General features: G+C 40.2%; 3 protein-coding genes and 1 long non-coding RNA gene across 11 annotated transcripts; 1 reads left to right on the top strand and 3 right to left on the bottom strand.

The window, feature by feature from the left end:
- Window positions 1-567: 567 nt before the first annotated feature.
- On the top strand, window positions 568-72921 carry camkk1a (calcium/calmodulin-dependent protein kinase kinase 1, alpha a). Of its 6 annotated transcripts, none has more exons than XM_069184199.1 (19): window positions 568-954; window positions 27645-27726; window positions 29407-29876; window positions 36528-36575; window positions 38040-38093; window positions 42142-42193; window positions 42974-43107; window positions 46183-46219; window positions 47199-47220; window positions 47828-47916; window positions 49830-50029; window positions 55171-55224; window positions 55769-55842; window positions 56466-56553; window positions 57089-57217; window positions 58152-58255; window positions 59284-59313; window positions 62063-62110; window positions 65976-72921. In XM_069184199.1, exons 3-19 carry the CDS (start codon window positions 29511-29513, stop codon window positions 66046-66048), a joined length of 1602 nt encoding a protein of 533 aa, XP_069040300.1. In that variant the 5' UTR covers window positions 568-954; window positions 27645-27726; window positions 29407-29510; the 3' UTR covers window positions 66049-72921. The 6 variants fall into 6 exon arrangements, with proteins under 6 accessions (XP_069040300.1, XP_069040299.1, XP_069040302.1 ...); XM_069184198.1 differs by having other exon boundaries at window positions 65973-72921; XM_069184201.1 differs by lacking the exon at window positions 59284-59313.
- A 749-nt stretch (window positions 72922-73670) lies between these two features.
- Window positions 73671-90266, bottom strand: p2rx1 (purinergic receptor P2X, ligand-gated ion channel, 1). 3 transcript variants are annotated; one of them, XM_015367621.2, is made up of 13 exons: window positions 89889-90266; window positions 84108-84249; window positions 82879-82950; window positions 82134-82203; window positions 80840-80927; window positions 80661-80741; window positions 79587-79728; window positions 78448-78575; window positions 77539-77629; window positions 77205-77270; window positions 76945-77040; window positions 75192-75232; window positions 73671-74190 (listed from the first exon to the last, which is right to left on the bottom strand). In XM_015367621.2, the coding sequence occupies exons 1-13, from the start codon at window positions 90023-90025 to the stop codon at window positions 74178-74180; spliced, it is 1167 nt and encodes a 388-aa protein (XP_015223107.2). In that variant the 5' UTR covers window positions 90026-90266; the 3' UTR covers window positions 73671-74177. The 3 variants fall into 3 exon arrangements, with proteins under 3 accessions (XP_015223107.2, XP_015223108.2, XP_006641043.2); XM_015367622.2 differs by having other exon boundaries at window positions 82146-82203; XM_006640980.3 differs by having other exon boundaries at window positions 75187-75232; window positions 89889-90264.
- A 2459-nt stretch (window positions 90267-92725) lies between these two features.
- atp2a3 (ATPase sarcoplasmic/endoplasmic reticulum Ca2+ transporting 3) lies at window positions 92726-176679 on the bottom strand. Its single transcript, XM_006640831.3, has 22 exons — window positions 176379-176679; window positions 175757-175889; window positions 154912-154929; window positions 153739-153821; window positions 143332-143436; window positions 141246-141384; window positions 130513-130593; window positions 128199-128284; window positions 127058-127522; window positions 114415-114503; window positions 111530-111632; window positions 108730-108861; window positions 106211-106327; window positions 104805-105023; window positions 103745-104080; window positions 102900-103120; window positions 102235-102437; window positions 101885-101970; window positions 101490-101623; window positions 100601-100718; window positions 99958-100075; window positions 92726-97264 (listed from the first exon to the last, which is right to left on the bottom strand). The coding sequence occupies exons 2-22, from the start codon at window positions 175872-175874 to the stop codon at window positions 97218-97220; spliced, it is 3018 nt and encodes a 1005-aa protein (XP_006640894.2). The 5' UTR covers window positions 175875-175889; window positions 176379-176679; the 3' UTR covers window positions 92726-97217.
- Window positions 176680-192810: 16131 nt separating this feature from the next.
- Window positions 192811-199846, bottom strand: LOC107079900 (uncharacterized). The gene is made up of 4 exons (XR_001480807.2): window positions 199582-199846; window positions 194830-194984; window positions 194321-194470; window positions 192811-193098 (listed from the first exon to the last, which is right to left on the bottom strand). It is a non-coding gene; the product is annotated as an uncharacterized lncRNA (long non-coding RNA).
- Between the last annotated feature and the right edge of the window lie 11183 nt (window positions 199847-211029).

The raw sequence follows: 211029 nt of genomic DNA, 5'->3' as shown, positions 1-211029 counted from the left end.
CTGATAACCTTTCAGGTTAACTCATTTACCCTCAATTGATTTACACTACTAAACACCAAAAGCACGAAAAATGATTTTATTAATCTCCAATAGAAAAGGCACGGGAGACGTTCTGAATCCGTGCATTTAAGGACGACACAAACGATGGAAAATAAATATTGTGAGTTTAAAATTGCATTCGAAGTGCAGTATCGTACTGGAAACATTAAAGGGTCTGAAATGCACACAACAGAGTACATAGGAAAAAAAATCATCAAATAAACTGTATGTACAGTATAAGAACATACTGTAGGTGTTTTCGTGTAAAATGTGTTATATACATTTGTTAAAAAATCAGTACATCGCTGGCAATTTACATAATTCTTTTTTTAACAACCAGAAACGTGTGCGTAAATATTTATGTGCAGTGTATGAAAAACAGGAAAACAGGAGTAAAAAAGAAATACCAAGAATAAGGACGTAATCACAAAACATTTCGGAGTTTAGGACCCAGAGTGAATGCCAGAAAAAAACACAGGCTTGCCAAACCATAGAAGTTGGCAGTTCCGTTCCGATATCACTGCGCGGTGTCTGTTGTTGTTCACATACTGTATCCTTTCGCGCCGATGTGAGCGGTACTATTTATTTTTCGAGCAGTTTGTTTGCTGCAGAAACTGAAAGTACAAACACACGGGAGCAGAATCGTCTGTGCATCGCGGAAGAGGGGGCAGAAGAGTGACAAGGAGCCCAATAACCCAGCTGAATTCAACACGGGATGAGGCGCTAGCGGTGAATTAAAGCGCACAGGATGGCTTCAGAGAGAAATATCCTAGCTGGTTAAGGGCTCCCTGTACATAAGTTACAGCAGGGTAGTAGAGACGATGCATGTGTGTACTGTAAGTAGCAGCGAACTACAGTATTTCTGCCCGGAGAACTGATCAAAGAATACTGCCGCATTCCGGACAGGATACACAGGTGAGCCGAAACTTTTTAAAGGCAGTGTTGTAGTCTTGCAGGAGAAAAACTGCGCTTATAAAAGTGTCGTTTTATTTAGGCTACTTGCGATGTGCAGCACTGTAAATGCAGTGGTCCTGTATCTGCCTGCCTGGCTGCCTGCCGCGATTTCCATTGATACTCGCTCGTCCCTGCAGCTGTGCGCTCAGCGATACACCTGTGTGCCGCTCTTAAGTTTTAACAGGTGTTTATGTACATCGTTTTGCTCACAAATATGTCAAAAGTTTCCGATGCTTTCATCTTTTTTTTTTCTTGCACTTCTTTGTAGGCAAAACCTTTGCTTTATGTATTCTGTATAGGTAACATGTTTGAATTACAACCTGTATTGCATGTGCAGAATGGACATACAGTATGTGACATGGGGAGGGTCTTGTTTTTGCAATTACCAATACTGTGATATGTGATATATTTGCGGTATACATTCTGAAAGCGATATTGCAGCTATTGCCGATGCTAATAAAGCCATTGTCATAGGATGTATTAGTATTGCAGGAAGGTAGTGACTGCTTAATTAATCTGTGCTGACATTACAGTTCCTCAAAACCTTTAAACTGAAACCATTACATTTATTTCATTACTGGAATAAACGTATCGTTGCGGTATCACTTTGATTTGCAAGAAAGCTACACAGCGCAATGGTTAGTTGATGGTGATACTGTACATCTCAATCGATAAGACCCGTTTACTACCGAGCTACAACACTAAGTAATGATATTTAATGTACTGTACTCTTCGCAGAAGCCGGTTCCTTTTTTAAAGAATTAAGGTTGATACTCTTCGACTGTGTTTGATAAAAAAAAAACGTGTACAATACAATACCGATTGCATTACATTGGCTGATTCATGTAAGGTTATACAGTAAGTTGCGTGAGCTACTGAGAATCCCACATACTGAAGCAATGAAAACACAAGCAGTATTTCTTACCTGTACTGAGATCCCTTTTTAGTAAATCCCAACACGAGTCAGTGAGATTGAAAAGCTAATGGGAATTGGTCTCTTCAGGTCTGGAAACATATACATGAAAAAACGTCTTTAATTTAAGATGATACAAAATCTGATTTCAGATTTCAGATGCTATTGTTTCCTATAGATATGTAGGAATATTTTTAATTTCTATTAATGTTTTCTTTAGTGATTTCTCTATTGAAAATTGAATCGTGCAGACATCGAGCGTTCACAGTAAAGGCAGTAGGATTTAATTTCAGATTTGTGGCTTGACTGGAGCTGGTTTAATGAGGTATTATCTTGTTTGACAGAACAGACACAAACATTGTCTTCCATCACTCCAAATTCCTGAACGATTTGCTTTGTTTAAAGTCCAGGAGGAAGATAAAGCTATAGGTCATGTTCATTCCAGATGTGCTGCGTTTCTTTGTTTTATATGTCTTTACCTGAAGCCAGGTATATACAGTTAAAGTTCAAGTTCAATTCTATTGCACCCAGAATCTCCTTGATAAGATGGCTGTTGAGCTGAACTATTGCAAGGTTCAAATACACCAAATCTTCTGCAGCTTCAACACTGAACTGTTCATTTCCATTCATGGTAGCTAGTCCCCTCTCCGTTGGGTGGATGAGTCAATGACAGCCGCTTAGCTGGGGACGAATCTGTATAAGAAATTGAGCCCCAGAGTCGTTCACGGGGCGATGTGTTGGACTGATTGCACGCGCCGAGCAACACTCGTTCTGGTCGATACCCCGAGCTCTCCAAAGATCCAGGTGCTGGAAGAGCTGGGCGTGTCACGGCTCTATGAATATGTGTCTGCGGTTCTTCAAGACGGTGCTTCTACCAGAAAGCGATTGAGAAAGTGCTTTTAAAAGCAGATACCGTTTGCTTCGGTGGGACACCAACAAAGTTGCTCCAGATCCCAGCCAGTGGCAACGTGACGGAGTTCTTAGTGTCTGTGGTGGAGGGTAAGCATGCAGGAGCAGAATCCTTGTTTTGTGCCACTGGTGGTTACCGGCAGAGAAAGGAAAATCCTCCGTTCATCGGCAAGCCATCATCACACGCTGCAGTTGTTGCCTGTAGGAGAACGAACATTTCCGGATGGAGATCTACCCTTGGAAGTGCGAAATTTCTGAGGAGCAGTGTTTGCCTGTGGCAAAACTGTTCTTTTTTTTATATACCACTTCTTGCTGTTGCAGTGGGAAGGAGTCAGCACTTTGATATAAAACCAACTCATGAATGGAAGGTTCTAAGTTAATCACACTACTGAGAATTCAACAGGCTGTAACAATGAAGACGGAAACCCATATTTATTACCTATACTAAGATACGTTTCATAGGAAAACCAAACACAAGACACTTGGGTTGAAAAGCCAATGGGAATCAGTCTCCCAGATATGTATAGATGTATTTTTGATTGATATTAAAAATGTTCTTTTATTGAGCAAGGTACTTTCCTGGTCTAATAATACTTTTTGTGTAGGGGAACTGTTGTGTTTTTTTCCTGCCTTTAATGTAGAAAATTCCGACAGTATAACAGGTGTCCTCTTTGAGTAGTTTTTTAATGGGCCTCTATGCTTCTCTGCTGGGCCTGGGTACACTCTCCTATACCTCATTGATGGCTGGATAGACCTGATTTGCTGCTGGCCTGAATTTCATAGAAAACGTCCTACTTCCTATTTTTTGCACCCACTTGGCCTGTCTGACTTCACTTCTGAAGGGTTGTCCTCTCTCTCGGTCAGAATTCTATGGTCAACATTCAAGCCTCTATTGATTTTTGTTTGCACTGTTGAATATTTATGTTGGGTCCCTTCAGCAGGATGCTGGGATTGTGTGTGAAGGGAGGGGGTGACACAAAACAAGTGAACTGGATCGTTCTCAGTGTCCTTCATTCACACCAGACCTCTGTCCTTCCATGGTTAGAAAGCTGTGCATTCCAGGGAAGGCCTGTGGAACACACTTTCGAGAAACTTAAATAGAAATAGACAAATCCACTTTCTTTCACTGCCTCTGATGTCAGACATACCTTGGCTCAATGGCCTGTTTCCCGTCTGAATCGTGATAAAATCTATAATTAAGGTTTTATCTTGAAATCTATGTGGGAGAATTTACTCGGAATTTGACTATTACCCAATACTTCTGAAATCCGTGATGAAATCGGATGGCTTCAGACCACTGAGGCAACATTTAGCTACACGAGGGTTGTATCCCTAAGCACATTCATTGTATTAGACCTGTCAAATTAAAAAGCATTTGTAATTTATTGGAGTTAAATTAGTAAGGAACAAGAAAAGCATCCTTGTACTATAACAAACGTTACATTTCTTTAAAAAGGCATGGTAGTTCATCCCTTGATTCTTAAGAAACCCCTTTTATCTTTGAATATATTCACTCACTATAACACCTAGGAGGCAGGAAACTACTGATATTCTCCAAAGATAAAGCATTGTTATCTTCCGCTGAACTGTGAAAGACCCTGTTTGCATCACCTCAGTTAATCTGTATGGAAATTAGCAATTGATTGTAAGTGTCTTGGGCTTTGGGGTTTCTTGTTTTCTATGTAAAAGTGGGATTGAACCAGGAATGTACCTAAAGCTGTATGTCTGAAATGTTCGGTGTGCATTTTCATTTCATTATTGCACAAATTCATTGAGACCCCATTTTTAAAAGATGCAGTCACAGGGGGTTGTTTAAATAGGTTGTGACAAAGCAGCAGTTTGAGGAGTGGTTAGGGCTCTAGACCCCTGACTGGAGGGTTGTGGGTTCAAATCTTCGGTAGGATACTGATATTGTGTGCTTGATCTAGGCACTTCAGTCAGATAGCTCTAATACATTTCTTCTCAGATAACATATCTGAAAAATAAAGGACTAAGACCAAAATCTGGATCCATGGTTATTGTGTTTTGTGCTGTTTTATAGAAAAAAGCAAAACTAATCCTATTCATTGCAAAAGAGATGAGAAAATCCTATTTCAATTTGAGGTCCATTTTTTTCTTTAGTCATTGAAAAGTGCAGGTTGATTATTTTTGAAGATCCTAATATTATTTAATATCCCCCCAAACTAAAATAATATAATACCATAAATATTTAAAACAAGTATGAGAAGTGTGTCATAGAAACAACCTGGCTTTCCTTAGATGTCTCCCATCCCCATACAGACTAGGCACGGATTCGCATTTTTTCCTTTCTTGTGTGCATGATAATGTCAGGTGAGAAGCTGGTAACACTGCTGTAAAACGTTTGCTACCATCTATTATAAAAAATGTAGCTGCAATACTTTTTTGGGTAAGGCTTACTGAGCTCTGTGGTCATTAGTGCTGTCATGAATGTTTGCTTGCTGGAGTATGATAAAAAAATTGGAATTCATAATTTATATGTACAGACATTTATCTGCTTTCTATTCTTGTTCCTAATGATCACATACCCAAAATCATTCCAGATAACCCATTTCTTTCATTGTAGTTCAGCACTATTTGTTCAGACAACAATAAAGTTACGAAATAGCAGGAAGGATGTACGGAGGATTATGCAAATGTGTGTTCTTTTTTTTTCCTCTGGCACAGTAATAAATTAGGTCCAGACAAGCAAATATTCATTAACAATAAATAACAGCCCTATACGATAAGTACACTATGACACATGTGTAATCAGTGCTTTCCAGAGTCCTATTTCCAACAGACCAAAAAGAGAAACACTGCATCTTAATACAGCTCAGAACTAAATAGCCCTTTTTAAACAGGTTGGTGCCCACAAGGGAATGAGAATCAATTTCCCTACTCTAACAATGCATCACTAGCACAGGAGAGAACAATTTTAGCCCGAGGGTTCCACCATATAGGAAATCGGAATCTCCTAAAATAAAGAAGACAGCAAGCACTTTTACAATAATCCTCAAATTACTGAGCCAGAATCTGGTCTCCAAAACTGATCAGATAATGGCTTTAATGGATTTGGAGGAAAGGTAGATGATGGATGTTGATGTTCCTTCTTCTTTGGTCATCTCCCTCTTGTCTCTATGTGTCTGTCTTCTCTCAATTTGTGCTGTAGTCACTTTCAATAGAAACTGGCTACATTTGCCCTAGAAAAGGCCAGTCACCTTTGAATCTATCTTCTTTATTATTCAGGTCATAGCATTAAGAACATAAGAATGGTTACAAATATGAAGGAGTCATCTGGCACATCTGTCCCATTTGCTAGCTAAACAAAGTAATGTTTTTGAAAGTGAGACAAAGCAGATTGCATATCAAACCAAAAGACAATGGAATCATCTGTATTGCTCAGTGTAATACACTGCTTCTTTGCAGTGTGCTTGGGTATATAATGCATTATGTATTTATTGTAATCTTTGGACTAAAGTGTTAGTAAATGCCTCTGGTAAATAAATGAAAACAATTATATACTTTAAAACATCTCAGGGGCAATAATCAGATATATATTCATGAAAAACTGTAATTATAAAGGTTTATTTTCTTTGCAATAAAAAAACAGTGCAATAATTCAGTTCATGTCATTATTTTAAAGTGATCTTCATACATCCCTCAGAAGGGGTTGAAAGAATCACTCCCTTAGCTAATAAGGCTAGCAATGTTATAAAGCAAGGCCAGTTTTCAACCAGCATATCCACATTGTTCGGGATGTCCTATGCAGTACGTTGAGTCTCTATGACAGGCAGTTTGCTGCCTCAAGCTTATTGTAAATATCAGAGGTTGACTTTACAGCCAAGCCTTGACAAAGTCATAAAGAATGTTTTTATTATTAATTTCCAAGAAGACGAAGGCAGCACAGTCCTAATAAGGACACCTCAGGGGCCAGTTTCTGATGCATCCAGTGTTAAGAAGGGCAATTCTGCACAGGGGAACTTCACAAAAATGATCAGCAAATTATCTCTGTAACATCCATGGCCAAGGGTCTTGCTGTACTGCAGTGTAGTGCCTTGCGTTACATGACATCTTCTGGAACAATCTTTGCAATCTCTGTAGCCCTTCCATCTAGTGTGGTTGAGTGTTCTTAATGAATTAAAAGTACAAGAGTTGCTTGGAGTGTTCTCCACTGCTGACGTGTTAACCTCAAAAACAGGACAGGTAACAGGTGCAGAAGCTTAGGAGTCATATGACAGTTCTGTAGTTGAGCAAATACTGGCAACACCCTGGATTTTCAAGAAACTACATAGCCTATGTTTGTTTAAGCATTTGTTGGATCCTAGCATAAAGTACATAGGAACTAAGTGACCAATATAAAGGAATGGTGTGGTGGCTCTGTGGCTAAGGATTTGCGCCTGTGGCTGGAAGGCTGCCGGTTTGAATCCCGAGGAATCCTACTCCGTTGGGCCCCTGAGCAAGGCCCTTAACCCCAGCTGCTCCAGGGGCAGCGTGTAAATGGCTGACCCTGTGCTCTGACCCCAAGCTTCTCTCTCCCCGTCTGTGTGTCTCATGGAGAGCAAGCTGGGGTATGTGAAAAGACAAATTCCTAATGCAAGAAATTGTATAGGGACAATAAAGTGGTCTTATTGTGATCTTATCTTAAAAAGCCAATCATTTGCTTGGGACGGGGTTGTAGTTAAAATAATCAGAGCGTTTTACCACAGAACTTCCTAGTTCTAAAAGCATGCTCCAAAGAAGCTTCTCTGAAAGCCTCAGGCAGTGTTCAGGCTCTTTTAAATTCCCTTGACAAAGGGTCAACTACGTACAGAAAACAACTTCTTTCGCCAAGCTGGAAAGACATCCCTAAATTAAACATGTTATTCAGATCTAATTTGTGCAACTGCACCCCAGCACTGTAATGGACTGCTAAGGAGAAGAGGCAGTCCCCTGATCATATACACCTTTTCGTTAGCTGACAGAGAATTTCATACAGATAATGGTGTTGGCACATTTTTGTGAGAGTTAGACCTGAATGAAACCTTAGCGGTTCCTCAGTTTGAGGTATGTTTCATGGAGCCGCAGTTTTCTCTGTGAATTTCTAAAGAAGCTATCTGATGTTATCTGATAAGTCCCAAGCATCTAAAGCAATTTGTTAATCTTTTTCCATGGAATCGGAGCACAAATATTTGTCAAGTTTGACAAACAACATAGCCCTCCACACCCACAACATGTATAGATCAACAATGCGAGAACGGTAAGGTGAGTTTGTTGACTATTGATGTGAATATTTTCACGTCAACAGTGAGCTGCTGCAACACCAGCAGGAACTGGCCCTACTGTTGTAGGAAAATCATTAAAGTAGTTTTACGCCAATAAATTACAGATCACTAAACGCTTTTGCATTGAAAAAGACTACACACCAGCACAAAAGCAATTTTTTTTCGGAGATGAAAATAGTCTGAATTTCCAAACATGCGAGGCTCTACCAATACTAGGCTGTTATTAAGCATAATAACTGCAACATTGTATGTTTAATTTTACAGCACATAAACCCTCTAATTAAATAATCAAATCAGTATCAAGCCACTTCCTGACACAGACAAAAAAAACTCAAAGAATGCTGATATTATTACCTCGGTGTTTCAAAACCATTGCTGGGTTTATGATCAGGAGAGGAACTGCTCTGTTATTAATTGAAAAAAGCAGCTGAATTCAAAGGCGGTAATATACAGGAGATGTGCAGGGAAAACTATTTATTTTAGGGATGAAAGAAATTTCACATACAAAACTGTTCGCTCATCCATCTTCTTGCTTTCTAAAGAAAGTAAAACCATCTTTGTTACTTACACAAGAGACTATCTTACGGACACTGTATCAAAAATATTTTACAGGACTGAAATAATCTGTTTAAATGGAAGGTCAGTACCATCTCATGGTGGATGAGGCTTTGTAAGCATGTAAAATTGCATTCAGATATCACTAGAAGCAGGAAAATTATTTTATCCAGCCACTGACATCACTGTAGAAGAGCTATCCAAGAGAAATAGCTACACTGTACATGCTGAAGCACATGCTTGGCTTTGAAGCCAACTGGTGTAGAGGTGTATTTAATGAATTCAGGAAAAAAGTACTTGAATATGAACCACACATATCCCAATCTCCCTTTTAATCCTGAATCAAATTTATAACATAACCTCTTCATACGCCTGCTTCTTAATACTTCACACAGCTCTGCAGTTAAAATCTGAAGCTTTAATCAGGGAATCATCAAAGGGAAATCACTGAATAAACAGTGCCTCCTTTCTAAAATTAAAAGCACTTAATTATATAAATGGAACCACTTAGCCAATAGAGGGAATATATTGGAATGTTTGTTTAGAGGGGGGCATGACAGTTCTCCCTCCTACCTTACAGTTTTTAGGTCCTTGGTTCACGTCCTGACTGATGAGGTTTGTATGTTATCTCTGTGTTCATGTACATTTTCTCTTGGTGCTCTGGTGTACTCCTCCCTTCCAAAGACATGTCTTTCTGTGTTATTGTGCGCATTCAGAGGGGCTGGGTATAGTTTGTGCTTTGTGCTTCCTGGATGGCCTCAAGTATGTTAAAACCCTTACCACGAATAAGCAGCTCTCTGATCATGAATGGCAGAAATGTTTGTCCAGATCTGTGCAGAATTCTAGGCATGAATTTCCAGAAATTGATTTTTAGAATATGGATTCTTCTTTGTGAACCATTATGTTTGAACACGGGTTTTAAGAATGCTGTTTTTTCTTTTTAAAACTTGTCTCTGCCTCTAAGAAATAAGAGCCTAAATTTGATTATACAAGGTTTGTTCCCTTCATACTTGACACATTGAAGTGGTCTCAGTTTTGTGATCTGGGAAAGACAATTTAACATGTCCCTATGTGATGAGCTGAGCTTTCATTAACAGAGTGAATAATTAAAATTTCTAATGCTCTGTTTATGACTGATAAGAAGAAACTGCAATTGTAACCCCAACATCAACTATGCACCAGATACAAAGCCAATTAAAGGAAAAAACTAGGAACATCAACAGTGGCTAAACCTGTTTTTTTGTGCTGTCATTGCTGTTATTGTTTCTTCCTACCAAAATGTAATATTGCATGAGTTTATTTCACAGATTAAGTAGCTCTGCTCAAATGCTGTCAAAAGGTAGCACCATCAATCTGGTTGTAATCTATATTAACAGTAACCATCAGCAGCAGTAAAGAGTTCCAGCACTGCTTCCTTGTGTGTGTCAACAGCTCCCTTTTGTGCTGTTGGAGGAAATTCTGAGCAGCACACAGCCTTTTGCATGTTGCAAACAATATTTGGGCTCTGGTGGATTAACAGCTACTTCATTCTTGACTAAACTCCAGTATTGGCCTCTTTAGCACCCCTTGGGCTTGCGCCAATCACCGAGCACCTCGATTTTAAGGCATAGAATGAGGTCATCTGGCCGATTCCTCAAAGCGACTGCTTGATGTCTTGATGATCTTTTTTTCTTTCCAGTGAGATCTGCTAACATTAATTAGCATAGTATCAATTGACTGATTCATTCCTCAGTGCAACATAATTTCTCAAGTGTTGGGCAAAACTGTGGTCCCCAGCAAATGTTGAAAAATTAATATTTCCCCTGAAAAGGTTTGTCTTGGTTTGATTTTCGAAAGATGGATGATTCTATGGCATTAAATTCATAGCTGATACGGTGTCTGATTAGTTATTTTAAAATCTAAGCTGGAAGAAAGCTGTTTCTTTAGTGTTATTTTTTTAAAATTGTGCACTGCTGCATGGTCTAAATTAGAATTACCTGGAATGTTTATCAGTTGTCAATTTCCTTAGACCTAGACAAATGGGGACAGTAAATCTATTCCGTTCTCCACTAGGAGCAGTGTAAAAAAACTATATAGTTAATATCGGTCCCTATGCAATCTACTTCTCTTGTAAAAGGTAGAGGTTTATTACCCTATCACAGATGATAGAAGTGCAGTGTAGTTACCACAATGTCGACATCTTTGTTGAAGAATAGCTTGTATATTTTTAAGAGGCATTTTTCCTTGACTTAATCAGACAGTAGTCAATAAGTCTTGCTTGGAGGACCAAACAGATTTCAGACAATACACCTCTGCAAGGCTCCATTCTATTTTTGTGCATATTAAGCCTGACTCCACCTCAAGTTAAGATCCTCAGGGAATTACTGAAAGCCTTTGTGATGTGTACTGTATTCTGGAAGGGCTAATCAAATGCAGGATTCAGAGAGCCATTTCCCTCACAAATAAGGTACCTTAATGCCTGCAGAAAAGAAAGACTTGGTCTGTGTCATACTCATGTCGTTCTGTGTCAAATCCTTTATTCAGAGTTTGACAATTAACCGTGATGCGCCTTGTTAAGCAAGTGAATTTCCAACAAAGCTAAAAATCAGCATTATCTACAGTATGTAACAAACTCCTGATTTGTTGGATTTAAAAAATAGCCTAATCCTTTCTGTCTCCTAGGCTGTTTTTTATGTCATTGATTCCAGAATGTTCCCCTAACCATTAGCCTCTTTAATGGTTGTGGTCTTTGCCATTGAGAATGTTGTCATCTACTGCATGGATTCAGTGCTGGAGTCAGTTCAGGTTAGGATTGTTCGGATGAATCAAACTGCCTTTAGCAGTTGACCATATTTAATAGTGCAGTTGTATGTAGATACATGTGGAGTGCTCTTACCTTTGTTTATGACAGCGCAGGTTCATTTGTCACTCTAACAAAGCACTATAGTCACAAAGCCATTGTAAACAGGAGATCTTAGGGGTGATGCAGCAGGAGTTAGGGACAGGTACAGTGGGGTGATGAGTGGAATTTTCCACAAGGCATCCTCTCCATAGCTTTGCCTGGGAAGCATCAAGGGGCAGACCTTCTATTTGCCATTATGCAGACAAGGGGATTATAGGTAACGTATTAACTGCACTTTGTTCTGTTTCCAAAGTGGCTTGGCATGATCAACTAGAAAATTCCCTTTTTCTTCCATCTTTTTTTTTTTTAACCAACCATCAGAATGTTGGCCCAGAAACGAACTCAGGACGTGACATCAGGAGTGACCAAGCATATGTGGGTGAAGAACCATACAAGAGTCCAGAATTCTGTGTGTATAGTGTGTAGTCCATTCTGCCTTAACACCACAAGCACACAGATCAGAATCCCAATGTTGGTTTTCAGTCTTTCTTCCTAGAAATCCCATGGTGTGCATGGTGTGCACACCATGTCATTTTATTGCTCTCTTCCTGTGTCATTTTCCAGGTGGCCAGATAATTTACAAAACCTCAGATTAAAGGGAACCACTCTGATGGACAGAGATCATGTTTATTTTGCTCTGCACTTGTGGGCATAATTCAAACTTTAGTGTGAACAAGAAGACAACTGTTGAATCTAAGACATACAAAAACAAATTATATGAATGATTTTGTTTTACGATTTGGGTATGTTCACTCATAATCCTCTTTCCCAGAGACTGCTGGATGTTCTGAAGGCAACCAGATGGCCTCTGGTATAACACTCGAGGGAATATTTGCTCACACTAATTACAGCTGTAACATGGACACAGATTCTCACACTGACCTTTATACCATCATGTTGCAGAACAAGGTGTCTTCGGTTTTGTAGATAATCTGTTTGCTGGTTGGGTTTTAATTTAAATTTAATCCAATTATGAGCTCATGCAGCAGAAACGGCCACTGTAAAGTGTGACCTTTCGATCTGAAAACATCACTGTCTGAATTTAATTAACCAAGAACAAGAGGGGTTTGACAAGAAAAAGAGTGTGCTTTTTAAAAAACAAAGTTTGGTGTTGAACCATGTGCACCGTTTCAACATATTCCAGCTTCACGTGTTGGGCTGTGCCCCTGTTTATAAAGATACACTTTCAGATCTGTGACTTGGTTTTCTCCTTCTGTTCTCCACACACCAGTTTTTCATGTTTAATTAGATTTCCTTGGATGAGCAGTTACAAAGCACAGGTAAAGAAAAAGTATCAGTTTTTTTTTCAGCAGGAAAATGTATTTGGTGGATGTATTGGTGGATGCTGCACATTGGTGGTGGTGGAGGGGAGTCCCCATTACCTGTAAAGCGCTTTGAGTGGAGTGTCCAGAAAAGCGCTATATAAGTGTAAGCAATTATTATTATTATTATTTGATGTTTTTTTCTTCAACTGTATTTAGTACTTAGGATAAGTCATTTAAGATTTCATCAATTTGCTTGTCATTTAACAATGCCAGTGTGATCAGAAACACAGTGTTTGGTATAGTTGATTGCTTCATGTTGCCTTATCTTCGAAAAAGAATTTGCATTAGTAAAAAATTTGCGATACATAAAAGTAATCAGTAAAGAACTCAATATATTATTAGGCTCTACTCAGTCATTGGGGTGTGGGGGAGTGGATATAGAGCTCATGGCACTTAAAGAAGAAATAGAAATGATTAAAAGATCAATGTTTGGTACCCTTATCTTTTCAACAGAGATACTGTATATAGGTTTAATTCTGGAGTTTTGTGATTCAGCCCCACAGACAGTACAACACCTCTGGTTTAAGGCATTTAGTCTTTTCTCTGTGCTGCTGGGATGATGGAGGTATATGCTAAATTTTGGCAACTTTTATGAAATAATCAAAAGTAGTGAAGACTCGTAAGGATTCAGTGGCTATGTATAGCAGCAATGTACTCTATAAATAGAAGGAACAAAGTCCTGGGAATCAGGAAGGTTATTCTGCCTGTTACAGATGGAGCTCATCCGGTGTGTGAGCTCTGGGTTTCTTGCAACCTGAGCTACTGTGTGCAATTTAACCTGTTGCCATGCACCTCACTATGTTATCAGTGTATTTCAGTAAAGAAGCCAAATGTAAAAAGTTTCTTTCTCAGACTGTGAAAAGTGGGCATTCAGCACTGTAGAGTATTACAGTCTTTGACAAAATCAGCAAGGGGGGAAAACTGTCATCTGTGTAAATTAGCAAGATGGTAGCAAGGGTGCACATATTGATCTAATTACCTTTAACTGACCCCATGCTTTCCTGACATACTCTGCAGTGACTGAAACTGACTGATGGTTCCCCACCTATCACGAAAAAGGCCTGTTGCAGAGTGATGGCATGTGATTTGGTGAACGCTGTTCATAATCTACAGTCAACAGTCCTACCCATCAAAACTCAGCTCTGCACCGTCTGCCTCAATGATAAATTCTTGGTTTGCACCGATCCTGCTGAAAGGGGTGATCAATAAACTTCTGTGCCTACTGGTTCTGCAGGTGGGGGGAGACTTTGCAAACTCTATCCCACTCCTGTTGTATTAGTATGTCGAAGGAGTCCGTATAGTGCATTGTCATGGAAGAGCTACAAGCCTGCTTCCCGTGCCCTTGTCCTGGGTAGCTTTGCATGTGAACACTGTCACTGTGTTGAAGTGGTAAGGATAAACCTGTCAGAGGGCTAAATACGGCTACATCTAATCCTTTGTCTGCACTGACCTGTGCCTGCAGGGAGAGAATCCTTGTTAGGGTCACAGCAGTCTTCTAGCTGGAACATGCACTCATCCACAAGAGTGATATTATGTTGCACCAAACGTCTGCATCTCTAAGTATCTCCTTTTAAACTCTTCTCCTGCAGTGTTACACCCTTACATTGTCAATAGCATGCCAGACACAAAATCAGACAAGCATGAAAAGGAAGGGGATGTGGTTTCACTCATTCAGAATCCTGTTTCATCTCAATAGAAGCATCCTGGGTGTTCACTGGATTTGCCTGCAAGCCAGACTATAGCCAACAGAATGCCTGCATGTTAAGAAAACCTAAGAACTTTTTAATGTAAAATTTTTAATTTGGAAGCTCAACCCTTTTTTTTGTCCCCTTTATTGTTACACTGAAATAAGCGCTCATGTTTGATATACTCGTGACGCCTTCTCTGATGCAGAGGATATTCATCCAGTGTTTTGCCAAGGGACACAGTAAAACATCTGAAGTGTAACAGAATTTGAAATTTTCTATAATGCTGATGTTTGTTGAAGGTTTAAATTGAGGAATACGAGAGCTGCGATGTTTGATTTGGTTATTGAAACACTGTTTTTATTTGGCATTGTTCAAGTGCTGTGTACTGTACATATTGCAACTCCTGATCTATTTTGTTGAAGAGGATGGATTAAAACTCTGTCCTTAACTGCTCTGCTCTTGATTTAGAAATGTGTCCATCATTTAGGATCATTAAATCCTTTTTTTTTTGCAAACGTCCTACCAGTATTACTTAGGTTTCTCATAGTTAGCATCAAACAACACAACGCTAATACATTGTACTTATTGGAGAGCCTTATGTTGCTGCTCAGTGCATTAAAAAAAGCAACACCACGAGTCACTACAGGATGTAACCGAGAGACTAAAGGGGATTAAGTTCAGAAAAGCTTGTTTATGTTTCAGTACGCAGCCTTATATCAGCCATGGCAGGGTGAAACATGTGAAGACCAGCCTTTCACTCTTAAATCCCTGATTTCAGCTTTACATCTGCTAGCTGTTGAAAGACAATATGCCACTGCGTAAAAACACTCAGAATCCATTGTTCTGAATCCATAATAACGGAATTCATTATTCTCTGTATTAAAGGACTAGACCCCATCCTGTTGGCCAACATCCTGTGTGAACCGTATGTTAATGGACAAGTTAGATGGTGGTGTTTTGTAATGGGGAGCTCCGTTAAAAAGACTGCTTTAAAAATATTTTTTTTTTGCTTTCCCTGGAAGCCAGTGGTGGGTAACTGAAGTTGGAGAAACGTGTAAAAACACGTTGATGTACTGGCCCTAAAAGTGCAGGCTGGAGCTTGTTGACCTGAGACAGACTGTACTGGTGCAGGATGGAGGTTAGAAGAGAATGGGACAAGCAGAGCCTTGAAAAGGTCTTGATATACTAACAGGTCCTCAGGGTGCTTTTTATTATTGAATATACTTTTTTTTAATTATGATCCCTATCAAAGACTACATGATACTTTACTTACTGTGAATTTAAGTGTATTTGTTGATGATGTTCTCTACCCTTTCCATTTGAGAGTCCCTTCCCCAGCCACTCTAGAGCTTTTGGCTAGTGACCCAGGCTGGGTCAGTCTTGTTTGTTTTTGTTGTGCCACAGTTCTTTTCAGAGCCTGAGGAAGACTGTTCTTCTCATAACAACAGAAGAATGGTTACACACAAGAGGCCATTTGGCTCATCTAGTATACACTGAATTGATCCAAGCAATCTCATCCAGCTGTTGCTTGAAAGAAAGCTTTGGGTAAAGAATTTTTCAAAATGCACTTTTCTACAGTTTCCACTTGTATCCTCTGGTCAGTGTTTAACTGTTCACTCCGAAGACTTGAGCTTGTTTATGTTTTGAATACTTGAATTACTTGAAAACAAAAAGTGCTTTATTATTGCATTGAAATAAACCTTCACATCTTCACATTTGATGATGTGAAGCTCTCAAACACATATATACCTGGGTTTTCAATATTTTATGCGTGCATAAGAAAGCACATCCTGTGTTCTGTAAAGCAAGGCAAAGTATTTGACGATCTTTGTTTATTTGTTGGCATTTATTCATGTGCTATTTGAAACTGTATCACTGAAAAATGATTTCTTACTAAAACGACAAATGATAGGTTGTGCTTTGAATTTTACATACAAATTTAATTGATGAATTAAAAAGCTTACTGAGAGCTGATTGGTTATCCATTGCCTTTGAAGATACCAACTTAACTTTTTTATCACTGACCTTAAAGAGGAGTGTCATTTTTTCCAGTCATTTTTCCCCATGTAAACCATCTTCAGATATTTAAGAAGAGGGAAATCAATTAACTTAGGCATGGAGGACATGAATGGAACACGAAAACAAATACCCACTGTGCCCCTGCTCTCGAGGATCAAATGTAAATGGCTTGTTTCCTTGTATTATGTAAGTGCTATGTGAAGATTTGTGGGCAGTGTCAGTTCGGAGTAGGCATTAAAGATCTCCAGTGTTATTAGGAAGTTCTTTAAATTGGGTTTGATTCAGGGAATTAATGTGCCCATCTTGATTTAGTGTTACTGCAGGAATGACCCACTGTAACTGACTTTAGCATCATTTGATGACACACACTTATACCACTGTTGGATCAGCTACCTGAGTGGATTTGTACCTCAATAATCCTGCTTGCTTCTAGCCAAGGAAGGAAGGAGGGGCTGAGTTGGGCAGATCTTACAAAGCCCATTACACCACAGGGTTATTGGTTGTGTAACAGGGAGAATGAAGCAGTGGACACCCCTGAGGAAGTGCATGTGTCTGTGTGTGTGAGTCTTAGAAGATGCATGGGAAAAGTCTTCAGTAGGGGATGCAGTAACTCAGCTTGACTTCTCTTTTGATATTGCTCTGAGTCATCCGTGCTTGTCTGACCTGAAGTTGGAGGCTTTTTTTTCTGGGAACCGTTGAAAATTTAATGAAGGAGAGAGAAAAATAAAACAGAGATGCCTGCATTGTGTGTAGGACGTCACTGGTGTAGCTGAAGAGCCTTATTGGATGGTTTGTGGTCTTGCCTATGGCTGAGGAGCTGAAGGCTTACACAGAACAGGTAGTCATTTATACTTAAAGAAAGCTCTGATTCAATAGTCTTGCTCTTCAGGAGCAACAGGGAAATGAACCTGTACTGAACAACACTCAGCAGTCCCTCTCAGCTAGAAGAAACTCCCCACTGCTTTTTAAAGGGAAGCTAAGCATCAGTGTGGATGAGTTTCTGTTCTCGCTCAGCAGTAAACAGGATCCAGTAGTTAATTCCAATGGCATATGACTTGTGACGAATGCACTTCTCCCCTCTCTGTTCCTTTGAGGGACTCCTCTGTCTGTCTGCCATGCTGTTTGCAAGGTGATGTGATGTTCTTCTAACATGTCTGTGGGCAAAGATGTAATTATCACATGAAGGCCCCTTATCAGACCTGTCATGTCAGCTTTGATGGGGATCTGATTGTGACAGAGCACTCAACCAACCAGGTCAACCCTTAACTCCGCAGTACCTACTTTTTATGCTGGAAGTCCAGCATCAAGGCAGAGTCTTGGTGTAGATGTTGCCAGTAACACATTTGTTTTCATGAGTATCACTTTCCAGTATATTCCTTCATTGTCAGTGGCAGATTTCATTGTTTTAAAATAATGGTGGATGAAATAATGGTGGATGACCGCATCTGTCTGTGGAGGTTGTGTTGCTCATGTTTCATGGGTATTCGATTTTTCCTTACTTCACAGTACTGAACATTGGCTTATTGTTGTCGTTGCATATTCTTGTCTAGCTTCCTGGTTTGATTTGCCAGTGATTACACAGGAAAATATTATCCATATTGAAAATGTTGTCATGCTGTATGTTATCAGGGAACTTTCTTCCAGAAAGGCAAGCCTGGCAGGTCCAGTTTTGCATCTCTGCCATGCATTTCTGTGGTGTGTGAAAATTTGAGCCACAGTTGTGACAAGAAGTAAAGGCATTTCTCTTTCTGCACTATTGAATATTCATGCTACAGCAGTGTGAACTGTTTTCACCTCATAAACAGCTCAATGTCATCTACTCATCACATCTTTTTTTTGTTTTTTGTTTGTCTGGCCGAACAATATAAATGCCTACTTTTCTGTCCTGTTTTTTGATTAGCTAGGGCTCTAGACTCTGCATATAAATTGGGATTTGTACTGATGCTGTATGTGGTTCTCTAGCTAATGATAGGTGAGCCATCTTTTGAGCTGCTGGAAAACACTAATGAATTTGCGCCTGTTGTAAGTTCAGGTTTATTTCTGTTGCCGTCCTTTAACTGGCTTTTGTGACAGCCTGTGAGCTACACACGCCAAACATTCAATTCTTGACAAACAGGTTTGGCATGAAAGCCTTTGATATGTGCTCTGTGTCCACTCACATCCTTTCTGGCCTGCAAAACAAAAAAGGGACTGTTTTGCAATGAAAATGATTTTTAATCTTTTGATGGTCTTTTGATCTTCCATAGAACATTGACAGTTCTATGACTGAACATGAGTTAGAGCTTTAAAAGCTTTTTAAAAGCAGCAATCTGGGTCATGCCATGGAATGCACACCTTTCATTGCCAATACAGAACTATTTCCATTATCATTAATCTGAAATGCAGAAATGTTCTATATGTTCTATCAGTGTGATTGGAATGGGTTTTATAGTGACTTGCCAGAACCAGACAACAGCCTCCAATTTAGTTTCTGTCATCAGCTCCAGAATCTGCAGTGTTCTTTAGATTGCAGCTTTGTTTCTCAAGTTAGCAGAGCTCACAAAGGGGCCTAGTGATAAATCTGACCACATTCGAGTCCTTTTGGCCTCCACCTGTTTGTGGTGGAGATCTTGCAGTGCCGAAGAGAAAGGGGGAAAAGCCGAACCTACGCTGTGCTGGTTAGGTCCCCACACAGGGAAAAAATGTAACACCTTCACCCTAATTTTTTAGATGTTCTGTAGTAATACCACAAAGTCAGTAATGGAATGAAAATAGAAAATGGAATGATGACTATCATGGAGTTAAAACATGTTTGCAGCATATGAAATGAGTGTGAGGGTCTTCTATTCTTACCACATTTTTAATGCACATTTTTATGTGCAGCTCTGGTATTTGTACTTTTATTTGAGTCATCATATATAGCAATTTTTCACAGGCATATTCTAATACAATCAAGCAGTGAGGACTAATACAGTAAGTGGTGCAGAAGATCTAACAGGACTGCAATTGTGGACATCAAGCCAATTTAATTGTGCTCCTTCATTCAGCAATGTCATGTGTGTGTCTGCAACCCTGCTGCATTACCGCTGTGGGCCATATTCCTGTAGCAAAAACAAATGCCAGTATTCCAGCACTCAAAGCTAAAATGCAAGATGAGAATATTTAATTGGCATTTTGAAAGATTTCTGTGATGCCTTCGAGCTTCTGCCTGTGTCCTTCTAAAGAGGAGAAAATCACAGATTTGAAAAATATAAAATGATTGTACATAATATTTAAATAAAATTATTTCCCTAATCCTTCACATGTCCTTCATAGAAGTAGGGTGAAGACAATGGTTTGAGTTATAGTAGGTTGTGTTTGAGGAATGCGTTTGAGTCTTCATTAAAATATGTCAGGTTCATTAAAGACAGGATCCTTCAGCAAAGAGTATATTTTAGGAAAATATTTTAAAAAACAGGCAAGCATTTAAAGGCATTATTAAATAACAATTAAACTACATTTCAGTTACAGACCTATTGCATGAGAATTTAATTGCATTATCATTGCTTGTGGTAAAACCACTGTAGAAATTATTTAATATTTAATTTAATTTAATTATTTTGCCAGATAATTATTTTCTTATTATTTAATGCATTTTTGAAATTGGTAAAATATATTTTTTTATCAGTTCGAGTGAAAAATTTTATTGTCTTGCAGTGGATATATGTTCTCTTTTTCTCTTAAAGTAATATAATCAACCTTAAGGCTTTTGACATTGGTCAGGGTCTTGAAGATTTAAACAACAGCATATCGTTTCTGACAGTTGTCACAGGTGGGCAAAAGTGCTGTGATAAATTCATTAACTGGCTTTAGAAAAACATATGGCCAACACCCTTTTATTCTGTCAGCACACTTAGATCTGGCTAACCTTGATTTGACTATTACATTGTTAAAATAGGGCAACTTATTAACTGCAGTGTACAGCATTTCTTCATAGAATTCACTTTCAAATACTAATCAGATCCAGTCAGTTATAATCTGAGGTGTGATAAGATCAGAAGATTGGGGGTATTTTTTATACATTTTGAACGCAGAGCACTAAGAAAAAAAGACTGAATTGAATACAGGGAGTCTTATTTTGACTCTACAGCAGAGCATCAGTTGAGCTTAAGGGAATATATTTTATGCTAACCTCCATGACATTAAATCCCAGTAGAAGGCTAATACACATGATATATAAACTTGATTATCCTTATCATCATACCAATTTTGCATTTGGAACACATAAATGAGGTTTTGTTCCCAATGGCACCAGAAATGAGTCTGAAACAAATTGAAATAATCAGTCACTTTTATTCCTGTTAATAAGGTTATGCTTTGTGCAGTTCTCTTGGGGATTTTGGATGGAGTATGGTTACTGTGTTCTATCTTCATAGCCCTGGTATTGTTTATGCGAGACATTGTTATGTCGTTACTGTTGAAAATAGGTGGATGATAACTATGTTACTTGGCTATAAACAATGGTAGAAATGTGTGACAAATAGGACAGATATATCTTTGCCCCAAGCAATTCTTTAATTTCAGTTCAACCTCAGAAGTCAAACGTGGAGATGGAAAGCATTCTGATTGGAACTGGGCCATAGCCAAACTAGAAATCGCATAGTGCTGGCCTGTCTCGGTGACAGATGGAATGCAGTGTGTCATCTTCACCTGGATTCCCCTTGCCATTCAGTGAGGAGGAGGATGAATGAGCGAGGCTGGGGGAGATTAGTGATTAGGTATGGCTCCTAACTGAGTCCCGGTATAATGTACTATGGCGATGACTATTGATTGTGAAGCAGAATGAGTCAGCTGAATTGCTTTTACTGTAGGCATGTTCTTCTGAGCACTGCATTGAAATGAGCATTGCTTATAAGAAAGTCATTTGTGATCCAAAGTCTTAAAGCGATTAAAAAGGAAGAAAGTGGGTGGTGAGTCAAAAAGGTTTAACCGATGAGCCGTATGATGTCCATATGCAAGAGGGAAAATTAAACACCTGTCTGTGTCCCACATAGCCTAGAAAATTTCTGACATGCTGACTGGAGAAGCAGCAACTGATGCCAGAGCTGAGCCTGAGGAAAATGTCACCAGTGTGAAAGGAAATATTAGATGCAGATAAGCCGGCTCTTAAGATGTCATAAAGTCAGCCATGTAAATATTAGTTAGGAAAAAGTGATTTCTTTTTAAATAAGCACCAACTGTGCTCCAAAACAAATGCTGCATTTTTTGGGTACAGTGATTTTGTATATGCAAATGTAATGTACTGTAGGTTTTCCCGTATATCGATCTTTACTATATATCTGCTGTTATTGGAGGTAAAAAAAGAAGGCCATGATCACAGTGTAATACACAAACATGCATCTTTATCTGTGCAGAAATGATTCTTTTCTTCAGTTAGCTTAGATTCGTACGTTATACTTAGTTACAGTACCATCACATCCCATGTGTCTGTCTAAATTAAATCGACCCTTATGCTTCATGTAAAAAGGAGAAAACCACACAAAGCTCACAATGTGGAAAAAAATAATTCCTTACATTTATAAAATAAAGATACCAAAGGATCTAATAATCTAAAGAAATAGGAGGAGACCCACTTTATGTATGACTGAAGCACAGCAACTATCTGGGCCAGCGTGTCCGATATTGGATGAGAAGAAGTGAGAAATTGCTTCAGCAGCTGAAATAAGGGGGAACTTTAGGGAGGTCAAGTTCAGAGTACAGAGCTAGAGTGGAATTTAGCCAGGACACTGGGTTTAACTCCTCTTTTCATCCAAAATATCTTCAATTTTTAATTTAATTTTTTATTTTTAATTTAAGCACTTAGATCCTTGGTTAAACATCTCATTTAAAGAGCAGCATGTCGTCCAGAACAGTATCTCTGGTCACCATACTGTCACCATCACCACTTACAGAGCAAACTGGTCTTCTTTAGAAGCCTCTCAAATCAATACTGATCAGGCCGAGCCCTGCTTAGGTTCTGAAATCTGATAAATTCACACTAGGAGATAGTAAGGCTGACAAGCTTAAGCAAAACAATTAGTTTTTTTCAGTATAAGCTTTCAAGGTATTCAAAAGCAATACTGAGCAGTGTTTTTTCTGCAAAGATCAAAATACATCTCTTACTTTTTTGTTTTTAATTTTAACATGAATATGGACACAGATTTTGCTTTAACTGGACTTGGGCTCAGTGGATTAAGTTGTTGTGCCAACTATTACCATGAGATTGGTCACACTGTGTTTGATGTGTGGAATGCCACAAGCTTTTTATGGACACAATTCTGTTCAGAGCCTTAAGAAACCCTTCTCATGTAACATACCAAGCGAGCACAAACAATCAGATAAGGAACTGAGCAAAAACTGCCATTGCTCACAGCAACAGCCACACTGCATCTGTAAAGTCCAGCCTGCATACAGAGGATGCAGAGAGAGGAAAAAAAGCATGCATGCCTCTTATTTCGGTTGTTTTCTAAATTGACCTTACCTGAAATAAAACGTGCAGGAAGTCGATGGCTCTGCAATTGATCTGCACATTGCAATTCATGAACTTCTGATCTGCCATTATTGGATGTGCTCTCAGTGCATGCTCACTTGTTGCTGCCTGACACTTCCAGATTATTGGCTTGTTTCATGCTGAAACTGACTACGCTAGGGCCTTCAATCATCATCTTAAATGAGGAGGTCAGGTGAAAACATGATGCTCATTGCCCAGTTGGTCCCTTCCTCTTAGAGATCACCTTTCCAGGGCTAATCTCTAAATGAATTAGGCTTCAGTGTCATCAAAGCCTACTCCTTGTCTTAAAAAAGGATTGAATTCATGAGCTTGTTTATGGGATGCCACTCTCCAGGGTTATCTACATCAAGCAAAAAGAGGACTAAAGGTGAAGAGGTTCCATGTCAGTGCCTGTGAGTCCACGGTTAATTAGAGCATTTTAGGTGACTGTAGGTCAATGTGATGCTGCTTAGTGCACGTTGTTGGGTTTCATGGTGTCAGCTTTGCTGCTGATGGAGACTAATCTTTAACTCCCGACACAATCCTGTTCAATTGCCACCACCATTGATCTTCTGTAATAAGGCAAGAAACTGCAAAGTAAGATGAATCATATGCTGAATTAAAAGTTGGATAAATAGTGGCATTGGCTACTATAAAACTGCAGTGTACAGTACTATGGGCCAATTATACTTTTTTCTTCTTTACTTTTCCTGAGATGGATTTCTTTAAAAGTAACCACGACATCACAGTAGTGTTTTTTGTTCCTGCAGGATTCCACAATTTTTCATAATAGAGTTTAACAATAAATAAAAATAGGTTTTAGCCGGGTGCACACTGTTTTGTGCTTAAGAGCACAGTGCAATTTGCACTGTATTAGTAGTGTCCCAGCTTTTCTGAAATAGTATCTTCTGATATTTCTAGGGCTTTTATTGCTTTTGTGCCACCAACCATTTTAATTGGTTTCAAGTTGTTTAAAAGAAAATGACTATTATGGGTTAAATCATCATTCATTGTTGATTGCCCCTTACAGAAATTAAATCGACCGAGGAGCCTTGGTATCTCATTTGACTTATTAGATGTGATTTGGTTTAAGTGCATTTTGGTTTTGATGCATAAACAGCATTTTGTCTGATTAGATTCAGTCACTCTTTCCCAGTCAGCTTTCTGGTTTGACCTTCAAATGCAGCTTTTTTGCTCCTGACACACAGACCCATTTAATGCAGAGAGAAAATGTCAATAAGGTATACAATAAAATACAGAAGCTATTGGAGATGGCCTGTACTTTCTTTAACTGGTTTTGGTTGCTGTTTGAGAAGGTTGTCAAAACATTTGAAAGCGCTTTGTTTCACAATTGAAAATCTCATTATGTTTTCTTTTTTAAAAAACCTGCATCCCTAGAGTGTTTCCTGTGCGGAGTGTAGCTGTTTTAATGGGGTTGTTTTCTTGTAGGACACATTGGAGAACTAAAAATGTACTACTAAAGACAAATCCCACAGGAACATGAAGCAACATGATTATTATTAACCTACTAATATTTATAAGACACACAAGTATAACAAAATCATAGTATTTACATGTATGTGATTAGTGTCACAATGGAGGAATGGAGAACAAGATGATACTTTTACTGATACTTTCTCTTTCATGGCTAATTTATTAAATGGTTTCATTTAACTGTTATCATGGCCATAAGCTTTTGCATTTGTTCTGAACCAGTCAATTGTTTTAATTTTCCATTTGCACCCATTTCAAACCTCCTGTATGTTCAGTTACACCTCACCTGTCCAGTCAGCTAGAGATTCTGAGGGCTCAGCTGTGTACTCTGAGCTTTTTAGCTCTTTTTTTTTCCCACTTTTGGAGGTGAGATCGTGCCATTGGCTGCTGTCTGTGAATAGGGACAGTAGTTAATCCTGCACTCAGGGTGTGTCTGCACTCTCTCTGTGGTTCTGTTGCTGCAGATTTAGAGATGTCAAGCGTTGAAGAGCACAGTGTGCGAGACCTTTCCTGTTCCTGGGCATGGAGGAGGGGAACCCTAAGTATCCCACATTCCCTGAGGGTGTGTCCCCGGACTATTGTTTCACTTTTTCTCCTCCTTTCCTCTTACAGCATTTGCAGTGTCTGAAAACACGAGTTTAATGTGGCTGTAATATTTAAAGAGTTCGGCGTGTGAGTGTGAGATGAATGCATGTCTTGTGCTTGATGCATGCCGCTTGAGGAGTCCGAGTTCATCCGAGAACTTGACTACTTTTAAAAATGTTTTGATCAGTATTTTTTTTTAATATTACAGCTTTAGACTTCAGTAAAGAAGACCATGCTTTTTGCTGGTGCCTCTATGTATTTCTTATTAAAGACTTTTTTTAATTGAAATCCATCCCCCCAAGTCTCAAAACAACCATAACAAAGCGTCAATGCTAACGCTAGGACCGTTCACTTACCTCAGTGGAAATGCATTCACTCTACTAATCAATGACCAAAGAGAAACTCTGGGGCTGTTCAGTTTTTAATAGCCATCTCTGTTTCTGTTAGGTTGCCTGTACAGAGCTGTAGGATTCCAATATATGTGTGGTCATTTTATGTAGGCATATGGCTTTTGGTGCTAGCTGAAGCAGGAAATTCAAGCAGCGTAACTGAATTAGTAATGCCTTATTGGTCTGTGCACTCAGGCCCATCTGTACATTACAAAAAAACAACCTTCTGGCAGATCCAGGCACTTTCATATTCCCAGTTTATACAACAGTCACTGGTGTTCTTTCAAATAATTACAGTTTTCAGACTTCAGAGTTGTCAGTTTAATAGACACTTTTCGCTGATGTGAACTGTGGAGATTCTAAGATGAAAATGATTAAACTCTGAAATGTGCATGAACATGTCAGGACCTGTTAGAGAGAACAGCATATTATCTCTCATTTCCACATACAAAGTCTGATCTATACATTCATTTCGCTTTAACAAGAAGAATTGAAAGTTTCTAGGTTTTGTCTACCCTGTACTTCTACTGATCCAAAGAAAATTACTTCTATTTCTCTTCCTCAAGCCCACTTTAAAGCCAGATCCCTAACAGGGATTATGAACAACGGATAATAAAACAGAAAAAGTTGATACTGACAAACTCATGTGACCGATGCTTCATGTTATCGGTAACAACATATAGGAATACGAAAGGTGGAATCTACATCTGGAAAAGATCAGTGCTGTGATAATTTCTGCAGTGCAGTCTTAGGTTGTTTGCTTATGCATGTTTGTATGTACAGTACACACATCTCTCTGAAGTTTCACAATGTTTTGCACTACACAACAGAAGAACAGCATTGGGAAATGATAATACTGTGCCTTGTTGATCTTTCCACAGGCACATCAGTTGCTGTTAGGTTCTCTTAAGTGGAGTAAGTCAGCCAGTAAAGACACTCACTCATAGGTAGATTGACCTCTATGATCCAGAAGTCCTGCGTTCAGGCCCAGGTCATGGCACGAACCAGTGACTAGGATTCCCCAAGGAGCAGTACATAATTGCATATGAGATGCCTCTTTAAGAAAATGAAAAACAACAGGCCCTCTCTGTCCCTGCTGGGATGTGAACTTCGTTTTTCGTGGGCTCCGAGCGCTGTAAGACCAGGTCCTCCTGTCTCTGCAGAGTTCAGAGGCTGGTGACATCACTTCCGTGTAACCCGCTTGTCCTCGTCCGCTCGTAACGCGCGACTCCTGTTACATACTGAGCACAGCTCTTTCCCTGTATTGTCACACTTGCCTTGCCTTATTGCTATACCATTGAAATGTTACCTATGCACAGGATGCTTAGGCCATGTCTCTGTGCGCAGTGCACGTAGTAGTTATTTTAAAACCTTCAGCTGCAGCAGCTCAAGCTCTTCACCTTGGAAATTCATTGTAACCACTGAACCACTTTTGTCTACAAAGAGTGTTTCAGTCCTTTTATTATTTTTTTGTCCGTCCTCCACTTTAATTAATATTTGTGAGCCAGACTGAAAGCAGAAGAGCTACTTCGTGATATGGTTGGAATGTAGTAAATGACGGTCAGTACACTTCATTGATTGTGGGATTGCAGTGCAGCAGTTTAGAGTACCGGTAATAAGTGTACTGTGTGGGGTTAGATTATGATGAAGGCGATTGGGATTTCACTGGAGGTAATCATTACACTGACTTACAAGAAAGGAATGTCTCACTGTCACATTTCTGTGTATGCTCCATATGAGGAAAAGCCCTCACTGAGGTCTTCAGGAACTCCACCATCTCCCTACTTTTTCTATGCAAGCCTGTTGTTTACTAGAATAGGATCTTGTGCTCAAGTGGAAAACTGATTTAGTGATTTCATTTATTTCTGACAAAAGATGTGGTTAAGTAATTCTCATAAATTGCACCTTGTGGAGAGTCTATTATATAGTGTGTTTTAAATTTAAGTAAAAGAAAAAACAGGATTAGCCTCACAGTGTCAACTCATACTTTGTTAATGTTAAAGTAGCCTTTGAACATTTGCGTGTATGTGTGTGTAAATCTTTGGCCTACAATAGTTTTTTTTTCCTTGTCTTCAGAGCCTGTTTTGAGAAATGTAGTTGTCTCATGTTTTGAACTGACACGTGAATGTTCCTTTGTCTTGCCAGCACACAAAGAACGGGCCTGACTGCCTAAAACAATCTGGAGGAAAGACAATACCTGCAACTGAATTTCTGAAGGCACAAATAGGTAAGAAGCACATTTTGCAAGTAAAATAAAATATTTGGTTTTGCTCTCATTGCAATATTGGATTCACTTGAATTTTGAGCATTGCACCTTGCTAAAATGACTATTCTTTCTCAATTAACCTGCAGAGAAATAATAAATATATGATCTGTTATTATAAATACCATTTTATTTTGTTGCTGTGTGTTTTTTAGACTAATGTGATAGTGCCTTTTTAACATTTGTTAATTATAAATTGCATGTAAAACCTAATTCACAAAGCCTTTCCCAAACAAATCATTAATATTGATCAGTTGTTCATTTGGTCAGGTTGATGTCATGAATAGCAAACAGTTGATCAATATTTTGGGTGTCTGGCATGTGTTTGCTAAGCACCAGTCTCAGCAAAGTTGTGGTGCTGAATTTCTCTGTCAATTTCTCTCTGTTTGATGGCTATTAGCAAATCTTGTCCTGTTTCAAAATGCTTTGTCGATTATAGAATCAGGTGGTTACCCCATTACTGGACGTGGTCAGTAATGGGACAGGAGACCTCCAAGAAAAAACAGGATCTTGCATTAGTGGTGTTGGTGGACCTCTGGACCAGATATCCAGTCTAGTGCAGCACTGTAGGAGGGTCTGATGTTAAACCGAGGCCCTGATCTATTGCCCATTAAATGATCCGCGGCATTATTGCATAGAGTAGAAGTGTTATACCTGATGTCCTCTGGCCTTCCAGTCTGGCCTCTTCTGGACGTTTTCCCCAAATTGATTAGTGGAATAATTTCTCACTCCTCCTCCTGATCTGTGTATTGGGAATACTGCACTTCACAGTTGGATGAAATGGGATCCTCCTGTACATACAGTATATAACTATTTGGATTTTTGGTGTTTGTCTGGGTTTATCTCTAATTAAGTCAGTATTCCCACCACCAGTTTCATGCGCATACTTGTTGTCTTGATTTCCATTTATGTTACCTTGCTGGTTGTAGGAATGCTTTAGGAAGGGTTGGGAATTGCTCTTTCCTTTAATGTGAATGTATTTTGAAGCTGTTGTTTCTCTGCGCTGCATAGAAAACAGTTCCTTGAGGGAAAACATTCCATGTTATAAACTAAAAACCAATCTAATAAATGAATAACGGAGTCTTTGTCGAAGTCACTGTCACAGTACTCTGGTGTGATGGCTTGAGTCTTGTAACAATGAGACTTCATTACCTTTGCAAACTGTTGCATAAAAGCTCATAGGAGAAATGTAGGATATAGAAGTCTCTCTCCGAAGTAGTTTATCGTCCTCTGAAGCATCTGTTCAGTATGTTAATGGAGCTTTGTAAGAGCTAGATGTAGTTCTTTTGAGATGCAAATTGATGCAGATGTATTTACTTTGCTTTTGTTTGCTTTAATTGAGCAGTTGCGTCTCAATGAATTGCTTCTGCTGTGTTCCGCGGAATTCTTTATTTTCTTAAGCGCAAGAATGCGGTAAGAGTAGGATTTTACTACAGTGCAGTATCTTCCCCATGACTTAAACTGTCCTGGTACCTGAATCTAGCATCTTCCACACAGAAATGCATGTGAGCTGCAGTTGACTTTGAATAACATTGGGAGAGTTTCTGCAAACTTGCTTCTTAAGCTCAGCTCTCTGGCAGGCTAGCCTGGCGCACGCCTGTAGGTTGTGTCTCTTGCTTCCTGCTCATGTTTCTCCTGTTGCAGCTCGGCCCCAGGGAGGGACCTGGCCTGCAGCGGGTTCATGCGAGCGGCTGGAAGAGCTCTGCACCTGACCGCCGCTGCCCCAGCCCGAGCCGACCCGAGCCGCGATGTCCTCCAGCGCCGAGGCGGAGCTGCAGATGGACTCGGAGCACCAGACCGAGCTGGCCGACCGGGTGGCGGCCATCAACGTCACGGCGGAAAAGGAGGCCACCCCTAACGGGAGGAGGGTGAACGGGATGAATAACAGCGCGCTGGGCGGCACCCCGGTTCCATCAGTCCCCAAGAAGGCCCCCCAGCGGCCCATCCTGTCCAACAGGAAGCTGTCCCTGCAGGAGCGCTCTTCTGGAAATTACCTGGCTGCGGCCGGCGCGGGCTATGGCCCATATGCCACGGGGCAGCCCACCCATATCTCCCCACGAGTAGTGCGCCGACCTACCATCGAGTCCAAGCGTGTCTCCATCTCTGATGCGCAGGTGAGGAGGAGTGGAGGCGAGAGAGACGCGTGTCCTAGGTTAGAGTTTAGGTTTCCCTGCGGAATGGGATTCCCAGTTCTAGTTCTCATCATACTGGGATGAGTCATCTGCTTTACAGACTACTTTATTCAGCTTAATATTCATTCATAAATTATGAGATAAAAGCGTCCCATTTAGACTTTATTGTAGAATAAACCAGTCCTCTCCACATTTACCTAACATTTGCTTGGGTGTGTCATTTTGTTTGGCAGTGCTGGTCTTAGTTTGATCTTGAACCGTGTTTTTCTTTTGGATTATTGCCATTGCTGTACAACTGTGCACTGGAAAGATTTTAACAATCCACTTGTTTTGTTCTGTACACATCTGGCTAAAATAGAAAGGAATTGCACAGTTTTAAGTTCTTCTGCTCAAGAAGTGCAAAAGATGACAAGTTAATGACAAATGGCAGAGACCGTAGCAGGAGCAGGTCTCTGGGCTAGGGATGACAAGAAAGTGCATGCAGAGGTTTAGCTCTTCTTGAGGTGCGGGTATCAAACAATGACTCCAATTAAATAGGTGACACTGCTTTTCATCACGGTATGTCAGTTCATACTGACCCTAAGAAATTTGGAAAAATCATTCTTGTTGGGCTGCTTCCTTGTGTTGAACCGCTACTTAACTGCTTGGCTTTTTGTCAGTTACCAACTGAGATGGCGTGACAGAGCTCAGATTCTACAAAATGATTGATGGCTTTCTTTCTCATAATATACCTATGGTTTTCTGTATAATTGCCCTCTTTTAGAACACAATCTGGCTCTGTGAGTTATGCGCTAATTGCTTTCACTTTTTGTTGCTTGCAGTTCTTTTAAACAATTTTAAAACAATTATTACTCAGTCTCCTTTACATTTCTGAATGTAGTAGCTCAATGTAAACTTTTCAGTAACAAATAAAATGGTAATTACTTTGTCCTCAGGTTAGTGTGAAAAGGGATTTGAGATTAGATTCAGTGATATAGCCACCTTTCCTGTGTTTGATCATCAGAAAAGCCCAGAACAAGTTAAAAAGCAATATGAGTCATCTTGCTGTACAATTAAATTTGAGGTTGAAGCTAATTAAAAGGCTTTTTCAGCTCTGTGTTCAAAGATGGAGACAGGTCAACAGAGAAATCAACAGCAAAAGGGGATCCCAATAACAGCATTATCTAAAGATTCTTTGCTGGTTTATGAAGGCTAATAAATAAATTGAAAATCCTTTCCTTTGAGCACAATTACTCTTCCATGAATGCTTTGATATTCTTGTGTAATATGGGATTGTCTCATATTTGTATGCATTTCATCATCATCATAATCGACTGGCCCTGAAAAAGGCGACTGGATTATTACAGAAGAGCAAGAAATCCTGTGAACGAGCCCCTTTCATATTTTAAATGATGCATGTTGATCCCCAGCTCCACAGGAGGAATTCCAACAGCGTATTAGAAGAAAAACACTACAAGCCCTGAATTCTATTAGTAGTGATGTGAGTGCTATCAGCAGTCAGTCCGGCTTCACAGTTCGCTTTAGGCTGTAATAAAGGTCTGCTCCTTTGTTATACAATGCTGTTCTTTCCTTCTCTTTCCTACCTTAAGTACAGTCTCTTCTTTGACTGCTCAAAAGATTGCTAGCAGAACTCACTAATCTTTTCAAGTGACACTTAAATCTTACAGCTTCTTCAGGAGAAAGCACAGGTTTTCCAAAGATGGCTCTCAGAGTCTCAATCTCTCTAATGCCGTCACTTATGGTGTTTTGCGGCGAGCGCTTTGTGAAACTGCTCGTTCCATATATGGCCTAACAAGCTCCTGCTGCTCCCAGTGCAGTCGGCAAGGGCACAGCTAGCCCTGAGGTTTCCATTTCACCTTCAGTAGCTCTCCTTTGCCAATGCTGGTGTCATCTGAGCCCAGCTGTTTCTTTCTGTAAGGAGGAAAGCGAATTTGTGTTTGGACAGCATAGGAAGTTATTGGTACTTCTTTGTAACTATCACTTCTGAATCAGAGCCATAGACACATAACGTTATCCCATACACAGCAGAAATATCACAGGATTCACGGAAGTGAAAGGAGTTTCAGAAACACTTGAACAAATTATTTATTACCCGTCATAAATCAGCAAATCATCTTGCTTCAGATAATGTTGTTATTGAGATTCCTTTTTCTATTGACGTGTTTTTATCTTTAAACATAAATTATTTGTTATTTTTGATATTAATTTGCAGAACATTTTCATCCAGACTGTCGGAGTAATGTAGCGAAACAGAAATACGCCTGCCACAGAGTCAACAAAACAACAAATTAACTTCTTTCTGGTGTTCAGCCTTAATGGCTGAATTATCCGAATATTTTTACTGGAATGGATAGCAAATGTTTGATGAGAGAGTCTAACAGAATGGCTGCTATTTTTAAAACATCAAATTCATATTTTGCCATTTTGTGTAGAAAATGGAGCTGGACAGCTTTCTGATGTTGACTAATTTGCCTAAATGGAGGAGACTGGCATGAGATGAATGACCCATCATGGATTGCGACATTCAAACAGTTTTAACTGTTGTAACTTACCCCCCACCTCCTGTCTGCCAACTATGAGCCTGACAGCTCCCATCACCTGCAGGAGCTGTTCGAAGATCTGGGTCAAGGCAGATGTTTTCAGTGATGAGCCCAACAGAGGATGAAATCTCCTCCAGGCTACTTTGCCAGCAAGACATGTTACGCTCACATCAGTGTAGAAGTAACAGAACAGTGCGCCATTCTGGGTTGTATTGAGGAATGCCGCTGATCTGAAGACCTTTTTTTATTATTGCCGTGTGTAATAAATTAATAAATTAAAAGGGCTTTTGTAAGCCATGCTGGATTGGCAACGGTGAACATCAAAGCACAGAGTATTAACATATAGATATAAACCAGTGATCTGATTTTTTTCAGAAAAGTATTTGAACTGTAACCGGGATGCCTAATTGCTGTACACACGTGCCTGCATGATTAGAATTAAATAATATACATCAATATGGTCTTTGAGATTCTGCAAATTTTAAATTACCATATTTTAAAATTTACTCATCACATTAAAAGAGTAGCTCAAATCTAGTGCATTTTTGTTTCTATTTGATACTTGCTCTGAATCTAGTGTTGCTTTGCTTGCTTGCAGTCCTAATGCACCAGAGAGTTCTTCTTCTAAGAAGAAGGATGGGAAGGTTGTGTGCATCCAGTAAACTTGTGTGATGAGAATTCAGTTTTTGGTCCTTCACCTCCTTTTCAGAAGGACTTTTACTGTAAAACATTACTGATCTTCTATTTGAAAGGACCTTATCCTTCAGTAAGTGTGGAAAAACAGAGAAGACTTGAAACCTCTAGAAATGTGTCTGTTTGAATTGATGATTATGACAAGAATGCAGTGTAGCTAGTATTTGCCAGCTGTCAGCGGTGCTCTGAATTGGGGCTTTCACTGTAGCAGAAACCAGAAGCCACCTGTGACACACTTTGCAGATGCTATCTAGAACTAAGGTTATTACAAAATGCTTTTATTCCAGACAAATCCAGACACGTTCTGAGTTTAACAGTATGAATCTTTGAAGTAAATTGTACAAACCACTCAAAGCCCTCTTAATAAAAATTTCCAGCACTATTTTAAGCTGTGTTACATAATGTGGATGTAGGTTTTAAGGCTGTTGGCGTTTTTTAAATTTTTTTGGATTGATAATTTTATGCAGAATTAGCTGAGTGAAGTGTGGTGGCTATTAAAGTTATTTTGTGATCTTGTTTAATTACATATGGATTTGTTTTTCCTACAGTCAAATAGACATTGTCTCCTGTTCATGAGTGAAACAATTGCAGACAGAGATTTTCTTACAGCAGAAGATTTATAATGAAATGCATCATTAAATAAGAACAAGTTAGCCCCAAGTATGATGTTTAAGGAGATTAAGACTGGGGTTTAGCCTGCACCCACACTGCTTATAATTCGATACAAAAAACTTTAAGTGTGAAAAGCTGGAAACCAAAAATGTTTTAGCATCTGCCTGCATTGTAAATAGTGAAAAAGGAGGAAGCAGAAAATTAGTTTTCACTTTTTGCAGTTTACAGACAGTTTGAAAGTAAGATTGAGACTGTGGAATTTGTGTCATTCATTACCATAGAATGCAAGGAGGGCAGCTTAGGAAGTGGACGAGAGTCTTGCAAAATGTTTTGGTTGTGTTGCACGTTTTTCATGGCTGAGGAGACAGTGTGCTGTCTTTAACATTCTGAGTCCTACACCTGTGCTTTGATGGGGCTCCCTAGTACCCTATGAATTGCACTGCATGTATGTACAGTATGGTGTCTGTGCACTTCAAGAGGATCTGTACAAACCTCTCACATCAACTAGTTCTCTTTCATGAAATGCAAAAAATGTAGAATCCTCTTCAGTGATGCTTTCTGTTCTGGGTTTTAGAGTTGGTGTGACCTCCTGCATTCACATCACCTTACAAAAAGGAATCGATTTAGTTGTATGTGCTGGCAGGGTTTAGGTAATAGCAGAAGGGCAAAAGATGTCTGAGGGCATATTTGCAAAGCCACTTGGATTCTAGTTCTGTCCAGGAAAAAAAACGTGAACAGTCCAGCTTGGCACAAGACACTTGGAGAGATGGAGAAGGAAACTGAAGAAATGTATGCCAAATGGGATGGAATATAAGTTTTCCTTGGCGTTCCCAGCTAGTTTGGAAAAAAACAATTCCGGTTGTCTGAAATGCTTCAACTGTTTTTATTAAAACTCCACCAACCACCCATGTCATTAGTGCTGCAATGCTCATTTGTTTAAATGCATTTTGTTAAGATATATCATATTAATACGTAAACAAGTTTTACAGTTCTAGTTGCTCTTCTTTTCGCAATCGTGTCATCAGTTAAAGAGCGAGAGCATTGTTGTTCTCTTCTTGTTTGATTCATGAAATACAAGCGCAGCGATAACTGGCTCTGAGGTGGAGGGCAGCTGTCCAATGGAAGGCTGGCTGGAAATTGCATTGCTGATACCATTAGCATTTGGTGCTACAGCATTGATGAAACAGCAGATGATTTATTAAAGCTTTCAAGGGCTGAAAAGCCTTTCCATCAAAAGCAGCTTTCAGTGTGCAAGTGGAATGGCAGGGAGTGTTGCTGCAGTGCTGCAGTGACTGAGCATGTGCTGAAGCCCACAGGACAGAACAGTGCAAGTCAGTGGACATAATCATCATTGGCTTTCACACTATCTGAATTACTTTAATGCAAATATCAGCAAGACATCGCAATTAATTTTTCTCCTATTTCGAGCAACTCCTTTATCTGCCTTCATTTTCAGTGCAGAACAGTAAGGCGATTAGCATGCATCACACAAAATCTGAAGCTTGTAAGCTTGTAGCTTCCCTATACTGGAATGTGGAAATGATTCACAGCTTCTTAAAATCTGTAAAAGACTAAACTAGGTGTTAGCCGGTCTTTCACCTTCTGTGTTTTGAAAGTCAGTTTTTTTTCTTTGTAAAACGAGCAGATTTTTGCTGGGTTCCGCCTTTTCTCACTGTGGAGGTTGAGGCATTTGTAATACTGTTGCCTTAGGTGTTCTTTTTATAGTCTCACATTTTGTCCTCCCTCTGTTTGCTGCATTTCCCTGAAGTGGCTTTTGAAATACATTAACAGTGCTGGATTGGTACATAGTCCAGAAATTGAAGAGATTGGACTGCTTGTGCACAATATTGCCAACACTGTCTGATCAATAAATCCAAAGTCTGGCTTATTGTCTCTGACTTATTGATAAGAAACCTGTTTGCTTTTCAGTTTTTCTGTAGCTTTACGTAGTTTAGACAGTGCCTAATTAAGGTGTGTTTTTTATTTCATTTATGTATTGGCTTAATAGGGATTTGTAGGCCCTGAGTTCAATTCCTGGGGTGCTATGTGTGTGTATTTTCTTTCTTCGTTTGCTCCAGGTGCTTCAGGTTTCCTCCTGCAGTCCAAAGACATGCTAGTAGGTTAAGTGGCTTTTGAGAACATTGGCCCTGTGATGGACTGGTTTCCTGTCCAAGCTTCATCCCACCTTGTGCCTGTTGACTGTTGGGATAAGCTCCAGCTTCCCCATGAACCTGAACTGGATAAAGCATTTAGAAAATGGATGGATGGAAATATGCTTAACTCACCTCACTGACTACCCATCCATGAGGAGATTTTTTTTAATATTCCCAATGTGGAGATGTAGGTTCCTTAAGTGCAGACGTGGAAAATGGAGTATAGATAAGTATGTGGTCAGTAGGGTGAGATGGAGAGTTTGGGGTGCAATGCTCTGAAGAGCGTTGTTGTGAGAGAAGGTGATGAAGGGATGCTGGTACCTGACTGCTGAATGGAAAAGAGTTGGTGTCAGTGCTGCATCACTTCCAGGGCTTGGCTTCAAAAACATATTCTGTGTTGCAAAGATGCTGAAAACCATTACATGCTTAAAACGATGCTTGAACCACAGTTTCCTTATCCTTAAGAATCCACTTACTCTCACATTGTTATTGTGGGTTGTTTTGATTTTCTGCATCTGTTTGTCCACTGAAATTTGACTAACAGGTTAGAAAAATACGTCCGTCGTTCCGTTACTACAAGTTATAGCACTTTAGCATATGATCCTAACAGAACTGCTATTTTTTTTATTTTACAGGATTGTATACAGTTGAACCAGTACAAGCTGAAAAGTGAAATTGGAAAGGTGGGTGCTACTGCTTTGATATTTTTTCTAGAAGTATATAGAGTTTCCATGCCAGTTAAGCATGTAATCACCTATGAATGATTGAAATTGAATTGAATTCAACATACTGACCTTAAGACAGTTTTGTCTAGAAATACTACTTGTTAACACAGCATGCAGATCACATTCAGACGTTTCTGGGGTGAAATGTGTGCTACACAACCTATACTTATTTGATCGTACACCACACTGAATTTCGTCGAGAAACTTGGAAAATGGAACAGTTTGAGTTTCTGCTGATCCTATCCTCTGTTTTGTGTATGATCACTATGCTCTGAACAGCCAAATATTGTTTAAAATACTGTATATATGTGAGTTCAAAAAGGCAAAAAAGGGTTAGCGTTAGGAGACCACATTTCTTGTTCTCTTACAGCGACAAGTGAATCACAGTTCATGCAAACTCTCGTTCTTGCTGTGGCAAGACCAGCGGTTTTTCATCTGCCTCCGACAACATGGCAAGCATACAGTACTTTCACAAAGTTCACGATTTTGCACTTTTAAATGATAAATTGTAAAATGTTTGCGATACCACCAATTAATTTATTTTATTACCAAGATTTAATGAGTGATGTGAAAAACTGTGGTTCCCCTTTAACTTTTAAATTTAAAATATCCTGACAGGTCTGTATGGATGGACACAAAATATGTTTTTTCCTAGTTGTTGCATTCTTCCCCGCTCACAGGTGCTGTATATTTCAGGATGGATATCAGTCCTAAGATTTTAACAGATTGAGTGGCTTCTATACAGGGTGATATTCCAAAGCATTTTTATCCAGGGCAAATTTTTCCCATTTTCTTTAAAGTAATAATGGAAGCTGAAATTAAGTCATGTTTATCAAGAAATCATGAAAAGATTATGAGATTTTTCTTAGGCATGGTCTTAGAAAATTAGTTAGAGCTGATTTAAAGTTAAGATGTTGGCAAGATGGATGAACATAAATTTCTGAAAGCAATTCTGGTGAAAAATTGCTCATGTTTCTGTATTTCATGGAATTGATGGTTTTGGAGACGTGCTAAATCTTCAGAGCAGTGTGGAACTTTCTGATGAGCCATGTTGAGCATATTCACGCTGCTTGTACGGCCGCTGTGCATGCCTGAGCCCTTGGGCGATATTGCAGAATAATTGGATAACTCCATGCAGCAGTGAGAAGACTGAATAGATGCAGTATGGGTGCTGAGGATAAATGTACAGGTTCGAGCTCAGGAAAAGTAATGAGATGTGCAGTGTGAGTGTTTTTCCCCTCTGAGTTTCAGACAGTAGGAAGCACTGTGCAGAAGATACAGGATCATATCAAAAATTGTCACGTCAGGCTCCATAAAGAGACAGGCTTGTGCTGCTGCAGTAATGCCCCCAGTACATGGCTGGTCACATCTGAGCTGAACCTGAATTTTTAACTTCCTGTCCTGGTTTCGTTTCTGTCCCAGGGCTCCTACGGCGTGGTCAAATTAGCATACAATGAAGACGATGACAAATATTATGTAAGTACTCCATCTGCATTCGGAGATTTTACGCGCTGGTGACTTTTTGTTTTTATAGATTCATGCTTGGCAGGCTCTCCCACATCACAGTTCCTCCTGTGATCTGCTTGACACGCAAATCCAAAACATCCTGTGAAGCCCTGCTGTGCTCCTCAGACACAGCAGACACAGTGACTGAGGCAAGCTGCTGTGTGGATAGAGCAGTCCCAGTTTCTGGAGCTCCTGCACTGCAGCATTAGAAGGGACGCTAGCAGAGGATTTTCTTTTAACAGTTTGTGTTTCCTTGAAAGGAAAAACGCATTGGCCACAACACACCATTTCCTAGTTTGACATTTCACAGTCTCTCTGCACTTCCCCCAGCAAGGCTGTGCTGAGAGTTTTAAATATTCAATTATTGAGGTAACTGAATTATTTAAAGCTGCAGGAAAAGTATATTTGATATTTCATTAAAGACCACCAACATTTTCTGTTTTATGATATAGTTGGTTTTCTTGTCACATTTTAAAATAGCTATTAGTGTTACAATTAATAAAATCATTAGATCAATCTTGCCTATTTGGAATCCACTTACTCCTGGCTGAACAGAATTGGTTATTTTTGATCTACGCTCACCAAAAAAGTTAATCTTCATTGTAAATAAAGTCCTTGAAAAATTGCATAGTATTTCAAACCTTCTATTTTTTACTCAATAAAAACAATTAATCATTTACGCCTCTCCAGGACATAGCTTGGTTTGCCTTGAAATGTTAATTGCATGACTCATGTTTTTTTTTTTGTCTGGTGAGCTATGCAGAAATGGTAAAGGTACACAGTACTCAGAAAACTGCCATTCTTCACTGTGTGGCTGTGGTGATGTTTATACTTAATAATTAAGCAAAATGAGAGATGTGCTGTCACCTCTCTCCCCCATCTGTTGCTGCTCACGAGGAACACAGCTTCTAATGCTGCAATAAATTGCATGTTATTCTGCTTTTCAGGGTCTTTCAAAGCATGTTTTAACAAAAGAGCCTAGCCTGTCCTCTCAGGTAGAATAAACGTGGAGCTGGAGAAGAGTAATTACTTATATTCGCACACTGGTATGACTTCATATGCACGCACATACACTCACCAGTGACACAGAAGGCAGTCCTTTCTACTGAGTATTCAGTGCTTTGATTTCAGAAACAATGCAACGTACTTCAGACCAATGCTCAACTGTGCCCAGGGTCAGGAATAACACAACCACAGGCACAGATATGAGATGTGTGTTTGTGGGATTGCTGCAGATCCAATAAGGAAAACTCTGGCTGTATTTTTTTGGATACCACCCACTCCGACAGGGCAGCGAGGTCATTGCAGAAAACAATAACTCACTCCCCTGTAACCCACTCAGTCCTGTTGCATTTTTTCAATCCCTAAAGAGATGCCAAAACGGTGTTGAAGTTTCCGGGCATACTGGATTTTAAGTAGGCAAAAAGATATTTTTATGTTTGCATCCAATAAATCAGGAGGAACCTATTTGGAAATAATAATAGCTTTACTAGAAATAGATAATTAGAATAGCAGTGCTGGTGGTCATTATAGAAAACAAATTACTTTTGGCATTTACTCTATAAGGCTGTTCGAAGGCAACATTATCATTCCTTATACTTACTGATCTTTCGTTTGTGTGATTCCTTGCCTTGACATATGGATGTTGGCCATAAAGAAATACACATATAAGTAAATTGATTCCTAAACCTTACCATTTATCAGTTTGATACAGTAGATTTTCATTGGAAAAATGGGTTTTATGTGCAGCATGCCTCGCATACTGTGCATTCACAGAGACGCACAAACTCAGTACTATCGCTCCATAAAACATCTTCAATGTCAAATGCAGTTGCTGAGTTATAAGCATCAGTTGGCCTTCACAAGATTAAAAAAATAACCAACCACTGTAAATACCAACTCAAAAGGTAATATTAACGGTAGGAAATGGGCTACTGAACTGGTTAATCTGATGTCTTCTCTTCCTCTTTAGGCTATTCCCACTGCCTTTCTATTGCTATATGCTATGGTTTCTTTGGATTTTGAAGTGATGGTGTAGCCTAGTAACAGCAACATATGTGTACTCGAGTGTTAAGTGTTTTTTCCAGCCCTTTCTCTATCATCCTGCATAGCAGCCAAACCTTTTTTTAATGTAAACATGAGAAATGTGCCTCTCACATCAGGCAAGCTGTCCCGTTCTCCTGTTCTTTCTGAAGTCCACGTTCCTTTAAGACTTCAGAGCCCCTCCGGGAATACAGTAGCATCTGTCCTATGTGATGCCACGTGATGGCACGTTGGACTTCTGTGGACATGGGGCGTTTTCCATTGTGATTCCCCTCAATGGCTTCTGGAACCCAAACTCTCTTAAGACTGTTATTCTTGCCAATCGCTCTTGCATGCTTCGCAGAAAGGAACATCTTTAAAAATCATGAGCCCCTGCTGGCTTTTTTCCTTTCCTTAGTGCTAATATTTCATGAAGAATTAAGGCTGTCTGGAGTCAAGAGCCCTAGCCTTATTTTTAAGAAATATTGCCTCAAATGGAAACCTGTTTTTTTAGATTTTCCATTTATGTATTCATATATTTTGCTCTAATAGCATATATACATTTTAAAAGGGATGGTTAAACTGCTCCCGGACTTTATTCTTCATTCTGTTAATTAAAAATAGGTTCTGCAGGTGCATGGGAGAAACAGCTCATTATTTTCTAATGCCCCAGCTTGAATAAGGAAACCTTTGTTACAGGCATTCATATAAGGGGGTGGAAGGGAGGAATCAACCTTTTTTATGTGTAAACCTTTGTGCAAAAACAGTTTAGTGTCTTTTATACGTTGCTTTCACATATGATCCATACAGCCTGTGATGATTCTGACATCTTTTGTAATTTTATGGGTAAAAGATTTATTCCAAACTAAACTGAAACTAAAACATCTTCTTCATGAGGACATTTATGCAGTTTTTTCGCGGCCTAATCTTGTTGGAGAGCCTCCAACAGCCTCTCAGATGAGTGCACTGATGAGCAGCCTCAGAGCAGAGGTGATCATCCGAGAACCAGCTCTTGGAGAGTTTCCATATTAGTTCTGGAGGTTAATTCCTTTTTTGCATTAGTAGCTCTTTTTGGTGCAACGAATTGGCAATCTGTAATTAGCAAACTACCAAAAGAAAATAATTACTGCTGTGCCTAAAACATTTGGTAGTTTTATGACAAAATGTTTTGGGTGGTGATATTATACTTGACATGAAATCAATCAAAACTACAGTAGTTTTAATAAATATAGAGCCTTACATATATAAGGATACTTAAATATGCTGGGGGCAGGAAGTAACTAGTAACTCATCATCGTGATTGGTAGAAGCCAAGGGGAAATTTGGCCAGGACACCAGAGTAACACCTCTACTCTTTTTGAGAGACGCCCTAGGATTTGTAATGACCACAAGGGATTTGTAAGGACCTCTGTTTTATTTCTCATCTGAAAGATGACACCTTTCCTACAGTATAGAGTCCCCATCACTATACTGGGGCAATAGGACCCACACAGACCGCAGGGTGAGCCCTAACTCTTCTTCCAGCAACAGCCTTAGCTTTCCCAGGAGGTCTCTCATCCAGGTACTGGCCAGGCTCACACCTGCTGAGCTTCAGAGGATTGCCAGTTGGGAGTTGCTGCCTGCCTGTCCTCCTGGGGGCCCTGTTTATTTCTCCCTGAGCGCAGGAGGGTGGCTCCGGCATACTGTAGTCTGCTGCATGAGGCTGGAAGCTGTGTACCAGATGTAGCATCAGCCCAACTGCCTCCATTTCCTCTTGTGTCCTGGGAGTGTGAAAGAGCAGTCTGTTCTCTTGTCCCGCACGTTCCCGTCTCGCAAGCAAAAACAAATTCAGCAGCAGCTTCAGCTCATTGGAGGGTTTCTTCCTAATTAGTGCCTCAGCAATTACATTTCCCTGCTCACTCAGTAGTAACGAAGAAATCCACAAGGCTTTTATGGAAAGTGCTTGCCTTATTTCCATTTGTGCTCCTTTTATCTATATTTTATATTTTTTCCCCAGGCGATGAAAGTTGTTTCTAAGAAGAAGCTCATGAAGCAGTATGGATTTCCACGTAGGTGATATCAGATTATTTTTTTAAAGTGAAATTCCAGGGCGTATTCGCTGTGTTCAGAGGGAAAAATTCCCTCTTCCACTTTTCCCTGGAAATATAGGACTGAGTCAAGGTTTCTCACATGTTGGAAGCACACCTCCTCCCCAAGTAGACTTTTTAAGTTCTTAAAAATCTATTGTAGTGAACCCCTGAGTGTTTAAATGCATAGTTATGTCGAGGCAACTTTAGATATCCCAGCAAAGTCTTGACAAAATATAGATAATAACTGTTAGAATTATTTGACATTTCTGTCCAAAGGGGGTGAAGTACTCCCCAAAAATAGCTGCAGGCAGAGTCACTAACAACAAGACTTAGCTTTTTCCATTTCATCTGAAACCCGAAGATTTGAACTGGGAGCCACCTTGTATGCAGCCTTTGACCACTGTGGCACAAACCTCACTGTAGAGTCATTCAAAAATGTTTTTTTAGTGTATTGGAAAGCACCATCCTTCTGTTTTTTCTTAGCTCTGAGTTATAAATTAGACCAAACCTTTTTTTTTTATTAAAGCTGGTTAACTCCCCAGTTACAGACTCCATCACTACATCGATTGCAGTATATTCTTGCCAAGTGCATCCTTACAATAAGTTAAAATGGAATTCAGTTCACAATCAAACTTTGAATACCTTGTATGACCATTATTGTATGCATCTCTTGAAGCTCAGAGGACGCATTAGAAGTTGGCTGCTGTAGTGTCACACAGTACAGTGTCCCAATGCAGTTTTTTTGGGGTGTGCTTTCAGGTCGTCCCCCACCCCGCGGAGCGAAGGCTGCACAAGGGGAGCAGCCCAAGGCTCTGGGCCCCTTGGAGAGGGTGTACCAGGAAATCGCCATCCTGAAGAAGCTGGACCATGTCAACATCGTCAAGCTGGTGGAGGTAGGAAAGAGACCCCCCCCCCCCTTAAGCCTGAGCTGTGCCTCGCTCACTGCCCCTCCAGCTGGATCCTGGGAGTTTCCACTGGTGAAGAAGTCAGATAGAAGATAGTGACACTGAGAGGGCAGCAAAATTGATTTCTGTCCGGGAGGAAATTCATCAACAGGGGAAAGAATACCATCACAGTGAAAATAAAAGTCTTATGGATGGCTATTGTAACTTGACAAAGTGGTGTTTTGGATTTATTTGCTGATTACTATTGCACATACCTGAGTGAATATCAGATTTTTGAGACCATACTTTCCTTAAGGAGGTGTTCTGCATGGAACAGTTAATAGAAATATCTGTTGCATAAATGAGGTTAGCACAACATGATTGCTAAGATCTGGTAGGTTTTTTTTTCTTGTTTACTTCTGTCCAAGGCTCGTATGAAGGTTAAGTGATTTTTCCAAGTGTGTGGTGTTCAAACTAATATGCAGGACGCAGGGAGCCTTTGCAAAAACAAGATGAAAAAATAGTGACAAGAAAATATAGCATTTGAAATAACATGTTATAGGGTAACAGGCTGAGTCAGTGAGTTTTCTGAGCAAAGATGAGGACATCTGATTTTATGGGTTATGCTGCTATGTAGAGGGTTAATCCTATATGGTTACAAAATTTACTGAAGTAATCCCGTTCATATGCGAGTGTGGTATTTCTTTAGGACACAAATGCGTGCCAGGCTGAATCCTTGGCAGGTTTATGAACTCTGGCTTCAGGGACTATGAGACACATGTTTTTTTGCGCACATGAGCCAATACTTGAGAAAGCTGCTTTAAGCAACATTCTTTAGATCATGTAATCCATTTTAAGCAAGAAGCCTCTGCTAAAGACTGTTAATCAGCTCTTTATGAGCTTAAAGGAGCTGTGCTTTTATTTCCCAAAACTCAAAAAGGTCATGAAGTTTGCAATATTAGTAATGACCCTGTAGATGTTCTGGAAATCTTTTATTTTGGAAAAATCTAAAAATGTAGAGGTTATTCTGTGCCTTTGAAAAGGGTGTGTATAAATGTGATGTTGTCAGAAATATTTGTGTGCTTTGTACATAGCTAGTGGAGCCACACTGTGTCCTGGTCATTAACTGGCAGGTTTATTAGTCCATTGGTGCACTACTCTGATAGATTGTGGTCTTCTTGTCTAATTTTGAGGCTAAAGGGAAAATAAAATGTAATAGATAACTGTTTTGACAATTTTCACTGCATTGCTGAAACATTAAGGAAGATGAGTTCATCAAGTCATGTGAGGCAAATCCTTTATCTTTCTTTCCTGCCGAGTTCCTCTCCTCTGATCTGAGGTGTCTTATCAGACCTCACTCTTATCACAGATTAGCACAGCTTTTAGGTCCCAACCAACTCATGATAAGCAGGTCCTCTGTGCGGTGTGGGAAGGTTGCTTTACACAAGAGAAATCTCGAAACAATTACGGAACTTAATTTGTTCACATTGCAAAGTTTTTTTCGCACTACATTAGCACATGCTTCAGTACTCATGCAATGAAGTGTTTCAAACTGGCTTTCAGAAAGCCTGCATTTTTGCTATAAAGCATTATACTGTCTCTTTAGGCATTTAGGTTACATTTTCTAGTTTCAAGTGCTTTCATCCCACACCTCCTCCTGAACATTGGTGTTCAAAGGCCGCTTCAATCTGCTTCAATTCTATTTCTGGAAGCTGATCGTTTGTATATAATTGTAAACTTTCTTATGTTTTAGAAGTGTATTTAAAATCAAGACCTGGGGGGGGATTTTTATGAAGAGGGTTGTCAGAGTATGGAACAAGCTTCCCCAGCTAGGCTGCTGAAGCTGATCCCCCCCTTTCATGAAACAGCTGGGTGAGATCCTGAGATCAGTTAGCTTCTAACTACCAAAGGAGCTACTGTTGATATGCCAATTGGCCTCCTCTTCTTTGTGACCTTTTTGTGTTCTTTTTGATCTTTTTATTTACAAGGCTCACGCCAGTGGATGGCGGTTCTGATGTAGCCTGTGTGGTCCGATGTTATGGAGGTCTGTAGCTGGCAATCTGGAATACATGGCAGATCAGATCTGTGATTATAGCTGATCCACGAGCAGTCTGCCTCCAAGTATTTCAATTTGAGGGGCCGATCCTCCTGTTCAGTGGAGGCCAGCTAGGGCTCTCGCAAATTCTTTGTGCTGGAACCGATTCTTACAGGATTTTGTCCCAACTTTTGCCCATCCTGGCTACCTTGGAGATCCATTTGGCTCCCTGCCACTGCACCTACCTGGACAAGCTTTCATTGGACTAACCTTATAGTTTGCACTCTCCTTGCAACCTTCAAGATTGCCATATGGCTTGCAAATCAATTAATACGTCACCGGGGGCCTAGGCATAAAACATGTCAAAATCAGAAATAATGAAAGGCACTAAAAGTAAAAACTTTTAAAACTGTGCATTGCCCATTGAAAGGCAGAAGGCCTGACCACAGAGAAACAGAGAAAGTAGGAAACAGCAGTTGATAATGAAGAAAAGAACATGTCCTGCAGAGTTAAAAAAAAAAACAATCATGCTTTTCTGGAGCAGAACTTTAAGACATTTGACTGAAAATGAGAAATTGCCCATAAGTTCCTCTTGTGGCCTCATTAGTGGTTTCCTCAATAGTGGACAGTCTGTGACGTAATCAGAAAGTCATTAAGTCATCCATAGGCCTGCAGAGAGTGCAGAGAGGGGCTTGAGTGATGTCTTTAAGGCAGTGTAAATTGCCGGCATGATGAAATTCGCAAAGTGGACTTCCGTTGGATTTCCTGCCAGCGTTAATACCTTAAACCCCATATGCTTCCATATCATTTGGGGATGAGCACGTCATTCAAAGTCCTGAAAGCAGAGAAAGTGGTGCATAATTTAACGTCAATATTCTATGTTTAAAAGGGTATTCTGTATGTTAGCAATAATTAAAATTGTTACATCTTCATCATAGGTTTTAATAGTATTAAAATTAATTTGAACCATTACCATTGATTTGAAGTCATTGTGAGCTCATCATGGTTAAAGCTTCTGTTTTACTGGATGTTTTCATCTTCTGTTCCAGGTGCTTGATGACCCTTCTGAAGATAACCTGCATATGGGTTAGTGAACATCTCTATTTGTGCTGTCTGATGCTTTAACCATTTGGTAAAAATGCAAACTGGATGAGTTTCAGCACAGTGTTGAGTTCAGCAATGACTGGTGTTGTTTCCCATTTTGGTAAACGATGATCCTTCACTCCAACAGCTTATATATTGGAAACAAAACCTCCAAGATGCTCACTGTACTTTCATGTGTTATATCATGGGTTAGTTATGGGTCAATCATGGATTAGCCATGACAAAAGGATTATATCTGTAAGAAGTTACTCTGATTTTTTCATGAAGTAGATGTGCATTTCAAATTATCCTGGTAAGAAAGGTAACAGAATAACCAGGTGTACAAATTTATCATGAGTTCTAAAACAAGAAATCCAAGGTGCTACAGCTGTCCTACAGACTGTATGTGTACAAGCTCAGAACCAACTATTTTCTTTTTATCCCTTACCAATTTGTAATTTTTTTAATGAATATAAGTAGTCTCTACATTGTAATGCCTTTACCCAATAGATAGAGAGAGATTTATAGATACTCTCCAAGGTGACTAGTCTACTTTTATTTGACAGGCTATAAACTTTACTGAGCCTGTCAAAACAAGCAGTGTGGAGGAGGGGTTAGGGCCTTGGGTTCATACAAGTTTGTGGGTTACAGTCCTGTGTTACGCCTTGCTGCTGTACCATTGAACAAGGCAATTCACTTAGTCAAATATTAGTCGTTTTAGGTGAAAGCATCAGACAAAAAAATGAATTCATTGAAAGAAGGGTTTATGTCAATTGAAGGAGAATTGCATTGCACACTGATGTCATTACCAGCCTACAAATATTTGCTTTTGTATCCTTAAATGATCTGTTACTGGAAAACAAAAGCTGTTTTAGTTTGACACATTTAAATACCTTGTGTATTTTAGTTAATAGACTGAGAAAATGTTGGTCACACTGTTATTTTCCATGAAATTGTAATGTGAGCTTTTTTTCTTTTTCAGCATTTGAACTGATGAGAAAAGGGTATGTCCTTTTTCTAAACAATTAAACTGTGCTTCCCTAATAGCATTCAATAAATCAAAAGTTTTGCTTTTGGCTTATGTAATACGTAATATTATGTTGCTGAATTGTCATTTGACAATTTGTTTTCATAGCCCCTCTGCATATTTCATTTACCATTGAGCATTCTGTCGGAAACAATGTGAATTAATAGTAAAATAAGCAGAGAAGTTAATTGGTGAAGGTGACTGAGGGATAGAATTTGGCACCAAACATTCAAATGAATTGGATTACTGGATTTTAATTAAAGACTGTAAGAAGAAGAAAAAAGGTGGAGAAACATATCTTATACATTTCCTTATCAAACACAAGAAAAAGAAATTGCATGCTCTGACCAATTCTTCAGAATAGTTTTTTCGCTAAGAAAACTCTCGTCACTGTGTGAACTGGAACATTTCCAGAGTGCCTGAGACACAAAAAACCCATGTCTGTGATGTGTCCATTTCTTCCAGACATCGACAGAATGCAGATATGTCTTGGCTTCAGTTCAGTGGTGTTTAGCGGGCAGATTTGTCCTTATTCTTCACTTTCCATGCCTTTGGGCTGTTATCTTGTCTATCTTGGATTTCAGCCCAGTGATGGAGGTACCAACAGAGAGCCCTTTAACTGAAGAGCAGGCCAGGATCTACTTCAGAGACATCGTCCTGGGCATTGAATACTGTGAGTCGATCAAGCTGCTTTTCTTTTCAGTTTTCAAAGGAGCCCATTTGCAGCAAGTGGTATCTTGAAAGCTTCTACAATGAGTCATGTTATCACAGGGTTCACACTGTATCATTCTTTCTATGGCCCTGCACCTCAGATAAACACGTCCTTAAAATGCCTGTACATATACAATGTGGCTGTGACCCTTGGCAGCATTCAGGCAGGTAGCACTGCTGCCTCACAGCTCTTGGGTCTTGAGTTCAATGCTATACAGTATGTAAGATCCTTCTACAAGGCCATTTACAACCAGAGAGATTTTAACATGTAATGATGACATCTCTGTTTCTCACTAAATCCTCCTGTAGGTTGAATAACAGGGACTCTTCTCTGAAGTGTAATGTACTATATTTACACAAAAGAAGTACAAAGTGGGGAAGAACTCTACACATGCAGTTCATCATAGACTCTAAATGATGTGTGAACACTCACATCTTGTAGAAATTCCTGTCAAAAACCGTTGATGAAGCCTGTCTAAAAATCCCTTCTTCTTCACTTTAGGGTTTTATTGCCAAGCTGCAGTTAAAGTATAGTTATTCCATGTAAATGCAATAGGAGAGTGGGACAGAAGATTGAATGAGATATAGTAGGTGTTTACAGTCTTGTAAACTCCAAGGAAAATGTTTACAACTTATCGGGCATATTAGCGAGACGCAGCTGAATTTTATTAGCATAGCATTACCAAATCAGCTGTCAGCAGGATTATCCTGCCACATTGCAAACCCACTTCAGAAGACTTTGGAGACGATCGTAGGAAACAGCTTTCCGGTTTGCAGCTTTGTTTTCACTGAAAACAGCTATTCATCCAGGCAAGAGCCCCAGTTTATTCTGTGCTCACAGAGAGTTGTCTTTTCAACAAAAGCGTCAGCTACGATCTGTTCCAGCCGGTTTTGATCAATTTACTGTAAAGGTTAACTGTTGCTCAGTGGTCCATGTGTAAAATGAATAATTCAATGTGTGTCAGTAAAATGCTAATTTGTAGCATGTTGTAACCTAAAGGAAATAAACTTGGATGGAAGTCTGGGTGTTTTAACATGTATTTGTATTATAAAAGTATTAGTTAAAGGGATTATAAATTTTGTTGATCTTGTTGAAAGGAATCTTGTACTGACCTAAAACAATGAGTTGAGCCCTGTGTGTTTTTAAAACTGTTTCAAAACAGTGCCTGTTTAACTGCTCTGTACCGTTCTCTAAGACCAGGAAGGCTTTTCTGTTAAGGATAAAGAAAACGTTTGGTAAGATTACTGGTGTATGTTTTCCAGAATATCTGCACATGGAAAAACTGTTTTCTTGTGTTAGAACAACCCGACCTGAGAGACCTCAGCTCCAGCCTTTGAATCCTGCAAGTTTTCTTTTTATAGCTGACCTCATAATTACTTTCTTGAGCCAGTTATTTCTTAAATAGATCACAACGGTGACTCTCTAGTGTTTTAACTAGTACGGGTGCTCGCCCCAAGCGCAGATTGAGCTCGATGATCATGGGTTCAAGCCTGTGTCACTAGCTGGCTGTGACTGGGAATTCCCCAATGATTGCATGCAAATGCAATGAGCCTCCAAGTAGTCATCCAGGAAACGCAGCACCCCCTGTGGCCTTCTGCGGGGCTGTCAGGGAGCTGTTCGTGCTGAACCTCCTACACAGGGATATCTTGTTCCTCATCACATGTTAAAAGGCCAGTGGCTGCCTTCACTTCCTCCTTCTCCCCGTGTGCGGATACAGGGTTCAACTGGTTTTGCAAAGAAATGATAATGTTCCTTTGGCCAGGTCTTAACTTGTTAGGATCTTAAATACGTCTTTAGACCTGCAGGAAGAGAGGAGTGTAAATTGGTCCTGCTGTGTCAAAGTTAATATGGAGTATGTGTGTTCTTCCTCTCAGTGCACTACCAGAAGATCGTCCACAGGGATATCAAGCCCTCCAACCTTCTCCTTGGAGATGATGGGCACGTGAAGATTGCCGATTTTGGAGTCAGTAACCAGTTTGAGGGGAACGATGCATTGCTGTCCAGCACGGCAGGGACCCCAGCGTTCATGGCTCCAGAGACCCTCACAGATCACCGCAAGAGCTTCAGTGGGAAGGCAAGAGGGCCTCTGCTTCTTTAGATCCAGCAGGGTTAAACCCTTGATGAAAGAGCACCAGCTGATACACGGCTTGGATGTTTCTGTAACCCAGGAGATAGTTGCTCACCTTTCATTAAGAAACTAGTTTTGTGATTTTTGAGACATACTGGGCACTTTGAATAGTACATATGTGCTGGGCTTCTGGGAGTGGTGGCAAATCATATCTTAAAGAACAGACAGGAAAAACATTCACTCGTGAACAAACTTAAATTTCTGAAACCCATCTTCAGTTCTTTTTAGATAAAGCGACATTCACAAAAAATGTAAAGCACCGTACCTTAAAATCTGTAAAACAGAGACAAAAGAATCAAACATCAACATATAGCAGATAACACACATTATACACTCTGTATGAATGCCAGTTAAGACAAGTACTGTAATTTGTGAAATTGAAAGATGATGAAAGAAAACTCCAAATTCCTGATCTCACAGGGAAGTGTTACACAGCCGAGGTGCATAGCAGAAGGCTCTGCCTCACAAAGTGTAGCTAGGGGTGTGCATTTTCAGGTGAACAGAAATACAAGGGAAGTGTGAGGGTCTTTGAAATCAAGAGCATTATCTTGTTCAACATTCAACAGGAAGCCAGTGCAGGGAGCTCAAAACAGAGAATATACTGTAGTTTGTCAGACCTAGACAGAATTCCTGGTGTTGAACTTGCATTAATAGCATTCTTACATGGTAACTGAGATTTGTTATATGTAGTGTTAAACCTTTGTATAGATATTTTACATTCAGTACATTACACAATGAGAGAGAACAAAGTACCAAGAAAAAGGAAGTAGAAGTTCTGTTTTTTTCATTTTTAATTTCATTTGCCTGCTGGTCTCTTTTTTTCGCATGACCAGGGGAGCAGTAACTCGAGCACTCAAGCTAGCTTGCTTCCAGTGAGTCCTTTATAAGTCCTGTTCCTTTTCTTGTACAAATAAAAACATCATTTCTACCGTTGTAACCTCGGTGCTGAAACAGCCCTGGTAAGATTGCTATGGTAACAGTCACATGGAATCGGTGACAATACTTAAGCATGATTTGAGACCGTGCTGCAGGTTTGCAGTGTAATGAATTGACTTTGGAAACCTAAGAGATCCACCTTGTTTTTGCATCATGAAATTATTATATAGGTGTCTTACTATTTTTAACTTCATGGAGCAAATCAACACAACAGGAGTCACTGCCTTTCAATATGAAGTCACACATACATACATTTAAGAAAAGTCCAACTAAATCAGCTTCATCAGATGAGAGATGAGCATATCGGGGAAAAAAAAGCTAGAAGAATGTACACCCAAAGTTGTTGAGATTCTGTACTTTCTGATGTAAATTAGTGAAAACAATATATTGAGCTGGATGCACAATTGGTTTAAAAAGATCTTGTGTAACAAAAGATTGATTAATTTGCAAACATTGCTCGTGGGGGGAAGCCTTACTTTAAATCAAATAATTCAGAAACAAATTCTTCACATGATGAGCAATGTGTGAAAGAAATGAATATCCATCCATCCGTTTTCTAACCACTTTATCCTGCAGAGGGTTGCAGGGAAGTTGGAGTAGTGGGTGCAAGGCAGGATACATCCTGGATGGGACACCAGTCCGTCACAGGGCAGACTTAGATACAAACATGCACGCATGCACAGCAGGGCAATATTTTCCCAGAAGACAATTAACCTTCCAGCATGCCTGGAAGTGTGGGACTGTGAGACTGTGGGAGGAAGCCGGGGCACCCGGAAACCCAATGAGCTTGCAGAGTTTTAATAGTGAGTGGACTCACAGCTTGCATGAAAAGTCAACCCCTGATGTGAGGTAGAAAAACTTGACTATACTGTAATACAGGATGGATTCTTCTTTCACTCTAATTGGTTTTGAAAAGTGTGATTTGAAAAGACTACTTGTGCTACACTGAAACTGTTGCTCTCAGTGTGGCTTAAGTGGCTCCTCTTGATTCTGGCTGTGAATTACGAGGGGTTTAGCTATCTGTTGAGGGGGAGATACTTGTTAGCAGGTCATGGCACATACCTACAGCCCCACTATCAGCTAGACCCAGGCTGGCACTGCTGCCAGAACAGCTGGAGCAGCCTTAGAGACAGTGCAGTATTTGTCTTGATGTAATTCCTGAACAAGCAGTAAAACTAAATACATTGTGCAATAATTGAAGTTGCCTGTTTGAAAGGGGTCAACCATGGGGGTGTCTGGGCAGAGCTGCGGACTCCTGAATGAAGGCTTGTGAGTTCTTGTTCCAGGTGGAGGCCCTGTTTCTAGTTGACCCTGGGAGCCATGGCAACCCCAGCTTTTTAAAGGGGTGGCAGAAATCTGTGGTTAAAAAAAAAAATCTAGAACATTGTAAGCGTCGCAAGTCACTTTGGATAAAAGCGTCGGCCAAATGAATGATCATAAAAAAAGATTTAATACATAGTTTCTAACAGCCCTGGAATGCGTTTGCCTTGAGGAGCCATGGAAAATCTCTCACTCCTGACAGGAGCTGAGGACCCTGTGATAAGAAGTGAGGTGCCCTGTAACCAGCTGATACAAGAAATTAATATGAATTATTATTAGATGTTAGCAGATAAACTGTTCTTCTGATGGGGCCCAATAGAATCCCATCCTTAGGCTGCTTTGACTGAGAAATGAACATCTTCAAGGGTCTTTCACCATGTCTTATGTGGCTAGATGAGTACAATGCTGAGCCTAATGCCTTCTAAAAATGATAACCCACATATACAGTACAGTATTTATGCACATCTGCTTGCACTAGAACCTTCCTGGGTCAGTTGTTTTAAATTCCTATTCCATGCCACATGAGTTGTGTTTTCTGAATAACAATTGGGTGATTAATTTTCTGACAGCGCTGCTTCCTGTGAAATGGGTAAGCTGTGGCAGTGCAGTCGGGTTGGTGTCCGTTGTGACCTTGAGATGCTGTGGCACGTTAGCAGAAGTATCTTCACACGCCAGGGACTGATAAAGCTCACAAGTGCAAAACTCCGGGCTAAACTCCACCACTGCACCACAGATGCGACTAGGAACTGAAAGCTGTACAAAGAGACTAGGGGAAAGGAAACGCTGCCTTTGATTCCTAAAATTAAAAGGAGATTTGGGAAAAGAGATTTCCCAAGCTAAAGCTACCATAGAGCTTGATATGGAACAGGAACACTTATACAGAATATGGAGGTGACAAAATTCAGTCTAGGCTGCCTCATATACAGTAGATCTGCTTGCTCTCTCTTTGTGACTGTAACCTGACTCACTTATCCTCTCTCTCCTGTTCTGTTCAGTCACTTGATTGGTTTTAAAATCTCATTGATCACAGTGGAAGCTGCCCTACATTGTTCGGCATGCTCATCCGTCACCATTGCACTGTCAGCTGCAGTACCGAATCTCACACTCTCAAATCAATAATGAGCCCTCTGCTGCCCACAGCTCTGCACAGTAAGGATATGATCTGCAGCTATGGTTGTTTTCATTTCGGCATCGTGGGTTATTTCAAAATCGTGCAGTGCTGTTTACTTTTTAAAATATATGGTTGTTTAAATCTACAGGCTGTGTTATATTGTTCTTGTTGTTGCTGTTGAAGAATTAAAAAGTGGATACCATTGCAACAGGGACAAAGCCTTCAGAAATTGTGAATGAATGTATATTGTCCCCGGGGAAATTATTAAGATTAGGCTTAATAAAGGGGCAGTATGTCTGAAGTGTTATTGTCAAAGAAAACCTTTTATATTCCTTAAACAGCAAGTGGCTGTTTAAACAGGGGTTCCCAATCCTTGTCCTAACAACCCCAACACCTGCTTGTTTTCAGTGCAGCTGAATTCTTTACTTAAATGAATTGAATTTCAAACCAATAGGTTACTTGGTTGGAACGTTTGCAGGTTACTTTACTTATGAAATGCAATAGTTAAAAAGCAGCCTCCTACTGTACATGTTTAGGAACTGAAAACAAATAATTCAATTATTTAATATAGTGATCAGGTAGAACAGTAATTAGCAGGTGTGTGGGTCCCCATGAACACGATTGAGAACCCACGGTGTTAGAGATTATTTTTCCTTACATGACCACTGAAAGATCATCCATTTCATGTTTGTTACTGTTCTCCAATAATTAGTCTTCACAGTATCCTGTGGTACCCATCTCACTGTCAGCCAACACACTTTTCTTTTAGAAATAATGAGTAGCATTGCTTCAGAAAATCTGATTAAAAACAGTATCGTTCAGTTTTTTTAGCTGCAGAAAATTCTTTGGCCGAAATGCCTAACCACTGATTTATTTTTGTTTTTCGCATATTAGAAAATGACTTGGTGCAGAGCGTAGCTGGATTGGGGTTTCTCAGTAGGTAGCCCACTCTGTTATTAGACGGAGGATCGAGAGGTTAATTCCTGCCTGAGGATTGCTTCGGCACACTCCATCAATCAAAATGGCAGCAGCTCTCTTCAAGCAGCTGCCTGGGTGGAGTATAAAAGGCAAGGAGCAGACTGAAAGACCATTAAGAAATGCAAGAAGGGCTGACGTCTTTACACAGTATGGCACCAGAGTCTCTCAGTGGCCCAGAAAGCAGTCCGTTCCTGATTCAAAGCCTTGAACAGACCATTGTGTGTTACTCCATCGGAATGCTTCTTTATGTTTTGGACTGAAGCAGGACAAGGAATGTAATCTATACAGTAGGTTCCTGTGGGATTTTTTTTAACTATCCAAGTGTTCCATGTTCCTGCCCCAGGTGACCCTTGCAGTAAGTGTTTGAAGTATATGTGGAGAATCTATCTGTGATCTTAAAGCCTCTAGTTCTTGCTGAGGGTCACAGAGGCTATAGAGCAGCATTACCAACTTGTACCAATTTCCCATCACATCTCGGAAGCTAAGCAAGGTTGGGCCTGGGAGACCTCCAAGGAAACCAACCCGTAGGTTGCACTCTTCCTTGTGAACCTGAATTTCCAAAACATTTCCCCAATTTGGTGACGGGGAACTGCGCAGTCGGAGGTGGTATCCTTCTGATATATCCAGGTCTCCTGTGTTTCTTTCATACCACAACAGGACTCTGTTGTCTCGCATTACTGCTGTTATAGATTATTTTTATGGATTGTACCTCATTTGCTTACCAGGCATTCGTGTTTTTCAGGCTCTGGATGTGTGGGCCATGGGAGTGACTCTCTACTGTTTCGTGTTTGGGAAGGCAAGTGATCCATGCTGATGTTTTTGCTACTGCGAGACTTAATTTGCCCGCTTTGCTGAGAACATACAGTATGTACTCCAAACTTGGGCACAGTAAGGAGCGGTTTGTCCACCACACTAATTTCCTTTCCTACTACAAAGAGCACTTATCATTAAGATCTGTGGCAGAACTTGAATGTTTACTTTAATAGCAAGATTTATATAGATGTATCCACAGGACTGATACTGTATATTGCAAATTTACCAATGTTTCCTACTTGGAATGAACCGACTAAAATAAAAAATACAGCCCTTGCTATTTTTAGGTTTCCATAGCATGTAATTTGAGATTAATTTTTCTTATCTATAGTGTTGATTTAAAAAATAAAGAAATTACAACAATGATATAGATGTTACCAACATTGGAAAGAGACATTGCTACATTGATGCAAAATGTGGGAACTCTCTGTGTGTTTTTTGATTGTATGAAGCAGCTGTTTAAAGTAATGGATTTTATTTTGGAAAGAATTCTGCTTTTTCTTAGGTTATGTTCTTTTTATTTTTAGTGTCCTTTTATAGATGAATACATCCTGGCATTGCACAACAAGATCAGGACTAAATCTGTGGTGTTTCCTGAAACGTGAGTCAATTTTCAATGCTGAGCTTTTAACAGCTGAAAACCAAGATCTTAAAGTTGTGTGAGTTTTTATTCTTCTGCAAATTCTTCAAAAGTCCAGTTTGGAAATTTACGTAATCCCGAAAGGCAGTAGACATTGTTTCTTGGGGGAATTTTCATTTCTATACATTATGTTACTATACACCCCAAACAAAACTGTCTTGCCTTAAGAAAAGCTGGTTGTTTAAGATTAACACAACTCAGAAAGGAAAAAAAGCTGCTAATTCTAGAGAAGTCTAAACCTGCACAACGAACAAAATTAGAAACAGTTAGAAACGGCAGCAAGTGTTTTCATAAACACTGCAGACATCAGATGCAGGCCATGTAGTGAAAACACTCAAAGAGAGGTAAAATAAGGGCACATAGTGCTGGAAAATCCCTACAGAAACAGAGTGATGTTTTTCCACCCATGAGCTCACTTTCCATCCTCTCAGTATTCCAGAATCTCGTCATTAATTTTCAGTCGTCACAGGCCCTTCTTACTGCCAGTTCAAGTATCTGTCTACCTCATTCCACGTGTTTGGTTTTAGTGGGGGTGGTGACCTTTATCGATGTTTTGTTGGGTCAATGTTCCATTCTATTCACAGGCCAGCTATCAGTGAGGAGCTGAAGGACCTCATCCTGCGAATGCTGGACAAAAATCCAGACACTCGGATAAGCATTCCTGAAATAAAGGTATGGAAGAACTCGCTGGCTCGAGCATTGCTGCCTTTTGCTATAGGCCTACATTTTTCTGATATTGACAGCATGATTAGGACTGATTTTCATGTCTCTAGCTTGTGAATGGTATATATTAACCCCCCCAAAATCTTGAATGTTCAAGGGTAAGCTTTTTTGACATGTCAGGCTCTGTTTATTTGGGATTTAAAACAGCCATTTCTGTTTATTTTCTATTAAATATCTCCACATGTTGGTAAGGCTCATGTTTAGTCGTAGCCACAATGCTGCAGTGAAGAGCCCTTAAATCATCTTGATAACAGGATTCTCAGAATCTGTCCCACCAAAAGCACGGCAGAAGAAGAACAGAAAGCCCTTACCAGGAAGGTATTATTAACCAGGGACGTCCAGATATGCCTGGTGCACTTTAGTTTTGCTTGGTTTCTTTCAGGCATCTCTCATCTTCCATCCAAATGATAGCGCTTATTTCAAAAAAGCTCCCCAGTGTTGTTCTGTTGGCGCTCGGTAGCAGGTGTCTGCGCTTTCTTTGCAGCTGCACCACTGGGTGACCCGCGGCAACACTGAGCCCCTGCCCAGAGAGGAGGAGCACTGCACTGTGGTGGAGGTGACGGAGGAAGAAGTAAAGAACTCTGTCAAGCTCATCCCCAGCCTGTCTGCAGTGGTAAGAGGTCCACACACTGCCCCCTCCACACTCACAAGAGTTTCACCGCCTTTCATAAACTGATGCAGTGTGCGCCTAGATGAAGCTCTGCGTTTTCCTGGCAAGGTTACCTGATGTTAAAGCAAGGATGGTTTCACTCATGTTAAACGTGGTTCCATGGCAACAGAGTGTCGGAATTAAAAGACAAACTTCAGTGTTTCCTATTTCGCTGCCTCTTGAAAACCAATGTATTTTAGATTCAATGCTAAATCCATCAACATTTTAGTGCACAGCTTGAATTGGACAGTGTCCCATTTTAATAAATAAAGCAAAATGAATCTAGCATGCCTTGTTAGAAGCCCTCACCATACTCGGAGCGAGCACTACCCTACACGCTGCTTGGCATCCTGTTTCAGGAACCTCTTCTGCTCCTGTTTCTGTGAGGACTGGAAAGCTCCTCCTGGAACCTTGCCTTTTGTTATTTTAAATGTTAACATTTATATATTTATTTCAGTAAGGCGCCGTTCCCATCGCTGCTTAATAAATAATGAGCTGTCTGTTGTATGTGCCTCAGTCCTAGGAATCCATTTAATGAATACAAGTTGGGCTGAGATCCTATCCAAGATGCACTGTCAGCAAGAGACTGAGAGGCAGTTAGGAATGCATTCAGCCATTAGAAATGGGGAAAAAGGATTCAGGCCCCTTGCCAGTGGAGAGCAAATCTACTGTAAATGTCACAAGATGACATGACACACATCGAACCCACATCTAATCTAACCACCTGTGCTGAAAGTTGCTTTTCATATATGGAGTGTGTATTGTGTATTAAAACGTAAGTCGTATTTTGAAATGAAAGAATGGGGATGTTTGTTTCATGGATCTTCTCCATGGGCTCTCTGTGTTAGAGGCAAGCTCTGTGTAACGGCGAGTGTCCTGTACGTGTCTTGTGACGTAGATTCTGGTGAAGGCGATGCTGAGGAAGCGATCGTTCGGGAACCCGTTTGAGTGCCACAGCAGGAGAGAGGAGAGGTCCATGTCAGCTCCTGGAAACCTGCTCATGTAAGTGTGTCCCAGCTGCAAGGGGAGGAAACAGCTTTGTTGCCTCTCACCTCACTCTTAAGAGGACACTTAAGAATCTTAAGGAATTCAAAATTCCTTAGATTACAAGGTTACGAATGTGAGGAGGACTTTCAGCCCATCTTACCTGTTGGCTTGCAAACCTGACTGTCGCCAACAAGTGAAAAGATTTTGTATTAAAGCTAAAACAGGAGCACTTCACTGTTGTGCGCAACGATTTTTTAAAAATCACTTTTGAATGATCAACAAGGGTACACCATTCATTAACTACAGTTGGTAAGGTATTGATTTTAAAGACTGTAATACAGCAACATCATCAGCATCATCATTATTATCTATTCATTCGTTTTCTAAACACTTTATCCAATACAGGGTCATGGGGCGGCAGGAGCCCATCCCAGCAAGCAATGGGTGCGAGGGATAGCACACAGACACAGACACGCACACACTCACACCTGGGCAGATATTCCCAAAAGCCAGTTAACCTACCGGTATGTTTTGTGGGAGGAAAGCGGAGCACCTGCTGTAAACCCATGCAAAGACGGGGAGAACATACAAACTCCCTTGCTGCTGTGAGCTTGTGTGTGTAAACATGTGTGCTGTGATGGACTGGCATTCAGTCCAAAGTGTTGTCCCACTTTACATGTGTATTGATGCTTCCTGAATAGTGTCTGGGTTGAGATGACCCTCATCAGCAGTTAGTGACTGTCTGATAATAGATTAAATTGTAGCACAGTGTACTGGTAAATGCAGAATGATTTTATTTATTCAGGACTGCCTGAATAATCTTCTGTAATAGAAGCACAACATTCAGTAACCTGATTTGCGTTTGAAATCCATATTTGCATTTTATGGCTTCATAAATATGCTGATCGTCTTTGCTTTAATTATGCAAATAGAAAAACAGTTTGTTTCTGGAATTCTGTCAAATTAGCCAGAGGATCTTTTATTCTTTGTTTTCTTGAGATCACAATTTGATGGTTTCTTTTTATTCCATTCGCTGACTGAAGAGAGAAAATTCCACTGGGTATCCCAAGAGTGTGAGTGGCATTTAAAAAATTTGGAGTAGAACACTATATGTACAAAGCAGTTGTATATTAGGTGAAGTGGCTGGCTTTCTGAAGAATAATGCGTGGTACTTAGTGGACAGCTGGTGAACTAATTAGTGTTGGAAATGAAAATAAGTTGTCTGTTTCCGGTGTTCGTATCCTTCATTAGACCTGACTGCCACACCCCTACCCTCCTATCTAACCATCTCGATTTTTTTCCTTACATTTAAACTAAGATCTCACTCCTACTGGTGATATAGGATATGACGGACTGGTTAGGTTTGGTATGTGCACTGTTTGTGAATCTAAAATCACTGATCTGTGTTGCATCGGGGGGTTTACTCTGATTTACTTACTGATTTGCTTATTTAGATTATGAGATGTTATAATCCCTTAAAGGAACTCTAGTTAGTTTTATATCATTTATTATCAACATTTAAAAATGGGCTGTTGACCCTCTCTAAATAAATGTGAAGACTCAGTTGGGATCAGAACTCAAATTTTATATTTCCAAACAGCAAATTTATAGTATCGTGACTGATTTTAAAGCATATACCAGATTCATCAGAAGCCAGAAGGGGAGTTAATCTTGATCTTGTTTGTTTTCTATTAGATAATAAATGCTTTTTTAATCCTGAAATACCAGTCCTATACAGGCAGGATTTGGTTATGTAACAGTGCCACCTGTTGAGACTAATTTTAAGTACAGTTTTTACATGGATTCGATCTGTTTTCAATGTCTAAGAAGGAGACATTTCTCTGTGCAGCTCTTTATAATACCTTTTGTAATATTTATGGTTCTGAATTTTAATTACTGTGAAGTGCAAGTATGGTATTCTTCAGAATTATTGAGACATGTTTGATCTGTGAAAAAAAGCAAAGAACAATATACACATAAATGACCTAATCCTGCAGTTGGCACTAGCTAATGTTGGCACATTCTGCTATTTTCAAAAGGTAATCAGTGTTGTACTTACTGTATAACTGTCTTATTTTTAGTGGTGAGAGACCTCTTTGGACTATTTCATTGGACAAGTTAAAGAAGACCATTGACACATCTTTTCCAGGATTAACTAGACTGTCTTTCAGATAAACTGTAGGACGCATGAATTATGTTCTCCATATTGCATTATTTGCATTTTTATGTGTAGTTATGTGTAGTTTAATCTTACTCGGAAGTCCATTTGACGTTTTAGAGGGGCGAGGCTTGTAATTGTGTCTTTAGAGAAAGTCCAGAGTGGGTATCTCAAACTGGAGCTAAGGATTGGTTTCTGTTAGAACTCTCTCTCGATCATTGATCCTAGATGATAATTGTTTTATGGGTTATTAGAAAAGCACGATACTGCAATGATTCCTTCTTCACATGTTCATAGTGGGCTCTGCCAATGTTAACAACAAACTACATCTCACTGTCGTGAAGGAAATATTTAGCCACACAAGAGAGAGCACACTTCTGATCCTTGGTGGAAATAGTGAAGTAAACAGAAAGTATTTTTAATCCCTTCCAGATGAGACCTGCAGTCTTTACACTGGTAATATTATTTCTAGTGGTGTTTTGATTTTATTTTTGGTTATTATACAACAGTTGCTGCATGAACCTCTGTAAAGGACTACAGTGTTATATTTAAAATATAAAATGATGAGAATTGGTTGAATCTGGCACCGAAGATAAAGTCCCACACGCCAGATTGATTGGTCTTTTCATGTTGTCCCTGACATTCTGTAGATCTCACACAGCAGACCTGATGAGATAAAGAGTTACTGGCTGTACAGAGCAGGTCCATCTCTTTATACCAATGAATTCCCTCTTGGCTAGCATTTCAGTTTTACAATACTTAGTTCTTTATTTCTAGAGCAAAATTTTAAGCCAATAGTGAGCTGGATTGTGTGGCTCAAGGAATAAGGGACAGGTAAACTTTGGCTTGGGGGTTTATGTTACTGTTTAAGTGCTACATTGCTACCATCTTGTTCTCCCATAAGTACAGAATTCTAATTTCTCCCCTAGTTTTTCAGCACCTTCTTTTGCAACCTGGGATGCTGTCTGGGACTTACACAAATCTGTAAAGTTAAATGAGAACTTAAGCTAAGCCTTTGTGTGGATCTGCTCACAGGAGGCTAGGCCTTTTCTTGGAAAGACTAGTGTTCTGTGAAGAAATTCTGATATAAGCCCAACAGCACAGAAAGCACTGTGAGATACCTTTAGTATCTGACCTCCTACTTTGCTGCACCTTTGTAGAAAATATGAAGGAAAAAAATGGCAAAAGTATTTTTTTTTCCCATCCCTCGTCCAGTTTGTCACATTCCCAACCATACACCTAGCGTTTAGGATTATGTGTGTACATAACAACAGTATATTCTGTGTGATAATTTCCTGTTTTATGTTAAAAAGACAGTGGTTCAACAGAGTATGTTTTGCTGTGTTTGGTCCACAATCATTTTTCCAAGTTACCGTGCAAAATTGTCACAGTTTGAACTTAATCAAAGGACACGTTGCTTCATGGCCTTTTGTTGTTTTTCTGCGCTGATCCCACGTGGCTCTTTTTGGGCAAAGGGCAACCTAAAGGGTTGCCGTGGTGATTTGCACTTGACAGAGGATGGGGAAATTGGAAAACAGAGTGCTACGCGGGTGCTGTCCTTTTGATTCAAGTTCCTCTGCCTCTTCTCTCCATTCTCATGCCATACAAGTCACTCAGCTGATGCCCGTTTTGAAATTCTCCTTTTCCTCCACTGTTTGCTGCAGGGACAGGTGGCTGTTCCACTCCTCTGTAAAAGCTCATCCTTCGTTAAGGTAACTGTGTGCTGTGCTGGTGTGGTGTTAGTCCCCTGTTGTCTGCAGATCTGTGTTTCCCTGGGTATCGAAGTTTTGCCGTGTTTCCCCAGTCGTGCCCGTGTTGTCTATCTTGTGTCCTCTGTTTGACTATAAGTTTCATGGGTCCCGATGAACTATGTTGCTGTTGTTAGGTCAGATAGTAATCCTTCCCGGCGCCATGCTAGCCTTTGCCTTGCAATTAACAAGATTAAAAAAAAAAAAAACTTTCTAGTTGGCTAAGAGGAAGTTATAATAATAAACTTTATTTTATATAGTGCCTTTAAAGGTGGCTTCTCAAAGCCCTTAGTGTAAAAGAAGAAGTGTAAAAGATCCACAGGCTTGGAGCTCTTAATCTTAGGCACAGTATTTTAGTAATAAAAACGAGTGGCAAAAATATGCCACCACTGATTCAGGCATTTATTCTGGCTAATCATCAGTTTTTGTGATTAGCTCAATTGTCATTCATTTTGTGTTCTGAAGTGAAGAATTACCAGGTTATTTTCCTCATCTGTTTATTGATTAAAAACAAAAAAACGGATTCCTCGTCTTTATTTTTCCAATCATTCTCCTCAGACGTACTGGTCTCTTAAGCAGCACTGCATTTCACCACTTACTGCACCTCTGTAAGCCTGCTGTCTCCAGCTCTGAAGACTGTGCCTTAGAGTCCAGAATTACTGTGAAGAAGCAGAAAGAGATTTCAGCAAATGTTGGTGTGCACTAAATCTAGGTCAGCCTTCAGGGATGTTTGTCAATGGAAGATGCCTGGCATGTCTCCTGAAAGATTCTCCACAGGCATCCATATTTTCCCAAATCCTACAAAATATTCCTCAACTCTTATCTGCTTGACACTTTTTTGAATTAACCAGCACAGAACCTATCTGACATCAATGCTGCCACTGTCAAATAAAAAGCTACAGATAAAATACAATAAGAGCTTACAATTTGTAAAACGCAAGCAGATTGAAATGTCTTGTTTTGTATTCTCACGGAGATACAGCTGTAGCTAGGTTTTTGTAGATTTATTAAACTGCATATTTGCATCCAGATAAATGAATAAAGTAAACACTTTTTATGCTGATTGTGTTTAAAAGAGAGACTACTGATGTCAGTGCAGGAAATTATTTTTACTCTTATTCTTTTGTTTCAGCAGTGTACAGAATGTACTGTAGATGGTCCTTTGGTACACATAGTGAAATATCTGCATTGCTCTGGTTGGGAATGAGTATGTGTAGTTTGCTTGCTGTTAGACTGCTAGACTAAGCTTGAAGAAAGAAATGCTACTTCTGAACTTCAAAGTGTGTCAGGAAGGTCTTCAGCAACTGGGCCTATATATCTGTTTAAAGTAGCTTTTCAAGGGTTAAAATGAGGCACCCCACCTGAGATTTAAACCCGCAGCCTTCCAGTTTCAATACAGAGCCCTTCAAAAAACAGATAGCTTCTGTGATAGGAACTCATCTTCCTTAAGCTTTTTAGTTCTTATCTGGAAAAGAGTGTGAGGTAGACAAAGCTGTGTGTTAAACAAATCAAGATCTTTTTAGATTGCTGTAGTTCTAGCCTTAGTCCCTCTTCCCTATGAAACCTAGTGCTCTGCAGAACCTGATGGATTTCTGTGCGTGTGTACTGTAGTTAGGCCTGCTCTGGAATGAATGATGGATTTCTGGAAATATGACTGAGCTGGCTGCTATCTTAGCTTCTTAATCACCCCATGGATCGTTCTCCAAGGTAAGTATTGACCAGAACAGACAGCATCTCTCACCCTTGCTTAACTGGATCCTGTTCCATCTTGCTGTGGTTTGCTTGGAGCTTTGAGCTACTTGGCTCGGTGGTGGCTGAGGAGGGCAGTGAGGTTTGGAAGGGTGTGGCTACTGTGTTAAAGTTGGTATTGCTTAGTGCCTTTAATGGAGCTTTCTTATTCTAGCTTAGTGGCCCTTTGGGTTGGACTAGGTACCATAAATACTTGGCTCGGGGGACAGAGGAGGCATTATGTTGTTTTACCTTTATTTTGTTCTGTTTTGAAAATAAAAACCAAGGAAGAGGCAGCAGTGAACTTTGAGGTTAAGGTTTCTGTTGGTGTCTGTTGTAAGGATTTTTTTTTTCTCTTTTCCGTCACATAAATATATCTCCCCCAGCTGGACCTATTCTGTTGTTGTTTTTTTTACAGATCTGTTTTGATTTAAACAGGACAAAAGGGTAGCCTTTTACTCCGCCTGTTCCTTGCAATCATAATGTGCATTTCGGACGCTACTTTGATGATGTGGTTTCAAAATCCATCTGAAGAAAACTGTGAAACCCTAGAAAGCCCTATTCTGGCAATTGTGTGTTAAAGCAAGAAGAAGAAAAGTTTGAAGCCAAGTGAAAGATGAGGCCTTGTCATTGGTATTCTGTGTGAACTCAAGCCTAAGGCTTCAGATAATGAAGCTGGCTGAGCTTGTTCTGGATCTATTTATCACATAAAGTGGATTAGTGACAGATCTTTAAATGAAACCTCCCTCTCTGAACAAGCACTGTCAGTTAGAGTGAGGATTTATCGGGCTGTTGGTGAGGGTTGGACTGGACAAGGACAGCTCCCTCCGCACACACATACACAAGTGGAGGTTATCTCAAGCACCGTTGCAATTAATCTTCAAGGGAAGTGCAGGGCCAAGTTAGCCTAGATTCCTCAGTTTGAGGAGGTCCTATCATGCCTCTTTGTCACTCTCCGCTCCTGTATTGAAAACCGGTATCAATCTGCTGTGCTTTCACACTCCAAAGAGCCGTCTGTTTTCCATGGCCTTGGTGCTCTTCAGCGTATTTCTTGGACCTTGACTTTCCAACTTAAGGATTTTGCCTTCTGTTTCCAGTTTCTTACAGGCAACCTCTTCTTCATAGCATCCAATTCATTTTTCAGACAGGGGGTGAATTGTAACCGGACCCTATAGTACAATGGATGTTACCCTGTTCCAGGAAAGTCTAGACAGATTTCTCTGACATTCTAAAGCCAGTGTGGAAATACAGTATTAATTTGTCTGTTATGAACCCGTTCATACAGATCTGAAAACGTTATGAACAAAATTAATAAATGTTTGGGTTGTTATTGTATCTTTTCACTGGGAGCTTCTTTTGAAAACGTCATTTAAAGAAATCATTGGATCTTTAATGAACAAGACATCAGCACCTCAGTTTAATGTTTCATCTGAACAATGGCACTTCCTACAGCACAGTATCTCAGTACTGTTTGGTAGTCTGTGCCAGAGGTAAGACTGCCACCTATTGGATCACCAACACCATTTAAGGCAGTGACCTGATTTCCTATCCAAGTACTGACCAGGCTCAGCCTTGCTTAGCTTCTGACATCTGATGACATCAGGCTACCAGGTGGTCACATTGCTGACTAATTTTATTCTTATTCGCTCACTAAACATCATCCCTGGAGATTACATCTTAATTTCTTAAATGTCAGTTTGAAATATTCAACATTTTTCTTTTTAAGTTTCCATTAAACGGTTTCAGCAAAAAAGCAGGCAAATTGGGAATGATACTATCACTGCCTGTGCAATAATGCAAGCTGATCAGAAGATTGGTAAACATTGCTAATTAAAGAGAACAAAGTTCTGTATCACCACTTCATATAGTATGAATGTCGTGTAAATGATTAATTGCTAACAGAGAAGGACAGGCTGGATTCTGACATCATGCCCTGACTTTTATTTGTGTATTTTTTTGAGGGTGCTTGACTCAGGTGTTTAAACAGCAAAGTGCAGAGTTTCTTTTTGGCCTGGATCTAATGAGCTGAAGCAGAACAATCTCACCAGCCTGGTGCACTGCATTAATCGCACGTTGTCTCTCCTCTCTGTTGCTCTAGCAGGAAGGAAAGTAGCAGTGATGGGAGCAGGGAAGCAGAGCTGTCCGATGTGAGGGAAGATGAGCCGTCTTCCTGAGCGAGCTGCTGTTTTCTCTGACTGATTCGGGCTGCTCGTCCAATCCTGTTCCCCCTACCCCAGTCCTCATCAAGTCTGTCCTTCCTTCTTAACACCAGCTATAATTTGCCCCCTTCTCTGTGGAAAAACAAACCACCTCCAGTGTCTGGAGAGAACACAGAAATGCTGTCATGTGAAAGGTTTACCGGTGCTTTGGGACTGCTAGTATTACTGCCTGCCTGTGGTATCTAACAACACCTGACTGTATTCATCTGCAGTTGTGTCTCTGTTTAGCCTTATCTAAAAATGCGCTTGTACATTTGGCAGTTCTTCATTGCTCAGAAGGCATTTATTAGTTCAAGGATATGTTGGCAGCTTTATATATCAAATCCTAGCCCCAGCTCTGGCTGAGAATTAATGGAGACTTATTGTAACTCCCAAATAGTCCTGCAATTCAAAGCAAAGGCTTGCATCTATATTAACTGGTTTGAAAGATCTGTACTCGCAGTCATGTGGATGCTTGTTTGTTGTCCATCCTGGAGTATGTTTGCTCCTTCATTCGTTGAGAGGGAAAGGTTAGAAATGTGCATTACGTCTCTCCCCTCAAACAGAAAGCATAATCTTCTCCTAAGCTCTCTTTTCTCTGGAAAAGATCCCTGGTGATCTTGTAACTCTGAAGAATGTACACAAGTATCACCCTGTGGGTTTTATTTCCACTTTCCCCTTACCGTACTTGTACAGTAACTAGGAGTTCTCCTTTTTAAATACTGAGCAGCATGATTAGGAGAAGGTGTCTTCCTAGTGCCAGTTTAGCTCTGCCATTGTTCTGCACTCTTATTGTATTTTGATGCAGTTGACTTGGAACCTTCCATCTATTCTCACTCTAGTTGCAATGATCTGGAACTTGTTCACCCAAATGCTGTGCCAAACCGAAGGCTTCTATTTGACTGCCACATCTTGGAGGCCAATGCTGCAAAGTTGTTAGCCATACATATCACAGTCCCATAGTGCAATAGGTGTTAGCAAAAAAAAATAATGTTCATGGAAACCATTGCAGGAATGCTCAGACTGTATGTACAGCATGTATTCACTTAGTGATTTTTAATATGTATTTAATTCACGGCTGCTCGCTAGTCATCAGAGTTATACTGAAATCAGTCTCTGAATTATTCCCAAGAATGAGTAAGGACATTTTTTCTAAAAATAGGTGCAGTATATGGTGGTTAGTACTACAACCCCACAGCTCTTGGGTCCTGGGTTCTGTTCTGGCTTACAGTGCTTTGTGCATGGAGTTTGCACATACTTCCTCTGTCTGCATAGGTTTTCTTCCAGTGAACAGTTTTACTCAGTTTTACCTCCAGAGACTAGCTGGCAGGGCTAGTTAGTATCTCTAAATGATTCCTGTGTCTGTGTCCTGCCATGGACTGGCATCCTGACCAGGGTATAGTTCTGCGTTGTGCCCTGTGCTTGCAGGGCTGCTCCAGGTTCCTGACACCTTCAAGATTAGTTACATCTTTAGTGTTTTTGCAGCTTTTTTTCTTTACTTAAACTTTCTTTACTGAGATATTATTGCTGTGGAGCTTTACACAGCTCTGAAAATCTAAAAATCTGAAAAGTGTTCTGTAAATGAATCCTAGTTAAACTGGGGTGAGGCGATACAGCCTTTGGCTCGGACTGTTAGAAAGATGGGATAGAACTGCAGAGCTGATGCCACTGGCACCCATATTAGTCATCGTAATCAGCAGCACTCATTTCCTTTAAAGAAAAGGCTTTTTTTTCCTTAGTGAGTGACAGCACAAAGAAAGGGTTTTCTTTCATTTTGGCTGCCATAATCCTGCAATCAGGACCTAATCAAAATGAACAGCTTTCAAAACTTTACAGCCTTTTCTTGGAACCATGGTTTTGTTTGCTGGCAGATTTGATTCAAATCACAGGGAGATTTTGTCATTACCACTAATTGCCAGTGATTGCATATTGTGTTCAAATGAAAGCTTGTTAATAGCCGAAGTGTGTGATGATTTTAAGTAGAATATCATTATCTTACAATCACAAATGTAAAAGCATTGCTTAAATACAATAATTAAACACACTGAGTGAGGGAAATAGTTTTGAGATCCGAACATGTCCCTAGCTTATGACCAGTGTCCTAGATTTAAAGTGTTTTTGAAATACCTTCAATTTATTTTAATTACCTGCATTTCCCTCCCTTGACTTCCTTTTCCCTGGGATAATTTTTGTTCTGTACAAAATTATTTAATTAGGCTAATAAAAATTGCACAAGCACTCTTGGAAAATTACTTGATGCACTTAAGTGGGTTTAGTACAAGCTTAAGACTCTTTTGTTTGACAGCAGCAAATTGAAATACACAGTTGTTTTTGTCCACAGGAATTGAAATGAAACTTGTAGCTTATTCCCTTATCATTTTATCATTAACGGGGTCTGGGTTCATTTGAAACCACATGTATGGTTTGACATTTTGTTGCTTTAAGCATTTGTTTGATGAGATGGATCTTGTATTGCTACAGTATAAAAGAAAGCGGTGTTGGTCTTCTGATATCAGTATTTTTGGTTGTAGTAAAGATAGGGCATGATCTCAAACCCTGAGATGCAAATCTCCACCCCAGTGGTTCTTAGAAGTGGCACAAGTCACAAAGTGGCACGTTGTTGAATACTCAATCATTGATAAGACTGCAGCAAGAATGCACATCAACAGCCATTTGTAGGGACCGTTGGAAATTCTCCAGCCATTGTTTAACTGTGATCACATCTTCAGGTTTGCAAAGGTTACACAGATTTTCTTTTTTGTGTACTATTGTTACCTCTAGTGAGCTATGCACTCTGCCGTGCTGTGCATTGCACAGAGCTTGTGTTTAATTTTAGCAGTGGTTAGCTGAGAGTCAGTGGCCTCATGTCCTAACACTTCCTGAAAAGTGTGTGTGCACTTCCTGCAGTTTCCTGTGACCATGATAGCTGGTAGTTATGGTAAGTCTAGATAAGCACATGGTGTTGACAAAATTCAACAAATGTCTACAAGAAATGTTTAAATCGGGAGAATGTTCTTTTATTTTTGGATACAAAAATGTTTCATCGACATGAGGCAGCATTAAGGACTTTTATGTATGTTTTAATGCATCATACACATTGTAAATTTTTCATTACTGTATTTCATTTTCTGGCTCTCATAATTATTGTTTCACCACAGTTTCAACACACACAGCCTGATCATTTAGAAGCGCTGTTGCTTCTCATGTTCAGTGCAAGCAAGCAATTTAGAATGTGACAATTAGAGTGACATATTAATCCATGGAAAAGGAACAGCACATTTTAATATATGTAAATGAAAACCAATAAATAACAGGAATAAAAACCTTGAAATGAATGTTTTGAATTTTATTAGTCTCTGCTGTAGTGTGACATTGTCATGTATTTACATGTAGTAATCCCGTGTATGTATTTAGTACAGGTTTAATATTCTACTCTCTCTTTGTATTTTGGCAATTACAAGACTTACAGTATACGGTTTCCTATTCAAATCAGGGCATGATTGTTAGAAATTTAGGTGGCTGATTCTTTTATACAGTGCAGACTACAACTTTATTAACTTTTTAACTATACATTTTATATTTGATAAAGTACTGTACCTTTCTCAAGGGTGAGCCTGGGATTTGAACCCATGACCCTCTGCTGTGGAGTCTTAACCATTCTCCACAATGGCCTCATTCTAGTGATGCATTGATTGGCAACCACAAAAATGATCATTTCAACTCAAATCCTGCATGTCTCCTGGATTTTGGATATTGCTTTGTTGGGCTGACGGTTCTAAGCTCGTAATCTGAGGTAGCTGAACTCCGGGGAGGTGCTTTCTGTAGAGCTGTTGGGGGACAAGTAATAGATGTTTCATGGTCATTTTGTCTTGATATTTCCAGTGATATGGACATGGGACCTTGGTTCTGTCTCTGACAGAATTAATGGTAAAATAGCTTTCCTTATCTGACTTCATCCTTCGTTGACTCAAGTACAACAATGTCGGAAAACTGTGATTTTTGTGTTAAATGCAAAAGGGAGCTTCATATTTTGATCACACTGTCAGGCTTCTCTAAACGAGGGGTGTGAAGTTAGCAAAAAATGAAATGCTTTCTAAAGGACTATTGAATACAAAACAAAACTGTGTTAGGGGTAGGCCAAAGAGGGATTTATTTTACACTAAATGCGGTTGTTTTGTGCTGAAAAGAATTTAGTCGATTGAATTTAGTGTGCTGTAGAGCCTGTGTGATAAAAAAGACCATTGGATCATGAAATTCAACTGTTTTTTCCTTGATGATGTGGCAGATGCAGATCAAAGTAGGGGGGATCACAGATTTATGGGTCTCACCTTTAACATCCCTACCTGAGTACAAGCCATAATTGGTTGTTTATTCAAGCATGGAATATAGTGTATATAGAAATTATATTAAAAGCTGTTTAACGTGCAATGACCTGTAATACTGAAGAATGTATAAGCTAATAATTTACAGTTAGTTTTATTCCCCATATTACTATTTTTTTATTGCTTTATTAAGAAAAAATGTCTCCAAGCAGAATGAGAGGAAAGTAAAGTGGTGAGATGCAATTGTGTTGTACAGTACATATGAATTTATAGTGCTTTATCAGGCACTGTGTGTTACACTAATATGCTTCCCCTCCACACTTCCTGGACATTAGCTGGCTATGCAGAGGCCTTTTTTTCCCCAGAGGGGACAAATATATTTAATGTTGGAAACCACAGTCTAAAGCAGTGGTTCTTAATCTTGTTGCTTGAGTACAGCTCATGGACCAAGACTAAGAACCATCAACCACCACAGTTGGTGTTTGTAACAGCTGCTGAGTGGTGCCAGTAACTGATTCACTTGCTGGTTTAGGCTTTTTTACTAATTCAGGTCTTGGTTATAAAAATACCCCAGTACAGTTGGTTGTTCTCAGTCCTGGTCCTAGGTAACCCCTGTAACCCCTGTACCCCAGCTGAGTGATTAATCACAGACTAATTTATTTTACTTTTCCATTTGGGAACAATGTTTCAGCTGTTAAAAAGCTGAATGAGATCTGTAACTGTTGCCATCCCCGTGCAAATGAGTGTTTCAGGACTGTCCTCATTCAGGTATGGAAGATGAATGATAATGAACCAGCAGAAGTAACACCACTCATTCCCACCTATATCTATCATCAGCTGTTCACCTGGTAAGGGCTGTTTGTTCAGAAATAAGGGAGGAAATTCTGTCTTGACACTGAGCATACAGTTGCTCAGGTTGCTGGAAATAATGCAATTTATTTATGATATTTTTTTTTAAATAAAAAACTAAGTAAACTGATAAGCAGATCAGTTACAGGAATCAATTAGCACTAGGGATTAAGGGCCTAGTAGGAACGGAAACAGTGGTACTCCAAGAGCAAGAATCTCAGATTTAAAGGATTCATGGCCACCATTTTAAAATAAATAGAAATATTGCAACCTGCTTTCATCTCTCCCTCTTCAAATCCCATGTCATTTATTTAATTGTACGTATTCTGGAGGTTGGTCTTGAATGATTTAACAATATGAATGAGTTTATTTCCAGGTGTCCTTGTTAACATGCCTCGTGACGTGAGGAAGAATGTGGAAGGATTGGAAGGGTTATTATTTTTTAATCTGGAAGGAAAATGATGGCAGTAGGCACAAAACCCACCTTCTCTAGTTTCGAAAAACTTCCAAGGTGCTAGAGGTTGGAGTGGTTATGTGTTATGTACAAAAACAAAACAAGCTCATGCTCATAAACAGTCAAGGGGGACACAAGATCTAAAAAAAAAAGAGAATCTAATAGTAGATTTTTCATATATACAGTATAGTTCTCATAAGAAACATCATTTGATGTTGTGCACACTTTATGGCATTTGAGATGGCCATTTTGCTTCAGAATGGTCAGAGCAGATGCAAGATGCACGCTGTAGAATCAGAAGTCTCTTTCGATTATTCTGTTTCTTACCGTTGTGAAAAACAGCTAACGGTCTGTCCAGCTGTAAGAATGGACTCCAGCATTGCTGGGGATCCTGTGTCCTGTTGTTTTTGGGAGTCACCCTCAGGTTGCTGGACTAAGCTCTGGCCCAATGAGCTTCTTGAGTCTGGATATTACTATCTGCTAACGGGTTTCCTTGATGAAAATGTCTCAGGTGGTATTTTATCTTCATAGAGCTGGTGTCTTCGGAGACAATTTAGTCTTCTGCTAAATCCTGTCTCATTTTTGTTACCTTTTCCCTTTACATTCCTTACGTATTTTAATCTAATAACACATTCATTCCTTATGTAACTGATGAAGAATATGTAAAAAAAGATGTTAATTGGAATCAGGAATGCTCTGCTTTTTTATTGGCTTTTGCACAAACCACACTGTAATTCCTCCCCAGACTATCCTTCTATCCTTATATGGATTTTTTTCCCACATTCCCAAATTGTGTTTTCTATTGTCTGACTGTCGTGTGGGTTTACAGTGGGATTATTGCGCTTTATTTTTTAACCAAAACTAAAAATGTACTGTTTTTTTACAACGTAATCAGAGGGCTAATGAAAAAAGGAAACATTTAAGTGGATGGGAAAGTCAACATTGTAATTTAGCATTGCTGCTATGTATCATACAATATGTAACTGTTCTACGTGTGTGTGTGGTTGAGGTGTCTGTTGCTGTATGTTTAAATGGCTTTACCGTAAATGCATCACTATGAATGTACTGTAGGTTGTCTTTGTTTATACGAAGCATGGCGCATCTGTACTGGACTGAAATGCAACTCTTATTATGTAAATATGTACCAATATAAAGAGGCTATTTTTTGCATGCTTTTGTACACTAGATATACGGAGAAGACAATAAAGAGGTGTTCATAACCTACTGCTGCTATCAGGTGTGCTTCTTGCTTCTCTTTTCAATTTTAAATTGCAGATTTTCCATTCCTGTACCATCCAGGAGAGTAGGAGTTCCAAAGCAATGAAGGCAAAGTGGTTTGGTTGATGTTAGAATACTAATAATGGTAAATGAGTATTGACATGATATTTTTTTTTACATACAGCATCTACAGGATAAAATATGCATAGGTAGCTGCTGTTCAGAATCTCTTGCCATAGCACCTAGTTTTTGCATTGAGCACAAGGAGGTTAAGTGACCTATTATACAGTGTCACTGGCAACTCTGGGGCTTTAACCAGGGCTTTCTTCATCTTTCTCACTGGAACAGGTATTTTGTTTTAATAAAAAAAAAAGAAAAGAAAAGAAAAGAAAAGAAAAGAAAAGGGGGCAGAGAGGTGGCTCTGTGGCTAAGGATCTGCGCCTGTGACTGGAAGGTTGCCGTTTCAAATCCCGCGGCCGGCAGAGGAATCCTACTCCGTTGGGCCCCTGAACAAGGCCCTTAACCCTAACTGCTCCAGGGGCGCCATACAATGGCAGACCCTGCGCTCTGACCCCAAGCTTCTCCCCGTCTGTGTCTCCATGGAGAAAAGCTGGGGTATGCGAAAAGACAAATTCCTAATGCAAGAAATTGTATAGGGCTAATTATAGAAACATTAACATTAGGTACAAAGTGCAGCTGAAGTGCACTTGACCTCTTATCTGTCCATTTGAAATACAGATTTCCAGTCTATAAAATAATTAAAACATCTGCACTTTATTTTACTTCAGGTGAGGGCATCTTCCTAGAAAACACTTTCTACACCTGTCCTGAGCAATTGTTTAAGTCGGGATGCGACTCAAACGGGTAATATCATGAGACAGCAACCACAGTTTGCAATATAGCCTCCTCCTCTCAAAGCACTCTTACTCTCAGTGTGCTGCAGGAGATGTCTTACCATCTCACCAAAATGTTCTTCAGTAGAGTAATAAGATGGTTGCCTCATAGTGAAATGGTTTAAGTTTATCCTTCACTTACACACTTTCTGCTTTTCAAATACAAAGCAAACGTCCATGGACTAAAATACCTTTTCTCAATAAATGCCACTCACATACAGGTCTACACAAGTTTAACACTGCTTAATCTTCCCAGGTGAAGCTTCCTTTTCTCTGTTGTGAGCAACGTCTTTCTCCCTCCCGTCTGTCCTTTCTTGTACTTGAATATGAATCTCCAGCAATGTTGTTCACTGAGGCTTGATTACACTATCACCTTTCCTTCCTGAAACACACACGAAAGGTTTGTTAACACTGACTTCAGTAGCATTTATTAACCAACAATGATGTTTCTTAAGAAATTGTGGTTTCAAACTGCAGTTTTAAAAGCAAAAGGGTAGAAGATAGATCTCAGTCCTGTTCTGGAAACATTCTTCCAGTACACTTGTACCGCACACAAATCCAGAATCTTAAAACAGTCGAACCATTCAAAGAAATCCTATTATTATGTCAGCTGCATAACAGAGCATAATTGGTGTAAAATCCAGAACCGGGCCTGGGAACCCACGACAGTACACACTGTAGAAACCTCCTTAATAGAACTCAGAACCAGGTACATTCATTATGAGACAAGAGATGCTTAGATTTTGAGGTTACGCAGACAATTAGTCATTTACAAATTCAGCTTTGTGTTTTTAGAGAACTACCACTAGTTTCTTTTCGTATTAACATCGCACTTTTTTGTCACAGTGGGGGGTCTGTACCCAGCAATGAAAATTGCATACATTTTAGCCCAAGTTTGTTTTTTTCTTTTTCTGGTGGTCACTGAGAATTAATTTTGGAAGGAACGAGCAGTAATCATAGGATCTCTAGTTACTAGAACAATCATGTGCGCGCAGAAGGATAATTAGGTTAAGCGTACTAATTAGGATTAGTCAACTCAATAGTCAACTTAAGTCAACTCAGTCAACTCAATAGTTCAGCTGAGATGAAGCACAATATAGAAAATATATTAGTTGCGTACAGTCCTAGAGGTATTGAAAAATACACTATGATTAATGGTAAATGAGATGTAAAGTTTCTAGTAATTCTCATTTGAGTGCATGTGAGATTCTGCAGACATATATTTATACATCAGAACTGAAAGCTATAAAAGGAAAAGTATTTTTTATTTGCCGATACAGTGCTGTAATGTGTTATGTGGCAATGCCTCATCCACGAGGCCTCACCAGTTAAGGGACAGGAGGTGTTGTGTTATCATAAACATGTGTGCAGAGAGTACCTTACTCGTCTTCCTTTTGCTTCTTCTCTGGATGCAATGTCTGGCCCTGAAAACAAGAAGCACGTCGTGATAAATACGAGGCTGTTCCCACAAGATAAAAGGTTGTGCAGGCATCAGATGGTGTGCAACGCTTCCACTCCGCTGTATTACAGAATTCACCAACCTGTGAAAGAACAGGCTGCAGTCTGCTTTTAGGTGAAAAAAAAATCACATCTGCTGGGCAAACCGCAACCCCTTCTCAGCACATGAAGGCCAAAACACAGTACCCAGCACTCAGAGCAAACCACAGCTCACACTCTGTGAGATGTGAAGCTTTCTGAAATCCGATCAACGCAAGGCTTATGTGTTTCAGAGTTCTGCTTTAAATTTAGCATTTAAAAGATCATTAGTTGTTCAAACAAACGAGTTCAGAAAAGTTCCGTGTGGAGGTGGTGGTGATTGACTGATACTGTAGTCCTGTGACTTCTGGGTTTCAGCCCGTTCCAAGCCACGCATTGCACGACCTCGCAACACCAAATTACAGTTTGAGAATCTACTTCTTGCTTATTTCTATCTTCAGAGCTCGTGGGTAGTATAGCTGTAGGTTAAAAATTGCCCTTAGATTTCTGAAAAGAGACATAAGTTCTGTCAGCACGAAACCGCGTTGCCATAGCAACCACTGCTCAGCGAACTCTGAAACGTCTCGGTGGTATTGCCTCGGCCGCGGCCTACAGGCTTGCACTGGGAGGAAAAAACAGGCTTTAGTATGGATAGCGTACATTAAACCTGCACATACATGTATAAAAAGTGCAGAAATGCATTTATGTTGAAAGACAGATGTTCACATACATTGTAAACATCAGCAAACATGACTGTTTCTTAGAAATATATATCCTTGAGGTTGATAAACCTAGGAAAATTATACATTCAACAAACTGATGTTGTGTTTTTCTTACTAGGTTGTAAAGGTTATTGGTTCATCTCTGATTAGGAATAGGTCTTATCTTAAATGACAATAAAATACATGATTACTGTACCTCTATCTGGAAAATGATGCCTATAGCCTGTTGCACAGTGCAGCAGTTGCTAAGGGTGGAGGTAGATGTGTAGGCTTAGAAACAGCAGCCCCATGGGGGCTTTGAAAAATATGAAATAGTTCCCTTTTGGTTTCAGAAACTAAACAAGCAGAACAAAGGGAAAAACCCCAAAATGCTAAAACAAGGATCCTCTTTTGGTAATAAAATGTCTGGCAGTAAAAGAAAAGAACATTTCTATGTTTTTCATTTCTCTAATATTGAAAGACCTTACATGTTCCTCTATGCAGTTCAGTACTGTTCGTTCCCGACTACTGCTTCTGCCTTCTTAAAACGCACAAGTTTTTTTTTTATTTCAGCTTTAACCTGTTTTCTCTTTTAGTGGAAGGCTTATATGAAGACGCCAGAACCATGTACTCCGTAGGAAACACTACTAGCGCTCCTGCTATGTAAATAATTTGAATGTGTGCAACAGAAGTCATATCAAATAGAAGCCTACATTGGTTTGGTCACATTCTCTGCACCAAAGTTTATTACTATTTCTCTATCGCCACCTTGTGGAGAAAACAATCTCTGACAAAGAAGGGAAAAATACTACAGCCCTGAGAAATGTCCATGAGATTCTCCAGATAATATTTTTGACACAGGTCTTTCTAAAACATGACCATGACACCAGCTACCATTGTGCAGTACGTAAAGGATTTCCCTTCTGGCACAGCTAGTTTTTCTTCTAAAAGCTACTTACCTCTCCATGATCTATAGTGTATTTGAACTTCATGTTTTTGAAGAAATCTCTCTTTGGTAAAATGTAGAGAAGCATCAGGTCACATACTACCGTAGCCTGTAAGAAAACAGAATTGTTAAATTGTGTATTGCACAGAATTGTACAGCATTAGACATCAAACTCTGCTTTCAGAGTGTTTTTACACTAGTGAAAGAAAGGGTTACTGTAAGGATAAGGGATAACTGTATTTATTTCTGAAATGTACCAAGCAGGTAACTCACCACACCAAAAATGCCCACACCAGAGCCTATTGTTGTTAGTGTTGGAATGATATCAAATTTCCTGGCCTGAGGAAGGAAAAAAACAACTGGATCAGCCTCTAATTTGACCGAACGTTCTCATACTCAGCCTGTAGGCTGAGTTTAAGAGTTTACTGGCTATAAGGTTTTTTTTTCTCTGCTTTCCACAGATTTTTCCCTCCTTTGTAACCCTTGTGCTTTATTCTCAAAGCTTTCTTTCCTTTTTTCTGCAAACAAACAAAGCTGTTTTGAAAGCAGCTCGTAGGCAGGGCTCCAGGTACAGTACCAGTGTTCTTGAAAGAGCAAGTGAGCTTACCAAGCTTCGTACAATAATGTCAAACCGGATCCCAAACACCTTGGTAATTGTTCTTTTTTCACTCTTGTCTTCCATGTAATATTTAGCGTATCTAAAGACACAAAAAAAGAATAAAAAATTACTCAGAGGTCCATAAAGGTACAATAAAAACAAAGCAGGTGATTGCATCGGAAACTGTTCATTAAAAAACAGATTCTTCTGTGGTTTACTGTTGCAGACGGTTCTGTTTAAAGATGACAGCTAGATCAGAAAACAAACACCTCCCTATGTACACAGATCAGTTATATTCCAAGAGGAATGGTCTTCAGGTTTGTGTTTCTGCCTTTACAGAAAAGAGGTCATCTTTTGTTATGAGATGAGATACAGTATTGCATAAACAAAGAGTATGAGTGATGAAAAGCAAGGAAATCCACATCGCTTTGTGCCATGTTTCATACAATGTCAAAAAACAGTAATTATGACAGGCAAAAAGGCTGATGATTGATGGAAAATATTACATGGGAGGTTTATATACCTATTTAAGTTGTCATTTCTCTTACAGACTAGATATTACTTGTGTAGTTTATTTTTTAACAATATTGTGAAATATTATGACTGAATATTTCCAGATACAGATTACCATTGACAGTATTTCCTTTGGAACCCCATAAAATCACACAAAAGAAGAATCAGGCTGTCTGTGAACAGCTGCAGACAACGTGAATGTGCAAAGATTGCAAAAGAAAAGATATATCTTCCCTTACAAGTGTCCTTGGCCACACTGGCACATTTCTATTTATTGACTGGGAAGTGTGTTCTGTAGTCATGACATAGACTGGGTTAGAATCCAGGGATCTCCTTTTCAGATGCGCCAAGGTATGCAAGTTTCATTTACATTGCTTTTAGGTCCCTGTGCCTTGGTTTGCATACCTGAAATTATATCCTTTGGACACCTTTCCATTTCCATAGAGCCCATAGAAATGGTACAGTGGCCTGCAGTAACGCTCAGCCCAGTCAAGATTACAGGTCCACTCAATGAGAATTCCAATTGCCCCACCCTGCACAGAAAGAAAGAGTTGGAAGCTCATTTTAATTTATTGCTTGATTTAACCTGCATATCTGGTTTGTGCATTCTTAATATAAAAGGAAAAGGGATAACATTCCACCTGTTTCTGCCTTGGCTGCAATTTCATCTAAAATATAGTTTCTCTTTCTCTAAATATTCCTAAATTCCAAGTAGAGGATCTGAATAACCCAGGGCAAGATCACCAGATAAGACATGAGATGTTGCATGTAACTATTAAATATTTGGCTGGCAATTGTATCCAAAGTGACTTACATTTGTACACATTTACACAACTGCGTATTTCACTGAAGCAAGTGTACAACAGCAATGCCCCACCCAGGATCTAAACCCACATAAGCCCTAAATATGAGCAGAGTACATACAGTATTAGTGCTTTTGTAAAACACACAATAACTTGAGCAACATCTCCTACCTATGCAATAATATGCAGTTTATATTAGGCTTGAAACTTCCACTTATGCATCTTGTTTACTGGGGAATGGAACTGACACACCTGGCACCTGAGAGTGTCTGTAAGAGAGGGATTTGGTGTAGACTAATATAAGATACTGTAGATCCAAACTCTGTAATTAGTCATTCCAATCCTATTTCAATATGATTAGGTTGTTAAACTTAAAATTGCACTGTGCTGTGGTATAGTACTTCAGGAGGAGAAAAAAGAAATACAAATGTGTTCAATCTCATTCTGCCCCCAGAAGATTTCTTTCAGAATAGCATTGGAAATATACCATGGTTTTCTTTTTTTCTTCTTTTTCTTATAACCATTACGTCTCATAGTTTCTTTTAAGGAACTGTACACCCTGTAGCCCTAGACACCTTGGCTTTGCCTTGAAAACAGTGTTTTTTCCTTGTGGAGTTTTGCTTTCAAATTGTAAATGCAATTGGCCAATGGTAAACCAAATTGGTGTGGTGAAGAAAATTAAGAAAAAGCTAGTCGAGATGCATGGACAGAAAGACAATATTCCTTAGATGGCAGACATACCCCCTGAGCCAGCTCTTTAAAAGTAAAGCCTGACATCTCAACAATGTCTCCCAGTCGGAATATGGGGCACACAGGGTCTTTGGTCTTGTGGTAGGTGCAATTCGCAAGGTAGCTGGAGTCAACTTCTTCCACCAAATTGCTTCTGAAAGGCAGAGAGAGAAAGCAATAGGAAACTGTTGTCTCCCACGGAGAAGGCCTTGCTGTTGTGAACAATAAACCCCTAAAGACAATTTGTTTATCCAAACCTTTGTTTTGTACATACAGTACAAAGGCATGGAAGGCAGTAAAGGCTGAATTTTCCCAAATCTGTAGATTTACAAAGAAATGCCTTTTTGTCCAACTGTACAGAAGTGCCTACACATAAATATAAAAAAGGTCCAATGCACAAATATACTGATCTTTCTTATTATAAGCACTGCCAGCTTATTAATTTTGGTTACTTTATACAGTAGAATTATAAAAGGATTGTTATTAGATTCAGTGAAACAACTTTTGAATACTAAAGGAATAATTTTTGCAGTGTATGCATTTATCTTCAGTAGCATTTTTTTTATCGTATGGTAGCTAAGTTCCCATTTTAAAGTTTTTCCATAGCCTCAAAAGGACAAAATTCAAGCGTTCACTCCTCTAGAATTTTTTTACTTAGAATGTATTCTCCCTTGTGAAAGTTTTCTGTGACCTGTACAGAGCTTAGGTCACATTCCAGAGCAAACAGATTATTCCCATATTTGGGGAAAACACAGTAAACAAAAATCACTTGGACAGAAACAGGAGGGAGATAAAATACAGTTCAACCTGCTTGCGTTCCTGTTGTTCTGCAGCTTTAATTCTTGATCTCTAACTTCACCATGGTTTTATCTTAAATTCCAGGGAACTTTCATTGCAATTTTAGGACCTTTTGTGTACAGCTCATAAGAGACACTACACATATGAAAAGTGAATGTTTTTTTCAGAACTGTTTAGAAAATATGTAGTCTTTTTCATTCAAGGCAAGTAGCTTGAGAGCCATCCAATTCAGTGGAAGAATACTGGAATATCAAGTGGGAACTGATGCCTTTCTGCACAGTACAGTACCTTATTACATCAAACACAGGGAAGGTGACAGAGTTTTTGATGAAGAGAGTGAAGTTTTCTGCTGACAGCAACAAGGGTGGACTGAAAAACAATGTATAAATGGTGATTAAAAATGCCTTTTTAAGAATCAGTGACTTATATTGTTTAAAACAATAATACTTCAATATATGATGGCTTACTCTGGAATATAGTGGTCATTTTCAACTGGACACCATGCAAATATTTCACAGGCATTGGTTGTCTGGTTACACCTTCCAGTCTTCTGCCCTGAGGATCATTTGAAAACAGACAGATAAATGTAGCCTTCACACTGTGACCGCCATGACAGAATACTTCTATAAGAATGCATCCAAAAGCTACATAACCCTTAAATGCCAACATTTAAGTCACATGACAACATGCTCCTGGAAGAGTCAATGCAATTTATTTTGGACTTTTTTTTTTCAAAACAGAAATGAGGTGACTTTTCATCTTATATCTTATAAAGAAAGCTATTTAATTTAATGTCATTTTCACGCAGTTAGAATGAGATTGACTTTTTGCAGTTTTATGACAAGTGTGTGTGGTTGTGGTCAAACCCAGAACAATAGAGAAGGCATTAGCGGCTGATCTAGATTCTGCAAGCTAAAAAGCAGGCTGTGCAGTTGTGGTTGCAGTTTCAGTTTTTGTACTGTAAATCATGCCATTTTCCTTGTGCAGACCAGCAGCAAGCAATATATTGATTTGCATGTAGCATTGAGGATTTGATAGCAATTACATTGAAATTTAAACAGAAATAGTAAATATATACAGATTATATCAATGTGATGCCACAATGTCTCATGAAATAATAATACAGTACATACTATAGTTGTGTTAAAGTTTGCATGCCAAATTGTAACCGAATGTTATGGTACTTCATTATTATTTTCTTTTGTAATTACACCGCTTGGGTTATTGTTGTACTTTTTAATAGAATTGCTGAAATTAAATGTAGTAGCACCTACTGTATCTAGAGGTCATTGAGCACCTCAATATGTAGATCTTGAAGTTGCAAGTTTTACAGTATATGGTCTGTGTAAGTGTAATATGTGTTTTATTTTTGTTTTTATCCGCGTCATCTTTCCATCTAGGTGAAATGGGGCAAATTCCAATTTGGCAATAAAGCATTGAATCGATATGAATCTAACAGGATTCAGATTCATAGGAATACAGAACCTGTGACACCCATCCTGCTGGGTATCCATCTTAACATTTTATTGTATCAATGTTGATTTTCTTTAAATAAGTTTTACTTTTTAAAAATTGTCTGTAGTCTGTTTTTTAATTCTCTGAGAATAAATCCCTTAACAGTTGTCAAGAGCCCCTGTGTGCGATTGAAGCTGTAGAATCATTTCAGCACAGAGCGCAATTAATCACAAAATTAGCTTCAGCAGCGTTTTGGATCTCCACTGTCGCACTGCAGTGGAGGACTGGAGACCGTTATTAATTTACCGTGTCCCGTACGTTTGTAATCTCCTTTTTGGCAGTCACTGTCAGACTTACACTTGTACATGTCATTAGGCTGAAAGATAAAAAAACACTTCACAGTAAAGTCAACAAATATTGATTTTGGCACTGGATTGTGCACGCATGTTTGCTAGGATATGGTTAATTAAAGATGTCTCTTATGGAGCTTTTTTGCGTGGAATTATCCATATCCACGGAAAATCCTCATCATAATCTGGGAAAAAACAATAGAACTTGGTGTGGAGCTCCTAAAGTGAGATATGCCAAAGAAACAAATAAAAGAAAAATGGAAACTCTGAGAAGATGTATAAATGTTGCATGGAACATTTCAGGAAGTTAGGAAAGTTAAGAAATACTGTTCACATGATGACCCAGAGGAGTCATTTTTAGTAAAAAGTAAATATATGTTATATATGATTGAATAAATCAGAGTTAACAAGCCCAAATATTTTAGCATAGTTAGTATAGTTAGTTAGTTTGGATCTGCATATCAGAGAATAACAATTTAAATTAATATATGGTGCATTACCATTTCTTATTTGTATCTCCTGTCTAGCTTGTATTGATACATGTTGGATGAATTGTTCACATACATACTGTACAATTCCAACATGATCATTTTTTTGTAACACTACCTTATTAAATGAATAGTAACCAACATATTTAATAATTTCGCAGCCAACGAGAAAATTATACAAAGCACTAAGGATACTACGATGTGCTAACATACCTCTTCACAATAGCCCAGCTTCTGTCCAGCAGTCATGATAAAGTTAGTCATCACCACAAAGGAGCTTGACCCCTGTATGAGAGATGGAGAGAAGAGTAAAACAAGGAAGATACTGTAACAAATTATCATCATCATCAACACATTTGTTGTTTGCTTATTTAGGTAAAGACAGTTCTTTGAATGTTCATGATTCATAGCTTTTATGGTGTGTTGTAGCTTCCATACAGTATGACCACAATGCTGATACTGTATATCCCGAGATACATTCAAAACAGATGTTTTTGGTCGGTACTCAGTTCAGTTCTTTGGTCAAATTCCATTGCAGGCAGAGAAAGGGCGTTTCAACGGGGTAACTCACTTCGATGAGTAGAAAGACAACATCAATAAGATGTAACCCCCCCTCGTTAATGAAAGATGGGCCAGGGAGCTGTTGCAAGGATAAAGATGTAGGGTGGGGAGTAAAGGGAGTGAGGGAGGCAGACGAGGGCGAGATGAGATGTTTTCCAATTCCATTAGTTGCATTTTTAATGCCTCTCAGTGTATATTCTTGTGGTCTGCAAGAGCTTCTTGTACTGTGCACTGTGCTGAAGAAAATTTTTATTTTCTTTGACAATATCCCAGAAACCTTTCACCAGCGATGCAGCAGGGGCACAAAGCACTTTTGAGCCTAGATTCCAACTATAACAAAACTGCAACTGCCTAGAAGAAGAGGTATGGGGTCAATGACCACGATGACGTCCTTCAGATTAGGAAATAGTTCCTTTTAAGTTGTGCATTGTCACTGGAGCAAAGACAGAATTTTGCATGAACAAGTCAGAAGTACAAAAACACCAAGAAATGCATAAAATGAATTACCACCCTCCACAGATGCAGAAAAAATAATTAAAGGTCAATTAAGGTTCTTCTTTTGAAAAGTTTGTAGGAAAAAAAGTACCTAAGACTCTCTTTTCATTACATTCCCCAATAACGTAATTAATGTGCTTTATCAAAGAGTTACTTCATACTAATAGAGTCATAGGTCAATCAAGTCAGCTATGCAAACAGGCAACACCTAACATTAGCTTAAGCAACAAAGTTTAGCAAAGACAGGATTTGCAATGCCTGAGCAAACATATTGTATGAGTGTCTTTGCCACTGCAGGTTGAAGAAACTGTCAGTCTAATATTCAGCCATTCTCTTGTGGATGAGCAGAAGCTGGGAGGACTTCCCATTTACCCTGGCTGACTCACGTGCTGTGGGAAGACGTAGTCCCCCACATCCCAGATCCGCTCGCCACTCTCGTTGGTGTAGGCGATTCCCTTCATCTTCGTGAAGACGGAGCTAAGAGCCGTGTCTGTGGATTGGTAGCCTTTTTCATAGATGAACACCCACCTGCAAACAGGAAACAGAAGCCGTTTTGCCCTGTAAAGTTCATTTTGTATGAACAAACCGGAAAAAAAAAACTTTTATTTGAATAAAGTATGGCAGAGCACGGTCTACAATAAAAGTTTGTAATATATTTGGAACCCCAGTTTCAAACCAGTTAAATACCCAGGTATTTAACTCCACTGAGCCCTTTAATGTGGCTCATTAAGGCTCTTGTGATGTAAGGAAGGTTTTAGGTCGACATGTAAGTCAATATTTCATTTCATAAGTCCTAGCTTGCCTGGGTATAATGCAGATTTAGTATAAAAATAATCTGTTTCATGTTGGCCACAGTTTTAGAGTACCTTTTTCAACTGGTTTACTGGATCAGAGTGGATCCAAGTAAATGGTAATTTCTTACCAAAACGTAAAATGTCTGGGAAACAAGGCCTCCCTTTTGACAAGGCAGTTTACCAGGACCATCAAAGACGTACCTGAACTTATTTCATTTCTGGGCACATCACCAGAAGCAGTCACCTCTAATGATAAGACCTACAGCCATGCTGACAGTTACAAATGATGTGTGCACTTCCTCAGACTTACCGTAGGAATGAGTTAGGAATGTCCACAACATATAACAGAAATTACTGCAGCTGGTAACAGCAGACAAAGCCGACTGTCCAATTTCTTCTTGCTAGCTAAAACCGAGACTTTGGGATGACTGACAAATCTAAACCACATCCCAACTCTTTTCTGGCAGGTGCAATTTATAATCTGAGACTCCCCAGTTCCCAAGAAACCTGCAACTGAGTTATCCTTTAAATTTATTAAGCACTTCCTACAAATCTAAATATACCATAGTATGTGCTCAACTCATACATACTACATATGCAGTAAAGTATATTAAGCAGCTGTTAATAATAAAGATAATTATTAACAAATGATATATGATATATATATATAATTAAATTAAAACTATCTTGCTTTGGTAGTAATTGCTTTCAGGTTTCTGTTTGAGAGCAGAAATGCATGGAGTAAGTAAAGGTTGTGAACCCAAGCACCTTATCTTTTTACCAAAGTTTTTTTGAACACATTACTTAGTTTGACCTCCTCCTGTTTGTAATATTTTTTCATGTTCTTTTTCTTTTGTAGTTTTCCTGTGTAAATATGAACAAAACAAAGTTTGAAAGAACATCTCTCACTTTGGTTTCTTCTCAAGTATCAGAGAAAGTATTTTTTAAAGAATGTACAGCATATCGATACCCACACACCTAGTGGTTTTTGTATAGGGCATTTAAAAACGCTCATTTAAACTAACCACAAGTGTTACACACACGAGTATGTGAATTAATTAATCCCCTTCTTGTTAGAAGGGAAGTTAAGGTTCTGCATAAAGCACTGCCTGTCCTTAGGATAGTGGTACAGTACTGTAATGGAGACATTTTGTAACTTGGATTGCACCTGAAAAAAGTACTGTTACTATTCTGTGCAACCCACAGAACAGAAAATACACGGCACATTATTTTCTCTAAATACATTAAGTTTGTCGAAATGCCTAAGCAACTTCTTTAGTTGCTCAAATAAGGTTAACAGTTTAAAAATATGTTGACAAATGAAACTCAGTGGATTGTGAAATTGATAGTATCAGCTTGCATATAACTAAAGTTTATAACCACCAAAATAACCACCAAAATCCTGTACCAAACTAAATATTTCTGGTTTGCCCACTAAAACAAAAGTTATTTTGTGCTGTTTTTTAGTTCTTTACATACATGTCTGTAAGAAACCAATGTGTTTTATACTTCATTACATTTGGCAAAATCTATATTAAAAAAAAAATCCAAAGTGATTTTCCATTACTGGGCTTCCTGTGCTGTGAAATAATTATAAAACAAGCTGTCAAAAGTGTGGTATTTCACCAAAAATACTGAGATACAGTCCCTTTCCTTTTTGGCAGCTGCAGTTGTTAACAAAAAACGAGTGAAGACTTGCTGGTGAATCTCTTAGAACTACATTTTCTCAGGAAATGATACAAATATCTAAGATCTATAAGAGGAGCCCAGTGTAGCGATTAAATTGTGTCAGTAAAGGGTTGTGCAGCAGTTTGCACGCAACACACACCATCGTTTATCCTGTACAATGTCGGCACACGTCCACAACAAGCAGCAAATCAGTTTATGAACATGGAATTAGAACATAAATCAATTTCAACCTGTCAGCAAATGGCAGGAAAAGGATACCCTGATCATTGCAGGTCCTGATTTCTATGATGCTTGAAATAGGAAAATTACAATATTCTCTACCTTTGCATTATGTCCCTTTAGAGGTCTGATCTTCAACACAAAATCAGATTTTCAGGTAACTCTCAGTCCTCGATAATTAACTCAACAGTTCTAAGGTGATATACTGTGCTTTATAATGCCTCAGCACTCTATTCACATAAAATACTTTTTAAATAAAAATAGATTTTTGTCATGTTAAATTTTAAAAAAAAGTTTTTGGGACAAATATCAGGAGATTTAATCTAAATGAAGGGGACATTTTGCACCCCATTCTAATGCAGAAGCATGTACCTGTAAAATCTGTATTCTTATGTAGAGGATCTGCACTGACAGCAGTCTGTGGCTGTAAACCTGTATAGTAGTTTGATTTGTAATGGTCACAAGCTTCATCTTCATGGCTAAAATGGGGACTCCCCTGTAACCGCAAGGGAAGGTTTCTTCAGTCAGAAACTCTGAAAGTTAAAGTTCTGTAGAAAGACGTTTTGTTGTTTATTATCATAAGACTTCTTAATGGGGTTTAAAGGAATGTATCAATATGTAGCCAACTGAAACACTATTTCACATTCCAATTGATCTGCACTGGGTTATACTGGTTTCATATATGTTTATATATGGTTTTATATTTGACAAGAAAAACTTTATTGTCCCATAGGGGAAACATTTTATAGACACGCATTGTTTCTGTGCATTTAAATACATCACAAAACACTACACATCCCATCTATTGCTCATATGTAACTCAGTAGAAAATTCATTGTATCACATATACTGTACATACTGTAACGTTTTACAGCATAAACAGTACTGACCCAATTGCATTTACCCTTGTCATTTATTTCTATTACAGTAACTGCTTTAATGGATTCGATTATTTTGACTGTGTTATAATATTATGAATATTTAAAAGAAATGGTGATTTGTATCTATTTGATCCACATTTATTAACACTGAGAATTTATACTTTGTGATTAAGGGACAATAATGGGCAATGGCAATTGAGTAAAACTATCCTGATACAGGTACAGTATGTGTAATTGTAAATAGCAGTATGTGCCTGCCCTGTGATGGACTGGTGTCCTGTCCAGGGTGGATCCTGCCTTGTGTCTGTTGCTTGCCAGGAAGAGCTCCGGCTCTTCTGTGACCCTGAATTGGATGAAGCAGTTCAAAAATGGATAGATATGTTTTTCTTTAACTTGATTTGTGTAGGCCGTTATCTACATGGGCATTTCATTCTGCAGAATAATGTTATGAGCTCAAGTAACAGCTTACAAATGGAGAAAAACCAAATGAACTTTTTTATCCAACCAACAACAAGGAGCAAGTGAAGTTTTTATGCAGAATAAATCTGAACTCGATGCAGTCACTGCATTAGCCTGTGTTTTCATTTACACTCAGGTTATTAAGAACTTTTAAGATAAATGTAAGCATATTGCTGCAACCAAGAAAAAGAAAAAAATCATGAACATTATCCAGTAATTATGAGACAGCAAATTATTATTTTAATTATTATTACGTGATAATGCACTGTCAGGTAATTATGTGATAAATACTTATTTTAATGTATAGATAACCTGCATTACATTGTGCACTGACAGCACCTACAGCAGGAGCAATTGATACAGTATAGCTCAATCTTTCACTGAAGTGATCTTAAGGATGGCCAACACTGCAGAATTTGTAAAGACTTTTCCATAAGTAGCCTTGAGCCATAATGAAACATTGCACTCTTAGCTCATGTGAACAGAGTCATTATAAGCATAAGGACACTCCCATTTATTCCTAAACAAGAAAGATTCTACCAAAGGAAGCAGTATGATGATTTACTGAATGTGGCACTTTCATACACTTGAATGGTCATTTCTACAGATTACATTATAGATATGAAAATGTGTTTTTGGTGGCATCCACCAAATGCATGCTTCCGAAATGCTTCTCCAGTATCTGAATTATGGTGACCTGAGCCAAATCTTAGTTATTTAAACATTATATCTCAGCTGAATGTTGCAAAAGCATAGTCCCTGTTTTACTTGACTTAGCATGATAAATTATTAATTACGTTTTTGTTATTGCGGGTTGGTTATGTTTTTTTGTGTTTTCTGAGGCTTCCACTGGTACAAATGGGCTTATTTTTAACCTTCACAATCAATAATAAGCTGAATTATTGACTATAAAGGGGCTTTTTTAAGTGAATGGCTGCAGTGAGAATACTGTCTGTATTTCCATTTGGGCTTGTAATATTTCTTTTTTTCAAGTAAATTACAGCATTGTTTTTTTCCCCAGACAAAACACAACAAGAAATAACACTTCATCCACCACCTCACATGTCTGCTTCAGTGTTAGTCCTCTCCAGGTTTCTACAAATTGTAAGGTCTCATAAGACAGGTACAATGGACCCCTCTCCCTGCAGCAAGGCTTTGACTGCATGAGCAGCAGCAGTCCTCCCTGCCTCCACTGTCCCACCCCTAGGGAGCTCCATAGAAATACTATCAAGTAGTATTTGAGTAGTAGTTAGTTGGGAAGCCAGGAGAGCGAATTCAGGTGCAGCACCTGCAACTTGTAACTTCAGACCAGGCAGCCAGATCTATTTTAACCAGATAAGAGCCACCACCCAGTAAGAGTGAAAGTATTATATTAAAACAGTAAAAATTTAATTTCAGCGTAAACCTATTAAACTCCCCCCTCATAGAAAGTACTCAAATACTGTACACATCCAAGAATAAACAGCCTCTGAAGTCAGGTTGTAAAAACTCATTTATATTTTCTTTGTAAAACAGCCCATCTTTGCTATTTGCACCTTCAGCAATAGCTTTCACCATAGATGGTAGACTCAAAAATACATTTTCCGGGCATGACCAGCTCTGTGTGTATGAGCGAGTTGGTGAGATGATTAATGTTGTAATACAGCACAGTGAGGGAAATTCCATCAGACTGAAATAAAAATAAATTGGGGAGGGAGGCTTGTTCTTGTTGTGATTTTCAGTGGTCTGTGCTAGTCCCCCATTGCATGAGCTCTTATATTGCTAGGGAGCTCTGTTCTCTCCTTGATGTATCCAGTATCCAATGTCTTCTTTTGATCAATATTGGGACAGCTCTGAAAGATGGGACGCCTCACGAAAAAGTTTAGACTTAAAACTTCTTCTTGAACGTCGAACAAATTAATATTGCTCAGTAATTTTTTCCTGTTTTGAGACAACCACTGCTTTGCCGTTTCTGTGCCCTGTTTGCAACACGACTAATTGATTCAACTAGCCTTGCGCGTGACGGCGCTCTTGAAAAAGGCCCTAAGCTTTCACACACAGCTCTTTCTGTAAATCTGGATGACTTCTGAAGCTGTGAGAGCAGCCCCCATGCCACCCACCTGCCCGAAAAGGAACGCCGCCTTACCCGATGATGTAAACCAGGACGCACAACTGGATCAGCCGGCACACGACTCCAATCCTCCTGTCCTTGACCAGAACCTGGCGAGGGGTCTCGTACTCGAAGAAGAAGTCAGAGAGGGCTTGGCTCAGGTACGTCTTCATCGCCGGAGCTAGCCTGGTCCCTCGGTCCCCGAGCAACACACACACACACAGGCACACACACTCTCTTCCTTCCCTCTCTCAGCCAGCCACCACACGATGACTCTGAAATAATGCTGCTCACATGTAGTGACCAATTGCCTTCTCCACTGTTAAGTTGGGTGGAGTTTATGGATGTATGTAACACTATCTCCTGTTTAAATACCTTAGAGCAAACATTTCAACATCTGTCAGACAAGAAAGACACCTAAACTTCAGCTTCTGTTTGCTGTTCTTTTTTTAAAAGAAAAACGTAGAGTACTGTGGTCAGAATGTTTGTTTGATAAGTAAGAGCTGTCTTCCTGTATGATACAGATTCAAGCCATGCAAGAGTATTTTAAAAAATGTTTTTAAGTATATGTCCTTGTGTCTGCTTCATTCCTTCGTCTTTCTAGTATTTATTTTTAGACAGCATTGACAGTAAATAAAGTCATACAACTTTGCTGAAATAAAATTCTGTCGGTTAAGTGTTGTTTGCTCATTGATGCACCTTCAGAGGTGAAAGAGAAAGCGATTAGATAGTATCTTTGATGAGTCACTTGAAAACACGAACCAGAATGTGTCTAAGATACAGATACAGCTTTTCAAAGAACCTTATTTCTTACACATTAAAAACAAGGACAAATTCAGCACCAAGAAGTTAGGTGGAGAAAATGCTATGCAACAGCAAACATCAGTAACAAAAGCAGTTCCTATGAATAAAGGTGTAATTCAAAGAACTCTGACATAGATTAGAATTAAAAGGAAGTGAACTGAGGATGAATAATATTCCACAAGGTTTGAGATCGTATGCATCAGATATGAATATATTAAGGTTACTGTATATCCTTATTACAATGCTTTAGAATGCATTTAACTATGAATGGAAAAGGAACAAGCTCGGCTCTGTTAGATTTGAAACACTAGTGTTTGTGATGCTTTGAATTCAATAGCCACAGCTGTATCCTCTTTATTTGCAGCCAAAGAAATTGGAATGTGGTGTTTTATTTTGTAAGTTGTTTTCTTTTACATTTATTTCAAGTTATATGTCTAACTAGAACAGCACTACACTTCTGTGGATGTTTTGTATGTTTTGTGTTTTGCTATGTTCGGGGGAAAAAAAAAGAATGAGCTATTTTGAAATTCCATCAAATGCAAGTACAAACATCTCCAAATGGCTAAAGTATGTGTCCCTATCATTTCTACCAATACCATAATTTCCGTGGAATTCAAGTGTTATCTCTGAAGGGGTTTGGGTCCTGTCTTTACATGTCAAATTGCCCAAAGTAACTGCAGAGAAAGGCAACAAAACACTCTGAACCTTCGACAATAAATGAAGTCCATTTCACTCTGATATTCAACAAATAATGCGGCCACTCTTAAACAGGGAGGAAAACAGACTTGAGACAAATAATGGCCAATGAAATCCTGAAACATTACTAAAGGCATCAAAACACAGCAAGCCTGCACAATGGAAGAACAATGTTTATTTTGCATATAACTGTTTACCAATATTAGTGTACTTAGTGAAACCTGAAAAATGACCTCTCTTTTTCTCCTCCTTTCCTGTGGTGGTGACTTTGCCGAGACAATTTAAAAAGCAGCGGACAGCTCCAGGGGTCCGGACAGCAGACCATACAGACTGAAACCACATGGTAGAGAGGAATGCAATGTAAATTTACTTCGCTCTTGTCACATTTGAAAGTCGGAGACTGTCAAACGGCTGTGCATTGGCAGGTATCCTGTTAGTATTCACAACCGGATCCGTTGCAGCTTCAATACAAACACAAGAGCGTCTCTCATCAGCTGTGCTGTGGAAAAGTAAACTAATTCAGCCTGTTCTTCTTTCTCCTGTTTGATTACGGTATACATTCGATAACGGAACACGTTGTGTTAAACCTAAAGAACGGGAATAGAAAATCAGCGTTCTTTACATGAGGAAGCTGAAACTGTTACCTCTCCACACTACACAGTGGGAAAAACAGAACTGCAGAGCTGCTTTTGGTCACAGAAAGTTAAAGAAGCAACACAGGACAAACAATACTACTAATTACATGAGGTCATTTTCACTTTCTTTTCAATTGTTTTCATGTCCTGCCTGTCAATAAATTGGTGTCTTGCTTTTGTTCTACCACTTCAAGAATCCAGCAAACAAAAAGCCCATTTAAACTAGAATGATTGATAAAACAGGGTCATTCTCAATGTTAACATAGTTGAACCTGCTTCTATTCAAGCCAAAATACTAACTTCAAAATCCTCTTCCTTTAAAAGATCCCTAAAGCTTGGGAAATGAAAACCCTAAAACAGCAAAGAGAACAGGGAATATCTCATTAGATTTAGGCAGGAATACTTTACTTTAGTCACAATTTTGTTATTCACTCAGGTATGTATAGTGTTCGAAATTGGCAATCTTGATTAGAAATCATTTGTGGCACCACTTTTTCACCTACTGTATGTATATTCACATGTATATTGTATGTGTTCATGTACTGTTTGTAATGTATGTTGTGTTTTCATGTATACACAGTATTTGCATGTGATAGTATGTTACATGTGTTCATATGTGTATGTGTATGTTCACACCATCTGTACATGTGTGATGTTCATGTACAGTATGTTTTCAGTCATTCCAGACACCCCTCCTCCAGGATGAAAACAATAAAAAGATTTTGCTGTACAGTATGATAGCTTACATCTGTTCATTTTATTTCAAAGATAAAAGTAAGTATTTCCCATATGTCTACATTAAGGTTAACCTTATTGCAAGGTTCTTTTATTACATTCTGAGAACAAACATGTCTTTAGATTAATTTTGGCAATTTAGGCTCAAGCATTTTAACAAGAAGTTTCCTCTCAGTTGTTTCTGTACATACCCAATAAAGCACCATTCCTGAATAAATAAGATAAATAATCTTTATTTTTTAAATGTATTTTTAGAAAATATCTGTGTCCAACAGATAATATTAACAAGGCAATACAGACAAACCCCAATTTTATTTCTCAGCTGTTAGAAACAGTCTCCAAAAATGACCTGATTTCACCTGTTGACAATGCTGGTGAAGGTTATCATCAGTAACTGTGTGAAACTGATGCTTTCAATGATTTCTCTCCTGAAGGAAATGAAGAACAGACAAGGCAGGAGAGCAAGGCAAAACGCAGATTGCTTCAGTAATATGTACAGTATAGTAGTATAAATGGGTACAAATATAAGTAACTTGTGGATGAAAGCATCAGACACATACATTAATAACAATAACAGGCGGTTTTAAAATAGTCATATTGTTTTAACATAATAAAGGTGTGGTTTAGGCCACTTTCAGAAGAACTGATCAATTTTACATTGCTAATTTCTTTCCACGAGAATGCAGCTGTTTAATTTTCAGATGTTAAAGTAAATATTTGGTGCATGCTTAGGGGTAGGGTTTAACTCTTTGAAGTGTCGATGAGAAGATGAGATTTTTCAAATATTTTTCAGTAGCCTCATACATTTCATATTCATCGAGAAGTTACTGACAAGGACAAAGCCAGCTCTTACACAGGCATGGGGAATTTTAAAGGGGGGGGGGGTTGGGGGGGGCTGATGCAGATCTCCTGGGATAACTCAAGGAAATTACAAGACACTATCCTTGGAACAATAAGCATCAAGCAACCAAGATGAGCAGAACAGACTTCTCTCATGTTACTGTTAAGTTATATTCTCAAAGAAGTGGGAAAGCTTATCCTGAAAGACCTGCCTTCTTTTTACAGTGGGGGTGATTCAGTCACATATCCCCCAAAAAGTGTGATCTACCCCAAACCCAATGTGAACAACCAGCAAGAAACTTGACGGAGGGACAAAAACAACTGGACAGGAACAGGTCTGTTTTTGGCAGGACTGCCATGGCATTGTGAAGTGCAAAAAGCCTGGTTATGGATGAATACATACTGTACCGTATACTGCCTCAATATGTAATACAGATGGGCCAGAGATTCCGCATCAGAAAAAGCTATGTAAGTGAGTGTTTTATAGAATTACCATAATACTCATTACATAGTTAATCCAGTAGCCTCAGAAGCAGTATGTAGTCCATTAGAGAGTTCACCTTTGTTGTTTTGCACCAGTTACTAAATGCCACTGATAAATAGCCAGTTTTAAAGCAGTTTTAAGTTACACTCCTTTGTAACCTTTCTGAAATTCACTCCTCGTTTCATTGAAACAGCACACTTAGGTCAAATCAGGTCAACTTAAGAGGCAGTTCACAACACTGAAACCTTCAATGAGCAACCTAAATCAACTTCATATCACACGATTCCTCCCTGTACACTCTCTGTGTAAACCAGACACCTAAATAAACGCAACGTTCTCCTTGCAAATCAAATTATCATCATCGTCGTCATTATTATTATCATTATCATTTGGAATATTATTTTACACATATTTCTCCCCCTGAAATAAAAGCCACAAGACCCCCAACAACTGTAAAAACAAACAATAACAAGGAAATAATTAACCCTTCTAGCCTACAAGTGAAATTCCTAGATGCCATGCGCTCGAAGAAAAATAAGACTCTCAGCGGTTTAACTCAGTTCTCTCGTCGTTTTTTTCATGTTGTTAAAGTAGATATTAAAAAATTAAATACAATATACTGTATAGGTTATTAATTACAGTAACAATGTTCCATGCAATCTTTTTTCTGTACAGAGTTCAGAAGTTCAGTAGTAAATAACAAGGCTATACAATCCCACATTGCAGGGCGGTACACAATATCATTCAGCTGTGGTACAAGAACACAAAAGGTAAAGTTCCATCCTTTCCACTGGATTATACCACTTTATTAGATTCAACAGAATTCAAAATATTATCCTGAAACTCAACTGCAAATCACGACCTTTTTTCACTAATGCCCACAAGCGATTCTATTTTACAGAGTTATTTAAATTACATCCTGGAAATTTACATGTACTGTAGCACGGGTTTTCTAATGCACTGATTCAAAGACAATAATGGAGTCCAATAGAACAGTTACCATGTGGTCACAGTAGCCCTTAGGGCTCCACTAAAATCTTTAAGGATGTTTATCTTGCACTACTGCCACGGTCTGCCCCTTCCTAACACAGTGGCAAAAACTGGAAAATAAGGCCCAAGCTAATACAACAAAAACCAAAGATGGACTTTCAGGCCATACTCAGTCAAAAATGAGCTTTTAACAACTGCTACGGCCATTCTACAGCAAAGCATTGTGTAAGGGTCATTTCACAATCTTAAACAGAAGGAGCAGGCGAAAGGAAACAATTTTATCTTGCCTTACATAAACTGCACGGGAAATGTGTTAGCAGGCACAAACAAAATAACGGAAGAGAGGGGTTTTTGATAATCTTATAATCCGGATTGTGTGAAGAGTATTTAAAAATAAGCACTGGGGTGGTGTGGTGTCTTGCATTTAGGACACCAACTGAAAGAGGGGGGTTTCAGTCAGTGTGAGTTGGGAATAAACTGGAGGTCTGTAAACATTTTAAGTTTAATGACCTGTAGTTGACCATATTTGTCACTTTCTCAGCAGGCCTCAGGAGACCTACACTAGTTAGCAAGGAGTTTGCTCTAGAATGGCCTCTGACCCAGTAATATGAGAACTACAGACTGAAAACTGGGTTCAGAAAATGCTTGTTAAAGCACAGGTTTTCAGGTCAGGTTTTGTAGGTCTTTTGTTCTTCTTGTTCACATCCTTGCCAATTAATCAGGTTGTATTTCCTGCAGCATTGTTACTTTCTCTCTGCTCTGAAGGAATATTTTTTAACCCAAAGCATGTTAGAAGGGTCCTTCTAAGACTGATAGCATTCCCCGCTGAGTAGTGTTTTATAAATCGGATGCAAGAAGGACATTTAGATGGCAGCTTGTTCAAAAGTGTTCTCAACAGTTTAGAAATATCAACTCAGTACTTGATCTGAATCATTTCTGCAGAGTCAATATCTAGTAAACTAGGATTCAATTGCTTGGCAAAATTATTGTGTACTCACTCTTATCCAGGCTGGGAGACACCTACTGCAGTAATCACCAGTCCTTTTTTGATACCTGCAGCAATTGGCAACTTACATTTGAACTGGGCATTCCAGGTTATAGAGAAACTGGAGGAAGCGCTAAAATACATTTCATTTTAAAAATATAATAAATATATATATATTTTACACATTCTTTTGAAATTAAAAGTCAATAAAGCCTTGAAAGACAAGGAACTTAATTTGATATTCCTATTGCAAAAACATTTCAAGATAATTGTATCTTTGGGTTTATGAAAGTATTTTTTAAATATTCAAATTTCATCTTGGTTTAAAAGGCTGGTGGGGGTGGGGGGGGGGGGGGGCAGAACAGATAGCTACAACTTAAAATGAACTGCCTGTTGTTTAGCTGGATTATAGACAGTATGGAAAACATCTCCTTTTCAAAATGGAAGAGTGTAAACTTCAAACTGGAGGAAATGTGAAATTTCGAGAGGATCCAGACAGACACCAGGTGAGAAGAAACAAGAAGGTCTCCTAGCAGACACTACGAGTGAGACGAGTACTAAATTCTCTTGTGGCCAAGATTGCCAGATGTGTGCAGAGGTGATAGAACTAGGTGATAGCATCCGACTGAGACATTATAAGAGCATACGGTTCAACCATGGACTGTTCTTCATGTGGCCACATCCCTGGAGCCAGAAATCGTTAACCGGTTCGCTTTTCACTAAAGCCAGTGGATTGTGAAACAGTTTTAATCCCTTTTTTTCTCTGACGATGAAAACATAACTGGAGAACCGAGGTCCCACGCACCTGCCACTGCAGACCCAGATGTAAAAAAGTCCCATTCTGTGGCCGACCCAGAAATAATCCAGCTCTCCATGGTCCAGTCTCAGCTCCTCCCCTGCCCAGCCCGCTTTCTTCAAACTGGACTCTTCCCAGCAGCAGGGGATCAATCCGATGGATCCTCAGCGGCCCCTCTGCTGAAATCACCCCCACCCTCTTCCTCCTCCCCATGCCCTTCCCCTTCCCAATCTTTGCTCCAGTTATTGCACTAGTATGTACAGAAAAAAAAAAAGCTATGAAAGTCATCAGTATGTTTCTGCAGTTTGTCCGCGTTCTTCTTACACATGCAAGTCCTGCTGGCTGATAGTGGTGGTTGAACATGCAAGACTTGGTGTACTTAGGGCCAGGGTTCAAAGGGTTAGAATTTCAGCTGCCTTCTTCTCATGTATTTCTTCTCCTCTTCTCCTGTGGAAATGAAAAAGAAAATGCAGAGGAGTTAAGTTCTGGACCGCCTGACCTGGACAGGTCCAGAGAATTAAACGGCAAGCTTTGCCTTTTCTCCAGAGTGCCATTTTCTGTCTTTGGTTGACACTTTCAGTACTTTTAATCAGCCACACCCTGCATTCAGCAAGCATGCTAAATAAACCTTACCTTTCGTGGATTTAGTTTTCCTTTGAAAACAAACCTTGGTTGCCATTATTCATAAAACTGTAGCAGCTGCCTGACTTTTTAGACAGAAACACATTAAACAACAAAAACAATATAACAGTTAATGTCATCTGCAATTCTTGTGATGCTGTTCTTTCACCTGTGTATGGTTATGATCTGTTAGAAAAGACTTAGTCTTCGAGTCACATTCAGCATGAGTGGTGCTAATAAAATGACTGTGCTGGAAAAGCAGCTCATGCAGTCACCAGTTCATGACTGCTTTCAGGGCCAGATGTACTAAAAGACTATACCTGCTTTAAGAGTGGCCAACATATTAGGTTGGAAGTGCTGGGTGATATACACTAAACAAGCATAATAATCTGGGAGCTTTCATACAGTTTGCGAAGGTCATTTGTCTGAACCGGTTAGACCATTAATTTAAATTTGGGCGTTCCTGTAGAAACCACAAAAAAGAGGTGTTTGTGCCAAAGAGATTTCTCAAATCTTAAATAAGATGTGCTAAACCTGCAAGGAATTACAACACTTAAAATTACTCCAGACTGTTAGAGATTTTGAAAAGTGCGTCTTAAAAGCAGTCACAAAGACAAACCATTACAAACCACAACGCCAGTCCCTAAGCACACACTGCAGCAAGAATGACCCATCACTTTTAGCAACAAAGAGTGAAATGTAGAATGATGGGAAAAAATACTCTTCCCCTATGTGACGGTCAAATTAGATTAATACATTACCTACAGTAATTCATTAAATAAAACCCAAAGTTATAACAGGCACTCTGTCTATGAAAAGCCTTTCAAATATGAAAGATTTAAATTAACTAAATTCTATGCTGCCATCACATCCTTAAAATCATGTAGGCTACACAGTCAAACTTAATTACAAATAGCTTAGGCAAGTCCCACAGGTTAATTCACAATTATTTTACTCTTAAGTAGAGCTTTAACCAGCTGAGAAATGTCCAACTTATCAGAAAAACTGACCTTTCTTGCACACAGTGGACATTGTGCCACACATTGATACTAGAGTTTTTCTCGTAGGACAGAACATTTATCTTGTAAAATGTCGCAACACAACTGCAGTTTGCATGTACTGTATGTGCTGTGAGTGGCATTTCGTAGTACATCTGGCCCTATGTCTTTGAGCAGCCCCTGCATTAAATGGTCAAAAACGTATGAACTTAATTACTGATATTGCAGGCAATTAATAAAATGGAAATTACAGCAGCAATAGGTCCCTCAATTGGCCATTGACCAAACCAAAACAGATGAAACCTCTTTCAAGTGACTGTGATAGAATCTTGGCATGAAATAAGTGAGCCAAAAAAAAAACACCTAATGATTGTTTCAACAACGACTGCAATGAATAACATGTCCAGCAGTTTCAAAATGATTTAGAATTATCCTGTGTCTCCTGCACACAATCCTCTTTTATCTCCTGTTGGACATCTTTTCCCATTGCAAGGAGATCCCAGAAAAGGAATTCACTTTGGAAGGAGTTGGAATTTCTTTTTGGCAAAAAAGCAGATTCTCCTGAATGAGTATCAGAAGAGTAGTCCCATGCTGTATGGATGACAGGGTGAGAGACAGAGGGCAGAAATGTACCTTCTCCTGAAGACTAAGAGGAGAATGTTAGGCTGCAGGGGGAAGAAATAGAAAGCATGTTGACTTTGGTTTTCCAAGGGTCTCAGTCGTGCCACGGAGTTCTGTTCGTTGCGACGGAGATGTTTGCTTTGTGGGTGTTGTCCTGTAGATCTTCATTCTGTGTGCTCATGACACTGCAGTGCGTCTTTGGAAATCTTTTGTACACAGTGCAGTACCTTCCCCTCGAGGTATATGTGAATTTCACCCCCCCCTCAGTACCAGGACACAGATACTCCTCTAGTGTTAAAACTGAAGTGGCATCAAGTATTTCAAAAAGTAATGTGCACCTTTTCAGACTTGAAATGCCCACTTTCAAGTGTTCATTATTATTTCTCTAACCACTGACCTACAGTAATACTATGGCTGCATACAACAACAGAGACACAATGCCTTCTTTGATGATCACCCTTGTTCCTATGAAGTTATTATTCCCCCCAAACCTCTATAAATACCCTTTGGTACGAGAATGTCATTGAGACCTTTAACTAAAAGTGTTTACTATAAATTTATCAAAAAGAGCTGCTTTTGAGACTCACAGTACACCTGTCTCAGGAGCACTGGCCATTTGAAGACTTCATAAAGGGTTCTGAATTGAGAATTAGCTACAGTTCTAGGAAATTCTGTACTTTATCCTGGAGGTTTATTGTGCATTCTGCCTTTTAGCATCAATTAACCCATATTTTATATTTTCCCCACTACTGCTACATAGCTCTCAGGTCTCACTGTAATCACAGGTCATTGAAGGTATTAATTTGTTTTGCTGGCACAGCACTCCAGATGCAGAGGAAGGTGACATGTCAAGCTGACTCCCATTCCTTATCCCATAATAAACTCAATCGGATCACATACCTTCCAGGTAGTGGCGGGAAAAGTACTTGAGAGTTTCGTCCAATAGGATGACAGGAATCGAGATCTTCAGGACCACCACCCACTGAGACCACCGCAAAGGTGTCACCTGGAATATCAGCTGAGAGGGAGGGAAGGGGTGGGGAATTACAGGGCAGAAACCAAAGAGGTGCTTGTGTTCCTGTAGGTTTTTCATGGCCTCAAAAAACAGGACTGTAACAGCAGTTACAATGAACTGCAGCTATCCTCTGGAATGACAGGAGCAAAACATTCCATAAGTGCAATGCTACAGTACCTCATTTTTTCTCTTAAATACCACTTTGCTGTATGTCTCTATGCAGGAGTTCAACAGCATGTTACGTTCTTTCTGGTTTTCAGATTATATCTTGCATAGGCAATCCATTCATGACAAAATGACATTTTCACTTAGAATGTTATATAAAGAATAGGCTGTGATGGACTGGTGTCCCGTGCAGGGTGCACCCTGCCTCCTGCTCACTGCTTGCCGGTACCCTGAATTGGATGTAGCAGTTACAAAATGGATGGATTTGATCAAATTAAGGGTTTTGAGCCTAAAACAAGGCAGAACACTGTTAAGACTGCGCTTGTCTGCAATGAATGGGCAGCGCAGGACTGCTGCACTTACCGGCAGGGGCTCCACGTACAGGATGAGGAAGTGCAGAGACATCGACAAGACAATGGCCCCCAAAAGCCAGATGTTCACCCAGGGAGGCATCCTCAGCAAGGACTGGTTCTCAGACAGGCTAATGAAATGAAAGGGTGGCAGGAAATTACCATCAGGGGCTGGACTCAACCAGCCTTGAGTGCCACGTTACCTTTGCACGCACAAGAACTTACAGTCAGTGCAAACCTTTTACACTAACAATCTAAAGAGAAAAGACTGGACAAATTCACACTGCCCTACTACAAACAACCCCCTGGAATTAAGACACACAGGAAAAAGTCTATGATATCCTATTGAAAAAAAAAACGTGTGAATTCTCATTTGTTTTTCAACAGTTTTAACTGCAGTTTGGCTGAGCTGTTATTGGTTACCATTTAAACTATCACTAAATGAAGTTAAAAAACAAAGTAAGGACACAAAAACTAAATTGGTCTAGTGGAGCTCGGTTCCCCTATCCTAGGTTTTAAGCTATATGGATTACTGGAGTTTATGCCTCACGCTTCTGCTTGCCTGCGTGTAGAAATCTCAAACCCATCTCTCTCGCATTCCTTGGAGCAGCTCCCCAGCTCATTCCTTGCCTCAGTGAGGGGGATTTAGGCAGCCTTATCCGCACAACTAGACTGGCATTCCCTCTGCTGGGCGAGTTGCACCAAATATTCTCTACATATTCCATCTCACTATTGCATTCATTAGCATTTAACTGAACTACATAAGTGAAAGTTTACTCAGATACAAAAAAGTCCACATTAATATCAGTCTGTACTTTATAATATGATACAACATTTAATCTAATTTAGCTACTTAAACTTGGTATGAGCAGGACATGTCTAATGCACAGTAATGTACTTACCTGTTGAGCGCGTTGAACATCTCTATAGTGACCAGCACAGATAGAGCCATAGTGGTTGGGTAGCGTGACTCAAATATTTCACAATCAACGTTGGCGAACATGGGGTTGTCCTCTGTGCACTGCATGAAGTGTCTCTGTGGACCGACAGCCACACACATGAACGGATGAAAGGTGTTGTACAAGGCAAAAGGTAAAACAATGTTCATAAATTTTGAACCAGCCTCAATATAATGTTACTCAAATCAAGCCAGCAATTGAGAATATAAGTTTAAAATGTGTATCATACAAAATGCTGCCATAAAGCAATTATGCTTCGTCTTCTTGAGTTGTGATACTATCTCGGCTATTTTCCATTTATAGTTTGTATTAAACCTTTTGATGTGCTTCCAACTTACCAGCTGGTAGAAAGAAACCTGAGGACCTTCTTCATCAAGTAGGAACCACCATGTAGCGGCCCCTACTGTTCCCAGGCCAACATACCCTGCAGGGTATAACTGCGGTTATTATTCTGTCTTGACTAAAGCAAACCACCCCCAATGCATCGACCCTTCCAAGTTTACAACTTGTTAAACCAATCAGGTGGAAAAGTCATTCCGAGCAGCTCAAGTGATCAGAAGACCTTCGGGCTCTTGTGGTTTTACCAAGGTGTTCTCTGTCAACGACCAGAGTGCAAGAAGGCTCCCTCTGCTTCTACTGATAAAAGGGGACAGATCAGAGCTAGTTTGGGTGCCCCCCCCCAGCTCACCTCCGATTGCCAGATATCGGAAGAAGAGCCAGCCGGAGATCAGGGGCTCCTTGGGGTTCCGCGGGGGCTTGTCCATGATGTCCAGGTCCGGGGGGTTGAAGCCCAGGGCGGTGGCAGGCAGACCGTCCGTTACCAGGTTCACCCACAGCAGCTGCACAGGGATGAGGGCCTCCGGGAGGCCCAGGATGGCGGTCATGAAGATACTGGAGACAAGAGGACAGAGCCCTGATGTCAGGAATCAATGGTCTTAGAAAACGGCTACCACAGGAAATGTATTAGCTGGGTGTCTCCTTGTCAGAATACACATGATATAGTGCAAGGCTTTTCATATGAAAAATATGGGATGATAAACATTTTGGATAGTTTGGTCAAATTCTAATAATGATCAAATGAGCTGACAAATATATAGGAAGAGCGGACGTATTGCTTAATGTTAACTTGACTGGCCAAGGATCAGCACCGTCCCAACTCCCCTCAACCATGAGGAATGAACCAGGGAGCTGCTGCAAGAGTGAAGTTGGGGTGGACGGAGGAGTGTTAAATCAGGCACAGAGTTAAAATTTATTAAGCATTTATTAGTATGATTGGGCAGAGGCAGGGTGCAGGTCCACAGGTAGCTATGTACATATCAGAATGATTCAGTAAGTGAGACAAGGTTTTCTTACCACACAACCTCGCCCACGTTGGAGGAGATGAGGTAGCGGATGAACTGCTTCATGTTGTTGTAGATGGCCCTGCCCTCCTCTACTGCTGCCACAATGGTGGAGAAGTTGTCGTCCGACAGCACCATCTCCGAGGCGGACTTGGCTACGGCGGTGCCCGAGCCCATTGCGATCCCAATCTCCGCCTTCTTCAGGGCTGGGGCATCATTCACGCCATCACCTGTCTGACAGGGGAAGGGGACACCATCACTGACAGGGCGGAATGGAAAACTGTCTGTCCGAGACCAATCTGGTCTGCAATGTGTATTCATACTGTTCTGACCTTAAGGCTCCAACTTTAAACAGTACAGAGCCAAAACATAAAAAAATGATTTTATGTTTTGGCTGATTCAAAGTTTTGGCTGATTAAATCAACAATTATTTTACATTTATTTTGCATAGACATACATCTACTGTTCAAACATGCCTCTAGCAAAAAGATTCCTTGCTTATTTAAGCTAATTACATAAGCTATCATGATAATGAAATTGGAAGAAATAACATTGAATCTGGTTGACTGAACGAGCAAGAGCACTCCTTCTGAATCGGACTGTGTCAGAGGTACTGTATCCAAGCCAGGTCCCGCAGGTGCCTGGAGGAAGCAGGTTTCCCTTCCAACTGGGTTATTAATGACCTTATTCAGTTAATTATTGGCTTAAATTTGGAACTTTTTCTCAGCATGTAAGGTGCTAGTGCTTTAAAAAGACTGGCTGTAGAAAACCTGCAGGCACCCTGGCCTCCCATGAGAGTCTTTAACAAGGTATTGGCTTAAGATTAAAACCGGTTCAGTCCTTCTCAGGTCCACTCACCATGGCGGTGATCTCGTCGAAGGACTGCAGGTACTCCACGATCTTGGACTTGTGCGCGGGCTCCACGCGGGCGAAGCAGCGGGCTTGCGTGCAGGCCTCTTTCTGGTCCTCGGGGGACAGGTCGTCAAACTCCCGGCCTGTGTAGGCCTTACCAGTCACCTCCTCGTTCTCCCCAAAGATCCCAATCCGGCGGCAGATGGCCACCGCCGTGCCCTTGTTGTCGCCCGTGATCATGATGACCCGGATGCCGGCCTCGCTGCAGAGCTTGATGGAGTCCGTCACCTCCTTCCGCGGGGGGTCCAGCATGCCCACGCAGCCCACGAACGTCAGGTCGGTCTGCCGTTGGGAAGAAGGAGGGGAGACGGGAAGCTTTTGTGAGAAATGAACAGCAAACTGCACTGTGTGAAGAAGGCGAGTGCCTGGTTCACTCCGCAGTGCATCTTAAAATGCTTTGCCATTTGGAGTGACCTGGAATGTCAGAAGTGCCACGACAGGTTTAAAAGGGTAAAATGTACAGAGTAAAGTGTAATACCTCCATTTTACATCACAAACAGACAACAATCTCAAGTAAGCACAGTGCCACATTGCCGTCATTGTCTATGATTCAGAATGAGGCAGCAAAATATCCAGCCCGGCCCTATTATACTGTAAACAAGCAGGCTTTCGAAAACATTTCTTTAAATCCAAAAGTAATACTGCTTTCAATTTTTGTGTAGGCTTTTCTGACAAATACTACTTACTTGTACTTGTACTTATTCGCTAATACATTGCATCACATTTATTACAGTTATTACAGGGACTAGTGAGCAGGGAGGCCTGCTTCACATCATAATTCGTAGGATCTCTCGCTCTCACCCGTGGCAAGACTAGGGGTCTGTCAGGGTTTCTGAGAAATTGGGACTGCAAATCCCTCAAACAACAAAAACTTTCAGATGGAACCAAAGTAAATAAAAATCTCCACATAGTGTGAAATTAGGCTTTCTGTTACAGTACATCAGTCATAAGGGTAAATCTTGCAATAAAGAGATCCCTGCTCGGGGACAGGTGCTGATGAGCTGACCTCATATATCGCGAACTTGGCAGAGTTCTCCAAGTCCATCTCCTCTTTCCTGGGCGGGATGTCCCGTGTGGCGAGAGCCAGGCAGCGCAGTGTGTCCCTGCCGGTCCCCCACTCCTTGATCTGGGCCATCAGCTGTTCCCTGAGTGGTGGCGTGAGTGGGATCTTACGGGTTCCCAGACGCAGGTAGGTGCAACGTTCTATCACACTCTCAGGGGCACCCTGAATGGAGGGACAATGGCTGAGCATTGAGGCTGTGTGATGGATTCCGGAATACTAGAATAATGGGCCAGATAACAGGCAAGACACCACTGGAATACTCCCCCTGTTGAAGCTGAAGCTGTGTATAAACAGTTCTTCAGTATTACAGTATTACACAAGAACCATTTTCTTTTATAAAAAGACAAATTGCCAGCTGTCACTATATACTTTCAACTAATTCCAAAACCTTTTTATACTATTGGTGAAACACTCATGAGAATACTGTATATTATAAAGACATTTTAGTCTAATTAGTCCAATTAAGATGTTTTAATCTTGATATACCCAACAGGACAAAGAAAAAAAGACCAAACTCTCAAGCAGAATTAAAAGCTGATGAAACAATCTTGTTACGGATTGCCCCAATAAATATTATTGGAGTTCTTTACTGCAGTAAAGCACAAAATCTGATATGTGACTCTATATGGTAGGTGAGAGTCTGTAAGGAGCAGTGCATCTTTATTATCACATTAATTCAAACATCATTTGAGCTGCAGAACTAAACCTGTGGAATAGAATTGCTTATATAAAAAACAGTACCTCTCTCTATGTTAGAGTCACTTATTTATTTTAAATTTCAATATTATGTTGTATATATGATTAACTGCATGAAATGAACCCATCCTATATACAGTACATTTATTTAATGAGCTTAAAAAGCTAGTTCTTAAGTATCATGAGCAATTTGAAATTCCATTGCTATTACAATGTGTGTAAATGTACAATAGACTTTGATGAAAATAAATTGTGAGATATAGTGTATATCACCTATAACATGCCAAAAATGCTGCAATATATATTGTACAGTATATATTCAGGCTTATTGATTTCCCCTTTCCCCAGAACATACTGTATTAAGTATCTTATATCTTATGGAGTGTCTTATGTACCTATTGTCAATTGTGGATTTGTATTAAAAATGCAGGTAATATGTCAGTGTACCTGAATGACAAGATTTGTTCTGCCTTGATGGTACATTACACTGGCAGCATAAATTATGTTTTAGTTAATGGCCTCCAGGAAAACTATTCAGTATATTTTTTATATTGTGATTAAGAAATAAAGTAGAAATAATCGTGAAAGGTAATTTGTAAAGGGGGTAGGAGAGAGAATTGCTGATAGAAATGTGTTCTCTCCATTTTCTGTACCTTAACGAACATCTTGCTCTGAGTGCCAGGCTTGGCTGGGCTGCAGTAGACAGACATTGACTTGCGATCACGGGAGAACTCCAGGGTGAACTCCTTTTTCATCAGCTGCTTTATGACCTGGGGAGAGAGAGAGGCAGGGTGAAGGAGAGCTGTCAGGCACACACGCTTCAGTGTAAATGACAGGCAGGCAGGTCAGTGCCACCTGCCAGTCACAGGTGGTCAGTGCAGTACGATATCACTAATCCGTCACAGCAGGGGATGGTGACAGCTTGTCAGCCCCACTGTGCATGTGCAAAGCCAAAAACTGCACCACTGTTGTGCTTCATTAAAATCCTCTTTTCTAATGTGGGATTTCAATCTAGTATGCGACAATACAACTGTATTGTGTGTTGTATGTGCAGAAATACAACAATGTAACCGTAGAAAGAGGCTCATGTGTTTTAACCTACTTCTCATAGTTAATGGGCAGAGACCTTCCATTAATGTCCTACTTTTTCCTTTTTTGAAGGTCTCAAAATGGTGGCTGTTTTAGCACTAAACTGCCCTACATTTGGAGAACTTGGCGAATTAATTTAATTTCATGGACAGGAATAATGTCCTTCCCCTTCTTCCCCCCCAATTCCATTCCATCATTGTTTACACTGCTCATCTATTCTCATGTAAAGACAGATGTGAGTTGTTTCATGCTTGAACTCCAGTATTTTCACCATTTTGTAAACTGTACAGTATGTGTTTGCAATAAATCCTCTCGGGTGATAATTTTCACATGAAGAGAAGATGAGTTGTTCAGCTAAACGGCAGATTTTAAGCTGGCTGTGGCGATACAGAAAATGTAACATTGACTTTTATGTCCTAGCTGTTCTAAATTCTGGCTGAATTAATTTCCTATTAGAACTATTTTCTGCATATCAGCTGTGTTATACATACTGTAGGCAGCCACGCTCAGCAGCTTCTAGTGTATCTACAGGGAGAGTTTTACGATTTTCTCTCTCCACTAGGTGTCCCCATTGTATTGGATACATTTTACACCTCACTGTGGGACAATAAAAGTGAGGTATCTACCATGAACACACTCCAGGCACCTGGGAAACGTCATTAACAAAGAGCTAATATTCAATCATTTTGGACAGCACAGATGTAACGTTGAATAAAACACATTCATCAGACATCCTGAAAAGAAACCACAATCCCATATAAAGCAAAACATCCCATCTTTTGAGTAGTGAAAAAAACCTAAAGCTTTCTCCAAGGACTTTAAAGGGAGATAAATAATTTTCATATTCCGACTTTTAAAAGCTTACTTGGTCCAGAGCCTTCCAAGTAACTCAGGTCATCAACCAAGCTATTTTTTTTCCCCGTTGAAAGACTGGTTCAAACTTGAATGTTTAGCTAACCCCCTCATAAACTTATACTTGTCTAAATATTATTCTTAACTTTCAAGTGCTGGAGTCACTAGAGGGCTTTTCAGTCTTTTACAAGGGAGAGTGGTTGCACTGCTTGCCCAGGCTCATTGAGGAAATGGGAAATACCAGTAGCCATTTACACAGATTAAATCTCATTGCATCGCCATTGTTCGAGCTGCAGTACAGGCTGTTCCATTCCACAGACTCCAGGCATCCACATAGTACAAGGGTCAATAGAACTCAGAAAGCAATGTTTGTTTAGGTATTTTAATGAATCTGTTGAACCACTGTAACCCTTGCTTCAATTTGATTAAGTTGCTGCTCATTTCTCTACTAAAAGGTCTACAAACCATCTAGAAGCCTCATTCATTTTTTTTCTGTATTCTGAAAGCGGATGAATGAGAAATTGTAAGGGCTCCTTATAGTCAACATATCAAAATTACAGCCAAATCCAGCAGAATGACGGTATTTTTCTTACAAATTAAAATTTGGTGTTCAGGGGAAAAACAAAACAAAAACAAGCTTCTGATTTTCAAAAGCTTACATTTTTCTGGGTCTTTAAACGAATCTCAGAGCAAAATCTTAAAAAGATAAGAAAATGTGGCACAAAGGGTTGACCATATTTTTGGTGAGATTTGGTAAACACCACTGACTGTCTTGGGGTTTAATCAGCGCAATGCTGTAAGCTGGATGTTGAGGAGAGGACTGAGGGCAAAGTTCTCAAGATTTCTGTTTTTGCATTTCAATTTTAAATTAAACTTAAAAGGGACCTTAACCACTTTTAATTAGTATACAAAACATCTGCAGTATCATAGGTTATTAACTACTACTTTCAATAAAAAATAGTAGTAGTGTAAAAAGGGACATTTCTGTAAAACAGTGTAAGAATGTAAGAAGCATAAGACAAGATGAACTTTAATGTCCCCTAGGAACACACATCACATCTATTGCATGTACGTAACTCATAACAAAAAAAGTCACGCACAAACGGTTTATAGTGACGCAATTGCATTTACCTTTGGCATCTGAAGTAAGCCAGTAATACAATCGGTCAAAAATAGGCAATAAGGAGGCCTGTACAGTCTGAGCTGTACCTTATCGATTTGCAAACCTTACCGAATTGCATGCGCCAGCCCGCTCCACCTTGCTGAGCCCAGAAAGGTGGGTCTTGAAGACGTTCATCTTCTCCACCAGAGTGGTCAGTGCGGTCTCGGTGGCCTCTCCCACTTTCTCGTATACCCCCTTGGACTGCAGAAGACAAAGAAGGCTTGCGCCAGTCATGCCAGAGGCCAGGGGGGACATTGTGGAGTAAGACACAAGACACAGCACACGGAAGGTTGCAGGGGAACCAGACGAGCTGAAATTGTTCCTCTGAGACAATGACACAGAAATCTGCAGTCTTAGTGCGACGCACCGTGGAGATGTTTCCTGAAATATAAGGGATACGTCTGCCACATTCAATTAATTTAGAGAGGCAAGAACGCCAGACCAAGACTGCAGTAGTTTCAGATTCCTCTATCAATAATCACCACTATAGAGCACCAAACAGAGCACAATAAACTGAATTTGAAAGCTCACGGCAAATGAAATAATTTACTATAAAAACAGCACTAAATAGAGATAAATACACTGAATTTGAAAGCTCACAGCACATAGAATAATTTACTATATTTTATTTATTACTATATTATAAACAATTAAAGAATAAACTAATAAGAGACTAAGTAGCATGGATTGTCTATAAGTATCTGAGTTCGTTTTATGCAATCATATGAATAAGAACAACTCAGAGCTGGCAGTATTGGGCACAACTCTTTTTAGTGGAAGTGGGAAAATAACAGGAAACATATTCAAATAGACAAAACCAGATAAGAATTAAAATAACTTGCTGTTCACCCTACGAGCACACTGCAACTGTTTGTAGTCAACCCCCTACCTGAAGCTTAACAATGTCAAAGCATGTATTAAGAATAGAACTTGTAAATTTTAGATAAAACTGTATTTGTCTAGAAGGTGTAACATGGACAGGCCACGCCCCAACCCACATTTGTATTCCCTGACTGAACAAAACATGAAACAGCATGCAGGACCCATATGTTTAATTTCATAAAGAGAAACGATACTGGTCTGAAACTGAACCAGAATTGCTTTTACAATGTTAACATGTACAATGTATACAAATAATATAATGTAATGATCAAAGGCAACAAGTAGAGTGCTCTTTTGTCAAAATGTACCCAAGAGCACTCACGGTGTTTTTATGATGAGGTTATAACTTTCGTCTTCCATTCAGACTGACTGGTGGAGGTTACAGATCTGTATGAATGTGCATTGCTTGACAGATCGCCCCTGTTCAACAGCTTGGCGCCGTGTGTAAACAGTGCAGTGTTTTTCTTAGAGATGCACTACTCTGCATAGCAACCCCACACAGATGTGTAAAACGGCAGTGAAGCATCCCAGCTTACATTCATCTCAGACTCCCTGTTCGAAAAATGCAGAAACATGCTCAGAACCCCTTAACTGTTAATGTGCAGGGGCCTGCCTTAATAATACTACAGTATCTTTGGTTGTGTCTTGCATTAGGACATTTATTTATGTTTAAAGAAAGACAGACTCCATTAACTTTGCTTTTTATGGTATGTCCTTGTGCAGTTCAGAGAACTGGGCTGCAGTATTTCTACAGTGCTACATGCTACAGTGGTAGCTTTTAAGTCACTCTCTGACTCGAGCAATTTAATTCATAAAATGGGCAATTCAAATTCAAAGCCACCCTCCCCGGGTTCTGCTAAAAAACCCTAATATTCTCACTGTTATACCTGTACAATCCTCTGAAACCCAATAAGAGCCAGCCCTGAATTTGCTGAGAAAAGTTCTAACTGTAAGTATTCTCTTTTCTACTAGAGAAATAGATTACACTGCAATGTGTTTTTGACTTACAAAGACAGACATCGAGCTGGGCTTTGGAGTGTGAAGATGAACGACCACATTCCCTACAGCTTTTTTTACACAATCTGTTCCGTCAGTGGCCCAGTTTTTTTTATTTCTCAAGTGGATATAACCCAAAACATTTAGACCTGTGGTTAAGGTTAGTATTGACCTAATTTCTGGGTTTCGTATCATTCAGGTTTGTAGAATGTGAGTAATTTGGGAACTTTGCAGAGTAAAGTTTAAATAAGGGTGACACTACTTAAAGTACTTGAGAAGGTGAAGTGATAATATTGCTATTGCAAAGGGAGTTAGAAAAGAAACCTGTGGCCAACCCAAACAGTGGATGCAGAAACAGTTTACAAGGGTCTTTTCAAACAAAATAAAAATTACAGGCATCAATTAACCTCTCTGATTAAAGATCACATGAGAACTATTGGTTTAAATGACAGCTTGGACTAGCACTGTGAAAGGAGTGGCTGACTTATCCACAAATCCCCACTGTCTTTTAAAGTGCAATGAAATGAATGGTATATGCGGACCAGAAGAAAAACACGTTGTGAAATGATCCAGAAAGAGGACCAGGTTGACCAAGGGTGGGTGTTGATTATCTAAACACGCCCAGAGAGAACACAGCCATGACCGGAACAGTGCTTGCTCTGGAATTAGCAAGATACATCAGATACATCTATAGTGTGCCATTCCCAAAAAGCTCACTGCACATGTTCAAGATTTAAGAAGCAAAGATGTACCAACAAAACTTAGCTTATACACCTTCACTTGTTACTGCATAAATGATGCTAAATGGTAATCAAAAGTGTCACTCTATTTAATTATTTTGTAATTTAATTGCAGCCAATATACAGATAGCAGTATTGAATTTGAGTTTTTTTAAGGCTCCAGCACAGAATCACTGCATAGGTCCTGCTGCAGGGAAGCCTAATGTCCCACAGATCCCTAGTGCAGACGTTTGTGGAGAGGAAAGGCTTACCTCATTGTAATCCAGAGAGGAATCGTTACACAGTGCACAGATCGTCGCCAGCTCCACCAGGCCATCGTAATCCCCACACTGCACCGGTTGGTCTCCCTTCAGCCTGCAAAGATAAAACCATATACCAGTCACATACAGACAGGAGGGGTCTCACGTCAGAGGTGTATCTACAGTATGCATACTGTGTACAACATTACCTATATAATGTCTTCTTAAGGCTGTACAGTATTCATTAGGTGCACCAGAGATATTCTTACTGGGTACTGTCACACTCACCATCGCTGTAACCTTTTAAATGACCCTGAGAAAATCCTTCCCATCTGGCTGGAGATTCAAGCATATTTTAACTCACTTTTAATCCTTCACACTGGCATCTACAGCAAGGTGTTTCAGTGTTGTTGTTTTTGTTATTTAGGGGATTACAGTGTCCAACCATTCTAGAATCACATTTCATGTTTGCACTCAAGCTACAGTTTTCCTCCTGTTTTTAGATTACTGTGCAGAACCTTGTTAAGTCAGTCCCCAGAAACATTTAATTGGATGCAATACCATAAATCCCAGAACAGGAGTATTGTAGTTAATGTAAACAGCTTGGCAGAGATATCCACTAGAATTTTTCATGCATGTCTATGGTTTAATACACTATTTTGACATTCTGAGATCATACAGGACTGCTGGGAACCTAGCACTACAAGAACTCTGTCAGCCTCACAGCCCATACAGTATATATTTTTTAAACTTTTTTAGTCACCGCAGCTGAAAGCAGAATTAAATCTTATTATCACTGACAAAAATGACTACAAAGGCACAGATCCCACACATAACTGCAGCCGAACTACTGCACAGAATCCTTTAAAATCTACTCATGTTAATCCCATAACTAACACTTGTCATTCTCTATGTCTTAAATCTCAGTCAAATGACTGTAGTTTTGCAGTTGTCTACTTATATAAATATATAAATATTGACTAATGATGTGGCAATGCAGGGATTCAACTTACCTTCATTGTATTCACAAGTAATTGTCTGTGTCCTTGGAATTATTTAGAGCTTTAGATTTGACATTCTTTGCTTCACACACACCAGGCTGTTTTGATACTGTAGACTAGGATACATACACTCTGATCGCTTGCAGGGTTAGCAGTCACCCTTACTCGGAGAAATAAACTGAAACTCTATGTTCTTTGGATATAAAAAAAAGGCTCAGTTCAAGAACACACCATGAGAACCCACTGCCTAGCCCTGTGGTTTCAAGGCAGATTCCTATCAGAGCAGTAAATTCACCAACGTTAAAAGGAGAAGCATAAAGGCCAATAAAATAACCATTCATACATTGGAGGACAGGCACCTATATATAAATAATTAAAATACTGGTCCATCAACACCACTTACAATTTGCTGGTGTGAGCGGTGTTCATGGAACAGTAGGTGGCGCTGTTCCCCTTGGACAAGAATTTCCAAACGGATGCTCCAGAATGGCGGCCAGGAACACTGCGCTGTAGGAGGTCCTGTCACTCAGCTGAGACACTAAACCGAAGTCCTCACCATGTGGAAATTAAAAGTGCCGTGGTACTATTCGTAAGAGTAGGGGTGTCAACCCTGGTGTCCTGGTTAAATTCCACTGGGGGCTTGAACAATCTAATGCTCCCCCATTCAATTAGCAAAAGAATGTCTCACATAATGATTTTCCCACATCACCCAGGTGGGTACAGCATCCCAAGATCCTCTGAACTTTATAAATGTAGAACTTTATAATGTAATTAAGAACTTCATAAATGTATTTACCTATTATTTAATAACAAAGGGGAAAAAGACTGATGTTACAGACTACAGCTTTAAGGAACTGCGCACAGACAGCTTTTAGTTGCCTTTGCCCCAGACATTTATTTAAGCCAATTTGTGAAACAGAAGCAACTCCAGTCAGAAAAAATGAGTCTGCAAGTTGTCATGGAATTCTGGATTAGGCTTTTAGAAAGACGGTGATATGATATAAAAGCAAGACTTCTCTTTTCCAGCAGGGTGTTGAGAATAAATCAAGACTGGAGGAAAGAAAAGATCTACAAGAAGGCCAAATGCAGTGAATTTGGAACTGGAAAATTGTGATGAATGGCAACAAAAAGCAGTAAAAAAAAAAACATGGTGAAATTACAGAATAATGACTCCTCGTAAAACACGTATCAAAGTCAATGCTCCTCTCTCACTATGCTGTCTTTCAAAGTGCAATGAAATATATTCCCCTAGTCACATCTCATGCTAGTGGTCCATGATCGTAAGAGGTGATTGTCCATACTGGAGGTGTATATTAATGACATCACTAGATTACCCAATCAAAGGACATCCTACACAACTAGAAGACGTACTTACTAGAGCCAGAACTACCCGAAGAACCTGCTTGAAGGCAATCATTGTTAAAAGGCCATGCAGTTTAAGGAGAGCAGGAGTGGAACAAATGAATTGAGAGACTAGAACTGCTAGAACTGCATCAAGCTAATATTTTAACTGGTCCTAATGGTGTCTTTCTCCAGGAGGATGTTGGAACAGCACTTAAAAAGGGCTTCAAGAACACGTTTTGATCAAGCAGCACTTTGTGGGAAGAAATGAATCCCCTTGCTTTGGTGCCACGAGGCAGCATATGAGGCAAAGAGAGCTTTCAGGTCCTGGCCTGGTAGTGTTGAGCAAATGCAAAAACTGTTCTGAACTGATATGACAACTCGTTTGCATCAGTGTATTACTCTGGTAACTCATTTTTGTTTCCTTTGCCTAATTAACCAAATTGGAATGATCTAACTCCCATTTGGGTTGCTACGCTCCAGTGCTTCTAACTGCCAGAAATAGAAGCAGAAGACCCTGGGCTGTAATTGTCTGCTGGCGTGACGAATACTCACACTTGACCTTCAGGGGCGTATGTGGAGCCGGTGATGGAGAACTCATGCAGGGTACAGCTGGAATTGTCAGCTTTGTCCACCACGAACATCTGAGGGAAGAGAACAGAGGGGGTTTGTCTTACACTATAATACAATCACACTCGATCAGGGTTTAATATACTACAAGCAGTCCCGTCTACAGTATGAAGCGAGCAATACTAGCAGCATTTGAATAAATCATAACATTTATTCAGGGATGCCTGACGAAAGTGAAAGTTATGACACAAGAGTGACAGGGCCAAGGAAGGTGAACCCTAAAGCTAAAGAGGCACGTAGTTCTGCTAAGAGTATATTCTTTTCATCTTTTTAAATTTTAATTCCATCAAGTAGTGTCCTGAATTCCAACCATTCCACAAGGCTATATATTATTGAATCAAGCACCATTTCTCAGGAGGGAATATGTAATGACACTGGAGGGCACAGTCTCCAGAAGTTACAGCGAAAAAAGAAAGGGAGTGCTGCAAATCTCCTTAGCATACCCATTGATGAACTCTCATAAAAAGACTCTTTTCACAATTTAAAAAACAATCAGAGAGTCTGTACAAATAACAAAAGCAAGATTATAAAACAGATAAACAGGCTGCTCTGAAGGCCTTCAAAAGATGGTCTTTTCACCTAGAAATGATGCTTCACATTTTGCCATGTCCCTAAACAAAGCATCAATACCATGAGAGCAATAGAACAAAATGACAAACAACCAGATTTATTTGTCCTTTCAGAGCTGTCTGACCTGCTGTCTCAGAACCTGGCAGTGACACAGAATCTCATTTGGGATGGATAGGAAGAGGAAAAGGGAAATGGAAAAGTCTGGCTGGCCCAGGGCACTGGGGACTGTGTGATTGAGGGTTAATAACAAGAGACTTTTCCTGAGTTCTCAACACATCAGTGCCATGCTTGAAAGGCTCCACCTACCAAAGGGGTTTCCCCTGTGGTCACAGCCAATCAGAATCCACCTGATGTCATCCAGGATGAGGCTTTATTCCCCAGCATGGTAAACAGCCAGGAGCTTCCCTTCCACTGACCCAGCACAAATCCTCTTCCACACTTGATCTAAGCCAGTCTTAAAGAGGAAGCATGTACAGTAGGTCTTCTCGTTAAGATGAATGCTTATTCAGGGAACTCCTGCCAAGCAATGTGCCTCACAGAAAGGACACTTTTTTGGAGGTCAAACTAACCAAACCTTCTTGCATTACAGTCATTAGACAATACATTCTAGTTTGAGGCTCTCTTGGACAATTCTTGAGAGGGATATTTTAATATCCCATCTGGGGGTAAAAACATTTTAATGCACTGAAAGCAGGGCCATAAAGCATCTGCACTTTTCTCTATCAAATCAAGTCAACATGAATTAATGAAAATTAAAATTAACTAATGAAAACTTTGGCTCTGGCAAACAATTCCTGACACTGAACTTTGAGAAACTGATTTTAACTGCCATATAATCACAGCAGAAATAATATGTGAGCAAGTAAATCAATGTGTGACAACACAGCCTCACTTGGAGTGTGTGCTCCTCAAAGCTGTTCTCCCTGTGCTTTGACTGAAAATTAAATTAATGTGGAAGAACGCTATCAATCACTTGATAGCACTTATGCCCCCCACAAATCAACCTAAATTACTGTGCAAGTGACTTACTGTATCTAGCCGAATCAGGCTGGGTTTTAAATTAAACCTAAGCTGATGCACTGTGAAGTTTACCTTGTAAGGCCTGTTGCCCTGTGAATTAATCCCATATCGCTTTCATTTGTTAAGGCTCTGGCCACAATAATTAGAAACTGGTAAGCACTGTTACTCCCGGGTTCTGCCACATCTGCTTTATCAGTAAGGGCATTGAGACCCTGGCTGATAGACTGATAAACTACTCAATTGTACCAAAGCAATTGCTTGTTACAGGTTGAATTAATAAGGCTTTGTGACACTCTGGGCTTTCCTGAATTATTAACCAACAATGTCTTTAATGCTATTTACACAGTGTGCATATTTCCCACAATAAAGACAGGAAGTAGGCATTCTTTTCTGGGATATATAAGATAGTCCTCAAGGTAAAAACAGCAGGGGAACTGAATTGGGCTGTGGCAGAGTAATGAGTGAATATCTGGATTCCCACTGGAGTAGTGATGCAGAGATGAGGGAGTCCCCAGTTTCTCAAAGGAAAGGGATCATTTCAAGGAAGCCTATTTTTTTGGGACTTTTTGTATGTACAAAATTAAATGCATTTATTTAAAAAGAATATTTTTTCTGCTAACTAGAGGAAATCAACATGTAACAAAAGTCCCCTACTCCTTGCCCAATTAAAGAACTGGATACATACTTCCTAGATTATTACCTTATAGCATGGAGGAGGATATCAACAATTGATGTACAGTAAGACTAAGTCATATGAAATGAGCAGAACATACACCATCTGCAAGAATTCATTGGACACTGTCAATGGTTCAGCAAAGGACCTCATCAGCATATCAAGACCAAAATCTACACAAACACTTATGATTCTCTACATATGTCTATGCAGTGTTAAGAGGAAGACTACATAACATGGTTGCTAGTGGTTTATAAATGTTTTTTTCTATAACCCTGGTTCAGTTTAGATATACCCTTTAGACTGACAGGTATACTGTACAATATGCTTTTTGTGAAAATCCTGACTAATGGCACTAGCAGACCTTACTGTCTTGCATGTTCCCAGAGAAATCAAGTAACCAGAAGAAATTACTCATTTATGTAGTGTTTGTTCCTTATTTATGAAGCTTTCCTTGAAGTATCCTGATCATCAGTTCTCCTTAAAGTGAGATGTTGTTGTCATCCTTAACAACATAACATCCTCACAGTCCCTGCAGCCACTGAGATCATTCTCTGTAGTAAATCACTGCTCAGAACCCTCAGTGCACTCCATTCATCAGGCCAGCTGGACTCGGCAACACGTTATTCCACGCTGAGTGCGTTCACTAGCTTGCTGCAGCTATCCAGATCAATATTCCATTTCAATAATCGACTGGCTTCCACGCTGCCTCTCCAAAAATAAGAAATAAGGAAAGAGGGTCAGTTCGCCTGGGTACTCTTTATGCAAAAAGCACAAAAAACTTTGGTATTGGTGGAAAATGCTTAAAGTAGAAAAAACTGCTGTCCCTTGGCTGGGATCATTCACTTCAAAGCTGTGGTACAACCAAGCTGCTTAGTTAATGAAATTGCCTTCCAGCAGAATTTCTCCTTGTAGTCTCTTCTACAGTATACAGAATTCTCACCATAAAGGACACTAGTCCTTGATCTGCACTTTACAATCCCTTCAATATGACTCCATATACTGGTGATTTAAAAGCCTGGATTCTAACCAGAGCTGTTCGACAGAGAACAACCATTCACAATCCCAGCCACCACAGACACTCCTGTATAAGAGATTGCCCAATGTGCCCCTTTCTGTCTTTGTTTTCTACTTCAACAGGCACAGCATGATTAAAATTGCATTCTGAAAAGCTTTAAACCAACACATAGAATATCATGTCCCATGCCCTGGTGTCCACTGTGGTGTAAACAAAGTGTGAATTAAATGTGAAATAAATTGACAAAGCTATATGAAATCAAATTCAAGGGGCCTTTGACTGTGCTGCTAGAACCCCCACACTTCTTCCCCAAAATACAAGCATCTTCAAGTAACTGTATCTAAAGCTCTGTTCAGGTTGCATATCTATGAAAACTGCCATTTCACACCCAAAATAAGCCTCTTAATATTTTACACTTTTCATTAGTGGGTGTTTAAAGTCATCTGTGGCTTTTGCTGCTTGAAAGAAAAATGTTCTTCTTTTCTCAAATGTTGTAATGATTTTACTTGTCTGTTATACTGACAAGGAGGCATTTATTACTGGCTGTGATAATGGCTATAGACTTCTGGGACTGAAGAATCTCTGGGGATCAGGCACCAGAAAATGAAACAGTGTAAGATAAGAAAATGATTTGCGCTGGCTATTACTTCTGTGAGACGTGGGAGTCTGTGATGACTTTTTTCATAAGCTGTGCTTTCACAAAAACATTCAGCAGAAATTGCTGTTGAACAAATTTAATTTAAACTTCTTTATGATGAATTCATGCCTGAATTTCTCACTATTATAAAAGTAGTTACATGAGTTGCATGCTCTCCTCGTTGTAGGAGCAACTTTAGCAAACCTTATCAAAAACATAAGGATGAGTCCTGGATGTCTGCTCCTTATATTGTAAGGACTGCCTGTCAACTCGGAAACCTACTGATTATATCCTCAATGTCTGGAAAGGAAAAACTAATTCTTAAAAAAAACAGCATTCTACCCAAAGAGACTACATTTTATTCCAAGGACGTCCTGTATGACTGGATTAAATATCCGAAATGCACCGTCTTACCAAAATATTAGAGAATGGTTTGTTTCATTGACATAATCCTTCCTGTCCAACGTAGTAAGAATGGTGCAGCACATGATATAGCCTATAAATCCTATTGTCTGTAAAGCAGCAGCAGACCAGACCTTTGCCTCAGTGTGCCATGTTAAAGGAAGGAAGGGTGATGTCAGTGATCTCACAAGAGGCATGACTGTTCTTGTATCTCTCATGGCAAGAACACACCAGACAAATTCACACAGTAGCTAGTGACAAAAATAAAACACCAGCAGGAAGCAACACAAGAACCTACTGCATCACCACCTCACATCTCACGAAGAGCTGAATCGACTGCTACAGGCTAAGTGGACACATATCTCCATGTACATCCATGAACACGTACTGGAACCAGTGAAAGATGTTGTAGCTGTAACTGCTGCCGGAGACTGATACTTCCGTTATTCAGAATTGCGTATACAGTATGTATGCATGAATTAGCATGAACTGATGCAGCATGCGTACAGAACTTTGCACATTTTCCCACAGGATATTCATTATATGGGCAACACGATGGCAGCACTGGGGTCCTGGGTTCCATGCGGGAACTGAGATGCTATCCGTGTTTGCGTGCGTTTCCTCCCACAGTCCAAAAACATGTCAGTAGGTTAATTTGCTTCTGGAAAACATGGCCCTGGTGCGATATGGTTTGTTAAGGTTGCTCCTGCGTTTGTCTGTGATGGACAGGGAGTATCAGACCTTCCACCTGTTGCTTGGCTGGGATAGGCTCTCCTGTGATCATGAATTGGATTTTAAGGGGTAAGAAAATTGATGGATGGATATTCCTTAAATGACAAAATTGCTTAACTTGCAAACATTCAACATCATTCAACACCTGTACAGTAAGTGCTTCAAATGGAGGCAGTTTCATTTCACAACATAGATTCCCTAGAAACACTCTGCTGACCTCTGACACCAGCTCACACAATATCCTTTGATATTCCCTGACCATTATGATACAATATGTAATGTTTTCAGTCAGTTTTGTTGTTGACGTGGCCACTGTTTTTCATGTAATGGAACAACATTATTTTCTAAAAAAGTTTAAAAAAAACTTTCGAAGTTTAAAGAGCCAGCAGATTGTTTCAAACAGAAATAAAAAAGAAAAGCTAAAAACGCACCATGGTTCTCACAGATCCACACTAATAAGCTGTGAAAGAAGGAGGCTGAAAATGAATCACCACTCTCAGGCACACAGCCTTGTGAGGAGCCGATACAATTTTTTTTCTGAACTTTTTTTTTCAACCCAGACACGGGTTCCCATCTTTATCACAGTGATGTTTTACTCGGTGGCCATGGCAACAGGGCCTAGCACTGTTTTGAGTTCGTACTCCAAACCTCTCTCTTGCTTTGACTGTGAGTAATGTTATGGCACTGAAACAGGAACCTGAGGCTCCCAGGCTTGGGCAGTTGTAATTGGATTACAATATATTTTCCACCAGCCATAATAATGTTATCCTTAACAGTGCACAGTGCAGAGGAAGTGAGCGCACAGCCAAGCTTTGTGCTAAAAATAGAGCAGCTAATGTTCTTTAAACACAGCACACCACTGAACATTTCGAAAGTGTGGGGATCCGAGAGGAACCGGATCTTCAGTAGGAAAACTCTAGAACAAACTTGTGCAAGTTCACCCTGTGTGTGCAGGAATACTAGACAAGGTCCAGAATTCAGCTGGAAGTCAGAGAGTTTCTCTTCATAAGTTTTACCTGGTTAAACCGTACCCTTTCTCTGACACCTAGATATCTGCAGCCAATGATACACTTTAACACTCTTAAACACCGCTGTTACCAAGTGTTTTATGTGATGAAGGGTGTTTTCTTGGACGCTTAATTTTATATCGGAGAATGTTTAAAAAGGTCTTTCCCGTTTGACCACAAGCCTGACTCAAGTTTTCATACATTAACAAAAAGTAAAAAGCTGGCAGAGAAGAAAGCAATTTATTTGCACAAGGAGTCTAACACCTCCTGAATGAGATGAAACGCTGCACTACAAGTTGGCTCTGTTGATCTGTTTCCACTCTGCATTCCCCTCCGATAGAGACGACAGCTTTCACAGCACCTGACAGCGTCTGTGACGTGTTCCTAATGGACTGGCTGGGATTATAGCAGAGCCAGACTTCCAGACTGGCCCCACCCCTGTTATGTTATTCCTCGAGACAAACGGTGCAAGCTACAGTACAACTTAAACCAGCTTCTGGGCCACCGAAACATCACACTGGGGCAGCAGGTGCAAAGTGACTGGCTAGATGCCTTGTGCCACTAGTGGACTGTGACCAGAGTCCCCAAGCAGCAAAACGTGTCAAGATGGGACATTGAGATAAATAGAGCAGCCTTTTCACAAGAGTGACCCCTGTTGACTGTTAGTCATGCGCGCTAGTAGGTGTGTCAGGGCTGCAGAACTGAATTCAGTTAATTTAAACAACTAACATTTTCCATTTAAAAAAAATCAATAATCATTGTAAGAAGTCTCTATATTTTAAAATGCACTGAAATGAAACTCTTCTACCCAGAGTTGAATATTGCTGCCCTTTAAGGTAATTTGACAAATTAAATATCTACAATGTCTGAGGCACCATACAGTAACTTGCTAGTTTCAGCACAACACAGTTTCTAAGTTCTGTTTGGTACAGCTGATGCAGAAGGTATCAGTTATGTCCAGCTGGGTAAGAACACAGCAGACAACCAGTTTAAGCACAAATGAAAAAGAAGATAGAAATAAAGAATAAACGTTTTTATGAGTTCTCAAAGAAAATATGAATTGCTAAAATTTAACAGAGGAAAAAAATGCATCCATGTTACATGCTCAATAACAAAGTAACACAGAAGAAGAATCTGGTAAAACAGATTTTAAGTTTAAAATCTATAAATCATTAAACAAGCAGAGAATCCAGAGTCCATCCTGAATTAAGATAATGGTTTTTCTTCCTTTTCAACTAGAAGAGCAAGATTTCCGTGGCTCTCAGACATCCAAGAGTTTTTAAAGAAAGCAAAAGAACTGTTACGTTTCATAATTTATACAGTACGCACTGGGTGGCACGGAGGTGCATTGGCTAGCGTTGCTGCCTCTCAAGAGGACTCTGGGTTCAATTCCGGAACTGGAGTGCTATCTCCATGAAGTTTGTATGTTCTTCCCATGTTTGTGCGGGGTTCCTCCTGGTGCTCTCGTTTGCTCCCACAGCACAAAGACACACCTGGTGGTTAACTGGCTTCTGGGAAAACTGGCTAGTGGCACAAGTGTGTGTGCTGTGTGTTTGACTTGCATCCCTTGGTCACTGAGACGAGCTCCGGCTCCCCTGTCACCCTGACTTGGATTAAGTGGTTAGCCCTATAGGGCACCACTGATGTTTCTGAATTTAAAATTCTCTAAATATTTTACATATTTTTATGTCTTAACTTTTGCGTGGTTTTTAAGAATAAACCGAGCCCAGAAAAGTCTGGCATCTCAGATTTGACAGATTTTGTCTGCTACCGTATATCCGAATGTTCAAAGCCATTGAAGTGAAGTCTGTTAAAGCGAGGGTTTACTGTCATTCCTTGTATTATTGCATTGGGCCTGCTGGTCGGCAGGAAAACAGCATGGCTATACACTCCCAATGAGAGAAAATTTCTCCTATCATGGGGATATGAGCTGGGCTCAGTGAACCATGAGTATTGTAAATTTACAGTGTCAATATTTACCAGACCATGGCTCTGGCAATCTGTAAAAGATCTCAGTATTAATGTCGTGAGATTAAACAGGTTCTACCAAGGGAACTCCCTGCAGTTAAACATTTATAAACCATGGCTTTTCCTAAGTGATTATGCTGCCTATTTCTGTTTTCATAGGTCAATTAAAGCAGCAGGTCACTGCTGTGCCCGACTCCTGCTGACAACATGTACTATATCGGAAGCGAGCCCAGTGCCTGGAAAATGGAGAACTGTTCCCTTTACTGGCTTCTTCTCCCACTCTCTGCCAGCCCCAGTGACCACAGCACACGGTCAGTTCCTTGTGTCACCGGCGCTCTCTGATCACGCCATGTTATTACTGCTTTACTGTAGCACGCCATACTAAAAGCAAGTTAAAGTAGTAAAACAGAGTTACATCATCATGGAAACAACATGTTAAACTGTGGAGAAACCAAAGTAAGGTAAATGCAGAAAAGCACAAAGTTACCTTATTCCCATTTTTGTGACTTAATGCGCAGTGCTGTGGAAAAACTTTAAAGAATTATGAATTTATTTGGCTTGTACTGTACATTTATACCAGCACACATTGATATATGTGGACATTTTACTGGAGCAAACTGTAATACATTGCTTACACACACAAAAACATCACCACACCTGAGACTGGAGCTCACACCTAGACCACTGCCTGACCAGTTCTCCACTGCCCCTCTTTTACCAGCCACTGAGAGGCTGAATGCAACCAGAAATAATTGGAAACTCCCTGGTATTTGTATGTACAGTATGAATGCTGGGGAAATATGAAAGTGCTTTGCATGTGGCAGAACAAATACAGATTTAGAACTGGAAACAAAGTGAACTTTTTTTTTCCCCCCAACCATTTTGAAATGTATTTTTCATGAGTACATTTTTTCACATACTGTATAACAGTGCGCACAAAATAAAAGCATGACAGAATTTATAGTCTGTGCTGTTCACACTTGAGGTAAAATAGATTGGAAGGCTAGATAGACTAGCATGGGGAATTTTACCCAGAAATGGTCAATTTAAGAGTTGCCAATCAAACCCAAGCTGCAGGTGTTTCAGATGTAAGAGAAAACTGGAGCACTTGGAAAAGAACAATTAAATGGAACCCAGGACCTCAAAAGCTGTGCCACATTAATTAATGCTATAACTTACTAATAAAACATTAACGCTAAAAGCTATGGGACCATGCTGCTCAAATACAGACAGAGGTATTTACTAACATCTTTGCACCCTGGAAACATCTAGTTACACATTATTGAATCTCGTGTCGTGAAGAGGTGTAAGATATTTTAGCAGCTCTTAAACTGCAAAAGTGATTGGGGACCACAGTACTGCTTGTGTTTCTAATCCACTTTCAGCAGTCTGAGTGCATCAGTTGAGCTCAATGATTTACTGTATTTTTAATGCAGGCGTCTTTGCTGCTGTTTTTTTCGGGGAAGCTGTCAGCTGCTTTATTTGCAGGAGAGACCACATGCATTATTGAAGTGCACAGACACCAGCAATGTCACTTTGCATTGCTTCACAAGGCACAGAAAAAGCCCGCGAGCTCGGGCACCCTTCATCTTTCGCCAGCTTTGTGCTTTCGCCAAAAGGCAGACGGAAACTGAAAGCCCCGCCTCTCCGCTCTGTTCTCTAGGGTGACCTTGAACGCTCCGGAGGACCTGGTCCATTTATATCCGGCCTTCTCTCCTGCTGTGCCCTTATTTCTTACTGATGTTAGTGGAATGGCTCCAGTCAAGGTAAGAGGGAAATCCCATTTTATAAATCAAGTCCAGGAATCCTTCCATTTCATCTCGAGAAACACAGTGTTCCTGTTCCTTATGACTCCGTGTATTTCAAAGGAATTGCCAGGATTATCTACTTCGGAGGTGCAGTAAAAACTGCTGTATTTGCAAGTAGTAGCACAAAACTGCCACTGAAGTTTTTCAAAGAATCTTTGTATTGAAATTGGACTGTTACTGGCACCCAAACACACTTTTGCATTTTACATGTCACCTACTCTTTCCTTAAATGGATGAAAGGGATAATAAAATATCTAAATGTACCAAGAGCGAACTGATTTGGTAGCATTAGCAAGAGGATTTTTACAGTGCAAATTATTTGAATTAGTATTCCTGGGAGCTGGCTAGGTTAACACTTACTAAAAGACTGTCCTTTTTATTTTGTAGGAAACACATCTAAACTAATAAGGAGAAGTTAGGTCATACTATGGCAGAGATGGAAAACTGGCCCTGAACAGCTTCAATCCAGCTGGATTACGAGGAGCAGGTGCTAAATTCAGTCATTCTGAGGTCATTTAAAATGAAAATACCAACACTCTGTAACTCTCAAGGACTACAGATGGCCATTTCTCACTTAATTGAACAAATGAATTTATGTTATTAATTTACATATCACAAGTCTCTACATATTGATGATTTAAGATGACATACAGTATCAGATCTGAATGGACTGGGGGTACTCCAGGGCTGAGCAGCTCTTTAATATGGTATAAAGCACAGAATCATCCCCATCTCCCTAGAACTCGCAACTGATAACCCTTTGGAGCTAAACAACGTGAGCCTGGTCAGTGCCAGGATGGGAGACCTCCTTGGAAAGCTAAGGTTACTACTGGAAGAGGACTGGTAGGGGGCACTCACCCTACAGTCTGTGTGGGTCATAATGCCCCAATATAGTAATGGGGACTCTATACTAAAAAAGTAACAAAAGCACTGTCCTTCAGATAAGGTGTAAAACCAAAGCCCTGATTCTCCGTGGTCATTAACATTTCCAGGATGTTACCCTGGGGGCTACACATTGGTGGTGATGGAGGGGAGTCCCCATTACCTGTAAAATGCTTTGAGTGTAATGTCCAGAAAAGGATTATTATTAAATGTTAACTTCATACAACAAAAAATAATGTTCCAAGGAATCAGAGTATGAATATTGACTTTCATGATATGGTCCCACTAGCTTGGATTATGTCTGAGATGTCAATTCAGCAGCTCCAGTGACAAAGGATTCCAGTAACACAGCTGCCACAGAAGCTCTCATCTCTGCCCCACACTCCGAGTGAAAGTGAACACCGATGGACTGAGCTGGGCTGAAAGGGGTGCCGGAGTGGGAAGACATCAGATACCACCTGAGAAAACTGGTGTTCTCGGGAGCTGAGTGCCAAGGTAAACAAGGAGCGGTTTTTCTTCAGACTGACTGGCATCCCCCCAGCGAAAGGGCACAAAATGTCATGTTGTGGGAGGAGAACAGAGGGGAGAGAGCTCTTGACAAGGTGGTAGCCGAGCATCACATGCACGAAAACCCAGACCAGCATTCTTCTCTCCCTGGCGACGGCTTTGTGAATACCCTGGGGCAAAGACTACTGGGTCTGCAGTGGGAAGTGCAGTGCTTTGACATTTCAAAAACCCAGCCAGGCTTAAGAAAGGCACTTTTAGCATCAAACTTATAGAAGCAGAAGTCCTATCTAAGGACTTTGCAAAGGAAAAAAACGCATGTTGTTCTTGTTAAAGAAAAAGAAAACAACACACAGAACTTTGACATTTACCCTATTCCGCAGTACGTGCAGCTGTATATTAAATAACAGTGAGAATTTAAGAACATAGTTTGGATTTAACGGGCTTGTCCTGGGGGATGATAGGGTGGTCAAGAGGATGGGTTAGCTGATCCACACCTCCAGCCCGAGATACATTACAACAAAATAGCACAGATCATGATACATTCAGTGCAGTAGAAGGAATATTCTAATACACCCTTACTTATAAGCACTGACAAAGAAATCAGGACCAAACAAGAATCAATTTCTCCTGTTCATTTGTAAAAAATAGTCGGTATTAATTAATGCATTTTTATGCTGAATGCTCAAACATCATCATAATGTTTAGAAAAAAACTTGTATATAAAAGACGCTCCTGCTGGAATTCTGTATCTTAATTTAAGCCAGCTCCAGACAGAGTGGACCTGATGTCTTAAGCTACTATTGAATCAGTAAGAAATGAACAGTAATAATAATTAAAATGAAACTGATCTCCATTAATCACCATGGCTTAGACTGCTGTTCCAAAATGCTTTACCCTATACATCCCTGCTTCTTCAACACCTACAGTATGACTGTTTCAGTTTTCTAACAGGCTCATTTTTGCTGTCCCTTTCAATTATACAGCACCACCTTTACTGCAAACGTGCTGTTACAGTAGGTCAGTCCATCGGTTTCTTTCTCATACATTTCCCAAGCTTTTAACAAAAGAGGAGCTCATTTGTTTCTGCCATCATTTACATATTGTATAAGCTGCACCATTAAAGGACTGAAGAGTTTGCAGTCACATGTTATATGTTTTAGTCTTGAGTTTTTTTAAAGTGTGCAGAAGCCCATGCAATTTAATATTCAGATTGTTGGCAATGTCCTCATGGGCTCAATGACAATAAATACAGGGCTTTTCAAACAGGGGATAAAAAGCGAAGTATTGTGGCACCTGTTCCAACGCAGTCTGACACTAGAACTGCCCCCAGAGGCTGGCACTTACCCTGCACACGGACATCTGGTTGGTGGTGAGAGTGCCAGTCTTGTCGGAGCAGATGACGGAGGTGCAGCCCAGGGTCTCGACGGAGGGCAGGCTGCGCACGATGGCGTTCTTCTTGGCCATGCGGCGGGTGCCCAGCGCCAGGCAGGTGGTGATGACGGCGGGCAGCCCCTCGGGGATGGCGGCCACGGCCAGCGCCACGGCGATCTTGAAGTAGTAGATGGCGCCCCGGAGCCAGGAGCCTCCGTGCACGGGGTCGTTGAAGTGGCCGATGTTGATGACCCACACGGCCACACAGATCAGGGAGATGACCTTGGACAGCTGCTCGCCGAACTCGTCCAGCTTCTGCTGCAGAGGCGTCTTCTCCTGCTCCGTTGTGGCCATCTGGTTGCGGATCTTGCCGATCTCAGTGGAGACCCCTGTGGACACAACCACGCCGATGGCCCTGCCAGCAGCGATGTTGGTCCCCTGTGGTCAAACAGCAAATTACAGGATGAGCTAACATGGATGGCTACTGACTTTCAATAAGGTATAATTACATTTGTACTGATTTACAATAATAGCCCTGAAATCTGTATTTCATTTACTATCTTTGGACAGGAAAAAAATAGAAGTCATATAGTAAACACCACAGCACTGGTTGTGATCAGCTTTTTTGGCATCATGCGTGTTATATATTGATCTGATTGTAAAGAGAATAAATTCAAAAGTGTTTAGCCTGACACCCAGCAGTGTTGATAACAAGGTATCATAATTTGAAAATAACTACAGTACATTACATTTTTGAGAATTTCTCCCTGAAATATTGCAATATGAACTGACTAAATGTTTGTTAGGTATGAATGAATTGAAATAACAGGGCACCATCAAGCTAAGCTACACAAGGATCTCCCCAAATACTCCCCTCTCACCTGTCAAAAAAGGCTGCTCATGCTACATTCCTACTGTCCCACAGTCAATTTCAGTCCTGACTGGACACACCAGAGCAAAAATAAAAGCTACGTATCTTTTCCTGCAATCTGGTCTGATGTTAAACATGTCAAATGAGACTTGAAAGCTCATTATAATACAATACATACCATTCTTGACATTGTTGCAGGATGCAATCACCAGTGAGATCAGGAATAAAATCCACAACACTCACCGAAAAAAGCATGTTCTTCTTGTCCTGATTGACAGCTCTGGGGTCAGGAACAGGATCGGTGTGCTTGATGACTGATACCGATTCCCCTGTACAAGGAAGGAGCAGATATCTGTTAAACGAGATTTCCACCACTCTTTCTACTGCATTTTTCCCCCTAAAGAGGAGTGATAAAATTTGGCTCCACTCCACCCTTTATTATTCTTTTTATAAATATTGGCTCTTCTGGGAGTTATTTCTTCAGATAGAGAATTCAAGATAGTATCACACAGCAAACTACAAGTTATGTTCTCAAGTTCAAAATACCAGTGATGACAATGTTTTCATTGTAGTCCAATGAACAAAAACTCCACAGGTTGGTGTTCTCTTTTGTTAATTTATTAACCATGTCAAACTTTTTTCTTATAAAGTACATTTGTTCATTGTTCACTTCAACTGAACACCAACTGATTACTAGTCCATTTGAAAAAGTCTGTCTGAATACAAAACCACACCTTTGAAAAACCTATTGTACTTTGAAAACTGTGGCTGAATCGATCTACAATAATTCTTTTACAAATGGAGAATGACAAATGCTTCACAAAAAAAGAAGACTTGTGTTTAGTTACTTTAAACCTGCATGCTGAATGTTGGCGATATAAAGTAGAAGGTTCAACATCAAAATTCTGGGAGCAAATCTGCAGATCTTCAGTGACGAGAGAATTGCAGTCCAGTAAACGAGATAAGAACAAGGGGCCAGAGGAGCCATAGAGCCTCAATTAAACCTGCTTTATATGCAATGGGGGAGAATGTCATTTCGAAACTGTCTGCCATTCAGGAGATTTTATAAAAACTCTTCTGGTCTAGAAATTAATCCAAGTAAGTGAGGATGCAACTTCAGCCAGTTCCACTTCCTGAGTGGCTCATAAATAGAAGGGAAGCACTGTGAATATCCGGACTGGACGCAACCTCTATCAACAACTTACTAATGCCTTCTGTGCGGTGCCCATTATCAACATGCAATACATCAGAATTGACAACAGCTAGCCTTCATCTAAGAATGTGTTATATCCTTTGTTTGGCTGAATTTTTAAGGATGTTTCTTAATATGTCCACATTCTCGGGGCAATACCAGATATTTTGGAAGCACAAGCTGTTTTTATGGCCAAACACAAACTGTGCCGTTTAAATTTTCTTTTTTTGTGGGCATTTTTATTTCAGTAGGTTGTTCAAGCCTTAATGAAAGTTTGAGATGTTTTAATAGCATGTTACTGGGGTAACTCAACCAGCTGAGGAGAACCCAGACATAACAATGGGGTTGTCAGTACACCCCCTTTAATTGAAGGATGAACCAGGGAACTGTTGCAAGGGTAAAGATGGAGAGAACTCGGAAATGGGTCAGCAGTAATCATATTTATATCCAGGGAAGCTATAGCGGACGAGATTAGAGCTTGAACTACTCCTGAAATTTTGTAATTAACTCCAAATGGGGCTGCTCAATGGTGCAGCTAGCTAGCACTATGCATGTTGTGCAGGACATAGACGGTTAAATTGAACTTTGTTATAAAACCCTAGAACTTTCCAGAGAAATAATGAAGCGGTACTGTGAAACTGACACGGATAGGAAAAAAATAACAAATTCAGGTAAAGACGTAATCTACTGCATATCAACTGCAGAGAACATGAATTTTGTATCTCTGCTTCAGTATTTGTATTTGTACTATTGTTCTTGGATGCAAAACCTGCAGCTGTCTACATGAAATGTCAGCCAGTCGTTTTTCAGTCTTAAAATTTTACCTGAATCTTACTGAACCATATTTATTGCTTAGGCAGTGTGTTCTAATCCTCCTTTTTGTGGTATCAATTAGAAATTTGGCTAACTTACCAACTTTAATAGAATCTAGATTATTGATACGGAGTATCATATATCCGCTGTGCACCTATATTATTGATGTTGCTTATTCAAAGAGCTCTAATAAACTTAAGTAAGGCTTATCTTTTCTCAATTTAAAAATCAAAACATTCATTTTCTTTTAAGAACTCTAAATTCCTAAAGCTGGTAATGAGGTAGCACTGAACTCATATGACCTCATGTTCACTGTTTTGTTGCCCCCTTTGGGTCTTCTTTTACTGCTGCTTCCAATGCATTTTTTAATTCAATGGATTCTCTCATCTGGAAACATTCTTTGGAAAAGCTCAAATGTTCTATGTGCACTGCTTACAGTATATACAGTACTGAAAATTGATGTGGTCATCAATGACAAACTGTTTGAGGAAAACCAATACCTTTTCAATGCTGGAAAGGACAATGTAACAGAGACCCCCCCCTCCCACTCACCTGTAAGAATGGACTGGTCCACTCGTAGGGTTGTGGATTTAATGGAGGTGATCCTGATGTCAGCAGGGACCTTGTCACCAACTATAAGGGGGAAGAGAAATGTAAGTTGTTGGCAGCTAGATATTGTATGTCTCATTCTCGTCAGTACTTATCGTTTAACTTTACAGTTCGGTGTCTTACTAGGCAAGAACAATGAGCCACCCTGGGTCCCAACATCCTCAACTCTCTGCTCAGTTCTCACCACATGGCTGACAGTACCTGACTGGATACGCAGAGCTTCACGTACTCTTTGACATGGAGAACGGGTGAATTAGAGACGAGCATTTAGCCGAATGTGAAGATGCATATTTTATTTTTAGCTCTTAATGTTCTTAATGAGCCCTTTGTAGTTTTCCATCTGCCACTGTACTTCATATCCTGCAATCTTTGAGCAGTATTTTCAAAAGAAGAATGAGATGATATTCAGGGGAAGAGTTTAAATGATGCATTAACTCATTGAAACAACACTTAAACAACAGTATGAGCTTCTGAGTAACTTCCCCATTAAATCTGTTTTCAGGAAGTATTTTTATGCAATAAAGCAAGACTACCAGCTGAAAAAGGAAGAATACAAAATGAATGAAAAGCCAGACAACTAGCATTTAGAAACAAGAGAAATATGTGCTTATATTATAAACTAAAACAATTTTAACTAGTTTTAAATACAGAGCCCAGTTCTTCTTAAATCAAAGGAGCACACAATCATCAGATTTCTTCCATTAAAGTCTCACAGATGCTGTGTTATTTCCAACTGCAGGACTGAAGCAATTTCTGAGATGTTATCATTAGTACTTTCCATTTGGTGCCATTGTTTAAGAACGCAGAATGGTCTTGAAAACTTGTCTCCACTTTCTCCAGACTTCCTTTTATTTAATGTAGTAAAAACACAGAGAAATAATGTATTTCATACCTCTTAAGTTTTTTTTAATTAAATACCGTGGCCATAGACTGGCTGCAGGGATTACTCCTTGATAAAGATGGAAATTAAAAACATTATCTACACCTTCCATCTCAAGAAACACATTGTAGCTCAAAGCAATTTCTATTACAAATTAAAAACATCTACTTGAATGCAAGTAATAATTAACAGCACAGGGCCTCAAAAGTCCCAGATTAAGGAACCCTTTTGAATCTGTTATTGTGAAACTTCAGCAATAGCTGCATAATTCCTTGTTCATTCTGACCTCTACTATTATGTTCATTGTTCCTTGTGAATGAGTTTTAGTTGGCCATGTTTGTCTGGTGAAGCATTAGTCTATGAAATTAAACACTGATTTCCTCTCTGTGAGGGAAGGAGAAAGATGGTGTTTCTGGGAAAAATCCTTACCTCCCATTTGTGGGATCTCCCTTCCCAGCCAACAGAGAAAATTCTCTGTACATGAATATTCTACTGTATAAGATATGTGGTCATCATGAGGGATAGGAGCAGATTCTGAGAACTGAGATATTCAGTCCTTTACAAACACACTGTGAAGATGCAAGAGTCACTATTCATGTGTGATTGCTTCATGAATGCTTCCTGCTGTGTCACAATAGCCAAGCTTTAAATGCATTTCTTGTGTTTTGGCCATGTGGACTACTAGACCTTACAAAAGATTGACGTGAGCTTTTGACCTGTGTGGCAACTGTGCTCTAGGTGTTGTTGGTTTTGGTAATTCACTTTAACCTTATCTGGAAAATTCCAAAATGAAGAATCTCTGCACCATCACAAGGCTGAACTGATCTGCTACCGTACCGGGAGGATTATAATATCAAAGCTAAGAACAGCACTGAAGGAAGTGCATCTTGACAACACAAGCTAGTGTTGCCAATATACAACAATATACAAAGCACTTTCACAGCAACGTTCAGGATATACAAGGAAAGCAAATTTTCCTTATAATGGTACTGTGAAACACACAGGTGTTCCATGTAAGTATCACACACATCTGCATCACCTGGAAGAAGGCCGAGATCCTCTGAGCAATATCTTTAGCTTTGGGTTTTCACTTTTATTAATCATTTTATTTGCACTATGTACAGTAACTACATATTAAGGAGGTCAAAGTTATGCGTAATCTACACTGCTGTTGTTCATTTTTTTCACACTGCCTTTTCGTCGGAGGACACAAAAACTAGGGGGACCTCCTGTATTGCAGTACGATGCCAAATGTATTAATTTAATATTAAAACTGTTCAAAATGCCGTACGGAGCAGGCAGGCTGATTTCACAATGCCAAGGCTACCCCTCTGAAGGTCAAGGTCTGGCAGCTCAGTTCACATACAGTATCCTCCTTTTAGCACTGGGAGGACCCAGTCCGAGAAGAGAAGCAGCCTTTTTTCAGCAGGATGTATTTCCTGCTGCGACGAGTCTGCCAGGAGATAAACAAAATGTTCTGGGTTTCTGTCCCTCTGCTCTGCATGTTGCTTTTAGACACTTAAAAAAGACTAAGAAAACACTTCAGGTTACCTGGCTCTCCTAATGTGAAGAAGGAGATGGACAATATGAAGTCAGAGTAACGTTCACCAGTAACTGTAGCGTCAGTCTAGATGTTTTATATCCTGCTGATAAATATACTGTGTTTATTATTCCCTCTGTCCACACCTGCCTCATAAAGCATATAACACTTTGCAATTAGTCTGTTGGATTCAAATGCTGCTTTTACTGAAAAACTGGAGTCCCTGCTGTCTGAAGCTAGCCATCAGCTCACGGGAACAGTAAGCTGGAGTAACCAAAGGGAGTTCTGTACAAGTAGGGAAAAAAATACTACAAACACAACTCTGGATAAGCTGCATGGAGTCAAAAACACTGCAGGTTAAGACTCTCCTACTTACAACTTAAAAATGGGGGGAAAACAAAGCGACAGCACATGATGTGTGGATGACCAGGACGTTGTGTGCCAAGCACTGGTGCATCTGGCTGGAAGTCACAGCCTATGATTTATCAGAGGTCAATGTCATCAGAGGACGAACATTTTCAACATTGCGAGCAAACAAGAGCAATCAATGTTTTCCACTTCTTATTTTTATTTTTGAGTTCGGTTTCTGGTGTTGAGTTCTTTGTTCCAGATTTGGAGCTGAGGGAGCTGATGTCATACCAGTGGGAGTCTCTGCTGGAATGCTGCATGCCTAACAACCAAGGGGCACAGTGCCAAAAGGAGAGACGCTACCCGCAGGCAGGCAGTGATGACAAACTGTGTTTTGAAATGCAGTGACCTAGGAGAATCCCCAAAATAACAAGGAGGAGGGAGGGGGAGTTTTCCAAGAAGGCAAAAAAACTTTTTTTTTCTCTCTCCACTCCCTCTCACATGAAAGGCCTACTGTGCTTAACTCTTCCAGAACTCTTTCCACCGTCTGCTAATGTCCTTAGTCATCACTTTTCTACGAGGCTTTTTATTTTAAGAGAGAAGTTGGTGCAGTCAACCCAGGTCACAAGTAACAACAAAGAGACCATCGGCTTATATACTGTAGCATCTGCGTATTTTAGACACACCGCTACAAAGAAGCCTTTTAAAATCAGGATCTGAAATCGGTCAATAGAGGAATTAACTTGGAAAGGCAAAATTCCTACACTGTCTCAAATGCTCTACATAAGCTTGATCTCCAGAAAGATTTTAGAATATACTCAGCTAATTTTTCAATGCATATCTAAGTCACAATGCTTGTATCAGGTGACCAGTCTTAACCGCACAAATACACATCTCTGTAACATACATATCTTTAAAAATTACAAACACATCTCTTCTTACCTACCGTACACATGTACAACTGGGCTCACAGAGCATAATACAGAACATGATCATTGCAGTTCGAGTTGTTCCAAGTTTCACAAGCTCTAATATAAGAGTGAAGTCAAATCCTGGGTATTCATATGTTATATTTATATTGGGCTCTTTTGCCTTTTTCTATAGGATTTGCATGAAAAGGCACATGCATTTATTTTTTAAATATACTTTTGTTTTGTCAGTGGATTAGTGAATAAATTTGCTCTTTAGCAAAGTTGAACTACTGTAGTTCAGCCTCCCATGCAAAGGTAGTTTCCTTTTGAAATTCTTAAAACCAACAGGTCTTGAAGTTCACATTGTCAAGAGGGTAGACATAACCTTACACAGCTTGTTAATTATCTCCCAGGACCTTGTGTGAAAGAACACAAGGAACATTTTTCCTCTCAATGGACTTGATAAAGGCTGCACCCAAGGCTGAGAAAAAGCACTCGAACCTTTGGGAAAATCATTCAAGAGGGACAGACCAAAGGGAAGCCCTAAGTCCCAGTACACAGAGCACATTCAACACGCATCTCTACGGCTGCTCATGACTTTGTGACTTATCGTTTTAACTGGCTACTAGTTTCCAATTCCACAGCCCTCAATAAATCTTGTCAATGCTCCTGCTCCATGCAACCAAGGGTTTTCCATCCTATAAAACCCATGAAACGTTCTATGCCAGATACGACTCTTAATTACGATGTCAAACTGGAACCCGCAGCGCACAGAGTCCTGTAACGGGGGAAATTTTCCACATGGTGGCTTCGGTATTCGTTCCAATTCCCATTTGCTCCCAGCTACCGGAATTTCCAGCAGGGGCTCATGGAGAAACCATGTTAACCGAAGCCACAGAGAGACTCCCTGTGCTCTGCTTGGCGTTCAGCAGAAAAAAAAAAAAAGAAAAGGCCCTTTTCATAATTGGTTAATGTTTTTTTTTTCTTCATGGTGCCGTCACCCACCTTGGGTCTGCAAGCATTTTTTTTCTCGACTCCAAAAACAATATTTCTATGCGAGAGCTCAGCTGGCGTTGTTTTTCTCTTTCTGTTTATACTGAGAAATGACTGCGGTTTACCTTCTCAACTGTTTACTGGTGTTTAAGGCTGCTTAGCAACGGAAATATGTCAGAGAAGCAGCTCTTGATGGAAAGGAAGGGAATTCTCCTGTTTCTGCCAGACGGGACAGAGCTGACAGCTGCTCTAGTTCAAAAGCATCAATTGGAAACAGTTCCTTCTCAGAGTTTCTAGATGCGGCCTACAGAAAAACAGAATCTAATAAAACAAAAGTGCTCCACAACAGACCACATTACTCTGTGATCCCTGAGGTACAGCTGTTACAGAACTTGATAAAGACTGGAAAGTTGCAAAATTATTCTTATTACTTAGGAAGCAGGTACTTCAAATACACACAGCATTTCTTTTCACATTACGGAAGCCCTGTTATTTATTGAAGACGTTAAAGTAAATGGGATTGTAGGTATCAGTATATTGTAGATAACCTTTCATTTAAGTAAAGGAAATAGCAATAATAGCACAAAATGTCCAGGAGTTGTAAAAGTATAATTTTTTAAATAGTTTTTGAAAGGCTTTGATTCGAAACAGACCTGGGCTTCAAGTATGCTTTGCGTAGAATGACACACCCCTGCGTCTCATAATGGCTACAAACAAGGCCGAGAGGTAATTAGTAATTAATTGATCCCAGGATCTCATCCAGCCACTTATTAGAGAAAGCCAGGGTTTCGGCTTCGAACTTGAACTTGTTCAATACACAACCCTGCGCATAGAGATAAGAGCACAAATTTCACACTATCTGATTAGACCTAGCCGGTCTAACCCCTTGTTTTCTCTAACCCTGTGCTCCGCCATGGGGATGTAGCAGTTGGGAAAGAGTCCTTTTCAGGTTTTTTGTTTCACCTTCTCCTCCGACTGAGCTGCTTGTGGGGGAGAGCGTGCTAGCCCTCTCCTGTTGCGCTTTTATTCGGAGCAGGTGGGACTCCTCGGAGAGCCGTGCGCTCATTAACCTCGCTCTCTCCCGCCGACCCCGCAGACGGGCTTTCCTGTGTCGAGGTATCAGCCCTTTCCGCAGGGCCTGACAGATTTGCTGTGTGAATCGGGCAGCCCCATCTCTCTGTCCCCACCACAGGCCCTTTCAAACGCCACCAGCTGGAGATGGGAAAACCTCAAGGTCTCAGGATGCCTGCTTGTCCCATCCTCCCACAGGGTGTCCTTTCCCTCCAGATCCTGTATCCTGCGTTCCAGGTCAGGGCTTTCCAGTACACGGGACGGGTCCTTCCACTAATTTGAGAGGGACGTCCCGCCAAGGTCAGCCCTCGAGCCCACGAGAGCTCAGCCCTCGGAAATTACACGACAGAGGCTGGCGAGAAGAATGGGCAGGCCTCGGATAATCTCTTGTGTGGGGCTTGCAAACTGCAACAACTTCTAACGCAGCTTCTTCAACAAAAAGAGATGAAAGAAAATCAAGGGGCCCTACCTTCGTGATCTTGGATGAAAAAAAAAATGTCAAGAAGCCTTTAGGTACAAGAGACAGCAAACACACAGATACAGGTTTTAATGGTTTGGCATTGCAGCCTCTTCCCACATAGAGAAAACGAAGAAGTAGAAACAAAAACAAATTCAACAGGTTTGATTCCAACACTGAGCAGAGACGTTTTTTTTCTGCTGCTCTGTTGTGCAAAAAAAGATTAATGTTTTTTTTTTTCATACTGCCTCAGTCGACCTCAAAAGAACTTTAGGAAATAATTTCAGTTTTTTTTTAAAGTCTTACTGTACTTCTGTTCATGCTGTTTCATGGTAACTTAACCAAGAATACATGACAGTCAGAGAAGACTTATTGAAGAGTATTTTCAATCTTTAAACATTAAACTTTCAGGTTGCGTTTGTGACAGCAGCATCATCTTGTTTTCTGTGTTATTCTCATTTTGTCTTTCTCTGCATAAAACGATTTACCAACTGTACTAACAGATTGTGACACAACAGATAAGACAAGAAGGAGGAGTGTTGGAAATAAAAGTTGCAGAATACCCTGAAGTCCCTTTGGTAAAGCACTGCATATTGAAGCTTGAGTTGTACCGACATGCTTTGCTTTTTCTATTCACTTTCCCAGAGGAATCTTTGCAGTTTTTTTGGTGGAATATTTTAAACCTTTATACAAATATTATAATAATAATAATAATAATAATAATAATAATAATAATAATAATAATAATAATATAATCAGTACAAAATAATAATAATCAGCACAAAATTTTCCCAAAGAGGACGCACCTTCTCCTAATTTTAATTCAGCTGAAATAACTATTTACAGTAGGAGTCAAATGTCCCTATTCTGTAGTTCACAAGGACTTGTGAATCTTGCTAATGATCTGTAGGAACTGAAGCAATGAATTAAAGTAAAATAAAGAAACATATGGGAAAAGATCATTATTTTACACTATCATTCTTCTTATCTTGCAAGGGACACTGTATCATAATTAAAAACACAATTAAAAATAAAACACCCTAATGAGGGGATGTAAGCATGTGAAAGTGTGCCAGTGATTTTTTGCACAGAAATTGAGGCCTTTAGGAAGCACACATCAGAAGAGAATGGTAGCGAGATACCACTGGTTGCTACAGTTCTCAATTATTAGGCCCTGTGATAATATCAGCTTCAACAAGTCTTTAGCAAGAAATGCAGCACAACAAAAGAAAAATGTTTATGATCCTTAACTTTGTAATCATCATTCACAGAAGCAACAAATGCAGAAGACAGAGGACCAGAAAAAGAGATTACAGAAATAAAATAAAAATATAAAATAAACTAAAGAAGGCAGACTTGAAATGTGAAAAATGAAAAATATTATTTATTTTTATAACTTTAAGAAGATCACTTCAATCAACAAATCTTGGAGACATAAAATACTGTTTGAAAGACACGTTATTGTATGTTAGTGATAAAACCAGGAGCCCTGACAATGCCAACAGGCTCGCGAGAGAGAATAAAACAGCTGATCTGTACCAACACAGTTCTGCAGTAATGTTGAGTAGCAGCAGAAACCAGAATCCAGTTATCTCCTCACTGACCTCACAAGACCTGGTCCAACACGTACATGTTTGTCTTGATTTCAAGCCGTTGATGTTCCCACTTTCATCATTTCTGCTTCCCACTACCTTTTGATCTGGGCCTTCTGGCCTTTAAGATCACTCCCTCATCACCGCTGCTCTTGCGTACTGGAATGCAGGGCCTGTCTTAGCAGAGCCCTGTGATGGCTCTGCCTGAACAAAGCATGTTTGTAAGCAAGTTGAGATGCCTCTATACGCAGACCTCACAAGGTCATTTGTCCCTTTGTACACGCCATGCAAGGAATCGAGGAATCCCAACAGAACTTCTTAAACATCTGCAAGTATTGCTTTACTCCCTTCTCCTCCGACTGCTGAGCTGCTGCTGCTCAAGTCTTTAGAGTTCATGGCTTCCTAGCTGATGACAAATAACCTCCCGAAGTGCAGAGCTGTAATCTGCTGTTTTCTATTTCTGAACACAAGGAAGGGGAGAGTGTAAAAAAAGTACAGGGACCCTGGTGAGCATGTTGGCCTTTTCTGGAAATAATTCCGATTTCTACTGAAGATACCACAATGAGCTACGAGTATCTCTTAAATCAGTGGTAAACATAATGGCATATTTATCATTATGGAATGCAATACCACAAAAATGGCAACAATGCATAAGTTCTAAAACAAGGAAGTATTAATTATGTTTGAGGAAACCATACACACTAAATACATCTCCATCATACAATGGCAGACTATACAGGTAAGTGCTCAAAACAGAGTTTTTCAAAGCTCCTTAAAAAACGTTACATGTGACGCTTAAAATCTGCTTCAATTAGTGTGATGTTAAAATTACTTTTCAGTAATAAGCATATGATAGAAAAACATTTTGTTATAAGGCACAACCAGAACAGTCACAATAATGCAAAAGTATTCAAAACTTAACAAAGAGACAAACTGCGTCAAATGTCGTTGTATGCATACTGTAGCATGTGTTCCAATTCTTATTTTCCAAAAGAATAGCATTTAAATGAAGAATGAGTGTGGCACCTGTTAAAACACAGAGAGGCTCTCATAGGAAAAACCTATGAGTCAGGTAGCAGATGTGCTTGGCCCATAACCATTTTTTCTGTATTTTCATGTTCATTTCTTTTTGACGTTATGGGGTCTCATGAGTTTGAAGAATAATAATGCCAAAATAATTACTAGAGATTGTATAAGAATGAAAAGATAGCAGGAAAAATGCATTTACCAAATGGATTGCAGTTCAGATTGGGACGGCTTGTGTGTTGATACGATATTATTTTGGATGAAAAGATGACTAGCGTAAAGCTGGAGCAGATGACTAAAACCCATGAAATTTCTGACGGCTGCAAATTGGAGTCTGTCTTAAGGAGATCTGTCGCTTGAATTTTAAACGCGCTTCTCCTTTCCAGGGTGATTCGTCTGCTTTCCTTTGATACCTCAACGCTGTCACTATTCCGTCAAGCCAAATCAATAAATGAGGTGCAACAGGTCATTAGTCCTCAGAGGGAGTGACAGAGCAAACTTCTTCAAGTGGAAAACACTTCATCGTTGTTTACCAAAGCACCCGAGGGAGTGATTTATGCTTTCTCAAACAAGCCTGGCACAGCGTCTTCAAGACTGAAAGCTTTTCCTTCAGAGCAAGAGCAGCATGACTCTGAGACCTCAAGACAGCCATGTTTCCATCACACTGATGTCAGCGAGGCATTCTTGTACGATTTTAACACCACACAAAAAGCACATAAACATCAGGAAAAAAACAAGACCTTGAAACTAAAAAGAAAGCTACAAAAGATTAACTTTAACTATGGCCCAGATTTAATAAAAAATTCCACCCATCAGCTAATTGCATTTTGCAAAGCCTGTACTTACTGGCAGCTTTTTGTATGATTCTGCCCAATGGAAATCTATCATCAACTACTTGGATTGTAACTTGCAATTGGTTGGTGATTTAAAGTTTTGATTTAATCCAGATCTCTGTATTAGAATGGAAAAACCTGTCTTTCAACCCTTCTTGACACTTCATTTAGAACTTCAGATGAAACCATTTAGACTATGTTCCATGTTTATATATTTATCTGTGCATATAGGTTTGTATTTTCTTTTTTTTTCATAAAAAAGTACTGCACAAAGACGTGCAATAATCAACAGCATTGATTTCCAACACAGCAACGATTTGCAGCAATACAGTACAAGTTTCAGAATGAGATGCTTGTAAGGAATTGAAAAGCTAGCCGCACTGGGACTCCTACTACCTCTGAAAATTACTGGCTTATTTTTATTTAGGTAAAATGTCTTCACCAGAATGTCATCAGCGGGTTTTTGCTCTAACTTTCACTGGTGGCGTAAACAAAGAAACTCTAAATTTCACCACAAAGAGGGATTCTAAGGGGTTTTTATGAGCCTCAAGGCAATTCCTTCCAACAATTCATCACATAGACACCAATGCAGCAGTCCTATGATTTATCATAGAGAGGTTACACCTATGCCCTGCAATGGACTGATGTCCTCTACAGGTGTACCCTGCCTTTCACCTGTTGGAAATGGAGGGATGGTCAGACAGTAAGCTCTCAAAGAGTGTGGAGCAGCGGCTAGGGCTCTGGACTTGGAACTGGAAGGCTGTAGGTTCAAAACCTAGGTGAGACACTGCTGTTGTACCCTTGAATAATTCACGTCAGTTGCTCTAGTAGAATACCCAGTTATATACTGTAAATGGGCATAAAGGTAAGTTGCTTTGGATAAAAGCATCAGCCAAGTAAATTAGTACCCATTAAAAACCCAAATACTAAACTGAAACAAATCAAATGACCTCATGTACTACATCCAAAAATGCAGAAGCACAGATCTTATCAAGACTGGGGCTCCAATTTATTGCAGTACTTACCAGCCACCTCTACTATATCTCCTGGCACGATGTCTCGAGCCTTGATCCTCTGGACGGTTTTCCTGTTCATTCGGAATACCTTTCCCATCTCCGGCTCGTACTCCTTCAGAGCCTCTATAGCATTCTCTGCATTTCTCTCCTGCCACCCCAGAGAAAAGACCATCAGTGAGGAACATGGCTGAACAGGTGCCTTGGTTCAATACTGACCGTGCATCTCCAAGCAGGGATCAGGGGCGCAGTAAGAAATTCAAGAAAAATCAGGGGAAAAGTAGTTTGAATCATCTCGTATTTCACAATTGCTGGCTTGGAGTATATCAGCCAACGTCAGGGTCTGGGTACAGTACCTCATGCTTCTGTCCTTGTTTGGAGTCAATACAAGGTCAGGGTGGAGCCGGAGTCTATCCCAGCAAGCAAGGGCACAAGGCGGGATACAATCTGGATGGGGCGCCAATCCATCAAATGGCAAAGACAGACCCCCCCCCCACTCACACAACAGGGCTAATTTTCCCAGAAACAAATTAACCTACCAGCATGTCTTTGGACTGTGGCAGGAAACTGGAGCACCTGGAGCAAACCCACACGAACGAGAAAAGAACATACAAACTCCACGCAGATTGTACCCCAGGTGCAGAATTGAACTCGGGGCGGCAATGCTAACCACTGTGCAGATAGCACCCCAGGAATTGAACCCTGGGCTGCAGCACCGCAAGATAATACAAGATACCTGCAACCAGTAAAGCCCGGAACGGATTGAAATTTTATGCAATTTGAGTTTTGTTTCTGTTCCTGCATTTATTTCATCTCATGTACTCTCAGACACTAGGCTCTTAACTGTCCTTGGATTGCGAATTCCCTGCTAGGTTAATTGTTTTGACAGGAAACGGTGATGAACAGACATTTCACAGACGTATTGTTAAGGAAGGGGCTGGGAAAAGAGAGACTGTATTTCTGTTGCAGTGACGGATTTTACATGTGATTTTCAGGTAACCATCTCCCCTGCCTCCCTGAGAGAAGCTTCACCCCTCTCGCCCGCCACTGCAGCAATGGAAACGAAGCCTTATCATGCTCAAACCACAACGTCTGTCTCATTTCTAAATGACTGAACCCGCCTCCCCTGTCAGCACACCTCTAATCAGATCGGTCTTTCGCTGTAAGTTTCAGAGTCCTCAAGAAGCTCTCAAAGAGCTCGCTTGCCTGCTGTATCCCGAGCCCGCCAGAATTTAGAACACAATATTGCAATTCCCCAAAAAAAATTGTTTTATTATTTGAATGTTTTGACAACCTACTAAGAGATGGGCAGGGCAGCAGAGAAATGCAGCCAAAACCTTCCACAACTTTTGTAAATGATAGGAAAAAATGTAACAGAACCGTGTGAGAGCACTGTATGTGTGCGAGGGAGGTGATCTTAATAAAGTGTGTTGCGTCGAGATAAATGTACATGACACACTGGCTGGGATGAAACCAAGCATTCTCCCCCCCTTTTGAACTGCAAATTTCAAATGTACCACAACATGAAGTCTTTCTAAAGCAGTCATGTCCACCCAGTGCAAAAGCAGTAATCAGGAACTGAGTTTGGACATTATGATTATGGGATGGGTAGTGTTTTTTTTTTTTAGTTAACGCCTGGTGCTGCCTTTTTAATAATAATCATCATCAGCACGCTTATCTAGCACTTTTCTGGACACTCCACTGAAACTGCTTTACAGTAATGGGGACTCCCCTCCACCACCACCAATATGCAGCCAGCCCCCACCTGGAAGATGCAATGGCAGTTATATTGCACCAGTCCTACACCCAGGAGGAAATGTGGTCAGGACCAGGGTTAACACCCCTACCCTTTTTTACATAGTGTCCCCATCTCTACACTGGGGCATTAGAACCCACACAGACTGCAGGGTGAGCGCCCCCTACTGGTCTCACTGACACCTCTTCCAGCAGCAGCCTTTAGCTTTCCCTGGAGGTCTCCCCTCCAGGTACTGGCCAGGCTCACAGCTGCTGAGCTGCAGTGGGCTGCCAGGTGTGAGTTGCAAGGCGGCACAGCTGCTGACTTTCACCAGCGTATCGCTGCAGAAGGACTGGGCCTCACCTGCCATACTCCGATGACGGCGTTTGCAATCAGAATCAGAAGGATGACTATGGGCTCCACGAAGGCTGTGGTGGTTTCCTCACCTTCCTCAAACAACGCCAAGACCTGCAATGGAAAACACATGGCAAATGAGCAGCAGCAATGACAGAGGAGGCTGACAGAAACAGAACTCCCTCAGGTTACACAGCGTGTCACCACCTCCCTTTCACAGGAGGCTCCCATTCATCAAAACAGAAAGCCCTGCACACAGAGGATGTGCTTTCAACACAGTGATGTCACCTCATTCTTACAGGGTGTGACAACAAAATGGCCCAGGGAGTTATCTGTACATAATCACATTTCGATTCTGGGAACCCTAAACACTCACGTTGAGAGATGACTTTTTGCACAAGCAAGCCAGGCGCTGACCTCAATTAAAATTAGAAATGCTGAGAAAAAAAGTGGAAAACAGACTGACTTGGAACATTTGTAAAAAGACAAATAAAGCTGAGCTTTCACTAACCCCAGGCACAAATCAGCTCAAGACTAGCAACTAAAACTTATTTTACCAGGACTTTTTTCTACAAAGATACTGGCATGAAACAAGGGTAGGGTATGTGTCTGGAACAATGTTGTTGAAGCCAGCCTTTGAATTCTTTCACAACTGGATCCTTGGATCAATCCTCCAATATGTACCTAACAGATCAGACAGACCAAAGGGCCTCTTATTGTTTATCAATTTTATTTTTAACAACACAGTTCAGCCTGGGCTGCAGCCAGTCAGTTATATAGGACAATAACATTTGTGAATTTTGCAATACAGAAGAAGTACTGCAAAGTGTTGTTAACCATTAAGTAGTCCTGACCAAGTCAAAACGATAATGCTTCTGTATTTGTTTTGATAGCATCACTTTGGTTCAGGAACTGCTGGTGAACTATATCCGTGTTACAATGCAGCCTGTGTTACAGTTAACCCTGGAGCTGCCCTGAGGCGAATCCTGCTATATAAATACAGGTGCAGAGAGGGAAACAAAAGGACATTTATGTATCTAAAATTATAACTGAGAAGATGAGCTTAATTCTGCCCCCCCCCCACATTGAAAAAATAATTGAATGTTTACAGCCTGGAAATCAAGAAGCTTACAGTCGATACAACTACTTGAAATTGTTTCTTAGGCTTTTATAAATAATTAATATAACTTTGCCATTTTTTCTTTTAAAAGATTCTTCATTCATCACTTTCTGGTGTTTCCAGCGCACAAAAGAGATTGACGATCTTCAAGGTGACTTCAATAATGTTTCTTCATTTGGAAAACCAACACATTCTCGCCATTAACACAAAATTAGCACAGTTGCAAGTCTTGCAAAATTAGCCAAATTGCATTCATAAAATGGTCAGTCTTTTCACAAAGTGAAGGTGGACCTTAAGATGTCTGCTTGCATTGCCACATTGCTATGTGGGGATAATTGCCCTATCACTAAAGCGAGATAGGATTCTCACACCTTAACATTTTAATGATTGAGCTTGATTACAAGAAAAGTAAAGCATCTAATCAGGCACTTCCAAAATTAACCCTTTTAGGTCTACATTTGGCACTTATAACAATGCAGAATTCTAGATTGCATAGACTCAAAAAAATATCAATGTCATTTTAATGAAAAAGCTTATAGTATTACTTCTTGATTCCCAGTCACCACCCCTCACACATGTTACTTCACAAACACTTTCCTGGTCAGAACTAAAATACACAGATTGTTAACACATCCACCAAATAAATTTGTAAGAGACCAAAAAAGGTAAGACTAGAAAGCAGAAGTGCTACATAGATTCAATTTACTTACACAACTTTAGATATTCTTAACCAATTCTTGATTACAGTGGACTATGAAGTTTGATTGCATAGCTTATAGAGTTTATCTCATGGGTACTTAAAATAAAACAATAAGCTGAGCACTTCTATTAATAACATATTAAACCTGCACAGAACATTTCAAGATAGTTCATTATAGTTTGAAATACACAAGACTAGAGCAAGAAATGCAAAGCTACACGGTTTTGGGGCACTTTTACAATGGATTTTGCTGAACGAGTGCTGTCAACTCCATAGTATATATTATTAAGAATTTCCCTATGTCGCTCATTTGTGGAACAACAAGGAGGTCTTTTTTTTAACAGGGCCAGCTAAACTTGGCTTGTGGTGTACAACCTACGTTACTTTTCAACTTGTTTTGCTTTTTAACGTTTATTTCCACAGGCCATGGGGAGGGCTTTTTTTCAGTCCTTTCAAATGCTGTCAGATTTCAAAAAGTACCTTGTTAATGCTCTTCATAGCAGTTTCCCACCCATAATTCAGGCAGAAAGTTTTACTTTCTCAAAGCAAGCACTTTCCCCTCCGTTTTCAGTTCTCACCCTACTCACTTTTGCCATGCTCGTTAATGCAATCCAAACCACAGGCGGACCTCACACCTGCTCTCTGCACGAGGATACTCCCAGCTAGTCCGTAAGGGAGGGGCTGAGTACCTCGCAGCCAACTTTACACCCACAGACCAGTTTACACTGACAGACCAGTTTGAGGCTTAAGCACAAGACAGTCAAGCTGGGGTAACTCAAAATGAGGTTGCAAAATGGGGCACAAGACAAAATACTTTCAGAAAGTAGATACTGTCAAAGACACTACTGATGAAATTGCTGTATGCCAACTCAATATTGGGACATTTTAGTCAAAAGAGCAAGTTGCTTGTTGTTTAGCATCTAAAACATGACTCTTTAGTTGTTATTCTGTTTTGTGACCCCTGCTTTATTCTTCCCTAACTTTCCTTTTTTAGAGTGTTTATTATTGCAACTAATCTGCTGAAAGAGCTCCCAAAAACCATTCTATCAGATACATTTAAGAAAGGGCACTGGAGACAGAAATAACAGCATGGCAGTCACTGGGAAGCATGCTGCATGATGCACTGTGTCAAATCCTCTCTTTCAGTCTTGCTAAACCTTTCAAAAACAATTTCCGCTTGAGTACCTAGACAATGTGGCACATCTCTGTCATTTCTCTAAAAATAATCACAGGAAGATGAGAAAACATGAAATCATGAAACCATGAAAAAACAGGAAATATATTACTGGGTCTAAATACCTGTAAATGAATTGATAGTAGCGGCTCTCCCCTGTTTCCTGCCTTATCATTGTGCAACACATGAATTAAATGCAGGACAATTAAAGATAGTTCTAGGCATTAGAGCATCGCCAAAAATGCTTATTCTAAAGAAATATGCTTTGAAACACAAGCACACAGACTTGTTTAAAAAGAAATTAGGTAATCTCATAGACTGCTTTGAAAAATTACTGTTCTTTCCATCCATCCAAACAAATTAAAATACAAAGTACTAAAGCCTGAAATGTCAAAGTACTCCAGTGAACCTGGATCATGTTTTTGTTTTACTGCAGAGAATGGACCTCTTCTTTATCCAGAATACAACCTGAGAAGTTGAAAGCCTAAGAAAAAATAAAAGACACACTGAAGGTGGAAAACAACAGCATTAACATCTTTTAAAAAGATTATAGATAGTTCCTTTGGTCAGCACCCACTCCCTTTGTGAAAATCTTTCTTCATTACTGATTGTGGAGTTGTGTTGTACATCAGTGTGTAGACGTGCCAGAAAAGTTTTAATGGAAGGGCTACTAAATCTTTCTTTCAGGGACTGGATATGAAAAAACTTGTGTGTTGATGTACAAATTTATTGAAGTTCCAGGCATGGAACAAAGGTTGAGAGGTTGGCTTTTAAACAGCCATTTTAAATCACTAGGAAAAGGCTAATTGCTTTCTGAGATATAGAGGGAATATAGCCTGGATTTGTACGTACTGTACATACTGTATACACTGCATTTAGAAAGTATTCTCCCACTCCTGAACAACTGCAAATATCGCTGTCTTATGGGCTGACGTTTCATTGCATTTAAATTATTTTTTCACACAACACACTGGATGGACCGTGCTGGTGAACTGCGATTTTCAGGTCCTTACACAGATCCCCACTGTTGGCGCTTTGACTGGGCCACTCAAGGCCATTCATCTTCTTGTTATGAAGGAACTTTGCTGTCATTGTGACTGTGCCCTCGGGGTCTCTGTCGTGCTGGAAAGTGAATCTTTGGCCCAGGCTGAGGTCTGAGGCTGACCGAAGCAGGTTCCCCTCAAGGACTTTCTTGTATTTGGCCCCATTCATTGTTCCCTCTATCCTGATTAGTGTTCCAGTCCCAGCTGCTGAAATGCATTTCCATGATGATGATGCAGAAACCACCAACATTCATGGTAAGGATGGTGTAACTCATGTCGACCACATGCCTTCTCGCAGACTCTGGCCTGCCTTTAGCTTCTGTCTAGCCACACTCCTATAGAGGCCAAATCTGTGTAGTGCAGCAGAGATTGTCCTTGAACAGGTTCTCCTGTCTCAGCTGTGGAATTCTGTAGCTCTGTCAGGGTGGTCAATGAGTCACTTGTCTGATGGAGGTCCATCTTGCCCACGTGCTCAGTCTGTGCCGGTGGCCTGCTCTAGAAAGAGTCATGGTGTTCCGTATTCTTCTCATTTTCTAATGATGGACCTGACTGGAGTCCTGAGAAATTTCAACATCTTAAGATATATTTTTATACCCCTCCACACAGTTGCACGGACACCTCTCTTTATTCCACACCCTTTGTCTTCCGAAACAAATGTAAAAAACAGAAATGACTAATTTCTAGGTAACCTGAAGTGAATTAGGTTATTTTGGGGGAAGAATAAGGGGTGGGACATTCATAAAGCATCTACAAAGAATTAAGGATGGACAGAAAGGTGTGTAGTGTAGGAAAAATACTGGACCAGAAAGTCTTGTTCAGTAATAATAACCTGTGGTGGCAGCTACAGACCTGTCAGAAATCCTGTTTTGGGTAACAGGCTGAACTAAAAAAAAAACCCCTCCCCAGTAATAACAGTCTTAGCAGTGAACACATAGGCCAACCACAAGCAAACTAACTGACAACACTGGGGTTGTTGCTGTTGCATTTCCCATTCACAAAGAGAATTTGAACATAAAGAGGGCTGAGGGAGATGCCCCTGGTTGGCATAGCTGGGTGCACTGGATCAACTAGAGTAAAATACCTCACTCAAGGTACAACAGCAGGGTCTACAGTGCAGGACTCAAACCCACATCAGGGGCTTACCCACTATTCTACCTTCCCCCCGAAAAAAAACATTTTGGGCTGGCTCGGGTGTTGATAGAAACTCCTACGAGAGCGAATTCAATACCCACTTGTTCTTCCCTTCCTGCTGCGAGCGATGTGCATCGAAATCCAGCCTCTCCCTGAGAACAGTCTTATCCCAGTCTCCAATAGAGGAAATCCATGCAATTGTTGCTTGTGACCTTTACAATTTAATAGCACAATTTGTCCAGTTTGCTTCCTCTTTTTGTGTGGATTTGATGGAGGCAAAAATTGTATTGGAGTTTAAGGAGTCCAAGCGTCATGTTTTTGTATGTTTTTTTTGGTGGCTTAGTTTTACATTTTGATATGACAAGATGGTTATTTCTCCTGCACTAAGGCTGCCTGCTGTCCTGCTTAGAAACTAGGAAATTCACTCTAAGAAGCCATGTTAGACTAAAACACACACACACATCTTTCTCAAAGTACCTTTGCAATCATTAATGTAACGGCAATCAGAAAAAAATGGATAACAGTGTTGAATAAGAATTAAAATCATTGAGGCAGTAATCTCTGCTCTACATTACTTTCCTTAAAGATAAAAATTACATCTATTTCTTTTGCTCTCATGCTAAACTCATTTCTTAGAAATACATTTTTTATTTAGTGTGGAATGCTGTTAGGAGCTCAAATCCATGCAGAATGTGCTTCACTGACTAAACCAAACTTTCAGAATACAAGCTCTCAATAAAGTTCTTAATGGACATTAAAGGGAACCCACAAGTTTCTACAGTTAAGGTAGCATGATGACCGCATCAGCTGTCTGGACAATCTGTCAGATCAAGTGAAAGTGCATGTGAGCTGGAGTGTAAGCTTCACTTAAATTTCACAGTGTGAACTTAGGTGAAGAATAATCCTGCATAAAAGAAAACCTTGAAACCACCAAGAGACTATTATTAAGAGGCTGCAAATTGAATATCTTCTGGCTTGAAGAGCACCAGGGGAAACCCGTGCCTGCATTTCTTTAAGAGTTCAAAAAGGAAATCCTATTTCATTCAATTTACTGTAGTATTTTGATGAAACAGATCTTTTCTTGTATACAGTACGCACTAACAAGAAAGGGAATCTGTAGGACATTTTTTAAAAGCTAGGATGATTCCATTTCAAGAACTTGAAGCTCACGCTAATAAATTGTAACTAATTATGTTGACTAATAGGGTACATCAAACAGAAACAGCAGATTTGAAGGTCAGCAATTAAGGCTGTGGGTCAAACCGCACAGTGGCTAGGCGGCATTTAGCACTGTCCACTGTTTTTTCTAATTCGTAAAGGCAGTAATAACAGCTCATTCTAAACCAAAGAGAAAAGACACCTATTAATTATTCCAAGTATTATGTAAAAACAGTGCCTGAAACTTCTCTAAGATACCATAACACATCAAGATGAACTTTTATATCCGTTCAGAGCACAGAAACAGGGGCTGCTGAGCAGAGGGCTTGTGGGGATCTATGCATGATTTAATTGGCTGATCAGCTGATTGGACTCTAGCCCCATCAGGGGGCTGTATCGGTGGCCACACTCTGCATGTACTGAGATCTGGGCCAGGACACAGAATGTTTATCTTGTGCAGAACTAGAAAGACTCCAGAATAGTGGAACAGGCTGAGCCAGGAAAAATAGTTACAACTAAACATGAACCCCCTAATGAAATGCACACAAGCTTACATATAATCCAGACAGCCTGCTAATTAAATAATTTATTCAAACTGATCCTGTGTGTAAGCCGTTACAGTACCTATTTTCTACACATAAGGGATCTCAAATCTGGATTGTGAGACAGATTTAGGATTTTTCTGATATTCAGACAAAATACATGAAAGGTGTTGAGGAATTTTCCTCGACTCCTTTCATGCATATCACGTATCATATCTGTGTATGAACTGCGAGATTTCGTGTGGAATATGCCCGCATATTCTGCACAAGATCAAACCCCTCTCTGCTTTCATATCCTGTGCAAACTGTTCCCTGTCACTACAGAATCCCTGCATACTTGCATTCAACCAAAACAGCTCCTGTTGGTGTCTCAGATACAAGCTGCTTCTGTCCTCATGGGATGCAAATTTAAGGAAAAATGGGCTGCCGTATTGAAATATATTAAAAGTCATGCAAATGGTTCAAGTAAGGTGACCTAAGCCAAACTTGCTTTTTTGTTCTAACCAAATTCTCCTTGAAGCTTTACTGGGCTTTGTGATATTAATTATTGATACCCCTTCTTAAGGAAACACACCACTTATGTGTCAATGCACAGCATTTACTGTATGTATGCAAAAGCCATATTTGGAACAATGATTTTTATCTGGCCTACTGACTGATCAAAGCCAGGCAGGGCTTTTACTGCAAACTTAAGGACATCACCAATCAACCAAGATTCCAGTTTTCCCAGTTTCTCCAGCTGACATACAGGTACATGTCCCAGTTCTCACAGTCACTGACTTAGAGAAAGGCTCGGATTTCACTGAGCCAGGAGCTCACTGATGGAAAACTCTGGGGATCTGGGCTGGGTGGGGGGGGAGACTACTTTTGTTTGTCTGCCAAAAACAGGTACTATTTTTAAATTCATTTGCTTCCAGAAAAAAGAAACAGAGTGGAACACCGACACTGGTAGTCTCTGGTAGGTCTGAGCCTTTCCTGGATTAATTTAGAAGTCAATTTAAAAGTTGAAACGCATCTTGTTAAGACGTGTCTATTAAAAATCTGATAGACATCTTTGTAAGATCACTGGCACTGCAACACAGGACTTGGAAAGAAAAAAGAGTTGAATGTTCATTTGTTTCACATAATTGACAGCTGCCTTTAGCTTCTGAATAAAAGACACACATATGGACATGACTCCATAACTGCAAATGTGATTAAAAACAAGTAGAAGAAAAATATATAATATGAGATATAAGTGTATCAGAATAGTAAAAATCTCATCAGTAAGTTTGGTGAATAGAAGTCCTAATGATCCTCTTTAATAAATTGAAATTATCTCCTTCACAAGTATGTTTGCACAGAGGCCTTTTTAGCTCCACAGAGGGGAAAAAAAGTATGATTGTGTTATTACAAGATACCACTACATTACATCACAATAATTATTGATGAAAAAGAGAGGTTTTTCCATCAAAAATTAGAAAAAAAAATGTTTTTTCAGCTTTGTTTAAAAATTGTTTAGGAACCAGAATACCATCTTCATGATGAAGAAAAAAAGAATAACTTTTGTGCAAAGAAATTAGTATGAAGGGAACTACTTAATAATATATTTTTAGACTTCAAGTATATCTGCAGCTACACCAGCACTGCTGGGTTGAACTAGTGTAACATTAACATGTTCCTAAATGGGTGCAATCTAAAGGGCAAAGAAATTGTCGGAAAGTAAAATAATGTACTGTTTCATTTCACACCCCCAATACAAATACACCTGAATCACTAAAAAACTTTTACATTAGACTGCTCCAGTAGTAAAAGATATGGTTTCATATTCCAGAGTGAGTTTGAGTTTTTTTGAGTTTGTGAAACAATGCAGTGTTAAATAATTAGGCCCTGAATGTTTCACTACCGTTTTGTGCAACCTGCTTGCATGAAGCTGACATTTAACCATTTGCCTTCAAAAATATAACTGGCTTTGAAGCCCACTGAAGCCACTGTTGACCTGAGATGCATCCTTTCAAACATGACCAATACATTTCAAAGCCTGTGCAAAGTCAAGGTTCACATTAATGTAGCAATAACTGGTTGCTTAGTGCTGTTTGTGAAATATTTGTGCTTCTGCAAAACTATTGTGTGCAACCAACTAAGAAATTAATTATTGATCTATTTTAACATCATTATTTCATACTAGTACATCATTTCCTATGCGTCAATTATATTTTGGTAACAATTATATACTTAATTTGTAGACCACAGTAAATGAATTAAAAGGAAATTAATTCAAAACTGAAATATCGGTCACAAAGCTGACTCCCAAGCACATTCTTGGGTCCTGGCCGAAAAAGGTTAAGTTCCCCTGCTCTAAACATTAAATATAAATGAGTAAAGAAGGACAGGGAGATGAATAAAACTGCAGGTACCAGTTGCCTGGGGTAGGCCTAGCCTTGAAACTACCCTGTTTATAGTCTTGCCAGCTTGTTCCTACCTTGGCTAGCTTGGGCAAGACTTCAAGACATCCAGAGCCTTCCCCCTGTGTGCCAACGGCTGGCATCACCGGCACTGCCTAGCGCCTCACAGACAGTCCTGCACACTGCAGCAGGGAGGCAAGCAATGTAGCATCACCCAGCAGTGACAGCCTGCCTTCATGGCCAAGTCAAGAAAAACCCTTCAAAGTCTATAAAAGGCCTTCCTCTCAGCTCCGAATAAAAACTCCAGTCAGAGAGCCTAGCAGCAGATGTACCCCTGGGATCACACTGTTTCCAGGTTGGCAGGACTTAAGAGGCAACTACCGGAATGCAGTGGTGTGGTTTTCTTCAGGACCATAACATGAAATTCAACTCCCTAGCAGCTGGCGGTTAAGCAACACAATACACAGCACAACAGTATAAGCCATCCTGGAGCATGAGCTGAGAAAAACACTAAAGATTGTGAAGTGTGATGCACTCCCAGCTTTACCGTCAACTTCATTAAAATACCTACCATTTTGTGCCCAGTAGAGCAAAGGGCACAACTGAGGCACCAACTCTCAATATACTGTTAACGACAGGTACAGTATCCTGACATTCCCAGGAATGCAGATTTCAGTCTGTACCCTGCAGTAGCTGCTTCAGACATATTTGCCTGTCCAGTCAAAAGCAGTCTGTTCTGATGATTGGAATATTCAACTGCAATATGCTGAATAGAATCGGAGAGCCCAAGGCAGAAAACTAAAGGGAAGCACCCTGCCTCAACAGTGGGGGGTTGTCAGGACAAACTAATTCCAGCTTGAAAAACCATGCACGCGACACAGCACTGCAAGCGCAGCAATCCACCGCCAGAGACGGGCTAATGTGCAGACTCTCCTCCAACAGACAGCTGAAACCTTATAAGAGATGACAAAATGTGATGTTTTGCTCTCTTTAATTTTATTATATACAGTAGTACTATATGAGTCACTTTAGGGAGCTCAAGCGGCTTACCTGGCAGTGTCGGCCCCCCTCTTCCCATGCCTTCCCTTGGGATATAAACTTACACACAGAACAAAAGACACAGGCAGGGCTTGCCGAGCAGGGAGTCCTTTGACTGGTACTTACAAAGGAGACGCAGGCGGCCAGCAGGAGGATCCTCACCAGGAGGTCTTCAAACTGCTCCACCACCAGCTCCCACAGGGACTTGCCTGGAACACAGGGAAACAACACTGCTCGTCCCTGGGGTGGGCTTCAGCACGGCATCATCACAGCACAGTCACCTACACTGGCTGTTGGGGTCCCTGCACTTACCAGATCCAGCTAGGCCTGCGTTTTCACTCTTTAACTTGTATAGAAACTGTCTGCTTCTTGCTACTGTAACCTGCCTGACCCTGGAGCTAAATTAGAGACTTTTTCCCTTGGCTAGTATTTACCTTCTCTGTGCTGCACTTTAGTAGCTTGCTTGAAAGAAGAGTTAGAAGTTTCATGTAAACTAGATACTAAAGTGTGCTGCCACAGAGCCGTACTCAGAGGTATTAAATATAGAACAAATGAACAAATGAGATTTGGAACCAAACGCATTTGTTGTGGTTTTCATGTCTCTTGGTATTTTTTCTGTTAGTAGGATTTGTTTTCGTTGAAGTATGCTTCCCCACAACATGTAGCTCTGAACCTGCTTGCATTGGAAATCAATTCAAGATGGTGCTCGCCATAGCGCTGACCAAAATAAAAATAACCTTCAACAGATGCCTGGTATTGTATTTCAAGGTTTTGTGCTGTCATTTCCCCATACCACTGTGCAGCATCTCTTTACTTTTTAGATCCCTAAGTAAATCATTAAACTAGGTATTTCCATTCTGCAGAGCGCACATGTAAATTCAGTAAAATGCATGTATATTGACTGTCTACAATAGCGTGCCAATGCTGTTTCCTGTCCAAACCACTCAAGTGATGCTTCACTGAGGAATGAACCAAGGAACCCAGCTGGGAGATTACTGAACTGACTGGGGATGCTGGTTCCTACACTTTATCACAATGCAATAGAACTAATTCAGTTCTGGTCAGGGTGGAGCCTCCTTTCACTAATCCAGACAGACTTAACTAAAGAGATCACTGCCATAATCCATCGCCCGGCTTTGCACATCCTGTATGCACAGAGTCAGTAGAGGTGGGGAGGGTTGGAACCCTGTTTACCAAGAAGATTTGTACTGTATAATGCGAGTACAATCGGTTCTATTTCAGAGCTGACAAAAGCTTCTGAAGAACAAGGAATAATACACTGGAAAAATCAATATTTACCTTCTTCCGCTGGCAGCTCTATTGGCGTGTTCCAAAAAGAATCCACAGAAGAACATGCAAAAAAAAATGAGAGAGAAATACAAATGCTGGTTATTAACAGAACCTTTTGCTGCTCAGTGATGAGCCAGATGATAAACTGGCCACTGATTGACAAGAACTCCCCAATGGCATAGAACAGAAAATAGAGAGAGCAGAACTCAGACGCTTCAATTCAAGTCTATGAGCCTCAGAAAACAAGGGGGGCAATTCTGTCTCTTATTTTCAGAATGACAAACTCTGAGAAAATTCAGTTCTCTTCTCTGAGTGTAGTCTTGGCAGGTGGAAAGGCATCAGCAGAGGAAGGAACCAGAAAAGGCATGAAGGAGGAAAGAAAGGTCTGTCCTTTTCCTACAAAAATGAAATATTTCAAGTCATTGAGCCTGCTACAGTGGTGACAAAATCCCCGAGTACTCAATGATACCCCTCAATTACCCCGCAAGGGGAGGTAATCTTTTTGACATAGCAGGAATCCACCACTGTCAGCACTTCCTCCTGAAGATGGCTGGGGAATTTACTGGGAAGTGGCAATCAAGTTTGCAGAGGTGCCATTCCACGGATAATTCCAGGGCAAAAGCTGTGGTCCTTTTGAAATCCACTATTTGAGCAACATTTTAGCCCCAGACCCATGGAAAGTCCTGCAGAAGAAGTTTTTTAGCCATTATTGTAATTTAGAGCCCTCCTTCCTTATGCCATCGTATCCATCTAGCTAACCCCCGAGAATGATGGCAGTGGTTCACGGAAGCTGCTGGAGAACTTGGAGGAGGAATTTGGAGGGGAGAATGTAACTGGACTCATTGAGCTTGTTATAAACACTGCAATACTGCACAAAGAAACTGCCCTGCAGCAAACTCTCCAAAGACAGGAGCCTTTGGGGTAGCAGAATTCACCATTGTTTGGAGGGGATATTTTGTAGCTGGGACCACACCCTGAGAAATTTGAGGTGATTGAACCCCAACCCTAAAAGATGAGCAGCGCACACCACAAGTGTAAATTACAGTAAAATGTTACAGCTGAAATAATTTTGAATGGCTGTACAAAGACCCTTCCCTGGCTCAACTTCCTTCAAAAACATGTTAACAAGAACCTTGCGCGACAGCACTGCTCTACAGAAGGCAGAAGCTGCTCCTGCCTGGGTGCCGCTAGAAAGTAAAAGTAAAACGCTCACACACACTCCAATAAAACGCTCACACATGCATGCCGTGGGCTCAGCAGGAGACTTTGTCAGGTGAGTGGGTGTCTCGTGCTGGCAGGCTTCAGATGTGCAATCTGAGCATGAGTTTCTGCAGCTCCAGCTCACTCCTTGGTGTGTGTGCATATTAAAGATGGAACATGCTGTATGAGACAGCAGGGCTCATCCTTTGCAACAGGAATAGATCATCTCAAACATTAACCCCTTGTCACAAAACAAATCCGAGGAGCTCAATAGCCATCACATTCATTAGTCGTCGACGTTTACAGTACATAAGGTGGGGGAGAGGTTGGTGAAGCAGGAGAGGGATTAAAAAATGTCAAGAAGGTGAATATCATATCATAAGTGTCTCAGTGTTGTTCAATAGCTACATTTAGAAAACCAATCTTGATCCACCTAGACATTAATATTCAACGGCCTTGTGCTGTGGACACCAGTGTGGTTTGATCTTTAATAAGAACAAAATGGTCAAAGTGCAAAAACAATGGGCAACGCTTGCCTGAAACAGAAAGCAGCATCATATGGCGAGAATGAAAAAAAAAAAGTTTACAAAACCTAGCTGCAAATCCCTGTCACTACTATCATTCACTCTGAACCCCTTCATTATGCTGAACTTTATATACAGTAAACCACTACACATATACATGTGGCTTGAGTGCACACAGGCACTTTCACATGCATCAGATCCTATAAAAAAATGCTGTTGGGTGACTGTACAAAATATGCCTGGTGCACAGAAATCCTCTTTTCCACGCTGTAATCTAAACCGATTCTTTCAAAATCAGAAAAAGAAAGAAACAGAAAATAGTTTTGCACTCTTGTACACATTCTTGCTTCGTACTCGACAGCGGAGCATTAACATACTGAACTGCCACTTGAGCTGTCTGGGCATTTTGGAAGCTCAGAAAACATTTCCATCCGAGGGCATAGCGATGCATGGTCTACCCCTATCCTTAGCAAAAGCTAAGGAGGCCGATGGTGTCCCAGATAAAGGAATTCCGACCACTACTGCTTGAGAAGTGTAATTTCTCTCAGCTTTTCATAGTTCCATTCTTTATAGGTTTAAGCAGCTCGCTGTCTCAGGAAGGCTGGAAGTATCACTAAGGATACCAGTCATCCTGGTTTCTAATTTTTCTCCCCCTTCCCTCTGGTAAGCGTTATAAGGGCATAAAGGCACGAACTTCCAGATTCAGAGAGAGTTTCTTCCCACAAGCTGTCAGATTACTGAACTCTACCCCCACCACTGGCTCACACTGATGTTTTTTTCTCATACTTTATTTTAAGTTGTGTGTTATTTAACTTGTTGTGGCTGCTGCTGTTCTGTGTTTATGTTTTTGGTAATTCTTTTTGTAATTGTATTGGAGCATACGTGCAAATAAGCACTCCTTTGCACCGTGTGAAGCACAGTGACTGCAATCACTACAGAAGCAAGGTTAAGGTTTCATAATTATTATATACCATCATTTAATGTCCATTTGTTTGTACGTCTGTTGCTTAAACTAGAGGACTGGGGAAAATAATGAACTAGCCAGCGGCTCAGCAGTATCGTTTTTACAGTATGTCAATCAATGTGATAATGGAGGTTTAATACATGTAGCTACTGTATGCAGGCCGTACAACTGTTTTGTCGACAGGCAAACACTCATTCCCAGTGATAAGTGAAAGTTATATGTCAATAATCAGTTCAGGAGAGAAATTAAAAAGAGAAGATTAGATTAGTTAGATTCCCCAAATGGAAATTCAATTGTACAACACATTCGATCCTTCAGTAGTAATTTGCATGGTAGGCCTGTCGGTTGGCAGTCACATACTGTAAAAAGGATTGTGACCAACAGCTTGGGAAAAACAAATTGACATACAGGATGGCTCTCTTATGACTGTTCAAAATCAGGGCGCAACGCACACCAACAGAGAGCAGTGTGGCTCAGCGAAAACAGAGGCTCTGCGGCTTTAAAAAAAACAGGTCCATTCACATTAGAAATTAGCCACTGCAGGTCGTCACAGCCTCAGGTAGCTGTGTAGGATTTGTCAAGCTGGGATTTCAAGCTGAGCTAACAGGCAGTGGGTGGGCAGCATTTGGCGTGTGGGCAGAGGCCGGGGCATGTAGTTCCAGTGTTATTTGACAGGAAGGAGTGGAATAACGCTGGCAGCTGGCGAACCTTCGCTCGCCCATCGCTATCTCCTCGATAGAGTTCTCGAGAAACTTCAGCGGCTGTCATTCCCTATTGGAAACCCTCCTGCCAAATTCACAGCTTCTTTATCACACTGCGGTTTTATATTTAACTGATGCACAATTTCACAGGTCCCATTGTTCAGGACAATATCCTCCTTCCAAAGAAAGCACAGCACTAACCCAGAAGAGAATAGGGCAAATAAAAGGGTGTTAAATGATTATAAACCTTGTGTCCTTTCCCAAAGTCAATAAACAGTCTAAACATCATTCTGGTGAGAGTACCATCTCGGCAAACAGTGAAGATAATAAAGTAAAGATGTTTTAGTGGGACTGCAAGTGACAACATGGTCATTTACTGTACTTCCTAGGAATTTAGCAGAAAATATCGGGACAGGTGGCAGGCAGAATTCTGTAACAGATTTCAGACCTACCCACATTTAAAATTTCTGGCCATTCTAAGAAGACGCTTCAAATTCTCAATTACCTTGTAAACGTTTAAAAGAGACAGCAAGAAAATATTTAATCACACAGTTATGAGCCTTGAAGAAAAACACCAGCTGCATTTCTAATAGGACCACTACCACGCTTCAGTGATCACTCAGTCTCCTAGGAAAAAGAAAATACCAACTCTTCTCAATGAGAGAACAAATAAGTTGAGGAGAAATCATACGACTAATAATGCAGATTTATTTATAAGCACTTCTTAAGAAACTCTAAGAACAGAATAATACACATAACAGAAGCAAAGACACCACTTTAACTAGCAAATTCAAGACTAAAACTAAATTATACATTAAAAGCTGAAGGGAAAAGACAGAAAAAGAAATAAGAGCAGTCACAGAGTCTGTAATGCTGTAGTTCAACAGATTTGGTGCTGCACACAAGAAGGATTTATTGCCCATTGTCTGTAGAACACTTTCAGATTAAGACCTGGAATGTTCTCATAGAGTACATCCTTAAAGTAATCTGGAGCAACACCACTCAATGCCTTATAAAAGTGAACTAACCTTAGCTCTGCTCTAAACCTTGTTTTAGCTCTGCTTCACAATGAGCCAGCAGACTTTACTCAGGCCACAGTAATATACAACTACAGAATTCTTTCAGTGAGCAAATGACGCACAGAATTGAGAATATACTGAAGCCTATTCAGACCCGTCAGGAGGCTACTCTGGAAACAAATGTCTGCATCAATATGCAAGGGTCCAGTCAACACCAAATATCACAAATTGTCTGAGATACAACAGGCTTTTAAAGAAGGAAAAACTACATTTTTCCCATCTGATCTGATTTTTTTAATTAAAACTCACGTGTCACCAACTCAAGCAATTACACTGTCGATATATAAATGTGGTCATTTGAAACGTTTAATCTAGACAAAGAAATTTTTCACAGGAAAGTAGAGTCATATTAATTCAAAGCCGACCCAACAGTCCACCAGAAGTGACTCAACAAGGTACAATCTAACTAGAGAAAGCAGTTGGAGAAGAAAATTAAATTTCAACCAATGAAAAGAAAACACGTGTACTTGAGACGTGCATTCTTCTATAATCAGCTATAATGTGTGAGCAAGAAGATGTCTACAGTGCAGAAAGCCCCAGCCACCATGAATCAGAAATGATCAGATAAGAAATGGAACATTAAAACCATGATGGTTTTTGCAACTAAATGTTTATTTTTCTTGCCATTTGCAAACCCACCAAAAAAACAAATCACAAAGGTTTCTAAAACATTCTTGTATACGTATACTTATATATATATATCACTTTAAATTCTGATGTTTGTACATTTTCACTATAGATACAAAATGATATACAGTATTTGATCACCAATCATATTACAAACAAAACTATTGATAAAAACAATAACAAATAAAAAAACAATGGTTTTAATTTGAATTTTAGATCAACTGAGTCTGGCATCTTCATGGGGCTTTTCTGTTAATGTTTTTGGAACATATCTGTCCTTCCATCTACATAAACTGTGCATATACAGTATACAGAACATGAATATGTACGTACAATATATACATCCAAACCTTGCAAAACTACTTCTGACTTAGAAGTAAAACGTGCTGCCCCACATTCGATGGAAAACCCCAGGAGCCAAATTCCCTACGTCATTCATAATCCACCCTGCTGTGAAGAGCCAAAGGGAAATACCACAGCCTTCCGGAAGATAATCCTCTAAGAGAAGCCTCAGACCGACAGTAGACTGATGTGAGAGACAGCTTTGAAATAATTCTTGACAGGATAACTTTCCAGAGCCTTAATCATCAATCCAAGAACATTACAAAGCTGCATTTTAAACAGATCCCAGACAATTCAGCTCCTCACAACCCGCTACCTTTTTTAAAATGCACAAAGCTCTTTTTTTAGAGTCCAAAACCATGGTGAATCGAGCAATTCTTAACTAAGTGACTGCAGGCTATGGATATATTTTGCCAGCTTGCTAAGCACATGCATGACATCTGAAGAAAACTGTTGAGAACTTGTCAGTAGTGATCTCTGAGGTTCCTGTCTCGCTGAGTCGCTTGCTAAGCAGATCTCTCATACCATTATGAAACCCGAGGGAAACTGGCTACAACCAAACGTTTTGACTTCTGTTGTATTCATTTTGTGGAAATCATTCCAAACTTCACAATGACTGCATTAAGACCATGGAAATTCCTTTTCAAATATTATTAATTGCATTACCTTGCAGGACTGGAAACTGCTTGCGGTGGAAAAGCCGTTAGTAAAAATAAAAGATAATTCATTCATTGAATTTGTCATTTTCAGCACATCAGCTTTCAAGTTCCAACATTTGTTAAGTTTGAGTTGCGAGTTTTCATCAAGTTTCCATTTGCGAAGGCAATGCGAATGCTGAGTATTTATCCAATCACCTCATTCGAATACAAACCAAGTGAAAGGCTTCCCAGCGCTTTGAAATAGCAATCAGATTTTCCAGATCGTTTTTGCTGGAGAGTTCAGATGGAAACCTCAAGACAAAAAAGACCTCGATGAAGAAATTACAGCTTCAATGTGGAACTGCAGAGGACCAGCGGATAGTGTTCGCTGCTTCTCCAGCAGTCCGTTTGCATGAACTCAGAATGGACGATCTTTTTAAGCATGAAGGGCCTTAAAAGTGGCAAAAAAACAAATTTTTTTGTACTCTGAAGGTTACATTAAAGCTACCAAAGCTTTCCTCCAAAGACTTACTGTATCTAGTGGCCTAAACCACTTACAACAGAACATCAGATTTTCAACTTATTCAAAGAACAGAGTTCATACATTAACCTTCTCAGGAGAACAGGCTGTGAGTGAATGCCAAAGAAACTTACACGTGTTGGAATAAATATCTCTCCTTCATAAGCCATTAACCATACTAATGCTCAGTGTTGTCTGGGATTTCAAATGCATATCTGCTGTACATGCCCGCCTGTTATCTTGCTCCCTATGGATACAAAGGATTCAAAAAATGCCTGTGAAAAAACAATCAGTGTGTTTTCAGCTTACCAGAGTTGTGATAAGCAGACACTTCACTAACATATGTTTTTTTTTCTCCTAAGAGTATTAACTCCCTGGCTTTGTCGTGTTTTGTCAGTAGACATTACAGCTGCAGTGTTTCCTAGAGCTGTAAGGACGACAGAGGATTGCTGGGAAGGAAAGGGGGGTGGTGGTGGGGGGAGGGGGGTTGAATGGGGTTCCCCTCTCAAGTAAGAGCCAAGGATTCCCTCTGTAGTCATCTGGGCTGTGTCAGCCTGGGCCTGCCCAGACACATTCCAAAATACTGACTTCACCACGCCTTCTTCCAGCTCACACACACACAGCGAAAACAAGAGCCAGCCTGTTTACACACCATCCAGAGGAGGTACACTTCCTGGAGACAGTTGCCAGCAACACTGGGTAATGTTAAAGCCCAGAAAAAGAGAGAAAGTTAAAAATAAGCCGTAGTGTCTATGACCTTCACGATTGCTCTATAAGAAACAGAAGAGACATCCTTTCTATCTGGGAAGGTCTTCTAATATTCCAGATTACCCATCTGTATCATCAAGACTCTTGTTCCTCTACAGCAGGCTTAGCAGACACCTGCAAAAACACACACCTCCACTGCCACCAACCACATGGTTCCCATGCCTCAACTAGGTACATTGCAAAAACATAATTTACATGCCGAGGCAGGTCAGTGCAATAGACTGGCAGCCTCTTGCTCTGCGTCTGTTCAATGCAACAGTAGCAAGGGTGAGCTCTGGCCTGAGAGGCTGCTGTGCTCTGGTATGGACTTTACCTTTGACTTATCTGCTATGCAATTAAGACTTTATGCAGCAGGCTCAGGGCTTCAAAAGCTAGGTCTATCTAGTGTCCGTCAAATTGTGCATTCAGAAAAATTAATCACCTTGATGGGTCAAGGTTACTGCAATACAGCTTCCTCATGTTGTGATTAAATTCATGTCTTTCCAGCCTATGATCGGCCTGATGCCCACCCCTTTCATGGCTGGTCCATCAACACTCCCTTGCCAAAGCATTCAGATCCTTGCTAAGTTTTAGCAGTTTGTACCTTTAAAGTGTGCAGCCATGATGCTCTTTGAAGTAGCAATTAATATCTGTTACATTCACAACCTACTCTGCACATTTTAAGTAAAAAACAGAAAAAAGTTCATATATAATATGAAATAAACATGGAAAAGCCACGTGTGCATAAGCATTCAGAACATTTGCAAACTAATTTAGGTGTACAAAAATACTTTATAAAGACCTACTTAAGTTGGTGAGTGGCCACTATCTGTCCAATAATAGTGGTTCTCGTGATTTCAGAATAAAAACACCTATCTCTGTGAGGTTCCTGGGTTAGGTAGTGAATTTCAAGCAAACGCTAAACCTCTGAAATGCACAGATTAGAAGGGTTCATAAAATACCGATATCTCTGTCTAATCGCTCAACAAAAAAAGTGGATGGTGTATTATATGACTCAGACATTGTTTAGACTAGGCCATCCCTCCAAACGGAGGAGGAAGGAGAAGGCTGGGGATGGATGCCAATGTCAGGATCTAGGATGGGAGAAAATGTGCATTTATCAACAACATCCCGATCACTCCAGAAAGCTGGCCTGTATCACAAAGCGGAAAACCCATCTCGTATCTTGTGTGGACTTTGCAACAAAGCACCTGAGCGGCCCTGCAAGAACGTGGCAAAAGATGGTGGTCAGATGAGACCAAACGGGAACTATTTAGTCTAAACGCCAAGTGTTACATTTGGTGCAGGTGCCACACAGTGCAGTCAACACCACCCATCCAGTCAAGCGTAGTGCTGACAACATCATGCCATGGGGATGCTTCTCAGAGAGGAACAAATTCACATTGTGGATCGGCTTTAGATGATCGTCTTTTTCCTTTTCCATTATTTTTCAACATAAATACAATATCTGGCAAAGAGAACGACTTACAGTTTCCCACTTCTGGAAAAACACACCACGCACTACATAGGGCTAAACTAATTGCTCCATAGCAAACAAATTGTTTTTCCATCTGCCCATGAAAAGCTCCACCAAGGGCACTTGAATTGACTAATTATCCACGTAGCATTCCTTCTACATTCTTTCCCCAGGGGGAGGAGGTTGGCTTTGGGACACTGCAACTAAGCCGCAGAGAGGCAGCTCTCCAAGGTCTTCCACTCCTGAAGCCTCCCTGCTCATTTCACTTGTGGGGGAAGAAAGCGATTAGCCTCCTGTGATTAAGAGGCCCGGGCTCAATCCAGAAATGAATCTGACTCACTCAAGTTCCAAACATTTACTCCAGGAATCTTCTTTTTCTGTCTTGAGATGTGGGATTAACTATTTTTTAAATGCTTCAAATAGCTGTTAAGATGCTTAATGATGCCCGCTTTAAGATTGATTTTGGATTTTGGAGAACAATGAAAATGATAACTTATGGTAACCTATGCTGCATTTATCTGTAGGCTATTCTATATACAGCAAATCAGGAAAAAAAGAATTGTCTTAAAATGAACATCACAAGAGAATCTCTCTCTTTATGAAGCACCAGATGAAATTCTATTATCTGCTTTATTCATAGGTTGTTACAGATTAAGAACACAGTAAAACTGCTCAACTGGGCTGAACTGCTTACTGTATGTCCCAGTTTTTGCCTCCAGATACACCGCAGAGACACACTTATGGGTAAGATGATGTTATCTACAATTTTACATGACCTAAATACAATGAAAAAACTGCTCACCAAAAAGGCTTAACAGCAGCTGGTAGCACCCTGAACATCTGGTAGAAGAAGAATCATATGCTATATACTCGGTGCATGTGCAGTGCAGTGCAGTTTTCAAATTCTGTTAGGACACCATGAAGTGTCCTGTATTGTTCAGAGCAGACCATGGGGCTCAACTGTTTAAAATAGAACAATGTTCTCTGCAGAACAGAATAGAATAATCCACCAATGTAAATCTCATTATGTTCAATATAGATTAGGGCATTGGAGGACTCGGAGCCCTCTTTCTTCAATTCACTCCATTCAAGCACTACTGCAACTTAAAATGATCACCTCCATCCTGCAATTTACTGGGATTATCTAAGTGAATTATATAAGTGAAGTTAACGTAGATCTCAGAAAAGGATACAGTGCACATTATCCATTTTGTTATATAAATCAGTCAATATAAATGATTTGATTGTCAACCACTGCAAAGGGGAGTACCACCATTATTATTGAACTCATTAGAAGTGCTGAATAAATCTGACTGCTTCAGAATAACTTGAGGGCAGTGCATGGAACTTAATGGCATTGTGCTCTCATAGACGATGTGTGATGGGTTGTCTTTTGCCCACTGCCATTTTGATTTAAAAGACTTTCATATTTCTTTCATTATGATTTATAACATTATACACATGCCAGCCCTCACTTTCTGTGTACAAACTTCAACAGAACCAGACAGGTGACGATTCACCACAAACTCTCTTCAGTTACATGAGTTAGTAGGTAGATCTGAGCAGGCTCACTTTATGCAGTCATTTTTCACAACTGTATTAGAAGTGACAACCACACCCCCTCACATTTGTTTATTGTGAAGTAGCATAGATGGAAATATAAGACACACAAAAAAGCAACAGCAGTCTCAATTTGATCTGCACAGTTCTTTGTGCTAATGATCTGTTTAGGCTTTAATATACTGCTATCAACTTGTTTCGAATGCTTAACCAGGGTTTTGTACTTTGCCCTTCTGTAAGAAGTTGCATTGTGCATAACAGATTCCTCCTTTCTTCTAAGAACATAGTGCTTGAAATGAGAACTCAGTCCAAAACCCCCTTTTTTTTTTACTTTTCCCACAAATTAATTTGTGCATAAACCACACCAAATTACTAGAGCTCTTTCTAATACGTTTGTCTTTTTGGGGGGGTTTAACACTAAAATCAGGAAAAACGTCCAGTTATATAAGCTGGTCTATGCTAACATAAAATATATCACTAAATTCAATTTAAGCTTTAAAATGATCAAATGTAGCATGCAAACAATCCATATGTGATCAATGGCTGAGTGCTCTCATAAAACTTGTCTTTTAAGGTTTTTTGCCAAAGTTTCAAATAAAACACGCATGGTCAAAACATATCTGATTTACAAGTTTTGATGAAGATAATGTCAGCGTAGTTAACTGAGAATCACCTGTAAAACCAGTTATAAATGCCTATCATTTGCTGTTGTTTTAACTGGGTGGAGATGTACTCAAACAGAAAGACTAATGACAAACTACATACACTGAGAGGAATTAAAAATACAAGTGAGTATGGAAACCAATGGCATTTATTATGTCTTTATTGTAGATTTACAATCTCATGGCTTTTGAAACAGCCATGGACTACCACATAATCAGCCTTTACAACAAAATCACACTACTGGTATCATATTCCTAATGCATAAAAAATATTCTTAAAGCATCTGGCATTCAAATAGTGCTCAATGTATTCTTGGTCAGATGGAAGCTTTGAAGACTGCCTAACCTGGCATGACAACATGGTACTGTATAATTGAGAATTTCTCTTTGTTTTCCACTAAGATTACCAAGTTCATACGCTGGAAAGGAGGTAAAATCTGAAGCCATGTGCTTTCCCTCAGAATATGCACAGTACAGTGCAGACAGGAATAAACGAGTATTACCATTCCTAGCTGTCTAAAACACTCCTGCTCTGGGCAGACCAACTCCTTCCTGGGTCAGAGGTCAATTGGTCTTCATGCCTGTCAATGCTTGGCCACAATTGCCTTCCAGGACAATGAACAATGTAAGGGCTGACTTAAGCAGATTTCTAACCAGGAATGTCATCAACTCCAGCAAACACACTTCACACTGGAAACAAACTGTTTAAGTTTAATGGACCCAAGCAGTCCATCAAAGGGTACCACTGTCACAATGCAGCCAACTAACCACTTTCAAACCAATCACCACAACCCCAGGAGTCTTACTGGAGAAGAAAAGTCCTGTTCTGTAACCTGAGGTGGAAAACACAAGCTGGTCATGCACAGCACAAATACCCCCGAGAAGCAAGTGACAAATCCATATTGGTGCATACTTTGCACATAAATTCTGTTGAAGTACAAGAAACCACAATCAAGGAGATCATTCTCTCTAAAAAACATTTCATTAGCCGGGAAAGTTTGCTTAATAAGACAGTGAGCCACGAGCCTCTAATAAAAGATCCCAAAAATATATTCAAAAGAAGCAAATGACAGACAAAAAAATGCATGTTTTTTAAATGATTTCTAGATTTGTCCATTCACCGTGATCATGAAATCAGCATATCTAGTACAGTATGCCACTGCATCATTCATTCAATGAAAAGCAACATCTGTGCTTCACATAACTACACACAAACTGTGGAGTTTGCATTTTAGTTTTTTTTTTACTTTGCTGTATGTTAAATGAGTGAAATGGAAACATACTACCCAGGACTGGTATACAAAACTTAACTGGGGAAAATTTCAGACAAATACTGAGGATGGCAGAAAGGATGTGGTCATTTTCAGTGTGCACTGGGCGACCCTGAATAACAGGGCAACCTGAAGATGAAAGACATGCGGTGATATTTGTCTCCCACATTCTCTTTTACATTTCCATTCAAGAACCGGCAGATTAGTCAACACCTGGCCATATAAGGATACAAACCCCAACTGTGTACTTTCAAGGGGCATGAGAGGTTTTTCAACTCTGCTGTAGAACGTTATCAAAACAAACGTAAGCCTTTGTTTTACCAGGCAAGTCAATTGAGGACAAATCCCCATGTACAACTTTGACCTGGGAGTCCTTTTAGATTGAGGATATTTCTTGGAGCAACCTTGTGAAATAGACTTTGCACCATCCAATCCAGGATTTTCTAGACCCAACATCTAGACCCCTATCCACTACCCCACGCTGCCAATGACAAATCTAACACAATCCAGAAGGGAAAGCAAAGTGAAATATTAACTAGTAAAGTGCTTTAAAAATACTAAAATCACAGTGGTTGCTTTGGAATGTGATCTCTACCCATGTTGTTCCTCATGCTGGTAAAGGAATAACCAGCAGTGGGAGTAATAACCACATACGGGGTATGATCACTGCTTTGCTGGAGTCAAGCTCTTTAAAAAGGCATTCATATTCCTTATAAATAAACTTGCATTAATTTAGCTCTTGTCTCATTTGAAATACATCTGAATTAGTTTCAAATGGTAATTTTTGAAATGTATATTTGTAATAACTCATCAATAAATAATGAACAAAGGGCTTGGTATTTCTCAAAATCTCTCTTTATGAACACATGCGGGGGTATATATTTATAGACGGCAAAGGCTTTTCCAGTTTTTGCAAATATTGCCACTTGTAAACCCTTCTAAAAATGTGAACCGTTCTAAAAATAAAGTAAAAGATCTGTAGTATTACTACAGAAGAGGTGCTCAACCAAATCTGCACACCTCACACCTCACTCAGTTAAAGCTGTGTAAACTTCACTCATCTAAAACTCAGCTAAAATCCTGCTGTATCAGATATTGTATGCTTCATTTTTTTCCCTTTTTCTCTCTAAAAAAATGTATTTGACTATCTGTGTCATTGCTTTCCTCAGTATTCTTAGTGTCTTTGCCACAAGATAAAATAACATGATTAGACTGGCTAAGAACACAGTACATGTCACTTTTTATATTTTAATCAGAGGAAGGTGCCCACGTCTGCTTTGCATCTTATAGTTGCGACCTGATGAACTGGAAGCCAGAAAGAATTCCGAGTGAATAGTTCAAGTCTTCCTCTTTCTTTTTCCTCTCTGTTCCTATTCTGTAACATTTTACATTCTGTGGGATAGAGACTTTCCAATCCATTTCACAAAAATCCATCATGTCTCCTGTTTTTCCCTCACACCTGGGCACTTACTGTACTTACCAAACAGAACTAACAAACTGCTTAAATAAATAAACATGGTCTCCGACCACTTTCAACAATGTATTCAAACTTGTAACTTGTGAGATTGGACCCTTGAGGAGTACAGTAGGTGCAGCACACCTCTATTTCAGAGGTGCAAGCCATAGTCATCACAGCACACTCTGGATTCCACCAAGAAAAAAAATTGAATCCCGTTTTCAAGCAGTGCAGAACAGAATAAGAAAATGACCAAGTGTTCAAAGTCTCTTTGTTAATGGCATTTTACATTAAATTTCGTTCTTAATACTTACACAACAACAAGGCACATTCCCCCTGTGCACTGAAACTGCTCTCTTATAGAGCCAGCAGGCTCTGTGTTGTTTTACTGGACAACCTCACACTTACATCAGCTGTACCTCTAATGTTGCTGCTTTGCCTTATACAAACAGGGGGTTCAGAAGGCCCCTTTCAATAGTGTGCACAGTTACACTGCACTGGTAATACAGCACAGACATTCTTTCTTGGAACTTCATGGCACTTCAGCTACAGGAGTGCTGTAAAAAAAAAGCCTTGCACACTCCCTCTTTGAAACACTATGTACCCATCTGTACACACAACTGCAGAAGTATCCACACTCCTTTGACCTGAAGCACAAAACAAAAGCAACAAAGCATGAAGTGTACAGATCAAGGCACACTGTGGATAGCCTGCCAAACGGATGTGATTTGGGATTGATTCATAGTGGACAGTTAAGCATGTTAACAACAGTCAAATCACGATTACAGGCTTGGAAAAAAAAAACTCTCCATCCATCCACTTCCTAATGCGGAGCCAGGAAGTGGGGAGCCAGAGGCTATAGTGACAAGCAACGGGCATGATACACCCTGGATGGGACTTCAGTCCAGCACAGGGAGACACACAGACACAAACACACTCACACCAGGGCCTATTTTTCCAGAAGCCAATTAACCTACCCCTTATATCTTTGGGCTGTGGGAGGAGATCGGAGCACCAGAAGAAGGCAGAACATACAAACTCCACGTAGACTGTACCTCAGGTCCAGAATTCAGGGCCCCAGAGCTATAGGGCAGCCATGCTAACCACTGTGCCACTGTGCTAGGATTAAAATGTAAATATACACCCAGCGAAGGAATTCAAGAGCAGTGTGAATGAGTCTGATTTGCCTCCAACCAAGCTGAAGTGGAACAGTGATCTCAGTGTTGTCTCACCCTAGTTACATTTTTCATTGTGAATTGAATTATTTCACCGATTCATTTTCCACTCTCCAGACATGTGTGCTGTACAGCCACCCAACTCTTTGACTCTGTCACAGGCACTCCCCTTAACAATGGAGACCATTGTGCCACTTCATTTAATATTTAACATTCTGCTGCTGACTGACACAATGCATTATTACCTCAGTAACACAGACCACCGCTTTGTCATTGTTTTACCAGGCTAAAGAACGAATATAAAGCTCTAAAACAGAAAATTAAAACAACTTTAATCATAATTGTAGCCTCAATGGAAAACAAATACAGTAAACCCTTTGTTTAATGGACTTTGCTTTAACAGATTTCAGATTTAACTGACAAAATCTTCTGAAGGGGAATTATGTCTTTAAATCAGAAATGCTGAAATTGGAGCAGGACATCCAAAGGACATTCAGCAATAACGTAAACCCCTTTCCCCCCAATTAGTCCGTTAAATGGAGGTGTTTACTGTATGGGCAAATTGCCCTTTTTGTGTTTGCAAGTTCAAGGCAGGAAGTATCAAGGCGAAAGAGACCACATTGCCTTTAAGGAAACGCATTTAACACTGCATCACCTAAAACATGAACCTCAATATTAATGTTGGTTGGCTGGATTTCTACTGGTCAGTTCTCTTTTACCGATCTATCACTCTTTTATTTGTTAATGCTTTATGAAGTCAGCCTGTAATTTTATTAACAGAAGAAGCACTTTAATTCACAGGGCACAACAGTCGCAAGCTCACACTGTGCAATTTAGAGAAAATGAAGAATTAACTGTCCCCTAATGTAAAGCAGTTCATTGTTATTACATTAGTTGGCGCATCACACCCACCATTCTAACCTGGATACACACAGGTGTGTCCCTGAGTGCGCTACCAATACAGTAAGCCTATGTTTGCATTGCAGGCTGGAAATAAGAGTCTAGGTATCACACTTGAACACATGCAAGGCTGACTCCTACACTATGAAGTCGTACACATACTCTGACACCTACTCTGAAGATGTCCGTTAAAGGGCCTGTCTATTTACTTGATCCATTGCAACCACAGCAGTGCACAGACCTACACTACTCGCATGCATTCCTGGAAACTGTGCACACAGCATGGATCTCAGCCTCTGGAAAGCTATTGAACTCATGCATGAGCAAGCAAAATCTACCACATGATTTATTCTGGGGTCACCCCAAGTTTCTACTGTCTTCCATGCAGCTCTGGAAGAAAGCTGTCTATGCGGAAAAAAAACATTCAGTGTTGGGTGGAGACCACTGAATGCTGTGTCCTCTGAAGCAGTAACAGATTCATCAGTGGAAGGCTTTTTTTAATCATTTATGGGGAATGCATCATATTACCAGAGCAATTGAAACCCAGGTAATCCTCTACACCACGCACACAGCAGTGAAAAAACAGCCAATGAAAACAGGTGTCTGTACTTCGAAAGAGCTAGAAGCCAAAGCAAAGGGAAAGCTCCTTTTCACATATATCTTTATACATCCAAAAATGCTGCAAGACATCCACCTTAAAAATGGTATTGAAGCCTGTGAATTGCTACTCTTGCAATTCAGTATGTGGAACATCCTGGATGACTTCCACAAGCCAAAATACATCAGTGTAAACTGTGACAAACTCTTGTTTCTCGCTGAAATAGCAAATGCATTAAAGAATGTTCTGTAGGAACTTAGAGAAGCTTCTTTTGAGAAACAGCTGGGTAAGATCTTCTGATGATTTAGCTACTACCAACTGAACAAGCCAGATGAAGCAAACAGGTTTCCCATGCTTATAACTTTCTTATGTTCTTATGTACTGTACATGCAGGACAAAACAGGAATATGTCTTTTTACTCACCACCATCATGTAATTTTCACAATCACATTTGGTGTTGATATTTTTAAATTTCAAAACTGCTGAATACCAGCTTCTCTCAAAAAATTTGCAAATGAAAGTTACAGAACCCACTGTGGGTTAATTCATCCTTACTGCCCACTTGTCACCTTTCCCCATAGCAGCTTATACTGTAATATTAAGAACAAATGCAATAAAAGCTACTTTTGCATTAAAAATACAACGCAGCAAGATCACTCTAGTTAAGGGTGAAAATGATACTTGCAACTCTTTTACACTACATTAATTTAAAAAATATAAATGGCATATTCTTCTGCTATAGTAACACTCAAATATTCTACATTTAATGAAACAGCTGAGACATTGAACAAAGCTAAAAAATGGACTGTTATTATTAATATCAGAAGTAAAAATATTTTTCTATGTATTTAAAAGTTTGCGTTCAAGTGTAAAAAACTCAAAATTATATAAACTTAAAAAAAAACTTTAAGAATGAAATAATTGAAAGTTCTGTACGTGGACATGAGGCTTGTGCTTGATCACAGAGCAGCTGGCCAATTTAAGAAGGGTATTCCCTTGTGCATCCGCCTCATTTTCAAGTAACAGGAAGTCACCATTAAAACGGAAAGTGCACTGCTATCTGTTAAAGGAGTCTAAGTGTTTCCATTAAGTAATCAGATTGTGAAGCACAAGCTCGTCTCTTAAAAAGAAAGATTATAATCACACTACAAATATGCATATTTGAAAATCAAACTTTTTTAAATACCCCATTTAAGGTTAAACATTAAATTGCACTGTCAGACTTCAATGATCTTTTGAAAGTGGGAAGCTGTATTAAAAAGACTCTCGTTTTAATGCAAAAGGGGAGACTGCACTTTCTTTACTCTCGGTAGAGATCTGCTTATGCCAAGACATTCAAAGGGAATCAAAGGACATGCTTTGAAGTCCCGTTTTCCACCAATGTGTCAGACATGCAGGGAAAATACTTGCACTTAATTCCCTCTAGCAAAATGAAAATTCCCCACAGCGAGCTCTTGAGCAGGCAGCTCTGATACAAGGCTGAGATGCCCGACATTTAGCCCTGTCATTCTCAATTCAGAAGCTGATGTCTGGACAATAGACACCAAAGCTCCACCTGCAGTTCTAGTTTGCCAACATGGAAGATGAAGAAATCATTGATCAGCTCCAAATAAGGTTAGAATGTCTCTGAGAGGCCTGTTTTATCCTTCTAAACAGTTTCAAATACAGTATGTACTGTATACAGTGCAGTATGCACCCACACAGATCTAGCACAGGAACATTAACTGTACTGTATTGCACTGCAATGATAGTTGTAGATTTTAATTCAGTAGCAGATTAAAATGTGGAACTTCTGGTTCCCCTCAATAGGCATATACTGCATTTCTAATGCTTCAGAACATGCAGATCCTGACAGCCAGTGACAATGAACAGAAATGGTCCTGTATAACGTGGATTAGAAGGAGACACCACATTTGAACAGCACAGAATAGTTTTGCACTGCAGTTCCTGTTCACTGTAACGGTCAATGTAAAAAGATACTTCCCAAATGTTATCTTTCCTGTTGGCTATTTTCTGTCAATGGAGGATCTAATGCAGGTATACAGGAGCACAATCAGATTGCACATGAAATCCTACACTTTGCACACTATTTCTAATGTTCACGGTGAGTGGCAGAGCTTTCCACTGTTTTGTCTGACTCTAGAGAAACAATAAGCCTAGAATTTAAAATTGGTATTGAACTGCAAATTCTTCATAGAAAAAAAATCTACACAAAACTGTAAGGAAATACGGGACAAATTTGATGTCAAATGTCAGGCAAGAAAAACAGATATCCGTCCATTAACAGACTTGTAGAGGACACCTCTGAAATCCCTGAACTGCATTACTGCACACGTTTTTAACTCTTGCCTTTGGACACAATTCAGACCCTCTTTGCACTTCAAATGCTACTAATGCTTCAGGCAAAAAACACATGGCCGTGTTCTGGTCTTGAGCTCTGTGAACGCCTGGGAGACTATTTAAAAGAGGTTGCAGACGGGATGCAATTCCTCTCCAGGACAAACAGGTAGCCTAATCTGAATTTTCTGAAAACCCCAGCGTTTCCAAATACGTGTACAGTCCTTTATAAAGAAATATGACTGACAAAAATATCTCCTTCAGAAATGACAGGTACTTTAATTTGTTTTTTAGGTATGTTCCATACCTGTAGTTAGATAGCGAGGCTTAAATAAGCCTGACAATAAATGTAACAAACTTAAAAATGAATTAAATATTCCAAATATGCCCAGTTACCTGTTCCACGGTTCACTTTATAATAAAAATGATTTTTACTGTTTCACTTCCCTTATTTACCACTTACAATAATTAATTTAAGAATATACCACTCAACAAGCTGAATGGGAGGTGCACTTTAAAAGCTTAACATAATGTACTGTAAACAGCCAAGCTTGGGGAACCGATTCACGTTGTGGCTGTCAGAGAACCATCAAACACGTCAGCGGACGGAACGGTTAAGATGTTGAACACATCCAGCGATTTATCTGACAAAATAGAGACACCATCCTACTGCAGACGTTAATCTTTACTACCTTATTCATTAACCCCGTTTTTTATTTTTTGAAGAGTGCAGAAAACGAGGACCCCGGCCGTCAGAGACCCGACTTTTCGTGTTTCAGAAAAATATCATTCTCTTCATCACCGTCATCTACGCAGCTGTTGCACACCCGAGCCTTAGCAAGCTAGGAACCTATGCAGTACCGCGCTAAGACGAAACTTGTCGAGCTGTTTTTCTGCAAATGTCTGGGTAATCGTAATGATGCAGCAGTATTGCATACTAGCTGCTATTTCGTTGCAAGGATAGTCCTCTTCTGCCGTTTTCCTAGGGGGCGGGGGTCTCAAAACAACGATAATGAACAAAGCGTTATTTCCTGTTTTACACGCATGTCTTAGGACATGACTCTATACATAATTCGTTTATTATTTTAGATGTTGCGAATCATCGCTTGATTGACAAAGACGAGAAGCTTAGAGATCGAGAACGACCAAAATAAAATACGCATTCCGCCGCACACTTCAAAGTTTAACATGTTCGGCGCAATACCGTACCTACACCGACACACATCTTTACACAATGCTAATATGGTATTTTAAAATGTATTTTTTTATAACTGGCATTTTCAATCTGCTGCAAGAGTATAACATGGTTTGTGTTTTAATTTCTTAAATTACAATTCGAAAATTGATCAGTCGCTTAGACGTGCTTCGCTACCACTCCGGAACTACCATCTCGCACCTTCGCTGTGTCAACGACGCGACCTACCGTCAGGTGGACAATTAATACAAGAACTTAACGAGGAGTTAAATAGTGATTCCTAATTTAACAAGCAATACCTTTAGGCTCTCACGAGTCTCCATCAGAATTAAGCCGACACTGTTTCCATTTATGAACTGTTTACACATCACATCTGAGCTACATAATGCAGTTTCTTCACGCAAGAAAAACAAGTTAGAATTAGCCTGGCAATTCATATCTAGAGAGTGTTGCACTTACTCAATTTCAGATAAAACGGCCAGACACAAACGAGAATGGGGAATATGACTTCTCAGTCGAAAGTGAACCCTACTACTACTACGCGTCTTAAGATCATTGTATATATTCCTGTTTAAAGCAAGCAGGATGAAACATTAAGTCAAAAAATAAACCTGTGTTCTGCAACATTGTTAAAAACGTTCAACTCGCATGCACAGTTGGCAAGTGTTGTGCAATAACGTTACATACAGAGAGCAGTTTACACGCAGGGGCGAAAATTGGCGATCCGAATTTTTTTTCAAAGTTTTGCAGAAACGTTTCGGAACCGAGGCGGCGGTCAGTGGGGAAGTTGCAGAACGAGTACAAACCTGCCACGGAGAAACGCCGATACCTGACAGACAGACACCCCACAACGTTATAATCGTTCGCAACGTGCTACTCACCGTTTGGTCCATATTTCTCCAAATTATTTTTTACTTGTTCAAGTGTCAGTCCGGTGTTCTCGTTCACCCCGAAGTTGTCTAGAACTTCGGATGCGGATTTAGTGTGTGCGTTTTCCATCTCCGAACATGTAGCCTGTATCAATAAATATACGTGTATTTGATTAGTTTTCTTTAAAAATATATATATCTAGGAGCTTTCCACCGTGATGCGTTTAGGCTGCCAAGCGGAGGTGGACCAGATAACAGAGCCACCTGCCCTTCTGCAAGCCAACGGCTTTAAAACCCAGACTCCGGAATCCTAATGCTGCTGTTCCCTCAAACAGATAAGTCCCTTCGTCTTCTTTACTTCATCAGAAGGTATGTTTGGTCGTTGAGTCCCGCCTCTTTCTTGTCTTTCTTTTTTTCTGGCTTCTTTTTGTGAGTGTGTTTGCTGACGCGTATTTCTATTGGCTCCTGTTACCTGAGATGACAGGAGTAATAAGTACAAACCCCCTACACTGTTGCGCGGCGTTTCCTACTCGAATATATTCCCAACCCTCTCACTCTTTAATGGGTTCAGACCAAGACACGCCTCACACCGTGAGGCCGGTTTGCTTTCCTCGGTGGGTTTGAAAAGACTCGCCTTTTCCTTGAGCTGGAATTGCTCTGTTCGTGGAGAGCCGTACCTGCCCGGATTGACAACAACAGAGCGGATCTTTAGCTGGGCTTTGAGGTGCGCAGAGGCAGACAGTTAATAACACAAACCTATTACACACAGCAGCAGTCTTTTCGAACTGTGCCTATTGGCTGGTGTGTAGTTTTCATATTTGCAAATAGTGTATAATATCCGTTGTGCAACACTTCCGCAAAAGCACCGCATCTAGTGTTCCAACACGCATCTGTGGTTGACGCAGCCCCTAAACGGAAAAACAAATCTTGTCAAACAAGAATTATTTTCAATTTGAGAGAGAAGCTAATTTCGATAGCAATTTGGAGTGTGCAGTTACAGTATGTTCATTCCGTTTCTTTTGGTGGTATAGAATTTGAGCCTATAAAACGATCCTGCTACTAAGATTATTGTTAGTAGTGCAAGGGGCGTCTTGAATAGTTAACCTTGATTCGGAGGTGGTGTGACAGGTAGCGCTGTGAAATCATGCACAGCTCTTGATCCTTTTAGACACTTTCGCCCATTTCTAGTTAAAAGCTGTCAGAAAAACAAACTTAACACGGGAAAATATTTTCAATGGGTAGATGTTTTCTGTAAACAAATTGCATTATTATGTGAGGTATTTTACATAGTTGCATTGTAAATGCAAATAAACATTGGTGCATAAGTAAATAAAACCCATTACTGAAAAATGCAGTTTCCGTTTTTTTTTTCGCTAAAAGAACGTGTTGCTATACTGTAAGTGATGTTGGTTCACAAGTAGGTGTCTGGCACTAACATGGATTTCCAAACCAATGCACCAGTATAGCATCCAGGGATGCCACCCTTCAGGTGAGACATTAAATGGAGGTCCCACTGACCTGATCATTAAAGATGCCATGTCACTGCCTCTGCGTAGAGTAGCTCCTGCACATCCCCCAGGTCGATGGTGAATAAAATGGGTCCCCTCTTATAGGCAAAGTGCTTTGGGATCCCTTGAGGATGAAAAGTACAATCAATTATTGTTTTAGAAATTAAATCAATAGCTTTAAAAGAGCTTGGGAAAATATACAGTAAAGTATTCCAAAATGGATGCTGTTAAGTTAATTGGTGGCACAGACTGGCAGAGAAAAACGGAAAACAGCACCGCCCTGAGATACTGAGTCTGACACCCCTGGCACCACACTGAAGTCCAGGATTCATGTAAAAGGTATTGGTTAATTTAAACAAATTTATCAAGCAAACTGCGCTGTGGAGCAATAAAATTGAGCCCATGAGTAAATAGGGCCAGAGGGAACATACACCCACAGGCAATGATAGTGCAATCTCTGCACTGACTCGGTGTGGCCACTGTCTGTTCCTACTCAGCTGTATCCTCAAGAGGTGTCACTCTCTCCTGATGCAAACGGCTGCTTTCCAATAGGAATGTGCTTCCCATGTGTGCCAAATATTGTGTTTCCTTGCTGTACCATTCTCGCAATTCTGTTGTTTAGTTAGACCATTTTTTTTAAATTCCTGTACCAACAAAGCAGCTTCTGGAAAGCAAGACTGGTGCAAAAACTATCTTTACATGTCATGTAACAAGAACAGAATCTGCTGACCTTCTCACCATCCAAAGTTAAATCTTCCTCCCAGAGCCCTGATGCAAGAACATCCGTTCATCCTAGCCTACAGGAATTGCATTTCAATTTAAAAAATAAAAATGAACACTACCCAAAAATAAACAGAAGCAAAACAAACCGGGTATTGCTGTGGTTTGGAAGTGGAAGTTGAGGAAGAGCCAGTGAACGAATGTATCACTGCTGCTTGTGAAATGGAGGTGTGTTCCGTTCGCTTGCATGTCAGCTTTTCAAGCCAGCACACCTCAGAGTCACCCCTGACCTTCAGCGCAGGGTTCCTTGGTCAAAGACCAGGCTCTTCCGCCTTTAGCCACAGGGAGTTGAGGAAAACCCAATCCTGAAAGCTTATCCGTGGCTCTCAAACCGCTCTGTGAGCAATGCTGCAGTCAACAATACTGGAAATGTAACTCCCTAGTATCACCTCTTCTGTAACTCCTGCTGTGGGAGATCAATGGTAAAAAACTAAAACTTCTGGGGAAGGTGGAAAGACATTTCAGACAATTTCACACAATTACAATCAACTTACAACCAATCAAAGAGTGATAGCATGAGGAAAACATACCCACAAGGCACTAAGTGCTTAATTAAATACCAGGCTTGCTCACTGTATATCAGATAAAGAGCAACTGTACTAGCTTTAGAACTCAAGTAGGCCTTGGTATTCTTCCAGAAATTAGCCTTCTGCCCTTGAGTCGTCAAGCTGTAAAGGTAATAAAAGTGGGAATTTTTTGGTCAGGAGCGGACATTTGGAAATAAAAGTTTATTATAGATCATTTTCAGTGATATTCTTTATTACCTCAATTTTTATTCGTTTTCACAGGCTAGAGCATTGACGTTAGCAGGCAGGGGAACTGAAGCAACAAAGGGATTACTGAGTTTACATCTGAGATAAATCCTCAAGTTTAAACACTCTGTAAAAATAAACTGTAAATCTTTTAAAGTGTTAACTGGCAATGCTTCAGTATATACGTTTATAAAAAACACACCCTTTGTTTTGAGTGTCCTATTAAACTGAAGAAACATCTTTAGCAACAAAATTTGCAGGTTAAATGTGGTTGAAATACTTCAGGGTTTGGACTTCCTCTCACTCTATTAGTAATAATAATGATGATATATTGGGACGATAACAGAGTTTTGAGATCCACTGAAGAGAGATTTAGAATAGTGTGAATTTTTTTATCAAAGAGAGAAGCCAATGTTGAATATTTGTCACAGGTGTAAGATGGGGATGGAGTCTGAATTTTTTTTGCTTTCTGAGTCAGATCTTTTTGACTCCAAGCCCGCCGTCAGAGGAAAAAATCCTAACATATCAGCTAAGGGGGTAGAGTCTTCACCACTCTTCCAACGGAGCACACGTAGCAATAAAAAGCAGCCTTCTGTCGGTTTTACTATGGTAATGAATGAATGGTCTTCACATTTACATGCCAACACGAATCCTAGAGTGTTTACGAAACAGCTCTTACAACCATGGACTCTAAACCTTGCAGTTCGAGAAGTGGGAAGGATCAGAAAAGTTTAGAAAAAGCAGATTCTGGACACTTCTGATAATACAAAACACACACCAGCTTATCAAGATCTGCTAGTTGCATGTATTTTAAGAATTTGATCTGTTAAATGTAAGGAGTATTTTTTGACAGAAATTTAATATTTTACCTCACTTTGTCACTCATAAATCTGGAGCTTCGGAAACCCAGCTGGATCTAATCTGAACAAGTCTGAAGCACAGACTCCTGTGGTCTTCTGCATGCACTTCCTGAGGTCTACAATAATTATGAGAAGGTTAGGATGGGGATGTGTACCTGCTTGCAAGTTGCAAAAAACAAATAAAGATTAATTCTACGCTGAAAAGTAACAAGAAATGAAGAAAACAGCTGTGTCAAGAAATTAAGGAGAGAACCTTAAAACACTTTCTGCAAATACTACAGACTGAAGCCTGAATTAATAGTGTGTGGGACTCATACAATTTGTTTCTTTTTAAAATGTGAAGATATAGTTTTAGTTCTGTACCTCAAGAACAGCTCTTCTATGGCAGCTTTACTATGGCTTGTCTTTGGTATGCTTCCTGGTGACAATGGCAATCAAACGACTGATAAATGAGTCTTGACTGAGTGACAGATGAATGGATGAGATATGGATCTGGAACAAATAGAAAAACCTGAGAAGATCCCTCTACAGCCCCTCTGCTTTGTTATGTTTCATACACAAATAGATCCAAGGCTATTCTTTAGTCAGCATTTCCTAGTCCTGAAGGGGATCCCTGCTCAAAGAGATTGCTGTATAAGCATATTCCTCATCGAAAGCACACTGTGTTCCCTAACTCTCCCCAGGTACATTGTCACACATTGATGAGCATGTCGCAGCAGAGACTATGCAGGGAATGAAACCTCTTTGGTTTCCTTTAAAGTTTGTGTCTGTAGTGAAGCAAGTCTTTGTCTTTCAATACATGCTCTTAATTGTCCTGTATAGAATGAGTCTCATTATAAAACATTAAAGTTGAAAACTTGAAAGACAACCAATTTTATTGCTCTTTTGATGATTCTATTTGCCTTTCATTGGTTAGATTTAGGGGTGACACAGTGGCATTGTGGTTGGGCTGCTGCCTCTCAGTGCTCGGGCCCTGGGTTCAGTTCTAGACATGGATTGCTATCTTTGGAGTTTGTGTTTTCCCATTGTTCATGCAGCTTTCTTCCCAAAGTCCAAAGACTCACTGGTAGGTTAACTGACTTCTGGGAAAGTTGGCCCTGGTGTGTGTGGTTTGTGTCTTCCTTGTGACGCACTGGTGTCCAATCCAGGGTGTATCCTATCTTGAGCCTGTTGCTTGCCAGGACATCACCTGTGACCCTGGATGGATTCATGTTTTAAATTGACATTTTGAGCAAACAAATACTAGTAGTGCAACTGTAGCTTTCTCTGCAAACATTCCTTCAAGTAAAAATAAAATGGTCAGGACTACGAAAGGCAACAGCATTTATGTGATTTGCATGATCAAGCTGCTGCCTTCTACAGCCCTAGAAATGAGTTTGTTTCATTCTTTCTTCAGGTTAAAATGTGATGCTGCAAACACATTCTTTGGCTTGGCAAGCAAAATGCTAAATATAGCTCTGTCTGAAGTCACTGCTTAACTCCTATCCAGATCATGGTGAATTTTCATACAGCTAAAAGCCCTTTTGTGTTTTACTTTACGTAGTGACACTTTATCGCCTGTTGGCAAGTCTGTAAGGTCTGATAAAGTTCCCAGTTGCTTGACACTTATCTTTCACATTGCTGTCCAGCCATCAGCCAGTTTTTTAAGAGCCACCTTTAAACCACCCACATCAGGCATGTTGCACTTACAATCTTTCTGGACCTCTGTGTGCCCTGCTGTGCTGTCACTCACTGTAATGTTAACACGTTTTCCTGTAACATTTGAAGTGTTAAAAAATGCTAACAGAAAACGCCAAAAAGCTCACTGTGTCCCACAGGTTTGTAGGTTGATCGGGCTCACCATAGCTCATTAGAATGTTAATGACTTGCCTTCATTCAGAATCACGCAGTGTAAAGAAACAGATGAAAATATTGTAAATAATGTGCAGTTTAATTTACTCAGCTATACATGAGGGCAACACAGTGGCTGCAAACTCCATATGGAAAGTGGCACTTTATATGGCCTGAGGCACATTCCGTATGGAGTTTGCATGTTCACAGGGTGATCTCACTGAGTGTGATCCAGTTGTAGTAACAGGTCCCCTCTGTAACACTTTCATTGTGTTTCAGTTTCCAGATCTTCTCTTATAGATGTTATGAAAACAGGTTTTGTTGACAAAAGAACAAGCTCAGAGTGAGCTATTATCAGCTCTTTGACCTGTCTGTCTTAGTCAGCTGGGTGCTTCACACAAAATCCAATGGAGAAAAAGCACACTAGCTGTGAGCTTAATAATAATAATATCCGACTCACAGCACGCTCACTGCAAACTGGAGTTTTAACTCTAGTTTAAAGGAGGAGTAACAAATTAACTAAAAGATTCTGAGAACATATTTGAAACTATTATAGTAGCTAGATTTTATACGACAGCTCAAGGTGACCACCACACTCTTACAAAGCGAAACAGACTAGAGAACTCAGTCACCGTTCAATGAGCCGTTTCATTTTCCTCCAACATGGCTCCAGCTTTGGGCTGGCTGTGGGGCTTGGACTCATGAGCTTGTGATAAGATACAGACCTTCCCTCATGTCACTTGCAGTGAAATACAAAATAACACAACCAGAGTTCACTGTGCAACAGCATGGAGTCCACAGCAAAGCTCCGATTGCAAGGCAACTTGAAAAAGAAGGAAAGATCTCCCTTCTCAAAGATTCATTTCTCATCCTGACCAGACTGAGGCAGGAGCCTGAGGGGTATTTTCCATTAGTTCCTTTGGCCACTTCTGATTTGCATTGAGTTTTGGTTATGTTTAGTATTTGCATAATCTGTATGAAAATGGAATGCCAGGAGAGGATGTAGTTACAGTGCTATTGCCTCGGTAAAAGGGATTTATCTTAAATGAAAAAGAGAGACCAGAACTAAAAAATCAGTCTTCTACTGATGTTGTACTCAGAATATCAGACAGACTCTTGATGAGAGAAGGCCATTCAGTCTATAATGCAAGTTCTTTTTCTCTACAGTAACAAAGCCAGAACTGATTATACTGCAGATAAACCCAATCAGGCTTGAAAGGCAGTATTCAGCCTGAGACAATTTAGAGTATTCAATCAAACCTAACATGAATTTCTCAGAGAGGTGGAAGGAAATGGAAACATTCAGCAACAGCCCTCACAAACACAGGGAGCCCATACAGTACCAACTCCACACGGACAAGCAGCCCGTGCTGGAACTGAGACCAGTAAAGAAGTAGCAGTAACCACCTTGCTGCGTCACGTCTCGTAATTGCGCCAGTCCCTCATGTTAACGTGATTGTACTCCCCTAGTGAGGAACTGGCAGTTATTTTTTTTCCACCACGGCTCACAGCAATACCTCCTGTGCCACATGGGAAGAATGGAGATGGGCAGACGAGTCCCTCCCACCCTTCTGATCGATTAGACTTTTGACCAGCTTTAAGCTCAGCAGTGCTCCCCTCAGGAGGGGAGACCCCCCTTCTCGCCAAGATCGACTGAAACTGCAGCCGCAGGGAAACACTGCTTTGACAAGATGTCAGGCGGCTCTGGTCTCTACTCCCAGCCTGGGAATGCTCAGCCAGTTGTGTGCTGTCGCAAGGGGAATCCAACAGGAGCTAACAGTAATAGTGTAATGGACTGATCTTTCCAGACCCTATGCGGACGACACAATCTGGGGTTGAGTGAGAAACACAGGGGGAAAGCCATGCAGGAATCGGGAATGAAGACGGGGGGGGCGTGTCCAAGGTGCGCAGGTGTCCAGGGGGGTGAGTCCGGGGCAAAGAATCCAGAGGGAATCCAAAGACGGGCAAAGTCCAAAGCCGGGCGGTCCATCCGAGAACAGACAGGTAAAAAACAGGAACCGGGTCGGAACCGGCGGGGGGAACGGAAAACAGGAACAGAAACTTAAAAACATAACGGAGCCAGGCAAATACAGGTCCTGGGCTCGCACGATATGGGAATCATATACAGAGCCCCGAACTGAGTGAGTGTCTGGCTTTTAAGGGGGACAGGAAGAAGGCTGGAACAAGGAACAGGTGCAGCGGATGAGTAACAAAGTAGGAAGGGCTGGAGCGTCCTTAAGAGGAGGGGTTACACACGTGACAAATAGTTCATCTTACCTGGGCCAAATGGATGGTAGTGTTGTGATCTTTGCATGGCTTCCAAATTACTTCTATACATCTGCGGGACCCCCAGTCACCCCATAAGTACCCGGCTTTGGAGTTAAACTGCACTCCTCTCATAAAAAAATATGAGGTCAAAACGTTTTGAAATGAGCTTAATGGGAGCCAGTGGCCTGCAAAAGATGGTGGAAAAAAAGAGAAAAACAGCAAGAGCTACAGTAAACATTTAAAACACACTAAGGATGCAAACCCTTTGGTTGCAGGAGCTGATCCCTAAAAGCAGACTGCAAAAAAAAAGATTGTGAGATAAGTGACAATCCAGGTCAACCTCCCTATGGGATGCTATTTTTTTTTAAATCCAGGGATTAGCCTTTTTTCTCCATTGTTCTTGCTTAAAGAGCTGTTGCTGTGATTGACTTCTAATTATGGTCTGAATGAGTGGCAGCCTGGCCCTCAGCATCTGCCCCTGACAGGCGTGTGCTGTCTGTGCTGAGCTGTCACGGGCCGCGCCGTGGAGGCCACATCCAGCTTGACGGGTGACAGGCGGAGAGAGAGAGGCAGCCGTCTCCCAGCGCGCCGCCCCGGCACTTCGGCTGACGGACAGACAGTGTGCAGAAGAGGTGGGAGCTCACGGCTCCCTTTCCAGAGCTGCAAGTGCAGTGCGGGGAAAATCTGTGACCCCAGATGTGCCGTATAGCTCTGCCATTCCCAGTCTGATTTTCCCTAGAGAAACGTGGCACGAGTAACATCACCTTCTCGCTTCGTGCTAACCAAAGAATAAACAAAAAAAAAACAGGTGGATTGCTGCAAAACTGCAACAGAATTTATTCTGTCTTCCCTCTTTAAGGAGGTGCAGGTCTGTTTTATGGCTAAGACAGTCAGCTTTGGTATATTCTGTGTGTCACAACTCTTTTTTGTATACCTAATCTCTTGGTGTAATTGGTAACTGGTGTGTACTCACCAGATTACATTTTTGGCTGAATCTCGTGACTCCTAGCTTCTAAATAACAGACATCTATAGAACAGCTTCTATGACTGCAGGTTTAGTACCTTCCGGTCTGTCAGAAACTAGGCCGGGCCTCATCAATATCTGGAGGAGAGATCTTTAGGAACACCTAGGTTGCTGCTTTTGAAGACCCAGTATGTGACACGATTCTCCTGTTCCTTTAAGGAGGAATTGTGTCCTGTTGCCCCATGGAACCAAAGGGGGTAAAACAGTCAAGAGGCTTCCTTTGAGATTCGTTTTCAGAAAAGGGGGTGATCAGGAGAAACTGTGGGACCCAATTAGTCAATGATCTGATCCACTCACATTCAGTTCACTAAATGGGGCATTAAGAAAGAAACAGGAGACTTGATATCAGATAAGCCTGTAAGGGGAAAAACAGGTTGTTTGTGCCCAGATCAGTCGCTGAATATTGAGGAAAAAAGTATCCATCAGAGAAAGGTCTCAAGTGTCAGCTACAAATTAGTCCAAACGTCAGAGTTATCTTCCAGCCCTGTGATAGAATTAATTGGCCACAAATTCAGCATAGCCAGACTGTGTAAGGAAGAGAGTTTCCACATACAGAGGGCTGAAGGGGATATTCAGGAGACACAAAGTGCAGAAGCATGGTGTAAGCCTGACATTATCATTTTTTTGGTCAACAAGCTGTCCAGCTTTAAAAATCCCTAATGACAAGCTATAGCGAAGCTGTAGAAGTAGAATTTAAGTTCTATATTAAAAACTTTAATAGAAGAAAAAAGATGATTACGATTTGGTGTACTTTTTCAAAATAGTCCTTGAACATAAAGAGTTCATAACCTTATTACAACTGATTACAAACTTATTTTAACATATCCTTGTACTGTGTATGTACTGTATATACTGTATGTTCAGTGTATTGTTTCACAGGAAATGAGTGTTTATTCCATTTTAGACATTTCTACATTTGAGCCATTGCAGATCAGTGCTAAACAAAGCACCATAAACATTTCAGCAGACTTAAGCTGTAGTTTGATTTCATTTCTCTTCCAGATATTGGTTGAAAGCCCTTCTGTATTACGTCCTGGGAAGAAAAAAAAAAACTAGAGCAATCTAAGCACAGATCTGAGGTAACGTGATTCTAAAGTCTAACTGATGAAAAGCTTTTGTTCTCTGTCTTTTATGGGCCTGAAAATTATTTTAGGAAAAGACTCAGAACTTAAACCCTTGCTTTGTTTCTTCCAGAAACAGACCTTTACTTAAGCCCTTGCTTTCTGCAGGTGGGGTAACTACCGGAAATTCAGATTTTTTTTCACACTCTCCCCCTCACATTGTTGAAAGACGAAGTGAAAAGTGGGAGGGCTCTCTTGATTGTCCAATCTCTCCAGGGCAATGTCAGAGAATAGTTATTTCAGGTGTGTCATGTAGCCCCGCTGCTTTTTCACGATTTACTGAAACAGGTTACCTTCAAGGAAATATATTTCCACAAATGAGCACAGCATGCTCACAGTTTTCCAGTGATTTTCCAGTGCATGCACTGTGCATTTATTTTGGTCTACCGTAACTACCCACAGTTTGTTAAGTGATTTATATGCTAAAACTGTCGCATTTGGCCATAGAATTCACACCTCCCAACATGACAACAGATGGGCGTACTCACAGAATACCCCAGCATAGCACAGACTGGACACTTTTAGAACAGACATGAATGTTAACTGCAATGTCATTCAATAGCTAGAGACTGTTGGTATCTCACTACCTGTGGAACAAGATGATACAAATTTTGATTTTGTCATTTCTACACAGTCATATACAATCGTAAAGCTAAAGGGGTACCTTATCTACTATAATAATACAACCCTGCCTAGATGGCCTGTTAGCTTAAATCAAGTATGACTAATATTTCAGTAGAAGTAGTATTGTGTTTCTATACAAGAAAGAAAAGCATTAAGTTGAAGTGAAACAGCGATACAAAACGTTGTTTTTGTTCAGCAATGTATTTCGCAAGGGACTTTGATTAGGTAACAAATAAGGCTCAAAGTTCTGTCTTTCTTTCCCATAAACCTCCATGTCATCTCAACCTAAACCTCATTTGCTGTGTAGAAAGGCCAGTTGCTGTAAAACTGCCGACTTATGTTCTGCAATGGATCACCTGAGCAAATGGAAGGTGAATCTAACCCCCTTAAGCGAAAGGCAATGTTTCCTTGTGCTGGATTTCTCAAGAACTTGACAAAAGCAACCAAGTTCCCCCACCAACTTCATATATTCACCTTGACAGTAGCCTGCTTCGAGCTTGTAAACTGAGATCAGATACACATCAAAGAAAACTGACCGGGAGGGCTTGTCTGAAAAGCATCCATTTCTTCTCTAAAGCGACAGGGAGGGATTTATAAAAATAAAATTGATAAATGTGCCAACAAACCTGGAGAAATCCAAACACCCAGCAGTACACCACTGTAGCAGCAACCAACCAGACAAAAAGCGGTCCAATGCACTTGAACTTGAGACGTCAGCTTCTTTCTGACAAGTACAGAGGGCCGACTGCCTGGTAATTTAAGTGATTTTTTTATCCCAGAGCTGCCTTGACAAGGATCTTTTAAATTCATTTCATTTTAAAAAATCATGTCCCAGTACTCAGGCGCTGTGACACCCTGAGTTAGAAAATGCTTAATGAGAGACAGATGGCAACATTTGCCATAGCTTTCAGCTCCTCATCTCTCAGTCTGTCGGCATAGTAACCCACAAGAGGAGCAACTGCAGTTTAATGACGTTAATTATGGCCCAAACTTCAGTTAACATTAGAATGTTATCTCTGTCTCTATGTAACTGCACTTTGACTGAACTGCAGCTTTGAAATGAATACGATCAGTGCTATCACAATCATTTTGGAATTACTGTCTGTTACCACTGTACTGTACCATCCTGAATGAATATTGTTCCAAAATGTGTAGCATTGAATGAAGTCTTGTAAGTGCCATGTTGTAAAAAGTTCTTCATTGTCCGTTTTTTCCCCCAGGTTAACACTGACTATACCATGATTGTACAGTGTGTTGCCTATTTAAAGCCAGTCATAAATGAGGACAAGAGTTTTTTCATTCTTATGCACTGATATGCAACAGCAATATGACTATTAATTTTTGCATTAAGAAGACATTTTTCAGATATGGTATGGTATGTCTATGATTTGTTAACAGTTTTAAATGTTTTAAAAGAGCACGAGGTGAAATTACTGTAGAGTAAACGGCAGAGAAGGAAAGTTAGCAACCACAGGCTGACTTCTCTGCTTTCCTCAGGGTGTTTCCTGAAGACAGATCAACCACAACTCAGCTTTCAGACAGAGAGAGCGGCTTGATAAAACATTCTCTCTTCCCGTGCTGAAGAAGCATCGCTTTCTCTCTCTGCCTCTCTTCAGAAGCAAAATGCACTCTTGTGCTGTCTTATTTTTGGTTATGAATGGGGATACAAGCTTATGTTGCACATTGTGTCCATACTCAAGAAAGGTGTAGTAATTAGAAACAAGATGTTAAACTATCCAATGAATCATTGCAATTTGGGTTAAAAGTAGAAGAGGTCTGAACAAAGGTAAGAGTCATCTACATCTATGGAATTATACCGCTATGCTGCTGAAACTGACTATTTTGTCAACCATCAAGAAACCTGATTTAATATGCATCTAGGCAACTACGTAAGGCCCAGTAATCTTCGCTTTTTAATAAATGTTACAATGGTGGTGCCCAGTGGTGTCTCTGCCACACTTCTTTCCTCCAGTACAGCCTGTCATTAGATGCCGTAGACAGATCTCATCATGGTGAAGGAATTTTCAATCTGGGATTAATGTTGCAAAAGGTCAGGCTGCCAGCAGTGACAGAAATCATACTGTTGATGCAGTTTCCTTACCTCTGCCCTACAGATGCATAAGGTTCCACTTAACACCTGATCATCTGACAGGTATTAAAAGGTGAAATATACGTGCAATTGTTGCATCTTAAGCTGTTCAGAGATTTACATGAAACTTGAGGGGGGAAGCTGCTAATGTGAATCGTTCTGCTGTGCAGGGAGCCTTACAAAGGTTTACACACAGTACAACAAGGGAAAGCAAATTGGGTTGGATTACTGTTCTGATTCTAAATTGTGTCAACTAACATTATGTACACATAGAGTTAGAATAGAAATTTATTAGGTGTTATTCACCTCCAGCTGAACTCCACAAACGCATATTTATTTATTCAGAGAGACTCATTGTTCTACTTCCTTTTTAAACATGCACTTTCAGTCCCTTAAAGAAGGCAGGGGCAGTTTTAGAAGACATTTTAGAATACATTATTCAAAGGAATTAAAGGCCAATAACACCTACAGTGGGGGGCACCTCAGTTCCAAAAATTATTTCACCAAAGGTTGGAGGGGCTTTGTGCTCTGCATTTGCTTTTAAGTGTGTAATTCTAGCCTCTGTGAGCTTGTTTTATCTCAGCTGTATTTCCGGGTGAAGCATTGGAGAGCCACGTGGAGGGCATGGCTGGGCCACAGCTCACAACAGCAAGAGTCTGTGCTCAAAGCAAAGAGGAAGGAAACGAACATTGCCCTTTGCTGTGTGCTCTGTAGTAACGCATAAATAGCAACAGGAGCAGAGGCAGAGACCTTGCGTTTCCTTATAGGTCTTCTTTCTTTAAAAAAAAAGAAGTAATCCTGAAACTGACACTGTAGTAAATGCACTGGCTGGTTCTTTTTTAGTTTTGGTTTTGTTCTGGCAAGGCTATGAGGTCAAATGTGCTTGTACAATATGTCAGCCATTTGCTTGAGCAGACAGACGCTGTTTCCTTGGTTAGTGACATCGTCAGGACATAGGAGGGCAGGTAAATAATACTCTGTAAGCAAAGGGTAAAGTCTTAATGGAACAAGACAACCAAGTGGATGCTTGTGAGGCGCTGCAAAAATGCATGAAGATGGCAGAAGGGTGAACATTAGGATTTCCGTGAAAAACAGTGAATCCAATCAAACATGAAATTAAAATTCAGACCCTTTCACAGTGCTGTCTGTGCTGAAGAGCTAGTGAATGATTACTGAGATCCCAATACATTTCACAAAGCCAAAGCAGGACTCCATATTCTGTGATCTGTCATTCATTGACGTCGCTCCTGCTACTGCCTATACCAGACTAAGCTACAGTACCTCTGCAGAGATGTCTCGGCCTGGCTCCTGGGAGACATACAGAAGGAAGACAAATGCAGCGATAGTGGTCAGATACTGTATCTGTTGGCGACTCCAAAGCCTTCTTTCCCCTTAAATCAAAACACCTAAGGAAATAACCAAGGAACACAGGAAAGCTGTAAATGGTGCATGACACAAGCAAGACATTCAGCAGGAGGGGTAAACGCTGTGGGTTTAAATGATTCCTTATTGAAACAAATCTGCTGCAGTTGCTTGTCAGTATTTTGTGAGAAATCAACGTGGATTAAGACTGGGCCTCTCAGAGGCAAAAGAGTGGATTTGTTTTGGTCCCCGTTTCCATGCAATTCGCAGACATCTCTACAAAACGCAGGCCTACTTACTGCCCCAGAAAGGCTCCTGCAGACTGAGGCCTCATTAATTTCCTGGGGCCTGTCTAGGATTGGGCAGGTACAAGGCTTTATCTGCACACTACGTGACATGTGAAACAGAGCTCTCTTCTGGAACTAAAGACTATTTCTCAGGCAGTTCTTGAATTGTTGTTTACAGTACCTTGGTGGAATTCTAAATGAAGTCTCCTAAGCCATGTTTGATTTAAAATCCACTCTTATTCTGCTTTTTGTTAAGCTCCACAGTTACAAAAATAAAGAAAAGTGATGTTCTGTGATACAGAACCCAGATTTTAAAAGTATCCTGTGCTTGTTGAAACATATAGCACTTTGATCAGGAACTGCGAATCTCTGTGAAGGCCACAGTGAAGCAGGATGTACAGGCCTCTTTAAATTACAACTTCCTTGATACAATTACAATGTAATGCAGTTAATTAGGGAAATAATACAATTTGGTCATTTCTGAGCTCTGTTTGTTTGCACAGACCCCTGGTCATTTAAAATGCATGGCATCATCTTCATTACTACCATCATTAATTCACCATGACCTTGTCTTACCTTTTGGAAGAAGAGTTAGTAAGAGGTGAGTCATAGATAGCTTAACTTAGACACACACACACAGTCATGCAGCCAGATGAGTAAAACTATAACTTGTTTGTGAGCACCGATCAGTAATTAAGATCTGCCTTCACTCTGGTGATTAAAGCTCATCTTGTTAGAGAATTATTAATCCACAAGCCATGGAGCACAGATTGTCAGGGAGTACCCTGGCTGTGTTTTCCTGATCATCCACTTTCTCAACTCATCAATACCTCTCCCTTGTCACTTGGTATTGTCACAAAGAGTAAAACAACAAGTGCAAGACAGAGCACGGACATCCGATCGATTTGATGTGGCAGAGATCACTACAGGCATACATGCTGGGATCAGGACAGACAGGAAAATTGGGTTCTTTTCATGAGTAGAGCAGTAAGCTGAGATCATATCAGAGTCTCCCAAAAGACAATTAGTGAAGTACTTCATTTAGCAGAAGGTGCTGCAGTTGTTTCATTTCTTTAGAAGTAATGAGTTAATCATTTCCCAAGACTAACAAGATGGTACTTATGTTAATACAGATCCCCTGCTATGATTATAAGAGTTTATTAATAAATCCTCATTCATTTGTTTGATTATTTTTAATTGGATTTTTGCAAATGGCATGCTGTCATGAGGTGTACCTGTGAGGTGGCAGCTGTATTTAGCTGTATCTTCCTTTGTGGTGAGATAAGTCATTTTCTATCAGTAAAGTCAAGGGAATGTGTTTTACTAAGACATTCCTTCTTTCAATCAAACAAATCTAAACCACATTCATTCTTTATTGGAATATATACATCTTATGTTTCATGGTGATTTTATTATATTTCAGGCATTGTTAAATAGTATAAAAGTTCATTACAGGAGCAGAATTTAGACACAACATAATATTGATTCCTAAGTCAAAGTCTGAGTCTTGTCTATGTTTCAAGTGTTTGATTTATTTTTATAATACAATCAGCTGTTCTAATCATTTTACAGTCTCCTTTTAATTCATTTCATTGCACTGAACTGTGGGTAACTATGGAAACAATCTTATAATACTTTTAGTGTATCTTTTCATTTTTACTGTATTTAACCCCTGGTAAACAAAATCCTCTATTGGGGGTATAAAAGAGTTTACATGATGATTATGATAATAATCCTTATTCTTCTAGTCACAAATGTGAGCGTTATCACAAGTATTGACATCCCTCTCGTGGAAGCTATCTGTATTAAAAAGTACATTGTGATACATTGTACAATTGTGATGTCATTTGTGATGTCATGTTATATTTTATGTCATCTGCTATGTCATCTGTCATGTGAGGAAAACACACAAGTAAGCATTTCGTTGTACTTGGGTACATATGACAATAAACAAACACTCTAAGAAGAAATCAAAGCAACCAGGGGAAACATTCACACCTGTGAATCTAACATAAAGCACAGTGGAAGAAATACTTGTTAGAGGGGACATCTGCCATGACATGACAGCAGCTGCGATCTTCCCTGTAAAAACATGGGCTCTCCTGAGCAGAGGTGTGGAAGCTGAACTGCAAGCTAGAGGCCCATCAGGGCTCTGCAGGAGAGGCAGGAGAAGTGAACTTTTCCAAGAAGACGGAGGGAGACTTATGAGCCGAAAAGGGAAAAGCTGCCTTAGAAAGTGGCTGAGGTGCTGACGACTTTAAAACACCAAGAAATGGGAGACACCTGACAAGCCACGGTAGGAAAAAGACGAATAAAGAGCTCTACCGTGCCAGTTTCGTTTTAAAAAGGACTTTCACTGGTGTGATTTCCCTCGCCCTTCACAACTACTTAAGCTGGGCCACTGGCTTCTGGACTGTGGGAGGAAACTATAGCTCTTGGTGAAAACCTACATGGACCCAAAGAGAGCATGCAAACGCCACACGGAAGGTTACCTGTGGATAGGTGTCACCTTGAATTTCTTCGCACAATTACATGATCTTAATAACTACTTCTACTGTTCTGTAGGAGAATGTCTCTGGCAGTGAAAGCAGGAATCCTTATGGGATGTCAGACATACAGCACTTAGCAATGCAGAACAACCGTACTGTACCTCAGCAGAAAAAAATGGATTGAGGTTCAAAATAATAAAGTGAAAAATTTCTGAGGGTTAGCCTGTCTGTGTCCCTTTTACAATTAGCAGTGCAGTCAGGAAATGAAAAACAGACTGGCCATTAGTAAATGATTCATTTTCTTCTGAGAAAAGCCCCAGTGACTGAGTTCCACTTTCCTTATTTCCTTATTTTCGGACTCTGAAAAACACAACCTTCAATATGTTACATTTCAAGCAGATCGTTTTGTTAGTGTTCCGTGTTCCCTTGTTGACAGCATCTACATCGTTGACGGTGCACTAAGACTTTTAGTAAGTATACACTTTAGCTGGTTTACTTGTTAATTAAAAGGATCCGGGTTCAAATCCTAGCTGTGCTGGTGCCTCTTCAAGTGTTACAGTTTGTACAATATATAACCTTCTTACTCTCAGCCTTACAGGTGAGATAAAACACCAGTTGACACTGACAAAGTTTTTTCCTCTCTCATTACATTTGGCAGGGGACTACAGTAAAATGTTTATCTCAAATTCACCTAAGACCAATGGATTTCTGATGAAAGAAGAAAAAACAAATATTTCTACACGCTAAAAGAACTATGGATGAAAAAAACACTTGAATGTAATTTGTATAATGTCCAAAATGGGAACCCCTTCAGGAAACAGTCTGCCAGCTGATTAAAAGTGTTTGAGATAGTACCATGCCATGCAGACTTACAAAAAGACCTGACAATGGCTGATTGCTGTGTGAAGACAGGTTTGTGTTTTCTCTGCCCCTAAAGTTCCCTGGGTCCCTTTTTCCATACATTTTGTTTTCCTCAAGAGAAGAAAACCTAGAAACATTTCCATTGAGGGCAATAGATTAAAATGACACTGAAACGTGTATGTGCACACTGTGATGCACTGGCATGCCATTCAGAGGTGTCATTCTGCTTCAAACTCTGTGTTTCTGGGACCTGCTCCAAGTTATCGTGACCTTTATGACCAATAAGCAGCTTTGTAATAATGGATGGTTGAATGGAAAAATGAATATAGAATGTAGTCCATTAACTAAAAATGTAACAACGAATACTAAAGTACTGATGCTGAAAGTAATAAATGATAATATTGTGTTACTGGTATTAAATGCACTGTACCTTCATTAAGGTGCAGAGAAAATAAAACAGTTTTTCTTTTGTGTTCAGAAGTGCTGAAATCGATTCCAAAGACATTTTACATTAGCACCAGACTACAGGTGAGAGGCTCTAGAAGTGTGTCTGATGTCTTTTTGTTCCTTCCAAGCTTAGCTAACCCTTAACTGTATATTAAGACATTTGTAATTACAGTTGTGGTCCACTTCTCAAACGGTGTGGGATCTCAAGCAATTAGAGGGGTTTATGGGGAGACCTGATACAGGTAAACAGAATTAATTAACTTGTTGGATTTACCTTATCTTCAGCAAAGAAAACAGGAAGGGAAACCAGGAGGTACGTCTTTACACAAAGAGTTGTGGAAGTCTGGAACAAGCTGCCAAGCCTTGTTGAAGCTGACTCCAACAAGGTACCTCCCAGAAATGGCAGGGAAAAAAAAACAGAATCCTATGGTGGAAAAAACAGCACGAGAGAATTACAATTCAAATGACATAAAAATATTTTTTTTTCTTAAATCTATTGAGACATGATAAAACTACATAAAACCTTTGAGAGGACAAACTCCCCAAATCCTGCCTCTTTAAGTCAGCAAAATGGCATAGTAACAATAAATAATGTTTTTAACAAAAGTGGCCTTTAAAATGTCATCTTCAGCTGCAATAGTGCAGATCTATGAAGCCGGTATTATAGCAACCCCAGGAATGTTTATGAGCTACAGCCCACATACAAAGAAAAATCACACAGTCTGGGGGGGGGGGGAAGTGTTCAGCAATTTATGATGAATCACAATTATCATATTTGCTCACCGGAGTCACCATTAATACATCAGAGATTTTATTGCTCAGCACTGCAGCTTGTTTTATCTCCTCTCCAGGCAAGCTTTTTTTTCTGTCCAGGTGGGCTATCCCTCATTAACATATTCCTTTCTGGCACTGTGGCAGTGACTCATCCCCTGCTGCAGCTTGAAGGGGGGAAAAAACAGGCAAATTATCAGACACTCTGCTCCCTCTGAAGGCTGAAGGCTTGATGGGCTTATTCATGGTGTTTTGTTTCTCACTGAGTCAGGACTACCTACAGTACCCTGTGCTCATGGCTCTCGCTCAGCACTGTCATCTCCCCTGGAAATGAGACATGTTCTCCAGCAGACGCCCTCTCAGCACAGCAGCTGCATGCTCTGCCTATCCAGATGTACTGTACACAGGGACGTGCTGGCTCAGAAGAATGGCCGAGACTTGATCACCTCCTTCTGGAAGCCAGCCTAGCAGAGGCTAGCAGGACTTCATATTTTCGATAGATTGTGATAGGAAACAAAATCCATAGTGCACAAAGTCTTCAGCTGCTAACTTGTAGTTAGTTAGGCTAGCTGGTTTGCTTGTTAATTAAAAGGATACAGGTTCAAATCCTGGCTGTGCCACTGTCTCTGCTTGGGTTTGACCCTGAGCACATTATTTAAATGTCTTGCGCTGTTACAGGTGGTGCTAAAAAAAAACTGCAGTGCCGTGAGTATGTCACCTCCCAGTCATTCTCAGCTGGATAAAAAGATTTGATTTATCATAAGGAGTAATTGTTCCTCCCAACTAAATACACATCAGAAAAAAAGTATAGGGGGACTTCCAAATGCTACTACTAGTCTGGAGTACAACATGAATCATATGGATTTTAGATTCAAACCCATATGGTGTTACTAATTAGAAAAAGCTGGGAATGCCAATGGAGCTCCTGGGATGGGCAACATCAATCGTTTTTATTAAACCTGCCATACAGCATGGCCCAGGTTCCCGCCTGGTGCTGAAACCTGGCTGCAGCAGTTCTTGGCATTTCAGATGGCATGAGCCAGAATGGGTTTGTGGGTTTGTGGGAAATGTACCGCACACAAAAAGGAAAAAGAAAAACTGGCTCCTCCACCTTGGACTTCAAAAAAGACCACAGGAGGAACATACAGTAGTGATGGACTGAATGCTTGGAAAAGGTGAATGCGATGGAGCCCAATTTCAAAGGCTCTCAATCTCAGAACCTTTTCAGATAGCACAACAGCTGAGCACTCCACTCCCTCGTCTGAAGGCCGTCCGCCTAAAACAGTCACTCAGAAAAACCCTTTGAAACTCATCAGGCTTTTCATGCAGTTGAATTTCTGAATAAGGGTGAAGCACATAACGGGCTGATTTAAAAGGTTCTCGTAACAAGCGCTTATTAATGCTGAGCTCTTCAGAGCTCTGACTCGGCCCACAGCCTGCTGGGGTTGTTTCTCATGCTGCATTTTCTGTCATTTAATTATATTCTATGCATATGCAGGGCCAAAGGGATCAAGTGACAGAATGTTTACTCACGCAAAATAGACCTTTCCACTTAAAAGTTCATAGGCATTTAAAATATTCTGTTCTCAGAACAATACAGCAAGGCTGTCCAGTCCAGGTCCTGGAAGGCCTGTGTGTCCTCAGCAGGTTTTCAAGTTCTTTCAAAAGAAACAGCACCTTGAAGCCTGGAAATAGCTTTTAAAATGGCAAGTTAAGAGTACCCATCCATCCATTTTCTAATCACACACACTCACACCACAACCAGTTTTCCCAGAAGCCAGTTAACATATCAGTATGTCTTTGAACTGTGGGAGGAGAACATGGGTAGAAGAAACAAACCTACAGTGGACAGTCACTGTGTAACATGGATTCCACAAAGTTTTACTACTTCGTCTTCAGTGCAAAGGTGAATTGTATTTCATTGGGCACAATCCTGTGATCACTTTCCATTCGAAAGAACTGACATTTTACATCATTTGGCTTTCTCACGAGTTTCAGTCATGAAAGCATGTATTCTATGTTGGATCTGAGCTCTTTAAAACAATAAAGCTGTCCCTTCAACTCCATTCCCTTCATCCTCTGGAAGAAAGAAAACATGTGAGCATCTCTTACTCCTTGATGACAGTGCCCTTTCTAATGTGCCCAGATGATACAAGTCATGTGTGCGAACTAGCATGGTAATGTTGACACAGACTGGTGCACATCCATTCCAATGCAAATCTGTGAAGGAAGCTTGCTTCCTCCAAAACCATGTCTTGCAGTCTCATTCCCTTGAGGCAAAGCTGAAGGTGACTGTGGTATAGCACTTTGACAGCGGGTCTTGTCCACTTCTGGGCGTAATATGGGTTATTCACAGGTATTCTCCTCACTGCTTTTAAAGTCAGTGGACATGTGGACACAGCAAATCAACATGAATTTATAAGAATACAGAAGTATATTATTTATCCAATTTATAGGATTGTCAACATATATCTTTTTCCACAACCTGGGATTTACTTCATGTACCTAACAGATTTTATACAATTAACATATTATATTTAAAAGTTGTGTCACTTCAGCTGGTAGTATAGCACTACCTGAATGCCTGCAGGAACAGCTGAGCACTTAACAAAACGCTGGTTCAAATGCTGTTAATGTTTATCCAGTCCTCACAATGGACTAATCACTGGTCTAGTATTTTCTATTGATCTGGACAAGTGGTGCAGGATACTCATGCAAGGTGAATCACTGGAAAGCTCACAGAAAGACATTAAAACGATTCACCAGGCTGTTTCCCCTTACAGGTACACTGGGTTAATTGGCCTGCTTATATACCTTCACTGGGAGCAAATAAGAATCTAGGCAAACAATAAGATCAGATGCCATGCGATCTTATTGTTGAAAAGTTCTGCTTTTGAGCAACTACAACACATGCCTGAGTTTAATGGGTGAATTTTTTCATGTTCACCATAATTTCATCAAACTTAACGTTTACGAAAAATAAAAAAACAGGTTTCACTTGTGAAGTGCCTCTTTTAAGCCAGGGCTTGTTAAAACTTTTTCCTCACTGCTGCTCCCTTACTTCTATGTGGGCTACACTGTACAAGAAAGAAACTCAGGGGATTACAGCCTCAACTCTGAGTCTTTAAATAAAATAGTGACCTAATTTAGAGCAGCTGGCCGTTCTGACTGACTGAGCTTGATGTCAGCAGGTGTGCCCCTCCTACAGTAAAGTACAGCATCTCTCTGATAAGCTAGGTCTCTCTTACATTACTGAACAGCATCTGCTGATAGGGTGCGGGGGGGTTTGTCAGGAGGGAAACAAGAGAATTGGTGCAATTTGGCAGGGTAATTCCTCTGCACTGGATGAACTGAGGATCAATATTTGCCCTCGCAGCAGACTGCAGCTTCTGAGCTCATTTCATGGGCCATTTACCAGCCCCTGTTCTCCCAGAGGAACCACCTGTTTACAGAAAATGCACGATCCAACCAAGCAGGCAGTGGAGGTGGGCGGTGGCTTCACACCAGCAAATCATTTGCAAGGCAAAGTACAGCTCGTGCGCCTTTGAAATAGAATGCAAATGCCCAGCTTAGGCAGAGCTACTGTATATAGCCTGAAACCCGGACTAGCCTTTAGCAGGCCCAAACAGATGCCATCAGCAAAGACTAATCAGACAAACTGACAGACAGTTAACCATCCTGGGGGTCACATGCCCAATGGTCTTTAAAGTAACTGAATGGGGAAAAAAAATGTTTTTCAAAGAGACACATTTGAGGTCCCTACCTTTTCCATCAACCATGAAGCACAGATCTTTAAGAGGTCGTTCTCATCACCAGTAATAACATTAAGACTGAATTTATGATAATGTTTTATTCCTTTCTTTCCAAAAAGCATGACAGGTGTTAAGGGTTTGCCAAATAAGCCCCTGTGTCCTGTGTAAACTTTTAAAACAATAATAGAAATCCTATATATTCCATGTATTGTCCCCTTTGTCTGCTGACACCCACACATCAAATATCTGGGTGTGCTGGCTTCATTCCAGATGACATTCCAGTGACTGGCCAGGCGCAAGCAGGGAAACACTCATTCCTCCCATTTCTCACCATCCCACCTCCCCCACACCCTCCACAAGCAGAAAAAGCACAATTGGATCACCCCTTCCCTGGACAGCAGGGCAGTGGTCACCCCCACCAGCAAGTTCTCAGGTCTCAAAGGACCTTTACAGATCTTTACAGACAGAAAGGTGCAGAACCTTGGGGATGAACATGATCAGTTTTGCTGCTCACTGCACCACAGATCAGCGAGGGTGAAATATGCCTTAGCCAGACTAACTAGGCCCAAACGGACTCTTAGCCAGTGCACCAGGTACTTGATATGCATCAATGCATGTGCAGGAGCCTCTAAAAGTGCTGCAGAAAATCAACATGACATGTTTTGAACTAGGAAGGAAAAACACATTTCTTGAAACTGATGAATAAGGAAGCCTTTCTTATTCATAAAAGTTTTTGAAAATATATCAGATACAGTATGAATACACCAAGAGTCAGAATCTGTTTTTTTTTTAGGTAGGTGACTGAAGAAGAATGTTTAAACCATTTCTCGTTACTTACCACATTCTATCAAAGATCTTGTACTGCTTAATTTTGATCACTACCAACACCTTGTAGTCAAAAAATTCATTGAGACGTTTCAGGAGCTCTGAAAGCATTTCATTCTTAAGAGCCTGTCAGTAAAACGCAAGCTTGTGGAGTGCAAAGACAACACACAGACTCAATCCATCTTACCTGGAGCATTCTGCTCTGCACATCCCTGGGCGTTTTAGGCTTGCATCCATGAAAGAAAGGGAGGAATGAATATACCAGCTCATTTTTCATTTCAGAAAAAGCTATTTTAAAATTCAGTGCTATCAGATAGGCGCACTTGGCCCTCAAGGGAAACAACGGGAAGAGAAAACACACAGTACAGAAATAGTTTTGTTTCTTTTGCATATGTGGCTTTTTTGGGGGGTATGTGCTACCTTTTAAAAAATCTTCCCACCCATCTCACCAATCTGCGTAGCTGAAATGCACTGACAGTCTAAAACGGACTAGGTATCTGTGCTGAGAAAAAAAGGAACTAATCACAAAATGGAGGCAAAAAAAGCACTTCTATCACAAAAGAAGTAATGAAACTATGGTGTAGCTTTTTGAGTGCCAACAAAAGAGGGATTTTGTGGTGCCGCTGCAAGAATGAAACCCTACATCACAAATTCCAGGCATGCACGAGTCAAAGCATGGCCACTACTTCTGCCTGATTTTGTTTTTTGAAGAGAAAGAGAGATCTGGCTGTGCGGGGCTTTGTGGAAGCTTTGAAAGTAGGATGAGTGGTACAGTTAGCAGGTGCCTGAGACAGCAGACTCTTCACGCAGGGTCCTGTCCAGCTGGCTGTGACAGAGAGCAGGGTGTTGCTGCCCAGGATCAGCACAGCTCTCCAGGCCTTCTGTCCACCCCCCCACCTCGCTTCTTCTGTACCACACTCCCCTCGTGCCAGACTGAAGGGGGACTGCAAAAGCCAATTAAAGCAGGGAGGCCAGGGCATTAAAAATTCAAAAGGCCTTTCCATCTGCAATCGCTGCTTTTTTGTGTTTGCTGGCGAAAGCAAGCCTATCACACGTGCCCACAAACGCAGGGGATCAGATTGTAGAGCCACTCTGACCCGTCATATTTCTTGCTCTATTGTTGATCTCCTTAGTCTGCTGCAATTCACTGTCTTGACATATTCCTGTTACCCCAGAACTATACATTTTCCAAATGGCAGTCACCCATCTGAAGCATGTCCTTCCTCAGGACATGAGGACAGCAAAGACAAGGAATCAAGTTGATGCAACTATGAGTGATTAATTTAATAGCATGGCTTGTAGCATTAGCATTGCCATAAACACTGGTGTGAGAATCCACTTCAGAGATGCTTCAGCTTCAAGCAGTTCTGAAATGACATTTCTCTGTCTTCCTTTAATGCACCAGTGCACAGTTCTCTTTCTGACTAATAACAGGAATGCTCTACTGAATTATCCTCCTGTCTCTGGCCCTGTGACCACTGTAGAGCTCCCACTCCGCACTGCAGTGGGCTTAAAGGATTGAAGGACGATGTGCTGGACACCCAGAGGCCAGAGTGATCAAACCTGGCACTGCAACCAGTGGTGGTAACAGACAGCTCACAGAACAGATGAGGTTTGAGGCCACAGGGAGCGCAAACTCATTAACATCTTCAATTCACTTGTGCCTGGCCCCCATGTCACTATTAAAGGGGTTCTAAAGTTTTGTGTTCCAGTAGTACTGAGCCTGCAAGCCACGGCTCAGAGGGACCACATGCCTAGAGGCAAATATTATATCACGAGGCTGATAAAAGGGTATTTTTTCTCTCTTGAGATTTCATACATTTGCCCAGGCTGGAATGTTGGTTCCTCAGTCTTTCCCGTACGATCATCATTGCCTGCACTGCTACAAAAAAAAAAAACAGTTTATGTTTATGTAACAGTAAAATGATGATAAATATTGAAGTACAGTACAAGTATCAAGACTGACACATCAGGTAAGTCTTGTTTAACTAGCTTGTGCATACACACCAAGAACAAGATACAGTCTATTTAGAATTTCAGACAGCTTTTGATACAGTTCCGTGGAAAAGATTTTTATCTTTGTGTGCTCACCCAATTCTTTGGGACCAGGATTCCCCAAGGGACAGCCCACAGTAGGCTGAGAGCACTGCGGTTCTCTTGCCTCTCAGCAGTAGCACAGGCCCTGGGGCACTTTCAGGCATGCAGTGCTGTTGGCGAGCCATGCGCGCAATTTCTGCACCGCCTGTGGCATGTTGAAACGTGAAGGGGCTGAAGGCGGGGGGGGCGGAGGTGCCCACCTGCAGGATTCCTCTTCGTTTTCCTTCTCATCTCTGGGAGCTTCCTTACACATGATGGCACCATGCCAAACAGCGGTATCAGATTGGGAAGACCCGCAGAAGATCATTTTTCATTGTGCTTCCTTGGGTGCTAAGGATTTCTGAACAGAGCAAAAACAGTTTATTTAGCACCGAGGGTAATGTCCTGGCAAGACCACCTTCATTGCATCCACCTTACTTTTTCTCCTCTGCGCTGTTTGTTCATGCAATTGAGAAGTGATTTTGAACCTTATAGTTTTAGTCATAAAAAACAAAAAAAGAAATGGCTGGTGACACAAGCACATAGACAACTCCACTCTGTACAGCAGGTCATACTGAGCCTCCAACCCAAGTCAGAGTGCTGTGAATCAGCCAAAGATCCTGTGACAGATGAGATCTCCCATGACACTTTATTTGTGGGTTAAATAAGTGTGATTCCCCCCACCTACTCCAGAGCAGTAGATTGTAAAATAACAGCTCATAACAGTGCTGCTCCCAACACATTGTAATCATTAAATTCAGCTACTTTAAGATACATAGACCTATTTTAACACTTATTTTTATAGACCACTAAGTGAAAACACTTTGACATACAGTACAGTATTATGTGTTGGTCTGGCAACATCAGTACCATTAATTGTACTACCGTAGGTTGGGGAAATTGTGAGGATAAGCACCAAAATTGGGACACAACAAATAAACCTAAACAAACCTTTTGCCCTCTACAAAGTACGTCTCACCCCCCCTCCATTGTGAATTGACACTACTCCCACCTGAGAGATGCCTCTGTATCCCCAGGCTTATCATGAATAAAACTCAGGAAATCTTTCCCCCCACTGCGATCTCACTCATGCACAATAGAACGGAACTCTCTGACCTCCTGAAACAGTGTTATCCTGTGCTCTTTGTTGGTGATGTTTGTCTGTTTCTGTTGTGGTGTTGCATTGGACAAGTGCTGAGTGGCACAGTGGTTAGCAGTGCTGGGGCCTGGGGTCGGGTCTGGACCTGGGGTGCTATCAGTGTGGAGTGTCTACAGTATGTTCTTGGTGTTCATGTGCGTTGGCTTCAGGTGCTCCAGTTTCCTCCCACAGCCCAAAGACATACTGGTAGGGTAGGTTAACTGGCTTCTGGAAAACTTGGCCCTGGAGTGAGTGTATCCCTTGTGAAGGACTGGCGTCCCATCCAGAGGGTATCCCACCTTGTGCCTGCTGTTTGCCGGGATAGACTCTCACTACCCCATGACCCTTTACTGGATAAAGTGGCTAGAAAATGGTATGGATGGGTAATAAAGTTTGAATTGAATTAAACTTTGTTACATCCAATGTACTTACTTACCAGTACATTTGGTCCTTTCTTACAGACAACCCCTTTCAACAACCGCCACTGCAAATAGTTAAAACCAGGCCTATAAGGGTGACAGAAAAACTCTCCATTACAGGGACAGCAAGGTAAAAATATTAAAGCCCAAGGAGAATGATGATGAGGTAAAAATAAGGTAAGAAACTGATAATGTTTTTAAAGTGCGTGTTCAAATGCAGAGCTTGTCTCCTGTGGGTTGCTCCTTGAAAAGTTTTACTTCCTGCAGACAGACGTTCTGTGCTACCTGTGACCAGTGTCTGTGGGCAGTGGGAGTTTTTGATGCTGGCTGTGATAATGGGATTTTTATAGCTTTCCTCTGCCTGTCTGCATCTTTGCAAGCCCACAGAGAGACCTCCTGGCTCCAAAATGATTAAATAAAAGGACAAGCAAATGAAACCCTACATCTTCATAGGAAAAGTAGTAAAATCTAATAGTCCTTCGAATCTTTATAGTGAAGTCTGTGAAATAAAGCATAGACTGTACAGTGAAGCTATACACTAGATACAGTATGCAAAACCTATGTTTGATTGCACATTGATTAATATGGACATCTTCAATATAACATTTTATAGATATCATGTACATACAATAACATACACATTATACATATTGAATCTTTTGTACTGGGAATGGACCGTTTATCTTAAACAAAACATACTGTATATACTGTTCTCTGTTCCCCTAATCAACTCAATGTTCCCAATATTACTCCCATGTGGAAAAGATAGTGTACTGTACATGTAAATGGTTCATAATCTTCTAGACTGAAACAATCCTCAGGAGAATCATGCAGGCCACACTCACTGGGATTTGTCAACAAGGAAAAAGTAAAGAGAGCTGAGGACATTGGAAAGGATGTGAATTGCTCCTTTAATTTAGGGATTGAGGAGTATTTCTCCTCACGATGAATAAAAAAACCAAAAGGGTGACTCTTTGAAGTTAAAGCTCCAGCATCTTTCTTTAGCGTCGCCCTACAGTGTTTGAATAGCACTGGGATTGGATGAAAGCCGTGAACCATGCTAGGCACAGGTCTGTGTGCCTGCCAGCCCTTGTCAATGTGGCAGCCAGCCTTTCAAGGATACAGTATCCATCCTACTGGAACTCTGCCAGTTCAATTAGCCAGCCTCTGCTGTTCCCTGAATAACCTTCTCAATCACTTTTTCTCAGGGCATTACTATGGGTATGTTTGCTCTGGCTACTGCCATTCAGGAAAAGGTTCATTAGGCCAGTGTGATTTTTTTTAACCAATGCACTGTCTTTATCTCCCTGACCAGGAAAGTGACAAAATATTCCTGATAATCATATTCAAGCTCTCAGTTTAAATAGAGATCGTCATCTGAGCTAAAAGAAATCCACAGCTCTAACAAACATAACTCTAACAGACATAGGGCTTCAGGACTGCTTTTGTGAATGTCCTCAATAGCTACAGTTTAAATGAAAGTCCTATCCAGGAAGTTCCATGCAAAGAACTCGTACTGGTATTGAAAATTATAGACTGGTAAGTGAGCCAAAACTCTGTTTACTTGTGACCATATGGTGCGTTTTTAGAGCCACGGAACGTTTTTGATAACTGAGAGCCAAACCGATTGTGTCAAGATGACACACTGCTGTTCCTAAAGTACACAAACCTTTCTGGAGAAACATGGACTTATCTCTGGACCCCCAGGCAAACCATTTTAGGAAGCAGTACCCTGAAATATTAATGAGAAAGGCTTCATGGTACTGTACATATCTAATTGTGGGTTAAAATAATTTAGATATAGTTATAAAGTAAGTAGAATTTACCCAGAAAACATTATTTAATCAGTAGTGTCATTGCCTTGTGATGTTGTGAACAAGAATGTTAAATTTGCTGTCAAATCTCAAGGTAACTGGGCAAGATATCATTAAATTATGGGGAAATCTTGGTGATACAGCATGATAAATACACAGTAAAACGAGGGGGAAACTGTGCAGCGTACTGTGATAAACCTCCATAAAAACACAGTGTGCAGGTTTCTAGCACTTCTTCATTTGTGTTGCCAGTGCAGCTCCTAACTAAAACAACACACAGCCTAATCTGGGAAAAGGTGACAAACACTGGTCGCCAGCGATTCATCCAATAAAGGATCACGGGATCTTGGCAAGCAGTGGCACAAGGCGGATGGGACACCAGTCCATCACAGACACACAGTACGCACCAGGGCCGACTTTCCCAGAAGCCACAGCATGTCTTTGGACTGTGGGAGGAAACCGGAAAACTCAGATGAAACCCGTGTGAACATGTGGAGATCACACAAACGCCATGCAGAGAGCATCCCAGGGCCTCAGCGCTGTGAGGCAGCAATGATAATCACTGCACCACTGAAGGAATAACCTAGACCTTAATTTCTTTACCTATGAGAAAAGAATCATGCTTCAGTACAAACCTCTTGGCCATTTCTCTTCTGTATTTGGGATCAGTCATCCATAATTGGCTGTTGGGAGCAGCCTAATAATAGCCCATGGGGTCAACTGAGCCCTGCCCTCCCAGATTATTTTAAGTACACAATTAACTCCACCCCCGAAAGGAATATGCCCATGTGTCCCTGTAGGCACAAGGAATTAGGTCTAATTATCACAGCTGGTCTTTGCAGGATACAAGACAAGGGAAATCAGCACAACGAGAACAACTCTGCCTCGGACTCCACCTTTGCGACTTGTCCAGTCGTCACTCCAGAAATGAACTTTTGCAGGACCCATCAGTAAATTAAAGTCCCCATTACCTGTAAAGCGCTTTGAGTGGAGTGTCCAGAAAAGCGCTATATAAGTGTAAGCAATTATTATTATTATTAAAGAAAAAAACCCAACAAATCCAAAATAAATTTGATTGGTCTTGTGTAGGCCCTCTTTAAAACAACAGTTCATTTCCTGTGTAAAGGTTAATTGAGTTTTCTCTGCTCACAATGTGAGCTGCCTCATGTCACTGGAACGAGGGGAAAACACTGGTTTACTAGAAGGAGACTGGAATGGCCTACAGTACCTACAGTCCACACAGTCCCAGCAGCTCCTGTCCTGTTCATCCGGACGCAGCGCTAGGTCTTCCAGTTTCACCTGCCTCGCACGCTCGAGTCTTTTGTGCTACTCTGGGTAGATTATGGCTCACTACATTATGAACGAGCGGCATCTGATACCTTTTCCGATTAAAATATTACAACTTCAGCACAGCTAATAATGAAAAGCCCCGCTGCCGTCCCCAGTGCCCCTGGTAAACAAAGACCTCTCTTCACACCTGACTAGCAGCCACCTGCTAAAGGATTTTCATGCCAGACACACAAGAAATTAGGCAGCAAGATCTGTTTTGCTGCTGAAAAAACAAGTGTTAAAGAATTTAGACCTACTAGTGAATAGTACTGTGGCCAAACCATTCTTTGTATTAAGTCTGAAGAATCAAGAATTTATATGGACGGTTGGCACACCCTTTTAAACTCCTGCATGCCTCAGTAGGCCTACAACTCCTACTTCTCAATATGAAGCAAGCTGAAATTTCACCATCCTGAATAATTCAAGAGATTGTCTGTCTATTTTATCAATTGCATTTTTTCTAGGTAATACATTATTTGAGTATCGGTACAGACCAAGACAATTGAAATAATTAACCTGTACATGAAGTATCTGAACTGAAGTAAATCTCTTGAAATCTCTTTCACAGATTAATAAACAGCAACTCTTTCACAGACCTTACCCCTAAAGCAAACAGGTTTGGTTTATCCTACATCATACAGATCAGAAAACATTAACATCTAATCCTCTGTGTTAAGCCATGAAAGCTCCACCTCACACCATGGAAGGGAGAATGGATCAATTTGGCCACTCTGATCAAAGTGCTTAAAAAATCCAGTCTCTAATTAGACAATTAATCTTAAATGACAGTACAGTGAAAAACTGAAAATCTGTTAATGATGAAACAAGGCGAGCTGTTTTTCATTTCATGTCTGCAGATGCTGAGTTTTGCAACGCCAGTCACGCTAACAGAGCTTCTAGGTGACACTGAAAACTAACCCCAGAGTCCTTTTAACTCATATTTCACTCCTGCGGTGGACAGATTAGAATAAATGGCTGTATAATTTAGACAGCTGTTATTGGCGACGTTGGGCCATGATACTAGAGATGTGATTCTTGTAAAAAAAAACAGTTCTACTTTTATATTTGATGTAAAATGACAAAAAAAAACATCCTGCACCCAGAAAGTAATGAACTTTTTTGCCCAATACCATAGATTGAAGACACAATGACTCATTGGCTCTTTAAAGAAAGGTAGGTAATAAAATAAACATTAAAAATGTGTCCTTCCCTCTTTGCAATGTTCAGCAGACTGATCATTAGAGATGAGCTGGTAGAAAAGCCTGTTAAGTGCTGGGTTGTGCTGAGGAAGATGTGTGGACAGACTGCTCTTACACTACACTTCAGGAACTTGAAAGAATAAGACCAGTGGCTAACCCAAGCCATCGGTGATATCATAGCTGTCCAATGTGTCCTGGAAGTTTCCGCTTTCCCCAGTCATGGATATTCAAGACCGACAACGAAGCAACGACCTAGAAAACTAGACAGGCTGCAAATCATCATCCAGAATCTAATGGCTTCGTGTGTCAGAAGAGTAGCAGACAAAAAATTGTCACACGAAACTAAAATTATAACCTCATCTGGAAAATAACAATTTTTGCATTCCTCCACCAAGCCAGAGATTCAGCGGAGTGTGTTTTTTCCAGGAGCTCCACTGCTAATGCACTAACCCAGTACATTACGGCACAATTAAGCAAATAATGAGTTCAGTTTACTCAGAGGGAACTGAGCAAATCCACATTGCAGGCCTCTAGACCTAGAGGCTCCTGACATATAAGGAAGAAAAGTAGGATAATGAGTGCATAAGGGATGAGAGGAATTGAACCTGGTCTCTTTTTGTGTGATATAGTAAAGATCAGTACTTCTGGGTTATCTTAAGTCATGAATACACACACACACTGTATAAGTCTATATGATCATCCCAGTAGCCTTTGAAAAAACTCAGTTTTGCAACCTCTTTAAAAACAAAAGATTCAGATTCATTATAATTTCTGGGTGATTTAACTGCATAGCCTCCACAGCAGCCCCTGGCTCTCACCAAGTGATGAGTCAGGAGTTATCTTCGTGATTCAGTTCTTCACGTTTACAAAAAAGAGCAAAACACCAAAGGTGACGAGCACCCACATAGCCAACTCCCAGCACAATTCAATCAGGCCCTTTTATCAGTTTGAACAATGGAGATATCAGCCACTGCAGGACAAAGATCAAAGCAATCATTGAGATTAATGCAGCGAGTGCTCGGAGAGCCTCACACGTTCTGCATTAACTTCCTAGCAAGCTATTCAAGGCTGTTCTGCTAAGCTAACCCCACTCCTTGCTGTATTTTGCCAATGCATTTTCTCTTGTTCTTTTAGAAAAAAGCCGGCACAACCCCTCCCCTTTTTTGGCCACAACATAAGCAGCTCAAGCGATTGAGACTTAAGGATGTTTGGAAAGATCAGATCATGCCAAAGATGAGGAATGAGAGCTAAACAAATATTGAAACATGCAAATGCTCAAGGGTAAATGTCAGCTCCACACAACAAGACCAACAGCCAGAAAATGTGTATACATTAATATTATTTTAAAAGAAGATAGAAATAATGTAATCTTCTGTTCACCTTCTGACACATTTTGAAGAGGTGAGAACAATCCATGTCCCCAATTCTTCAGGACCGTTCAAAACATATATCCATCCATTTTCTAACCACTGCTTCCAAATCAGGGTCACAGGTGAGCCAGAGCCTATCCCAACAAGCAATGGGAACAAGGCAGGACACACCCTGAACGGGACACCACGGGACACTTAGCCCAAAGTCTGACATTGGGAAACAAAGGCTTCCAGCACTGATTAACATTAACAAATTCAGTGGGTTCAGCAGAGTAATGCCATTTCCATTTGAAAATGGCAGATTAAAAAAAATTACAAATCCACACTTACAGTAAGTACACAACAATAGGAATTTTCTATTTTGTCCCGAAACCAAAGTTCTTTACAATCCAACCCCTTTTGCGGTGCAGCACAGCAATCACGTGCTGCCAAGCAGAGAGCTTAGAAATAAATGACAGTAGGATTTAGGAGTTAGTTTGCCTCAGAACTACTTAGCGCATAACTGTTTAGCTTAATACCTGCAAAAATGCAGATAGACCTTGCCTATTGGAAAGAGAAAAATAAAAACAGAGGGTTTAGCCGTCCATGGTTTCCTTCATTTCTCTTTAATTTACATACCAACGTCTCCACAGACCTCAGGAGAACTGCAGGATAAAGAAAATATCTTCTCTAGGAAAGGTGAAGAGCATGATTCTCATTAAGAATACATGAATGATTATGTAACAGAACTGCGAGATGATACTTAGTATTAAAATTCTCTAACCAACCTGAATTTCGATTGACCATTTTTGCAGCTTTGCTTACGGATCCCCCCAACACAGAGAAACCCTGCACGTTCCTTTTTTGTTCGGTGAATTCACTGTGGGAATATCAGGGCCCTTATTTCTGTTGCTTTTGACATGTGGGTGGAACAAGTAAGGACAGCACATGTAATCAGAGCAATCAGAGTTATAGCACATTCATAAACCCACAGAATGGAATACCTATGAGATTTTTTTTTTGCTCAGCTCTGAAATCATTCAGCTTGGCAGGCTGTTTTGGAAAAGGAGAAACAAAGCAGGCTGAGTCAGTCAGATGAGGGGGATAAATTGAATCATCTGTTTTCAGATTATCTCATTTTTTTTATTTTTTTGGGTCTGAGGTACAGGACCTTTATGAAGATGAATTAGCAAGTTGAGCACGCAATGGGATGAGCAATGTGTGGAAAATGAACACAACTGTGGACAGAGTGTGAACTACAAAAGGAAAAAAGGGGCAACTTTACCATACTATGAACCAAGTTTACCAAATCAATTGGCCCTGCCTTGGAACCAGGACAATGACTAGTGTAGGGTCACCATTGACAGTGTGAGATACAGGAGTCCTAGAGCTGCTTCACTGACAGTGAAGGCTCTGGCAATCCAGTCCTCAGCAGAGCAGGTGGAAGAAGTTACCTCGATTTTACGACTCATCTGAAGGACGGCACCTTTTTACAGTATAACGTCCCCGTCACTATACTGGGGAATTAGGACCTACACAGACCAAAGGATGAGCGCCCCCTGCTGGCCCCACTAACACCACTTCCAGCAGCAACCTTAGTGTTTCCCAGGAGGTCTCCCATCCAGGTAGTGACCAGGCTCACACCTGCTTAGCTTCAGTGAGTTGGCAGTTGTGAACTGCAGGGTGATATGGCTGCTGGCATAGATATGTACAGTGGTGGCATGAACACATGTATGCTGTCAAACACATTCCCCCAGTCCTTTCACAAAACGCTAATGGTGATGGGGGCAGAATAGTGATGTCTGGAAGCTTCTAGTCATGATCTGGCATGGAGGGCAGTATCATCACTTTCAACTGAACAGCCACATACAGAGGGATCACCCTCCTGTGCCCAAACACACAACTGAGAATTCAAATCCAGGACCTGGTACAACAGAATTGTCCTGGGCTGTCCAGATAACTAGCCAGAAAACCATACTGTAGGTTTGACCAGGAATACTGTCAAACATAAAAGAGATGGAGAAGGGCAACTCAAGGAAATTGGCTGCGCTTTGAACATTGAATTCATAGAGCTGGACTTGCAATCAAGAATAACATCATCAACCACATCTATGAACATCCCTATGGAATCAGTGAGTGTCATCTTTTATTACCTCTAGCAATTTCTTCCCTATTGTAGATAAAGAAGACAAAATCAAGTAAGATCTTTATGTCAAGCTTGACCACATTCTCTGTGGAATCCAGAAGGTGGAAAGACTTATTTTCAATGCAAGAATTAAGAGACACAAAATATCTAGTGGAAACACTGGCA

This window comes from Lepisosteus oculatus, chromosome 26 (genome assembly GCF_040954835.1).
Source record: "Lepisosteus oculatus isolate fLepOcu1 chromosome 26, fLepOcu1.hap2, whole genome shotgun sequence".
In the NCBI taxonomy this organism is placed as follows: domain Eukaryota; kingdom Metazoa; phylum Chordata; class Actinopteri; order Semionotiformes; family Lepisosteidae; genus Lepisosteus; species Lepisosteus oculatus.
Note: the sequence above shows the minus strand (reverse complement) of the source record. Positions and strands in the feature narration are given on the sequence as shown.

Excerpts from the sequence above, each read along its gene's own strand:
- camkk1a (XM_069184198.1), top strand. The coding sequence starts at position 29,511 with ATGTCCTCCAGCGCCGAGGCGGAGCTGCAGATGGACTCGGAGCACCAG. Across the intron at positions 50,030-55,170 it reads GCAAGAGCTTCAGTGGGAAG|GCTCTGGATGTGTGGGCCAT; the intron begins GCAAGAGGGCCT and ends CGTGTTTTTCAG. Across the intron at positions 62,111-65,972 it reads AAAGCTCATCCTTCGTTAAG|CAGGAAGGAAAGTAGCAGTG; the intron begins GTAACTGTGTGC and ends CTGTTGCTCTAG.
- p2rx1 (XM_015367621.2), bottom strand. The coding sequence starts at position 90,025 with ATGAAGACGTACCTGAGCCAAGCCCTCTCTGACTTCTTCTTCGAGTAC. Across the intron at positions 82,951-84,107 it reads ACTACGTCTTCCCACAGCAC|GGGTCAAGCTCCTTTGTGGT; the intron begins GTGAGTCAGCCA and ends TCTCTCATACAG. Across the intron at positions 82,204-82,878 it reads AGCTGGGCTATTGTGAAGAG|CCTAATGACATGTACAAGTG; the intron begins GTATGTTAGCAC and ends TTTATCTTTCAG.
- atp2a3 (XM_006640831.3), bottom strand. The coding sequence starts at position 175,874 with ATGGAAAACGCACACACTAAATCCGCATCCGAAGTTCTAGACAACTTC. Across the intron at positions 128,285-130,512 it reads GGACCAGTCCATTCTTACAG|GGGAATCGGTATCAGTCATC; the intron begins GTGAGTGGGAGG and ends TTCCTTGTACAG. Across the intron at positions 103,121-103,744 it reads TCGACGAGATCACCGCCATG|ACAGGTGATGGCGTGAATGA; the intron begins GTGAGTGGACCT and ends TTCCCCTGTCAG.